Raw genomic sequence first — 284019 nt, forward strand, 5'->3', positions numbered from 1 at the left:
AGTTGCCTAAATGAAGAAAAACTCGATGCTTTGTTACCAAGTTACGAAGAAATAGGTAAACGTTCCTCGTGCCAACAAGCACGGAAACAAACTCGCTTTTACCGAATAACAGCAAAACAAGTGCCATGTACATGCACATACGGTGGTGGACTTCCGCAACATTTTGAAGATCATGCAGTAATCTCGATAGACCAGTTATCAAACAAATCTGTCGATATAATATACATTGCTTCCTAGCTTTCGGCCACTTCACTATAATCCTACATCCGTCACCACCATGCGCTCTTAGCGGAACCAATGCACGAAGCATAAGCACACCAGCGCAGCAAGTACACTTTCGTCAACACGGCTTACTTATAATATTGAAGAGCGCCTCGACGTTGGTCTCGGACATTCTGCATGAGATTGTTGTTCTCCGGGCGAAATCCAGGAGTCGTAAATCTACGATGATCACGCTTGTCCGCGCAAAGAATACTCCGATTGTGCTGGAGTTTAGCGGCGTTCCGTCCTGAGACCACTGGACAGATTGATTCAGCGCCCAAGGCATTGTGGCGTAGGGACACGTCAGCCTCCTCGTCACGAGCGATGTCTCGTTTATGACTTTGTTGATGTTTCTCTTTCGGGTGTCTGTACCAAAACAGTTTGGAAAGTAAAATAATACACACACAAAACAGCAGTAATGAACAGGGAATAAAAGCAATTTTTCAGGCAAGTCACAGCCTTTTCCTGGGCAATGCTAAAGGTGTAAATGTTACTAGGCAGGCTCACATTCTCTGATGCAACTTGAATCAAATTTATCATCCCCACCATGAAGTATGCTTGGACCAAAATATGATAATTATATATTTAAAGGTCAGTATCTCGTGCGAACAGAGTCTGCCACGGTCGAACTTCACAAGCCATTGGCTGAACACATGAAACACCTTTTCACTTTCTAGCCTTATACATATACATATACATATACATAATATACATAATATACATGTACATCTCCAAGAGACCAGGCACACCGCATCTTTGTGTACGCGGCATTTACGGACGTCAGGCGCATGTCAGGCCATTGCCATACCTTGCTGTATTGTGACGAAGTAATCTACTCTGTCATAGTATTCTCGTCTATGCTTCTCCAGCAGCTCACAGGTGTACTGGCCGGCCATGCTTCTTGTCACGTTCCGCAGGACGTAGGTGGGGCTCCACTGGCTAGCGCTGGAGATAGGTGAGCTGTTGAAGAGCCATCGACGTAAGTGAGTAGCCCCGCCTGTCAGAGCAGGAGGAATATGATGCAGTCAAGAAACAAGGAATACACTCGCATGGAGAGCCACGGATGAAAGTATTTCAAAGAAAAGGACCACGGAACTACAAGTTCCGCTATAATGTCCAATTTAACCACCAGTTACATGAAAATCAGCTCTACAAACATTGCACGACACTGACCGACAGTGCTAATGTTCCACAACAAACTGCCAATCAGCTCTAGTACGTCTTGGAAACGCACTCCAACAGCGTTCCACAACTAAGGTTCTAAGAAAAGGACCGAGGAACTACAAGTTACGCTATAATGTCCACTATCACCACCAGTTACTTGACAATCAGCTCATGCGATCATGTCTTGGTTGCACGCACCTTTCCCTCCTATGGTATTCCTAGGAATACCATAGGAGGGAAAGGTGCGTGCAACCAAGACAAGCCCAAGCTGAAAGTCTTATCTGTGTTGAAGGACTTTGGCAGATGTACATACATGCATGTCGATGACGATACTTGCAAGACCATTGGACAATACGGTCCAACGACGATTCAAGGACGCAAAGCAACGAACAATCCAAGTTGTAAGGCTGTCGGAGTGCGCATCCATGGCGTGCTAGAGCTGGTTGGCAGATACATGTAGTTGTAGAACGTGCCGTGAAATGTGATCGTATGAGCTGATTGTCAAGTAACTGGTGGTGATAGTGGACATCATAGCGTAACTTGTAGTTCCTCGGTCCTTTTCTTTTCTGAAAATATATAGACTAGTAAAATACTTCACAGGTTCAGGCAATCTTGGAATTGCCAATCCATGCAGCAACACAAAGGGCAATACTGTTGAAGTACAAATGAACTGTACACAATGTATGAGACAGACCAGAGGGGATGAGACGGAACTACGCAGAAACTTTACCTGTAGAAAAGCAATCCAACACTAGGCTGGGTTGACCTTCAAAACCTCTCACGTTGCGAGGCCCCGGTGGAGAGATCTTTGGACGTATCGCCTGCAGACATTGTTGCTGTTCCTGCGGTTGAATAGATTTGCGCAACAATAATGTCATCAAAAGCGCGAGGTAATTCAGCCAAATGTCGCACAAGTGAACTCTCACATTCATGTACATTCACAGCAGGAATTATGTTCAGGTATCATGCACTCACTTGCTATGTTCACTCGATGTTCCAGTAAAGACAAATTAGTCATCTCATAACCAAAATACACAACCACTGCCGTCCTAAGGTTTACTGTGGTACATTGAAATTCAATAATTAAATAGCTCTGTGCCGTGTCCAGAAATTCATTCCCTTGTCTGTTTCTAAAGCCTAACGGATTTGGGGCCTCCCGCAATAATGAAGCTACTGAACGAGATGCGATGGGAATTAAATTCTGCCAGTCGCTAAAAAATAAACTCTCTGGAAAACGTCACGCGATAGAGCCATCACATAATTCACAGACTCACCTGCTGACCCGATGTGACCACTAGACACTCGCATCTTGTCCAAAACAGTGTTCGCAGTTCATTCACTCCCCGACAGCGATATTCGCCACTGTGAGTACTGGCTTGCAGGTTCAGAACCTCCAATCTGAAAGCGTACACGAGTCGAAACAAAACAGGACGTACAAATTGTAGCGGTCAGATCCTTCGAATAACCTATACGACCATCCTATGACCCATCCAGCCAGCTTTTCAGAGAGGGAACTTTCCCCGATACTGAAAACTAAATTACTCGATTCGAATTAGTATTAAATTGCTTTCTCAGAGCGCTTTCGGCATAAAAAGTGAATGCACTTGTTTACACAATCAGATTGGCTAATCGTTGGGTGGTCCGTAAACATTTTAGAATACAGAATGCACAGCATGTGGCTTTGTTCGTCAAATTTCCTTATTCCAATGGTGATCCATGCCCAGGAAAAATATCTCCTCAGCAAAAAAACACTTACATTTGTAAGTCACCATCGTGCCTGACTTTTCTCCTGATTGTCATGCCGGATGCTGTTAGTGCTGACGTGTTGGTAATGGACTGGCCGTCCTTGGAGAAGGTAGCAACTGTAGACCAGCCGCACTTCATGTGCCATGATGTGCCGGACACTTTACAAGTCTTGGCACATTGGTTGTCGCACTGCGGCAAAAGAACTGTATTCATAGGGGAGTGCAGAAAGGAAACGCAACGTACATCAATATGTTAGACATAAAATTGCAATAGCATTATAGAAAAGAGCAAGCGTCATAATTATTTCTCACAATCAAAACTTCTGCCGCTAGGGTTTATCGGGTGTTAGCGGCCGTCGTGAGTTTTCTTCGGGAACGGATACGATAATTTATTTTTATTATTTTATTTTATCAAAACTTCTAACAATTGACCATCCAAATGTGCAGCCTTTTCATCACAATAGAATACACTGGAAAAGAAGCAGAAAAGGCAAAAATATATTATAGATATAGACCAGAGATGTGATGACAGTATCTCGAAGAATAGGAGCCAGAGAAACGGGGCAAAAAGCCTACAGCTTACACACGAGGGAAAGGGATGAGTGTGAAGGAACAAGACAAGAATATGATTTGACTTGTGAGCAGTGGTGTCGAACACTACACCATTTGGTTTCTGGTTACGTTTCTTTGCGCTGTTTCTATTACATCCCTGCTGTATGATAGCATGCCTTTGTTCCTGTCAGTCCCCCCAACTACATACAATGCTCTATATTTTTACCAATTTTGCAGTGCATTTCCATTCATTATATCTATTTTGGGGAACTGAGTGTTGCTTCCTACATGGGAGCTCGCGGTTTTCCTGCCGACTTGAATTCTCACTTCACTGACTCACGACTGCCTTCCACAGCACAGAAGAATTCCATCGAACCGTCCACTCCCTTTATTTTGCGCGTAAAAGTGGCATACGATCCACACAATGCTCTTGATGTTACTGGTGACCTGTTATTCTGTGATACACATTTCGGGGACCACTCATTCTGTGGGGAGTCATTCGGGCCACCAGTTTTCTTTGAACGCTCTCCATTTCTCTCTTTTACTCGCTCTTCGCCCCCGCCCCTTGAGTCTTTCTCTCACTCGCATTCCTTCTCTTCTTACCCCTATATCGCTCTTGCTTTTTCTGCCTCTCTATCTATCTCTCCCACCCATCTTTGTAGATACTCATCCAGTCCACCAATATCCGTTCACTGAGCCTCCTTGCTCTCATAATTCTACACCCGGCTGACCCAACGCATACGTGCACATGCATTACAGCTTCGCTAAGACACTTACATGAACTTGCTTCAGGTGCGAACAGTGCGTTCATTTGGAGCAAGGCGATACAGATCAGTATCAGGTGTCTACCTACATGTATATCCTTCATGATACTTCAGTAGGTGATAGTATCGAGTAGCCAATCAGTACCACTCGGCACTTTTCTCCATTCCGTTGGGAGTGTTGGACACACAGTCTATCCCTCACTGCAAACGTTAACAGGGACGACGCTTTCAGTCTTGCAAGACCATTGAATACTATCAGACAAGGTGCAATATGTATGAAGGCAGCGGGGCCAGCTCGGCAACCTCACAGCAGGTAAAGATTGCGATAGCCTGTGAACCGTGATTGTGTTTGTCTAAGACCTTAATCCAATCACGGCGATTTGATCAACTCTTCTTCCACAGGTGCAGAAAGTAAACAGGCCCAATTCATGTTGAATCGTGCAACACCAACAGGAGATACAGCCGTTAGTCTGCTCACCTCTACAGAGTAGAGCCAAGAACACGCAGTTTCATGCCAAACCGCATAGGTTAGGTCAATCTATACTGTATGGCATGGGACATTAATTTGCTTGCCCTTCATCCCATTGCTGCTCCAATTCTCTCCGGCAGTGGTATTGTCTACACTATATCCTTGCCGCGTGGGTGGCCCACAGCTTGGGGGCATCTTCCCCTTGACTCATTAGCAAGCCGGGGCACGTTTACGAAGCGTGGAGATGATCTAGTCCTTCTAGGCTCAGCAGTGATCTTGACATGCGGGCATCTTCAAGTGACAATCGTTTGACACCCTCCCCAGCTCCATGTCAATGCTAGCACGAGATCTCTCAGACTGTCTCACGATGTTTCCTCACCAACATCACTGGGTGCCGTGGAGGCTGTACTTGAACGCTAGATACCCGTGCACCAAATGTTTAGCTCCCTCGGTATTAGACTGTTTTCACATCCAGATTAGCTCCCTCCCTCCATTTTAGCTCATTTTCTTCCTGTTGAAGTTGCGCTTCTGTTTATGTTGGCCATACAAGAGGCTTAGGTATACTGAAAAGAACGAGAAAAGGAGAAAGAACGATGGATAAAAACATTTTCAGGAAATCAGATTGATCATGAGTTGCCAGGACCGGTGGATATGCCAAGGGATGTTCGTGAGTCATGTCTTGCACGTTAAATCGTATCCCAATTAGAAGGCAAAAATCTGGACTACAAAACTGACTGCGAACGCCAGGTGTGGAATGCCAAGTGTGGAGTGAGCGTCCTTCGCTTTGGCAACAGATGCTTTAGTACTAGTTCCAATATCATGCAATTGGTGCCTATTTTCTCGTGCCTTGTGTTCGATGGTAACATTGAGTTTGGAATGAATGCCATCGTACGAATTCATGATGCCACGCAGTGCTCAGCTCGACATGTGCTGTCGTTGCTCAACATCTGTTGATGTTGGGTATAGGATGAGCTGAAGCCTTGACTTTTCCAGCTTGTGTAGACCCTCCAGACCTTTGACAATACGATGTAGGGACACCAGGTACGATGTCGGTTATAATTTGCACCAGTTGCTTGAAACGATTGAGAGACTAGGGCATAATAATGTGATCGAACTGTTTCCTCGATTACGCAAAAAAGCTTTTCAGAAGAAAACATCTATCGCAGGTGGATGCCTGCCATCAAAACACAAATGTGGCAAATGGGATTTTGGCCTTTGGCCTCTGGTTGGTGGATCTGACCTATCCTCCCCCACCGTTTAGGAGCCGCATCTGACGCCTGATCATGGGGTGGTGGCGTCCCACGGAAGCGGAAAGGTGGTTCTTGACCAGGGAGTTGTACGACTACTTGTTCATGACCTACCCAGTACGCGAACCCGTCGAATTTTTTATTTTATTTTTTTACATAACACAAATTAATCACGCGCCCCTCGGTTTTTTTAACGCAGAGCGCCGAGAAAAGTGCAACACGAAGCTAGCATAAAAGGGATCAGGCGCATTCTGTTCCATGCAAGCACAGCAGTTTGTATTGCGTGTTCCACACTCAAGATTCAGTGGAATGAAATCGGTCCCTGCTAGGCTTGCTCGCTTCGCGCAATCATCAGGAGACATCTCAAGGCTGTTGTTGCTCGAGTAGAAACGGATTTAGTCAACTGGACCTTGTTTATTGGAAAGTTCCGGGGCACTGATCTTTTCGCATCCCAATTGAGCACTGTTACTTGTTTTCAAGGTTATTCTGTTGTGGGTTCAACATTTTTTACCGCCAACGTACCCCTACAGCGAGAAAAATCATAATGTCATACTAGTACTGTTTTCAGAGAAGAGAGTTTAATAAACAAGCGATCGTGGCGAGCAAAACCAAGATAAAGTTAAACTCTCCGATTTTTGTTCACCTGGAAATAGACTGGAGATTCCGAAACCCAACCAAGTAGAAATGGTTATTAACTAGTGCTGATAGAGACAAGAAATATCCCTCTGTTCACCATCAGTCATACTTGCCTAAGCCCTCCTCACGACGCGGAAAAAGTGAAGTAAATTATCTTGTTCGTTCCAGAAGGGAACTCAGGACGGCTGCTAACACCCTATAACCCTATAAATCTAGCGGCAGATGCAGTGCCTAACCGTAGGGCTGAGGGGATAAGTGTCATATCCACTGGCACAAGTGCATTCAGAGCTCAAGTATCAAATTTATATTCCGGGGGCCCTATTGCTTATCGAAAGAAAAAATAATGATGCTTAATTCTAGGTGTTCGGCGAATGGCTATACAGTGCACTCCATGTATATTGACGTTGTTGGTTTGACAGCATGAACAAGGTGTTCTGTACTAGTATTGGATTATGTAATACCATAGTGTACTATAATGTACGGATGGACATAAGAGGGGAACCATGTGTCCTTTACTACTGTAAGTGACTTTTGTGACTAGTTACTAGTTACATGTAGATCCGGGACAGAAGGTGATCGCACTCAATTCACCCAGCATCATGTCAATGAGGGAAACATAGTCATGTCAAGTGTTCTCGTATATGCTAGAAGTTGAACAAGTCGCCAGAGTTTCGCGTTGACAACAATGGTCTGGCAATTCAAGTCTGACTGCTTCTTTGTAATATTGGTAATCAAGGTTAACACCTGGCATTTTCGGCACATGCACCATACAGCAGTACTCCCTGCGCGAAAGAGCTTTGGCCTGGACAGATTGACCAGGCGACTCTTGGGCCTTTTATAGACCGTATTGAGCCCATTTTTCCTCTTGACCTCATGGGTATCTAGACAACACAGATCCGCAATCACTTACTGGAGCCAGTGGAGGAAGTCGATTGGTTAGCAGCAGGTGACGACTCAACAAAGCACATTGAGCCTAGAATAAGAAAAATAATCCTCATATTTAGAAGAACACCTGGCTATTAGTATCGCGAGTCTTTATCTTTGCCAGCACACGATGAGATTCCATTTATGCCCACAAAGTTTGGAAAGGAGCAGAGACACGCCGGGGACCAGTTCAAACTTCAGAATAGCTGCATAAAAGAAAGAAAAGGAGTCAAACCTGGTTGGTAGCAAACTTCTTTCTCTGGATGCAAGTAAAGTTTCACCATCACCACCATTTGCCTTGCATGCAGTCATTTTATTTCATGATGATGAGAACCCACCACATCATCATTAGGCGGACGCCATACTAAACACATAGTAGATTCTTGACATACAATTTATCTTTTTCCGCATTCAGATATTTTCAGGATAAACTTTCAACCCAGAATCAGTCCATTTCCGTGACAGTTTTCCTACATGTACTTAAACTCCATGGGTCCCGCTGACAACAACCAGATACCGGTACACGCACCAGCGCTAGAACTAGAGTACCCTGTCGGTGTGCGCCATTCATTTGATTGACTACACAGTACGTGCCCTATCATGTACTGTCGTGGACATGGAAATTCGGTGGCACGTCTAGCGGCCCAGCGAGCTGGCCATGCAGCCGTGGTCCATGGCGGTCGGGGCATTTATGCGCTGCAGCTCGCTGGTCGCATCGGATCAACATGTGCACTGCATGCAGCGTTCTGTACGCGCTGAGGGCGCCGGCCCCGGTCAATCGACTGGATTTCCATGTCCACGACAGTAGATTGAAGTACTCGTATTCCGGATAGCTACTGTATATCATGCCTCTTCGAACTGCAATGTTGTATTTTGACAGTAACCTGTCAATATTGGCCAGTACCCAGAGAAAAAGACTGTCAAACTGGCTGATCTTTTCCCGGTAGAGCAGATGGTGGTAAGATTGCATGTCGCTTTCTGTGTGCCACAATCCGCGAGGACTGTTGCATCTCCGCTTAGTCTTTGAGCGGGGATTGTAGAAAATGTTCTCTTGTCTGGACCTTCGTAGCACACCGCAAGCGACCGAGGTTGATTTTTGAGGGTCTGTGGAAAATCTTGAAAACACCGCCATTCCGGCAACAGGCTCTCAGCTGCACCAAATAAACAACTTTGCCAATATTTCGCCCATTGGCCATCATCAGGGCATTGAGGTAGGGGAGGCAAAAATACGAAATATAAAGACGAGTTATGCAGGCAGATGAATGTTCTAGAACTAACACATCATGGTGACACAATTGGCAAGGCCAGCAAACTTAACAATCATCACTTGTAAGGTGACCTAAACAGAACGAAAGATGAGAACTCACACATACACACAGACACAATTTGGCAAGAAGGCAAGACAACTAACACTAAAGTTTACAATCATCACCTGTAAGGTGACCTAAACAGAAGAAAGAGGACTAGTAAGACTATCACAGCACGTACAAGAACACTTCCAAGTGTGGGAATGCTAAAGGCGATCTATGTATATGACAGCGGTGTGTGTGCAAAGTATGTGTATGTGCTGTGTCAGGTGGTAAAGGTCTGTGGAAAATCACTGCATTTATTTTCTCAGTGACAAATGCACAGCAAGAGCGGTCTGTTTGCGTGCAGTGCTCGAATATACACACGGATTGGTTCATTCATTCCAGCTGGTCCGTATAGTTACCCGCACATGTGTTTTGGAGAAGTTTTGAGCAAAACACGCTCACAATTGATCCGAAGTCAAGTGCACGACGAAAACGAGCTGGGAAGTGCGCCCTGATTTCCCTCATGCAGCAACACGAGCTTCAGTGCCACCCGGACAGTAAATTTGAATACAGCAGCAAAAATATAATCTAGCTACTTGTCACTAATAGTAAGGGATTTCTTATGGCATTACCAGGCACAGTCAGGAAATTTGACTGCCCTGTTTAGCTTCAAGCTTCTCAGCAGATAAAGGATAATAGGTGGTGGATTCCTGAACTTTTTAATACGTAAAAGACAAAACGGTCTGCTGAAAGTACACTCCGGCAAGTCTCCCTACTGCCCTCGCGGAGGCCTTCATCACTACTGCCGTACTGGAACACACCGTGCTTACGTACTCCAGATATCAACTGGCGTGCAGTGTTTTATGAGAGTCAGGCTCATCGAAAGCGACCAATAGAGAGGGTAGTATGCAATAAGTACGGATGTCACCTCTCACATCATGTCTACTAATTACGCGTGAATGTCACGTGTGGAACATGACGTAAAAATGCTGGACTTTCAGCACATACAGGTAGATTCCTTCCTGCCTAAGAGCCATACACAATGTATCTACCACCTCGGTAACAGGGACAGCTGTAATGAAATCTGTATCACAGTAATATAGACCTGCTCATCCTCCTCAGAATTAGAGGCTGATGGAGTCAGCCGTAGGAAGTGTGGATATTTTATTACCCCTAGTCACTGTTCAGACAGCGTGTTGTACCTTTACTTTATTTTTACATGTAAACGGAGAATGAACATGGTCGGCCGCAGAGCGCAATGGTGGTGGTGGTCACAGGTGGTGAAGTGGACGCTTACATGTCGCCATCGCCATGCTCATGCGACCTTGACGGAACGTGCTGATTACGATTAGTTTCGTTGTCGGCTCGTGGTCTTGCTGGATGGCCACGATTTTGTTCCCTGGCCGCGCGTGAGGCTTCCTTGGTGCATCCGGAGGAACCACTGGAGAGAAAGAAAGAAAATGAGATATAAGTTGCCTAAATGAAGAAAAACTCGATGCTTTGTTACCAAGTTACGAAGAAATAGGTAAACGTTCCTCGTGCCAACAAGCACGGAAACAAACTCGCTTTTACCGAATAACAGCAAAACAAGTGCCATGTACATGCACATACGGTGGTGGACTTCCGCAACATTTTGAAGATCATGCAGTAATCTCGATAGACCAGTTATCAAACAAATCTGTCGATATAATATACATTGCTTCCTAGCTTTCGGCCACTTCACTATAATCCTACATCCGTCACCACCATGCGCTCTTAGCGGAACCAATGCACGAAGCATAAGCACACCAGCGCAGCAAGTACACTTTCGTCAACACGGCTTACTTATAATATTGAAGAGCGCCTCGACGTTGGTCTCGGACATTCTGCATGAGATTGTTGTTCTCCGGGCGAAATCCAGGAGTCGTAAATCTACGATGATCACGCTTGTCCGCGCAAAGAATACTCCGATTGTGCTGGAGTTTAGCGGCGTTCCGTCCTGAGACCACTGGACAGATTGATTCAGCGCCCAAGGCATTGTGGCGTAGGGACACGTCAGCCTCCTCGTCACGAGCGATGTCTCGTTTATGACTTTGTTGATGTTTCTCTTTCGGGTGTCTGTACCAAAACAGTTTGGAAAGTAAAATAATACACACACAAAACAGCAGTAATGAACAGGGAATAAAAGCAATTTTTCAGGCAAGTCACAGCCTTTTCCTGGGCAATGCTAAAGGTGTAAATGTTACTAGGCAGGCTCACATTCTCTGATGCAACTTGAATCAAATTTATCATCCCCACCATGAAGTATGCTTGGACCAAAATATGATAATTATATATTTAAAGGTCAGTATCTCGTGCGAACAGAGTCTGCCACGGTCGAACTTCACAAGCCATTGGCTGAACACATGAAACACCTTTTCACTTTCTAGCCTTATACATATACATATACATATACATAATATACATAATATACATGTACATCTCCAAGAGACCAGGCACACCGCATCTTTGTGTACGCGGCATTTACGGACGTCAGGCGCATGTCAGGCCATTGCCATACCTTGCTGTATTGTGACGAAGTAATCTACTCTGTCATAGTATTCTCGTCTATGCTTCTCCAGCAGCTCACAGGTGTACTGGCCGGCCATGCTTCTTGTCACGTTCCGCAGGACGTAGGTGGGGCTCCACTGGCTAGCGCTGGAGATAGGTGAGCTGTTGAAGAGCCATCGACGTAAGTGAGTAGCCCCGCCTGTCAGAGCAGGAGGAATATGATGCAGTCAAGAAACAAGGAATACACTCGCATGGAGAGCCACGGATGAAAGTATTTCAAAGAAAAGGACCACGGAACTACAAGTTCCGCTATAATGTCCAATTTAACCACCAGTTACATGAAAATCAGCTCTACAAACATTGCACGACACTGACCGACAGTGCTAATGTTCCACAACAAACTGCCAATCAGCTCTAGTACGTCTTGGAAACGCACTCCAACAGCGTTCCACAACTAAGGTTCTAAGAAAAGGACCGAGGAACTACAAGTTACGCTATAATGTCCACTATCACCACCAGTTACTTGACAATCAGCTCATGCGATCATGTCTTGGTTGCACGCACCTTTCCCTCCTATGGTATTCCTAGGAATACCATAGGAGGGAAAGGTGCGTGCAACCAAGACAAGCCCAAGCTGAAAGTCTTATCTGTGTTGAAGGACTTTGGCAGATGTACATACATGCATGTCGATGACGATACTTGCAAGACCATTGGACAATACGGTCCAACGACGATTCAAGGACGCAAAGCAACGAACAATCCAAGTTGTAAGGCTGTCGGAGTGCGCATCCATGGCGTGCTAGAGCTGGTTGGCAGATACATGTAGTTGTAGAACGTGCCGTGAAATGTGATCGTATGAGCTGATTGTCAAGTAACTGGTGGTGATAGTGGACATCATAGCGTAACTTGTAGTTCCTCGGTCCTTTTCTTTTCTGAAAATATATAGACTAGTAAAATACTTCACAGGTTCAGGCAATCTTGGAATTGCCAATCCATGCAGCAACACAAAGGGCAATACTGTTGAAGTACAAATGAACTGTACACAATGTATGAGACAGACCAGAGGGGATGAGACGGAACTACGCAGAAACTTTACCTGTAGAAAAGCAATCCAACACTAGGCTGGGTTGACCTTCAAAACCTCTCACGTTGCGAGGCCCCGGTGGAGAGATCTTTGGACGTATCGCCTGCAGACATTGTTGCTGTTCCTGCGGTTGAATAGATTTGCGCAACAATAATGTCATCAAAAGCGCGAGGTAATTCAGCCAAATGTCGCACAAGTGAACTCTCACATTCATGTACATTCACAGCAGGAATTATGTTCAGGTATCATGCACTCACTTGCTATGTTCACTCGATGTTCCAGTAAAGACAAATTAGTCATCTCATAACCAAAATACACAACCACTGCCGTCCTAAGGTTTACTGTGGTACATTGAAATTCAATAATTAAATAGCTCTGTGCCGTGTCCAGAAATTCATTCCCTTGTCTGTTTCTAAAGCCTAACGGATTTGGGGCCTCCCGCAATAATGAAGCTACTGAACGAGATGCGATGGGAATTAAATTCTGCCAGTCGCTAAAAAATAAACTCTCTGGAAAACGTCACGCGATAGAGCCATCACATAATTCACAGACTCACCTGCTGACCCGATGTGACCACTAGACACTCGCATCTTGTCCAAAACAGTGTTCGCAGTTCATTCACTCCCCGACAGCGATATTCGCCACTGTGAGTACTGGCTTGCAGGTTCAGAACCTCCAATCTGAAAGCGTACACGAGTCGAAACAAAACAGGACGTACAAATTGTAGCGGTCAGATCCTTCGAATAACCTATACGACCATCCTATGACCCATCCAGCCAGCTTTTCAGAGAGGGAACTTTCCCCGATACTGAAAACTAAATTACTCGATTCGAATTAGTATTAAATTGCTTTCTCAGAGCGCTTTCGGCATAAAAAGTGAATGCACTTGTTTACACAATCAGATTGGCTAATCGTTGGGTGGTCCGTAAACATTTTAGAATACAGAATGCACAGCATGTGGCTTTGTTCGTCAAATTTCCTTATTCCAATGGTGATCCATGCCCAGGAAAAATATCTCCTCAGCAAAAAAACACTTACATTTGTAAGTCACCATCGTGCCTGACTTTTCTCCTGATTGTCATGCCGGATGCTGTTAGTGCTGACGTGTTGGTAATGGACTGGCCGTCCTTGGAGAAGGTAGCAACTGTAGACCAGCCGCACTTCATGTGCCATGATGTGCCGGACACTTTACAAGTCTTGGCACATTGGTTGTCGCACTGCGGCAAAAGAACTGTATTCATAGGGGAGTGCAGAAAGGAAACGCAACGTACATCAATATGTTAGACATAAAATTGCAATAGCATTATAGAAAAGAGCAAGCGTCATAATTATTTCTCACAATCAAAACTTCTGCCGCTAGGGTTTATCGGGTGTTAGCGGCCGTCGTGAGTTTTCTTCGGGAACGGATACGATAATTTATTTTTATTATTTTATTTTATCAAAACTTCTAACAATTGACCATCCAAATGTGCAGCCTTTTCATCACAATAGAATACACTGGAAAAGAAGCAGAAAAGGCAAAAATATATTATAGATATAGACCAGAGATGTGATGACAGTATCTCGAAGAATAGGAGCCAGAGAAACGGGGCAAAAAGCCTACAGCTTACACACGAGGGAAAGGGATGAGTGTGAAGGAACAAGACAAGAATATGATTTGACTTGTGAGCAGTGGTGTCGAACACTACACCATTTGGTTTCTGGTTACGTTTCTTTGCGCTGTTTCTATTACATCCCTGCTGTATGATAGCATGCCTTTGTTCCTGTCAGTCCCCCCAACTACATACAATGCTCTATATTTTTACCAATTTTGCAGTGCATTTCCATTCATTATATCTATTTTGGGGAACTGAGTGTTGCTTCCTACATGGGAGCTCGCGGTTTTCCTGCCGACTTGAATTCTCACTTCACTGACTCACGACTGCCTTCCACAGCACAGAAGAATTCCATCGAACCGTCCACTCCCTTTATTTTGCGCGTAAAAGTGGCATACGATCCACACAATGCTCTTGATGTTACTGGTGACCTGTTATTCTGTGATACACATTTCGGGGACCACTCATTCTGTGGGGAGTCATTCGGGCCACCAGTTTTCTTTGAACGCTCTCCATTTCTCTCTTTTACTCGCTCTTCGCCCCCGCCCCTTGAGTCTTTCTCTCACTCGCATTCCTTCTCTTCTTACCCCTATATCGCTCTTGCTTTTTCTGCCTCTCTATCTATCTCTCCCACCCATCTTTGTAGATACTCATCCAGTCCACCAATATCCGTTCACTGAGCCTCCTTGCTCTCATAATTCTACACCCGGCTGACCCAACGCATACGTGCACATGCATTACAGCTTCGCTAAGACACTTACATGAACTTGCTTCAGGTGCGAACAGTGCGTTCATTTGGAGCAAGGCGATACAGATCAGTATCAGGTGTCTACCTACATGTATATCCTTCATGATACTTCAGTAGGTGATAGTATCGAGTAGCCAATCAGTACCACTCGGCACTTTTCTCCATTCCGTTGGGAGTGTTGGACACACAGTCTATCCCTCACTGCAAACGTTAACAGGGACGACGCTTTCAGTCTTGCAAGACCATTGAATACTATCAGACAAGGTGCAATATGTATGAAGGCAGCGGGGCCAGCTCGGCAACCTCACAGCAGGTAAAGATTGCGATAGCCTGTGAACCGTGATTGTGTTTGTCTAAGACCTTAATCCAATCACGGCGATTTGATCAACTCTTCTTCCACAGGTGCAGAAAGTAAACAGGCCCAATTCATGTTGAATCGTGCAACACCAACAGGAGATACAGCCGTTAGTCTGCTCACCTCTACAGAGTAGAGCCAAGAACACGCAGTTTCATGCCAAACCGCATAGGTTAGGTCAATCTATACTGTATGGCATGGGACATTAATTTGCTTGCCCTTCATCCCATTGCTGCTCCAATTCTCTCCGGCAGTGGTATTGTCTACACTATATCCTTGCCGCGTGGGTGGCCCACAGCTTGGGGGCATCTTCCCCTTGACTCATTAGCAAGCCGGGGCACGTTTACGAAGCGTGGAGATGATCTAGTCCTTCTAGGCTCAGCAGTGATCTTGACATGCGGGCATCTTCAAGTGACAATCGTTTGACACCCTCCCCAGCTCCATGTCAATGCTAGCACGAGATCTCTCAGACTGTCTCACGATGTTTCCTCACCAACATCACTGGGTGCCGTGGAGGCTGTACTTGAACGCTAGATACCCGTGCACCAAATGTTTAGCTCCCTCGGTATTAGACTGTTTTCACATCCAGATTAGCTCCCTCCCTCCATTTTAGCTCATTTTCTTCCTGTTGAAGTTGCGCTTCTGTTTATGTTGGCCATACAAGAGGCTTAGGTATACTGAAAAGAACGAGAAAAGGAGAAAGAACGATGGATAAAAACATTTTCAGGAAATCAGATTGATCATGAGTTGCCAGGACCGGTGGATATGCCAAGGGATGTTCGTGAGTCATGTCTTGCACGTTAAATCGTATCCCAATTAGAAGGCAAAAATCTGGACTACAAAACTGACTGCGAACGCCAGGTGTGGAATGCCAAGTGTGGAGTGAGCGTCCTTCGCTTTGGCAACAGATGCTTTAGTACTAGTTCCAATATCATGCAATTGGTGCCTGTTTTCTCGTGCCTTGTGTTCGATGGTAACATTGAGTTTGGAATGAATGCCATCGTACGAATTCATGATGCCACGCAGTGCTCAGCTCGACATGTGCTGTCGTTGCTCAACATCTGTTGATGTTGGGTATAGGATGAGCTGAAGCCTTGACTTTTCCAGCTTGTGTAGACCCTCCAGACCTTTGACAATACGATGTAGGGACACCAGGTACGATGTCGGTTATAATTTGCACCAGTTGCTTGAAACGATTGAGAGACTAGGGCATAATAATGTGATCGAACTGTTTCCTCGATTACGCAAAAAAGCTTTTCAGAAGAAAACATCTATCGCAGGTGGATGCCTGCCATCAAAACACAAATGTGGCAAATGGGATTTTGGCCTTTGGCCTCTGGTTGGTGGATCTGACCTATCCTCCCCCACCGTTTAGGAGCCGCATCTGACGCCTGATCATGGGGTGGTGGCGTCCCACGGAAGCGGAAAGGTGGTTCTTGACCAGGGAGTTGTACGACTACTTGTTCATGACCTACCCAGTACGCGAACCCGTCGAATTTTTTATTTTATTTTTTTACATAACACAAATTAATCACGCGCCCCTCGGTTTTTTTAACGCAGAGCGCCGAGAAAAGTGCAACACGAAGCTAGCATAAAAGGGATCAGGCGCATTCTGTTCCATGCAAGCACAGCAGTTTGTATTGCGTGTTCCACACTCAAGATTCAGTGGAATGAAATCGGTCCCTGCTAGGCTTGCTCGCTTCGCGCAATCATCAGGAGACATCTCAAGGCTGTTGTTGCTCGAGTAGAAACGGATTTAGTCAACTGGACCTTGTTTATTGGAAAGTTCCGGGGCACTGATCTTTTCGCATCCCAATTGAGCACTGTTACTTGTTTTCAAGGTTATTCTGTTGTGGGTTCAACATTTTTTACCGCCAACGTACCCCTACAGCGAGAAAAATCATAATGTCATACTAGTACTGTTTTCAGAGAAGAGAGTTTAATAAACAAGCGATCGTGGCGAGCAAAACCAAGATAAAGTTAAACTCTCCGATTTTTGTTCACCTGGAAATAGACTGGAGATTCCGAAACCCAACCAAGTAGAAATGGTTATTAACTAGTGCTGATAGAGACAAGAAATATCCCTCTGTTCACCATCAGTCATACTTGCCTAAGCCCTCCTCACGACGCGGAAAAAGTGAAGTAAATTATCTTGTTCGTTCCAGAAGGGAACTCAGGACGGCTGCTAACACCCTATAACCCTATAAATCTAGCGGCAGATGCAGTGCCTAACCGTAGGGCTGAGGGGATAAGTGTCATATCCACTGGCACAAGTGCATTCAGAGCTCAAGTATCAAATTTATATTCCGGGGGCCCTATTGCTTATCGAAAGAAAAAATAATGATGCTTAATTCTAGGTGTTCGGCGAATGGCTATACAGTGCACTCCATGTATATTGACGTTGTTGGTTTGACAGCATGAACAAGGTGTTCTGTACTAGTATTGGATTATGTAATACCATAGTGTACTATAATGTACGGATGGACATAAGAGGGGAACCATGTGTCCTTTACTACTGTAAGTGACTTTTGTGACTAGTTACTAGTTACATGTAGATCCGGGACAGAAGGTGATCGCACTCAATTCACCCAGCATCATGTCAATGAGGGAAACATAGTCATGTCAAGTGTTCTCGTATATGCTAGAAGTTGAACAAGTCGCCAGAGTTTCGCGTTGACAACAATGGTCTGGCAATTCAAGTCTGACTGTTTCTTTGTAATATTGATAATCAAGGTTAACACCTGGCATTTTCGGCACATGCACCATACAGCAGTACTCCCTGCGCGAAAGAGCTTTGGCCTGGACAGATTGAACAGGCGACTCTTGGGCCTTTTATAGACCGTATTGTGCCCATTTTTCCTCTTGACCTCATGGGTATCTAGACAACACAGATCCGCAATCACTTACTGGAGGAAGTCGATTGGTTAGCAGCAGGTGACGACTCAACAAAGCACATTGAGCCTAGAATAAGAAAAATAATCCTCATATTTAGAAGATGAAAAGGCGACGAGGAGACAATAACTTTATTAATGCGATTAATAGTATAAGTGAAGCGGACATTACAAAATGATGAATGAGAATACATGTATCTAAAATGGTTGTTCCTAATCGATTTTCTTGAGACTATCATCAGGGAAAAATCGTCTCACAATAGAGGCTATACGGAAAACAAACTACTTATAGGTTATAGGATAGTGGGGAGTATACAAGGTGAGGTGTGAAGAAAAAAAAAACTAAAGTGGGAGAGAAGACGAAAGAAATTAGAAGAAAAGATGTGAGAGTGTTCAGACGGTGTGAGCTACTACAAAAGGTGAGTGAAATGAAGGCGTGGAAGCAGGTGACTGTGATAGAGTGAGGAAGTGTGAGGTGTAGGTGTATGCGAATGTATGTGTGTGAATGCTAGGTGAAGAGTCTCAATTTTGTGACATTTTCTTTCTGAATGCATAGATTAGGATTGTGTTTACGGATGAAAACAGCTTCTAATACCTTAAGTTCACGAAACCTACGAGCACGGCACAAAACAGTGAAGCATGAATCGTCATACACTGAGCGGCATTGGCTACTAGACAAGAGGTGTTTTTTAATTGCTGACCCTTTCGTTGTGCTCTCACCTTCAGTCCGGTCATCTTCATCTTGGTTGTCCAACTCACTCTCTTCATCACTGCTCACACCTTCTTCATCCTCTTCCTCTTCCATCCCGTCCTCTGCACCCGACGACAATCCCACGCTACTGCTCACTGCCAGTCCATGTCCGGTTGTAGATGCCATTACCAGCGCACGAGTCATGCTCCTTGTTACTGGTCTCCGTACCTGTGCTTGTCCATTTCCTACAGTCTCACGTAACTGTGCACTTGCAGTGGGTTCACCCGCTGCTGTAATAGTGTGGTTCTGTTGTGCAACTGGCACCTGTTTGCGGGGACGGCCTCGCCCAGGTCGCTGGGCTTTGGCTGCATCTGACAAAAGGTACAATGGTACATGTAGTTTGACGCGTGCGTTCAGGTGCTGAAGGGTTCTTCCTACATATCGGCTATCACAATGCCGACATTCAAAATGATAGATTACATGGCTAATTAGTTGGGTAGGAAGAACATCCTTCTTCACCGTGAACGCACGGGCCGTAGTGAAGACAGTTGTCAATGCTGTGGCAAAATAGGTTTGTCTGACCACAGTCCTCACGGCGCGGGCCACATCCAGCGAAATTTGACCTTTCCATGGAAGTCGTAAAAATACACGACATGGGTCAGGTCCAAACTCAGGCTCGGCAACCTGAATATCAGGTTCACTAAACAGCTTACTGAGGAGCTGAACAGGATATCCATTCCGAACGAATACCTTCTTCAGGAAACAAAGCTCTTGCTGAAGCTTATCAGGCGAGCAAATCCGCCTAGCGCGCATGATCAAATTTCGTACGAGATTAGTTTTGTATAAAGTCGAGCAATAGGAGTCGTAGACAATGTATTGCCCGGTGAACGTTGGTTTTCGATATACTGAAGTTGAAACAGCCATCTCCGTTTTCTCGACTAACACATCGAGAAAAGACAAACGGTTTGACTGCTCATGTTCACATGTAAATTTCAGAGCGGGATGTAGGTTGTTGAGCATACCAAGAAACTCATTCGATTGTTCCAGATTACGGAAATGCGTGAACGAATCATCTACGAATCTAACATATAAGCTTGGCCACATCGCACTTGGAATCTTCGATTCATAAAACCCGACAAACACATTGGCCAGAACTGGACCTAATGGTGAACCCATGGCCACCCCGTCAATTTGGCGGTACATGGTGTCATCAAAAGAAAATTCAACATCAGTTGTCATCATCTGCATTAGTCTGCGGAACGCAGTTTCGGACATCCAGGGAGAATCGAACTGTTTACTGTACTCTTTATCGTGGTACAGAGCATTAGCGCAAATGTCAATTGTCTCCATCACGGGCACATTGGTGAACAAGCTTACAACGTCGAAGGAGCACATGTGGGAAGAAGACGGTACTGGCTGCTCACGCAGGATATCGATGAATTGGAAAGTGTCTTTTACATTGTGTTTGCAATAGTACTTAGCCACTGGTGTAATCATATCGCACAACCATTTCGAAACTGTATATTGAGGTGAACCACACATTGAAAGTATTGGGCGAAGGGGACAATCCTTCTTATGGATTTTCGGCAATCCATAAAGTCTGGGCCGTGTTGAACCAATCGGTTTAATTCGTAAGTACTCATATTTAGATATTTCCTCTGCATTCCGCAGCTTCCGCAAGTACTTGATGATATCAGATTCTATAGCAATTGTACGGTCGTGTATCTGTACAGGGCCTAACTTAACAAACTTCGACCGATCATCAAGGATAGTAGCCATCTTCGTGTGGTATTGTTCTTTAGTGATTATAACAGTGGCTCTACCTTTGTCCGGTCTCGTGATAATAATGTCTTTCCGTGCTCTGAGATCTCGGAGGGCTTTCAAGTGCTCTCGAGACAAAGAGAAAGATTTACGGTCTGGTTGTTGTGTGGCATGCTCTTCAGCTATCGATCTCAGCTTGGCAGCACAAAGTGACTTCTGAGTATCCGAACAAGGTCTGAATTCAGATAATTTATTGTAAAGTAGTTCAAATTCCATTAAAGTCACTTCAGGTTTCAGCGAAGTAGGAGGAACTCCGTAATCAATGCCCCTACACAAGAGATCTTTCTCTATGTTGCTAAGTTCTACATTGGCGATGTTGATGATGGTGCTATGGTCAATGGTGAAGGAGCCGAACCGTTTCTTACGAAGCCAGTCAAAATTCTTACGATATTTTGTAATCAGGCGAACTTGTTGGTTAGCGTCGTTCTGAGACAGAAGGTTCGAGAAACGTAAGAAGTCCAACGGCGAGAGAAAGGAACGAGCCAGAGCGTATAGATGTCTGAACTGGGATTTGACTTTGCTAAGAGTGTCCTTACTACGGCTAATATCGTCTTTGATAAAAACCCGTTCCAGCTTGAGTGAATGATAAGCTTTTGCCTTGTGAACGCGGTTTTGTATAGACTGAGGGCAAACACCATACTCTAAACATTGTGTGAGGAATGTAAGGTTATGTGCAATACTACGGCAAACAAAGCGCTTCCTAATAATTGCGTTCAGGCAATCAACCTGAGTAGCAGAATATCTCCTTTTGAAGTAAATGAAAAGGCGACGAGGAGACAATAACTTTATTAATGCGATTAATAGTATAAGTGAAGCGGACATTACAAAATGATGAATGAGAATACATGTATCTAAAATGGTTGTTCCTAATCGATTTTCTTGAGACTATCATCAGGGAAAAATCGTCTCACAATAGAGGCTATACGGAAAACAAACTACTTATAGGTTATAGGATAGTGGGGAGTATACAAGGTGAGGTGTGAAGAAAAAAAAAAAACTAAAGTGGGAGAGAAGACGAAAGAAATTAGAAGAAAAGATGTGAGAGTGTTCAGACGGTGTGAGCTACTACAAAAGGTGAGTGAAATGAAGGCGTGGAAGCAGGTGACTGTGATAGAGTGAGGAAGTGTGAGGTGTAGGTGTATGCGAATGTATGTGTGTGAATGCTAGGTGAAGAGTCTCAATTTTGTGACATTTTCTTTCTGAATGCATAGATTAGGATTGTGTTTACGGATGAAAACAGCTTCTAATACCTTAAGTTCACGAAACCTACGAGCACGGCACAAAACAGTGAAGCATGAATCGTCATACACTGAGCGGCATTGGCTACTAGACAAGAGGTGTTTTTTAATTGCTGACCCTTTCGTTGTGCTCTCACCTTCAGTCCGGTCATCTTCATCTTGGTTGTCCAACTCACTCTCTTCATCACTGCTCACACCTTCTTCATCCTCTTCCTCTTCCATCCCGTCCTCTGCACCCGACGACAATCCCACGCTACTGCTCACTGCCAGTCCATGTCCGGTTGTAGATGCCATTACCAGCGCACGAGTCATGCTCCTTGTTACTGGTCTCCGTACCTGTGCTTGTCCATTTCCTACAGTCTCACGTAACTGTGCACTTGCAGTGGGTTCACCCGCTGCTGTAATAGTGTGGTTCTGTTGTGCAACTGGCACCTGTTTGCGGGGACGGCCTCGCCCAGGTCGCTGGGCTTTGGCTGCATCTGACAAAAGGTACAATGGTACATGTAGTTTGACGCGTGCGTTCAGGTGCTGAAGGGTTCTTCCTACATATCGGCTATCACAATGCCGACATTCAAAATGATAGATTACATGGCTAATTAGTTGGGTAGGAAGAACATCCTTCTTCACCGTGAACGCACGGGCCGTAGTGAAGACAGTTGTCAATGCTGTGGCAAAATAGGTTTGTCTGACCACAGTCCTCACGGCGCGGGCCACATCCAGCGAAATTTGACCTTTCCATGGAAGTCGTAAAAATACACGACATGGGTCAGGTCCAAACTCAGGCTCGGCAACCTGAATATCAGGTTCACTAAACAGCTTACTGAGGAGCTGAACAGGATATCCATTCCGAACGAATACCTTCTTCAGGAAACAAAGCTCTTGCTGAAGCTTATCAGGCGAGCAAATCCGCCTAGCGCGCATGATCAAATTTCGTACGAGATTAGTTTTGTATAAAGTCGAGCAATAGGAGTCGTAGACAATGTATTGCCCGGTGAACGTTGGTTTTCGATATACTGAAGTTGAAACAGCCATCTCCGTTTTCTCGACTAACACATCGAGAAAAGACAAACGGTTTGACTGCTCATGTTCACATGTAAATTTCAGAGCGGGATGTAGGTTGTTGAGCATACCAAGAAACTCATTCGATTGTTCCAGATTACGGAAATGCGTGAACGAATCATCTACGAATCTAACATATAAGCTTGGCCACATCGCACTTGGAATCTTCGATTCATAAAACCCGACAAACACATTGGCCAGAACTGGACCTAATGGTGAACCCATGGCCACCCCGTCAATTTGGCGGTACATGGTGTCATCAAAAGAAAATTCAACATCAGTTGTCATCATCTGCATTAGTCTGCGGAACGCAGTTTCGGACATCCAGGGAGAATCGAACTGTTTACTGTACTCTTTATCGTGGTACAGAGCATTAGCGCAAATGTCAATTGTCTCCATCACGGGCACATTGGTGAACAAGCTTACAACGTCGAAGGAGCACATGTGGGAAGAAGACGGTACTGGCTGCTCACGCAGGATATCGATGAATTGGAAAGTGTCTTTTACATTGTGTTTGCAATAGTACTTAGCCACTGGTGTAATCATATCGCACAACCATTTCGAAACTGTATATTGAGGTGAACCACACATTGAAAGTATTGGGCGAAGGGGACAATCCTTCTTATGGATTTTCGGCAATCCATAAAGTCTGGGCCGTGTTGAACCAATCGGTTTAATTCGTAAGTACTCATATTTAGATATTTCCTCTGCATTCCGCAGCTTCCGCAAGTACTTGATGATATCAGATTCTATAGCAATTGTACGGTCGTGTATCTGTACAGGGCCTAACTTAACAAACTTCGACCGATCATCAAGGATAGTAGCCATCTTCGTGTGGTATTGTTCTTTAGTGATTATAACAGTGGCTCTACCTTTGTCCGGTCTCGTGATAATAATGTCTTTCCGTGCTCTGAGATCTCGGAGGGCTTTCAAGTGCTCTCGAGACAAAGAGAAAGATTTACGGTCTGGTTGTTGTGTGGCATGCTCTTCAGCTATCGATCTCAGCTTGGCAGCACAAAGTGACTTCTGAGTATCCGAACAAGGTCTGAATTCAGATAATTTATTGTAAAGTAGTTCAAATTCCATTAAAGTCACTTCAGGTTTCAGCGAAGTAGGAGGAACTCCGTAATCAATGCCCCTACACAAGAGATCTTTCTCTATGTTGCTAAGTTCTACATTGGCGATGTTGATGATGGTGCTATGGTCAATGGTGAAGGAGCCGAACCGTTTCTTACGAAGCCAGTCAAAATTCTTACGATATTTTGTAATCAGGCGAACTTGTTGGTTAGCGTCGTTCTGAGACAGAAGGTTCGAGAAACGCAAGAAGTCCAACGGCGAGAGAAAGGAACGAGCCAGAGCGTATAGATGTCTGAACTGGGATTTGACTTTGCTAAGAGTGTCCTTACTACGGCTAATATCGTCTTTGATAAAAACCCGTTCCAGCTTGAGTGAATGATAAGCTTTTGCCTTGTGAACGCGGTTTTGTATAGACTGAGGGCAAACACCATACTCTAAACATTGTGTGAGGAATGTAAGGTTATGTGCAATACTACGGCAAACAAAGCGCTTCCTAATAATTGCGTTCAGGCAATCAACCTGAGTAGCAGAATATCTCCTTTTGAAGTAAATGAAAAGGCGACGAGGAGACAATAACTTTATTAATGCGATTAATAGTATAAGTGAAGCGGACATTACAAAATGATGAATGAGAATACATGTATCTAAAATGGTTGTTCCTAATCGATTTTCTTGAGACTATCATCAGGGAAAAATCGTCTCACAATAGAGGCTATACGGAAAACAAACTACTTATAGGTTATAGGATAGTGGGGAGTATACAAGGTGAGGTGTGAAGAAAAAAAAAAACTAAAGTGGGAGAGAAGACGAAAGAAATTAGAAGAAAAGATGTGAGAGTGTTCAGACGGTGTGAGCTACTACAAAAGGTGAGTGAAATGAAGGCGTGGAAGCAGGTGACTGTGATAGAGTGAGGAAGTGTGAGGTGTAGGTGTATGCGAATGTATGTGTGTGAATGCTAGGTGAAGAGTCTCAAGGTATTAGAAGCTGTTTTCATCCGTAAACACAATCCTAATCTATGCATTCAGAAAGAAAATGTCACAAAATTGAGACTCTTCACCTAGCATTCACACACATACATTCGCATACACCTACACCTCACACTTCCTCACTCTATCACAGTCACCTGCTTCCACGCCTTCATTTCACTCACCTTTTGTAGTAGCTCACACCGTCTGAACACTCTCACATCTTTTCTTCTAATTTCTTTCGTCTTCTCTCCCACTTTAGTTTTTTTTTTTTTCTTCACACCTCACCTTGTATACTCCCCACTATCCTATAACCTATAAGTAGTTTGTTTTCCGTATAGCCTCTATTGTGAGACGATTTTTCCCTGATGATAGTCTCAAGAAAATCGATTAGGAACAACCATTTTAGATACATGTATTCTCATTCATCATTTTGTAATGTCCGCTTCACTTATACTATTAATCGCATTAATATTTAGAAGAACACCTGACTATTAGTATCGCGAGTCTTTATCTTTGCCAGCACACGATGAGATTCCATTTATGCCCACAAAGTTTGGAAAGGAGCAGAGACACGCCGGGGACCAGTTCAAACTTCAGAATAGCTGCATAAAAGAAAGAAAAGGAGTCAAACCTGGTTGGTACCAAACTTCTTTCTCTGGATGCAAGTAAAGTTTCACCATCACCACCATTTGCCTTGCATGCAGTCATTTTATTTCATGATGATGAGAACCCACCACCTCATCATTAGGCGGACGCCATACTAAACACATAGTAGATTCTTGACATACAATTTATCTTTTTCCGCATTCAGATATTTTCAGGATAAACTTTCAACCCAGAATCAGTCCATTTCCGTGACAGTTTTCCTACATGTTCTTAAACTCCATGGGTCCCGCTGACAACAACCAGATACCGGTACACGCACCAGCGCTAGAACTAGAGTACCCTGTCGTTGTGCGCCATTCATTTGATTGACTGCACAGTACGTGCCCTATCATGTACTGTCGTGGACATGGAAATTCGGTCGCACGTCTAGCGGCCCAGGGAGCTGGCCATGCAGCCGTGGTCCATGGCGGTCGGGGCATTTATGCGCTGCAGCTCGCTGGTCGCATCGGATCAACATGTGCACTGCATGCAGCGTTCTGTACGCGCTGAGGGCGCCGGCCCCGGTCAATCGACTGGATTTCCATGTCCACGACAGTAGATTGAAGTACTCGTATTCCGGATAGCTACTGTATATCATGCCTCTTCGAACTGCAATGTTGTATTTTGACAGTAACCTGTCAATATTGGCCAGTACCCAGAGAAAAAGACTGTCAAACTGGCTGATCTTTTCCCGGTAGAGCAGATGGTGGTAAGATTGCATGTCGCTTTCTGTGTGCCACAATCCGCGAGGACTGTTGCATCTCCGCTTAGTCCTTGAGCGGGGATTGTAGAAAATGTTCTCTGGTCTGGACCTTCGTAGCACACCACAAGCGACCGGGGTTGATTTTTGAGGGTCTGTGGAAATTCTTGAAAACACCGCCATTCCGGCAACAGGCTCTCAGCTGCACCAAATAAACAACTTTGCCAATATTTCGCCCATTGGGCATCATCAGGGCATTGAGGTAGGGGAGGCAAAAATACGAAATATAAAGACGAGTTATGCAGGCAGATGAATGTTCTAGAACTAACACATCATGGTGACACAATTGGCAAGGCCAGCAAACTTAACAATCATCACTTGTAAGGTGACCTAAACAGAACGAAAGATGAGAACTCACACATACACACAGACACAATTTGGCAAGAAGGCAAGACAACTAACACTAAAGTTTACAATCATCACCTGTAAGGTGACCTAAACAGAAGAAAGAGGACTAGTAAGACTATCACAGCACGTACAAGAACACTTCCAAGTGTGGGAATGCTAAAGGCGATCTATGTATATGACAGCGGTGTGTGTGCAAAGTATGTGTATGTGCTGTGTCAGGTGGTAAAGGTCTGTGGAAAATCACTGCATTTATTTTCTCAGTGACAAATGCACAGCAAGAGCGGTCTGTTTGCGTGCAGTGCTCGAATATACACACGGATTGGTTCATTCATTCCAGCTGGTCCGTATAGTTACCCGCACATGTGTTTTGGAGAAGTTTTGAGCAAAACACGCTCACAATTGATCCGAAGTCAAGTGCACGACGAAAACGAGCTGGGAAGTGCGCCCTGATTTCCCTCATGCAGCAACACGAGCTTCAGTGCCACCCGGACAGTAAATTTGAATACAGCAGCAAAAATATAATCTAGCTACTTGTCACTAATAGTAAGGGATTTCTTATGGCATTACCAGGCACAGTCAGGAAAATTGACTGCCCTGTTTAGCTTCAAGCTTCTCAGCAGATAAAGGATAATAGGTGGTGGATTCCTGAACTTTTTAATACGTAAAAGACAAAACGGTCTGCTGAAAGTACACTCCGGCAAGTCTCCCTACTGCCCTCGCGGAGGCCTTCATCACTACTGCCGTACTGGAACACACCGTGCTTACGTACTCCAGATATCAACTGGCGTGCAGTGTTTTATGAGAGTCAGGCTCATCGAAAGCGACCAATAGAGAGGGTAGTATGCAATAAGTACGGATGTCACCTCTCACATCATGTCTACTAATTACGCGTGAATGTCACGTGTGGAACATGACGTAAAAATGCTGGACTTTCAGCACATACAGGTAGATTCCTTCCTGCCTAAGAGCCATACACAATGTATCTACCACCTCGGTAACAGGGACAGCTGTAATGAAATCTGTATCACAGTAATATAGACCTGCTCATCCTCCTCAGAATTAGAGGCTGATGGAGTCAGCCGTAGGAAGTGTGGATATTTTATTACCCCTAGTCACTGTTCAGACAGCGTGTTGTACCTTTACTTTATTTTTACATGTAAACGGAGAATGAACATGGTCGGCCGCAGAGCGCAATGGTGGTGGTGGTCACAGGTGGTGAAGTGGACGCTTACATGTACATGTACATGTATAACTAGAACAGTAAGCTTGAACGTGTATCTTAAAAGTTTTAAAAGCAACCTGCATGCTACCAACCAGTACGGTCAGAGTCATGATAAAGGAGGAATGTAGGGTTCTGGAGAAGAAGGGAGGAAAAATATATTCTCTTCTTGCTACACGAAATCAAACAAACATGTTTCATAAAGTCTATAGAACCATGAATAGCAAGGTTTGAGGTAAAATCTAAGCGCAATCTTAAGTATGCCAACTATTCAAATCTTCCAGGACCTCTTTCCTTTCAGTCAATAAGAAAAAATAACGTTCCACAGGAAACAGACTCCTGACAGAACATAATTATAAAAGTACAATCCATGCTTGTTCACCCTGAAAACTAGAAGGGTCAACATGAATATTATGGATCAATTGAGGAATTTGGATAGGGATATTTTGTCAATACAATTTGCACACACTTACAGTTTGAAGAATTCATGCCTACGTTCATAGCAACCCACAAGGATAGTGTTTAGATACGGATGTTGGCCTTTACACAAGATAAAGAAGTATAATCTAAAATTAAATTATACTGTGAGCAAACAGCCATACCTCAAATTGCATTGCTTTCTACACTATACTCAAATGTCTTTTGTTCAGTCAACCTTTCGGTCTACGAACAGCATCAGAAACGAGGACATGTATGGGAGTCTGGAGCTGACTTCTGACGGCGTCAAGTCGTGCTTGGGGTCGGCTCTGCTCTGCTCGAGCCTCTCGACCAGGTGGTTCACCGCCAGGCTCATACGACCGTGACGGGATGTGCTTTGGAAGATAAGTTTGGCTTTTGGCTCGCGGTCTTGCTCGATGTTCACGATTTTATAACCTGGCCGCGCTTCAGGCTTACTTGGTGCTTCCGGAAGAACGGCTGGAGAAAAAAAGAAACACAATTCCATGTACAGTGCTGACAACTGAAATCCGACCCCCTTGCCGGGGCGCCGCGCCGCCAAGGGGGTCGGATTTCAGTTGTCAGCACTGTACATGTAGATGTGAATGAGCTAAATGATGAAAATAGTTGATGTTTTGCTGCCAGGTTACGCAAAGAAATATGGTGAAACCTTGAGCGGCCTCACGATCACTGAGCTAACATTGCCTGTACTGAATAACAGCAGAACAAAGGTAACATACAAATGAGGCGGTAGCCTTCGGGCGACATTGTAAATACCAGTAATCTCGATTGGCCAGTAACCAAACGAATCTGCAAACTATAAAATATTGCGACTGAGCTTTCCCCCATATACTAGTACCCATTTACTATTATCCTCCACACGTCGCCACCATGCGCTCTTAGCGGAACCAATGCACGAAGCACAAGCACACCAGCATAGCAAAGACACTTTCGTGAACGCGTCTCATTTATGATATTGAAGAACCCCTGGACGTTGGTCTCTGATGGTCTGCATAAGATTGTTGTTCTCTTGGCGAAATCCAGGAGTCATAAATCCACGATGAGCACACTCCTTCGCGAAATCAATACTCCGATTGTGCTGCAGTTTAGCCGCGATCCCTTCTGATACCACCGTGCTACTGTACGGATTGACTCTGTGCCAAAGAATCTCGTGCAAACAGAGTCTTCCACTGTCACATGTCAACATCATGGCTGACAACGTGAAACACCTTTTGAGTTTCCCGCCTTATACATCTCTAATTAGCTAAGAGTCCAGGAGCACTGCACCTTTGCGCAGCTGGCATTTTCGGATGTCAGGCCCATGTCAGGCCATTGCCATACCTTGCTGTATTGTGACGAAGTAATCAACTCTGTCATAGTATTCTCGTTTATGCTTCTCCAGCAGCTCACACCTGTACTGGCCGGCCATGGTTCTCGTCACGTTCCGCAGAACGTAGGTGTTGCTCCACGGGTTAGCGTTTGGGATAAGTGTGCCATTGGAGAGCCATCGACGAAAGTGTGTAGCACCGCCTTTCAGTGCAATGGGTAGCAAGAATACGACACGGGAAAGAAGCAAAGAAGGATTTTCATGCACCTCCAGTAAAGAACAAAGAAATATTTACATGTACCTCCAGGATGCTATTTTGATCTCCAGTGGCTTTGATTTACGTGAACATCCAATAATCAAATTTTATTCACTGGTTTTGAGGGAAAATACAATAATTTACAGAATTTTCAATCTAGAAAACAAACATAAGAAAGGAATAAAAATATAATGTACACGGGAGAAACACTAGAGATTCAAGCGAACTCAGCTGGAGCTGTACCTTTTGAAAAGCAATCCAGCACTAGGCTGGGCTGACCTTCGATGCCTCTCACATTGCGCGGCCCCGGCGGATAGATCTTCGGCCGTGTCGCCGCCAGACATTGTTGGTGTTCCTGCGGTTGTGCACGTACATTGTATTGCATGAATTTGTTAACCTCATGCTTTTCATTATTGTCATGAAAACCATGAGGTACTTGAGCAGTATTAAATTTCGTGAGCTCGAACACTCATTTACCATAACAAGAGAGATCTAAAATCATGAACTCGTTTTGTTAGGTTCGTTCGATATTATCCGGTACAGACAAATTGTAGCCACCCCGTAACCGAAACAACCACTACAACCGTCTTGGGTCTTACCTCTTCCTGTATCACACTGCAATTGCATAGTTGGGTGACATTTTCTTTTTGGTTTGTCGTAAAGCCTCAGACCGTCAGAAATCAAGCCATTAAGGGATGCGGTGGGATACTCCCAATTCAATTCGGCTAAAAGCCGCGAAGCCTCTTAGAACGAAATCATATGGGTATATTACTCGTCTGTTGCCTAGGCTCACCTGTTGTTGCGCTGTAACTACTAGGCACTCGCATTTTGTCCAGACCTTGGTTCGAAGTTCATCCACCCCCTGACAGCGATACTCGCCGCTGTGGTAAATTGCTTGCACGTCCAGTATCTCCAGTCTGAAAGATGCAACCAAAGAGACGCACGATTCGGAAACTACCTTTGTTAATAGTGCAAGCTGCATGGAATCCGAGAATAGGGTTATTCCATTCGAAGTGAGCTAAGTCCAGACTGCACGGTCTGATGATGTTGGTTGGTCATTGTTCCCGTTCTATACTGCAATTAATATCACCTAATTAAATACAGTACGAAAGTTTGGTAGCGGACTCCGCGATAAATAAGGAAGTTGTTTCTCCTGCACTGGATCCAGCGCTAGAGTGGCATAAAACAACTTCTTTGCATGATAATACTGCATAAAATTGTAAGTGAATAAGAAAACAACTTACACCTGCAAGTCACCGTCGTGCCTGACTTTCCTCCTGATTGTCATGCTGGATGCTGTTAGTGCTGAGGTGTTGGCGATGGACTGGCCGTCCTTGGAGAAGGTAGCAAATCTAGCCCAGCCGCACCTCATGTGCCATGACGTGCCTGACGCTTTACAGGTCTTGGCACATTGGTTGTCGCATTGGGGCAGAATAACTGCATTCACAGGGTCACATACATGTAGACAATAAGAATGGTGGGTTCACTTAATCGAAAGAAACACACATCGACAAATATACATGTAAATTGGAGGAGCTTCGGCGACCTCCAATTGGAGTTCTAAGAGCCTCCTTGTAGCATCCAGGACCACAGACGACCAAAACTAAAGATGCTCTCAACCACTTACATGATCTTGAATGGTTGGAAATAGGAAACGCTGCAGAGATGCATATCAAAGCCAGTAGGATTACAATGCACATATTGCAAGTGAATTCCCACAAATCAGCATGCAATCCTCTCAGAGAAAAAAACGTTGGTGGAATTGTAGTGGTGAACAAACCCGCCCGAGAGCTTCGGAAAAGCAAACCAACACGCTAAAGGCAGACGCTAAAGAAAGAACAAATCAAACCGTGGTAAGAATAAGTAGAGCAACATCTCCTTTCCGCTAGAACATTTAAGAACTTTCACCAGTGCCGGAGCTAGTGAGGTGGATAGTTCATGCGTCAGGCAAGGATGGCGTAAACATACTGGTAATGGAAATGACCACAATATAATTCAAGGACTGATGATAACGAAAGTTTAAGTAGCGCCTACAAAAACCATACAAGTATAATGTATATGTTGGCGCGCCTGGTTTTGATGAAGCCGAGACCCAAGGTCGGCAGAGCATCCCTGATCACGCCACCACTCCCCTTATTCCTGGCTCACACATGACGGGTGTACGTGGCTCTAGTAAAAAATATAAAAAAACTCACAGTCGTGTCAATTGCAGGTCGTGGTACAATAGCTCCACCTCAGTTATAGTGTGGTTGCAAGCACATGCAGACATGTTCCAGGATACGGCGGGGCGGTATGGTCTGATCCATACCCAGATGTAGCTGAATGTAATGTATTCACAGAACACCTGCGTACTACCCATCCTGGACATATTCTGAAGTGTGATTCCCCGCTTGATATTTCTAGTTGAGCTCATGCTCAACTTGACACACGGAATAATAATTAAAATACATACTACACTGGGAGAGAGTTGCGGTTGATCTCGACAGTGCTCGTGACACCTAGAACAGGTGCAGAGCCACACACTTCAAAGAAGGAACTAAAAGCGCTTCTGCTGTAGCTCTGAAAGTTCACGGTTAAACGCTCATCAGATAGCAAGTGATGATCGGTTAAAGCTTAGAGTCCCAGAAGAAACGCTTTGGATCCTTCTTCCAGGTGTGTGTACTATGACAGGCCCGGTGGTGGCGATTTGCCTGGTATTTTCCTGCTTCCTTGAGCTGCTTGTCTTCTTAGACCTGACTCGGATAATGACACTCACTGTACCTTTTTTTAGCCAGGTACGAAGCGACTAAGCCAGGAGTACTTTCAGCATTTCCAAGGGAAGCTTTAGGTTTGACTCCTTTGGGGAATGGATTGACTTCTACTCTGAGAGGGTGATGTGTGTTTGCACGTGAATTCCCTGGTATCTTTCAAATTCTCACGACACCTCTTTCATTCAATCGCTCAACGGCGTATGTTGACTAAACGATATAGCTCTGTGTCGTGCATTGTGCATTGCTCACGGAATTACGAGAGCAAACGTAATGGAGTATTCTGTACTTGACACTTAGTCGCCGGACAATGGGAGCAAGATAGGGACATGCTTTGTGAGACAAAACGGGCGCTAGGTCCTATCCGGTGGTTCTGAAACTGTAAAGAAATCGTCTTTGCTTGCCTGGCGTAACATAACATACCGAAGCTGCTTACAATATTGATGCGGCACTTTCAGATCCGAAAAGACTGGAGAAATAATGTGATTTCACAATGTCGGTCCGAAACGGTAGTAATGATCCTAACGCCAACCCAAGCGTAAGGATGAAGGTAATAATTATACACATGTACATGTAACGAGAGATCCTCCCCAGAACACATCCTACACACGTAATTTTCACTCTTGAAATGAAACCAACACAAATTTGGCATCGCAACATGACCCGATACTTGTACACGAACTGCCATCGGGTTATCATCATTGTAGTAACATTATTCAGTATATGGATATGAAATCGGCTGTGTTCCACGGATCAGAGCGTGTTGAAAGTGGCAAAGCTACACGAGAATCCTGTTGTGCATGAGCATAAACCAGTGCAACAGATTTCAGACTTTCAGCCCCTTGCTTCCATCACGTCATTGATCTCTGGCAGTTTGGAGTTCGCGAAAGCTGTGCAAAAATAAAAAAAATTCCTGCCTAGCCTAGCTGGTGGACTAGGATGCAGGAACACAAACAAGGTGATAAGACATAAAGGAAATGAAAATTGACCGAGCACCCCAAGGGATGTGATTACCTTTAGGGCTGCGATTGTCCCAGAGATTATTCAAGTCATCGTTATCCTCCCAACTGTTTTGCCCGATAATGAAATGAAAAATTCTTCGTTAGATGAAAATAACTTCCGATCATGCCGCTGCGGAGAAAGCCTTCATTCAGGGTACAGATACGGGATCAGGGACCGGTCAGCGAGACGTGTGACATTTTGTTACCAGCTGTCTCGAGGTGAATTCTCACTACTGACCCCGCCACTGAATGTCACGGAAAAACTGTGATCTGTGGACGCGACATCATTTCTCTTGGTGGCCCAGTTATGGATGTAAATCCTGATTGTACTGGCCTAACTTCTTCATGCACGTTCAAGCTCGTCAAGGATGAGTACTACGCGCACATGCTGGTGCAATACAAGACAGGAAGACTCGAGAATGTTTGTTGGAGGTGTGGAAAGAGAGAAGGTCTGTCCTGCAAGGACCGAGTAAAGGTGGAGAACAACATGATTACTGCACACAGTGGCGTCTACATCCACGCGCTAGACACAATCAGACTTCTACCAGTCAAGACAATGATAGTTCTGAAGACACAAGCTGAATTCTTCCTACCACGGAGGTGCCAACATAATTTGACATACAAGTGTAGTATCCCTGACTGTCAGTAATAACCCAGCCAAATCTCTACCAGTAGTCACATAATTCAGGGCTCACAGTTGCGTAGAAAAGCGTCGATTGGATGGGGGCGGTTCACGTGCTCCAAAATGTCAGCTTGGCCCATCAGCAGTCAGCATTTCGTCGCATTTTTGCTCGAAGTAGGGGTGTTTGAAGGAGTTAGCAGCACTTCAGCCAGGTTCTACGAAGCTGGGACTTGGCCCAGGCACAGATGACAGGTGTTCCAAAAGATTTACTGAAACAAATTTTCATTACTCACACGGGTATGCCAGAGCATATGCGTAAACTTCGTGAGATATAGTACAGCATTCGAAAGGAGTATCCAAAAACGTCTCTGTAAATTTCTTTGCCAGGGTCTCCTGAAATTTTTGAGCCATAGATTGTCCAAATCGACCAAGGGGGAGATGCTCTGTACTGATTTTAGTAACTCCGAGTCCCAGCGGCGCGCAACCGCTTGCGCGAAAATGTGTGAAGATCAAACAACAAGAAAAACGCATGCATGCAGCAGAACAGCAACGCGTGCCGTCGAAGAGAAAATCATTGTGCACAGATTGTTCAGTGTTCTCTCCTCAGTTCGCCCGCGGCGTTGGTTGCTGTGCTTTCATTCTCGCTGGAGTTCTTGTGGCAGCGCATTTCGCCATCATGGAGGAACTGGCACCATGGGAAACCGGGTCTTCAGTGGCCCTCGACAAACGCCCGGTGGATTTGCAGGTCCCGTTCACCTCCATCCGATCACCAGCTCCGTGTGGTATCATCATGTTCTCGGCGTTACCTGCCTGGCGAGCTCTGACTCGTTTGTTTGTCTTCTTACCTGTGGAATCATCACGATCGCTCATTGTAGCAGCAGCTTTTGGTCGAACATGGCATGTTGTATTTACTGGGACTACTAGTAGCACAGGTTGCGTTTCGCCTTCTCCTCCAAAATATCGCGAACATCGGCTCTAAAACTACGAGAACAGGCTACAAGTACAAGTACAACTCTGGTTCTTTCTCTGTTCTGTTCTGTTTTGGATGCGTGGGATGTACACGATCGGTACTCTCCCGGGGTCACGCGACTTACGTGCACCAAACCCGCCCTCGCACGACGCTTTTGTCGATACTGCATGCCTACTGTGAGCCCTCACATTGTAGTTCACAGCTACATTCTATCTAAGTGCTTCTCCCGCGCAACCACTTAGGACTAGATAGCCCTGCTTGCAAGACCGGTACGAGACTCTGTAGTGCCTCATACGCCATTCCGCATCCCCGGGCTCTTAAGCTGCTCTTCTTTGAATAGCGTGTTTCCCGGCATCCTTCCCACCCAATAACGAGCCCTACAAGTAAGATTCCTTTCGCTACACAATTTTAGATGTCATTCCTGTTGCCCCACCCGTTGCTCGCCACTTAGGTCTATTATTTCCCCCACACTGTTTCTTGTCCTGCTGTTCTCCTGCTTTCTTTTGCCGTCACTCCCAGCTGCTCCGTCCCCTGGCCTATATAAACCCATTATTCTTTCTCATTGCTTTGTGGAATTATGAAGGGAAGAGTTTTAAGCCCGAGAGCTTGTTTTCCTCCCGCTAGTGCTGTAAGCCTGTATCACTTTCTGGTGTAAGTCCAAAGTGCCTCAGACACGAGCAGGCTGGCAGACACTACACAAGTACATTGCACATGTATGTAGTTTGGTTCGCGCTGGTCGTTCACATGACGCCAGCCCTGGCAAGTGTAGACATTTTAATAACCCCTGGTCATTGTACAGCCAGTTTAGTGGTAGAGGCCGATGACTCCAGATCAAAGTCTTCCCCAGCCTGGCACATGAAAATCAAGGCATCCCAAACACCCCCACACTCCCCAAACAAATCTGCGTGCTCCGCTAATGAAGGCCATCAAGCCTCCGATAAAGTGACAGCTAGCTTCAAGCACCTCTGCAGGACAGCTTTCACTGTAGTCAGTTCAGTATGTGTAGAGTAGAGCTGCAGGATTTCCTCAGGGCGCTCTCCTCCGCACACAACTAAATTTAATGCAGCCAGCACTGAGCAGGTAAGGCACGCTAACGTGATTTCGCATCAATGATGTCAGATACGATAACCCACATTGCGAGGAGGAAAGATCAAGCAAGGTGAGATTCGCTGTGGCTATAACGGATGTTTATAAACGCGATATGTTATTGGTCATGAGAATAGACATACATATACATGTAACTACATTGTATACCTTAGTAAAACACTATTATCTTGTGTTAAATGTGAACAAGTTATAAGATAGTGAAAGCCATTCGTGCCAACTAAATTTTCCAACGCGTTTCAGCACCTAATGAAAAAACACAGAAGATTACTCTTGTTATGTCAGCAGTACACCCCCCCCCCCTCTTTTGGATGCACCCACTTTTCAAAAACTATCAATCACTGCGGACAAGATCATAAATGTAAAAGATCAAGATAATTACAAGATCCTGCGAAAACCAAATCAACGAGCAATGCACACAAATCAAGCACTTACGGTACATGTACATGGGAAATACGAGAGGATAGCAGAAAACTCTAAATTCACGTTCGTATCCGCTAAAAGTCATTCTTATTTTGATACAAATTATGAAGCCATCGTCATATCAGTAAAGGGATATTATAGTATGAATAGAAGCACCAGTGCAGCCCTTCTCCGTTTCGAGTGTCCATACCATGTAGAGAGTGAAGTGACACATGTAGAAATGCACAGTGTGATTTTTGTGTTCATAAGTTTATGACATCAGCATTACATCATCATTTTTTCTCAGGCAGTTGATTTTGAGCACACTGTTAGGCGAGTTGTGCAGATCAGCAAAGCATTCACGGGTGTGTTCGGACCATCGAACCGGCAGTTGCACGAATAGGAGATGTCCTGGCCTACTTCATGCCTCACCAGACTCCTTATGGAGTATGGGAAGGCGGCTTCGTTGACTTCGCACGCCACTCCGATCATAAATTTCCCCTGCATGTACATTGGTGGAGGACAAATATAATAATTCCCGTAGCTATGCAGAAGACGTTACTTCAGTAACGTCTGGCGCTAGCCAGGGTCCACACAGCTTTAATTTGGTGTTTGTTTGTGTGTTTGTTTGTGTCACGCCTGGCGCTATCCGTATCTGACGGCAAAAAAGCATAGGATGTTATAAATTTTTCAATTCTCCTTTTTTTCAGGCATATCCTGGGATTCGAACCCGCACTATCGCCCTACATGCATTCCCCCATACACTTCGCATTCATACCCATTCTTCCAAGTTGCGTTACGTTATTATCTTGCGTTTGAAAGCCCTATTTGAATATTGCGGGAAGCTGTATGTGGCCAGCTGTGTTTGATGGTACGGTACGGTACGGGAGACGGTGTCGTATTACCCTCGATCGTACCTGTCCCGTCCCTATCCCCTACCGTACCGTGCCATCAAAGACGGCTGGCCACAATGCATATAACTCAAATAGGGCTTTCAAATGCAAGATCACAATGTGAAACAACTTGGAAGAATTAGTATGTATGCGAAGTGCATCGGGGGATGAATGCAGGGCGCGCGATAGTGCGGGTTCGAATCCCAGGTTATGTCTAAAAAAAAGGAATTTTTTAAAGAATTTATAACATCCCTATGCTTTTTTTTTGTCTAGGTCATCAAGGCAAAAAAGCATAGCGTAGGGCCCTGAGCTTCCAAGCTCTCTCGTAATACAACCCGCAGAAATCAAATCTCAATACACCGAACAAAAGATAACACACATAATCCAATAGGGAACTGCATCTCTGTACCTAAATTTCCTGTTCACCTAACCATGCCTTTCGCCCTCATACAGAAAATATTGAGAACCTAAAATTTCTGAAATTAGAGTATTGTGTACATTTTGGTTGGTTTGATTTGGTGGTTTCCACTGTTTTAGGTGGTTGCCTTTAACAGTTCAAAAATCAAGAGAGGTAAACATGCTTTTCAAAGTTGAGTTGTTTATAGTAGTTAAAGCAATTGTATATTATTACAATGGACATTGAGCAAACTTTTGTGCTAAATTCACCAAGAAAAGAAACTATAGTCCGCATAGAACAGGAAATTTGTTGAGATCATTAAATTTTATTTTGGGATGCATCCAGGTAGAAGCTTTTCTGTAGAGGCATTATTGGCTGGAATCCGCCCTCAATATGTGTACTGCTCGGGAGCTATGGATTTCTAGCACCATAAGCCGTAGTCGGTTACCGCCTATGGCTAAACGTGCTAGAGATCCATACCTCCACAAGGACGTAGCAGCCAGTCAGGCCAGGCGACTTTTTTAAAAACAATTCAAACAGTGCCCAGAATGCAGGATTTTGTACCCTAATCTCAACATCTTCCCGGGGACGCCCCCCCCCCCCCGCACTCCCCTCCGGCCCGACCGCCTCCAACGACGGTGCTATGGGCAAGAAGTACAGTGATTTCTACTCTTCTTAACTCCGGGGTCGAATTACAGTTGTCACGATTGCCGGGTAGACAATTGCATGATATCACTTATACAGAAATTCGTGTGCTTCTTACCCTTGGAACGGCTAGAGGAAAGTTGACAATGTCACATGACTCCACTGATCCTGCTACAGTCGCTACGACATTGCAGGCACGGATAATGTTTGTGCAATTCTGCACGGTGCAGATATGTCCACAAGCACATTCACAAACACCAACCCCCACATGGACACACACGTCCACACGGCACACAAACACACACAAGCATATTATACCCACGTTGATCAAACAGGCACACGGATAAAAGATAACTTGAAGTGCAAAATACTGACAACACACAATACACAAAGTACGCTGATACTCAAAGGACCATCAAGACAAGGATATAACGTTCTCAACGCTGATTGAAGCAAAGGCTTGCAGATTACGTGCACTTCGTTCAAATCACCGAGAAAGATGACAAAAAAATTAATTCAAAAGGGGACATTCCTTTTTGAATCAATGGATTTGGTGATAGCGAAGGGCCCAATATTTTCTGTTTTTCTCTATTTTTTTTTAAATGTAATTTTCTGCTCCAAATAATTCCATATAACAGATAGTACACACGGGAAAGCCAGCACACAGATCCAACCATGACTACTGGGAGAGCAATTCATCTCCTTCAAATCGACTGCTATCAGCTGATTCCCTGGAGGAGAACGACAAAAGGATCACTTACGAAGAGGAGTCCCATACTGTAGGCATTGTTCAGACCTTGATTTAGCTGCATGGAACATAAGCAGAGACGTACATGGAAAGTGGTATGGTTACGTGCAGGCTCAAACGTTGCACCAAACTCCAACTATACTACGTACTGTCAGGCCTCAAAGAACAGGGGTGGGGGTGGGACCGTAGGGACCGGCGGATTATGCTCGAAAAGGTGGTAGATTCTGCTCGAAAAGCAGTGAAATTGGCAGAACCACACGAACCGTATGGCGGGAAATTCCTCGAATTCTGCTCCACTTCTTTATTCACATACCAAACATGCATGAAACGTACCAAAAAAAGTACCGAATTCTGCCAATTTTTCTGCCGGCAGAATCTGCCGGACCCTAGGTGGGGGTCAGGTTTCTAGCCTAGCCCATTCCTATTTTAAGCAAACACAGTAGTTTTGAAGTTGATTGTTCCAACTAGGAACACACGCTTCTTGCCGAACTTGAGTTTAGTAGTAGTTTTATTCTTTTTATTTTGATTGCACAGTCTTCCATGCACATTTATGCAGAGGTATGCATCTCAGTGCACATTGTAGGGTTCATTACGATTTCCGTTGTTATCTGCTTAAAAAAACCAGCCTAGACAGTTGTTATAAATTGGTGAAATTCTAGCCTGGCCGTTCTTCACAACCCGACAGTACTGTATATGGAAAAAAGTCTAGTGAGCGCTTGTTATGAATCCCTGCTAGTGACGAATTTTTTACTTTCCTTTGAAATGTCTCATCGTGGAAAACAACTATAATCCACACCTGGTGTCATGTTAGTGTGGCCTATGCAAGTGTTGTGCCACGTTCATTCTCCGTTTTTCCAAAGCCCAGCGTGTTCAGCTGAGTCAACCTCCAACCTAACAAGAGTACTTTAGTGCCGTAAACCAAGCAAGATAGCACTTCACCAAGCACTACATGCACATGGAGGATGAAAATTGTTATCATTAGCCTGAAGAGCTGTAGGGGAATTAAACTATAATGTATTGTCCAAGATTAGGACTGTCAATTCAAGCTGGAGCAGATCATTATAATGACTTGATTGGCATTATCCCCTTGATTGAGATTGTTATTAAAGTACATGTCGTGACGTGTACTAAATTGATATAAACGCTGGTGATACTGACATCACTTGTATGAAGTGAAAGCACTCACGTCCACTGTCCTCGTTTGAAGACTGGAGATATTGGACACCGCTGCGGCAATCCCATTTGTGTTCTGCAGGGCACACACGAAGAAGCCTTAAAGCAATGTTGTTTTTACTGCTAAAATGTAGGTCTCATAGATATTTTCAGCAAACAGTGTGTGCCGATAGCTGCAAATATACTGTTAAGATCAATGTAAGGCTGCCTTTTGGTAGGAGCGCAAAATCGGGTATTATTCGGCTGGTTATGTCCGCACTGAAAATCTTACTCCTCTGGTCACTGTTCAAAAGACAACCTGTTATCAGCGGTACATGCATACTCGATCCACCATACAGTGGCTATTATAGAAGAAAGAAGTGTTGCATCAATCATTTAGACGATGATAGACTCCGGTGGAGAGCCCAGGATTAATTTATAGCGGAGAGAATGATTACAGAATTACAAGTTACACCTTGATGTCCATTAAAACCACCAGTCACTTGATAATCAGGTCATGCGATAATATTACGCTTGACGATTTTAGACCGTTCATCGCTAATTCAAGAACGAGGTGAGTTAAGCAGCTTCTCCTACCATATTTGATGTCGTCTGCAGTGTGGTTATCGATGCTTCATTCATCTGCAAGCGCTGCTCTGTACTTGCAGTCTGTGTCTGCACCGTTTCCACGGTGGTATTGAGTGAATCCAGCCTGCTAGCACTGCCCTGTAATGAAAAAAAAGAGTTAAAAAATCTCATGCTCATAGATATCACGTCAATTCGGTGTGATTACACAATTCATAGCATTCCAGAATTTTTTAACCAGGCAAACAACAAAGTATGGGCCCGTACTCATCTACTTCAAAGTATTCCAATTCTTGTGAAATGATAGATTGAAATCACGTTTCCAAGGGAACACAGGAAGAATCAAAGATTTCTTCTGGAGGAGTGCACTGCAGTACGAGGTCAAGGCCGTTTGCCACAGAATACTTTCAGAATGCTTTAACCATCGAGAACTATTTGCTGATGCAATGCGGACATCAGGGGGGGGTCCACCTTTACTCCTGCCTCCTCAATCCTCTGGTATTCTTTATGAGTGGTCTATGACAGTTAGTAAAAAGTATGAGCTCCACAGATAAGAACCCACTTTAACATTCAGCTCTGAATGAGTATCTCTCCAGGTGAGATAATACAGCTCCTCCAAACTCTTCCATAGTGCACATATGCATAGAGAAGTCTTCCTCTGTAATGTACATGCCTGTACATTATACGTTCATAACAATGAGTCGGGATTGCGCCTTCGGCATTCAGGATTTTCACTGTGTATAATGCATTTGTGTATATTTTTATGGATCGGTAATCCTCTCCCAACACGAGCAGCATGTTTATCGATACAAATAAGACCTCCCCCTCCCCTCTCCACACACCCAGCTTTCCGGGATGAACCGCCAGATGTCGGCATTTAAGTTGTTTCTACCCTCCCTGACTGTTAGCCATTGGCGGACTTTGCTCGGCCAATCGTCAAATTATGCTTTTGATTATGCCACAATTATGCCAACATATAATTATGCTGAATTATGCTCGGTTCCACCCTATTTTCAAAGGAAAAGCAACGGCCTTTTCAGAGTAAAAACATGTATGCATGAATGATTTTCGCATGCGTGGCTTCCGAGGTGACGACATCAGGAGTTCAGGACGCGACCTCTGTGCACTTTTGCACTTTTCTCCCATATTTCACTTTTTCAGCACACGTGCACGGTACGACATGCATACTTTAAAAGACTTGGACATGAAACTATTACTATTGTAAAAAAAACACATCTGCAGGCTTTCTGACAAAGCTGTATTATGCCCCTAAGCATAATTTTGTCTAAACAGAAAGATTATGCCGACCTTACACGTTGGAATCCGTATATTATGCCGGAGCATAATTTTTTGACGAAATCCCAAGATTATGCCAAATATTATGCCGGAATAATCCGCCAAGGGCTATGACAAGAAGTCGTAACTGGGGTATTTAAAAAAATCTGCAGGCTTTCTGACAAAGCTGTATTATGCCCCTAAGCATAATTTTTGTCTAAACCGAAAGATTATGCCGACCTTACATGTTGGAATCCGTATAATAATTATTATGCCGGAGCATAATTTTTTGACGAAATCCCAAGATTATGCCAAATATTATGCCAGCATAATCCGCCAAGGGCTAATGACTGTTGTCGACATTGGATTTCCCTTCAGAGATCCAGCAGCCATGGGGCGCTGGTCTTGCAGATGTGAGCACAACTGGTCCATCTCTGTAGTCTGTACTTGAACTAACAAAGTGCTTGTGGGCCCTAAAAGCAGTAAGGCCAGGGGCCCCGGTCATTCTACTGGATTTCAATGTCCACAACAATAGAAAAAAATCATGTTTCGGGTGGGACTTGGCCAAAGGCCCAGTTTTCCGCGTCAGCAGGAACGCCAGCACCCTCAACAGTAGACAGAAAAGGCTCTGTAGAATGGACACTTATTTCATATTGCATCCGCTTACACTCACCATAAGCATCGACGAAAGGAGATCAACTTGATTCTGAAGATTCTGAAGATCTGTCTGTAAGAGAGAGCGAAAATGATATTGAAATAGTAGCATTATACTTATAATCAATAGTAGGTAAACAAAACTGTGCAACTCGCCCATGGGTTGCCCACGGCGGAATTTTTTATTGACGTAACCTTTTCTACGACGCATGCGATGCGAGTCTATTGGAACGTTTTGCCTCGTGCACTTGACCGGGATATTATTATTATCACAAGGTCGGTGCCCAGCACGTGTTCTAATACTGCTCTCCGGAGGAAAATGCGCTGTTTTCTGAAAGAAAAAAGGTGAAGTCAATATTTCGCCTGTTGTTGGGGGTATCTGCAGATTGTGCTGAAGTGACTCGGAGTTGCACACTCTTGTTTTTCTGCTCTAGGTATAATTAATGTTACAAATCATCAGTACGTGTGGCACGTGTTATTAGCTGCCATTGTAATATAAAACTCGTCAACACCTTCAAGGTTCGTCTTGGTCACATAGATCAGATGGTTAAAGCATTCCTCATGGCCACTAAGGCCCCGGGGTTCGAGTCCTGGTGAGGTTTACCGGGTTTTTTCTCTTTTCAGTCAGTTCACTTCCCAACTCATTGCCTGGAATCTATAGTATGTTTTAGTAGAAATGCTGCGAAATTTGAACAGTAAACCTGAGACCAAATTGTTAACTTTATAACGGGATACATAGGCCATCAACGATTAATCAATTCTTCAAACAGGAACACCAGTCGTATTACCTGCTATGTTCACTCACTGCCACTCACCTGGCTTAACGTGTTCCCACTGTTCCCAATATTCCCACTGTCGGTTGGACCTGCAGGGGATAACGTGACAGGCATCCAGTGTATAGTATAGTATAGTATGTATTCATATTTCTCTAGGGCAGTCCCCACAGACCTATGGTCTCCTTACGGGGTACCCTAGCCAATCTAGGATTGCGATACGAAATTGACTTGGTGAAGCAGCAAGGCGGACCGATGCCGGAACTGAGTTCCAGTGTCATTAGCTAAAACTGCCTCAGGGTAACTTTAGTGCCCAAACGTAACTTTAGCGCCGCGACTTTGTGCAACTTTGTACAAGATCCAGCAAGTTAAGCGATAAAATGACACCTGCAGCGCTTGTGAAACACTGTTCATATATTTGTCGCTGCATGAAACGTCACTTATTCCTGAAAATGCACAGTACACATCAGTCGTTAATGGACTGCAGCGCCTTACGTCCATTATTGGCATTTTAAGTAGATGTAATAGTTACGTCTGTGCTTAGTAATCTACACAAACGCGTCAGAAGATGAGAGGGTAATGAGCGTGAAGTGTACATTGTGACGGAGGTGCAAGCAATTACTATGACATGACATGTCACCCTGACAAAGATGATTGCATCGGATACTGAACGCAATGAATACAACGACTTCTTAAGGGCATGGCAGAGAACACTTGCGCCAGTTCTGTAACATACAATGGTTGTTTTGTCCAAAGAATCTAGATACATTCATCCCATACCCCGTGGAAAGGGTTCTCAACTGAATCTGTTTGAGGAGATCACGACAATGTGCGAGTGCTAGTTTTCCCAAAACGCCCTAATGCTTGCGACAAAACAATGCACAGTAACCCAAATGAGTTGGATTGTGTGCTGGCCAAAAGCAAATTGTCAACAATGGAACTGATCATTTTTTTGATACTATTTGTTGTTTGGAGCGTATAGTTATAATTATTATAATCCTGAGAGTCACAGTGCCATTGGCGTTCACAAATATCACTCACTATGTTCGTATTATTGTGGCGATGTGTGGTCTACATAAAGAAATAGTTACGTAAATACTACTATACACTGTAGGTGTGTGTTCTCCTCAGGAGACTCACCATTGTTGGTGGATTCGCCGCAGGAGCAATCACTTGGGCGCGTGACGAATAGATAGATTGACAGTCCTAGAGCAGCCACACTCAGTATGACCAGCAACAACATGATCAAGAAACCCAATGTGCCATGGACCGCACCGGATGATCCAGCATCCTTGCTCTCCGAACCGCGCGATTTGCGCCGCCGTCTTTCCGCTGTTCTGTTTCCGTACAGGACGCTGTCCGTGCGACGTTCTTTGGCCGACGACCCTATCACACTATACTGTGGTGTCTCTCCGTAGTACGGAGCTTCCGGTGTCGGTGGTCTATCTTGCGCCGTTTGGCTAGCATGTAGCGTTGCTGGATTAGGAGTTCCGCTGTAAGCATTCGCTGTGTTCTGGTACTGCTGGGTGGGACCCAACTTGAACCGGGCTACTACTGGCTCGTCAGAGCTCGTCTCCAGGATTCTCTGCTGGGACTGTCCTAGTCGATTGTGCAGTGCGTGGCCTTGTTGAACGCTGTCGCCACTGTCCATGCGTCCAACGCTCAGCGAGTGTTTCAGCTCCATGCTCTGAGGAGAGGACGTGGAGCGCATGTGGTTGGGCGAGCGCAGGGGAGCGTCCAGTTGATGGATTTGTCCTGGCGCGCCCATTTCCATGTAGGCTTCGTCAGCAACAGCTATCTTCTTTTGCGGCTCCCCGCGCTTTGCTGGAACTGGATTCGCCATGGCGTGTCCTTTAGATCCGGTTTGCTCCTAGTGCAATTTTTTAGCACAAAGAGAGCGCCAGCAAAACCTGAACGAGGAACTGAGGCCGTGATGCAGACGTGATCAAATCAGCTCTGTGTTCTGAAAGCAATATGATCCAAAGATAAAGACTTCTGGTGGTTTGGCGCAATCCGGAAAGCGGGATAGTGAGTGAAGAAACCCAGAGAATTCGAGCGCCGTGGAGCACATCTAACTGTTACTTCCACTACCAGTTGAAGCTGGGCACAGGCTACACAGAATCTGCTACACCCTGATGCTTTCCAGGTGTCTTCCGTGTGTGCCGTCGTTTGCGCTGTGTACGCTTGAGAACCGTCCCGCGAGAAGCCACTTGTGTTTTGGCTTTGGCCGAGCTGCGCGAGCTTCTTCTACAAGTTAGTTCTAGCCAGGCTGGCTGAAGTGAACTGTGTGTCTATTTTACATTGGTATGACCAGGAACTTTTGATCAAGTCCAGAACCACACACTTGCAAGCACTTGAGCGACAACTCGAGAGGCTGTTCCGTCTAGACCGCCTTTGCGACACAGGTAAAACAACTCTGGAATCTGCATGCACGCGCTTTCCAGCCGATAGTCACCCGGCGGAGGCATGTACATGATAGTATGCATAGTACTGATTTTAGAGCTCCATACAATCATGTATGTATTGTGATGTACATTGTATGTTAGAACTACATGTATTGTGATTGGGTGGTAATCATTAGGGAGTGGTAAAATTACGATTTTTAGTACATCTACCCTTACTGTATACAGGTCTTGCGTCATCGCGATGCGACTGAGCTCAACTAACGTGTTACTTTGCCTCTGTCTCTGGTCGTGGCGGGGCTGCGTCACGCGTGCATTCTGGTGATGGAATCATGTGAGCTCCGCATTCTATTCACATTAAAGGAGCATTAATTTATGGTAGCAAAAGCCATTGCAGCAGCACGCACATGTACATGATTGTACTGTACATCACTTTGTTTGATGAATTGGTCAGTTCATTCCTATCGACTGGGTGTCCAATCAATCTAAATACATGCACATGTACAATAATGGACTAAGAATGTCCCGGACTGAAATACCTCCATTCAATACAAATGCATTACGTACATGTAAGTGAGACCATGCCCATGGTGAGGGTGTAAAAAAAAGAGTCTGGTTCCACTTCTCCTATTGTTATTACTAGTCCCTTGCGCGACGGACCAATATCCAGTGTATTAAATTAACCCCGCCAGTGTAACCTCATCGGCTCATCGGCAGGCGTAGTATTCTTGCCATCAATCAAAGCTTGTACATTGTACCTCCATTGGCACACTTGCACGCAGGCAACCAATACATGCATATGTACAATAAATGTATCAATTCTACATATTATGTAGAATTGATACTCAATGAGAATGCTAACATGTACCAACATCAGCACCAGTAATCATGTGCCTTCCGGTACTTGTAATACACATGTACGTGTACTTATGAAGTACATGTACATTTATGGTGCCTCCTTTGCACCATGGCTGGTAGCTCGGCCTATTTAGCTCGTTGCTGTAATGATGAGGCCTTTATGGCCGAAACAGCTTGCTGTCTACAGCATCGGGTATCACGCTCCTCGGCTTTCGCCTTGTTGAGCACTCTCAGTAGGCTGCTCTAGTGCTGCTGCATCGCGCAATGCCCGCTACATTTTGTAGTTTGAGCACTCTGGCGCTAGAGCGACGAGCTACCTTAATGTCTGTGGTGCCTCCTTTGCACCATGGCTGGTAGCTCGGCCTATTTAGCTCGTATCTGTACTGATGAGGCCTTTATGGTCGAAACAGCTTGCTGTCTACAGCATTTATAATATAAATGTATCAATTCTACATATTATGTAGAATTGATACTCAATGAGAATGCTAACATGTAGCCAGTGCAATTTAGCTACATGTACATGGATATTCGCAAACCCTGAAAAACAACATCCATGTTTGAACAAGAAATGAGCACAAAACGTGAAGCGATTTTTGACGTCCCTGAAAGTACATGTACATGTACAAGTACTACAAAGAGCGGAGTCCTCTGGATCGATAGAGTGCTCAATGCGGAAGCAGAGCAGTAACACACGAGTCACAGAAAAACCACGCGTCTTGATTGTCGTAACTTAAAGTTTCATACCATATAGCAATCAGTTGTCTGAAGATTGCTATATGGCATGAAACTTTAAGTTACGACAATCAAGACGCTTGGTTTTTCTGTGACTCGTGTGTACATGTACATGTACTATAAGACTGCGTGGAGAGCACTTTGTGCATGCACGCTGTATGCTGGCTCTTGGAAGTCCGGCGAAAAATTAATTTCACCGTTCCGGTCCGTAGAGTTTCGGGCGCTGAGTGGAATGGTCTTTGTCCGAGGAGGCTACGGTCTATGGTTCATCAGATACGCCCAATCAAACATGAGCGAATTTGAGCGCGCATCACCCATATCCAGGTGATGACGTCACAGCGTGCAGCCAGGTAGCCACGCCATTTATTTGTGCACAAAATGGCCACTATTCGAAATGCGTTACATTGGGGAACCGTTTAGGCAGCGGTCACACATGAAAATTTGCCCCGCTTTTGCGGAGGCGAAACGCGAAACTACAGCAGCCGCTTTTGCTGAACGCGCGATGCAGCAGTCACACATACAATGTACATGTGCATGTACTGAGTTCCTCAACGCTCCCTTTTGGCGGAAGGAATGCAAATGCAACATGCACAGGTCCTATGACATTTTAGATATTTTTGTCTGATTTGAAGCGACCTTCGTTTGTAGAGCTATGGTGGATCGCTGACAGGCTGCCGAATGTCTCCTGTCAAGTACAATGCCATCGATCAACAGCATACGTTAAGGCATCTTCTGTGGAGTGAAGCTTTCGGTAGGCGAACTGAGTAGGCGGAAGAAGTTGCTTGGAGTCCAAGAACTGCGTGATCTGATTTTTTACAAATGCTTCTGTGGTTCGGGGGTTAACTGGGAGCAGTGACACAGGGCGGTAGTTCTTTGGTAAAGTTGGGTCTCCACTCTTGAAGAGCGGACTGACGTGGGACAACTAGAAGGACAGGGGGAACTCATCCGCGGACATAGATATATTGATGATGCGTGTAAGTGTGGGGGGCAATGGTTAGATAACACTTTTGCAGGATGATGCTCGGAACTTGGTCATTGTCTGTTGCCTTGAAAGGGTTGACAGATTTCAAACTGCTTGCCACATCCTCGACTGTCACTACACTGAAGTCGGTAAATGCCCCTTCCGCCATTGGACCAGAGGGAGAACAGAGCTGAGGAGAACGCTGGAGATCATGGACACCGTCACCAAACAGCTTGCTAAGACCCGATATGGGTACTTCGCAAACATTTAATTACTGGTACATGTACATGTACAACGTATGTCAAAGGACAGGATTTCACTGAGCAGCACAAAAGGCACACAGATGCATGTGACACGAAGCGCCTACTTAACACACACACATTATAATTATTACCTCTCTATGGTCAAGTGGTTCTAATATGAGCCAGAAGTCGTGAATTGTCGACATAATTATGACGTCACCGCTTTCAAACACAATCAACCGGACGCAGGCCACGCACTTTGTCCGCACCCTGCACTAACTTACTTCTTGGTCATTGGTTGGCCTCGGAAATATTATGCATCAATTGCCATTTGTTTTGGTGCGTTTCCCTGCAGCCTGAGGACATGTCCTAAGACTAGCCACCTGGCATTCGGGTAAATTGCCTCAATCAGTGGGCCACTTTCTGTCGGCTTATACTGAAGTCATTAGTACTAGTGATTCGTTTAGAGACTCTCAACGAGAATATCGTCTTTCAATGACATGCGGGAGCTGACGCAGTTTGCATTACACCGTGTACTAGTATATCAAATGGCTTGAGCTGGGATTCTGTGAGACTCCAAATGAGCCCATGGTAAGTAGCCAAATTAATTGTAGTCATTTGTAGGTGGTTATCGAACCCTCTGCTTTTTTTTATATCCCAGCAAAATACCACTTGAAATCCGGTGTTGCTATATGTATAAGCCTGGCTGTCTTCCTGATCTCCTATGACTCTACTGTAGTAGTAAGAGTGTGACCCTGACACGCACCCATAACTCGTTGACGTGATCAGCTGCTCCTTGTAATTGTATGCAAGTAGTTCTCTCTTTTATCTTGATTCACAAACAGGCTCCAGTGACCGAATGTACTGTCGAAGATCGGTGATAGCAAAACTGTGTGCACGTGACAGGGGAAGTCCCATTCCCGCATCTGGGTCGGAAGGTGGAGGAAAGTTAGGCATAGCGTATCGCAGTTCTGTTTCCAGGTAAATGATTACGAAAAGAACTGGGGACAAGGAATCTCCCTGCGGGGTCCCATTTTGTTGTTGAGTGCGTATCTCTGGTTTTCCTCTCTGACGGTCCAAGACCAGGATAGTATGAGTAGGCTCCAAGCATCTGCAGCCAGAGGATATCTTGCCGCTAAATTAGCGAGGAAGCCAGATTGGATGACTCCAAAAGAAAATCTTAACCATCGTGCAGGCTGGGAAGCTATAAAATGGCGATTACAGATCCTTTCATTATGCTATTTTCACCATATTGTCTACACCTTTCCTTCTGTTCTCTTTGATTTCAAATTTCGATTTTCATCATCCTCCCGACACCCCAAGTCTCTTCTTGTCCTTCCACCAACTGGCAATTACTTCGCTAAATCCTTCCTTTTCCTTATCGCTGTTGCTTGGAATAAACTTCCTGCTGATATACGTTCACTCGATAGTCCCACGCTATTTAATCGCCAGGTAAGGAAGCTGTATGAAGTTCACCATTTCTCAGTTTCCGGCATACCTAGTTTCACGTGTTTAACAATATACTCTAAATCCGCTACTGCGGTTATTTTGTTTTAGTGCCTTTCCAGTGTTCTATTAGCACCCCTGGTTCTCAATCTATTGTTCTTCCTCTCATTTGACTTAGAAAATCTCAGATTTTGAGTTTTTTGCGCTCCATACATAATTTTATTTTCATTATTTTATTGGTTTGGTGAGACTCCCATGATAGGTATCCATTTACCTCTGGAGAATCCGTAAATAAACAAACAACAACAACAATCTCTTGTGGTCTGTTTGAGCCTCATTCGCATGGATTTGCCGGAAACAATACTACCCCGTAAAGTATACTGACATAATCTGCATGTAAGAAAGACCTCAGGAGAGACACTTGTTGGCTATACGGTTGATGGATACGCGTGAGACAATGCCGAGTATGTTGATTCGCTGCTGAAAACGCTGGCAGCGTGCCGCAAACCGCCTGTGGCTGCATACCACATCTGCGGTTCTTCTGTTTGGTCTAAATCCACTCTGGTACGTCAAGACAATGTCATCTGCCTCGCGCTGGCTCTTTGCTGACACCACCAAAAATAGGACCTTGCGGATGGGAATTAGTGCGGGAAATGGCCTGCGACGTGATGTTGGGTCCAGACTCCTAAAGGCTTGCCTGGTGAGGCCATGAGTAGGCCTCCTCCGATTGTTGCTTGGTATCTTGTCTGAACCTCATTGAATAGCGTCCCATGGCACTGGAATAGTGCAGAATACACATGTACATGTACTTCAGCAGCTCTGCTGTATGGAACTGCGAGCGATAGTAAAGCGCCTTTTTCAATTTCTCGAAACGTTATGAGAGTTGAAATCAGCAAACCAGTACTTTCGATCTGTACTTTTGTCCTGGCTGTTGCTGTTGAACGCCCTGTGAAGTGGCTCGTGATGATGCTAACCATTTCCAGTATTGCAATCTGTGGCAAAGTGGCAAAAAGAGCGGCCAGGTACAACGGGGTGCATGGATGCGGCTGATGGGGTTTCTCGGCACTTGTGCTAGTGGTTTTGAGAGTTACTAGTAACAAGTACTAGTATCAACTCACCTCCACCGTTAGACGCTGAATCTGACGCTAGGGTATACCGGGTGTGAGCGGCCGTCGTGAGTTCCCTTCGGGATCGGACACGATAATTTACTTTTTAATCACCAGATGGCCAATTCTCATATTGTTGTTTAAACGGATTGGTGCTGTTCACGCTACATCAATCGCACTACCTCGAACATCTTGGCGTTGTCCATCAGAGATTCAATCTTCACCTTCACTATTTCACCTTCTCGTGTCGTTGACTGCATACTTGTATTTTGTTGGCTCTTAGAAAGGGCTCAATACACGCGTATACTAGTAGTAGCATCTAGAAAAGGAACAACATGATTGTATCATGTTCTGTTGGGTAGACCCAGTCAAATTTGTAATGGATTCTTTGATCGTAACAGCGCGATAAAAGGGTTATAGCGAATTCAGCAATACCTGAGGAATTGTGGGTTGCACGGTAAATGAGGAGCTTACCCTTTCTTGTCGTTGATACGAACACTAAATCTTGGACTTTTACTGCCACTTTGACTTGAAAATCGACTGACTCATAACTGACACACAGAGCACACAAGAAGCCCAAGGAACATTAATTTTGACTTTGCTAATCTACATGCAGTCCGGCATCGGTCCGCCTTGCTACTTCTCCAAGTCAATTTCGTATCGCAATCCTAGATTGGCTAGGGTACCCCGTAAGGAGACCATACATGTACATGTAGGTCTGTGGGGACTGCCCTAGAGAAATATGAATAAAATGTAATACTACACTACGACTATACTTTGCGAGAAACGACCAATCTCTATCCAGTACACAGTGTTTCGGGGAATTCACGCCTCATGCGTGAGGCTGGAGCATGATGAGGAAGATTGTATAACTTCTAGTGTGTCGAATCCAGGCCAAATCATCACCTGGGATACAGGGTCGAAGATTTGATGGATTTCTGGAGTGCTTTCAAGTAGCATTGAGTCAGTCAAGTACCACCTCAAGTCGGCCGGAAAAGTGCGAACTGAAGTGTCGGGAACAAACCACTTTCTGTTTACCATAATTATCTTTACCTACCAGAATTTGGGCCAAGTGAAGTTGATTGCGTTTTCATGTGCGGGCACTTTTTTTGCCTCGGCAACAAACAAATCAGCCGAGTCGAGATGCCAAACCGATAGCTCACTGCAAAGACCCTGGCGTCCAGTGAACACATACTACCCGATAGCGAAACGGCCAAGGTGAAATCGGTTTCATTCGTAAGACATCAGATTGGCGATACTCCTCCTTCTTCTTGTCAGCTAATATGCAGTGTACATGTACAAATATTACACAGCAATGAATCAAACAAGTCTCTTTCCGCTGGTACTCCGAGTTTCGTGTCAAAATACTCATCAGACAGCATGTACATGTACATGCATGTGATGTGATGTTTTGCTCCAACAAAGGCCTAATTCTTAATTTAACACACACACACACACATAATTATTTTATTTTATTTATTTCAAGATTACTCAACGCCAGCGAACGCCAATCAGTTTGATCTCCTATTTGAACACACGTATATGTGTGTGCATGATGTGCCCTAGCTCACTTATATGTTATACACGTAGATCATGTCCATGATGCCTTTCCTCTGCGCAGGTCCACCGCACTATTGTTTTTAAGATTTACATAATTATTTATGCATTACATACTATGATCACGCTGGCTCCATCCCTTAATTTCCTAAGCTACCAAGCCTACATGGAGACATCTGGCCGACAATGCATGATCTGGCGTCACAGGTCATCAGTGCACCGTGTTAATAATTATCGTGATAATGGAATTTGATCATAGGAGATAGGACAGAAGCGGAACGTATAATTATACCCACATAATGATAATTACTACGCGTGCTGTGGTATTATTATTATTATTATTATTGATGTTAAATGAATGGATATGGATTTCCAATTTTCCGTGAGTTTGGGCTTGGAACACTACTACAGTGAATAGTTGCGATTTGGAAGTGACTGTAAGTTCTCTTCATAGTTGCTGTGGAATATGGGAATTATTAAGGAGCCGTCACCTGCACTGTCGAATCTGGGATGTTTCCCATTCCCCGTCAAAATGGGCAGCTGGAGCGTGGATTCACGGACTCGAACCGGAGGAACAAGTACTTGTACTCTAAGACGTGTCAAGAAATTACCCCCTCGCGCAGAAGTAAGAGTAAAAAACGTCTGCCTCCTCAGGTGATGCCGCGAAAGTTTGCACTAGGCACACGCATCGAGGCCAAGTGGTCCATTGAGTTTTGTCAGGCAAACAATCGTGCCTGAAATACCCTCTTTTCTCAAGAACACCCCCCCCCCCCCCTCCTTCACTGCTGCATGTTCGTGTCTTGTAGGGTTAGTATTTCGATAATCCATGGGACTTATGAAACATTCCCCCTGATAATAACTTTTGTGTAGAGGGCGTCGGCCAAGATTACGCTTCAACATACACTTGAATCTACATGTACATGTGCATTGGGCGTTATCCAGGACCAAAGCCAGTAATTCAATAATACTAGTTGACATGGTAAACACTAACGATATGATTATTATGCTACACCCTGATCAAGGACCCGGAACTCTCGCTCGATGATTTTTTCCCCTCTTGTTCCCTTTCCATGCATTTAGGAATATTGCGTAGGAGCTACTGAGACAAGCATATGTAGGGCATTGCTACACCTGCGAGCCGAGCCACCTAGGATTAAGTCGTAAATGCAACAACGCTCGAAGAGGATATAATGAAACGCGAGGAACTGACACGGCGCATTATCATTACCGCTTTTGTGCAATAATCATTCTAGAATACAGCTGCCGTTGCATGCTCTCTGATAGCCAGTCTGTCTTCAGTTCACAATGGAGGAATACCAGTTGAAGCCGTCCGCTCATCGTCAAATGTGCCAATGTGCGTGTTCTTGTGGACAGGGAACATGGCAAAGCCAACTGAGATTTGCGGCGCCTCACTGCACAGCTGGAGCGGAGGTTTGTGAAGATGACAGCTGGTCCCAAGCAGTCTTAGACCGAATGTTACCGGCGACATCTCATAGGGCTGTGTGTCGAAAACATGTGTATCCGGCCAAGAGTAGCAGTGTTGAAAGGAATTTCATGCCAAAGCATTTGGATATTTCCTCACGAAGTCCGACAAATGGGTGCGTCGAATCATATGGAACGTCGTGCATGGGACGTTGGGTGCCGGAGCCCTTGGCTCAATCTACTCCACCACTGCCGACTCCCCCACCGATTCTTCAACAAGCTTCTACAACACCTATCTATTCCTTTCCGTTGGGCAAATCGAAAGGATCATCTCATGACTTGAATTCGCACTCTCCAATTGGGATTTCAACGCATCATTTCGCGTTACCATCACTTCAAATCCGTACTGGCTCAGTAAATGACGAAGTAGACGTACGTAAGGTTGCTGAGTTACCTCCTCCACGCTCCCCATCACCCCCGCCTTTTCCACCAGGTTATCCCACTGCAAACATTGTAACACCTTACCAAGTCTCTTTTCTTGTAGATCCCAGCACCCTTCCACCACCCCGTGCGAGCATGCTAGAGCCTGATACCTTAATTCATGAATTTGGTGATGTACCTGCCCTAGCTAGCCTGCGTGAACATCCAAGTACGTGTATACCTGTCATCGGAAATGCTCAGGTAATTTACGCACCGCCATCTACAGTGTCCGCTCGGAGTAAAGAATCTGCCGTCGATAGCACCGTGGTCTATATGTCCGCCAGTGAGTTATACGACGAGTCAGAGCAGGTTGCGCCGCGCGTGTCTGCCCTCAATGCCGCATCTGAAACGCCATCTGCTGAAACGAGTCCGTCGAATGGTAAGTCAAAACTATCAGTAAGCCGTGTTCTCGGATCGTTTGACCTACATGCCCCTGAATTTTTTATCAGTTCTTGGGGCCCGGGATATATCTCCAAGTGTTCTGTGGCATTAGAGCAGTCTGCTGATTATGTAGAATAAAGAGGTCTAGTCACGAGTCGAGAGCTAATAGTGTGATTGCGAGCAAATTTGCAAGCTCAGGTAGGATTAGTACAGGCGTTTTCACGCTTCAAGTTATCATATCAACTTATGACGTTTTCATTAAATTTCATGTTAACCTACTTGTACGTGTGTACGGTCACTTCCATGTATCATTATTTTTACTCATCTCCAGATGGTTCGTCTGCCAAAAGCCAGCAGACCACTTCTAAAGGCAAGAGTGAGTCAAGGAGGCGGACACATAATTTGGCCGTCGCTGCTAGCATCATCATGCTGTTGCTGACCAGCCTGTGCATCGCCGCCGCTGTGATGGTAATCTACTTCAGGACGTCCGCGCAGCCAGCTCCGGGAACGTCCCCAATGACGTCATTTACAAGTATTGTAACACCGACATCGGACGTGCGAGTGAACCAACGGACCAGCGACGCAACAGGCATGCATGGCTTTGCAAGCACACTTGGAGTGACAGTAGACCCAGAACGTACGTACATGTAGGTAGAATTGAATTATAACTTCAATTTGATAATCAAAGAAAACTCTCGTAAAATCTGGAAATCCGACATGCTCTTCTTCTATCACAGCGCAGTAAAAATGCGTCTGGTTTCGCGGCTAAAAAGGAGACTGGAGTAAAATACCAATGTTGCAATAGATGCCAATAGGGTGCAACTTCACAGCGGAGTCTCCATGCCAAAAATGCCTTGTGAACTATTATGGAAACGATACTAAAACAATGTACACAGTCAAGAGAAGTACATGTAGAAAGAAAGAACGATTGCAAAAATGATTCGAACTATAAAGTCGTTTTTTGGATCGGAATTTGTTATCTCAATGGACTGCAATACACTCTCGTCTCATTCTATGCAGGGAATTGCAGTATAATGGAGGTCACGTGCGACAATGAGACGGAAACACTCAATCTGGTAAGTGCTGATAAAGTTTTTTTTATTTTTTTTACTTTGTTCACATTCCCAGCTCGAATATAATAAAGGATGACAATGGTACTGAGACTAGGACATATACGTACTGCATAGTGTTTTCCTATGTCACTATAATTACCCTCGCTTTAGGTGGATTGATGTGGTGAAATCCGACATCTCCCCTCTCGGACACCCTCGAGGATTGTCTCAACACTGCACGGGACAAACCGCTATGGCTGGACTTCGTTGACTATTGTGCTTTGGTGTAAAAAATGGCATGTGCTTGTCATGAACTGGAACCTGTATATCGTTTTTCGTATGCCATTCTTCCTGCTGCAATTTCATGATGAAACAGTTGACAGATGCGTGGAATCCATTATTTGGGAGACATGCGACCTGTATTTATATTATTATTTTAGTATCTCTATAGGCAAACATCAGGTTTGCCATCAAACAATCATACTGTTGAATTCACCAGCTAAAGTGAATTTTGCGTTGTCCACTGTTTTGTGCCAAGTGCAGGGCAAATGTTTTGATGATATGACCGTCCTTAAAGGTGGGCTTAACAATGGTGATGGCACCACTCCTTGCGACAAATTTATTGGATATCCACCATTCGACATCCACCATCTTCAATGGCACATGTTCATTGTTTTTGTACCATCTCTCCATTCATGTGTCTGGGAGACATTAATAGTCGTTAATGGCTGATCATAGTCGTTTTAGCATATTTTGTCTGATAATCTATTCTTTTTTGTATTTTCAGGTTGACTGCATCTGTGATTGTCTTGATGGGTGGACAAGATCCACGAACGGGGACTGTATTAGGTGTATTGAAGCGGGTTGCAGTGGCAATGCTACCTGCGACATTGTACTACGAGATGCTGGATCATCCCAGCCGAACGTCACTTGCCAGGTTAGTCATGGATAATTCAGAGAGCAGCACACCTGATTTTCTTGCCTGTGACCGTATCTTTTTTAAACTCCATGCATTCTGTGGAAGGTGCTGTTGTTAACATTCGACCCACTCGTATATCGAGAGACACACGCAGGTCTCTTTCTCATCTTACAGCATTACACTTTGAATTTTTTCTCATCATTTTTACGTTTGTTGAAACCCATTTGCATTGGATTCGATGTGGCAGGATCTTGATTTGCTGTGGAACGCACCTGTTACCTACCCTCTGTTAAAACGTACCATTGCCTATTACACACCTTGTGCAGAGCACGGGTGTATTGATCCACAGTGAAGTATGATCAAAGAATAAGTTCCTTGGATAAGGAGACGGGCAAAAATGTTACGAGTTATGACTAACTGTCCACCAACGTTACCAGATCATACTTATACAGTCAGGTTTGGTGGACAGTTGGTCATAACTGGTAACATTTTTGTCCTTCTCCTTTTCTTCTATAATTAAATTGGATCACCATCTGAGTTTTCCGGATAACAAAAGAATAATATTATCTTAACCATTGGGAGCACGCGTTACCACAGTTCAACTGTACATTTGCCTAATGTCAGACACAGCGTCGAACAAGACAGTGTTCTTTGTATCTAATTATACCAACACGTTACTTAAATGATAGTGAGTAGTTAAAAAGGAAGAATATTTACTTCAATATGACTGTAAACAGTATGGTTCAAGCCTTCCATGGTCACTGTCGGAGAAATACTTGCATTGAATAATAGTCCATTGCATGTTTCAGATACTTCTCAAGACGAACATTATCGTGGTGTTGTCTCATCAGGCAGCACTTTCAAGGAATAAAAATAACCACGTCGGAGAAGTTTGATCTCGACTCTAAGTGTACAAGATCAAGTGCACCAGGACGAGTTGTGCACAGCCACCATTCCTATGCATTCCATTCTATCAAGATCGCTAAGCGTGCAGTAGTACCTTTTTTCTTTCTTTTTCACCATGTTCACAAACCCAGCTCATGATTATGGCGGTAAAAACACCCCTGCCCACACACGCTCTATGGGCTTCAAAGTTCTGGAACGGAGCTCTCCTTCTCGCCACCATCACCATCAGTTCGCGCCTGGCGCCTAGTAGATTCATGTTTAGCGGTATCCGACATAGCAAGCTGGTACATCAGGTATCGCATGGCACATAACAGTTAGAGATGACACAGCAACGACATAGCTCGATTGCGACTGTACGTTTCTTCCCCGCTGGATTCATCAGGCAATATTCTTCTTGGATGTCTTCATACCGAAGACATCCAAGAAGAAGATTGCCATGTGTGTCTTTACCACCATCTAATTCAACCGTAAGTACAGCTGCAGTGGTTTCTTCAACTACATACCCAGCTCGAAAAGAAAATGAACGACCATCGTACGGAGACTAGGACCAACCGTGCAAATAGTGAGCAGGAGGAGCACCGAGACGCAGCAGTGATGGTGGGGCATTGATGGCTCTGCTGACCTTAGGTCTCGGCATCACGGCCAAGAACACGCACCAGACAAAAACAAAAGATAGACCTGTACGGGTCAGGATACCGCACCTTGGAGCTAAAGACACATACAAACAATGCGATGGAGCGCAAAGAATGTAAAGTAGCTTCAATACTATCCGACGGTCAGCACTGGCAAGTGGCAACACTAGACACTCATCGCCAAAATATTCAGAACAGAGACGGTAACTACTAAATAGTTAATAGCTGATAGGCTTAGCATAACGTCCGCACTACTCTTTGTAGGGGAAAGATATAGGCTAGAAACAGGTGTGTGGGTCGTGGCCGGCCCTGATGAAGTGATGTACTCTGTGGCATTGCTAGTGACCATAGTTTCTGAAGTTATCATGCTAGTGTGTTCTGCATGTGCAATATATGTCAATTGGGAACTGAACGCACACAGGCTGGTTGTGAATTGCATGCTCACACTAACAGCTGTCTCAGTCAGGGTGGTCAGGTTGCCAAGAGAGAATGCCTCCCAGTACGGACCATACACCCAGAATCCTTGGTACGAGAACTCCCAGTCATCGTTGAGGGATAAAACTGGGAATGCGCGGAGAAAACGATGTAATGGAGCGGCTAGGTTTGTGAGCTCCGTCGTCGACCTTACTGCGAATTTCACTTCCACCAGTGCCCCTCCTGCTGCAGTGCAGTTCATTAGAGGGATTACATCGTGGGGATGGCTAAACGTCGTGCATACGTCCTCAGTGGTTTCGTCCAATTGCATAGCAAGCGGTTTCTCGAGCGAACAACATGAGCACAGCTTGCTGAAGATATCGGTGAGACGTTGATGCCAAAGTCGAGAGAATTCAGTCTGAGCCGGACAAACCCGCAAAGAACAGACAATAAGGAAACCTGTTAAATTCTTGGATTAATTAAATGAGTGTGGAGGTACAGTGATTGTAAGGTCATGCGCAAGGTGAGTTTCAAAATGTAGCACCATGAATTATTCTGCTTCTGATGTAATCCCAACAGGCTAATGGTGGGTAAAATGGCACCAAATAGATTGAATTCGGAATCGATTATATGCCAGGAAGCACGAGATGTGAACAAGTGGGCAATGTGGGGTTGGTAAGCAGTACGAGGTCTTACTTACCACCGACAAGGTGTTGGTGGCAGAACTGGAATTGCTGTTACACCCATTCTCGTTGGCCTTCATCAACAGGAGGAATGTGTGAAGATGCGTTTTCGTCAGACCTAAACGGACACAGTACAGTCATGCAGTATAACAAAAGTCAGCGTACCTGAATATGGGCCGCCATTATCAAGGAACAGACAGTATAGAGATCACATGCTGACGTCCAAGAAAGCGGAACTAGTGCACGGCACTTTTACATTATCTGAACGATATTTCAAGCTAAGCTTTGTACCACAATACATGGAACGGGGGAGCAAATTTGATGCCTGAAGTGCATTTTTGCGAGAACAATCCGACAAAGGAGCATATTTGGCGTGCTCAATATGCAATGTACATGTGTACGCCATTGCCAATTGTTCCAGTGATGCTGCACGTTCCAGTGCAGTAGAAAGAAACCCAGTGATGTAATCCGAATTTGTTAAGGGCGTCAACTTTGCGCTTTTGCTGGACTTCACTCAGGGCAACTACACAGCAACAGGTAACTGGCTTTTGCAGAGTGCAAATCGTGAGATGCAATCGCTGGCACGTTCTCACGAAGGAGGCACACCGTTGTGTACAAAATAGATCTATTGATCGAACCCTACTTAAAGATGCAATGAAAAATTAATGAAAAATTTTCAACGACAAATCTACGTACTTGGGTGGTAGTTCCAGTTTTCTGGCTCGCTTTTACTGCTTCGTATGCCATCACGCGTGATATACTGCAACTCAATAGCCAGACTGACGGTAGAGTCTTGGGACGCCATGAAGCAGGCTTCTGATGGAGTCAATTCTTGTTTTGGGTCGGCTTTGCTCTCGAACCTCTCGACCAGGTGGCTCATCGCCATGCTCATGCGACCTTGACGGAACGTGCTGATTACGATTAGTTTCGTTGTCGGCTCGTGGTCTTGCTGGATGGCCACGATTTTGTTCCCTGGCCGCGCGTGAGGCTTCCTTGGTGCATCCGGAGGAACCACTGGAGAGAAAGAAAGAAAATGAGATATAAGTTGCCTAAATGAAGAAAAACTCGATGCTTTGTTACCAAGTTACGAAGAAATAGGTAAACGTTCCTCGTGCCAACAAGCACGGAAACAAACTCGCTTTTACCGAATAACAGCAAAACAAGTGCCATGTACATGCACATACGGTGGTGGACTTCCGCAACATTTTGAAGATCATGCAGTAATCTCGATAGACCAGTTATCAAACAAATCTGTCGATATAATATACATTGCTTCCTAGCTTTCGGCCACTTCACTATAATCCTACATCCGTCACCACCATGCGCTCTTAGCGGAACCAATGCACGAAGCATAAGCACACCAGCGCAGCAAGTACACTTTCGTCAACACGGCTTACTTATAATATTGAAGAGCGCCTCGACGTTGGTCTCGGACATTCTGCATGAGATTGTTGTTCTCCGGGCGAAATCCAGGAGTCGTAAATCTACGATGATCACGCTTGTCCGCGCAAAGAATACTCCGATTGTGCTGGAGTTTAGCGGCGTTCCGTCCTGAGACCACTGGACAGATTGATTCAGCGCCCAAGGCATTGTGGCGTAGGGACACGTCAGCCTCCTCGTCACGAGCGATGTCTCGTTTATGACTTTGTTGATGTTTCTCTTTCGGGTGTCTGTACCAAAACAGTTTGGAAAGTAAAATAATACACACACAAAACAGCAGTAATGAACAGGGAATAAAAGCAATTTTTCAGGCAAGTCACAGCCTTTTCCTGGGCAATGCTAAAGGTGTAAATGTTACTAGGCAGGCTCACATTCTCTGATGCAACTTGAATCAAATTTATCATCCCCACCATGAAGTATGCTTGGACCAAAATATGATAATTATATATTTAAAGGTCAGTATCTCGTGCGAACAGAGTCTGCCACGGTCGAACTTCACAAGCCATTGGCTGAACACATGAAACACCTTTTCACTTTCTAGCCTTATACATATACATATACATATACATAATATACATAATATACATGTACATCTCCAAGAGACCAGGCACACCGCATCTTTGTGTACGCGGCATTTACGGACGTCAGGCGCATGTCAGGCCATTGCCATACCTTGCTGTATTGTGACGAAGTAATCTACTCTGTCATAGTATTCTCGTCTATGCTTCTCCAGCAGCTCACAGGTGTACTGGCCGGCCATGCTTCTTGTCACGTTCCGCAGGACGTAGGTGGGGCTCCACTGGCTAGCGCTGGAGATAGGTGAGCTGTTGAAGAGCCATCGACGTAAGTGAGTAGCCCCGCCTGTCAGAGCAGGAGGAATATGATGCAGTCAAGAAACAAGGAATACACTCGCATGGAGAGCCACGGATGAAAGTATTTCAAAGAAAAGGACCACGGAACTACAAGTTCCGCTATAATGTCCAATTTAACCACCAGTTACATGAAAATCAGCTCTACAAACATTGCACGACACTGACCGACAGTGCTAATGTTCCACAACAAACTGCCAATCAGCTCTAGTACGTCTTGGAAACGCACTCCAACAGCGTTCCACAACTAAGGTTCTAAGAAAAGGACCGAGGAACTACAAGTTACGCTATAATGTCCACTATCACCACCAGTTACTTGACAATCAGCTCATGCGATCATGTCTTGGTTGCACGCACCTTTCCCTCCTATGGTATTCCTAGGAATACCATAGGAGGGAAAGGTGCGTGCAACCAAGACAAGCCCAAGCTGAAAGTCTTATCTGTGTTGAAGGACTTTGGCAGATGTACATACATGCATGTCGATGACGATACTTGCAAGACCATTGGACAATACGGTCCAACGACGATTCAAGGACGCAAAGCAACGAACAATCCAAGTTGTAAGGCTGTCGGAGTGCGCATCCATGGCGTGCTAGAGCTGGTTGGCAGATACATGTAGTTGTAGAACGTGCCGTGAAATGTGATCGTATGAGCTGATTGTCAAGTAACTGGTGGTGATAGTGGACATCATAGCGTAACTTGTAGTTCCTCGGTCCTTTTCTTTTCTGAAAATATATAGACTAGTAAAATACTTCACAGGTTCAGGCAATCTTGGAATTGCCAATCCATGCAGCAACACAAAGGGCAATACTGTTGAAGTACAAATGAACTGTACACAATGTATGAGACAGACCAGAGGGGATGAGACGGAACTACGCAGAAACTTTACCTGTAGAAAAGCAATCCAACACTAGGCTGGGTTGACCTTCAAAACCTCTCACGTTGCGAGGCCCCGGTGGAGAGATCTTTGGACGTATCGCCTGCAGACATTGTTGCTGTTCCTGCGGTTGAATAGATTTGCGCAACAATAATGTCATCAAAAGCGCGAGGTAATTCAGCCAAATGTCGCACAAGTGAACTCTCACATTCATGTACATTCACAGCAGGAATTATGTTCAGGTATCATGCACTCACTTGCTATGTTCACTCGATGTTCCAGTAAAGACAAATTAGTCATCTCATAACCAAAATACACAACCACTGCCGTCCTAAGGTTTACTGTGGTACATTGAAATTCAATAATTAAATAGCTCTGTGCCGTGTCCAGAAATTCATTCCCTTGTCTGTTTCTAAAGCCTAACGGATTTGGGGCCTCCCGCAATAATGAAGCTACTGAACGAGATGCGATGGGAATTAAATTCTGCCAGTCGCTAAAAAATAAACTCTCTGGAAAACGTCACGCGATAGAGCCATCACATAATTCACAGACTCACCTGCTGACCCGATGTGACCACTAGACACTCGCATCTTGTCCAAAACAGTGTTCGCAGTTCATTCACTCCCCGACAGCGATATTCGCCACTGTGAGTACTGGCTTGCAGGTTCAGAACCTCCAATCTGAAAGCGTACACGAGTCGAAACAAAACAGGACGTACAAATTGTAGCGGTCAGATCCTTCGAATAACCTATACGACCATCCTATGACCCATCCAGCCAGCTTTTCAGAGAGGGAACTTTCCCCGATACTGAAAACTAAATTACTCGATTCGAATTAGTATTAAATTGCTTTCTCAGAGCGCTTTCGGCATAAAAAGTGAATGCACTTGTTTACACAATCAGATTGGCTAATCGTTGGGTGGTCCGTAAACATTTTAGAATACAGAATGCACAGCATGTGGCTTTGTTCGTCAAATTTCCTTATTCCAATGGTGATCCATGCCCAGGAAAAATATCTCCTCAGCAAAAAAACACTTACATTTGTAAGTCACCATCGTGCCTGACTTTTCTCCTGATTGTCATGCCGGATGCTGTTAGTGCTGACGTGTTGGTAATGGACTGGCCGTCCTTGGAGAAGGTAGCAACTGTAGACCAGCCGCACTTCATGTGCCATGATGTGCCGGACACTTTACAAGTCTTGGCACATTGGTTGTCGCACTGCGGCAAAAGAACTGTATTCATAGGGGAGTGCAGAAAGGAAACGCAACGTACATCAATATGTTAGACATAAAATTGCAATAGCATTATAGAAAAGAGCAAGCGTCATAATTATTTCTCACAATCAAAACTTCTGCCGCTAGGGTTTATCGGGTGTTAGCGGCCGTCGTGAGTTTTCTTCGGGAACGGATACGATAATTTATTTTTATTATTTTATTTTATCAAAACTTCTAACAATTGACCATCCAAATGTGCAGCCTTTTCATCACAATAGAATACACTGGAAAAGAAGCAGAAAAGGCAAAAATATATTATAGATATAGACCAGAGATGTGATGACAGTATCTCGAAGAATAGGAGCCAGAGAAACGGGGCAAAAAGCCTACAGCTTACACACGAGGGAAAGGGATGAGTGTGAAGGAACAAGACAAGAATATGATTTGACTTGTGAGCAGTGGTGTCGAACACTACACCATTTGGTTTCTGGTTACGTTTCTTTGCGCTGTTTCTATTACATCCCTGCTGTATGATAGCATGCCTTTGTTCCTGTCAGTCCCCCCAACTACATACAATGCTCTATATTTTTACCAATTTTGCAGTGCATTTCCATTCATTATATCTATTTTGGGGAACTGAGTGTTGCTTCCTACATGGGAGCTCGCGGTTTTCCTGCCGACTTGAATTCTCACTTCACTGACTCACGACTGCCTTCCACAGCACAGAAGAATTCCATCGAACCGTCCACTCCCTTTATTTTGCGCGTAAAAGTGGCATACGATCCACACAATGCTCTTGATGTTACTGGTGACCTGTTATTCTGTGATACACATTTCGGGGACCACTCATTCTGTGGGGAGTCATTCGGGCCACCAGTTTTCTTTGAACGCTCTCCATTTCTCTCTTTTACTCGCTCTTCGCCCCCGCCCCTTGAGTCTTTCTCTCACTCGCATTCCTTCTCTTCTTACCCCTATATCGCTCTTGCTTTTTCTGCCTCTCTATCTATCTCTCCCACCCATCTTTGTAGATACTCATCCAGTCCACCAATATCCGTTCACTGAGCCTCCTTGCTCTCATAATTCTACACCCGGCTGACCCAACGCATACGTGCACATGCATTACAGCTTCGCTAAGACACTTACATGAACTTGCTTCAGGTGCGAACAGTGCGTTCATTTGGAGCAAGGCGATACAGATCAGTATCAGGTGTCTACCTACATGTATATCCTTCATGATACTTCAGTAGGTGATAGTATCGAGTAGCCAATCAGTACCACTCGGCACTTTTCTCCATTCCGTTGGGAGTGTTGGACACACAGTCTATCCCTCACTGCAAACGTTAACAGGGACGACGCTTTCAGTCTTGCAAGACCATTGAATACTATCAGACAAGGTGCAATATGTATGAAGGCAGCGGGGCCAGCTCGGCAACCTCACAGCAGGTAAAGATTGCGATAGCCTGTGAACCGTGATTGTGTTTGTCTAAGACCTTAATCCAATCACGGCGATTTGATCAACTCTTCTTCCACAGGTGCAGAAAGTAAACAGGCCCAATTCATGTTGAATCGTGCAACACCAACAGGAGATACAGCCGTTAGTCTGCTCACCTCTACAGAGTAGAGCCAAGAACACGCAGTTTCATGCCAAACCGCATAGGTTAGGTCAATCTATACTGTATGGCATGGGACATTAATTTGCTTGCCCTTCATCCCATTGCTGCTCCAATTCTCTCCGGCAGTGGTATTGTCTACACTATATCCTTGCCGCGTGGGTGGCCCACAGCTTGGGGGCATCTTCCCCTTGACTCATTAGCAAGCCGGGGCACGTTTACGAAGCGTGGAGATGATCTAGTCCTTCTAGGCTCAGCAGTGATCTTGACATGCGGGCATCTTCAAGTGACAATCGTTTGACACCCTCCCCAGCTCCATGTCAATGCTAGCACGAGATCTCTCAGACTGTCTCACGATGTTTCCTCACCAACATCACTGGGTGCCGTGGAGGCTGTACTTGAACGCTAGATACCCGTGCACCAAATGTTTAGCTCCCTCGGTATTAGACTGTTTTCACATCCAGATTAGCTCCCTCCCTCCATTTTAGCTCATTTTCTTCCTGTTGAAGTTGCGCTTCTGTTTATGTTGGCCATACAAGAGGCTTAGGTATACTGAAAAGAACGAGAAAAGGAGAAAGAACGATGGATAAAAACATTTTCAGGAAATCAGATTGATCATGAGTTGCCAGGACCGGTGGATATGCCAAGGGATGTTCGTGAGTCATGTCTTGCACGTTAAATCGTATCCCAATTAGAAGGCAAAAATCTGGACTACAAAACTGACTGCGAACGCCAGGTGTGGAATGCCAAGTGTGGAGTGAGCGTCCTTCGCTTTGGCAACAGATGCTTTAGTACTAGTTCCAATATCATGCAATTGGTGCCTATTTTCTCGTGCCTTGTGTTCGATGGTAACATTGAGTTTGGAATGAATGCCATCGTACGAATTCATGATGCCACGCAGTGCTCAGCTCGACATGTGCTGTCGTTGCTCAACATCTGTTGATGTTGGGTATAGGATGAGCTGAAGCCTTGACTTTTCCAGCTTGTGTAGACCCTCCAGACCTTTGACAATACGATGTAGGGACACCAGGTACGATGTCGGTTATAATTTGCACCAGTTGCTTGAAACGATTGAGAGACTAGGGCATAATAATGTGATCGAACTGTTTCCTCGATTACGCAAAAAAGCTTTTCAGAAGAAAACATCTATCGCAGGTGGATGCCTGCCATCAAAACACAAATGTGGCAAATGGGATTTTGGCCTTTGGCCTCTGGTTGGTGGATCTGACCTATCCTCCCCCACCGTTTAGGAGCCGCATCTGACGCCTGATCATGGGGTGGTGGCGTCCCACGGAAGCGGAAAGGTGGTTCTTGACCAGGGAGTTGTACGACTACTTGTTCATGACCTACCCAGTACGCGAACCCGTCGAATTTTTTATTTTATTTTTTTACATAACACAAATTAATCACGCGCCCCTCGGTTTTTTTAACGCAGAGCGCCGAGAAAAGTGCAACACGAAGCTAGCATAAAAGGGATCAGGCGCATTCTGTTCCATGCAAGCACAGCAGTTTGTATTGCGTGTTCCACACTCAAGATTCAGTGGAATGAAATCGGTCCCTGCTAGGCTTGCTCGCTTCGCGCAATCATCAGGAGACATCTCAAGGCTGTTGTTGCTCGAGTAGAAACGGATTTAGTCAACTGGACCTTGTTTATTGGAAAGTTCCGGGGCACTGATCTTTTCGCATCCCAATTGAGCACTGTTACTTGTTTTCAAGGTTATTCTGTTGTGGGTTCAACATTTTTTACCGCCAACGTACCCCTACAGCGAGAAAAATCATAATGTCATACTAGTACTGTTTTCAGAGAAGAGAGTTTAATAAACAAGCGATCGTGGCGAGCAAAACCAAGATAAAGTTAAACTCTCCGATTTTTGTTCACCTGGAAATAGACTGGAGATTCCGAAACCCAACCAAGTAGAAATGGTTATTAACTAGTGCTGATAGAGACAAGAAATATCCCTCTGTTCACCATCAGTCATACTTGCCTAAGCCCTCCTCACGACGCGGAAAAAGTGAAGTAAATTATCTTGTTCGTTCCAGAAGGGAACTCAGGACGGCTGCTAACACCCTATAACCCTATAAATCTAGCGGCAGATGCAGTGCCTAACCGTAGGGCTGAGGGGATAAGTGTCATATCCACTGGCACAAGTGCATTCAGAGCTCAAGTATCAAATTTATATTCCGGGGGCCCTATTGCTTATCGAAAGAAAAAATAATGATGCTTAATTCTAGGTGTTCGGCGAATGGCTATACAGTGCACTCCATGTATATTGACGTTGTTGGTTTGACAGCATGAACAAGGTGTTCTGTACTAGTATTGGATTATGTAATACCATAGTGTACTATAATGTACGGATGGACATAAGAGGGGAACCATGTGTCCTTTACTACTGTAAGTGACTTTTGTGACTAGTTACTAGTTACATGTAGATCCGGGACAGAAGGTGATCGCACTCAATTCACCCAGCATCATGTCAATGAGGGAAACATAGTCATGTCAAGTGTTCTCGTATATGCTAGAAGTTGAACAAGTCGCCAGAGTTTCGCGTTGACAACAATGGTCTGGCAATTCAAGTCTGACTGCTTCTTTGTAATATTGGTAATCAAGGTTAACACCTGGCATTTTCGGCACATGCACCATACAGCAGTACTCCCTGCGCGAAAGAGCTTTGGCCTGGACAGATTGACCAGGCGACTCTTGGGCCTTTTATAGACCGTATTGAGCCCATTTTTCCTCTTGACCTCATGGGTATCTAGACAACACAGATCCGCAATCACTTACTGGAGCCAGTGGAGGAAGTCGATTGGTTAGCAGCAGGTGACGACTCAACAAAGCACATTGAGCCTAGAATAAGAAAAATAATCCTCATATTTAGAAGAACACCTGGCTATTAGTATCGCGAGTCTTTATCTTTGCCAGCACACGATGAGATTCCATTTATGCCCACAAAGTTTGGAAAGGAGCAGAGACACGCCGGGGACCAGTTCAAACTTCAGAATAGCTGCATAAAAGAAAGAAAAGGAGTCAAACCTGGTTGGTAGCAAACTTCTTTCTCTGGATGCAAGTAAAGTTTCACCATCACCACCATTTGCCTTGCATGCAGTCATTTTATTTCATGATGATGAGAACCCACCACATCATCATTAGGCGGACGCCATACTAAACACATAGTAGATTCTTGACATACAATTTATCTTTTTCCGCATTCAGATATTTTCAGGATAAACTTTCAACCCAGAATCAGTCCATTTCCGTGACAGTTTTCCTACATGTACTTAAACTCCATGGGTCCCGCTGACAACAACCAGATACCGGTACACGCACCAGCGCTAGAACTAGAGTACCCTGTCGGTGTGCGCCATTCATTTGATTGACTACACAGTACGTGCCCTATCATGTACTGTCGTGGACATGGAAATTCGGTGGCACGTCTAGCGGCCCAGCGAGCTGGCCATGCAGCCGTGGTCCATGGCGGTCGGGGCATTTATGCGCTGCAGCTCGCTGGTCGCATCGGATCAACATGTGCACTGCATGCAGCGTTCTGTACGCGCTGAGGGCGCCGGCCCCGGTCAATCGACTGGATTTCCATGTCCACGACAGTAGATTGAAGTACTCGTATTCCGGATAGCTACTGTATATCATGCCTCTTCGAACTGCAATGTTGTATTTTGACAGTAACCTGTCAATATTGGCCAGTACCCAGAGAAAAAGACTGTCAAACTGGCTGATCTTTTCCCGGTAGAGCAGATGGTGGTAAGATTGCATGTCGCTTTCTGTGTGCCACAATCCGCGAGGACTGTTGCATCTCCGCTTAGTCTTTGAGCGGGGATTGTAGAAAATGTTCTCTTGTCTGGACCTTCGTAGCACACCGCAAGCGACCGGGGTTGATTTTTGAGGGTCTGTGGAAAATCTTGAAAACACCGCCATTCCGGCAACAGGCTCTCAGCTGCACCAAATAAACAACTTTGCCAATATTTCGCCCATTGGCCATCATCAGGGCATTGAGGTAGGGGAGGCAAAAATACGAAATATAAAGACGAGTTATGCAGGCAGATGAATGTTCTAGAACTAACACATCATGGTGACACAATTGGCAAGGCCAGCAAACTTAACAATCATCACTTGTAAGGTGACCTAAACAGAACGAAAGATGAGAACTCACACATACACACAGACACAATTTGGCAAGAAGGCAAGACAACTAACACTAAAGTTTACAATCATCACCTGTAAGGTGACCTAAACAGAAGAAAGAGGACTAGTAAGACTATCACAGCACGTACAAGAACACTTCCAAGTGTGGGAATGCTAAAGGCGATCTATGTATATGACAGCGGTGTGTGTGCAAAGTATGTGTATGTGCTGTGTCAGGTGGTAAAGGTCTGTGGAAAATCACTGCATTTATTTTCTCAGTGACAAATGCACAGCAAGAGCGGTCTGTTTGCGTGCAGTGCTCGAATATACACACGGATTGGTTCATTCATTCCAGCTGGTCCGTATAGTTACCCGCACATGTGTTTTGGAGAAGTTTTGAGCAAAACACGCTCACAATTGATCCGAAGTCAAGTGCACGACGAAAACGAGCTGGGAAGTGCGCCCTGATTTCCCTCATGCAGCAACACGAGCTTCAGTGCCACCCGGACAGTAAATTTGAATACAGCAGCAAAAATATAATCTAGCTACTTGTCACTAATAGTAAGGGATTTCTTATGGCATTACCAGGCACAGTCAGGAAAATTGACTGCCCTGTTTAGCTTCAAGCTTCTCAGCAGATAAAGGATAATAGGTGGTGGATTCCTGAACTTTTTAATACGTAAAAGACAAAACGGTCTGCTGAAAGTACACTCCGGCAAGTCTCCCTACTGCCCTCGCGGAGGCCTTCATCACTACTGCCGTACTGGAACACACCGTGCTTACGTACTCCAGATATCAACTGGCGTGCAGTGTTTTATGAGAGTCAGGCTCATCGAAAGCGACCAATAGAGAGGGTAGTATGCAATAAGTACGGATGTCACCTCTCACATCATGTCTACTAATTACGCGTGAATGTCACGTGTGGAACATGACGTAAAAATGCTGGACTTTCAGCACATACAGGTAGATTCCTTCCTGCCTAAGAGCCATACACAATGTATCTACCACCTCGGTAACAGGGACAGCTGTAATGAAATCTGTATCACAGTAATATAGACCTGCTCATCCTCCTCAGAATTAGAGGCTGATGGAGTCAGCCGTAGGAAGTGTGGATATTTTATTACCCCTAGTCACTGTTCAGACAGCGTGTTGTACCTTTACTTTATTTTTACATGTAAACGGAGAATGAACATGGTCGGCCGCAGAGCGCAATGGTGGTGGTGGTCACAGGTGGTGAAGTGGACGCTTACATGTACATGTACATGTATAACTAGAACAGTAAGCTTGAACGTGTATCTTAAAAGTTTTAAAAGCAACCTGCATGCTACCAACCAGTACGGTCAGAGTCATGATAAAGGAGGAATGTAGGGTTCTGGAGAAGAAGGGAGGAAAAATATATTCTCTTCTTGCTACACGAAATCAAACAAACATGTTTCATAAAGTCTATAGAACCATGAATAGCAAGGTTTGAGGTAAAATCTAAGCGCAATCTTAAGTATGCCAACTATTCAAATCTTCCAGGACCTCTTTCCTTTCAGTCAATAAGAAAAAATAACGTTCCACAGGAAACAGACTCCTGACAGAACATAATTATAAAAGTACAATCCATGCTTGTTCACCCTGAAAACTAGAAGGGTCAACATGAATATTATGGATCAATTGAGGAATTTGGATAGGGATATTTTGTCAATACAATTTGCACACACTTACAGTTTGAAGAATTCATGCCTACGTTCATAGCAACCCACAAGGATAGTGTTTAGATACGGATGTTGGCCTTTACACTAGATAAAGAAGTATAATCTAAAATTAAATTATACTGTGAGCAAACAGCCATACCTCAAATTGCATTGCTTTCTACACTATACTCAAATGTCTTTTGTTCAGTCAACCTTTCGGTCTACGAACAGCATCAGAAACGAGGACATGTATGGGAGTCTGGAGCTGACTTCTGACGGCGTCAAGTCGTGCTTGGGGTCGGCTCTGCTCTGCTCGAGCCTCTCGACCAGGTGGTTCACCGCCAGGCTCATACGACCGTGACGGGATGTGCTTTGGAAGATAAGTTTGGCTTTTGGCTCGCGGTCTTGCTCGATGTTCACGATTTTATAACCTGGCCGCGCTTCAGGCTTACTTGGTGCTTCCGGAAGAACGGCTGGAGAAAAAAAGAAACACAATTCCATGTACAGTGCTGACAACTGAAATCCGACCCCCTTGCCGGGGCGCCGCGCCGCCAAGGGGGTCGGATTTCAGTTGTCAGCACTGTACATGTAGATGTGAATGAGCTAAATGATGAAAATAGTTGATGTTTTGCTGCCAGGTTACGCAAAGAAATATGGTGAAACCTTGAGCGGCCTCACGATCACTGAGCTAACATTGCCTGTACTGAATAACAGCAGAACAAAGGTAACATACAAATGAGGCGGTAGCCTTCGGGCGACATTGTAAATACCAGTAATCTCGATTGGCCAGTAACCAAACGAATCTGCAAACTATAAAATATTGCGACTGAGCTTTCCCCCATATACTAGTACCCATTTACTATTATCCTCCACACGTCGCCACCATGCGCTCTTAGCGGAACCAATGCACGAAGCACAAGCACACCAGCATAGCAAAGACACTTTCGTGAACGCGTCTCATTTATGATATTGAAGAACCCCTGGACGTTGGTCTCTGATGGTCTGCATAAGATTGTTGTTCTCTTGGCGAAATCCAGGAGTCATAAATCCACGATGAGCACACTCCTTCGCGAAATCAATACTCCGATTGTGCTGCAGTTTAGCCGCGATCCCTTCTGATACCACCGTGCTACTGTACGGATTGACTCTGTGCCAAAGAATCTCGTGCAAACAGAGTCTTCCACTGTCACATGTCAACATCATGGCTGACAACGTGAAACACCTTTTGAGTTTCCCGCCTTATACATCTCTAATTAGCTAAGAGTCCAGGAGCACTGCACCTTTGCGCAGCTGGCATTTTCGGATGTCAGGCCCATGTCAGGCCATTGCCATACCTTGCTGTATTGTGACGAAGTAATCAACTCTGTCATAGTATTCTCGTTTATGCTTCTCCAGCAGCTCACACCTGTACTGGCCGGCCATGGTTCTCGTCACGTTCCGCAGAACGTAGGTGTTGCTCCACGGGTTAGCGTTTGGGATAAGTGTGCCATTGGAGAGCCATCGACGAAAGTGTGTAGCACCGCCTTTCAGTGCAATGGGTAGCAAGAATACGACACGGGAAAGAAGCAAAGAAGGATTTTCATGCACCTCCAGTAAAGAACAAAGAAATATTTACATGTACCTCCAGGATGCTATTTTGATCTCCAGTGGCTTTGATTTACGTGAACATCCAATAATCAAATTTTATTCACTGGTTTTGAGGGAAAATACAATAATTTACAGAATTTTCAATCTAGAAAACAAACATAAGAAAGGAATAAAAATATAATGTACACGGGAGAAACACTAGAGATTCAAGCGAACTCAGCTGGAGCTGTACCTTTTGAAAAGCAATCCAGCACTAGGCTGGGCTGACCTTCGATGCCTCTCACATTGCGCGGCCCCGGCGGATAGATCTTCGGCCGTGTCGCCGCCAGACATTGTTGGTGTTCCTGCGGTTGTGCACGTACATTGTATTGCATGAATTTGTTAACCTCATGCTTTTCATTATTGTCATGAAAACCATGAGGTACTTGAGCAGTATTAAATTTCGTGAGCTCGAACACTCATTTACCATAACAAGAGAGATCTAAAATCATGAACTCGTTTTGTTAGGTTCGTTCGATATTATCCGGTACAGACAAATTGTAGCCACCCCGTAACCGAAACAACCACTACAACCGTCTTGGGTCTTACCTCTTCCTGTATCACACTGCAATTGCATAGTTGGGTGACATTTTCTTTTTGGTTTGTCGTAAAGCCTCAGACCGTCAGAAATCAAGCCATTAAGGGATGCGGTGGGATACTCCCAATTCAATTCGGCTAAAAGCCGCGAAGCCTCTTAGAACGAAATCATATGGGTATATTACTCGTCTGTTGCCTAGGCTCACCTGTTGTTGCGCTGTAACTACTAGGCACTCGCATTTTGTCCAGACCTTGGTTCGAAGTTCATCCACCCCCTGACAGCGATACTCGCCGCTGTGGTAAATTGCTTGCACGTCCAGTATCTCCAGTCTGAAAGATGCAACCAAAGAGACGCACGATTCGGAAACTACCTTTGTTAATAGTGCAAGCTGCATGGAATCCGAGAATAGGGTTATTCCATTCGAAGTGAGCTAAGTCCAGACTGCACGGTCTGATGATGTTGGTTGGTCATTGTTCCCGTTCTATACTGCAATTAATATCACCTAATTAAATACAGTACGAAAGTTTGGTAGCGGACTCCGCGATAAATAAGGAAGTTGTTTCTCCTGCACTGGATCCAGCGCTAGAGTGGCATAAAACAACTTCTTTGCATGATAATACTGCATAAAATTGTAAGTGAATAAGAAAACAACTTACACCTGCAAGTCACCGTCGTGCCTGACTTTCCTCCTGATTGTCATGCTGGATGCTGTTAGTGCTGAGGTGTTGGCGATGGACTGGCCGTCCTTGGAGAAGGTAGCAAATCTAGCCCAGCCGCACCTCATGTGCCATGACGTGCCTGACGCTTTACAGGTCTTGGCACATTGGTTGTCGCATTGGGGCAGAATAACTGCATTCACAGGGTCACATACATGTAGACAATAAGAATGGTGGGTTCACTTAATCGAAAGAAACACACATCGACAAATATACATGTAAATTGGAGGAGCTTCGGCGACCTCCAATTGGAGTTCTAAGAGCCTCCTTGTAGCATCCAGGACCACAGACGACCAAAACTAAAGATGCTCTCAACCACTTACATGATCTTGAATGGTTGGAAATAGGAAACGCTGCAGAGATGCATATCAAAGCCAGTAGGATTACAATGCACATATTGCAAGTGAATTCCCACAAATCAGCATGCAATCCTCTCAGAGAAAAAAACGTTGGTGGAATTGTAGTGGTGAACAAACCCGCCCGAGAGCTTCGGAAAAGCAAACCAACACGCTAAAGGCAGACGCTAAAGAAAGAACAAATCAAACCGTGGTAAGAATAAGTAGAGCAACATCTCCTTTCCGCTAGAACATTTAAGAACTTTCACCAGTGCCGGAGCTAGTGAGGTGGATAGTTCATGCGTCAGGCAAGGATGGCGTAAACATACTGGTAATGGAAATGACCACAATATAATTCAAGGACTGATGATAACGAAAGTTTAAGTAGCGCCTACAAAAACCATACAAGTATAATGTATATGTTGGCGCGCCTGGTTTTGATGAAGCCGAGACCCAAGGTCGGCAGAGCATCCCTGATCACGCCACCACTCCCCTTATTCCTGGCTCACACATGACGGGTGTACGTGGCTCTAGTAAAAAATATAAAAAAACTCACAGTCGTGTCAATTGCAGGTCGTGGTACAATAGCTCCACCTCAGTTATAGTGTGGTTGCAAGCACATGCAGACATGTCCCAGGATACGGCGGGGCGGTATGGTCTGATCCATACCCAGATGTAGCTGAATGTAATGTATTCACAGAACACCTGCGTACTACCCATCCTGGACATATTCTGAAGTGTGATTCCCCGCTTGATATTTCTAGTTGAGCTCATGCTCAACTTGACACACGGAATAATAATTAAAATACATACTACACTGGGAGAGAGTTGCGGTTGATCTCGACAGTGCTCGTGACACCTAGAACAGGTGCAGAGCCACACACTTCAAAGAAGGAACTAAAAGCGCTTCTGCTGTAGCTCTGAAAGTTCACGGTTAAACGCTCATCAGATAGCAAGTGATGATCGGTTAAAGCTTAGAGTCCCAGAAGAAACGCTTTGGATCCTTCTTCCAGGTGTGTGTACTATGACAGGCCCGGTGGTGGCGATTTGCCTGGTATTTTCCTGCTTCCTTGAGCTGCTTGTCTTCTTAGACCTGACTCGGATAATGACACTCACTGTACCTTTTTTTAGCCAGGTACGAAGCGACTAAGCCAGGAGTACTTTCAGCATTTCCAAGGGAAGCTTTAGGTTTGACTCCTTTGGGGAATGGATTGACTTCTACTCTGAGAGGGTGATGTGTGTTTGCACGTGAATTCCCTGGTATCTTTCAAATTCTCACGACACCTCTTTCATTCAATCGCTCAACGGCGTATGTTGACTAAACGATATAGCTCTGTGTCGTGCATTGTGCATTGCTCACGGAATTACGAGAGCAAACGTAATGGAGTATTCTGTACTTGACACTTAGTCGCCGGACAATGGGAGCAAGATAGGGACATGCTTTGTGAGACAAAACGGGCGCTAGGTCCTATCCGGTGGTTCTGAAACTGTAAAGAAATCGTCTTTGCTTGCCTGGCGTAACATAACATACCGAAGCTGCTTACAATATTGATGCGGCACTTTCAGATCCGAAAAGACTGGAGAAATAATGTGATTTCACAATGTCGGTCCGAAACGGTAGTAATGATCCTAACGCCAACCCAAGCGTAAGGATGAAGGTAATAATTATACACATGTACATGTAACGAGAGATCCTCCCCAGAACACATCCTACACACGTAATTTTCACTCTTGAAATGAAACCAACACAAATTTGGCATCGCAACATGACCCGATACTTGTACACGAACTGCCATCGGGTTATCATCATTGTAGTAACATTATTCAGTATATGGATATGAAATCGGCTGTGTTCCACGGATCAGAGCGTGTTGAAAGTGGCAAAGCTACACGAGAATCCTGTTGTGCATGAGCATAAACCAGTGCAACAGATTTCAGACTTTCAGCCCCTTGCTTCCATCACGTCATTGATCTCTGGCAGTTTGGAGTTCGCGAAAGCTGTGCAAAAATAAAAAAAATTCCTGCCTAGCCTAGCTGGTGGACTAGGATGCAGGAACACAAACAAGGTGATAAGACATAAAGGAAATGAAAATTGACCGAGCACCCCAAGGGATGTGATTACCTTTAGGGCTGCGATTGTCCCAGAGATTATTCAAGTCATCGTTATCCTCCCAACTGTTTTGCCCGATAATGAAATGAAAAATTCTTCGTTAGATGAAAATAACTTCCGATCATGCCGCTGCGGAGAAAGCCTTCATTCAGGGTACAGATACGGGATCAGGGACCGGTCAGCGAGACGTGTGACATTTTGTTACCAGCTGTCTCGAGGTGAATTCTCACTACTGACCCCGCCACTGAATGTCACGGAAAAACTGTGATCTGTGGACGCGACATCATTTCTCTTGGTGGCCCAGTTATGGATGTAAATCCTGATTGTACTGGCCTAACTTCTTCATGCACGTTCAAGCTCGTCAAGGATGAGTACTACGCGCACATGCTGGTGCAATACAAGACAGGAAGACTCGAGAATGTTTGTTGGAGGTGTGGAAAGAGAGAAGGTCTGTCCTGCAAGGACCGAGTAAAGGTGGAGAACAACATGATTACTGCACACAGTGGCGTCTACATCCACGCGCTAGACACAATCAGACTTCTACCAGTCAAGACAATGATAGTTCTGAAGACACAAGCTGAATTCTTCCTACCACGGAGGTGCCAACATAATTTGACATACAAGTGTAGTATCCCTGACTGTCAGTAATAACCCAGCCAAATCTCTACCAGTAGTCACATAATTCAGGGCTCACAGTTGCGTAGAAAAGCGTCGATTGGATGGGGGCGGTTCACGTGCTCCAAAATGTCAGCTTGGCCCATCAGCAGTCAGCATTTCGTCGCATTTTTGCTCGAAGTAGGGGTGTTTGAAGGAGTTAGCAGCACTTCAGCCAGGTTCTACGAAGCTGGGACTTGGCCCAGGCACAGATGACAGGTGTTCCAAAAGATTTACTGAAACAAATTTTCATTACTCACACGGGTATGCCAGAGCATATGCGTAAACTTCGTGAGATATAGTACAGCATTCGAAAGGAGTATCCAAAAACGTCTCTGTAAATTTCTTTGCCAGGGTCTCCTGAAATTTTTGAGCCATAGATTGTCCAAATCGACCAAGGGGGAGATGCTCTGTACTGATTTTAGTAACTCCGAGTCCCAGCGGCGCGCAACCGCTTGCGCGAAAATGTGTGAAGATCAAACAACAAGAAAAACGCATGCATGCAGCAGAACAGCAACGCGTGCCGTCGAAGAGAAAATCATTGTGCACAGATTGTTCAGTGTTCTCTCCTCAGTTCGCCCGCGGCGTTGGTTGCTGTGCTTTCATTCTCGCTGGAGTTCTTGTGGCAGCGCATTTCGCCATCATGGAGGAACTGGCACCATGGGAAACCGGGTCTTCAGTGGCCCTCGACAAACGCCCGGTGGATTTGCAGGTCCCGTTCACCTCCATCCGATCACCAGCTCCGTGTGGTATCATCATGTTCTCGGCGTTACCTGCCTGGCGAGCTCTGACTCGTTTGTTTGTCTTCTTACCTGTGGAATCATCACGATCGCTCATTGTAGCAGCAGCTTTTGGTCGAACATGGCATGTTGTATTTACTGGGACTACTAGTAGCACAGGTTGCGTTTCGCCTTCTCCTCCAAAATATCGCGAACATCGGCTCTAAAACTACGAGAACAGGCTACAAGTACAAGTACAACTCTGGTTCTTTCTCTGTTCTGTTCTGTTTTGGATGCGTGGGATGTACACGATCGGTACTCTCCCGGGGTCACGCGACTTACGTGCACCAAACCCGCCCTCGCACGACGCTTTTGTCGATACTGCATGCCTACTGTGAGCCCTCACATTGTAGTTCACAGCTACATTCTATCTAAGTGCTTCTCCCGCGCAACCACTTAGGACTAGATAGCCCTGCTTGCAAGACCGGTACGAGACTCTGTAGTGCCTCATACGCCATTCCGCATCCCCGGGCTCTTAAGCTGCTCTTCTTTGAATAGCGTGTTTCCCGGCATCCTTCCCACCCAATAACGAGCCCTACAAGTAAGATTCCTTTCGCTACACAGTTTTAGATGTCATTCCTGTTGCCCCACCCGTTGCTCGCCACTTAGGTCTATTATTTCCCCCACACTGTTTCTTGTCCTGCTGTTCTCCTGCTTTCTTTTGCCGTCACTCCCAGCTGCTCCGTCCCCTGGCCTATATAAACCCATTATTCTTTCTCATTGCTTTGTGGAATTATGAAGGGAAGAGTTTTAAGCCCAAGAGCTTGTTTTCCTCCCGCTAGTGCTGTAAGCCTGTATCACTTTCTGGTGTAAGTCCAAAGTGCCTCAGACACGAGCAGGCTGGCAGACACTACACAAGTACATTGCACATGTATGTAGTTTGGTTCGCGCTGGTCGTTCACATGACGCCAGCCCTGGCAAGTGTAGACATTTTAATAACCCCTGGTCATTGTACAGCCAGTTTAGTGGTAGAGGCCGATGACTCCAGATCAAAGTCTTCCCCAGCCTGGCACATGAAAATCAAGGCATCCCAAACACCCCCACACTCCCCAAACAAATCTGCGTGCTCCGCTAATGAAGGCCATCAAGCCTCCGATAAAGTGACAGCTAGCTTCAAGCACCTCTGCAGGACAGCTTTCACTGTAGTCAGTTCAGTATGTGTAGAGTAGAGCTGCAGGATTTCCTCAGGGCGCTCTCCTCCGCACACAACTAAATTTAATGCAGCCAGCACTGAGCAGGTAAGGCACGCTAACGTGATTTCGCATCAATGATGTCAGATACGATAACCCACATTGCGAGGAGGAAAGATCAAGCAAGGTGAGATTCGCTGTGGCTATAACGGATGTTTATAAACGCGATATGTTATTGGTCATGAGAATAGACATACATATACATGTAACTACATTGTATACCTTAGTAAAACACTATTATCTTGTGTTAAATGTGAACAAGTTATAAGATAGTGAAAGCCATTCGTGCCAACTAAATTTTCCAACGCGTTTCAGCACCTAATGAAAAAACACAGAAGATTACTCTTGTTATGTCAGCAGTACACCCCCCCCCCCCTCTTTTGGATGCACCCACTTTTCAAAAACTATCAATCACTGCGGACAAGATCATAAATGTAAAAGATCAAGATAATTACAAGATCCTGCGAAAACCAAATCAACGAGCAATGCACACAAATCAAGCACTTACGGTACATGTACATGGGAAATACGAGAGGATAGCAGAAAACTCTAAATTCACGTTCGTATCCGCTAAAAGTCATTCTTATTTTGATACAAATTATGAAGCCATCGTCATATCAGTAAAGGGATATTATATTATGAATAGAAGCACCAGTGCAGCCCTTCTCCGTTTCGAGTGTCCATACCATGTAGAGAGTGAAGTGACACATGTAGAAATGCACAGTGTGATTTTTGTGTTCATAAGTTTATGACATCAGCATTACATCATCATTTTTTCTCAGGCAGTTGATTTTGAGCACACTGTTAGGCGAGTTGTGCAGATCAGCAAAGCATTCACGGGTGTGTTCGGACCATCGAACCGGCAGTTGCACGAATAGGAGATGTCCTGGCCTACTTCATGCCTCACCAGACTCCTTATGGAGTATGGGAAGGCGGCTTCGTTGACTTCGCACGCCACTCCGATCATAAATTTCCCCTGCATGTACATTGGTGGAGGACAAATATAATAATTCCCGTAGCTATGCAGAAGACGTTACTTCAGTAACGTCTGGCGCTAGCCAGGGTCCACACAGCTTTAATTTGGTGTTTGTTTGTGTGTTTGTTTGTGTCACGCCTGGCGCTATCCGTATCTGACGGCAAAAAAGCATAGGATGTTATAAATTTTTCAATTCTCCTTTTTTTCAGGCATATCCTGGGATTCGAACCCGCACTATCGCCCTACATGCATTCCCCCATACACTTCGCATTCATACCCATTCTTCCAAGTTGCGTTACGTTATTATCTTGCGTTTGAAAGCCCTATTTGAATATTGCGGGAAGCTGTATGTGGCCAGCTGTGTTTGATGGTACGGTACGGTACGGGAGACGGTGTCGTATTACCCTCGATCGTACCTGTCCCGTCCCTATCCCCTACCGTACCGTGCCATCAAAGACGGCTGGCCACAATGCATATAACTCAAATAGGGCTTTCAAATGCAAGATCACAATGTGAAACAACTTGGAAGAATTAGTATGTATGCGAAGTGCATCGGGGGATGAATGCAGGGCGCGCGATAGTGCGGGTTCGAATCCCAGGTTATGTCTAAAAAAAAGGAATTTTTTAAAGAATTTATAACATCCCTATGCTTTTTTTTTGTCTAGGTCATCAAGGCAAAAAAGCATAGCGTAGGGCCCTGAGCTTCCAAGCTCTCTCGTAATACAACCCGCAGAAATCAAATCTCAATACACCGAACAAAAGATAACACACATAATCCAATAGGGAACTGCATCTCTGTACCTAAATTTCCTGTTCACCTAACCATGCCTTTCGCCCTCATACAGAAAATATTGAGAACCTAAAATTTCTGAAATTAGAGTATTGTGTACATTTTGGTTGGTTTGATTTGGTGGTTTCCACTGTTTTAGGTGGTTGCCTTTAACAGTTCAAAAATCAAGAGAGGTAAACATGCTTTTCAAAGTTGAGTTGTTTATAGTAGTTAAAGCAATTGTATATTATTACAATGGACATTGAGCAAACTTTTGTGCTAAATTCACCAAGAAAAGAAACTATAGTCCGCATAGAACAGGAAATTTGTTGAGATCATTAAATTTTATTTTGGGATGCATCCAGGTAGAAGCTTTTCTGTAGAGGCATTATTGGCTGGAATCCGCCCTCAATATGTGTACTGCTCGGGAGCTATGGATTTCTAGCACCATAAGCCGTAGTCGGTTACCGCCTATGGCTAAACGTGCTAGAGATCCATACCTCCACAAGGACGTAGCAGCCAGTCAGGCCAGGCGACTTTTTTAAAAACAATTCAAACAGTGCCCAGAATGCAGGATTTTGTACCCTAATCTCAACATCTTCCCGGGGACGCCCCCCCCCCCCCCCGCACTCCCCTCCGGCCCGACCGCCTCCAACGACGGTGCTATGGGCAAGAAGTACAGTGATTTCTACTCTTCTTAACTCCGGGGTCGAATTACAGTTGTCACGATTGCCGGGTAGACAATTGCATGATATCACTTATACAGAAATTCGTGTGCTTCTTACCCTTGGAACGGCTAGAGGAAAGTTGACAATGTCACATGACTCCACTGATCCTGCTACAGTCGCTACGACATTGCAGGCACGGATAATGTTTGTGCAATTCTGCACGGTGCAGATATGTCCACAAGCACATTCACAAACACCAACCCCCACATGGACACACACGTCCACACGGCACACAAACACACACAAGCATATTATACCCACGTTGATCAAACAGGCACACGGATAAAAGATAACTTGAAGTGCAAAATACTGACAACACACAATACACAAAGTACGCTGATACTCAAAGGACCATCAAGACAAGGATATAACGTTCTCAACGCTGATTGAAGCAAAGGCTTGCAGATTACGTGCACTTCGTTCAAATCACCGAGAAAGATGACAAAAAAATTAATTCAAAAGGGGACATTCCTTTTTGAATCAATGGATTTGGTGATAGCGAAGGGCCCAATATTTTCTGTTTTTCTCTATTTTTTTTTTAAATGTAATTTTCTGCTCCAAATAATTCCATATAACAGATAGTACATACGGGAAAGCCAGCACACAGATCCAACCATGACTACTGGGAGAGCAATTCATCTCCTTCAAATCGACTGCTATCAGCTGATTCCCTGGAGGAGAACGACAAAAGGATCACTTACGAAGAGGAGTCCCATACTGTAGGCATTGTTCAGACCTTGATTTAGCTGCATGGAACATAAGCAGAGACGTACATGGAAAGTGGTATGGTTACGTGCAGGCTCAAACGTTGCACCAAACTCCAACTATACTACGTACTGTCAGGCCTCAAAGAACAGGGGTGGGGGTGGGACCGTAGGGACCGGCGGATTATGCTCGAAAAGGTGGTAGATTCTGCTCGAAAAGCAGTGAAATTGGCAGAACCACACGAACCGTATGGCGGGAAATTCCTCGAATTCTGCTCCACTTCTTTATTCACATACCAAACATGCATGAAACGTACCAAAAAAAGTACCGAATTCTGCCAATTTTTCTGCCGGCAGAATCTGCCGGACCCTAGGTGGGGGTCAGGTTTCTAGCCTAGCCCATTCCTATTTTAAGCAAACACAGTAGTTTTGAAGTTGATTGTTCCAACTAGGAACACACGCTTCTTGCCGAACTTGAGTTTAGTAGTAGTTTTATTCTTTTTATTTTGATTGCACAGTCTTCCATGCACATTTATGCAGAGGTATGCATCTCAGTGCACATTGTAGGGTTCATTACGATTTCCGTTGTTATCTGCTTAAAAAAACCAGCCTAGACAGTTGTTATAAATTGGTGAAATTCTAGCCTGGCCGTTCTTCACAACCCGACAGTACTGTATATGGAAAAAAGTCTAGTGAGCGCTTGTTATGAATCCCTGCTAGTGACGAATTTTTTACTTTCCTTTGAAATGTCTCATCGTGGAAAACAACTATAATCCACACCTGGTGTCATGTTAGTGTGGCCTATGCAAGTGTTGTGCCACGTTCATTCTCCGTTTTTCCAAAGCCCAGCGTGTTCAGCTGAGTCAACCTCCAACCTAACAAGAGTACTTTAGTGCCGTAAACCAAGCAAGATAGCACTTCACCAAGCACTACATGCACATGGAGGATGAAAATTGTTATCATTAGCCTGAAGAGCTGTAGGGGAATTAAACTATAATGTATTGTCCAAGATTAGGACTGTCAATTCAAGCTGGAGCAGATCATTATAATGACTTGATTGGCATTATCCCCTTGATTGAGATTGTTATTAAAGTACATGTCGTGACGTGTACTAAATTGATATAAACGCTGGTGATACTGACATCACTTGTATGAAGTGAAAGCACTCACGTCCACTGTCCTCGTTTGAAGACTGGAGATATTGGACACCGCTGCGGCAATCCCATTTGTGTTCTGCAGGGCACACACGAAGAAGCCTTAAAGCAATGTTGTTTTTACTGCTAAAATGTAGGTCTCATAGATATTTTCAGCAAACAGTGTGTGCCGATAGCTGCAAATATACTGTTAAGATCAATGTAAGGCTGCCTTTTGGTAGGAGCGCAAAATCGGGTATTATTCGGCTGGTTATGTCCGCACTGAAAATCTTACTCCTCTGGTCACTGTTCAAAAGACAACCTGTTATCAGCGGTACATGCATACTCGATCCACCATACAGTGGCTATTATAGAAGAAAGAAGTGTTGCATCAATCATTTAGACGATGATAGACTCCGGTGGAGAGCCCAGGATTAATTTATAGCGGAGAGAATGATTACAGAATTACAAGTTACACCTTGATGTCCATTAAAACCACCAGTCACTTGATAATCAGGTCATGCGATAATATTACGCTTGACGATTTTAGACCGTTCATCGCTAATTCAAGAACGAGGTGAGTTAAGCAGCTTCTCCTACCATATTTGATGTCGTCTGCAGTGTGGTTATCGATGCTTCATTCATCTGCAAGCGCTGCTCTGTACTTGCAGTCTGTGTCTGCACCGTTTCCACGGTGGTATTGAGTGAATCCAGCCTGCTAGCACTGCCCTGTAATGAAAAAAAAGAGTTAAAAAATCTCATGCTCATAGATATCACGTCAATTCGGTGTGATTACACAATTCATAGCATTCCAGAATTTTTTAACCAGGCAAACAACAAAGTATGGGCCCGTACTCATCTACTTCAAAGTATTCCAATTCTTGTGAAATGATAGATTGAAATCACGTTTCCAAGGGAACACAGGAAGAATCAAAGATTTCTTCTGGAGGAGTGCACTGCAGTACGAGGTCAAGGCCGTTTGCCACAGAATACTTTCAGAATGCTTTAACCATCGAGAACTATTTGCTGATGCAATGCGGACATCAGGGGGGGGTCCACCTTTACTCCTGCCTCCTCAATCCTCTGGTATTCTTTATGAGTGGTCTATGACAGTTAGTAAAAAGTATGAGCTCCACAGATAAGAACCCACTTTAACATTCAGCTCTGAATGAGTATCTCTCCAGGTGAGATAATACAGCTCCTCCAAACTCTTCCATAGTGCACATATGCATAGAGAAGTCTTCCTCTGTAATGTACATGCCTGTACATTATACGTTCATAACAATGAGTCGGGATTGCGCCTTCGGCATTCAGGATTTTCACTGTGTATAATGCATTTGTGTATATTTTTATGGATCGGTAATCCTCTCCCAACACGAGCAGCATGTTTATCGATACAAATAAGACCTCCCCCTCCCCTCTCCACACACCCAGCTTTCCGGGATGAACCGCCAGATGTCGGCATTTAAGTTGTTTCTACCCTCCCTGACTGTTAGCCATTGGCGGACTTTGCTCGGCCAATCGTCAAATTATGCTTTTGATTATGCCACAATTATGCCAACATATAATTATGCTGAATTATGCTCGGTTCCACCCTATTTTCAAAGGAAAAGCAACGGCCTTTTCAGAGTAAAAACATGTATGCATGAATGATTTTCGCATGCGTGGCTTCCGAGGTGACGACATCAGGAGTTCAGGACGCGACCTCTGTGCACTTTTGCACTTTTCTCCCATATTTCACTTTTTCAGCACACGTGCACGGTACGACATGCATACTTTAAAAGACTTGGACATGAAACTATTACTATTGTAAAAAAAAACACATCTGCAGGCTTTCTGACAAAGCTGTATTATGCCCCTAAGCATAATTTTGTCTAAACAGAAAGATTATGCCGACCTTACACGTTGGAATCCGTATATTATGCCGGAGCATAATTTTTTGACGAAATCCCAAGATTATGCCAAATATTATGCCGGAATAATCCGCCAAGGGCTATGACAAGAAGTCGTAACTGGGGTATTTAAAAAAATCTGCAGGCTTTCTGACAAAGCTGTATTATGCCCCTAAGCATAATTTTTGTCTAAACCGAAAGATTATGCCGACCTTACATGTTGGAATCCGTATAATAATTATTATGCCGGAGCATAATTTTTTGACGAAATCCCAAGATTATGCCAAATATTATGCCAGCATAATCCGCCAAGGGCTAATGACTGTTGTCGACATTGGATTTCCCTTCAGAGATCCAGCAGCCATGGGGCGCTGGTCTTGCAGATGTGAGCACAACTGGTCCATCTCTGTAGTCTGTACTTGAACTAACAAAGTGCTTGTGGGCCCTAAAAGCAGTAAGGCCAGGGGCCCCGGTCATTCTACTGGATTTCAATGTCCACAACAATAGAAAAAAATCATGTTTCGGGTGGGACTTGGCCAAAGGCCCAGTTTTCCGCGTCAGCAGGAACGCCAGCACCCTCAACAGTAGACAGAAAAGGCTCTGTAGAATGGACACTTATTTCATATTGCATCCGCTTACACTCACCATAAGCATCGACGAAAGGAGATCAACTTGATTCTGAAGATTCTGAAGATCTGTCTGTAAGAGAGAGCGAAAATGATATTGAAATAGTAGCATTATACTTATAATCAATAGTAGGTAAACAAAACTGTGCAACTCGCCCATGGGTTGCCCACGGCGGAATTTTTTATTGACGTAACCTTTTCTACGACGCATGCGATGCGAGTCTATTGGAACGTTTTGCCTCGTGCACTTGACCGGGATATTATTATTATCACAAGGTCGGTGCCCAGCACGTGTTCTAATACTGCTCTCCGGAGGAAAATGCGCTGTTTTCTGAAAGAAAAAAGGTGAAGTCAATATTTCGCCTGTTGTTGGGGGTATCTGCAGATTGTGCTGAAGTGACTCGGAGTTGCACACTCTTGTTTTTCTGCTCTAGGTATAATTAATGTTACAAATCATCAGTACGTGTGGCACGTGTTATTAGCTGCCATTGTAATATAAAACTCGTCAACACCTTCAAGGTTCGTCTTGGTCACATAGATCAGATGGTTAAAGCATTCCTCATGGCCACTAAGGCCCCGGGGTTCGAGTCCTGGTGAGGTTTACCGGGTTTTTTCTCTTTTCAGTCAGTTCACTTCCCAACTCATTGCCTGGAATCTATAGTATGTTTTAGTAGAAATGCTGCGAAATTTGAACAGTAAACCTGAGACCAAATTGTTAACTTTATAACGGGATACATAGGCCATCAACGATTAATCAATTCTTCAAACAGGAACACCAGTCGTATTACCTGCTATGTTCACTCACTGCCACTCACCTGGCTTAACGTGTTCCCACTGTTCCCAATATTCCCACTGTCGGTTGGACCTGCAGGGGATAACGTGACAGGCATCCAGTGTATAGTATAGTATAGTATGTATTCATATTTCTCTAGGGCAGTCCCCACAGACCTATGGTCTCCTTACGGGGTACCCTAGCCAATCTAGGATTGCGATACGAAATTGACTTGGTGAAGCAGCAAGGCGGACCGATGCCGGAACTGAGTTCCAGTGTCATTAGCTAAAACTGCCTCAGGGTAACTTTAGTGCCCAAACGTAACTTTAGCGCCGCGACTTTGTGCAACTTTGTACAAGATCCAGCAAGTTAAGCGATAAAATGACACCTGCAGCGCTTGTGAAACACTGTTCATATATTTGTCGCTGCATGAAACGTCACTTATTCCTGAAAATGCACAGTACACATCAGTCGTTAATGGACTGCAGCGCCTTACGTCCATTATTGGCATTTTAAGTAGATGTAATAGTTACGTCTGTGCTTAGTAATCTACACAAACGCGTCAGAAGATGAGAGGGTAATGAGCGTGAAGTGTACATTGTGACGGAGGTGCAAGCAATTACTATGACATGACATGTCACCCTGACAAAGATGATTGCATCGGATACTGAACGCAATGAATACAACGACTTCTTAAGGGCATGGCAGAGAACACTTGCGCCAGTTCTGTAACATACAATGGTTGTTTTGTCCAAAGAATCTAGATACATTCATCCCATACCCCGTGGAAAGGGTTCTCAACTGAATCTGTTTGAGGACATCACGACAATGTGCGAGTGCTAGTTCTCCCAAAACGCCCTAATGCTTGCGACAAAACAATGCACAGTAACCCAAATGAGTTGGATTGTGTGCTGGCCAAAAGCAAATTGTCAACAATGGAACTGATCATTTTTTTGATACTATTTGTTGTTTGGAGCGTATAGTTATAATTATTATAATCCTGAGAGTCACAGTGCAATTGGCGTTCACAAATATCACTCACTATGTTCGTATTATTGTGGCGATGTGTGGTCTACATAAAGAAATAGCTACGTAAATACTACTATACACTGTAGGTGTGTGTTCTCCTCAGGAGACTCACCATTGTTGGTGGATTCGCCGCAGGAGCAATCACTTGGGCGCGTGACGAATAGGTAGATTGACAGGCCTAGAGCAGCCACACTCAGTATGACCAGCAACAACATGATCAAGAAACCCAATGTGCCATGGACCGCACCGGATGATCCAGCATCCTTGCTCTCCGAACCGCGCGATTTGCGCCGCCGTCTTTCCGCTGTTCTGTTTCCGTACAGGACGCTGTCCGTGCGACGTTCTTTGGCCGACGACCCTATCACACTATACTGTGGTGTCTCTCCGTAGTACGGAGCTTCCGGTGTCGGTGGTCTATCTTGCGCCGTTTGGCTAGCATGTAGCGTTGCTGGATTAGGAGTTCCGCTGTAAGCATTCGCTGTGTTCTGGTACTGCTGGGTGGGACCCAACTTGAACCGGGCTACTACTGGCTCGTCAGAGCTCGTCTCCAGGATTCTCTGCTGGGACTGTCCTAGTCGATTGTGCAGTGCGTGGCCTTGTTGAACGCTGTCGCCACTGTCCATGCGTCCAACGCTCAGCGAGTGTTTCAGCTCCATGCTCTGAGGAGAGGACGTGGAGCGCATGTGGTTTGGCGAGCGCAGGGGAGCGTCCAGTTGATGGATTTGTCCTGGGGCACCCATTTCCATGTAGGCTTCGTCAGCAACAGCTATCTGCTTTTGCGGCTCCCTGCGCTTTGCTGGAATTGGATTCGCCATGGCGTGTCCTTTAGATCCGGTTTGCTCCTAGTGCAATTTTTTAGCACAAAGAGAGCGCCAGCAAAACCTGAACGAGGAACTGAGGCGGTGAGGCAGACGTGATCAAATCAGCTCTGTGTTCTGAAAGCAATATGATCCAAAGATAAAGACTTCTGGTGGTTTGGCGCAATCCGGAAAGCGGGATAGTGAGTGAAGAAACCCAGAGAATGCGAGCGCCGTGGAGCACATCTAACTGTTACTTCCACTACCAGTTGAAGCTGGGCACAGGCTACACAGAATCTGCTACACCCTGATGCTTTCCAGGTGTCTTCCGTGTGTGCCGTCGTTTGCGCTGTGTACGCTTGAGAACCGGCCCGCGAGAAGCCACTTGTGTTTTGGCTTTGGCCGAGCTGCGCGAGCTTCTTCTACAAGTTAGTTCTAGCCAGGCTGGCTGAAGTGAACTGTGTGTCTATTTTACATTGGTATGGCCAGGAACTGTTTGATCAAGTCCAGAACCACACACTTGCAAGCACTTGAGCGACAACTCGAGAGGCTGTTCCGTCTAGACCGCCTTTGCGACACAGGTAAAACAAATCTGAAATCTGCATGCACGCGCTTTCCAGCCGATAGTCACTCGGCGGAGGCATGTACATGATAGTATGCATAGTACTGATTTTAGAACTCCATACAATCATGTATGTTTAGTGATGTACATTGTATGTTAGAACTATTGTGATTGGGTGGTACATGGTAATCATTAGGGAGTGGCAAAATTACGATTTTTAGTACATCCACCCTTACTGTATACAGGTCTTGCGTCATCGCGATGCGACTGAGCTCAACTAACGTGTTACTTGCTTCTGTCTCTGGTCGTGGCGGGGCTGCGTCATGCGTGCATTCTGGTGATGGAATCATGTGAGCTCCGCATTCTATTCATATTAAAGGAGCATTAATTTATGGTAGCAAAAGCCATTGCAGCAGCACGCACATGTACATGTACTGTACATCACTTTGTTTGATGAATTGGTCAGTTCATTCCTATCGACTGGGTGTCCAATCAATCTAAATACATGCACATGTACAATAATGGACTAAGAATGTCCCGGACTGAAATACCTCCATTCAATACAAATGCATTACGTACATGTAAGTGAGACCATGCCCATGGTGAGGGTGTAAAAAAAAGAGTCTGGTTCCACTTCTCCTATTGTTATTACTAGACCCTTGCGCGACGGACCAATATCCAGTGTATTAAATTAACCCCGCCAGTGTACCCTCATCGGCTCATCGGGAGGGGTAGTATTCTTGCCATCAATCAAAGCTTGTACATTGTACCTCCATTGGCACACTTGCACGCAGGCAACCAATACATGCACATGTACATGTACCAACATCAACACCAGTAATCATGTGCCTTCCGGTACTTGTAATATACGTGTACTTATGAAGTACATGTACATTTATATATGTATCAATTCTACAAAATATTATGTAGAATTGATACTCAATGAGAATGCTAACCTGTGGACAGTGCAATTTATGCACATGAATATTCGCAAACCCTGAAAAACAACATCCATGTTTGAACAAGAAATGAGCACAAAACGTGAAACGATTTTTGACGTCCCTGAAAGTACATGTACATGTACTTGTACTACAAAGAGCGGAGTCCTCCGGATCGATAGAGTGCTCAATGCGGAAGCAGAGCAGTAACACACGAGTCACAGAAAAACCACGCGTCTTGATTGTCGTAACTTAAAGTTTCATACCATATAGCAATCAGTTGTCTGAAGATTGCTATATGGCATGAAACTTTAAGTTACGACAATCAAGACGCTTGGTTTTTCTGTGACTCGTGTGTACATGTACATGTACTATAAGACTGCGTGGAGAGCACTTTGTGCATGCACGCTGTATGCTGGCTCTTGGAAGTCCGGCGAAAAATTAATTTCACCGTTCCGGTCCGTAGAGTTTCGGGCGCTGAGTGGAATGGTCTTTGTCCGAGGAGGCTGCGGTCCATGGTTCATCAGATACGCCCAATCAAACATGAGCGAATTTGAGCGCGCATCACCCATATCCAGGTGATGACGTCACAGCGTGCAGCCAGGTAGCCACGCCATTTATTTGTGCACAAAATGGCCACTATTCGAAATGCGTTACATTGGGGAACCGTTTAGGCAGCGGTCACACATGAAAATTTGCCCCGCTTTTGCGGAGGCGAAACGCGAAACTACAGCAGCCGCTTTTGCTGAACGCGCGATGCAGCAGTCACACATACAATGTACATGTGCATGTACTGAGTTCCTCAACGCTCCCTTTTGGCGGAAGGAATGCAAATGCAACATGCACAGGTCCTATGACATTTTAGATATTTTTGTCTGATTTGAAGCGACCTTCGTTTGTAGAGCTATGGTGGATCGCTGACAGGCTGCCGAATGTCTCCTGTCAAGTACAATGGTGGATTTGGGGAACATTCACTGCGGCCCAGTACGGGTATTCATGTATTCAACAGTGCTGCTCCATGAAATCCAGCCAATCGCCTTGATTGTAATCCAGTGCAAGCGTTGCGCAGCCCTAGTCTGGCCCCTAGACATTTGAGCATTAGGTTGCGAAATGGTGCAGGTTGGTTGGTTGGTTGATATAATATGTTTACTTCGCCGGAATGAACAGGCATTGCTGCCTTCTTGCCTGGACAAGTGGATTGTCCAAGCACTCACAAAAAGACGAAGAAAGGAAAGAAATATTACATGAGAGTGTGAAGCATGCAATCTTATAAGAGAAAATTCCATGAGAGTGTGACGCATGCATAATCAGAGAGGAGAGATAGAGATAGAGATATAAATAGAGATAGAGAGAGAGATAGAGAGATAGAGAGAGAGAAAGAGAGAGAGACTGCTTTATTGCCTGGCCAAGTGAATTGTGTACATACCAACAGCAACAGCAACGGCAACAACAACAGACCAACAACAACAGCAATGGTAACTACACAGCAGCAACAACAACAATAGAGAGTGAGAGAGAGAGAGGGGGGGGAGAGAGAGAGAAAGAGGAGAGAGACGGCTTTACTCACTGGACAAGGGAATTGTACAAGCTGTCACAAAATGACCAACAGCGACAGCAACAACAACGACTGCGGCAGCAGCAACAACAACAACAACAACAACAACAGAGAGAGATAGAGAGATAGATAGATAGATAGATAGATAGATAGATAGATAGAGAGAGAGAGAGTGTGTGTGTGTGTGTGTGTGTGTATGTGTGTGTGTGTGTGTGTGTGTGTGTGTGTGTGTGTGTGTGTGTGTGTGTGTGTGTGTGTGTGTGTGTGTGTGTGTGTGTGTGTGTGTGTGTGTGTGTGTGTCAGAGACAGAGACACAGAGAGAGAGGGGGGGAAGAGATATACGGATTGTTAAAATGGATTTCGACATGAAGTCAGGTACACAAAATGTTATTATGGGTAAAGGCTGCGCAAGTCGAGAGCCATGGCTAGAGTTTTAAATGTCCGCCAATCGCCTTCCGTACAGACTGCAACAGGGAGAGCATTCCACAGAATGCTGCCAACAAGCTGAATTGAACGACGTCCAACGGGACCCGGGAGGAACGGAACTCTCAGCAGGCTTGACACTTGACCCCGTGTCGTCCTCAGCTGAGGTGTGGCAGGGTCATTGATCGGCATGAAGAGATTCTTTAACCCTAGGACGGCCACCACTTTCAGTACTACTAGAACGGCCAAACGGTGTCATTTGACACCTGCATACATTTCCATGTCTAAGACCTATGATAAAGGTTATTATAGTTTTTGTTTTCAGTGCTGGCTATCACTATCGGTATTTATGATGTACACAACAATTTAGGATTCACCCAGACACTATTGTTGGCTATACGCAACTAAAATACAATGTACGCGTAACGGCAATCGCGAAGAATAAACTCAATTACTGGCAAAACTTCAATTACTTGCATAGGAATTTCTTATAATCACAGAGTTACAATAACAAGCAATGTGTCAACGTCACCGGGCACATGAGTAACTGTTTTTCGGGAATATGTGCTTGGCATAATCGGATTACTCGACCGTCACGACGAATGATACACAGTAACAAGTACAAACATGGACTGACTATGAGCATCATTTTTTCACCAAGCTGACACATATACAACGAGGAAAACATGGATGCAGTGAATGGGATTTTCGGTCTTTGACCACTTGCTGGTGAGCTGATCTACTCACCTCCCACCGCTTTAGGCCTCGGTCACACTACGGCAGTTTGAAGCTGGACGCAGCATCAAGCCGCAGCACTTGACGGAGACGTGGGGTCACACAGTGTTTTGTTTTTTTTGCAGCTCATGACTGCCGCGGCTTGACGCATTTGTCTACGTCACAAAACCACCAGGAAAACTCAATGACGACACGGATTCCCACGGAAACCGGCCTTTTGCTTATTATACAAAAAAATTGTCGGACAAAGTTTTCGAATTTTTCATTGATTTTGATTACAAGAAGACGAAAGGTACTTGTACTTGTAGGTCCACGCGTGCACGATCGTTGTTGTTTCTTTCCGAATTTGAAGCCATTTTCAGTTGTAGTGTCATTGATCAGGCAAGAAAAGTCCGCATCGCAGCTGTGTTTCTCCTGACTTCGTCATACTGGTTGTCCTTTTTGGGGCTCTTGACGACAACACAACACTCACAAGTCAACAGGCTCCAGTTGGCCGATGACCCACTCAAACAACTGGTCCTTTCTCGACATCATTTTCTTCTCAGAAAACGCCTCGCTCTTCCGCCAGGTTCGGAGCAGAGCAGCCTCGGCCTCGTAGGTCCACGGACTCATCTCGAACAAAAAGAGGGAACAAAACAAACCTTGAAGAGACAAATGTCGAATAACTGCTCAACTCAAGCAAAGTGTCTTGAAACTAATTTTACTTGAAAGACACTGTTTTTCCGCCAAGCGTCACTCCCATCAGCGGCAACGCAGCCGATTTCCCCACGTCAGACGCAGCAGCGTCTGACGCTCAAACTTCCCGCGTTGCGTCAGTTGCCATGGAAAAGCTCATGATTCTGACGCTGACGCAGCATTTTTGCCGTAGTGTGACCGAGGCCTAAGGAGCTGCATCTGCGCCTTGATCCTTGAAGGGTGGTGGCGTTCCTACGGATGCGGAAAGCCCGGCTTCCAGCCGAGTCTCACGCGAACCGTGAAATTATAATTGACACATATGCTGCAAGAGATGGTTTAGGCTAGTAACGATTGCATTTTAGACTCTTTCAAAGAGGTATACCCTTCTTTTCTCCTTGGCTGGCACTTAGCAACCAGATGCCATAACTATCTACAAGTTTATTGACAAGTGCAGGAATGAGCGTTTTCTGGATATGCATGAACTAGCAAAGGTCTGGGCTATTGTGAAGGCGTTTATTCCTGTCACATCTATTCATTTATGTGACCGCCTTGCAGGGGGACATCCTCTGGAATAGTCTTTGTTGAGTAGATCTGTAACGTGCGTCGGCGAGGCTAGGAGGCTACTACCCACAGTCAGTCAACTACAGTAACGTATCAGAACTTACTCCGGCACGGCCTGGAGGTTATCTTATATCAAAGTGAAAGTGAACTTGCTCTCTCTCTCTGATCTCTATCGGATCTCTCCGATCTCTCAGCTAATCTGAGCTAATCTCATGGTGGCAGAAAAGACAGCAGCTTTTATAGGCAAGCAAAGTATGTATAGCAAAGCAGGCGGCGGTAGGAAAGTAAGGTTAGTAAGCCATTGCAGTGATTACGAAATCATCCTTCTACAAGTTCTAGAATAGTGGAGAAGGCAAACCTAGATCATCATTGCTATACACGTAGACGAAGTGAGCATTGCGTAACATTAACATAATGACTAAGCGAGGTGTTCTAGAAGATGAGATATCTATATTATGCAATTTAGTCAGCAACATTACTCATCGGGCATATGACGTGGAAAGTCTGGAATAGTCCGGAACAACATGACATACATGTGTACATGAGTCATGACTGTACCAACTAGTAACTAAAAGGAAGTGATACTAGAAGTGATGACAGCAGCATGCATGGAAGATCTATGATCTTCTAGAAGCGCGGTACTCCTGATGTAATCAAATCATATGTGAGGTACATGATGTAGGACTTGTCCGAAAGTAGTAACAAGAGTAATAATTATTATAAGAGTCATGCAAAGTACTAGTCATGCGTAAACTGTAAAGCAGGGATACTACACCCTCCCTTCCTACACTAAATCACGCCCTCGTGATTTGACAGAGAGTTCGATGATGTATGATGAACAGTACTCACTAGAAGGCACCGTCAGTAGGTGGACTGGACAACTAACTTGCATTCACGTACATGTATTCTTGAATCTTGAACAGAGTGCTTGATATTCGGACGAAAGGGTGACAAATGACACTAGTAGTAGTAGTAGTTGCTCGAGCTCAGCAGCAGATCATAGGAGGCGGTGTGAACGTCATAGTAGATAGCGTATTACTTGTAGAGCGTCAACCGGAATATGGCAAATAATATCGGAAATGATAACGTTTTTTTAGAGTAGACAGAAGAACTGAACTGATAATAAATCAAAAAATAGAAGCACACCAGGTTCTCACCATCTCACGGGGTCAAAAAGGGAATATTGTCCTCCAAACAGGACCGAAAAACCACAGTTTACTTGCTGCACAACCCTGGCACAACCTGCCAGCCAAATCGCAGTTCCAAGCCGAACTGAGTACACAAGGGCATTCTCACACACATTGTCCCAGGTTAGCTAGGTAGACCGTGGCTCACCATGATCGGACGCCTACCGGACTAAACTGGATTCACTCACTCGCATAAAGGAAGACTGAAGAGAATAGAAAGACTGAAGGAAGACAGGAAAGAGAATGCCATACCTGGAATCAGCTTACATTGGACATGGAGCTTGATCGGTAGAGACGCTGTCCGTCATCATTTCAGGCTAGGGGGAGACATGGCGGGCGAAGGAGTAGCGGCGACTGACGCATCAGATGGGGCCATGCTGGTACCGGTTCCACCAATAAAACAATTTACCGCTGCCATCAATTCTGTAGCGCGGCTGCCATCATTGCAGTACAGATACTAGGTGGGTTCGAATCTAGCAATTATAAAATTGAACCACCGCTGCCATCAATGTAACGTATCCCACCGCTGCCACCAATGTAACGTATCCCACCGCTGGCACCAATGTAACGTGCGTCGGCGAGGCTAGGAGGCTACTACCCACAGTCAGTCAACTACAGTAACGTATCAGAACTTACTCCGGCACGGCCTGGAGGTTATCTTATATCAAAGTGAAAGTGAACTTGCTCTCTCTCTCTGATCTCTATCGGATCTCTCCGATCTCTCAGCTAATCTGAGCTAATCTCATGGTGGCAGAAAAGACAGCAGCTTTTATAGGCAAGCAAAGTATGTATAGCAAAGCAGGCGGCGGTAGGAAAGTAAGGTTAGTAAGCCATTGCAGTGATTACGAAATCATCCTTCTACAAGTTCTAGAATAGTGGAGAAGGCAAACCTAGATCATCATTGCTATACACGTAGACGAAGTGAGCATTGCGTAACATTAACATAATGACTAAGCGAGGTGTTCTAGAAGATGAGATATCTATATTATGCAATTTAGTCAGCAACATTACTCATCGGGCATATGACGTGGAAAGTCTGGAATAGTCCGGAACAACATGACATACATGTGTACATGAGTCATGACTGTACCAACTAGTAACTAAAAGGAAGTGATACTAGAAGTGATGACAGCAGCATGCATGGAAGATCTATGATCTTCTAGAAGCGCGGTACTCCTGATGTAATCAAATCATATGTGAGGTACATGATGTAGGACTTGTCCGAAAGTAGTAACAAGAGTAATAATTATTATAAGAGTCATGCAAAGTACTAGTCATGCGTAAACTGTAAAGCAGGGATACTACAGATCCACCACATTCGATCGAAACGGTCAAGGACATATCTCGTCTTTTACTAGAATTGGACGATGTGGGGCTTCCTACTCTCACCATGTAAAACATATGGCTCTAGGTGGTCTACACTAGGCGGACCATTGATAATTCTTGCTACTTCTACCTTCTATGTCTACCATCTTTGCATCCTACAATGTAATCTTGAAAAACAAAATGCAATCCGCGATTATTGGTGATGAAGTTAGAAGGTAGTTCACTTCAATTTACCAAAGTGGTTCATACTGCAACTCGTTATTCTCCAACAGTTTCTTGACCAGTAATGCACTGATGATGAAGTTATCAGTTATGACTTGGCAATCACCTTCTGCAGCATCCAGGGCCAATAAAGAGAGAGGAGGCATCCCAGTGGCTGCCTTCCCGTTTAGCCTGAAGCGGAGGAGGAAGAGGTTTGGTTCAAGAGCCTTATTAGCTTGGCAAGTAGTTAGAAAGGATTATCTACACAGCACCATCCTTGCGATAATGCGGTGTACCATGTCCAGGTTGCAGAGTTGCGATTCCTCTTCATCAACACTATCCATTTCGGGGTCTCCGCCACTCCTGCAACTGTTTCTGACAATTCCTTGTCTGGACTATCCCGCAACCCTCGTCCGCTCTCTGGAGCCTCGTAAACCTCAACACATTCTGAATCCACAGGTGGTACTCAGGTGTTGTGACCGTACAATTCGCCTTCATATGACAGGACAGATCCATCACTGCCAATGATCACTACACTTGACCACCCATCAAATGAAGATAAAATGGGCAATTTCGCTTTCATGGTCATCAGATTCATGCATGGTAATAGGCTACATCCGTTCCAGTATTTCCTTGGCCGTCAGACCACGATGGCTCCTCTGGGGCAATTTACAGGAAAATGAAAGGGAATGAGCAGTATCAAAGACATTAGCTGAAGAGTGTTTGTGTAATCTGTGCACTAATGGTTACCCGCCCCAAATTCGCGATTCTCACCCGACGGTTATATGGTGATCATGCACTCTTCTTTTGTCTGGTTGGCATACGAGCAACTCGATATGGCCGACACCTTCGAAATGTGTTCATATTGTTTCCATCTAGCTGCAATAATGGCTTTTTATAGTGCAGGTGTCAAATGACACTGGTTGGCCGTTCTAGGTATACGTACTCGCCATTATGGTACCTCATCAATTACAAATCAAAGGTTTATGGCAGACGAAAGAGGAAGAAAAATTAGGAATAGTCACAAGATTTGAGCTTATTCTGATTAGCCATATTTCGGTAATTCCAAAAGTTTGACTCGCGCGGTGTGAAATGACACCATTGGCTGTTCTAGGGTTAAAAGAGGACTTGTCTTGTCACTTAAACATTTGAAAACGATGATGGCAAGCTTCTGGAAGAGAAGCTGTGGCAAGCTTGGCACACCCAGTAGCTCGAGAAGGGAGGCAGTCGGAACCAGAGTCCTTTGCTGCAGGGTCGCTCTGACACTGGATTTTGACAGGCGGTGGATTTTACCCAGGAGCTGCTTTGAAAGACTGGAGAAGAAGCAGTTGGATCCATAGTACAGATGAGCCTGTAGCATCCTGACATACCAGACTTGGCGGGGTCTTAGGCTCAGGGACCTACCGTGTCGCCATAGCTGTCCAATTACTGGCCCGATCTTGGGTGTGACATGGCTGATATGTGGCTGCCAGGAGAGGTCATTGTCGATTACAACACCGAGGTATTTCGCAGATGTTGTTGCTTCCAGGTGTTGTCCTCGACAATATAACCTTTCTTGAACATCAGCACCGCCTCTTGGCTTAACAAACAGAACTTGGGTTTTCTGGGCATTCAGAAATAGGCCGATGTCATCTAGCCACTTGGCGAGGTTGGTCACTGCAGACGACAGAGACTCGCAGACTTGCTTGGGACACGCGTTGGAGCAGTCTAGAGCGATGTCATCAGTGAATTCCTGATCTGCCACATCCGGAGGCATCGTTGACTTGACGTCAGCAGTCTAAATTACAAACAGGAGTGGTCCTAAGACACTGCCCTGCGGAACACCGCGAGAGCAAGGAACAGTCCATGAAAACTGATCCTGCAATTTGATCTGCTGTGTCCGGCCAGACAGGTAACTGCAGAACCCGTTGAGTGCAGTTCCCGAGATGCCTAGCTTAAACAGTTCGGTAACGAGTCGCTCATGCCTGACGCCGTCAAAGGCCTTTGACATGTCGACAAACACGATGCCGGTATACTTGAGCTCTGCCCGTGCCATTTGCCATCGATCAACAGCATACGTTAAGGCATCTTCTGTGGAGTGAAGCTTTCGGTAGGCGAACTGAGTAGGCGGAAGAAGTTGCTTGGAGTCCAAGAACTGCGTGATCTGATTTTTTACAAATGCTTCTGTGGTTCGGGGGTTAACTGGGAGCAGTGACACAGGGCGGTAGTTCTTTGGTAAAGTTGGGTCTCCACTCTTGAAGAGCGGACTAACGTGGGACAACTAGAAGGACAGGGGGAACTCATCCGCGGACATACAATGTAGATATATTGATGATGCGTGTAAGTGTGGGGGGCAATGGTTAGATAACACTTTTGCAGGATGATGCTCGGAACTTGGTCATTGTCTGTTGCCTTGAAAGGGTTGACAGATTTCAAACTGCTTGCCACATCCTCGATTGTCACTACACTGAAGTCGGTAAATGCCCCTTCCGCCATTGGACCAGAGGGAGAACAGAGCTGAGGAGAACGCTGGAGATCATGGACACCGTCACCAAACAGCTTGCTAAGACCCGATATGGGTACTTCGCAAACATTTAATTACTGGTACATGTACATGTACAACGTAAGTCAAAGGACAGGATTTCACTGAGCAGCACAAAAGGCACACAGATGCATGTGACACGAAGCGCCTACTTAACACACACACATTATAATTATTACCTCTCTATGGTCAAGTGGTTCTAATATGAGCCAGAAGTCGTGAATTGTCGACATAATTATGACGTCACCGCTTTCAAACACAATCAACCGGACGCAGGCCACGCACTTTGTCCGCACCCTGCACTAACTTACTTCTTGGTCATTGGTTGGCCTCGGAAATATTATGCATCAATTGCCATTTGTTTTGGTGCGTTTCCCTGCAGCCTGAGGACATGTCCTAAGACTAGCCACCTGGCATTCGGGTAAATTGCCTCAATCAGTGGGCCACTTTCTGTCGGCTTATACTGAAGTCATTAGTACTAGTGATTCGTTGAGAGACTCTCAACGAGAATATCGTCTTTCAATGACATGCGGGAGCTGACGCAGTTTGCATTACACCGTGTACTAGTATATCAAATGGCTTGAGCTGGGATTCTGTGAGACTCCAAATGAGCCCATGGTAAGTAGCCAAATTAATTGTAGTCATTTGTAGGTGGTTATCGAACCCTCTGCTTTTTTTTATATCCCAGCAAAATACCACTTGAAATCCGGTGTTGCTATATGTATAAGCCTGGCTGTCTTCCTGATCTCCTATGACTCTACTACGTAGTAGTAAGAGTGTGACCCTGACACGCACCCATAACTCGTTGACGTGATCAGCTGCTCCTTGTAATTGTATGCAAGTAGTTTTCTCTTTTTATCTTGATTAACAAACAGGCTCCAGTGACCGAATGTACTGTCGAAGATCGGTGATAGCAAAACTGTGTGCACGTGACAGGGGAAGTCCCATTCCCGCATCTGGGTCGGAAGGTGGAGGAAAGTTAGGCATAGCGTATCGCAGTTCTGTTTCCAGGTAAATGATTACGAAAAGAACTGGGGACAAGGAATCTCCCTGCGGGGTCCCATTTTGTTGTTGAGTGCGTATCTCTGGTTTTCCTCTCTGACGGTCCAAGACCAGGATAGTATGAGTAGGCTTCAAGCATCTGCAGCCAGAGGATATTCTTGCCGCTAAATTAGGGAGGAAGCCAGATTGGATGACTCCAAAAGAAAATCTGAACCATCGTGCAGGCTGGGAAGCTATAAAATGGCGATTACAGATCCTTTCATTATGCTATTTTCACCACATTGTCTACACCTTTCCTTCTGTTCTCTTTGATTTCAAATTTCGATTTTCACCATCCTCCCGACACCCCAAGTCTCTTCTTGTCCTTCCACCAACTGGCAATTACTTCGCTAAATCCTTCCTTTTCCTTATCGCTGTTGCTTGGAATAAACTTCCTGCTGATATACGTTCACTCGATAGTCCCACGCTATTTAATCGCCAGGTAAGGAAGCTGTATGAAGTTCACCATTTCTCAGTTTCCGGCATACCTAGTTTCACGTGTTTAACAATATACTCTAAATCCGATACTGCGGTTATTTTGTTTTAGTGCCTTTCCAGTGTTCTATTAGCACCCCTGGTTCTCAATCTATTGTTCTTCCTCTCATTAGACTTAGAAAATCTCAGATTTTGAGTTTTTTGCGCTCCATATATAATTTTATTTTCATTATTTTATTGGTTTGGTGAGACTCCCATGATAGGTATCCATTTACCTCTGGAGAATCCGTATATAAACAAACAACAACAACAATCTCTTGTGGTCTGTTTGAGCCTCATTCGCATTGGATTTGCCGGAAACAATACTACCCCGTAAAGTATACTGACATAATCTGCAAAGACCTCAGGAGAGACACTTGTTGGCTAAACGGTTGATGGATACGCGTGAGACAATGCCGAGTATGTTGATTCGCTGCTGAAAACGCTGGCAGCGTGCCGTAAACCGCCTGTGGCTGCATACCACATCTGCGGTTCTTCTGTTTGGTCAAAATCCACTCTGGTACGTCAAGACAATGTCATCTGCCTCGCGCTGGCTCTTTGCTGACACCACCAAAAATAGGACCTTGCGGATGGGAATTAGTGCGGGAAATGGCCTGCGACGTGATGTTGGGTCCAGACTCCTAAAGGCTTGCCTGGTGAGGCCATGAGTAGGCCTCCTCCGATTGTTGCTTGGTATCTTGTCTGAACCTCATTGAATAGCGTCCCATGGCACTGGAATAGTGCAGAATACACATGTACATGTACTTCAGCAGCTCTGCTGTATGGAACTGCGAGCGATAGTAAAGCGCCTTTTTCAATTTCTCGAAACGTTATGAGAGTTGAAATCAGCAAACCAGTACTTTCGATCTATACTTTTGTCCTGGCTGTTGCTGTTGAACGCCCTGTGAAGTGGCTCGTGATGATGCTAACCATTTCCAGTATTGCAATCTGTGGCAAAGTGGCAAAAAGAGCGGCCAGGTACAACGGGGTGCATGGATGCGGCTGATCGGGTTTCTCGGCACTTGTGCCAGTGGTTTTGAGAGTTACTAGTAACAAGTACTAGTATCCACTCATCTCTACCGTTAGACGCTGAATCTGACGCTAGGGTATACCGGGTGTGAGCGGCCGTCGTGAGTTCCCTTCGGGATCGGACACGATAATTTACTTTTTAATCACCAGATGGCCAATTCTCATATTGTTGTATAAAGGGGAAGTTAAGGCAAAAATTAAAATTTCACCAGTTGTAGTCTTCGGGGTGCTGAGTCGAATGGTCTTGGTCCGAGAAAGCTGAGACGCTCCCTTCCTACTTGAATCCCAATCGAACTCGCGCACTTCCACCGAAACTGGGTGACTGCGCCCTACTAGATGGGGATTTGTATGCAAAATGTCACTAAAAGGGCCATTTCGTTCTTTTAAAAGCACGGATCACCGCGATTGGCCCATATGTTATAGTCTTTTGGTCGCTGAGTCGACTGGTTTTGGTCCGAAAAGGCTGCGATGCAGCGTTCGCCCCTAATTCCCAATCGAACATGGTTGAACAAGCGGTCACGTGCTCCTGCGTACACCAGTCACCTGGTCACCGTGCCTGCAGGGTACAACTTACAGCCTGTTTTGACCTTTTTTGGGTGCAGTCCTGTCACTCGAGTTGACCTCGAGTTGAACCTTGGTGTGAAAGTTGTCGCCTGCTGGCGTGGTGACCAGGTGATTTTGGCACCCAGGAGCACGTGACCGCTTGTTCAACCATGTTCGATTGGGAATAAAGGGGGAACGCTGCATCGCAGCCTTTTCGGACCAAAACCAGTCGACTCAGCGTCCAAAAGACTACAACATATGGGCCAATCGCGGTCATCCGTGCTTTTATAAGAACGAAATGGCGCTTTTAGTGACATTTTGCATACAAATCCCCATCTAGTAGGGCGCAGTCACCCAGTTTCGGTGGAAGTGCGCGAGTTCGATTGGGATTCAAGTAGGAAGGGAGCGTCTCAGCTTTCTCGGACTAAGACCATTCGACTCAGCACCCCGAAGACTACAACTGGTGAAATTTTAATTTTTGCCTTAACTTCCCCTTTAAATACAACTGGTGAAATTTTAATTTTTGCCTTAACTTCCCCTTTAAAGGGGAAGTTAAGGCTTAAAATTTCACCAGTTGTAGTCTTCGGGGTGCTGAGTCGAATGGTCTTGGTCCGAGAAAGCTGAGACGCTCCCTTCCTACTTGAATCCCAATCGAACTCGCGCACTTCCACCGAAACTGGGTGACTGCGCCCTACGAGATGGGGATTTGTATGCAAAATGTCACTAAAAGCGCCATTTCGTTCTTATAAAAGCACGGATGACCGCGATTGGCCCATATGTTGTAGTCTTTTGGACGCTGAGTCGACTGGCTTCGGTCCGAAAAGGCTGCGATGCAGCGTTCGCCCCTAATTCCCAATCGAACATGGTTGAACAAGCGGTCACGTGCTCCTGGGTGCCAAAATCACCTGGTCACCACGCCAGCAGGCGACAACTTTCACACCAAGGTTCAACTCGAGTGACAGGACTGCACCCAAAAAAGGTCAAAATAGGCTGTAAGTTGTACCCTGCAGGCACGGTGACCAGGTGACTGGTGTACGCAGGAGCACGTGACCACTTGTTCAACCATGTTCGATTGGGAATTAGGGGCGAACGCTGCATCGCAGCCTTTTCGGACCGAAACCAGTCGACTCAGCGTCCAAAAGACTACAACATATGGGCCAATCGCGGTCATCCGTGCTTTTATAAGAACGAAATGGCGCTTTTAGTGACATTTTGCATACAAATCCCCATCTCGTAGGGCGCAGTCACCCAGTTTCGGTGGAAGTGCGCGAGTTCGATTGGGATTCAAGTAGGAAGGGAGCGTCTCAGCTTTCTCGGACCAAGACCATTCGACTCAGCACCCCGAAGACTACAACTGGTGAAATTTTAATTTTTGCCTTAACTTCCCCTTTAAACGGATTGGTGCTGTTCACGCTACATCAATCGCACTACCTCGAACATCTTGGCGTTGTCCATCAGAGATTCAATCTTCACCTTCACTATTTCACCTTCTCGTGTCGTTGACTGCTTACTTGTGTTTTGTTGGCTCTTAGAAAGGGCTCAATACACGCGTATACTAGTAGTAGCATCTAGAAATGGAACAACATGATTGTATCCTGTTCTGTTGGGTAGACCCAGTCAAATTTGTAATGGATTCTTTGATCGCAACAGCGAGATAAAAGGGTTATAGCGAATTCAGCAATACTTGAGGAATTGTGGGTTGCACGCTAAATGAGGAGCTTACCCTTTCTTGTCGTTGATACCAACACTAAAATTATATTGGACTTTTACTGCGACTTTGACTTGACACTCGACTGACTCATAACTGACACACAGAGCACACAAGAAGCCCAACGAACATTAATTTTGACTTTGCTAATCTACATGCAGTCCGGCATCGGTCCGCCTTGCTGCTTCACCAAGTCAATTTCGTATCGCAATCCTAGATTGGCTAGGGTACCCCGTAAGGCGACCATACATGTAGGTCTGTGGGGACTGCCCTAGAGAAATATGAATAAAATGTAATACTACACTACGACTATACTTTGCAAGAAACGACCAATCTCTATTCAGTACACAGTGTTTCGGGGAATTCACGCCTCATGCGTGAGGCTGGAGCATGATGAGGAAGATTTTATAACTTATAGTGTGTCGAATCCAGGCCAAATCATCACCTGGGATACAGGGTCGAAGATTTGATGGATTCCTGGTGTGCTTTCAAGTAGCATTGAGTCAGTCAAGTACCACCTCAAGTCGGCCGGAAAAGTGCGAACTGAAGTGTCGGGAACAAACCACTTTCTGTTTACCATAATTATCTTTACCTACCAGAATTTGGGCCATGTGAAGTGGATTGCGTTTTCATATGCGGGCACCTTTTTTGCCTCGGCAACAAACAAATCAGCCAAGTCGAGATGCCAAACCGATAGCTCACTTCAAAGACCCTGGCGTCCAGTGAACACATACTACCCGATAGCGACAGGGCCAATTTGAAATCCGTTTCATTCGTAAGACATCAGATTGGCGATACTCCTCCTTCTTCTTGTCAGCTAATATGCAGTGTACATGTACAAATATTACGCAGCAATGAATCAAACAAGTCTCTTTCCGCTGTTACTCCGAGTTTCGTGTCAAAATACTCATCAGACAGCATGTACATGTATATGCATGTGATGTGATGTTTTGCTCCAACAAAGGCCTAATTCTTAATTTAACACACACACACATACATAATTATTTTATTTTATTTATTTCAAGATTACTCAACGCCAGCGAACGCCAATCAGTTTGATCTCCTATTTGAACACACGTATATGTGTGTGCATGATGTGCCCTAGCTCACTTATATGTTATACACGTAGATCATGTCCATGATGCCTTTCCTCTGCGCAGGTCCACCGCACTATTGTTTTTAAGATTTACATAATTATTTATGCATTACATACTATGATCACGCTGGCTCCATCCCTTATTTCCTAAGCTACCAAGCGTACATGGAGAAATCTGGCCGACAATGCATGATCTGGCGTCACAGGTCATCAGTGCACCGTGTTAATAATTATCGTGATAATGGAATTTGATCATAGGAGATAGGACAGAAGCGGAACGTCTTATTATACCCACATAATGATAATTATTACGCGTGCTGTGGTATTATTATTATTATTGATGTTAAATGCATGGATATGGATTTCCAATTTTCCGTGAGTTTGGGCTTGGAACACTACTACAGTGAAGAGCTGCGATTTGGAAGTGACTGTAAGTTCTCTTCATAGTTGCTGTGAAATATGGGAAATATTAAGGAGCCGTCACCTGCACTGTCGAATCTGGGATGTTTCCCATTCCCCGTCAAAATGGGCAGCTGGAGCGTGGATTCACGGGCCCGAACCGGAGGAACAAGTACTTGTACTCTAAGACGTGTCAAGAAATTACCCCCTCGAGCAGAAGTAAGAGTGAAAAACGTCTGCCTCCTCAGGTGATGCCGCGAAAGTTTGCACTAGGCACAGGCATCGAGGCCAAGTGGTCCATTGAGTTTTGTCAGGCAAACAATCGTGCTTGAAATACCCTCTTTTCTCAAGAACACCCCCCCCCCCCCTCCTTCACTGCTGCATGTTCGTGTCTTGTAGAGTTAGTATTTCGATAATCCATGGGACTTATGAAACATTCCCCCTGATAATAACTTTTGTGTAGAGGGCGTCGGCCAAGATTACGCTTCAACATACACTTGAATCTACATGAACATGTGCATTGGGCGTTATCCAGGACCAAAGCCAGTAATTCAATAATACTAGTTGACATGGTAAACACTGACGATACGATTATTATGCTACACCCTGATCAAGGACCCGGAACTCTCGCTCGATGATTTTTTCCCCTCTTGTTCCCTTTCCATGCATTTAGGAATATTGCGTAGGAGCTACTGAGACAAGCATATGTAGGGCATTGCTACACCTGCGAGCCGAGCCACCTAGGATTAAGTCGTAAATGCAACAACGCTCGAAGAGGATATAATGAAACGCGAGGAACTGACACGGCGCATTATCATTACCGCTTTTGTGCAATAATCATTCTAGAATACAGCAGCCGTTGCATGCTCTCTGATAGCCAGTCTGTCTTCAGTTCACAATGGAGGAATACCAGTTGAAGCCGTCCGCTCATCGTCAAATGTGCCAATGTGCGTGTTCTTGTGGACAGGGAACATGGCAAAGCCAACTGAGATTTGCGGCGCCTCACTGCACAGCTGGAGCGGAGGTTTGTGAAGATGACAGCTGGTCCCAAGCAGTCTCAGACCGAATGTTACCGGCGACATCTCATAGGGCTGTGTGTCGAAAACATGTGTATCCGGCCAAGAGTAGCAGTGTTGAAAGGAATTTCATGCCAAAGCATTTGGATATTTCCTCACGAAGTCCGACAAATGGGTGCGTCGAATCATATGGAACGTCGTGCATGGGACGTTGGGTGCCGGAGCCCTTGGCTCAATCTACTCCACCACTGCCGACTCCCCCACCGATTCTTCAACAAGCTTCTACAACACCTATCTATTCCTTTCCGTTGGGCAAATCGAAAGGATCATCTCATGACTTGAATTCGCACTCTCCAATTGGGATTTCAACGCATCACTTCGCGTTACCATCACTTCAAATCCGTACTGGCTCAGTAAATGACGAAGTAGACGTACGTAAGGTTGCTGAGTTACCTCCTCCACGCTCCCCATCACCCCCGCCGTTTCCACCAGGTTATCCCACTGCAAACATTGTAACACCTTACCAAGTCTCTTTTCTTGTAGATCCCAGCACCCTTCCACCACCCCGTGCGAGCATGCTAGAGCCTGATACCTTAATTCATGAATTTGGTGATGTACCTGCCCTAGCTAGCCTGCGTGAACATCCAAGTACGTGTATACCTGTCATCGGAAATGCTCAGGTAATTTACGCACCGCCATCTACAGTGTCCGCTCGGAGTAAAGAATCTGCCGTCGATAGCACCGTGGTCTATATGTCCGCCAGTGAGTTAGACGACGAGTCAGAGCAGGTTGCGCCGCGCGTGTCTGCCCTCAATGCCGCATCTGAAACGCCACCTGCTGAAACGTGTCCGTCGAATGGTAAGTCAAAACTACGAGTAAGCCGTGTTCTCTGATGGGTTGACCTACATGCACCTGAATTTGTTATCAGTTCTTGAGGCCGGGATATGTCTCAAAGTGTTCTGTGGCCTTAAAGCAGTCTGCTGATTATGTAGAATATAGAGGTATAGGCAAGAGTCGAGAGCTAATAGTGTGATTGCGAGCAAATTTGCAAGCTCAGGTAGGATTAGTACAGGCGTTTTCACGCTTCAAGTTATCATATCAACTTATGACGTTTTCATTAAATTTCATGTTAACCTACTTGTACGTGTGTACGGTCACTTCCATGTATCATTATTTTTTCTCATCTCCAGATGGTACGTCTGCCAAAAGCCAGCAGACCACTTCTAAAGGCAAGAGTGAGTCAAGGAGGCGGACACATAATTTGGCCGTCGCTGCTAGCATCATCATGCTGTTGCTGACCAGCCTGTGCATCGCCGCCGCTGTGATGGTAATCTACTTCAGGACGTCCGCGCAGCCAGCTCCGGGAACGTCCCCAATGACGTCATTTACAAGTATTGTAACACCGACATCGGACGTGCGAGTGAACCAACGGACCAGCGACGCAACAGGCATGCATGGCTTTGCAAGCACACTTGGAGTGACAGTAGACCCAGAACGTACGTACATGTAGGTAGAATTGAATTATAACTTCAATTTGATAATCAAAGAAAACTCTCGTAAAATCTGGAAATCCGACATGCTCTTCTTCTATCACAGCGCAGTAAAAATGCGTCTGGTTTCGCGGCTAAAAAGGAGACTGGAGTAAAATACCAATGTTGCAATAGATGCCAATAGGGTGCAACTTCACAGCGGAGTCTCCATGCCAAAAATGCCTTGTGAACTATTATGGAAACGATACTAAAACAATGTACACAGTAAAGAGAAATACATGTAGAAAGAAAGAACGATTGCAAAAATGATTCGAACTATAAAGTCGTTTTTTGGATCGGAATTTGTTATCTCAATGGACTGCAATACACTCTCGTCTCATTCTATGCAGGGAATTGCAGTATAATGGAGGTCACGTGCGACAATGAGACGGAAACACTCAATCTGGTAAGTGCTGATAAAGTTTTTTTTATTTTTTTTACTTTGTTCACATTCCCAGCTCGAATATAATAAAGGATGACAATGGTACTGAGACTAGGACATATACGTACTGCATAGTGTTTTCCTATGTCACTATAATTACCCTCGCTTTAGGTGGATTGATGTGGTGAAATCCGACATCTCCCCTCTCGGACACCCTCGAGGATTGTCTCAACACTGCACGGGACAAACCGCTATGGCTGGACTTCGTTGACTATTGTGCTTTGGTGTAAAAAATGGCATGTGCTTGTCATGAACTGGAACCTGTATATCGTTTTTCGTATGCCATTCTTCCTGCTGCAATTTCATGATGAAACAGTTGACAGATGCGTGGAATCCATTATTTGGGAGACATGCGACCTGTATTTATATTATTATTTTAGTATCTCTATAGGCAAACATCAGGTTTGCCATCAAACAATCATACTGTTGAATTCACCAGCTAAAGTGAATTTTGCGTTGTCCACTGTTTTGTGCCAAGTGCAGGGCAAATGTTTTGATGATATGACCGTCCTTAAAGGTGGGCTTAACAATGGTGATGGCACCACTCCTTGCGACAAATTTATTGGATATCTACCATTCGCCATCCACCATCTTCAATGGCACATGTTCATTGTTTTTGTACCATCTCTCCATTCATGTGTCTGGGAGACATTAATAGTCGTTAATGGCTGATCATAGTCGTTTTAGCATATTTTGTCTGATAATCTATTCTTTTTTGTATTTTCAGGTTGACTGCATCTGTGATTGTCTTGATGGGTGGACAAGATCCACGAACGGGGACTGTATTAGGTGTATTGAAGCGGGTTGCAGTGGCAATGCTACCTGCGACATTGTACTACGAGATGCTGGATCATCCCAGCCGAACGTCACTTGCCAGGTTAGTCATGGATAATTCAGAGAGCAGCACACCTGATTTTCTTGCCTGTGACCGTATCTTTTTTAAACTCCATGCATTCTGTGGAAGGTGCTGTTGTTAACATTCGACCCACACGCAGGTCTCTTTCTCATCTTACAGCATTACACTTTGAATTTTTTCTCATCATTTTTACGTTTGTTGAAACCCATTTGCATTGGATTCGATGTGGCAGGATCTTGATTTGCTGTGGAACGCACCTGTTACCTACCCTCTGTTAAAACGTACCATTGCCTATTACACACCTTGTGCAGAGCACGGGTGTATTGATCCACAGTGAAGTATGATCAAAGAATAAGTTCCTTGGATAAGGAGACGGGCAAAAATGTTACGAGTTATGACTAACTGTCCACCAACGTTACCAGATCATACTTATACAGTCAGGTTTGGTGGACAGTTGGTCATAACTGGTAACATTTTTGTCCTTCTCCTTTTCTTCTATAATTAAATTGGATCACCATCTGAGTTACCCGGATAACAAAAGAATAATATTATCTTAACCATTGGGAGCACGCGTTACCACAGTTCAACTGTACATTTGCCTAATGTCAGACACAGCGTCGAACAAGACAGTGTTCTTTGTATCTGAGGGACGTCTTATCCCACCACAGTTCACTACACTCGGGACTCGAATAACGTCCGTAATAAGCAAGGGATTATCTTATCAGGGTGCGTGCAAAGTGATTTCAACTGTACTCATTGTACCGTCTTCAATGTTTTGTGTACACTCCTCAGTGCGTGGGTGGATACACTGGAAATGGCGTGGACTGTATTCCAGAAAATATTGACAGTCGTCAGTTTGAAGATTCATGGTAGGTATAGTGAGGACCGATCCCCCCCCCACCAAGATCCACTCCTTATGTGCTCCAGCTTCATCGTCTACAGAGCCGATCAATGGAGTTGGTTCGAGCATCATGTGTCTGAGTGGGGCTCGACGAGTTTGATGGCTGTGCCTCCCTGGCTTTTGTGGAGGCTAAGGTGGCCCTTTGGGCTTTGGCCCGTGATTGTGTGAACTTGAGCTATGCTTCTCTAGCTCTCTGATCGCGTGTGACTTCATCGTAAAATATTTGGGAATATTATTGGGATTATTTACCCTGTACTTCAACAACAATTTCATTCTGTGAGTTGCTTTCCAATCACAGCGATCACAGGATTCTTCACGCCTGCAGGGATATTACGCAGTCAATGATTTCAGATTTATTCGCATAGCCCTGCATAACCAGTCCTTGCACTCATGTCTGCAGAAACTGACGTAGATCTAGACTGGGAATCATGTGCGCTTTTGCTTTGTACAACACATCTTCTGTCACCATTCAAGCGTCCTGGCCTAGAATTGCTTCAGCCCGTACAGCCAGTCAAATAAAAAGTGATGTTCGGCCCAACCTGATGTATCTTCCGGGATTTGAGAAGCAATTGTGTCTAGAGGGGCTGCTTGGCTTGTTTATCGAACATCCCTTAAGGTGGCTCAATTAGAGATAATGACGAACACAGACTGTTCTCCACGTAACGTTCGATGGACTCAACTAATGCTGCTGCCGGCAACGTATGTTATAGAGTACCATAAAGTGAACGATATTGGATTTAAAACGAATACCCGGAACACATAATATTCTAAAGGTAGGACTAGTAAAAGGCGTTAGTACATGGGCAGCGAGCGGAGCAGTGTGATAGCATGTGCACATTTTTTTTTTTTTTGTATTGTATTTTATTATTTTACTTGGGCATTCCCAACAGACCCTAAGGTCTTCTTACAGGGTGCCCAAGATGAATGAAATTGTTAAGTTCCTGGCGAAATGAATTGGGGATATGATTTGTGCGAAGGGATTCGGGAAGCGCATTAAAGCGGTCAGCACCAAGGAATGAAATAGATCTGTATCCAGCTTGGGCTTGCACAATGGGTAAGGAAAGGGAATAATTGACTTGGCCGCGGGTTACTCTGTCTGTGTGAGCGCAGTCACGGCGAAGGGAGAACATGTCAGAGAGGAGTGAACTGCAGATATTGTGGATGCAACGGAACACGAAGAATATGGACTTAGTATGATATCTTTTGTCTAAGCTAATTATGTGGTATCGCTCAAGCAAGTATGATGTCCGCGTGAATGTGTTATGCTCAAATATGCATCTAAGTGCTCTCTTACTTATGCGTAGCAGCTGATCTCTCACATTGTCAGCGAGGCAGTGGACATAGGCAGTGCTGGCGTACTCGAGCTTGCTCTGCACATTGGACAAGTGCAGGTGAGAAAGATACACGTATGTGAGTGGGTATGCAATAAGGCCTTTATTAGTGCTAGCGTTTGATTGTTAGTGTGTCTGGTATCAGTTTTAGATCCAATATCGTTCACTTCATGTGTCAATATATGAAATATAGAACGAGTAGAAGACTGAGGCGAAGCCGAGATCTTCTTAAAACGAGGCCTATATTTCATATATTGACCGATTATGGGGGCAATAATATATTTATCACGACACGGCATATCTAAACTGTTTTAGCTTTATCTATAGGAAGAAAGAAATGTGTGTGATGTTGACACGTGTATATTCATCTGATATGATAATTATTATCGTTACCTGTTGACGCTCCAACAGTGCCCAATTTTAATCTACAGCATTATAGCTCATTTGAAGAGTCCTACAAGAAGACCAATGATTGTGTGGGTTTAAGACTTGAGTGCGACGAGTTTTCTTACAATCGATGGCCATGTGAAGAAAACATGCCCCGCCAAAAATAACAGTGTGAGGGGACACGTGCATGTAAAAGTTGGAAAACGTAACCGGAGTTCCCAATTTCCGTCCATAGGCGTAGTGCTAACGATTTCATCTCACTATACATTTCCGTCAGGATTGGCCAGCCAGAGTTTGTTGATTCAGTGCATATTATGCCAGAATGATGACGCCATAGCAGGACCTTTTTTTTACTACTAGTACGTGTTCTGACCAACCTCCCGTAGAACAACATAACGTCGTGTGCGAGAGCTCAATCAACTCCAGTCGAACGTAACTGGAACAGTCGCACAACTGGTGCACACGTGTATATGCAAGTACATGTACATGTACAACTAGCAGAGTAAGCTTGAACGTGTACCTTAAAAGTAAAAAATGTATGCATGCCAACAAAGAACAGAGTCAGAGTCATGACAAAACAGAGACAAACATTTCGGAGAAGAGGAGAAGAAATATGCATATAGGTTCTCGAAAAAACATGTTATATAAAGCTCTCTGGCACCATGACAAGTAGGGCTTGAGGTACATAATATGCTAGAGCCATAGCTAGTGCGCAACACATTCCAGGATTTGCAGGACCTCTTTCCTTTGACTCATCAAGAAGTAAGGTTCTACAAGGAAAGACACCCCTGACAGATATACATGCATATGCATGTAAATATGCAATGCATGTTTATCTTCCCTGCCACCTACATGTACACGTACGCGTGGAAGAATCAAACTACATGTATATGAATTAATTGAGAGAGACTTGTATAGGGTCAAATAAGATTCACATCTACTCTCATTGTGACCTAGAAGGAGATGGCATAAATTCGAATGGCTGACAATGACACTGGATAGAGAAGACAATATGATTAATAATATTCTTGTATCTAGCAACTCTGAGGGATAAAAGAAGGCTTTGTTGGGCCAAAACTTGAAGCACAGTTGTAAAAACACAGTTCAGTGGACAGCTGCACGTTGAAAGAATGAGTGCGTTTCACTCAGCGTCATTTCCCCATTCACCCAGGCCATGATGCCGTCACGAACCGTCCTCGGAACTGTCTTGCGACTTTCTACCACTTCCCAGAATGGCCTGGTGCCTCTGGAGGCACGGAGAGCCGCCAAATTGAACAGCCCTCTGTCAGTGAAGTACTTGACGATGACGTGAAGCTCCTGCTTCAGATGGGCTTCTTGTCCAGAGTACAGTTGGAGAATGAAGGTGCGGACTGTGATAGATTCCTCTCCCACTGCATGGAGTCAGGGTGCAAATGAAGAAAAAGAAGATTCCAACCGGAAATGCACCAAAGGTCCAAAACCATAGAGCCCTATGTACCAACAGTTAGTCTAGAGGCTACTCTGGGGGGGGGAGGGGGAGGGGAGGGTGGAGATATCAAGAAGGTGCCATTTCACTGTGCAGATGGGTCGGGTCAACGGGATTGTTCCCCAAACATAGAGCAGAGCATCTTTACTAGTATAATTATTAGGCTTCCGTTCACCCTGAGATTCATCGTGTGAGCTCACCTCGTACCCCCATAATGGTGCCCCTCCCAGTTGAGATACTGCCTAAGAATGAACGAGGCCTGATCAGAACACACTTACCGTTCTCATCACGGGGGCTTAGTCCGCGGCCTCTTGTTCCCTGCACTCTGCGTAGCCGTTCTCTCACAGCTTCCTGGCAGAGCGTGTAGATCTCGTCCAGGATCGAAAGCGCTGTCCATTCAGCACCTTGGTTTCGAAGCAGCGGCGTGCAGCCTCCATGGCCAGTGACTGTATGACAGACATACAATGGACAACAGTGGCCAATCGTCACATTCAGACAACATGGTTGGCCTGACGGAAAGTTCGGGTTTTCCATTTATTTCCTGTTTGATAGATGAAGATGTAGGGTTTTTTTGTTGATTTCTGTGTGGGCTCAGTATCTGGAGAGATGACATTATAATATTCCGATGCGGGAACGTTTCTTCAACATTGCATCGGCCATACACTTGCACGGTCAAGCTTTTAGAATGTATAGTGTACAGGTGAAAGATGCATAACATGGCTTCTCGCCTTTGATGATAAGCCCATTGTACAATGACGTAATTTGTACCATGAACACCCCACACAGGTGACACAGCCACCTGAGCATGGTCGTCTGGGGAGTTGTACATTGCTGATCCCAGCGTACTCACATGCATTACTAATACATTCCATATTTGGCAATGCACAATGGGCTTATTGAGGGTTTTCTTTCAATAGATTAAATCTGGAAAATAACTGACCATCACGGAGAACGACATCGGCAGGGCTAAGTCTAAGTTCCTCTGGCGTCTTCCAGTTCGGAACTACTGGCTCGCAGCAATCAATGAGAAAGACAGGATCTGTCGACTCACTGCTGCCATCAATAAGACTCCGTGTAAGTTGCTTTAGATCTTGTTCACTGTAGCCGTTCGCTACAGCACGAGATGTGTGCGTGAGAATCCACACTCTCTTCGTCGAAAAGCCAGCATCACTAGCTTCTTCTGGGAGCACTTTTGCTAACAACAGCAACATACAATCAACAAATACACAGTACACAAATACACATACTGCAGTCATCATAGCAGTTAAAGTCAGGATTGTCCTCACAACATGAGCCATGAAGAAGGTGATCCTCCTCTTGTTGACCTCTATTCCTTACTTATACAAAATGTAATGGGGTAGGAGTAAGAGTGATCATACAATGTGAAGTCGAGCTCAAAGCAGGGGATTTTGTCGGGAAGGTTTCGGAAGCGTAAATAAAAAGTGCCCAACCAACGCCGAGGACCGCTGTCCATTCACAACATTGTTGCCTGTAAACCATCAATTTTTCAAGCCCGTGCACGGGACAACAATGTGAGGCACCTCCACAAGTGACACTGACTCACACTGCTATCTGGTGTTCACGAGGTGTTTGTCGCACTGTTAACGGAGCGTCTCTTTACGGTTGTATCTCTGGTGATGTTTGTGCCTGGAGAGCACCATATATTTGGTGCTCTTCAGGCACAATCTTCCTCAGCCTACTCAAGCTCAACTGATGAGGGGTGGCATGAACACTGGAAATACATTACTTGAAAGCCGATCTGCCTAGAGGGCATGCACATTCAATCACAATGTTGAGATCTCAAGATTTATGGATGGCACTCACGGTTGTACAGGGTTCGTAAGTATGAGCAGAACCTCAGACATAGCTCCCTCATCTTCGGTTTCTGACGTGGGTCTAATAGGTCTTCGCCGCTGATCACAAAGGCCACAACCTGACAGCCGTCCAGTACAGTGTCGTAGTCGATGGGTTTCTGCTGAGGGACATGGCTTTTGTGCTCCTGCGAAACCTCTTCACCATCCTGAATGTGCCGATGGAACATGTTCAGGAGGACGTTGTTCGCTTCGTATGGATCCTGGAGTGCAACGGACGGCGTATCTATCACCTTCAGGTAGGGATTGATGCGATGATGGGTCACGTGACGAGTTGTACATCCAGCTAGTGTGCTGCGTGACATGAAGCGATGTGTAATGGCCTTCTCCATCAGCTCCACGAGTGCTGTTTTGCCTGACGAATCCAAGCCGAGAAGAAGTGCGTGCAGTGGCTCCATGCCGGGACCGAAGTAATCCAACACCTCTCGACACAGCTCCTGCTCCGCACCGACCGTTAGCCGTTTCCTCACAGCTGATATTTTGGCTTTCAAATCCGCCTTGGCAGCCACCCTTCGCCGATTTGGTCTTGTCAACTCGCTTTCTTTTTGATCGTCTGTTTTGTCCAGCGTCTCTGTCCGATGCTGTGATTCTTGGATAGGAACTTTCGTCGTTCCAGTTTCTACATGTGCTGGAGTGAAGAGCAGATAACAAAAACAAAAAAGACATCCTGCTAGTTTAGTCACCAACTTCTTCACAATGAGCAACACGTAGAAGGCAAAAAGGTATCCCAGTGCCCAATTTTCGTCGTGAATATTCCATTGAAGCAACGGAATGTTTCACTGCATGCAATAGCAGCTCTTTAATTTATTTGTTTAGCCAAGTATGAGCTGTTTTAATCATCTACTTCGGGCAGGGTATTATAGATACTTACGAGTCTGTCGTGCCTTCGCCCAGTTCAGGTCGGAATCTGGTTGAAACTCCCTGACTTGTATCGGCTGATCCTGGCCCAAGCCCTATAAGCAGGCACACCCAGAAGTAGAACGGGATACCAGTTAAAGAACAGCACAGATCATGTCTCTACGCTTTGAAAACATGCACTATTTACATGTATCTGTATGGTCCAGCAGTATAAATATTAATTTTGTCAGGCACTGCCACTGATAACAAGGAATGAAGCATGTGAATTTGACTGGTCAACAATCCCATGCAAACGCGTTGTGGCTGGTGCACGATGTAACCGACAATGGTAGGTTGCAAAACTGCACAATGGGAACAAGACTTGGCTAGGAAGGACACTGAAAAAGTTTTTAAATATTCCGACGATTGGATGTCTTCTTCAAAATGAGGATGGTTAATGAAGCAGCACTCTTTTATTGAATGGAATTTTATGCATAAAGCTGGTGTAGGACGTCTGAAGGAGAGCAGTAAGTCTATGAATTCACATATAGCCGAATTGTGAAACGCATTGGCGCCAATAGGTACTTGAATTGCACACTATATCACGAGAAGGGAGGATTTTCCCCTTTGACATTCCAACCTGGTGACTAGCATTGTTGCTAGAAATATCAGAGTACTCCGTTGTCGCCCTGGAAACGGAGCGTCTCTGTAGATTTGTATCCCTGGGGATGTTTGGGCCAGAAGAGCAGTATAAGTGGTGCTCCTAAAGCACAATCTTCCTCAACCTAATCAAATTCCCCGAAACACGGTTTAATGAGCAGGGAGTGGTGCTTTCTTGCAGATTTGGTGAGTGGACGGTTCGATGGACTTCTTCTGTGCCCTGGATGGCAGTTGTGAATTAAGTGTCAAATCAAGTCGACGGAATAGCATAAGCTTCAGTGTGGGGAGCAAACCATTTCCTAACAATCATCGCCAAAGTCGCCACCACTATTTCGTATTGTTCTGCCCAGCGTGGGCTTGCGACTAGCTAGTTTGGAGGTGACAGCATTGTCAATGATGGAGGGTCCTGGACGTCTGCTCCCATTGCTAACATTTTGCATACTTCGAAGTTGCTCGATAATGCAGCACAGATATATTCTACAAGCGTGTAGATACGTAAATGATCATGGAAAAGAAAAGAGTTTTGACCATATCTGAGCTGTATTATACTGATAGCCGTGAACTCTGGGGCAGAATATCAGAAATTCCGTGCAGAAGTCTGGGGCTGAAAACAGTAAATTCTGCGGAAATTGTGCAATCCGCGGAATCTCGGAATTCACGGGGGGACAGATTATAGAGCCATGTGAAATGGTACCATTTTTTGATTGGGCGAATACAGTTTATCACCTGGTGTTTTTCCAAGAACCCTGGGCACTGAATGCTGATTTGAGAATATTATTGTAACTTCTCAGTGTACACCTTGTAACTTCTCAGTGTACACCTTGCCTAGTTTCTTGCATCCATACTACTCCGTATAAACTACAATTGCCATAATTATCAATTACAATATCAGTATGACCTTCTCTGATGAGCCTTTGACAGGCGACGCAGCTGTCAGAAGGAAATATTATACCCATGACCCCTTTGTTGCTTGAAATTACTGGTGTGAGTAATGGCTACCGAGGGTAGCAATGGTCGGCTTTAGAGCGGAGGGAGGAGGATAGTTAGTTCGTTGTATTATTCAACAGCCCAATGGTACCGTTGACAGTTTTATAGATATTCAGACTGACTAATTGAAATATTCATCAGATTAGATAGAGAGGGAAGCAGCAGCTTTCGGCTGTGTACAGATCTTTCATTAGCGAGACGTATTTCCCTGATGAATGTCTCTAGAAACTTGTTAGTAAACTTTATTATCCATCTTTTATTTTTGTTCATTTCTACGTCCAATGTCCGCTTTGCTGATCGCCATAATAAAGATATTAATTTTCATCAATGACCACACCAAACCTTGCTTTGCCGGTGGTATGCTGCAGCAACGTCGTGTGCGGGCGGCTGGGGAGCACAGCTCTGGTGTGGTGGCTGATGAAATTCATTTAGTCATCAGATTCAACGTGATGATGCGGAGGTTGCGTGTTCCAACACGACGGGTTTCAGTAATTTACTTACCTGCCTAGGCGCAGCTCCTCTGTGACCCACTTGTCCTTGTCCTGCCCTGGGTCTCGAATGCTGTGGAAATCGACCATGTTGATTTCTGACCGACGCAGCACTTCCAGAAATACGCTCGCCTTGTTGATCGCCATCAGTTTTGCAATAAAAAGATCTTCATATACGAGCTAAACTACAAAGTGTCTGGAGTCTTTGCTGCAAATACCTCAAAAAGGGCAGAGCTTACCACACGGGGCAGAGTAACAGAGACCAAAAATCGTTCTCGAAACTCCGAGTTTCGTGTTTCAAAAAACACTCATCAGACGTAGGAGCTAAACTACGCAAATAGAGCTCCACAATCTTCCATGTGGAATAGAATAATCTTTCCCTATATCTTCTCACGGCACCAGGCTGTACGTTTTTGTACTATTAGCAAAGCCCAGGAAATAGAAACAAATGCCGACCAGGAAATTCTTTAAATAACCGACGAGGAGACAACAGTCGTAAAATAGCAATGAAAAATATCAATTGTGCACTCATAATCATGTATAAACAATTAAAATGAAACAATTCCAGAACGTTTTCGTGTGACCATCATCAGTGGAACATCGTCACATAGTAAGAATCACTAAAACAACCAGTTATATAGCTAGAGTAACATGAAAAGAAGCGTGAGAATGCAGCACAGCTAGCGGTTATGCATAACGCGTGTAGTGTGAACCTTTGCAGTGTATCTGAGAATGGTAGCAGTAGATGAATGTGGCAGCTGTGAGTGCATCACTCTCTTCGCTCTGTCTTTCTTAAGAACGGATATCCAGGATCACTATTAGCGAAACTACTCACGAACAATGCGCCCCGTAAGGAACTGACAATCGGCCCGGCTCCTTGTCGTGTCTTCCTGTGCCTGCCTTGGAAAGGCGCGGAGTCGACAAAGGTCAGTCGTATTGTCAAGTCTATTGTCCAGAAGACGTACTATGCAGTGAATGTAGTAACTGTCTTCACCACGATACGTTCGTTCACGGTGTTGAAGGACGTCCTGCCGACCCATCATTTGAGTCACCTCATTTATCATTTTGAATGCCGACAGTGCGGTAGTCGGTATGTTGGCAGGACGCTTCAACACTTGTCCGAACGTATCAAACAACACGTCCCATTGTCCTTGTTGTCAAAAGCGGCCAGGGCAGGCAGGCCAAAGCGTGGGAGGCCGAGAAAACACCCGTTGCCTACTACTACGCCTGTCAGTATTACAACACAACCAGAAACGGATACAACACCGGACTCAACAGTAGCGCAACACACGAATCTGGTGTCACTCTTGACGACAACAACACGGCATGGGAGACCACCGGACGACCGTTCATTAACAAACCCGATGGCGGTAACGGAAAGATCACCAGGAGAACGAAATGAAAATGGAGGAAAAACGAATCTGAGGAGAAGCCAGAGACTAGCGGAGACACGACTGAGAAAAATGGAGAAGGCGGAACCAGTAGTGGCAGGTGAAAGTACGGGCGCAGCAGTGAACACGTCAAGGAGAAAGAAGCGATGGCATGAGGAGATGGAGATGGAGGATGATGATGGGGATGAACAGGATGGTCAGGAGGAAAGTAAGGGTGAGCAGGAACGGGAAGTGGAGGATGAGAGTGATACGGACGAGGAGGAGTTCGACATCGACAAGAGCAAGTCTGCCATCTACAAGCATTTGGTGTCCAGTCCGGATTGTCGTAAGTTGTTTGACGATTCCTGGTTTAGTGTTATTTGTCGCGCGCGTTTCTTTAAGCAGTTGCAGGTGTTGGAAGCTGTATATATTCGCACACGTGACCCTGTTCTATGCAAGCAAAAAGAAAATGTTGTAGCACTCACACTTTTTAAATAATACGCACTCACCAGTTTTTGTTCACACGCACTCACAGCTGCCACATTCATCTACTGCTACCATTCTCAGATACACTGCAAAGGTTCACACTACACGCGTTATGCATAACCGCTAGCTGTGCTGCATTCTCACGCTTCTTTTCATGTTACTCTAGCTATATAACTGGTTGTTTTAGTGATTCTTACTATGTGACGATGTTCCACTGATGATGGTCACACGAAAACGTTCTGGAATTGTTTCATTTTAATTGTTTATACATGATTATGAGTGCACAATTGATATTTTTCATTGCTATTTTAGGAAATTCTTTCCACAAGTTTCAGTGTCAGAAGCAAGCTGTTGAGCTCAGTCCACCCGCTTTGATGCTAAAGCTGATACGTTCACCGCTGCACATAAAACCACTTGCCACTCACGAACATGTTAGCGCTGCCAGCAGGCCGACACGAGCACCTCTGCTCAAACGTTAGGCGTACTGCGCATCACTCTCTTCAGCACGCACGTCCCCTAACCCTAGCAGTACATAGTGTGCCTGCAGCGATGTCCATACGTTCATTGTTTCCCGCTCCTCATGCGAAGTAAAGCTCCAGGATATCGAAACACGGAAAGCAACTCGGGAGAAAGCCAACTTTTCCGCTCAGTATTTTCATCATCTTCTGTTTCTTAGCAGTCGTCTCCTCTGAAGAGGGCTCTTCGATATGGGATTCGGACAATCGGTAAGCATGAAAAGGATGTTACGCTTGAGCCCACGCTGGAGAAATAATGCTTTATCAAAATTGCCATTGTCTCTCTGTACGCTGAACGTGTAGTATCTTACGAAAGAGGTAACGTTTGACGCCGCAAAGTTCAAACAAAGTCGAGATGAACTGGTACAAGGAAAAGAAAAAGAGCTGGTTGCTGAGATGGAAAAATGGGTAAGTTGAAAGTAATTAGTTGTTCTTCCACTAATGCAATGGTACAGTTCTAAACGGTCCACAACCTGACCGAGCATTGTGTTCATGGGAATTATCCGGCAGATTGTTTTGCTTGAACCCAAATGTGTTAGTGAGGTAGATTAGCCGGAATGCAATTTTCCTGCTCCAGGCAATTGGCCAGAGTGAAGGTGTTGCGTTTTACCATTTTCCTGTGGATATACATATATCAGACTTCTAAAGGGTGCTAAACCGCGTCAGTCTTTTGTTAGTCAGGTATCTGATCGTGAAAACGGAGTGAAATGTGTCTTGTTGAATATCATGATGTTCGATAGTCTACTTGCTGATCAATGTAGCAACCAGTGTGATAGTGCCTTTGCTACTTGCGTTATGCAGAGCTCACTGACGTCACTTGTCAGTTTGAGCATTCTGGCAAGTTACTAAGTACATTCGGGCCTGGTTTAAATCTCGCTTTGGAAATTATTTCATTGCTACTGTATCACGTTCAGGCTAATTTTCTCTGGGCTGGGTTGGCGAGTCCACAAAGAACGAAACAGGTCTGTCCGCAGCTTGAGTAGTGACGTTCTTAATGCAATGAATAAAGACGTTTTTCTTCTTTTCCTTTATCCAAACACCACTTTAAATGCCTAACATGAGATGCAGCAAGGGAAGCATGTACAATATGAATCAGTTATTGAGGTTGCATCACCTGACAGGGTTGGTCTACAGTAAAATGAAAATGTACGTTCCAGAACTGTGGTCCGCACAAGGTCTGGACATGTCCGGGAGGATGGGATTCGAATTTTCTGCAATAGTACGGAGGATTAGCAAGACGAAATTCGCGTTCGCGTTCGTAAACATTTTTCAGTTCGCGAACTGCATTGCGAACTTTCGCATTTTTCGTTCTGAAAAGTAGTCGGAACACGAATCGCGGATTCATGTCAGGGCAGTCATAAATTTACCACGCTGTACTGTCTGTAGACAATGTACGTCGTGTCAACGTCATGCACGTGCGAATTCTGTTTGCTAATCCTTCTCATAACGCGAATTCCGTCACTGAGTTCGACTTTCCTTGGAGAGCGAACGCGAACGCGAATTTCGTCTTGCTAATCCTCCGTAGTGAGAGGCGGTGCGTTCGCATCTATTCTCCAATGACGCATGCAGGTGCTACTATATATACTCTTCCAATTGGAGGGCTCCACAGAAGAAGAAGCGGACCGGGAGTCATGACTTTGTACATCTATCGTTATGCTGCTTCATTACGCGATTTGTTTTCTATTTTATTTCTTTATTGAGGGCTCAGCGTTCCTACATTTGGCCGTTTGGGTAACTCAATAATATTGTAACTCATTGCGTATATGTGTGTGTATCGGTTTGCAGTTCGATGAAACAATGAGGATGTACAAGCGGTACTGCCTACGATATAGGCCTAACCGCCAAACGCGTGAATTGTTTACAGGTCTCACGACCATGGTGGAGTTTGGCGAACTTCGAATCTTGTTGATTGGTCGCTCTGGTGTCGGGAAGAGTGCTACAGTCAACAGATTCCTGGAGATATTCAGACAGCCAGAGACGCAACAGGTAACCCGCCACATTCTATATTATTGCATTCACCAATTCTAGACATCCTGGCCGAGTGTTGTCCTGAAACAATGGAGATTTACGAGCAATACCACCTACGATATAGGCCTAATTACCAAATTCTGCGACAGAAGAGTTACACATCACAGAGTTTACACATGACATAACATTGTTCCAAAAGTAGAAAATGATGGCAAACAGTGCGAAGTAACTACAAGAGAGTTGAGCCCAACGCAGAATTATGTAGGACCCCGTAGCTGTCATGCACCGCCTCCAAATAGTGTGTCACGTGAGATTAAGCTTTGCACTCAAGGCAGCAGAACGTTACAGGGTAAAATTGCTTATAAATAATGCAATATGGAATTAACAAAATTACTTCGACGTAAATTTTAATCAGGCTTGCCGATAGGGAAGTAATGTACGCAGTTTGTAGGCCCCTCTTGTTGCATGCAAGTGTGAAATGTTCTGTACTCGCACCCAGAGCAGCAAGGAGTCTACAGGCCAGTTACTTACCACAGGCGGATGTGTGACCCTGCTGTGAAGGAAACCACCCACAATTCATAAATTTCATCAGTGTGGATCTAATCGCCTAGCTTGTAAATGACTCCGAACTGGCTATGATAATAGTATGTTGAAAACCGATAAAAGCTTTATTGTACTGCAGATCTTCATCTACGACTTCAATGCCGGTGAGGAATGCCAATCTAAAATTAACAGTTTGGTTATAAGACCAAACAAAACCTCGTTATATAGAGTGTCAAACATTTGATCGACCCCAACCGGTAGATTTTGACTGGCGGATGGTTTTTGTTAAATGTCTTGCAGGAATATTGTTGTGGAGAAGGTGACAAGCGTGTCACGGATGCGCTGCTGGAAGCGGCCGACATTGCCGAAGAAGGAGGATTTTTGTTGAGATCCCCCCAGGGCCAGGGTGATGACTACCGTATGAATGCTACGAAGGTTCGCGCTCTCTTCACCAATCAGCTGCGCCACGGTGATATATATGCACGAGAAATCAGGCCAACTGCTGATAACTACACGCCTGGTGAATGCCATGCTGTCCTGCACATCATCCGGGCCTACGAAGTAAATATCAAGGATATGCTAGTCGAGGAACTGGAGGAATTAAGGTGTACCCGAGATGCCCTGCGTGAGCTTGGTACGTGCGGTCGTGCTTTTGAAACCCACCTTCTGTCCTTGCATGTACACGTATGTGTGTGTTACCCGCGTTGGGATTCACTTGGTCCGTTCTCTCATAGGTTATTCTCCTTTGTTGTATGAATATGACCCATGCACGAAGGCACACAATGAAAACCTTGGCAAATTCCGTTGTGACTCTTAGTTTCATGGCTGAACAAATCATCGGACAACGACAACGTTTTCTGATGATTGGAGACAACGATAACGTTCTCTGGTGATTGTTTCCATCATGAAACTCTGACCAGCAGAGTCCTTTTCTTGAGTGGTTGTGGATTCGAATCATACAATCCGTTTGTAATGAGCCTGAAGTGTGTCCTTTTTATGAGTACAATCCGTTTGCTTCGTCATAATGGTTTTTTATTTACATCGAATTTAATATGCTTTGTTGTCCCTTATCAATCGCAGATGTTGTTCCTGTGACAATAATCACGGGCTCTAGATGGGAAAACTACACAGACAGTGACATGGAGCTCAAGCGGCAGGCAGCAGCACGCCGGACAGGCTCACCACTGCAGTACACGTTCACCATTGACAACAAGACTCCTGCAGATGATCCGATTCGCCTGAAGAGGTTGCGCCTGACGCTGCTGCTAGCATTACGGGCCTCTGCGATCCTAGCTGAACAGAGACTCCACCGCAAGGAGCTGCAGAGACGCCGAATTGCCCGACCACAGCAATCTGAGGACGGTATGTAAAATTATTCACAAGTTCGTTAGATGTATGCCCTCGCTCATGGACATTTCCTGAGACCTGCACCCGTACGTTTTAAATATCTTTCTACATACACAAAAAAATCTCCAGTCAGTGCCACATGCCGGCAACGCAGGCTGCTTTGGTTTGGCCATGTGGTGCGAGAGGGTCCAGAATCCGCCTCGTTCCAAGCACTTGAGCTATCCATCAACACACACGACATAAAGAAAAACCCGTGGCCGTCCACCATTGCGGTGGATAGATACGATTCGGCACGACCTTAAGGCAGCGGATCTCTCCGTGGAGATCGCTCTCCAAGCTGATGGAGATAGACTAACTTGGCTTGACACTGTTGACAGATGCATCGGCTCTGCTCCTGTTTAACAGGTTCAAGGAGGATGCGAGCTGTGTGTATTATTATAATGATTATTATTATTATTATCAGTGGGAAAAATACGGAATTAAGGATACAACCAAAGAAACTGAAGTTAAGTACCGTAAATAGAAAGGTGTTAGAAATAACAACAAAATACAAGTGCAATAAAACCATTAGTTCCGTATTTTTCCCACTGATGATAGGAACAAGAAAATCGATTATGGGTTTTCAATAATATTTTTTTATTATTATTATTCTACATGTAACTCGGATGTTGAGCCATAAATAATGTAGAAAGGAAAAGGACATAATACGAGTTTCTGACTGCATATAGTATCCAGTTACAGTGATGGAGAGTTACTCTTAACTCGTATCCATATGTCTTTTTTCTCTTCCACATGTTTCTACATGTACTTGAAAACTACTTCAAAGTGCTTAGCTTCTCACATTGCTATGGATGTCTGTGAGACAAACGTGCATGGGTCATCGAGCGGAATGACTGCACTGTCCCTTGTGTAACATCATTTTTTTCTTAACAAAACCACTTAGTATTTCTCTGATGCTACGATAAAGAAAATTTAGTTCTAAATTGATTCAGGCTTGTTCACCTTTTCTGCATTCAGGAAAGTACGTTGTGGCAGCATTTCTCAAATCCATCGCCTCACAATTTGGGTGGCCGTCCACGTTACTGGAAGATGTAGAGCAGCGCTTGGCTGCAGTATGGCTTAATAGAAAAAAGAAGAACTTGGTGGACGGCAATTTCATCACCCCGGCTGAGTTTGTCTCAATACTGGCCTCCCGGAACAAAGAAGTATGGGACAGAATCTTCCCGCCTCTGGCTGCTGATGCATTGGAAGCACAGGTGAAGTCACAACTGCACGGCTTTGCTGAGGACTGTGGGCTAACGAACTACTCTGACCTCGACCTACCGACTGTTGCTGATCGTGAGTTGGTCACCGCATACCTAGAAACCTGCCCAGCGCGAGGGCAATAGACTGAACCTGAATAGGAGCAATAATAAAATTCACTTTTGTGGTGGTCACATACGTACGACCCACGCTGTTGGCTTGGCGAAGAGTGGTCCCAAAAAATCAAAATTGAACGATTCCCCTGATACACTGCCAGTTGGCGTAGTGGAATATCAGCATTAAATTTGTTTTCAAATCTCGATTTCTCAATGTAAAATGAATAAAAATTTATATCCTACTTTCTGTACCTATAGAAATACATTGCCACTCACTTGCACATCATCTCATTTTAAATTTAGCAATTTCTTCAACTTTTTCTAGTACTCGCTCTCATGGTGTCATTATCACGCACAGCCATTCTAGTACAAAATCGATTCAGGTGGAAACTTTCTTTCGATACTACCCTACTAATCTTTATTTTGAATTTCACAATTTCCTTCCCTACAACAGTTTTTTTCAATATGAATGAACATGGATCTTCATAGATTTAAATTGTGTGAATGGTATGCGAGCCAACATCAGCTGCACTTCACGTAAAGAGTTCTCAATGGAGTGATTTTTGTGACTTTTGCATCATATTTGAAGAAGGGCTGAGGCTTCCTGCAGCTTCATCTGTGAAAAGAATTCGGGTGGACACACCCATTCCCATAGCGCTGCACATCACATCCGAACCAGTTCCGTTATTTTTACAACGTTTCGGCACTTGGCCATCGTCAGGTATACACTACGCGTGTATAGTAGTTATACACTACGCGTTAACGGCTATTATGTTATTGTTGGTGTAAGCTGTAGGGGCTTTGTTACGGGCCTTTTCCTTCTCGAGACATGTAAAGCAATGATAATATTTGGCGCCTTTTTCGGCGCTATGTCTCTCCCCATTTCGTCAGGCCAGAATATGCTCATTTCAGGACGGGGTTATCATCGGTTATCCCTTCCATCCTGTTACTTATAGCGTTTTTAGGTCTTTACCAGTGGGCGCGAGCTCCAATGTGGGTAGAATTGAGGAGGAAAGGGTGGTTAGACCGAGTGCACTCGGCCAACGTGAGGTCTCGGATTCATAGTAAACTTGAGGTACAAATATCATGAGAGAAAAAGAGGAGAGAGAGGAGGGGGGGGGGGGGGTAGTTTGAATGCTAGGGGGCACGTATGAATGAAAAGCGAATCACAATTACTATTATTATTCTTCACACATATCCGCCGGATGAGTACGCGTGGCCCATGCACCACGAATACAAACCAGCATATGTTCCCTCGGCAATACAAGCAAGCAAGCACGCAAAGATAAATGAGAGCCCAGGCAGCGAAAACAAAACGAAGAGACATGAGGACATAGGCAACGAAAACAATTCCAAAGCGTAGCCTGGGATTGAATGTGTGCATCTGGGTACGACAGTTAATACGGCTAGCGCACAATGGCTTTCGTGAAAACAAGCACAGAGCCTAATTAACCATAATAAAAAAGTAGTAATGATTTTAAACAAAATGTTTCAGGAATGGAAATGTGCTATTAACGCCTGATAGGGGCTGGACATTGACAGAGAATAAGCTGCGAAATATGAGAGTGAATGTATATCAGGCACACGCTGTTAAAAACCAAGCAACATTAGACTGTGATCTACGCATTTTGAATGTCTCATTAGTATTGACAGAAATCATAGGTACGTGGAGCGTAATATTGGAAAAATCGGCTTTCTTCCTGTCTGCTGAATAGTTTATGAGGCCGATGTGCACCGACATGCTTCCTAGTTTTCGTGTGTAAACACCCATATGAGATTGTACATGAAAAAAACCAGGCCAAAAGCACCAACAATGATGCCCAAGACAACGAGGCCAGCAAATCTAGCACCCTGGAAAGGTGTTTCTGTTCGTGCCTAGAAACATGAAAACGAAAAGGCAGAGAAATAGAAATTGGACTAGTAAAGCACATTCGAACGTTATAACTGTCAAGTACCAGTTTGATAACGTGGGTGTGGCATACCCACCTCCCATTAGGCACCGGCGGATTATGCTGGCATAATTATTGGCATATTTTTTGGTAAAGAACTCTTCCTCTCCTCTCCTCCATGCGCTCTCACAGCCGACTCACTGCTACTCTCAGTAGCCATTACACACACCAACCAAGAAAGGGTTGCTGGTAGGTACTGAAATTCCTCCTGACAGCTGTTTCGCCTTCATAAGGCTCATCAGAGAAGGTGATATTGAGTAGGATGATATCAGGTGGAGATGGTCAAATTTATACTACAAAACATGGGCGCAAGATTACGGGCAAAGTGTGAGAATGAGAAGTTACAATTCTCCAGCAACACAGTGCCAGGGATTCCAAGAAAATGGCAGGTGAGTAATCCAATCACAAGCTGCTAACCTCTCTAGCAACACAGTGCCAGGGGTTCCAAGAAAATTGCAGGTGAGAAATCCAATCACAAGCTGCTAACATTGATTTTCTAACGGCTAGGTGATAGTTTAAGAATTGCCAGCCCGTTATATAAAATTTATATAACCAGTGGTATTTAATACCACTGGCCATGCCTTGATCAGGGATCATGCGTGAACTGATGGTGGCGGTGTTGCGAAGGGGAGATATGTTCCGGAGGATGACTTTCCAGCTTGGAAAGCCCGCACGGCCAGGGGTATATTAAATTTTACCAATATTTTAAACGTCAACGGAATGAGTCAAAATGACTATACAGCTGCAATTATGTCATAAATTAATATCACCCGCATGACATGGATAGAGTAGCCGACTGGTGGTTCCGCACCATTTGGCCTGTAGAATTGTGCAGGGTATGTAGAGAAACCAGCGAAATTCCGTACGAATATCATTAATTTTGATATGATGAGTTTTCAAATGCATAAGAAAAGGGGGGGGGGAAAGTTGACGGATTTGACTCGACTTTGCTTGTACGCCGAGAAGCCGGAAAGGGTGAAAAGGGTGGAAGAAGAAGGAATAATTATACCAACACGTTACTTAAATGATAGTGAGTAGTTAAAAAGGAAGAATATTTACTTCAATAATTATGACTGTAAACAGTATGGTTCAAGCCTTCCATGGTCACTGTTGGAGAAATACTTGCATTGAATAATAGTCCATTGCATGTTTCAGATACTTCTCAAGACGAACATTATCGTGGTGTTGTCTCATCAGGCAGCACTTTCAAGGAATAAAAACAACCACGTCGGAGAAGTTTGATCTCGACTCTAAGTGTACAAGATCAAGTGCACCAGGACGAGTTGTGCACAGCCACCATTCCTATGCATTCCATTCTATCAAGATCGCTAAGCGTGCAGTAGTACCTTTTTTCTTTCTTTTTCACCATGTTCACAAACCCAGCTCATGATTATGGCGGTAAAAACACGCCTGCCCACACACGCTCTATGGGTTTCAAAGTTCGGGAACGGAGCTCTCCTTCTCGCCACCATCACCATCAGCTCGCGCCTGGCGCCTAGTAGATTCATGTTTAGCGGTATCCGACATAGCAAGCTGGTACATCAGGTAGCGCATGGCACATAACAGTTAGAGATGACACAGCAACGACATAGCTCGATTGCGACTGTACGTTTCTTCCCCGCTGGATTCATCAGGCAATATTCTTCTTGGATGTCTTCATACCGAAGACATCCAAGAAGAAGATTGCCATGTGTGTCTTTACCACCATCTAATTCAACCGTAAGTACAGCTGCAGTGGTTTCTTCAACTACATATCCAGCTCGAAAAGAAAATGAACGACCATCGTACGGAGACTAGGACCAACCGTGCAAATAGTGAGCAGGAGGAGCACCGAGACGCAGCAGTGATGGTGGGGCATTGATGGCTCTGCTGACCTTAGGTCTCGGCATCACGGCCATTAGGTCTCGGCATCACGGCCAAGAACACGCACCAGACAAAAACAAAAGATAGACCTGTACGGGTCAGGATACCGCACCTTGGAGCTAAAGACACATACAAACAATGCGATGGAGCGCAAAGAATGTAAAGTAGCTTCAATACTATCCGACGGTTAGCACTGGCAAGTGGCAACACTAGACACTCATCGCCAAAATATTCAGAACAGAGACGGTAACTACTAAATAGTTAATAGCTGATAGGCTTAGCATAACGTCCGCACTACTCTTTGTAGGGGAAAGATATATGCTAGAAACAGGTGTGTGGGTCGTGGCCGGCCCTGATGAAGTGATGTACTCTGTGGCATTGCTAGTGACCTTAGTTCCTGAAGTTATCATGCTAGTGGGTTCTGCATGTGCAATATATGTCAATTGGGAACTGAACGCACACAGGCTGGTTGTGAATTGCATGCTCACACTAACAGCTGTCTCAGTCAGGGTGGTCAGGTTGCCAAGAGAGAATGCCTCCCAGTACGGACCATACACCCAGAATCCTTGGTACGAGAACTCCCAGTCATCGTTGAGGGATAAAACTGGGAATGCGCGGAGAAAACGATGTAATGGAGCGGCTAGGTTTGTGAGCTCCGTCGTCGACCTTACTGCGAATTTCACTTCCACCAGTGCCCCTCCTGCTGCAGTGCAGTTCATCAGAGGGATTACATCGTGGGGATGGCTAAACGTCGTGCATACGTCCTCAGTGGTTTCGTCCAATTGCATAGCAAGCGGTTTCTCGAGCGAACAACATGAGCACAGCTTGCTGAAGATATTAGTTAGACGTTGATGCCAAAGTCGAGAGAATTCAGTCTGAGCCGGGCAAACCCGCAAAGAACAGACAATAAGGAAACCTGTTAAATTCTTGGATTAATTAAATGAGTGTGGAGGTACAGTGATTGTAAGGTCATGCGCAAGGTGAGTTTCAGAATGTAGCACCATGAATTATTCTGCTTCTGATGTAATCCCAACAGGCTAATGGTGGGTAAAATGGCACCAAATAGATTGAATTCGGAATCGATTATATGCCAGGAAGCACGAGATGTGAACAAGTGGGCAATGTGGGGTTGGTAAGCAGTACGAGGTCTTACTTACCACCGACAAGGTGTTGGTGGCAGAACTGGAATTGCTGTTACACCCATTCTCGTTGGCCTTCATCAACAGGAGGAATGTGTGAAGATGCGTTTTCGCCAGACCTAAACGGACACAGTACAGTCATGCAGTATAACACAAGTCAGCGTACCTGAATATGGGCCGCCATTATCAAGAAACAGACAGTATAGAGATCACATGCTGACGTCCAAGAAAGCGGAACTAGTGCACGGCACTTTTACATTATCTGAACGATATTTCAAGCTAAGCTTTGTACCACAATACATGGAACGGGGGAGCAAATTTGATGCCTGAAGTGCATTTTTGCGAGAACAATCCGACAAAGGAGCATATTTGGCGTGCTCAATATGCAATGTACATGTGTACGCCATTGCCAATTGTTCCAGTGATGCTGCACGTTCCAGTACAGTAGAAAGAAACCCAGTGATGTAATCCGAATTGGTTAAGGGCGTCAACTTTGCGCTTTTGCTGGATTTCACTCAGGGCAACTACACAGCAACAGGTAACTGGCTTTTGCAGAGTGCAAATCGTGAGATGCAATCGCTGGCACGTTCTCACGAAGGAGACACACCGTTGTGTACAAAATAGATCTATTGATTGAACCCTACTAAAAGATGCAATGAAAAAATTAATGACAAATTTCCAACGACAAATCTACGTACTTGGGTGGTAGTTCCAGTTTTCTGGCTCGCTTTTACTGCTTCGTATGCCATCACGCGTGATATACTGCAACTCAATAGCCAGACTGACGGTAGAGTCTTGGGACGCCATGAAGCAGGCTTCTGATGGAGTCAATTCTTGTTTTGGGTCGGCTTTGCTCTCGAACCTCTCGACCAGGTGGCTCATCGCCATGCTCATGCGACCTTGACGGAACGTGCTGATTACGATTAGTTTCGTTGTCGGCTCGTGGTCTTGCTGGATGGCCACGATTTTGTTCCCTGGCCGCGCGTGAGGCTTCCTTGGTGCATCCGGAGGAACCACTGGAGAGAAAGAAAGAAAATGAGATATAGGTGGCCTAAATGAAGAAAAACTCGATGCTTTGTTACCAAGTTACGAAGAAATAGGTAAACGTTCCTCGTGCCAACAAGCACGGAACCAAACTCGCTTTTACCGAATAACAGCAAAACAAGTGCCATGTACATGCACATACGGCGGTGGACTTCCGCAACATTTTGAAGATCATGCAGTAATCTCGATAGGCCAGTTATCAAACAAATCTGTCGATATAATATACATTGCTTCCTAGCTTTCGGCCATTTCACTATATCCTACATCCGTCACCACCATGCGCTCTTAGCGGAACCAATGCACGAAGCATAAGCACACCAGCGCAGCAAGTACACTTTCGTCAACACGGCTTACTTATAATATTGAAGAGCGCCTCGACGTTGGTCTCGGACATTCTGCATGAGATTGTTGTTCTCCGGGCGAAATCCAGGAGTCGTAAATCTACGATGATCACGCTGGTCCGCGCAAAGAATACTCCGATTGTGCTGGAGTTTAGCGGCGTTCCGTCCTGATACCACTGGACAGATTGATTCAGCGCCCAAGGCATTGTGGCGTAGGGACACGTCAGCCTCCTCGTCACGAGCGATGTCTCGTTTATGACTTTGTTGATGTTTCTCTTTCGGGTGTCTGTACCAAAACAGTTTGGAAAGTAAAATATTACACACACAAAACAGCAGTAATGAACAGGGAATAAAAGCAATTTTTCAGGCAAGTCACAGCCTTTTCGTGGGCAATGCTAAAGGTGTAAATGTTACTAGGCAGGCTCACATTCTCTGATGCAACTTGAATCAAATTTATCATCCCCACCATGAAGTATGCTTGGACCAAAATATGATAATTATATATTTAAAGGTCAGTATCGCGTGCGAACAGAGTCTGCCACGGTCGAACTTCACAAGCCATTGGCTGAACACATGAAACACCTTTTCACTTTCTAGCCTTATACATATACATATACATATACATAATATACATGTACATCTCCAAGAGACCAGGCACACCGCATCTTTGTGTACGCGGCATTTACGGACATCAGGCGCATGTCACGCCATTGCCATACCTTGCTGTATTGTGACGAAGTAATCTACTCTGTCATAGTAGTCTCGTCTATGCTTCTCCAGCAGCTCACAGGTGTACTGGCCGGCCATGCTTCTTGTCACGTTCCGCAGGACGTAGGTGGGGCTCCACTGGCTAGCGCTGGAGATAGGTGAGCTGTTGAAGAGCCATCGACGTAAGTGAGTAGCCCCGCCTGTCAGAGCAGGAGGAATATGATGCAGTCAAGAAACAAGGAATACACTCGCATGGAGAGCCACGGATGAAAGTATTTCAAAGAAAAGGACCACGGAACTACAAGTTCCGCTATAATGTCCAATTTAACCACCAGTTATATGAAAATCAGCTCTACAAACATTGCACGACACTGACCGACAGTGCTAATGTTCCACAGCAAACTGCCAATCAGCTCTAGTACGTCTTGGAAACGCACTCCAACAGCGTTCCACAACTAAGGTTCTAAGAAAAGGACCGAGGAACTACAAGTTACGCTATAAAGTCCACTATCACCACCAGTTACTTGACAATCAGCTCATGCAATCATGTCTTGGTTGCACGCACCTTTCCCTCCTATGGTATTCCTAGGAATACCATAGGAGGGAAAGGTGCGTGCAACCAAGACAAGCCCAAGCTGAAAGTCTTGTCTGTGTTGAAGGACTTTGGCGGATGTACATGCATGTCGATGACGATACTTGCAAGACCATTGGACAATACGGTCCAACGACGATTCAAGGACGCAAAGCAACGAACAATCCAAGCTGTAAGGCTGTCGGAGTGCGCATCCATGGCGTGCTAGAGCTGGTTGGCAGATAGTTGTAGAACGTGCCGTGAAATGTGATCGTATGAGCTGATTGTCAAGTAACTGGTGGTGATGTTCCTCGGTCCTTTTCTTTTCTGAAAATATATAGACTAGTAAAATACTTCACAGGTTCAGGCAATCTTGGAGTTGCCAATCCATGCAGCAACACAAAGGGCAATACTGTTGAAGTACAAATGAACTGTACACAATGTATGAGACAGACCAGAGGGGATGAGACGGAACTACGCTGAAACTATACCTGTAGAAAAGCAATCCAACACTAGGCTGGGTTGACCTTCAAAACCTCTCACGTTGCGAGGCCCCGGTGGAGAGATCTTTGGACGTATCGCCTGCAGACACTGTTGCTGTTCCTGCGGTTGAATGAATTTGTGCAACAATAATGTCATCAAAAGCGTGAGGTAATTCAGTCTAATGTCGCAGAAGTGAACATGCATATACATGTACATGGACATTCACAGTAAGTGATTTATTCGTGTATCATGCACTCTCTTGCTGTATCCACTCGATGTTCCAGTACAGACAACAACTCGTAACCAAAATACACAACCACTGCCGTCCTAAGGTTTACTGTGGTACATTGAAATTCAATAATTTATCTCCAAATAGCTCTTTGCAGTGTCCAGAAATTCATTCCCTTGCCTGTTTGTCAAGCTTCTCGGACTTAGGGGCTTCCAGGCAATAAAGAAACTACTAAACGAAAGGAACGTCCTAGTCCGCGCTTTGCTGAACGAGGTGTGATGGAAATTAAATTCTGCCAGCCGCTAAAAAATATACTCTCCAGAAAACGTCACGCGAGAAAGCCATCACACAATGGACAGACTCACCTGCTGACTCGATGTGACCACTAGACACTCGCATCTTGTCCATAACAGTGTTCGCAGTTCATTCACTCCACGACAGCGATATTCGCCACTGTGAGCACTGGCTTGCAGGTTCAGAACCTCCAATCTGAAAACGTACACGAGTTGAACCAAGGCGTGACATGCAAATTGTGTGCGGTCAGATCCATAGCCTACCCAATGCGATTAGCCTATAACTCTCCAGCGAACCTTTCATCGAGGCCACGCTTTGCAGAAACTGAACAGCAAATTTCTCGATTGGAAATGTGTATCATTGAATTAGTAAAATTTGAACTCGGATACTGAGCCAGTAATAAATTGTAAAAAAGAGAAGAACACACATTTGAACGAGTTACAGCACAGCTCGTTCTCATGTGATTTCTTCTCGGTCTTTTTTTACATTAAATTAGTAATTGCCATTTTTCTAAGAACACCTTAGGCATGAAAATTGATTGCACTTGTTAACATAACCAGAATAGCCAATCGTTTGGTTGTCCATCAATTTTTCAGAACACATAATGTACAGTATGCGGCATTGTTCGGCAAGCGTCCTTGTTCCAATGGTAATCCATGACCAGGAGGAAAACACTCTCATGAAAAAGCACTTACACCTGCAAGTCACCGTCGTGCCGGACCTTTCTCCTGATTGTCATGCTGGATGCTGTTAGTGCTGAGGTGTTGGTAATGGACTGGCCGTCCTTGGAGAAGGTAGCAACTGTAGACCAGCCGCACTTCATGTGCCATGATGTGCCGGACGCTTTACAAGTCTTGGCACATTGGTTGTCGCATCGTGGCAAAATAACTGCAATCATAGGGTAGAGCAGCAAGGAAACCCAACGTACATCAACATTTTCGGCCCAAAAGTGCAATGGCATTGGAGAAAGGAGCAAACTTCAGATTTCCCAAAATCAAAATTTCTAACTATTATCAATCCAAATTTGCTGGCATTTCATCAAGAGCCTAGATAGAATACACCACAAAGAAGCAGAAAAGGCAAAATACATGTTATAGATGTAGTGTGGACGTGAAATGTGATGACAATATCTCAACTAATAGTAGCCAGAAACAACAGGGCAGAATGCGTACCGCAAGAACACATAAGCAATGACGAAAAGGGCTGAGCGTGAATAAACCAGACAAGAATTATGGTTCGACTTGTGTGACCTGTGGGGACAAATACTTCACCGTTTGATTTCTGGCCACTCTTCTTTGCGCTGGTTATACCTGGCAAAATCTCTGTTGCAAGAAACCATGTATTTGTTCTTGTCACTTACACCAACTCCACACGATGCTCTGGGTGTTACCGGTGACCTGATAGGCCTTTCTGGGTACACTCGTTTTGTGAGGAGTCATTCGAAGAACCAGTAACTCTCTTCCGTTTGCTCTCTTTTGCTCTTTCTCCGCCCCTGCCACATTTCGAGTCTTTCTCTCATCCGCATTCCCACTCTTCTTCTTTCCATGCCACTCTTCTGTCTCTCTGCCTCTCTCTCTCTTTCTTTATCCGTATGTCTGTCTGTCTGTCTGTCTGTCTGTCTCTCTCCTCTCTCTCTCTCTCTCTCTCTCTCTCTCTCTCTCTCTCTCTCTCTCTCTCTCTCTCTCTCTCTCACTCTCTCTCTCTCTCTCTCTCTCTCTCTCTCTCTTTCTATCTCTTTCTCTCTCTGAGTGTCTCTCTCTCTCTCTCTCTCTGCGTCTCTCTCTGTCTCTGTGTGTGTTTGTCTCTCTCTCTCTCTCTCTTTCTCTTTCTACCCTCATCCGGTCAACCAATTTCAGCTCATAAAGGCTATCTGCTCGCAGGCTGATCGAACGCATACATCCACTCTCGCTTGTCTAAGGAACTTACATGTGCCGGCACTTGCTTGAACTGCGAACAGTGCGTTCATTTCGAGCAAGGCGATACAGATCAGTATTGGGTGTCTACCTGTATCAATCATGATAGGTGATAGTATTGAGTTGCCAATCAGTCGCACTGGTCGCCTTGCGCCATTCCAATGGGAGCGTTGGACACCAGTCTATCCCTAACTTCTAACATTGACAGGGACCAAGCTATTAGGCTTGCAAGACCATTGAATACCGACCGACTAGACGCGAAATATTATGAAACCAGCAGGGCTAACTTCATAGCCTCGCAGCGGGTAAAGAGATGTTTATCTACAACCTTGATCTAATCTCTTATGGTTGCACTGCGATGTGATTACCACCTACTCACTAGGTGCTGCAGCCATCCGGGCGAGTGACTGGTGCAGCAGCAATGGGAATGGTGGCGATGAAGCCGGTCGCGTCGAGAGCAGAGCCACACACCGTTCTATAGAACACCCCATACTACTGTATGGCATGCAACCTACATTTTGCTCGCCATCCAAATGGCGAACGCGCCAGAATCTCCCCAAGAAGGACTCTAAATAAAGTTGTCCCTACTGATTGGGCAGTGTTGGTGGTCCCACAGCTTGTCGGCATATTCCTTGAACTCCTGAGAAGATAAATGGCACGTTTACGAATCGTGGAGACCAACAAGACTAAACAGGAGTAATCAGATGCCTTGTCATGTGTCAAGCCTCTTGTCGTCTTCCTTGACAATCTACTGACAGCCACCCCAGCAAACCTCACACGCACAACCCGTCACGAGATAGGAAAAAGACAGTTTGATAAAATCATTTTCAGGAAATCAGACTGATCATCAACTGATAAGTCAATAAGTCAACGTGATCTTCATGCAGCTTGACCTGCAAGATAGATCTTACCCAGCTTAGAAGGCAAGTTGTGTGTTGCTTCCTACGTGGGAGCTTGCACTACTCCTGCCGACTAGAATTCGCACTTAGCTGACTCGAGGCTGCCAGCCAGAGCACACGAGAAGTCCATCGAACCTGCTACCACTCAGCAAAAACTGCAAGTAAGCACCACTCCCTGCTCAATGAACCTTTTTTCGGGGAATTCACCCCTCATCAGTTGAGCTTGAGTAGTCTGAGGAGGATTGTGCCTAAACAGCACCACTTATACAATGTCATGTACATGTAGTGCTGTCCAGACCCAAACATCACCAGGGATACTAACTTACTGGGACGCCCCGTTTCCACCGCGATAAACACCTCGTGAACACCAGATAGCAGCGTTAGTCAGTGTCGATCATGGAGGTGCTGAACAAACGCTGAGGACCGTTGGCCATTGACAACGTTATTGCTTCCAAACCGTCTAATTCTCAAGCTCGCGCCGGGGACATCCATGTGAAGAAGAGGTTGGTGCGACTTCGGCGATCATTGGGGAATTGTGTGTTGTGCCCTAATTGGGAGCTTGCGCTAGCCCTATTGTGCGATATAAGTATCTTCCTCAGTCAGCTGAAGCTCAACTGATGAGGGGTTAATTCCTCGAAACACGTTGTATTGAGCAGGGAGTGGTGCTTTCTTGCAGGTTTGCCGAGTGGAAGGTTCAATGGACTTCTCGTGTGCTCTGGATGGCAGTCGTGAGTCAGTCAAATGAGTATTCAAGTCGGCAGGAACAGCGCAAGCTTCCACGTAGGGAGCAACACACAATTCCCCAATTATCGCGAAGTTGCACCGCCCTGTTCTTCACATTAAAAGGCAAAAATGTTAAAAACAAATACGATAGCACCTACATGTACCTGTATGCACACGTGCGATGGAGTTTAAAACGTAAAATTCTGCACACACAATTGACTTCTACCGCCAGAAATGGAACCAACGACCCACCCTTAGGCAACTGGTGCTCTTTTAATAAATAATAATAATAATAATAATAAAACAGGTCGCGTAATGAAGCAGCATAACGATAGATGTGCAAAGTCATGATGCCTGGTCCGCTTCTGTCCTGGGTTCACTACCCCGTGCGTTGCAGCCGCGAGCAAAACCAGCTCAGGCTGAGAGTTCCCTCCATGATTGCTTGTCCAAAGCGCGCATTCTGAGCCCACTCAGATCAGTCATGGTCTTCAGTGGCATGTCTCTGGCAGCTGTGCTTGCCTTGACTGCCGTGGCCAGGTTCGATTTCGGGCGTCCACGCACACCGGTGACATCTCGACGGAAGTAGTTGTCCATTGCCTGCTGTGGCGGGGCATCTGAGGGCTCTTTTACTAATGTGTAAATCATAAGTATGTGATCCCTATTCCTCCTGCCTTGTGCTTGATATAACCAGGGAGTTTTGTACGGATAATATCACACTATATGCCTAGCTCGGATACTGAGCCAGTAATAAGTGTAAAAAAGAGAAGAAACACATGAGAACGAGTTATGCAGCAACTATCCACGACTGTAAAAAGATAATAAACGGGTCGCTGAATGTCTCAGTAGCCTGTCAGCTTTGTGCCCTATTATGGCACTTACTGACCGTTTATCATCTTGTTACAGCCGTGGTTAGTTGCTTTATAACTCGTTCTCATGTGTTTTTTCTATTTTTACATATATGCCTATCAGTGATCAATAAATGATATTTTAACACAACACTTCCCATGATGCCGTTGCTGCTAATCCACTGGTCACATACTAGCCGGAGAGGATGCTCTAACTTTGCGAGCTTGTGTGGATATGCCGGAGCCAATAACGAGTATACTGGCGCACAGTACGTACAGTTGGGTAGTCATTTTGCGTGCTGTTTGAAAAAACGGGAGGGCACTGCATGAAAATTAGATCGACGTGTGTCTCATGCTTGAAAATTTCATTTAGCACAATTTCCGGGTCATGATGAGAGCTTTGTATTGTTCATTGGACGGTGTTGGCCAAAGGGATTTTCACAGTTCTCCATCAGCACTTGGCATTAGCCGTTTCTCCCTCGGTGGGTTTCGGCATCTTCAGAAGTCCATTTCCAGAGGAGCAAGATAGAGAAGTAGCACGTTGGTTTTGCAACTCACGATCATTCGTCCATCAAGCTCAGTTCTTATCAAACAGGACTCTGAAGATGGAGATATGAAATTTGTGACCAATAACTGGAAAAACGCACCAGGAAAAGCTTGAAGATAGGTATGCTCAATTTGGGTGCTAACACTATGTGTGCGGACGGGCGTTGAAGAGTAACTAGGTGCTCTGCATTGCAATGACAACAGCAAGATATTGGACAAGACGAGAAGTGATGGCGCCGGACAGCACCAGCATTAGGGAGGATGAATTTAATACGCTAAATCTGTACCTGTAGCTCAGAGTCTTGCCTCTAAAGTCACTGACTGGCAATTTAAGTCAGATAATTACTTTGTTGGTTAAGGATGCCCATTTTTCTCCCGACCTCACATGGGTATGTAGACATACAGATACAAAATCACTTACTGGAGGAACTAGATTGCAAAATTACTTACTGGAGAAAGTAGATTGGTTAGCAACAGGTGACGGCGCTCCGAAGCACATTGAGACTAGAATAAGGAAAATAATCCTCATACTTTAAAAGTACCCCTAACTGCTAGTATTGCTCTCTGGAAACACAAGATGAGATTCCCGCTTTGCCCAAACAGGTTGGAAAGGAGAAGAGACACGCCGTGGACAAGTTCGAACTTCAACGTAGCTACAGAAAAGAAAGAAAAACGAGTCAAACCAGATTGGTCCCAAACTTCTTTCTCTGGATGCAAGTAAAAGTTTCAATGTTTGGCCTCCCATGCAGTCAATCACTTCATAATTATGAGAGCTAAACACCTTGTCATCAGGCGGATGCCATTATGAATGAACCCTAGACTCATAAAATTTCTCTATTTCCGTGCAGACGTTTTGCACATCTTATTACTTAACTACTATTAATTAAAGGCTTTTCCGCGTTGGCATCGCCAAGCAAGCTTGGCTAGCCTTGGCACAAGAAAGCGGTCACGGAAGTTCACTGATTCTATAACTTGCAACGTAGAATCAGTGAACTTTCGTGACCGCTTTCCTACATAAGCAAGCTTGGCTAGCCTTGGCATAAGAAAGCGGTCGCGGATGTTCACTGACTCTACAACTTACAGCGTAGAATCAGTGAACTTTCGTGACCGCTTTCCTACATAAACTCCATGCGCCCCCCTGACCCCAACCACGTACCAGTAGACCCCAACCACGTACCAGTAGACCCCAACCACGTACCAGTAGCAGCGTTATACATGTACATGTACATGTACTTTTGGCGTCCTTGTGTGCCATTCATGTGTACATTGGCAGTACAGCATACAGTACATACAATAATGATGTACATGTGCAATGTAGATACAAATATTCCGGACGGCCAGTGCATAATACAATTACGTCTTACAGCTACAGTACTGTATGTTGACAGTAAACAGTAAGCTGTCAACATCGCTCAGTACCCAGAGGACTCACTAACCCTTTCCCGGTAAAGCGTAGCTAGTGGTGAGATTGCATGTCGCTGTCTGTGTGCCACTATCCGGGAGCACTATCGCATCTGTGCTTAGTCTTTGTGAGGATATCTTAGAATTTGGTTCTCTGGTATGGACATTCGTAGCACACTGCAAGATACCGTGGTTGATCTTGCGACTCGGTAGAAGATCAGTGTAATATTATATACTCACGGACACACGCACATGCACGGTAGCAGTGTTTTGCAGTGTGCGAATTTACCTACGGATTGGTTCATTCATTCCTGCTGGTCTGCATGGTGTGCGGAATATGTGTTTTACATCATTTTAGAGAAAAGCACAATCACAATTGATCCGCAGTCAGGTGAATGAAGAAACCGAGCTGGGAAATGCATCCTGACTTCCACCAAGTAACAACAAGAGCAAGACGAGCATCAGTGCCGCCCGGACGGTAAATTTAATTCCCGTGGCTTTGCGAACCACGCCACTTTTAGTAGTGCCTGGAGCTAGTCAGGGTCCTCACCGCTTTAATTAAATACAGCCGCAAAACAATAAAATCTACATCCTTCGCACGGCGCGTCCTTATTTTTGCATTCCTCCACGCGATTGTCTATTCTTTGCTTCATAGAAAAGAGTGTAACTTGCACTTGACTAAACCTGAAAGGGCAGTAAGAGTACGGGATTCCTTATACTTAGTTATAGACAACGCATTTGACTGTCCTGTGTAGCTTCAAGCTTTTCAGCAGATTAGTCTTAGAGATTAAAGCTGGTGGATTCCTACGTAAAGGACAAATGATCTGCTGAAAGTACGCTGCGTCAAGTTTCCCTGCTGCCCTCGCGGAGACCTCCATCACTACTGGTACACACCGTGCTTACGTACTCCAGATAAGGTAGTGTAGTATTTATTCATATTTCTCTAGGGCAGTCCCCACAGACCTATGGTCTCCTTACGGGGTACCCTAGCCAATGGAGGATTGCGATACGAAATTGACTTGGTGAAGCAGCAAGGCAGACCGATGCCGGAACTGAGTTCCAGCGGTCAGCGGCTAAATAAGAAAGAGATATCACCCGGCGTGCAGTGTTTTATGAGAGTCAGGCTCATCGCGAGCGACCAATAGAGAGGGTAGTATGCGATAAGCACGGATGACACCTCTTACATGTACATAATTTCTGCTAGTTGCTCGTGAATGTCACGCGTAGAACAAGTCATGATGTAAAGGTGCTGGACTTTCAGCACATACCGGTAGATTCCTTCCTGCCAATGAGACATAATGACGTATGTACCACCTCGGTAACCGGGACAGCTGTAATGAAATCCGTCTCACAGTAAAATATAAAATGTACCTGCTCATCCTCCTCAGAACTGGAGGCTGATGGAGTCAGAAGTTGAAAGTGTTGAAATTTTACTACCCCTAGTGACTGTACAGGCAGTGTTTTGTTGTTACCTGTTGAAGCTCCAACGTGATCAAGTTAAACTCAGTCTACAGTATTATAACTTACATGAGGGCCAATGGTTGCGTGAATTTGAGACTGGGTTGCGGCGAGGTTGCTTTACTTTCCTGAAGAAGAGACGCTCCACACAAACGTACCGGTGTGGAAGAACAGGTGCACGTACAGGTTTGGAAATGCAAGCGGAGTTCCAACCAATGGGCCCTTCACACTACACTCTAGGTAAAATGTAAGCACAATCGTAAGTATGCCAGCTATTCAAGGCCTTCCAGGACCTCTTTCCTTTCAGTCAATCAGAAAAAATAACGTTCCACAGGAAACAGACTCCTGATAGAACATAATTATAAAAGTACAATCCATGCTTGTTCACCCTGAAAACTAGAAGGGTCAACATGAATTGTATTGATCAATTGAGGGATTTGGATAGGGTTATTTTGTCAATACAATTTGCACACACTTACAGTTTGAAGGATCCATGCCTATGTTCATAGCAACCCACAAGGATAGTGTTTAGATACGGATGTTGGCCTTTACACAAGATAAAGAAGTATAATCTAAAATTAAATTATACTGTGAGCAAACAGCCATACCTCAAATTGCATTGCTTTCTACACTATACTCAAATGTCTTTTGTTCAGTCAACCTTTCGGTCTACGAACAGCATCAGAAACGAGGACATGTATGGGAGTCTGGAGCTGACTTCTGACGGCGTCAAGTCTTGCTTGGGGTCGGCTCTGCTCGCGAGCCTCTCGACCAGGTGGTTCACCGCCAGGCTCATACGACCGTGACGGAATGTGCTTTGGAAGATAAGATGGGTTTTTGGCTCGCGGTTTTGCTCGATGTTCACGATTTTATATCCGGGCCGCGCTTCAGGCTTACTTGGTGCTTCCGGAAGAACGGCTGGAAAAAAAGAAAAAAAATCAATGTCCATGTACATGTGAATGAGGTAAATGATGAAAATAATAGTCGATGCTTTGCTGCCAGGTTAGGCAAAGAAATAAGGTGAAACCTTCAGCGGCCCCACGATCACTGAGCTAACATTGCCTGTACCGAATAAGAGCAGAACAAGGGTAACATACAAATGAGGAGGTAGCCTTCCGCGACATTGTAAATACCAGTAATCTCGATTGGCCAGTAACCAAACAAATCTGCAAACAATAAAATATTGCGACCGAGCTTTCCCCATATACCCATTTACTATTATCCTTCACACGTCGCCACCATGCCCTCTTAGCGGAACCAATGCACGAAGCACAAGCACACCAGCATAGCAAAGACACTTTCGTGAACGCGTCTCATTATTGAAGAACCCCTGGACGTTGGTCTCTGATAGTCTGCATAAGATTGTTGTTCTCTTGGCGAAATCCAGGGGTCATAAATCCACGATGAGCACACTCCTTCGCGAAATCAATACTCCGATTGTGCTGCAGTTTAGCCGCGATCCCTTCTGATACCACCGTGCTACTGTACGGATTGACTCTGTGCCAAAGAATCTCGTGCAAACAGAGTCTTCCACTGTCACATGTCAAAATCATATGGCTGACAACGTGAAACACCTTTTGAGTTTCCCGCCTTATACATCTCTAATTAGTTAAGAGTCCAGGAGCACTGCACCTTTGCGCAGCTGGCATTTTCGGATGTCAGGCCCATGTCAGGCCATTGGCATTGCCATACCTTGCTGTATTGTGACGAAGTAATCAACTCTGTCATAGTATTCTCGTTTATGCTTCTCCAGCAGCTCACACCTGTACTGGCCGGCCATGGTTCTCGTCACGTTCCGCAGAACGTAGGTGTTGCTCCACGGGTTAGCGTTTGGGATAAGTGTGCCATTGGAGAGCCATCGACGAAAGTGTGTAGCACCGCCTTTCAGTGCAATGGGTAGCAAGAATACGACACAGGAAAGAAGCAAAGAAGGATTTTCATGCACCTCCAGTAAAGAACAAAGAAATATTTACATGTACCTCCAGGATGCTATTTTGATCTCCAGTGGCTTTGATTTACGTGAACATCCAATAATCAAATTTTATTCACTGGTTTTGAGGGAAAATACAATAATTTACAGAATTTTCAATCTAGAAAACAAACATAAGAAAGGAATAAAAATATAATGTACACGGGAGAAACACTAGAGATTCAAGCGAACTCAGCTGGAGCTGTACCTTTTGAAAAGCAATCCAGCACTAGGCTGGGCTGACCTTCGATGCCTCTCACATTGCGCGGCCCCGGCGGATAGATCTTCGGCCGTGTTGCCGCCAGACATTGTTGGTGTTCCTGCGGTTGTGCACGTACAGTGTATTGCATGAATTTGTTCACCTCATGCTTTTCATGATATTATCATGAAAATCATGAGGTACTTGAGCAGTATTTAATTTCGTGAGCTCGAACACTCATTTACCATAACAAGAGAGATCTAAAATCATGAACTCGTTTTGTTAAGTTCGTTCGATATTATCCGGTACAGACAAATTTTAGCCATCCCGTAACCGAAACAACCACTACAACCGTGTTGGGTCTTACCTCTTTCTGTATCACACTGGAATTGCATAGTTGGGTTACATTTTCTTTTTGGTTTGTCGTAAAGCCTCAGACCGTCAGAAATCAAGCCATTACGGGATGCGATGGGATAATCCCAATTTAATTCGGCTAAAAGCCGCAAAGCCTCTTAAAACGAAATCATATGGGTATATTACTCGTCTGTTGCCTAGGCTCACCTGTTGTTGCGCTGTAACTACTAGGCACTCGCATTTTGTCCAGACCTTGGTTCGAAGTTCATCCACCCCCTGACAGCGATACTCGCCGCTGTGGTAAATTGCTTGCACGTCCAGTATCTCCAGTCTGAAAGATGCAACCAAAGAGACGCACGCGTCGGAAACTACCTTTGTTAATAGTGCAAGCTGCATGGAATCCGAGAATAGGGTTATTCCATTCGAAGTGAGCTAAGTCCAGACTGCACGGTCTGATGATGTTGGTTGGTCATTGTTCCCGTTCTATACTGCAATTAATATCACCTAATTAAATACAGTACGAAAGTTTGGTAGCGGACTCCGCGATAAATAAGGAAGTTGTTTCTCCTGCACTGGATCCAGCGCTAGGGTGGCATAAAACAACTTCTTTGCATGATAATACTGCATAAAATTGTAAGTGAATAAGAAAACAACTTACACCTGCAAGTCACCGTCGTGCCTGACTTTCCTCCTGATTGTCATGCTGGATGCTGTTAGTGCTGAGGTGTTGGCGATTGACTGGCCATCCTTGGAGAAGGTAGCAAATCTAGCCCAGCCGCACCTCATGTGCCATGTCGTGCCTGACGCTTTACAGGTCTTGGCACATTGGTTGTCGCATTGGGGCAGAATAACTGCATTCACAGGGTCACATAGACAATAAGAATGGTGGGTTCACTTTATCGAAAGAAACACACATCCACAAAAAAAATACATGTAAATTGGAGGAGCTTCGGCGACCTCCAATTGGAGTTCTAAGAGCCTCCTTGTAGCATCCAGGACCACAGACGACCAAAATTATAGATGCTCTCAACCACTTACATGTTCTTGAATGGTTGGAAATAGGAAACGCTGCAGAGATGCATATCAAAGCCAGTAGGATTACAATGCACATATTGCAAGTGAATTCCTACAAATCAGCATGCAATCCTCTCAGAGAAAAAAACGTTGGTGGAATTGTAGTGGTGAACAAACCCGCCCGAGAGCTTCGGAAAAGCAAACCAACACGCTAAAGGCAGACGCTAAAGAAAGAACAAATCGAACCGGGGTAAGAATAAGTAGAGCAACATCTCCTTTCCGCTAGAACATTTACGAACTTTCACCAGTGCCGGAGCTAGTGAGGTGGATAGTTCATGCGTCAGGCAAGGATGGCGTTAACATACTGGTAATGGAAATGACCACAATATAATTCAAGGACTGATGATAACGAAAGTTTAAGTAGCGCCTACAAAAACCATACAAGTATTATGTTGGCGCGCCTGGTTTTGATGAAGCCGAGACCCAAGGTCGGTAGAGCATCCCAGATCACGCCACCACTCCCCTTATTCATGGCTCACACATGACGGGTGTACGTGGCTCTAGTAAAAAATATAAAAAAAACTCACAGTAGTGTAAATTGCAGGTCGTGGTGCAATAGCTCCGCCTCAGTTATAGTGTGGTTGCAAGCACATGCAGACATGTCCCAGGATACGGCAGGGCGGTATGGTCTGATCCATATCCAGATGTAGCTGAATGTAATGTATTCACAGAACACCTGCGTACTACCCATCCTGGACATATTCTGAAGTGTGATTCCCCGCTTGATATTTCTAGTTGAGCTCATGCTCAACTTGACACACGGAATAATAATTAAAATACATACTACACTGGGAGAGAGTTGCGGTTGATCTCGACAGTGCTCATGACACCTAGAACAGGTGCAGAGCCACACACTTCAAAGAAGGAACTAAAAGCGCTTCTGCTGTAGCTCTGAAAGTTCACGGTTAAACGCTCATCAGATAGCAAGTGATGATCGGTTAAAGCTTAGAGTCCCAGAAGAAACGCTTTGGATCCTTCTTCCAGGTGTGTGTACTATGACAGGTCTGGTGGTGGCGATTTGCCTGGTATTTTCCTGCTTCCTTGAGCTGCTTGTCTTCTTAGACCTGACTGGGATAATGACACTCACTGTACCTTTTTTTAGCCAGGTACGAAGCGACTAAGCCAGGAGTACTTTCAGCATTTCCAAGGGAAGCTTTAGGTTTGACTCCTTTGGGGAATGGATTGACTTCTACTCTGAGAGGGTGATGTGTGTTTGCACGTGAATTCCCTGGTATCTTTCAAATTCTCACGACACCTCTTTCATTCAATCGCTCAACGGCGTATGTTGACTAAACGATATAGCTCTGTGTCGTGCATTGTGCATTGCTCACGGAATTACGAGAGCAAACGTAATGGAGTATTCTGTACTTGACACTTAGTCGTCGGACAATGGGAGCAAGATAGGGACATGCTTCGTGAGACAAAACGGGCGCTAGGTCCTATCCGGTGGTTCTGAAACTGTAAAGAAATCGTCTTTGCTTGCCTGGCGTAACATAACATACCGAAGCTGCTTACAATATTGATGCGGCACGTTAAGATCCGAAAAGACTAGAGAAATAATGTGATTTCACAATGTCGGTCTGAAACGGTAGTAATGATCCTAACGCCAACCCAAGCGTAAGAATGAAGATAATAATTATACACATGTACATGTAACGAGAGATCCTCTCCAGAACACATATCCTATACACGTAATTTTCACTCTTGGAATGAAACCAACACAAATTTGGCATCGCAACATGACCCGATACTTGTACACGAACTGCCATCGGGTTATCATCATTGTAGTAACATTACTCAGTATAATGGATATGAAATCGGTTGTGTTCCAATGATCAGAGTGTGTTGAAAGTGGCAAAGCTACACGAGAATCCTGTTGTGCATGAGCATGAACCAGTGCAACAGATTTCAGACTTTCAGCCCCTTGCTTCCATCACGTCATTGATCTCTGGCAGTTTGGAGTTCGCGAAAGCTGTGCAAAAATAAAAAAATTCCTGCCTAGCCTAGCTGGTGGACTAGGATGCAGGAACACAAACAAGGTGATAAGACATAAAGGAAATGAAAATTGACCGAGCACCCCAAGGGATGTGATTGCCTTTAGGGCTGCGATTGTCCCAGAGATTATTCAAGTCATCGTCATCCTCCCAACTGTTTTGCCCAATAATGAAATGAAAAATTCTTCGTTAGATGAAAATAACTTCCGATCGTGCCGCTGCGGAGAAAGCCTTCGTTCAGGGTACAGATACGGGATCAGGGACCGGTCAGCGAGACGTGTGACATTTTGTTACCAGCTGTCTCGAGGTGAATTCTCACTACTGACCCCGCCACTGAAAAAAAAAATTTCACGGTTCGCGTGAGACTCGGCTGGAAGCCGGGTTTTCCGCATCCGTAGGAACGCCACCACCCTTCAAGGATCAAGGCGCAGATGCAGCTCACCTCCCACCGCCACTGAATGTCACGGAAAAACTGTGATCTGTAAAACTGTGATCTGTGGACGCGACATCATTTCTCTTGGTGGCCCAGTTATGGATGTAAATCCTTATTGTACTGGCCTAACTTCTCCATGCAAGTTCAAGCTCGTCAAGGATGAGTACGCGCACATGCTGGTGCAATACAAGACAGGAAGACTCGAGAATGTTTGTTGGAGGTGTGGAAAAATAGAAGGTCTGTCCTGCAAGGACCGAGTAAAGGCGGAGAACAACATGATTACTGCACACAGTGGCGTCTACATCCACGCGCTAGACACAATCAGACTTCTACCAGTCAAGACAATGATAGTTCTGAAGACACAAGCTGCTACCTTTCAGAATTCTTCCTACCACGGAGGTGCCAACATAATTTGACATACAAGTGTAGTATCCCTGACTGTCAGTAATCACCCAGCCAAATCTCTACCAGTAGTTACATTGTAGTTCACAGCTAGCTACATGTACATTCTATCTAAGTGCTTCTCCCGCGCAACCACTTAGGACTAGATAGCCCTGCTTGCAAGACCGGTACGGCATGACCTATACTACGAGACTCTGTAGTCCTACTTCATACGCCATTCCGCATCCCCGGGCTCTTCAGCTGCTCTTCTTTGAATAGCGTGTTTCCCGGCATCCTTCCCACCCAATAACTAGCCCTACAAGTAAGATTCCTTTTGCTACACAGGTTTAGATGTCATTCCTGTTGCCCTACCCGTTGCTCGCCACTTACTTCGAAGTAGGTCTATTCTTTCCCCCACACTGTTTCTTGTCCTGCTGTTCTCCTGCTTTCTTTTGCCGTCACTCCCAGCTGCTCCGTCCCCTGGCCTATATAAACCCATCATTCTTTCTCATTGCTTTGTGGAATTATGAAGGGAAGAGTTTTAAGCCCAAGAGCTTGTTTTCCTCCCGCTAGTGCTGTCAGCCTGTATCACTTTCTGGTGTAAGTCCAAAGTGCCTCAGACACGAGCAGGCTGGCAGACACTACACAAGTACATTACACATGTATGTAGTTTGGTTCGCGCTGGTCGTTCACATGACGCCAGCCCTGGCAAGTGTAGACATTTTAATAACCCTTGGTCATTGTACAGCCAGTTTAGTGGTAGAGGCCGATGACTCCAGATCAAAGTCTTCCCCAGCCTGGCACTTGAAAATCAAGGCATCCCAAACACCCCCACAGTCCCCAAACAAATCTGCGTGCTCCGCTAATGAAGGCCATCAAGCCTCCGATAAAGTGACAGCTAGCTTCAAGCACCTCTGCAGGACAGCTTTCACTGTAGTCAGTTCAGTATGTGTTGAGTAGAGCTGCAGGATTTCCTCAGGGCGCTCTCTTCCGCACAAAACTAAATTTAATGCAGCCAGCACTGAGCAGGTAAGGCACGCTAACGTGATTTCGCATCAATGATGTCAGATACGATAACCCACATTGCGACGAGGAAAGGTAAAGCAAGGTGAGATTCGCTGTGGCTATAACGGATTTTTATAAACGCGATATGTTATTGGTCATGAGAATAGGCATACATGTACATGTAGCTACATTGTATACCTTAGTAAAACATTATTATCTTGTGGTAAATGTGAACAAGTTATAAGATAGTGAAAGCCATTCGTGCCAACTAAATTTTCCAACGCGTTTCAGCACCTAATGAAAAAACACAGAAGATTACTCTTGTTATGTCAGCAGTACCCCCCCCCCTCTTTTGGATGCACCCACTTTTCAAAAACTATCAATCACTGCGGACAAGATTATAAATGTAAAAGATCAAGATAATTACAAGATCCTGCGAAAACCAAATCAACGAGCAATGCACACAAATCAAGCACTTACGGTACATGTACATGGGAAATACGAGAGGATAGCAGAAAACTCTAAATTCACGTTCGTATCCGCTAAAAGTCATTCTTATTTTGATACAAATTATGAAGCCATCGTCATATCAGTAAAGGGATATTATATTATGAATAGAAGCACCAGTGCAGCCCTTCTCCGTTTCGAGTGTCCATACCATGTAGAGAGTGAAGTGACACATGTAGAAATGCACAGTATGATTTTTGTGTTCATACGTTTATGACATCAGCATTACATCATCATTCTTTCTCAGGCAGTTGATTTTGAGCATACTGTTAGGCGAGTTGTGCAGATCAGCAAAGCATTCACGGGTGTGTTCGGACCATCGAACCGGCAGTTGCACGAATAGGAGATGTCCTGGCCTACTTCATGCCTCACCAGACTTCTTATGGAGTATGGGAAGGCGGCTTCGTTCACTTCGCACGCCACTCCGATCATAAATTTCCCCTGCATGTACATTGGTGGAGGACAAATATAATAATAATAATAATACAACCCGCAGAAATCAAATCTCAATACACCGAACAAAAGATAACACACATAATCCAATAGGGAACTGCATCTCTGTACCTAATTTTCCTGTTCACCTAACCATGCCTTTCGCCCTCATACAGAAAATATTGAGCACCTAAAATTTCTGAAATTAGAGTATTGTGTACATTTTGGTTGGTTTGATTTGGTGGTTTCCACTGTTTTAGGTGATTGCCTTTAACAGTTCAAATATCAAGAGAGGTAAACATGCTTTTGAAAGTTGAGTTGTTTATAGTAGCTGAAGTTTTTGTATATTATTACAATGGACATTGAGGGAAAATTTGTGCTAAATTCACCGAGAAAAGAAACTATAGTCCGCATAGAACAGGAAATTTGTTGAGATCATTAAATTATATCTTGGGATGCATCAGGTAGAAGCTTTTCTGTAGAGGCATTATTGGCTGTAATCCGCCCTCAATATGTGTACTGCTCCGGAGCTATGGATTTCTAGCACCATAAGCCGTAGTCGGTTACAGCCTATGGCTAAACGTGCTAGAGATCCGTACCTCCACAAGGACGTAGCAGCCAGTCCGGCCAGGCGACTTTTTTTACAACAATGCAAACAGTGTCCAGAATGCAGGATTTTGTACCCTAATTTCAACATCTTCCCGGGGGAGCCCCCCCCCCCACTCCCCTCCGGCCCGACCGCCTCCAATGACGGTGCTATGGGCAAGAAGTACAGTAATTTCCACTCTTCTTAACTCCGGGGTCGAATTACAGTTGTCACGATTGCCGGGTAGACAATTGCATGATATCACGTATACAGAAATTCGTGTGCTTCTTACCCTTGGAACGGCTAGAGGAAAGTTGACAATGTCACATGACTCCACTGATCCTGCTACAGTCGCTACGACATTGCAGGCACGGATAATGTTTGTGCAATTCTGCACGGTGCAATTATGTCCACAATCACATTCACAAACATCAACCCCCACATAAACACACACGTCCACACGGCACACAAACACACACAAGCATATTATAACCACGTTCACCAAACGGGCACACGGTCAAAAAAATAACTTGAAGTGCAAAATATTGACAACACACAATACACAAAGTACGCTCATATTCAAAGGACCGTACAGACAAGGATATAACGTTCTCAACGCTGAAGCACAGGCTTGCAGATTACGTGCACTACGTTCAAATCACCGAGAAAGATGACAAAAAAATTAATTTAAAAGGGGACATTCCTTTTTGAATCAATGGATTTGGTGATAGCGAAGGGCCCAATATTTTCTTTTTTTCTCTTTTTTTTAAAATATAATTTGCTGCTCCAAATAATTCCATATAACAGATACTACATACGGGAAAGCCAGCACACAGATCCGACCATGACTACACACAACCATGACTACACACAACCATGACTACACACAGCCATGACTACTGGGAGAGCAACTCATCTCCTGCAAATCGACTGCTATCGGCTGAATCCCGGGAGGAGAACGACAAAAGGATCACTTACGAAGAGGAGTCCCATACTGTAGGCATTGTTCAGACCTTGATTTAGCTGCATGGAACATAAGCAGAGACATACATGGGAGTGGTATGGTTACGTGCATGCTCAAACGTTGCACAAAACTCCAACTATACTACAGTACTGTCAGGCGCCAAAAAACAGGGTGGGGGGGGGGGTCAGGGTTTTAGCCTAGCCGGTTCTTGTTTTAGCGACCACATAGTTTTGTTCTTATTCAATGACGCAGTCTTACATATAAATTCATGTACAGTTATGCATCTGAGTACACATTATAGGGTACATTACGGTTTCCGTTGTTATCTGCTTAAAAATCCAGGCTAGACCGTTGTTATAAATTTGTGAAATTCTAGCCTGGCCGTTCTTCAGAACCCGACAGTACTGTATATGTACAAAAGTCTAGTGGGCGCTTGTTATGAATCCTGTTAGTGACGAATTTTCTACTTTCCTTTGAAATTTCTGATCGTGGAAAACACCTTTAATCCACAACTGTGAGTGATACCTGCGCTAGTGTTGTACCACCTTCATTCTCCGTTTTCCCAAAACCGAGCGTGCTCAGCTGAGTAAACCTCCAACATAACAAGAGTACTTTGTTGCAGTAAACCCAGCAAGTTAGCACTTCACCAATCACTACAAGCATTTGGCAGGCTACTGTATTTGGTAGATGAACACTGTTATCATTAGCCTGAAGCATCGTAAGGAATGAAACTATAGTCCACGATTAGAAGGACTGTCATGGCAAGCCGGAGCAGATCATTATAATGACTTGATTGGCATTGTCCCCTTGATTGAGATTGTTATTAAAGTACATGTCGTGACGTGTACTAAATTGATATAAACGCTGATGATACTGACATCACTTGTATGAAGTAAAAGCACTCACGTCCACTGTCCTCGTTTGAAGACTGGAGATATTGGACACCGTTGCGGCAATCCCATTTGTGTTCTGCAGGGCACACACGAAGAAGCCTTAAAGCAATGCTGTTTTTACTGCTACAATGTAGGTCTCATAGATATTTTCAGCAAACCGTGTGTGCCGATAGCCGCAAATATACTGTGAAGATCAATGTAAGGCTGGCTTTGGGTAGGAGCGCAAGTTCTGGTATTATTCGGCTGGTTATGTCCGCACTGAAAATATTACTCCTCTGGTCACTGTTCAAAGACAACCTGTTATCAACAATACATGCATACTCGATACACCATACAGTGGTTCTTATAGAAGAAAGTCGTGATGCATCAATGTCATGCATTTGGACGATGGCAAACTCGGATAGAGAGCCCAGGATTAATTTATAGAGGAGCAAAGGACCACGGAACAACAAGTTACACCGTAATGTCCACTAAAACCACCAATCACTTGATAATCCGCTCATGCGATAATATTACGCTTGACGATTTTAGACCATTCATCGCTAATTCATAAACGAGGTGAGTTCAGCAGCTTCTCCTACCATATTTGATGTCGTCTGCAGTGTGGTTATCGATGCTTCATTCATCTGCAAGCGCTGCTCTGTACTTGCAGTCTGTGTCTGCACCGTTTTCACGGTGGTATTGAGTGAATCCAGCCTGCTAGCACTGCCCTGTATTGAAACAAAAAAAACACAAGTCAAAAAATCTCATGCTCATAATTATGATATAAGGGTCAATTCGGTGTGATTACACAATTCATAGCATTCCAGAATTATTATAAGTTTGTAAACCAGGCAAACAACAAAGTATGGGCCCGTACTCATCTACTTCGAAGTATTCCATTTCTTGTGAAATAATAGATTGAAATCACGTTTCCAAGGGACCACAGGACAGAATCAAGGATTTCTTCTGGAGGAGTGCACTGCAGTACGAGGTCAAGGCCGTTCGCCACAGGATCCTTTCAGAATGCTTTAACCATTGAGAACTATTTGCTGATGCAATGCGGACGTCAGGGAGATCCACCTTGACTCCTGTCTCCTCAATCCTCTGGTATTCTCTATGAGTGTTCTATGACAGTTAGTAAAAAGTATGAGCCCCACAGATAAGAACCCACTTTAACATTCAGTTCTGAATGAGTATCTCTCCGGGTGAGATAATGCAGCTCCTCCAAACTCTTCCATAGTGCACACATGCATAGAGTAGTTTACATGGTGGACGGGCCCACTTCCTCTGTAATGTATATACGTGTACATCATAAGTTCATGACAATGATTCGGGATTGCGCTTTCGGCATTGAGGATTTTCGCTGTGTATAATGCATTTGTGTATAATATTTTTATGTATCGGTGATCCTCTCCCAACACGAGCAGCATGTTTATCGATACAAATAAGACCTCCCCCCCCCCCCTCCACACACCCAGCTTTCCGGGATGAACCGCCAGATGTCGGTATTTAAGTTGTTTCTACCCTCCCTGACTGTTAGTCATTTGCGGACTATGCTCGGCCAATCGTCAAATTATGCTTTTGATTATGCCACAATTATGCCAACAAATATGCTGAATTAGGCTCGGTTCCACCCTATTTTCAAAGGAAAAGCAACGGCCTTTTCAGATTAAAAACATGTACGCATGCATGGTTTTCGCATGCGTGGCTTCCGAGGTGACGACATCAGGAGTTCAGGACGCGACCTCTGTGCACTTTTGCACTTTTCTCCCATATTTCACTTTTGCAGCACACGTGCGCGGTACGACATGAATACTTTAAAAGACTTGGACATGAAACTATTACTATTGTAACAAAACACATCTGCAGGCTTTCTGACAAAGCTGTATTTTGCCCCTAAGCATAATTTTTGTCTAAACCGAAACATTATGCCGACCTTACACGTTGGAATCCGTATATTATGCCGGAGCATAATTTTTTGACGAAACCCCAAGATTATGCCAAATATTTTGCCGGAATAATCCGCCAAGGGTTATGACAAGAAGTCGTAACTGGGGTATGTAAAAAAATCTGCAGACTTTCTTACAAAGTTGTATTATGCCCCTAAGCATAATTTTTGTCTAAACCGAAAGATTATGCCGACCTTACACGTTGGATTCCGTATTATGCCGGAGCATAATATTTTGACGAAATCCCAAGATAATGTTAAATATTATGCCGGCATAATCCGCCAAGGGCTACTGACTGTTGTTGACATTGGATTTCCCTTCAGAGATCCATGGGGCGCTGGTCTTGCAGATGTGAGCACAACTGGTCCATCTCTGCAGTGTGTACTTGAACTAACAACGTGCATATGGGCGCTAAAAGCAGTAAGGCCAGGGGCCCGGGTCATTTTACTGGATTTCAATGTCCACGACAATAGAAAAAAATCATGTCTCGGGTGGGACTCGGCCAAAGGCCCAGTTTTCTGCATCAGCAGGAACGCCAGCACCCTCAACAGTAGACAGAAAAGGCTCTGTAGAATGGACCCTTATTTCATAATATTATTGCATCAGCTTACACTCACCATAAGCATCGACGAAAGGAGATCAACTTGATTCTGAAGATTCTGAAGATCGGTCTGTAAGAGAGAGTGAAATGATATAGTAGCATTATACTTATAATCAATAGTAGGTAAACAAGACTGTGCAACTCGCCCATGGGTTGCCCACGGCGGAATTTTTTTATTGACGTAACCTTTTCTACGACACATGCGATACGAGTCTATTGGGACGTTTTGCCTCGTGCACTTGACCGGGATATTAATATTATCACAAGGTCGGTGCCCAGCAAGTGTTCTAATACTGCTCTGCGGGAAAATGCGCTGTTTTCTGAAAGAAAAAGGTGAAGTCAATATTTCGCCTGTTGTTGGGGGTATCTGCAGATTGTGCAGAAGTGACTCAGAGTTGCACACTCTTGTTTTTCTGCTCTAGGTATAATTAATGTTACAAATCATCAGTATCTTTGACACGTGTTATTAGCTGCCATTGGAATATAGAACTCGTCAACACCTTCTAGGTTCGTCTTGGTCACATAGATCAGATGGTTAAAGCATTCCTCATGGCCACTAAGGCCCCGGGGTTCGAGTCCTGGTGAGGTTTACCGGTTTTTTTCTCTTTTCAGGCAGTTCACTTCCCAACTCATTGTCTGGAATCTATAGTATGTTTTAGTAGAAATGCTGCGAAATTTGAACAGTAAAGCTGAGACCAAATTGTTAACTTTATAACGGGATACATAGGCCATCAACGATTAATCAATTCTTCAAACAGGAACACCAGTCGTATTACCTGCTATGTTCACTCACTGCCACTCACCTGGCTTAACGTGTTCCCACTGTTCCCAATATTCCCACTGTCGGTTGGACCTGCAGGGGATAACGTGACAGGCATCCAGTGTATAGTATGTAGTATAGTATGTATTAATATTTCTCTAGGGCAGTCCCCACAGACCTATGGTCTCCTTACGGGGTACCCTAGCCAATCTAGGATTGCGATACGAAATTGACTTGGTGAAGCAGCAAGGCGGACCGATGCTGGAACTGAGTTCCAGTGTCATTAGCTAAAACTGCCTCAGGGTAACTTTAGTGCCCAAACGTAACTTTAGCACCGCGACTTTGTGCAACTTTGTACAATATCCAGCAAGTTAAGCGATAAAATGACACCTGCGGCGCTTGTGAAACACTGTCCATATATTTGTCGCTGCATGAAACGTCACTTATTCCTGAAAATGCACAGTACAAATCAGTCGTTAATGGACTGCAGCGCCTTACGTCCATTATTGGCATTTTAAGTAGATGTAATAGTTACGTCTGTGCTTAGTAATCTACACAAACGCGTCAGAAGATGAGAGGGTAATGAGCGTGAAGTGTACATTGTGACGGAGGTGCAAGCAATTACTATGACATGACATGTCACCCTGACAAAGATGATTGCATCAGATACTGAACGCGATGAATACCAAGACTTCTTTAGGGCATGGCAGAGAACACTTGCGCCAGTTCTGTAACATACAATGGTTGTTTTGTCCACAGAATCTACATGTAGATACATTCATCCCATACCCCGTGGAAAGGGTTCTCATCTGAATCTGTTTGAGGAGATCACGACAATGTGCGAGTGCTAGTTCTGCCAATACGCCCTAATGCTTGCGACAAAACAATGCACAGTAACCCAATGAGTTGGATTGTGTGCTGGCCAAAAGCAAATTGTCAACAAACAATCGAACTGATCATTTTTTAAATACTATCTATTGTTTGGAGCGTATAGTTATAATTATTATTATCCTGAGAGTCACAGTGCCATTGGCGTTCACAAATATCACTCACTATGTTCGTATTATTGTGGCGATGTGTGGTCTACATAAAGAAATAGCTACGTAAATACTACTATACACTGTAGGTGTGTTCTCCTCAGGAGACTCACCATTGTTGGTGGATTCGCCGCAGGAGCAATCACTTGGGCGCGTGACAAATAGGTAGATTGACAGTCCTAGAGCCGCCACACTCAGTATGACCAGCAACAACATGATCAAGAAACCCAATGTGCCATGGACCGCACCGGATGATCCAGCATCCTTGCTCTCCGAACCGCGCGATTTGCGCCGCCGTCTTTCCGCTGTTCTGTTTCCGTACAGCACGCTGTCCGTGCGACGTTCTTTGGCCGACGACCCTATCACACTATACTGTGGTGTCTCTCCGTAGTACGGAGCTTCCGGTGTCGGTGGTCTATCTTGCGCCGTTTGGCTAGCATGTAGCGTTGCTGGATTAGGAGTTCCGCTGTAAGCATTCGCTGTGTTCTGGTACTGCTGGGTGGGACCCAACTTGAACCGGGCTACTACTGGCTCGTCAGAGCTCGTCTCCAGGATTCTCTGCTGGGACTGTCCTAGTCGATTGTGCAGTGCGTGGCCTTGTTGAACGCTGTCGCCACTGTCCATGCGTCCAACGCTCAGCGAGTGTTTCAGCTCCATGCTCTGAGGAGAGGACGTGGAGCGCATGTGGTTGGGCGAGCGCAGGGGAGCGTCCAGTTGATGGATTTGTCCTGGCGCGCCCATTTCCATGTAGGCTTCGTCGGCAACAGCTATCTTCTTTTGAGCCTCCCTGCGCTTTGCTGGAACTGGATTCGCCATGGCGTGTCCTTTAGATCCGGTTTGCTCCTAGTGCAATTTTTTAGCACGAAGAGAGCGCCAGCAAAACCCGAACGAGGAACTGAGGCCGTGATGCAGACGTGATCAAATCAGCTCTGTGGTCTGAAAGCAATATGATCCAAAGATAAAGACTTCTGTTGGTTTGGCGCAATCCGGAAAGCGGGATAGTGAGTGAAGAAACACAGAGAATGCGAGCACCGTGGAGCACATCTAACTGTTACTTCCACTACCAGTTGAAGCTGGGCACAGGCTACACAGAATCTGCTACACCCTGATGCTTTCCAGGTATCTTCCGTGTGTGCCGTCGTTTGCGCTGTGTACGCTTGAGAACCGGCCCGCGAGAAGCCACTTGTGTTTTGGCTTTGGCCGAGCTGCGCGAGCTTCTTCTACAAGTTAGTTCTAGCCAGGCTGGCTGAAGTGAACTGTGTGTCTATTTTACATTGGTATGGCCAGGAACTGTTTGATCAAGTCCAGAACCACACACTTGCAAGCACTTGAGCGACAACTCGAGAGGCTGTTCCGTCTAGACCGCCTTTGCGACACAGGTAAAACAACTCTGGAATCTGCATGCACGCGCTTTCCAGCCGATAGTCACTCGGCGGTGGCATTATACATGATTGTATGCATAGTACTGATTTTAGAACTCCATACAATCATGTATGTATTGTGATGTACATTGTATGTGTGAACTGCTGTGATTGGGTGGTAATCATCAGGGAGTGGTAAAATTACGATTTTTAGTACATCTACCCATACATTTGGTGCGTCCATAGAGCTATGAAGCCGAGACCTCTGGTCGGCGGAGCTTAATGGGCCCCACCACCACACTCCATCATTCACCCCAGTGTCAGGAGATATGTGGATTTTGTAGAAAAAAAGAAAAAAAACATACTGTATACAGGTCTTGCGTCATCGCGATGCGACTGAGCTTGCTACTTTGCCTCTCTGCCAGTCTCTGGTCGTGGCGGGGCTGCGTCACGCGTGCATTCTGGTGATGGAATCATGTGAGCTCCGCATTCTATTCATATTAAAGGAGCATTAATTTATGGTAGCAAAAGCCATTGCAGCAGCACGCACATGTACATGTACTGTACATCACTTTGTTTGATGAATTGGTCAGTTCATTCCTATCGACTGGGTGTCCAATCAATCTAAATACATGCACATGTACAATCATGGACTAAGAATGTCCCGGACTGAAATACCTCCATTCAATACAAATGCATTACGTACATGTAAGTGAGACCATGCCCATGGTGAGGGTGTAAAAAAAAGAGTCTGGTTCCACTTCTCCTATTGTTATAACTAGTCCCTTGCGCGACGGACCAATATCCAGTGTATTAAATTAACCCCGCCAGTGTAACCTCATCGGCTCATCGGCAGGCGGAGTATTCTTGCCATCAATCAAAGCTTGTACATTGTACCTCCATTGGCACACTTGCACGCAGGCAACCAATACATGCACATGTACCAACATCAGCACCAGTAATCATGTGCCTTCCGGTACTTGTAATATACATGTACGTGTACTTATGAAGTACATGTACATTTATGGTGCCTCCTTTGCACCATGGCTGGTAGCTCGGCCTATTTAGCTCGTAGCTGTAATGATGAGGCCTTTATGGCCGAAACAGCTTGCTGTCTACAGCATCGGGTATCACGCTCCTCGGCTTTCGCCTTGTTGAGCACTCTCAGTAGGCTGCTCTAGTGCTGCTGCATCGCGCAATGCCCGCTACATTTTGTAGTTTGAGCACTCTGGCGCTAGAGCGACGAGCTACCTTAATGTCTGTGGTGCCTCCTTTGCACCATGGCTGGTAGCTCGGCCTATTTAGCTCGTATCTGTACTGATGAGGCCTTTATGGTCGAAACAGCTTGCTGTCTACAGCATTTATAATATAAATGTATCAATTCTACATATTATGTAGAATTGATACTCAATGAGAATGCTAACATGTAGCCAGTGAAATTTAGCTACATGGATATCCGCAAACCCTGAAAAACAAGATCCATGTTTGAACAAGAAATGAGCACAAAACGTGAAACGATTTTTGACGTCCCTGAAAGTACATATACATGTACATGTTACTACAAAGAGCGGAGTCCTCCGGATCGATAGAGTGCTCAATGCGGAAGCAGAGCAGTAACACACGAGTCACAGAAAAACCACGCGTCTTGATTGTCGTAACTTAAAGTTTCATACCATATAGCAATCAGTTGTCTGAAGATTGCTATATGGCATGAAACTTGAAGTTACGACAATCAAGACGCTTGGTTTTTCTGTGATTCGTGTGTACATGTACATGTACTATAAGACTGCGTGGAGAGCACTTTGTGCATGCACGCTGTATGCTGGCTCTTGGAAGTCCGGCGAAAAATTAATTTCACCGTTCCGGTCCGTAGAGTTTCGGGCGCTGAGTGGAATGGTCTTTGTCCGAGGAGGCTGCGGTCTATGGTTCATCAGATACGCCCAATCAAACATGAGCGAATTTGAGCGCGCATCACCCATATCCAGGTGATGACGTCACAGCGTGCAGCCAGGTAGCCACGCCATTTATTTGTGCACAAAATGGCCACTATTCGAAATGCGTTACATTGGGGAACCGTTTAGGCAGCGGTCACACATGAAAATTTGCCCCGCTTTTGCGGAGGCGAAACGCGAAACTACAGCAGCCGCTTTTGCTGAACGCGCGATGCAGCAGTCCCACATACATGTACAATGTACATGTGCATGAACTGAGTTCCTCAACGCTCCCTTTTGGCGGAAGGAATGCAAATGCAACATGCACAGGTCCTATGACATTTTAGATATTTTTGTCTGATTTGAAGCGACCTTCGTTTGTAGAGCTATGGTGGATCGCCGACAGGCTGCCGAATGTCTCCTGTCAAGTACAATGGTGGATTTGGGGAACATTCACTGCGGCCCAGTACGGGTATTCATGTATTCAACAGTGCTGCTCCATGAAATCCAGTCAATCGCCTTGATTGTAATCCAGTGCAAGCGTTGCGCAGCCCTAGTCTGGCCCCTAGATATTTGAGCATTAGGTTGCGAAATGGTGCAGGTTGGTTGGTTGGTTGATATAATATGTTTACTTCGCCGGAATGAACAGGCATTGCTGCCTTCTTGCCTGGACAAGTGGATTGTCCAAGCACTCACAAAAAGACGAAGAAAGGAAAGAAATATTACATGAGAGTGTGAAGCATGCAATCTTATAAGAGAAAATTCCATGAGAGTGTGACGCATGCATGATCAGAGAGGAGAGATAGAGATAGAGATATAAATAGAGATAGAGAGATAGAGAGAGAGATAGAGAGATAGAGAGAGAGAAAGAGAGAGAGACTGCTTTATTGCCTGGACAAGTGAATTGTGTACATACCAACAGCAACAGCAACGGCAACAACAACAGACCAACAACAACAGCAATGGTAACTACACAGCAGCAACAACAACAATAGAGAGTGAGAGAGAGAGAGAGAGGGGGGGGGAAGAGAGAGAGAAAAAGGAGAGAGACGGCTTTACTCACTGGACAAGGGAATTGTACAAGCTGTCACAAAATGACCAACAGCGACAGCAACAACAACGACTGCGGCAGCAGCAACAACAACAACAACAACAACAGAGAGAGATAGAGAGATAGATAGATAGATAGATAGATAGATAGATAGATAGATAGAGAGAGAGTGTGTGTGTGTGTGTGTGTGTGTATGTGTGTGTGTGTGTGTGTGTGTGTGTGTGTGTGTGTGTGTGTGTGTGTGTGTGTGTGTGTGTGTGTGTGTGTGTGTGTGTGTCAGAGACAGAGACACAGAGAGAGAGGGGGGAAGAGATATGCGGATTGTTAAAATGGATTTCGACATGAAGTCAGGTACACAAAATGTTATGATGGGTAAAGGCTGGGCAAGTCGAGAGCCATGGCTAGAGTTTTAAATGTCCGCCAATCGCCTTCCGTACAGACTGCAACAGGGAGAGCATTCCACAGAATGCTGCCAACAAACTGAATTGAACGACGTCCAACGGGACCCGGGAGGAACGGAACTCTCAGCAGGCTTGACACTTGACCCCGTGTCGTCCTCAGATGAGGTGTGGCAGGGTCATTGATCGGCATGAAGAGATTCTTTAAAAGAGGACTTGTCTTGTCACTTAAACATTTGAAAACGAAGATGGCAAGCTTCTGGAAGAGAAGCTGTGGCAAGCTTGGCACACCCAGTAGCTCGAGAAGGGAGGCAGTCGGAACCAGAGTCCTTTGCTGCAGGGTCGCTCTGACACTGGATTTTGACAGGCGGTGGAGTTTACCCAGGAGCTGCTTTGAAAGACTGGAGAAGAAGCAGTTGGATCCATAGTACAGATGAGCCTGTAGCATCCTGACATACCAGACTTGGCGGGCTCTTAGGCTCAGGGACCTGCCGTGTCGCCATAGCTGTCCAATTACTGGCCCGATCTTGGGTGTGACATGGCTGATATGTGGCTGCCAGGAGAGGTCATTGTCGATTACAACACCGAGGTATTTCGCAGATGTTGTTGCTTCCAGGGGTTGTCCTCGGCAATATAACCTTTCTTGGACATCAGCACCGCCTCTTGGCTTTACAAACAGAACTTGGGTTTTCTGGGCATTCAGAAATAGGCCGATGTCATCTAGCCACTTGGCGAGGTTGGTCACTGCAGACGACAGAGACTCGCAGACTTGCTTGGGACACGCGTTGGAGCAGTCTAGAGCGATGTCATCAGTGAATTCCTGATCTGCCACATCCGGAGGCATCGTTGACTTGACGTCAGCAGTCTAAATTACAAACAGGAGTGGTCCTAAGACACTGCCCTGCGGAACACCGCGAGAGCAAGGAACAGTCCCTGAAAACTGATCCTGCAATTTGATCTGCTGTGTCCGGCCAGACAGGTAACTGCAGAACCCGTTGAGTGCAGTTCCCGAGATGCCTAGCTTAAACAGTTCGGTAACAAGTCGCTCATGCCTGACGCCGTCAAAGGCCTTTGACATGTCGACAAACACGATGCCGGTATACTTGCGCTCTGCCCGTGCCATTTGCCATCGATCAACAGCATACGTTAAGGCATCTTCTGTGGAGTGAAGCTTTTGGTAGGCGAACTGAGTAGGCGGAAGAAGTTGCTTGGAGTCCAAGAACTGCGTGATCTGATTTTTTACAAATGCTTCTGTGGTTCGGGGGTTAACTGGGAGCAGTGACACAGGGCGGTAGTTCTTTGGTAAAGTTGGGTCTCCACTCTTGAAGAGCGGACTGACGTGGGACAACTAGAAGGACAGGGGGAACTCATCCGCGGACATAGATATATTGATGATGGGTGTAAGTGTGGGGGGCAATGGTTAGATAACACTTTTGCAGGATGATGCTCGGAACTTGGTCATTGTCTGTTGCCTTGAAAGGGTTGACAGATTTCAAACTGCTTGCCACATCCTCGACTGTCACTACACTGAAGTCGGTAAATGCCCCTTCCGCCATTGGACCAGAGGGAGAACAGAGCTGAGGAGAACGCTGGAGATCATGGACACCGTCACCAAACAGCTTGCTAAGACCCGATATGGGTACTTCGCAAACATTTAATTACTGGTACATGTACATGTACAACGTAAGTCAAAGGACAGGATTTCACTGAGCAGCACAAAAGGCACACAAATGCATGTGACACGAAGCGCCTACTTAACACACACACATTATAATTATTACCTCTCTATGGTCAAGTGGTTCTAATATGAGCCAGAAGTCGTGAATTGTCGACATAATTATGACGTCACCGCTTTCAAACACAATCAACCGGACGCAGGCCACGCACTTTGTCCGCACCCTGCACTAACTTACTTCTTGGTCATTGGTTGGCCTCGGAAATATTATGCATCAATTGCCATTTGTTTTGGTGCGTTTCCCTGCAGCCTGAGGACATGTCCTAAGACTAGCCACCTGACATTCGGGAAATTTGCCTCAATCAGTGGGCCACTTTCTGTCGGCTTATACTGAAGTCATTAGTATTAGTGATTCGTTGAGAGACTCTCAACGAGAATATCGTCTTTCAATGACATGCGGGAGCTGACGCAGTTTGCATCACACCGTGTACTAGTATATCAAATGGCTTGAGCTGGGATTCTGTGAGACTCCAAAATGAGCCCATGGTAAGTAGCCAAATTAATTGTAGTCATTTGTAGGTGGTTATCGAACCCTCTGCTTTTTTTTATATCCCAGCAAAATACCACTTGAAATCCGGTGTTGCTATATGTATAAGCCTGGCTGTCTTCCTGATCTCCTATGACTCTACTACCTCCGACAAGCGAAACTTGGCGCGTTTTTTGCTTCAAATCACTCGAAGTAACTCACACTTTACAATCGAAAATAATGATTGACTCACCAAATTACAACTTTGTATTGCTCAACAAGGACATTAGAGACATCAGTTATTCTGAATCACTCTCCTCTGATTCAGCGATCGCAGCTTCTTGTGAAGAGGAATTGTCCCTGTAGTGAGACGAAAATGCGATTGCAGCGGATTCAGTTGCAGCAAGTACCTCTGCTGTGATCACTCTGGAAATATCGATGCCGCTCCTGTATTCTGTGCTCGATCCATGATGTCGAGGGTAGTCATTTCCGTCGCCTTTCTCCAGGATTTCGTCGTAACAATTGTGCAACACCTCCACACGCGCTGGGACTCCAACTTTGTGCCCGGTATTCTCACCAACAGCCCAAAACTGCCGGCTGCAATTCCTGGCGATTTTTCTTAGCCACCAGAGACACATCGCTGTGGAGGCTATTGAAAGAAGCCAGGTTGTTGACATTGATGTCTGGACTCTGTGCGGACTGAGTAACCACGTGAAGAGAGAGCGAAGTCCTTTGTTTTGGGTTGAAACGCGAAAGCACGACGATTCTCCTTCGCAGAATGGAAGCGCGCACCATTGTGCTGGTACACGAGAGACTGGCCTGCCTCAGCAACCCGTCTACCTCTGACGAAGTCTGAGCCATGTCCTACTGACCAGCTCGTCGCTTGGCTTCCTGCACCAGGTTGTGTCAAGCTACAAGTAGGTCGTACCTCGCAGCCTTGTGAAGTAATTAGTTGTGGAACGAACGCAAAAAAAACAACACCAAAAACGCGCCAAGTTTCGCTTGTCGAAGGTAGTAGTAAGAGTGTGACCCTGACACGCACCCATAACTCGTTGACGTGATCAGCTGCTCCTTGTAATTGTATGCAAGTACTAGTTCTCTCTTTTTATCTTGATTCACAAACAGGCTCCAGTGACCGAATTTACTGTCGAAGATCGGTGATAGCAAAACTGTGTGCACGTGACAGGGGAAGTCCCATTCCCGCATCTGGGTCGGAAGGTGGAGGAAAGTTAGGCATAGCGTATCGCAGTTCTGTTTCCAGGTAAATGATTACGAAAAGAACTGGGGACAAGGAATCTCCCTGCGGGGTCCCATTTTGTTGTTGAGTGCGTATCTCTGGTTTTCCTCTCTGACGGTCCAAGACCAGGATAGTATGAGTAGGCTTCAAGCATCTGCAGCCAGAGGATATTCTTGCCGCTAAATTAGGGAGGAAGCCAGATTGGATGACTCCAAAAGAAAATCTGAACCATCGTGCAGGCTGGGAAGCTATAAAATGGCGATTACAGATCCTTTCATTATGCTATTTTCACCACATTGTCTACACCTTTCCTTCTGTTCTCTTTGATTTCAAATTTCGATTTTCATCATCCTCCCGACACCCCAAGTCTCTTGTCCTTCCACCAACTGGCAATTACTTCGCTAAATCCTTCCTTTTCCTTATCGCTGTTGCTTGGAATAAACTTCCTGCTGATATACGTTCACTCGATAGTCCCACGCTATTTAATCGCCAGGTAAGGAAGCTGTATGAAGTTTACCATTTCTCAGTTTCCGGCATACCTAGTTTCACGTGTTGAACAATATACTCTAAATCCGCTACTGCGGTTATTTTGTTTTAGTGCCTTTCCAGTGTTCTATTAGCACCCCTGGTTCTCAATCTATTGTTCTTCCTCTCATTTGACTTAGAAAATATTTGATTTTGAGTTTTTTGCGCTCCATACATAATTTTATTTTCATTATTTTATTGGTTTGGTGAGACTCCCATGATAGGTATCCATTTACCTCTGGAGAATCCGTAAATAAACAAACAACAACAACAATCTTTTGTGGTCTGTTTGAGCCTCATTCGCATGGATTTGCCGGAAACAATACTACCCCGTAAAGTATACTGACATAATCTGCATGTAAGAAAGACCTCCGGAGAGACACTTGTTGGCTATACGGTTGATGGATACGCGTGAGACAATGCCGAGTATGTTGATTCGCTGCTGAAAACGCTGGCAGCGCGCCGTAAACCGCCTGTGGCTGCATACCACATCTGCGGTTCTTCTGTTTGGTCTAAATCCACTCTGGTACGTCAAGACAAAGTCATCAGCCTCGCTCTTGCTCTTTGCAGGCACCACCAAAAATAGGACCTTGCGGACGGGAATTAGTGGGAAAAATGGCCTGCGACTTGATGCTGGGTCCGGACTCGTAAGGCTTGCCTGGTGAGGGCATGAGTAGGCCTCCTCCGATTGTTGCTTGGTCTCTTGTCTGAACCTCATTGAATAGCGTCGCATGGTAAAAACCCTGCAATCGCCACGCAAAGTGGTCATTGGCTACCCCAGCCATGTATTGCTTGGAATAAAATAAAATAAAATAAATACATTTTATGGTACTGGAAAAATGCAGAACGCACATGTACATGTACTTCATCAGCTCTGCTGTATGGAACTGCGAGCGATAGTAAAGCGCCTTTTTCAACTTCTCGAGACATTATGAGAGTTGAAATCAGCAAACCAGTACTTTCGATCTGTACTTTTGTCCTGGCTGTTGCTGTTGAACGCCCTGTGAAGTGGCTTGTGATGATGCTAACCATTTCCAGTATTGCAATCTGTGGCAAAGTGGCAAAAAAGCGGCCAGGTACAACGGGGTACATGGATGCGGCTGATGGGGTTTCTCGGCACTTGTGCTAGTGGTTTTGAGAGTTACTAGTAACAAGTACTAGCATCCACTCACCTCTACCGTTAGACGCTGAATCTGACGCTAGGGTATACCGGGTGTGAGCGGCCGTCGTGAGTTCCCTTCGGGATCGGACACGATAATTTACTTTTTAATCACCAGATGGCCAATTCTCATATTGTTGTTTAAACGGATTGGTGCTGTTCACGCTACATCAATCGCACTACCTCGAACATCTTGGCGTTGTCCATCAGAGATTCAATCTTCACCTTCACTATTTCACCTTCTCGTGTCGTTGACTGTATACTTGTATTTTGTTGGCTCTTAGAAAGGGCTCAATACACGCGTATACTAGTAGTAGCATCTAGAAAAGGAACAACATGATTGTATCATGTTCTGTTGGGTAGACCCAGTCAAATTTGTAATGGATTCTTTGATCGTAACAGCGCGATAAAAGGGTTATAGCGAATTCAGCAATACCTGAGGAATTGTGGGTTGCACGGTAAATGAGGAGCTTACCCTTTCTTGTCGTTGATACGAACACTAAATCTTGGACTTTTACTGCCACTTTGACTTGAAAATCGACTGACTCATAACTGACACACAGAGCACACAAGAAGCCCAAGGAACATTAATTTTGACTTTGCTAATCTACATGCAGTCCGGCATCGGTCCGCCTTGCTACTTCTCCAAGTCAATTTCGTATCGCAATCCTAGATTGGCTAGGGTACCCCGTAAGGAGACCATACATGTACATGTAGGTCTGTGGGGACTGCCCTAGAGAAATATGAATAAAATGTAATACGACACTACGACTATACTTTGCGAGAAACGACCAATCTCTATCCAGTACACAGTGTTTCGGGGAATTCACGCCTCATGCGTGAGGCTGGAGCATGATGAGGAAGATTGTATAACTTCTAGTGTGTCGAATCCAGGCAAAATCATCACCTGGGATACAGGGTCGAAGATTTGATGGATTTCTGGTGTGCTTTCCAGTAGCATTGAGTCAGTCAAGTACCACCTCAAGTCGGCCGGAAAAGTGCGAACTGAAGTGTCGGGAACAAACCACTTTCTGTTTACCATAATTATCTTTACCTACCAGAATTTGGGCCAAGTGAAGTTGATTGCGTTTTCATGTGCGGGCACTTTTTTTGCCTCGGCAACAAACAAATCAGCCGAGTCGAGATGCCAAACCGATAGCTCACTGCAAAGACCCTGGCGTCCAGTCAACACATACTGCCCGATAGCGCCAGGGCCAAGGTGAAATCGGTTTCATTCGTAAGACATCAGATTGGCGATACTCCTCCTTCTTCTTGTCAGCTAATATGCAGTGTACATGTACAACTATTACACAGCAATGAATCAAACAAGTCTCTTTCCGCTGTTACTCCGAGTTTCGTGTCAAAACACTTCATCAGACAGCATGTACATGACAGCATGTGATGTGATGTTTTACTCCAACAAAGGCCTAATTCTTAATTTAACACACGCACACACACACATAATTATTTTATTATATATATTTCAAGATTACTCAACGCCAGCGAACGCCAATCAGTTTGATCTCCTATTTGAACACACGTATATGTGTGTGCATGATGTGCCCTAGCTCACTTATATGTTATACACGTAGATCATGTCCATGATGCCTTTCCTCTGCGCAGGTCCACCGCACTATTGTTTTTAACGCAGATGATGATGATGATGATGATGATGATGATGATTTTTTTTTTTTTTTTTATTATTATCAGGGAAGGCCTCTTTTACGGGCAAAGCAAAGCACAATCATCACCATGTATCAGTACAGTGAGTAGTTAAACCCAACACGAATGAAAAATGTGAAATGGAATAAAAACAATATTTGTAAAAAATAAATAAATTAAAATTAAAATTCAATATCGAACACGAATAAAATAAAATAAACAATATGTAAAAAATAAACAATATCGAACACGGAATTAATTCCGGAACTATCTACTCAACCAATTCATAATGCAATACCCGCACACTGCGTCAGTGATGGAACTCCGCTACCCGATCAACATGCAGAGACCACTCAATCACATGCTTAGATTTAGTTAGAGGCCGCTCTCCACAATGGCCAACTCCCTCATCGCATTAACTGGACGATGGTAGGCCGAACGTGCACCGCGAATGCACATTATGGCTGCCCTGAGCAAAGCGAAGGACAAGCGACACCGCACATAGGCCATTAGCTGGGCATACGGTCGATCGGCAGTTGCCAGCAATGCACACAACCGCTTAATGAATGCAGTACACTCCGGAGCACAACAACCCGCCGTGGTAAAGACTAGAGGGGTAAATGAACCACGGTCGACATTGTTGATACGCTCGGCATACTCACTCTTCTTGCGGCGCTCATGTTGCTTCAGAAGATCACTGACGGGCTTGCTCTTGTATGATGCTGCATCCGGGTGGAAGACCCGGACATCGAAGAACGCATTCTGAGCCCGGGTCCAGAACCCACGAGCTCGGACATCAGCCCGGGCGTCGTTCGCGGTGTTTGTTGATGCCGATAAAAACACCTCGCCTGTGATCGGAGCAAGTACAGGCTCGACTGCCACATCTGAGCATACCTCCGTCAGAAGATCCGCCACGATATCTCTTACTTCATTGTGGCGAATTGTCGGGAAACCTCCGCGGGGGCAAATCATCGCATGCGTGGCGTCGAACGGCTCCCCACACACACAGCTCGCTGGTGTGTCCAAGAGAGACCAACCATAGCGGAGAGCTAGAGCGTCGCGGAAGTCTCCCTTGGACAGATGGTGACCATGGTCTGCCAGAGGCAATACCCCGAGCCAACTCGACACGCCTTTCGTGGATAAACTCTCCAGCCGACGAGCCAGGGCAGGGGACGCACTGCTCTTGATCGTGACGAAATCATTCTGCTCCCTCTGACGACGGTCATGCGCTAGCCGTGTCTTCTCGCTTAGGGCTGCCTGGCGAACATCCTCCGTGGAGCTATGGGTGTATTGATCATTCTGGTGTACAATCTCCTCCACCTGAAGGGCCGTTACAGCTCTCGACGCAGGGAGCTCTGCCGTACCCATTTGCTGAAAACACGGCAGGGCCATCCCCCCCAGTCGACAGGGCAGGCGGAGAAGGTTCAATTCTTCTGGTAGGAAGGAATCACGGCCCGCTAGAGCAGGTAGAAGCTCCTCTGTGATCACCTTGTCAAGGTCGGTAAGGCATTGTGCAGGGAAAGGTACTGTACGCAATAGGTAGGTCCACCTACCACGTAAACCATGAGATATTGCAGCATAGGCAGCATGTGGCTCCGTTTTTGCAATCTCTGTAAGCTTCTTCAGCTCTTCCTTCCACTTCGCCACCCGTTGCTGCACACTTTCCGCGACAGCCTCTTCCGATCCAATCTCGGAGCCGAGATAACGCAAGCTCCCCGTGACAATCCGGATCCCTGTCTCGGCAAACACTTGGCGTGCTTCCTGCTCCAGCTCTGGCTTGACAAGGAGCTGGGTCTTTTCGGAGTTCGTGAAGTATCCGTATCGCCGTCCAATTGCCTGCAGCTCGTCCCACCACAACCGGATCTGTCTCAGCCTACCTGCTCCGCTGGAATCATCCGCATACCAGCTCTGCCGGACTGATGTGTGCTGCTCCTGGAGACGAGTGATGATCGGTATGGTGGCAACTGCGTAAAAGGCCATGGAGAGGGGGTCGCCCTGAGTGGTTCCCTCACTCGACTTGACTTCCCCTCCACCTGCAACAAATAAACGTGCAGCCGTTTGATAGGAGTTCATGATGACGCTGGAGAGGGCAGGACATAGCCGCTGGACATTGTGTAGCGCCGCTTCTCTGTTCAAGCTGTTAAATGCATTGCGAGCATCCACCAACAGCACTCCATCTGTCTCCTCGTCATTGTAAATCTGCTGCACCGCATGCACGGCCGCCTCTATCCCAGCTGGTTGGCCCGCACACTTCTGGATAAATCCGCAGGCTTTCTCAATATCCGGGGCTGCGACACGAAGTACCGCCTTAGCAACAATGCGCCTCAGCACCTCGCCAACCCCGATTGGGCGGACCCCAGGCTTCTTGTCCAGTGCAATTAGCCGACCAGCAAGAAATGGAATGAGGCCCTCCGATGGTATGACACGGGTCGCAAGCAAGCGGGCGCAATCAGCCATTGCTTCGCAAAGGCGTGTTGAGGCTCCTTTGTACGCCAAACACATGCGGCGCCAGGCAGCAGCATCCAGACCGGAAGGGCCAGCGGAGCCTTCTGTGTGCTCGGCGATAGACTTGAGGAGATCCGGGGTCAATGGGTCAAATCGAATGCCGTCCACCTCGGGGGGCTGTCCACTCAACAAGACTTCCGGGCTGGCAGCCAGCCTCTCTGGGTGCTTCTCCTGAAGAAGGTCCCTGACAGAGCTTCGGGTGCCGTCCTTTAGAGTGACCATGTCGTCTATTTTGAGCACTCCACTGTCATCATTCCCGCTATCCAATGAGCGCAGTGCATCGTGTACTCTTCCCTTCCTCATGTGTTCAGCAAACATGCGGGCTCTGTCACTCTCTCCTTGCCTCTTGCCACCCGGCCTAGAGCGAAACAAGGTGTCCTGCAGGCAACGGCCCTCCGCAAGCAGTGCATCCAAATCACCGCCCCGCCACAAAGCCATCCGCCTCTGAAGATGGTCAGCGTTAGCCTTAGCTTTGCTCTTACTGTGAGTCACCTGCAACATCAACGATGGCAAGACCGACAGATTATACATAGCACTCGCATTGGTGCCTGCCGAGTCAACGAAACTGCGAAGTTGTGCGGCAATGAGGTTGACAAAATCCTTTCCAACGGACCCTGTTGGAATCTTGAAAAATCTCTTCCTCCAATGCACAACCTCGTCAAACGCAGAACTGATTGCTGGGCTGGGCGGTATTGTTTTTAAGATTTACATAATTATTTATGCATTACATACTATGATCACGCTGGCTCCATCCCTTATTTCCTAAGCTACCAAGCCTACATGGAGAAATCTGGCCGACAATGCATGATCTGGCGTCACAGGTCATCAGTGCACCGTGTTAATAATTATCGTGATAATGGAATTTGATCATAGGAGATAGAACAGAAGCGGAACGTATAATTATACCCACATAATGATAATTATTACGCGTGCTGTGGTATTATTATTATTATTGATGTCAAATGCATGGATATGGATTTCCAATTTTCCGTGAGTTTGGGCTTGGAACACTACTACAGTGAAGAGCTGCGATTTGGAAGTGACTGTAAGTTCTCTTCATAGTTGCTGTGGAATATGGGAATTATTAAGGAGCCGTCACCTGCACTGTCGAATCTGGGATGTTTCCCATTCCCCGTCAAAATGGGCAGCTGGAGCGTGGATTCACGGGCTCGAACCGGAGGAACAAGTACTTGTACTCTAAGACGTGTCAAGAAATTACCCCCTCGAGCAGAAGTAAGAGTGAAAAACGTCTGCCTCCTCAGGTGATGCCGCGAAAGTTTGCACTAGGCACAGGCATCGAGGCCAAGTGGTCCATTGAGTTTTGTCAGGCAAACAATCGTGCTTGAAATACCCTCTTTTCTCAAGAACACCCCCCCCCCCCCCCTCCTTCACTGCTGCATGTTCGTGTCTTGTAGAGTTAGTATTTCGATAATCCATGGGACTTATGAAACATTCCCCCTGATAATAACTTTTGTGTAGAGGGCGTCGGCCAAGATTATGCTTCAACATACACTTGAATCTACATGTACATGTGCATTGGGCGTTATCCAGGACCAAAGCCAGTAATTCAATAATACTAGTTGACATGGTAAACACTGACGATACGATTATTATGCTACACCCTGATCAAGGACCCGGAACTCTCGCTCGATGATTTTTTTCCCCTCTTGTTCCCTTTCCATGCATTTAGGAATATTGCGTAGGAGCTACTGAGACAAGCATATGTAGGGCATTGCTACACCTGCGAGCCGAGCCACCTAGGATTAAGTCGTAAATGCAACAACGCTCGAAGAGGATATAATGAAACGCGAGGAACTGACACGGCGCATTATCATTACCGCTTTTGTGCAATAATCATTCTAGAATACAGCTGCCGTTGCATGCTCTCTGATAGCCAGTCTGTCTTCAGTTCACAATGGAGGAATACCAGTTGAAGCCGTCCGCTCATCGTCAAATGTGCCAATGTGCGTGTTCTTGTGGACAGGGAACATGGCAAAGCCAACTGAGATTTGCGGCGCCTCACTGCACAGCTGGAGCGGAGGTTTATGAAGATGACAGCTGGTCCCAAGCAGTCTTAGACCGAATGTTACCGGCGACATCTCATAGGGCTGTGTGTCGAAAACATGTGTATCCGGCCAAGAGTAGCAGTGTTGAAAGGAATTTCATGCCAAAGCATTTGGATATTTCCTCACGAAGTCCGACAAATGGGTGCGTCGAATCATATGGAACGTCGTGCATGGGACGTTGGGTGCCGGAGCCCTTGGCTCAATCTACTCCACCACTGCCGACTCCCCCACCGATTCTTCAACAAGTTTCTACAACACCTATCTATTCCTTTCCGTTGGGTGAATCGAAAGGATCATCTCATGACTTGAATTCGCACTCTCCAATTGGGATTTCAACGCATCATTTCGCGTTACCATCACTTCAAATCCGTACTGGCTCAGTAAATGACGAAGTAGACGTACGTAAGGTTGCTGAGTTACCTCCTCCACGCTCCCCATCACCCCCGCCTTTTCCACCAGGTTATCCCACTGCAAACATTGTAACACCTTACCAAGTCTCTTTTCTTGTAGATCCCAGCACCCTTCCACCACCCCGTGCGAGCATGCTAGAGCCTGATACCTTAATTCATGAATTTGGTGATGTACCTGCCCTAGCTAGCCTGCGTGAACATCCAAGTACGTGTATACCTGTCATCGGAAATGCTCAGGTAATTTACGCACCGCCATCTACAGTGTCCGCTCGGAGTAAAGAATCTGCCGTCGATAGCACCGTGGTCTATATGTCCGCCAGTGAGTTAGACGACGAGTCAGAGCAGGTTGCGCCGCGCGTGTCTGCCCTCAATGCCGCATCAGAAACGCCACCTGCTGAAACGTGTCCGTCGAATGGTAAGTCAAAACTACGAGTAAGCCGTGTTCTCTGATGGGTTGACCTACATGCACCTGAATTTGTTATCAGTTCTTGAGGCCGGGATATGTCTCAAAGTGTTCTGTGGCCTTAAAGCAGTCTGCTGATTATGTAGAATATAGAGGTATAGGCAAGAGTCGAGAGCTAATAGTGTGATTGCGAGCAAATTTGCAAGCTCAGGTAGGATTAGTACAGGCGTTTTCACGCTTCAAGTTATCATATCAACTTATGACGTTTTCATTAAATTTCATGTTAACCTACGTGTACGTGTGTACGGTCACTTCCATGTATCATTATTTTTTCTCATCTCCAGATGGTACGTCTGCCAAAAGCCAGCAGACCACTTCTAAAGGCAAGAGTGAGTCAAGGAGGCGGACACATAATTTGGCCGTCGCTGCTAGCATCATCATGCTGTTGCTGACCAGCCTGTGCATCGCCGCCGCTGTGATGGTAATCTACTTCAGGACGTCCGCGCAGCCAGCTCCGGGAACGTCCCCAATGACGTCATTTACAAGTATTGTAACACCGACATCGGACGTGCGAGTGAACCAACGGACCAGCGACGCAACAGGCATGCATGGCTTTGCAAGCACACTTGGAGTGACAGTAGACCCAGAACGTACGTACATGTAGGTAGAATTGAATTATAACTTCAATTTGATAATCAAAGAAAACTCTCGTAAAATCTGGAAATCCGACATGCTCTTCTTCTATCACAGCGCAGTAAAAATGCGTCTGGTTTCGCGGCTAAAAAGGAGACTGGAGTAAAATACCAATGTTGCAATAGATGCCAATAGGGTGCAACTTCACAGCGGAGTCTCCATGCCAAAAATGCCTTGTGAACTATTATGGAAACGATACTAAAACAATGTACACAGTAAAGAGAAGTACATGTAGAAAGAAAGAACGATTGCAAAAATGATTCGAACTATAAAGTCGTTTTTTGGATCGGAATTTGTTATCTCAATGGACTGCAATACACTCTCGTCTCATTCTATGCAGGGAATTGCAGTATAATGGAGGTCACGTGCGACAATGAGACGGAAACACTCAATCTGGTAAGTGCTGATAAAGTTTTTTTTATTTTTTTTACTTTGTTCACATTCCCAGCTCGAATATAATAAAGGATGACAATGGTACTGAGACTAGGACATATACGTACTGCATAGTGTTTTCCTATGTCACTATAATTACCCTCGCTTTAGGTGGATTGATGTGGTGAAATCCGACATCTCCCCTCTCGGACACCCTCGAGGATTGTCTCAACACTGCACGGGACAAACCGCTATGGCTGGACTTCGTTGACTATTGTGCTTTGGTGTAAAAAATGGCATGTGCTTGTCATGAACTGGAACCTGTATATCGTTTTTCGTATGCCATTCTTCCTGCTGCAATTTCATGATGAAACAGTTGACAGATGCGTGGAATCCATTATTTGGGAGACATGCGACCTGTATTTATATTATTATTTTAGTATCTCTATAGGCAAACATCAGGTTTGCCATCAAACAATCATACTGTTGAATTCACCAGCTAAAGTGAATTTTGCGTTGTCCACTGTTTTGTGCCAAGTGCAGGGCAAATGTTTTGATGATATGACCGTCCTTAAAGGTGGGCTTAACAATGGTGATGGCACCACTCCTTGCGACAAATTTATTGGATATCCACCATTCGACATCCACCATCTTCAATGGCACATGTTCATTGTTTTTGTACCATCTCTCCATTCATGTGTCTGGGAGACATTAATAGTCGTTAATGGCTGATCATAGTCGTTTTAGCATATTTTGTCTGATAATCTATTCTTTTTTGTATTTTCAGGTTGACTGCATCTGTGATTGTCTTGATGGGTGGACAAGATCCACGAACGGGGACTGTATTAGGTGTATTGAAGCGGGTTGCAGTGGCAATGCTACCTGCGACATTGTACTACGAGATGCTGGATCATCCCAGCCGAACGTCACTTGCCAGGTTAGTCATGGATAATTCAGAGAGCAGCACACCTGATTTTCTTGCCTGTGACCGTATCTTTTTTAAACTCCATGCATTCTGTGGAAGGTGCTGTTGTTAACATTCGACCCACTCGTATATCGAGAGACACACGCAGGTCTCTTTCTCATCTTACAGCATTACACTTTGAATTTTTTCTCATCATTTTTACGTTTGTTGAAACCCATTTGCATTGGATTCGATGTGGCAGGATCTTGATTTGCTGTGGAACGCACCTGTTACCTACCCTCTGTTAAAACGTACCATTGCCTATTACACACCTTGTGCAGAGCACGGGTGTATTGATCCACAGTGAAGTATGATCAAAGAATAAGTTCCTTGGATAAGGAGACGGGCAAAAATGTTACGAGTTATGACTAACTGTCCACCAACGTTACCAGATCATACTTATACAGTCAGGTTTGGTGGACAGTTGGTCATAACTGGTAACATTTTTGTCCTTCTCCTTTTCTTCTATAATTAAATTGGATCACCATCTGAGTTTCCCGGATAACAAAAGAATAATATTATCTTAACCATTGGGAGCACGCGTTACCACAGTTCAACTGTACATTTGCCTAATGTCAGACACAGCGTCGAACAAGACAGTGTTCTTTGTATCTGAGGGACGTCTTATCCCACCACAGTTCACTACACTCGGGACTCGAATAACGTCCGTAATAAGCAAGAGATTATCTTATCAGGGTGCGTGCAAAGTGATTTCAACTGTACTCATTGTACCGTCTTCAATGTTTTGTGTACACTCCTTAGTGCGTGGGTGGATACACTGGAAATGGCGTGGACTGTATTCCAGAAAATATTGACAGTCGTCAGTTTGAAGATTCATGGTAGGTATAGTGAGGACCGATCCCCCCCCCCCCCCCCCCCACCAAGATCCACTCCTTATGTGCTCCAGCTTCATCGTCTACAGAGCCGATCAATGGAGTTGGTTCGAGCATCATGTGTCTGAGTGGGGCTCGACGAGTTTGATGGCTGTGCCTCCCTGGCTTTTGTGGAGGCTAAGGTGGCCCTTTGGGCTTTGGCCCGTGATTGTGTGAACTTGAGCTATGCTTCTCTAGCTCTCTGATCGCGTGTGACTTCATCGTAAAATATTTGGGAATATTATTGGGATTATTTACCTTGTACTTCAACAACAATTTCATTCTGTGAGTTGCTTTCCAATCACAGCGATCACAGGATTCTTCACGCCTGCAGGCATATTACGCAGTCAATGATTTCAGATTTATTCGCATAGCCCTGCATAACCAGTCCTTGCACTGATGTCTGCAGAAACTGACGTAGATCTAGACTGGGAATCATGTGCGCTTTTGCTTTGTACAACACATCTTCTGTCACCATTCAAGCGTCCTGGCCTAGAATTGCTTCAGCCCGTACAGCCAGTCAAATAAAAAGTGATGTTCGGCCCAACCTGATGTATCTTCCGGGATTTGAGAAGCAATTGTGTCTAGAGGGGCTGCTTGGCTTGTTTATCGAACATCCCTTAAGGTGGCTCAATTAGAGATAATGATAATGACGAACACAGACTGTTCTCCACGTAATGTTCGATGGACTCAACTAATGCTGCTGCCGGCAACGTATGTTATAGGGTACCATAAAGTGAACGATATTGGATTTAAAACGAATACCCGGAACACATAATATTCTAATTAAAGGTAGGACTAGTAAAAGGCGTTAGTATATGGGCAGCGAGCGGAGCAGTGTGATAGCATGTGCACATTGGACAAGTGCAGGTGAGAAAGATACACGTATGTGAGTGGGTATGCAATAAGGCCTTTATTAGTGCTAGCGTTTGATTGTTAGTGTGTCTGGTATCAGTTTTAGATCCAATATCGTTCACTTCATGTGTCAATATATGAAATATAGAACGAGTAGAAGACTGAGGCGAAGCCGAGATCTTCTTAAAACGAGGCCTATATTTCATATATTGACCGATTATGGGGGCAATAATATATTTATCACGACACGGCATATCTAAACTGTTTTAGCTTTATCTATAGGAAGAAAGAAATGTGTGTGATGTTGACACGTGTATATTCATCTGATATGATAATTATTATCGTTACCTGTTGACGCTCCAACAGTGCCCAATTTTAATCTACAGCATTATAACTCATTTGAAGAGTCCTACAAGAAGACCAATGATTGTGTGGGTTTAAGACTTGAGTGCGACGAGTTTTCTTACAATCGATGGCCATGTGAAGAAAACATGCCCCGCCAAAAAATAACAGTGTGAGGGGACACGTGCATGTAAAAGTTGGAAAACGTAACCGGAGTTCCCAATTTCCGTCCATAGGCGTAGTGCTAACGATTTCATCTCACTATACATTTCCGTCAGGATTGGCCAGCCAGAGTTTGTTGATTCAGTGCATATTATGCCAGAATGATGACGCCATAGCAGGACCTTTTTTTTACTACTAGTACGTGTTCTGACCAACCTCCCGTAGAACAACATAACGTCGTGTGCGAGAGCTCAATCAACTCCAGTCGAACGTAACTGGAACAGTCGCACAACTGGTGCACACGTGTATATGCAAGTACATGTACATGTACAACTAGTAGAGTAAGCTTGAACGTGTACCTTAAAAGTAAAAAATGTATGCATGCCAACAAAGAACAGAGTCAGAGTCATGACAAAACAGAGACAAACATTTCGGAGAAGAGGAGAAGAAATATGCATATAGGTTCTCGAAAAAACATGTTATATAAAGCTCTCTGGCACCATGACAAGTAGGGCTTGAGGTACATAATATGCTAGAGCCATAGCTAGTGCGCAACACATTCCAGGATTTGCAGGACCTCTTTCCTTTGACTCATCAAGAAGTAAGGTTCTACAAGGAAAGACACCCCTGACAGATATACATGCATATGCATGTAAATATGCAATGCATGTTTATCTTCCCTGCCACCTACATGTACACGTACGCGTGGAAGAATCAAACTACATGTATATGAATTAATTGAGAGGGACTTGTATAGGGTCAAATAAGATTCACATCTACTCTCATTGTGACCTAGAAGGAGATGGCATAAATTCGAATGGCTGACAATGACACTGGATAGAGAAGACTATAATTATGATTAATAATATTCTTGTATCTAGCAACTCTGAGGGATAAAAGAAGGCTTTGTTGGGCCAAAACTTGAAGCACAGTTGTAAAAACACAGTTCAGTGGACAGCTGCACGTTGAAAGAATGAGTGCGTTTCACTCAGCGTCATTTCCCCATTCACCCAGGCCATGATGCCGTCACGAACCGTCCTCGGAACTGTCTTGCGACTTTCTACCACTTCCCAGAATGGCCTGGTGCCTCTGGAGGCACGGAGAGCCGCCAAATTGAACAGCCCTCTGTCAGTGAAGTACTTGACGATGACGTGAAGCTCCTGCTTCAGATCAGCTTCTTGTCCAGAGTACAGTTGGAGAATGAAGGTGCGGACTGTGATAGATTCCTCTCCCACTGCATGGAGTCAGGGTGCAAATGAAGAAAAAGAAGATTCCAACCGGAAATGCACCAAGGGTCCAAAACCATAGAGCCCTATGTACCAACAGTTAGTCTAGAGGCTACTCTGGGGGGGGGGGGGAGGGGGGAGGGGAGGGTGGAGATATCAAGAAGGTGCCATTTCACTGTGCAGATGGGTCGGGTCAACGGGATTGTTCCCCAAACATAGAGCAGAGCATCTTTACTAGTATAATTATTAGGCTTCCGTTCACCCTGAGATTCATCGTGTGAGCTCACCTCGTACCCCCATAATGGTGCCCCTCCCAGTTGAGATACTGCCTAAGAATGAACGAGGCCTGATCAGAACACACTTACCGTTCTCATCACGGGGGCTTAGTCTGCGGCCTCTTGTTCCCTGCACTCTGCGTAGCCGTTCTCTCACAGCTTCCTGGCAGAGCGTGTAGATCTCGTCCAGGATCGAAAGCGCTGTCCATTCAGCACCTTGGTTTCGAAGCAGCGGTGTGCAGCCTCCATGGCCAGTGACTGTATGACAGACATACAATGGACAACAGTGGCCAATCGTCACATTCAGACAACATGGTTGGCCTGACGGAAAGTTCGGGTTTTCCATTTATTTCCTGTTTGATAGATGAAGATGTAGGGGTTTTTTGTTGATTTCTGTGTGGGCTCAGTATCTGGAGAGATGACATTATAATATTCCGATGCGGGAACGTTTCTTCAACATTGCATCGGCCATACACTTGCACGGTCAAGCTTTTAGAATGTATAGTGTACAGGTGAAAGATGCATAACATGGCTTCTCGCCTTTGATGATAAGCCCATTGTACAATGACGCAATTTGTACCCTGAACACCCCACACAGGTGACACAGCCACCTGAGCATGGTCGTCTGGGGAGTTGTACATTGCTGATCCCAGCGTACTCACATGCATTACTAATACATTCCATATTTGGCAATGCACAATGGGCTTATTGAGGGTTTTCTTTCAATAGATTAAATCTGGAAAATAACTTACCATCACGGAGAACGACATCGGCAGGGCTAAGTCTAAGTTCCTCTGGCGTCTTCCAGTTCGGAACTACTGGCTCGCAGCAATCAATGAGAAAGACAGGATCTGTCGACTCACTGCTGCCATCAATAAGACTCCGTGTAAGTTGCTTTAGATCTTGTTCACTGTAGCCGTTCGCTACAGCACGAGATGTGTGCGTGAGAATCCACACTCTCTTCGTCGAAAAGCCAGCATCACTAGCTTCTTCTGGGAGCACTTTTGCTAACAACAGCAACATACAATCAACAAATACACAGTACACAAATACACATACTGCAGTCATCATAGCAGTTAAAGTCAGGATTGTCCTCACAACATGAGCCATGAAGAAGGTGATCCTCCTCTTGTTGACCTCTATTCCTTACTTATACAAAATGTAATGGGGTAGGAGTAAGAGTGATCATACAATGTGAAGTCGAGCTCAAAGCAGGGGATTTTGTCGGGAAGGTTTCGGAAGCGTAAATAAAAAGTGCCCAACCAACGCCGAGGACCGCTGTCCATTCACAACATTGTTGCCTGTATACCATCAATTTTTCAAGCCCGTGCACGGGACAACAATGTGAGGCACCTCCACAAGTGACACTGACTCACACTGCTATCTGGTGTTCACGAGGTGTTTGTCGCACTGTTAACGGAGCGTCTCTTTACGGTTGTATCTCTGGTGATGTTTGTGCCTGGAGAGCACCATATATTTGGTGCTCTTCAGGCACAATCTTCCTCAGCCTACTCAAGCTCAACTGATGAGGGGTGGCATGAACACTGGAAATACATTACTTGAAAGCCGATCTGCCTAGAGGGCATGCACATTCAATCACAATGTTGAGATCTCAAGATTTATGGATGGCACTCACGGTTGTACAGGGTTCGTAAGTATGAGCAGAACCTCAGGCACAGCTCCCTCATCTTCGGTTTCTGACGTGGGTCTAATAGGTCTTCGCCGCTGATCACAAAGGCCACAACCTGACAGCCGTCCAGTACAGTGTCGTAGTCGATGGGTTTCTGCTGAGGGACATGGCTTTTGTGCTCCTGCGAAACCTCTTCACCATCCTGAATGTGCCGATGGAACATGTTCAGGAGGACGTTGTTCGCTTCGTATGGATCCTGGAGTGCAACGGACGGCGTATCTATCACCTTCAGGTAGGGATTGATGCGATGATGGGTCACGTGACGAGTTGTACATCCAGCTAGTGTGCTGCGTGACATGAAGCGATGTGTAATGGCCTTCTCCATCAGCTCCACGAGTGCTGTTTTGCCTGACGAATCCAAGCCGAGAAGAAGTGCGTGCAGTGGCTCCATGCCGGGACCGAAGTAATCCAACACCTCTCGACACAGCTCCTGCTCCGCACCGACCGTTAGCCGTTTCCTCACATCTGATATTTTGGCTTTCAAATCCGCCTTGGCAGCCACCCTTCGCCGATTTGGTCTTGTCAACTCGCTTTCTTTTTGATCGTCTGTTTTGTCCAGCGTCTCTGTCCGATGCTGTGATTCTTGGATAGGAACTTTCGTCGTTCCAGTTTCTACATGTGCTGGAGTGAAGAGCAGATAACAAAAACAAAAAAACATCCTGCTAGTTTAATCACCAACTTCTTCGCAATGAGCAACACGTAGAAGGCAAAATGGTATCCCAGTGCCCAATTTTCGTCGTCAATATTCCATTGAAGCAACAGAAGGATTCACTACATGCAATAGCAGCTCTTTAATTTATTTGATTAGCCAAGTATGAGCTGTTTTAATCATCTACTTCGGGCAGGGTATTATAGATACTTACGAGTCTGTCGTGCCTTCGCCCAGTTCAGGTCGGAATCTGGTTGAAACTCTCTGACTTGTATCGGCTGATCCTGGCCCAAGCCCTATAAGCAGGCACACCCAGAAGTAGAACGGGATACCAGTTAGAGAACAGCACAGATCATGTCTCTACGCTTTGAAAACATGAACTATTTGCATGTATCTGTATGGTCCAGCAGTATCAATTTTGTCAGGCACTGCCACTGATAACAAGGCATGAAGCATGTGAATTTGACTGGTCAACAATCCCATGCAAACGCGTTGTGGCTGGTGCACGATGTAACCGACAATGGTAGGTTGCAAAACTGCACAATGGGAACAAGACTTGGCTAGGAAGGACACTGAAAAAGTTTAATATTCCGACGATTCGATGTCTTCTTCAAAATGAGGATGGTTAATGAAGCAGCACTCTTTTATTGAATGGAATTTTATGCATAAAGCTGGTGTAGGACGTCTGAAGGAGAGCAGTAAGTCTATGAATTAACATATAGCCGAATTGTGAAACGCATTGGCGCCAATAGGTACTTGAATTGCACACTATATCACAAGAAGGAAGGATTTTCCCCTTTGACATCCAAAGACCGTAAACATTCCAACCTGGTGACTAGCATTGTTGCTAGAAATATCAGAATACTCCGTTGTCGCCCCGGAAACGGAACGTCTCTGTAGATTTGAATCCCTGGGGATGTTTGGGCCAGAAGAGCAGTATAAGTGGTGCTCCTCAGGCACAATCTTCCTCAACCTAATCAAATTCCCCGAAACACGGTTTAGTGAGCAGGGAGTGGTGCTTTCTTGCAGATTTGGTGAGTGGACGGTTCGATGGACTTCTTCTGTGCCCTGGATGGCAGTCGTGAATTAATTGTCAAATCAAGTCGACGGAATAGCATAAGCTTCAGTGTGGGGCGCAAACCATTTCCTAACAATCATCGCCAAAGTCGCAACCACTATTTCGTTTTGTTCTGCCCAGGGTGGGCTTGCGACTAGCAAGTTTGGAGGTGACAGCATTGTCAATGATGGAGGGTCCTGGACGTCTGCTCCCATTGCTAACATTTTGCATACTTCGAAGTAGCTCGATAATGCAGCACAGATATAGTCTACAAGCGTGTAGATACGTAAATGATCATGGAAAAGAAAAGAGTTTTGACCGTATCTGAGCTGTATTATACCAATAGCCGTGAATTCTGGGGCAGAATATCAGAAATTCCGTGCAGAATTCTGGGGCTGAAAACAGTAAATTCTGCGGAAATTGTGCAATCCGCGGAATCTCGGAATTCACGGGGGACAGATTATAGAGCCATGTGAAATGGTAGTATTTTTTGATTGGGCGAATACAGTTTATCACCTGGTGTTTTTCCAAGAACCCTGGGCACCGCGTGCTGATTTGAGAATATTATTGTAACTTCTCAGTGTACACCTTGCCTAGTTTCTTGCATCCATACTACTCCGTATAAACTACAATTGCCAAAATTATCAATTACAATATCAGTATGACCTTCTCTGATGAGCCTTTGACAGGCGACGCAGCTGTCAGAAGGAAATATTATACCCATGACCCCTTTGTTGCTTGAAATTACTGGTGTGAGTAATGGCTACCGAGGGTAGCAATGGTCGGCTTTAGAGTGGAGAGAGGAGGAGAGTTAGTTTGTTGTATTATTCAACAGCCCAATGGTACCGTTGACAGTTTTATTGATATTCAGACTGACTTATTGAAATTTTAATCAGATTAGATAGAGAGGGAAGCAGCAGCTTTCGGCTGTGTACAGATCTTTCATTAGCGAGACGTATTTCCCTGATGAATGTCTCTAGAAACTTGTTAGTAAACTTTATTATCCATCTTTTATTTTTGTTCATTTCTACGTCCAATGTCCGCTTTGCTGATCGCCATAATAAAGATATTTCATCAATGACCACACCAAAACTGCTTTGCTGGTGGTATGCTGCAGCAACGTCGTGTGCGGGCGGCTGGGGAGCACAGCTCTGGTGTGGTGGCTGATGAAATTCATTTAGTCATCAGATTCAACGTGATGATGCGGAGGTTGCGTGTTTCAACACGACGGGTTTCAGTAATTTACTTACCTGCCTAGGCGCAGCTCCTCTGTGACCCACTTGTCCTTGTCCTGCCCTGGGTCTCGAATGCTGTGGAAATCGACCATTGTGATTTCTGACCGACGCAGCACTTCCAGAAATACGCTCGCCTTGTTGATCAGCCATCAGTTTTGCAATAAAAAGATCTTCATATAGGAGCTAAACTACAAAGTGTCTGGAGTCTTTGGTGCAAATACCTCAAAAAGGGCAGAGCTTACTACACGGGGCAGAGCAACAGAGACCAAAAATCGTTCTGGTAACTCCGAGTTTCGTGTTTCAAAAAACACTCATCAGACGTAGGAGCAAACAGAGAGCTCCACAATTTTCCATGTGGAATAAAATAATCTGTCCCTATATCTTCTCACGGCACCAGGCTGTACGTTTTTGTACTATTAGCAAGGCCCAGGAAATAGAAACAAACGCCGACCAGGAAATTCTTTCCACAAGTTTTAGTGTCAGAAGTAAGCTGTTGAACTCAGTCCACCCGCTTTGATGCTAAAGCTGATACGTTCACCGCTGCACATAAAACCACTTGCCAGTCACGAACATGTTAGCGCTGCCAGCAGGCCGACACGAGCACCTCTGCTCAAACGCTAGGCATACTGCGCATCACCCTCTTCAGCACGCACGTCCCCTAACCCTAGCAGTACATAGAGTGCCTGCAGCGATGTCCACACGTTCATTGTTTCCCGCCCCTCATGCGAAGTAAAGCTCCAGGATATCGAAACACGGAAAGCAACTCGGGAGAAAGCAAACTTTTCCGCTCAGTATTTTCATCATCTTCTGTTTCTTAGCAGTCGTCTCCTCTGAAGGGGGCTAATCGACATGGGATCCGAACAATCGGTAAGCATAAACGGATGTTACGCTTGATCTCCCGCTGGAGAAATAATGCTTTATCAAAATTGCCATTGTCTCTCTGTACGCTGAACGTTTAGTTTCTTACGAAAGAGGTAACGGTAAGGAAAAGAAAAAGAGCTGGTTGCTGAGATGGAAAAATGGGTAAGTTCAAAGTTGTTGTTCCACTAATGCAATGGTACAGTTTTAAACGGTCCTCAACCTGACGGAGCTTTGTGTTCATGGGAATTATCCGGCATTATGTTTTGCTTGAACACAAACCTTGTTCCTGATGTAGATTAGCCGAAATTCAAATTGCTTGCTCAAGGCAATTGGCCAAAGTAAAGCTGTTATGTTTCACCCTTTTCCGTATGAAAATATGAAACTTCTATAGGCTGCTAACCTGTGTCAATCTTTAGTAAATGAGGTATCTGATTGCGAAAACGAAGTGAAGTGTGTCTTTTAGAGTTTCATGATGCTTCGATAGTCTACTTGCTGAGTGGGATAGTGTTTTTGTACTTCGCTATGCAGAGCTCAATGACGTCACTTGTCAGTTTGAGCACTTCGACATGCTACATTCGGCCCTGGCTCAAATCTGGCTTTGGAGAAAAAAATGTATTGCTATCATGTTCGGCATCATTTTTTCTGTGCTGCGCTGGCGCATGGCGAGTTCACAACGGACAGTTCTGTCCGCAGACTGAGTAGCGACATTTTTCTTTCTTTTCCTTTATCCAAAGACAACTTTATATGGCAAACATGAGATGCAGCAAGGGAAGCGTGCACAACATGAATGAGATATTGAGGTTGTTTTCACCTGACATGGTTGGTCTACAGTAAAATGAAAATGTACGTTCCAGAACTGTGGTCCGTACAAGGTCTGGACATGTCCGGGAGGATGGGATTCGAATTTTCTACAATACAGTGAAACCTGTCTAAGACGACCACTCAAGGGACCTTGAAAACGTGGTCTCTGCTACCAGGTGGTCTCCTTATCCAGGGTCATTTGAATGGAAATAGCGTCCCCTGGTCCTGGTATCAGTGGTCTTAAATGACAGGTGTTCGCCTTGAGAAGCGGTGCGTTCGCGTCTATCCTCCAACTGCGCATCCTCCTCTCAAGTTGGCTGGACGCTCGTGGTCTTGTACTAAATGCAAAGAAGAGCAATGTATTGGTTTTTAACAGCAGCAGTGGGCAGCAGCCGGACGTGGTTGTACGCTGTCGAAATGATGTCCTTCCGCACACCACCAGCGCGAAATACCTCGGCATCTTGATCGATGAACGAATGGCCTGGCAACCGCAAGTTGACCGGTGCATCTCACGCACTGCTAGGAAGATTGGTATTCTGTGGCGGGCGCGACGTTGCCTCACTCTAGCTAGTCGAAGAAAGTACTTCCTATCTGTCATCATGCCGGATTTGACTACGGATCGTCCGCCTATGGCTCTGGCTTGACCCACAACCAGCTAAACCGCTTGCAGGTGGCCCAAAACCGCGCAGCAAGGGCGGTGTTCGGACGACCACGATTTACCAGGGCCAGTGACCTCTTGGAGAGGCTCTCTGTTTATCGCGTGGACGAGGTATATCGCCAGAAACTGCTCGTGCTGGTATGGCGGTGCGTTCATAACCGTGCCAGTCCTCCTCTGCAGGCACTGTTTGTCAGCAACTGCGGAGCAACTCGCCTTCAGCGCAGTCTGGGCCTGCAACAACCAATAGCCAGAAGCCGAGCAGGCCAATGCCGACCGGCATCTCGCGGTTGCCTGTTATGGAACCATATACCTGACACGGTGCGAGCCATGGACAACATCCCAGCATTCCGCCGAGTTGCCATTCCCTACACGTTGTAGACTGCTACACAATTGGTCACACCATGGTATTCAGTACCCACGAACTTTGCAAAGCCGCGCCGATAATATGATAATGTACCGTGGTGCATGCACCGATGGTACCACCACTTCGTAGACTGCCTCCCGTTCATTTCTGTGCTCCTGTCTTTATTCTCGTCAGCTGTGTACATCACTACGAAGTAGTGGTTGCGACTTCGGCGATGATTTGTAAGAAAGGGTTTGCTCCCCACACCGGAGCTCGCGCTATTCCGCCGACTTTACTTGACACTTGACTGACTCACGACTGCCATCCAGAGCACACGAGAAGTCCATCGAACCTTCGACTCGGCAAACCTGCAAGAAAGCACCACTCCCTGCTCAATACACAGTGTTTCGGGGAATTCACCCCTCATCAGTTGAGCTTGAGTAGGCTGAGGAAGATTGTGCCTGAAGAGCACCACTTATATAGTGTCCTCCAGGCACAAACATCACCAGGGATACAAACTTACAGAGACGCTCCATTTCCAGCGCGACAAACACCTCGTGAACACCAGATAGCAGCGTGAGTCAGTGTCGCTCCTGGACGGTGAGACCAGACGTTGAGGACCCTCGGTCATTCACAACGCTGTCACCTCCAAACCAACTAGTCGCAAGCCCGCGCTGGGCACAACAGTACGAAGTAGTGGTTGCGACTTCGGCGATGATTTGTAAGAAAGGGTTTGCTCCCCACACCAGAGCTCGCGCTATTTCGCCGACTTTACTTGACACTTGACTGACTCACGACTGCCATCCAGAGCACACGAGAAGTCCATCGAACCTTCGACTCGGCAAACCTGCAAGAAAGCACCACTCCCTGATCAATACACAGTGTTTCGGGGAATTCACCCCTCATCAGTTGAGCTTGAGTAGGCTGAGGAAGATTGTGCCTGAAGAGCACCACTTATATAGTGTCCTCCAGGCACAAACATCACCAGGGATACAAACTTACAGAGACGCTCCATTTCCAGCGCGACAAACACCTCGTGAACACCAGATAGCAGCGTGAGTCAGTGTCGCTCCTGGACGGTGAGACCAGACGTTGAGGACCCTCGGTTCGTTGGACTTCTCGTGTGCTCTGGATGGCAGTCGTGAGTCAGTCAAGTGTCAAGTAAAGTCGGCTGAATAGCGCGAGCTCCGGTGTGGGGAGCAAACCCTTTCTTAGCTGTGTACATCAGCAGTTCAATTCTGTGCTCCAGTCCTCTTTATTCTCGTGAGCTGTGTACTTGTTTTGCTGTTTGTTTGGTTTATTTGAATTTGCTCAGTAACCGTGTACTTCAGCTATTCTCTCCTCCCTCTTCTGAATTTGACTCTCAGCTGGCCTTCTCTCCTCCCATCCCCTTACATTGTATTGGGCCTCCGCAGCTCCCCCCCCCCCCCCCCCCTCCACGCACACACTACATTGTCACATAGCACAACTCAACCATTCGCTACCCTGTTATTGAGCACCCCTGCTCGTTTGGTCTCGCGAATCCAAATAAAATCAATCAATCAATCCTGGAGTTGCTTTTATATTCTTCCAATCTGAGGGCTCCACGGAAGAAGACGGTGACCAGGCATGATGACTTCGCACATCTGTCGCTATGCTCCTTCACGAGACCTGTTTCTATTTTATTTCTTTATTGAGGGATCAGCGTTCCTTTTGGCCGTCTGAGTAACTCAATAATATTGTAACTCATTATGTGTGGGTTGTGTGTGTGTGTGTGTGTGTGTGTGTGTGTGTGTCGTTTTGCAGTTCGATGAAACAATGAGGATGTACGAGCGGTATTGCCTACGACATAGGCCTAACCGCCAAACGCGTGAATTGTTTACAGGTCTCAGCACCATGGTGGAGTTTGGCACACTTCGCATCTTGTTAATTGGTCGCGCTCATGCCGGAAAGAGTGCTACAATCAACAAATTCCTGGAGGTATTCGGACAGCCAGAGACGCAACAGGTTAATCTGCCATATTCTTGCATTCACCAATTCCTGACATCTTGGCCGAGTGTTGTCCTGGAAATCTGGTCTCGAAGTAGAATACAAGGCTGGCTTGAAGAAAGTGCATATCCGCCTTGAGCATGCTATTGCCGCTACAATATCAATTTATATTTCTGCTACAGCAGAGTTACACCTTATATAACATCGTTCCAAAAAGAAGATAATGATGGCAATTAGTGTGAAGTAACTACAAGAGAGTTGAACCGAAAACAGAATTATGTAAGACCTTATACCTGTCGTGCACCGCATCAAAATAGTGTGTCAAATAATGAAGTAAGAAATTAATAATAAAAAAACTACTTTGTAACTCGGATGTTGAGCCATAAATAAATGTAGAAAGGAAAAGGACATAAGGATACGAGTTAAGAGTAACTCTCCATCACTGTAACTGGATACTATAGCTACTTTGAGGTAAATTTTAATCAGGCTTGCCGATAGGGAAGTACTGTATGCAGTTTGTAGGCCCCTCTTGTTGCATGCAAGTGTGAAATGTTCTGTACTCGTAGTGGGCACCCAGAGCAGCAAGGAGTCGACAGGCCAGTTACTTACCAAAGGGGGATTTGCGAGCCTGCTGTGAAGGAAACCACACACACTCATAAAACTAATGTCATACAGAACTGGATTCATGTAAATGACTCCGAACTGGCTATGATAATAGCGTGTTGAAAACCGATAAAAGCATTCTTTAAATTGTACTGCGCACCCTCATCTACGATTTTAATGCTGGTGAGGAATGCCAGTCTACAATTAACAGTGTGGTTATAAGATCACCCGAAACCTCGTTATATAGAATAACAAACATTTGATTGACCCCAACCGGTAGATTTTGACTGGGGTATTGTTTGGTTTTTGGCAAATGCCTTGCAGGAATATGATTCTGGAGAAGGTGACAAGCGTGTAACGGATGTACTGCTGGAAGCGGCCGACATTGCTGGAGAAGGAGGAGTTTTCTTGAGATCTCCCCAGGGCCAGAGTGATGACTATCGCATGAATGCTACCAAGGTCCGCGCTCTCTTCACCAATCAGCTGCGCGACGGTGATATCTATAAACGAGAAATCAGGCAAACTGCTGAAAACTACACGCCTGATGAATGCCATGCTGTCCTGCACATCATCCGGGCAGACCACGTAATTATCACGGATATGCTAGACGAGGAGCTGGATGAATTGAGGTGCACCCAAGATGTCCTGCGTGAACTTGGTACGTGCGGGCATGCTTAATTTCAAACACCCTTGTGGAGGTCTAATTCTTCTCCTACCAGTATGCGTATTTTGCATGCAGTGGGATTTAATTACATGTAGTTCCATTCCTGTTTACGCTAATGGCATACAACGTATAGTCTTTCGTACTGTGAATATGACCCTTATTGACACAAATTGGGATAAGAAGTAGTTCAGCAGTTCGGGCGTTCCCTTCCTTTTTGTCCATGTGGGTCCATCTTATCAGACTTCTATGTAATGAGTAATGAAATCGAGGAGTGTGTGTGTGTGTGTGATTGGGAGGGGGGGGGGGGCTAGGACAAATACCAGTCTTGACTTACTGCTTGTACAGTACGAGGGGGGAGGGGGGGGGGGGCATGGGACAAATACCAGTCTTGACTTGCTGCTTGTACAGTACGAGGGGGGAGGGGGGGGGGGGCATGGGACAAATACCAGTCTTGACTTGCTGCTTGTACAGTACGAGGGGGGGGGGGGGGCATGGGACAAATACCAGTCTTGACTTGCTGCTTGTACAGTACGAGGGGGGAGGGGGGGGTCATGGGACAAATACCAGTCTTGACTTGCTGCTTGTACAGTACGAGGGGGGAGGGGGGGGGGGCATGGGACAAATACCAGTCTTGACTTGCTGCTTGTACAGTACGAGGGGGGAGGGGGGGGTCATGGGACAAATACCAGTCTTGACTTGCTGCTTGTACAGTACGAGGGGGGAGGGGGGGGGCATGGGACAAATACCAGTCTTGACTTGCTGCTTGTACAGTACGAGGGGGGAGGGGGGGGGGCATGGGACAAATACCAGTATTGACTTGCTGCTTGTACAGTACGAGGACATTATGTGTTACATGTATAACCAACCCTGGGCTATAAGGAACTAATTATCCTGCACAATGGTGGCTGTTATATCAGGGGTCGACTGTGCATATTCACATCAAGGGTATGCACGCATGCGCACAAACTGCATTGCTCTTGTTCATTATGCAAGCTTCATGTCAGTCCTGACCATTTACAGAATTAAAAAGAATCAAAACATTGCCCAAAAATGGTTTTATTCCATCCAACAGATTCAGTTGTCAGAGTGGTTGCTGAACCGCGTCAGACTAAATGTTTTGCTTGGTCCTAATGTAGTTTACATCAAATTTGATATATATGTGCTTTGTTCTTTAGGTGTTGTTCCTGTGACGATAATCACGAGGTCTGGAGAGGAAGAGTACAAGGATAGTGACATGGAACTCCGGCGGCAGGTAGCAGCACGTCTGATAGGCTCGCCACTGGAGTACACGTTCACCATCGACAACACTAAGCCCGAAGATGATCCGATTCGCCTGGAGAGGTTGCGCCTGACGCTGCTGCTGGCGTTACGGGCCAGTGTGATCCTAGCCGAACAGAGACTCCACCGCAAGGAGCTGCAGAGACGTCGAATTGCCCGACCACAGCCATCTGAGGACGGTACGTGACATTATTCACAAGTTCGTTTGTCCTGTCCCATTGACATTTTAGTTTGGGGTACACCTGTACATTTTTTAAATATTTTTCTACATCTACTTGTAAGTTTCTTAGTTTCTCAAATTGCCATGGATGTCTGTGAGGCAAAAAGCATGAATCATCGAGCGGCATAATTATGTGCATTTTGCATTGTGTAAAATCGTCTTGCTCTCGTAATCTCCACACTTGGTTCAATTTCCTCTGATGATACGATCAAGAAATAAACCTGAAACCTTTTGTCACCTGCGTGGATTCACAGGAAGCGTGAGTTACCAAGTCTGAAGAAAATGTTCAATTGTCTCTGCTGGAATGACAGCTGCACCATAGCTCAAGTGGTTATAGCATTGCTGGCCTCAAGCGAACGCCCCTGGTTCGAGTCCTGGTGGTAACAGTCGATTTTTTCTTCCGACCTTACCTGTGTTTTTTTTAATCTTCTCCCTCAAATCAGTGAATCTTTTTTTGTTCACTTTTTCAACTTTCAGGAAAGTACGTCGTGGCAGCATTTCTCAAGTCCATTGCCTCACGATTTGGGTGGCCGTCCACGCTACTGGAAGATGTAGAGCAGCGCTTGGCTGCAGTATGGCTGAATAGAAGAAAGAAGAACTTGGTGGACGGCGATTTCATCACCCCGGCTGAGTTTGTCTCAATACTGGCCTCCCGGAACAAAGAAGTATGGGACAGAATCTTCCCGCCTCTGGCCGCTGATGCATTGGAAGCACAGGTGAAGTCACAGCTGCACGGCTTTGCTGAGGACTGTGGGCTAACGAACTACGCTGAACTCGCCCTTCCTACTGTCGCCGATCGTGAGTTGGTCACCGCATACCTAGAAGCCTGCCCACCAAGGGAGGAATAGACAAAAGAAATAATAGATCCACGTTTGCTGTGGTCAGGCACGACCCATGCTATCCGCTTGTCAGAGAGTGGTAAACGATTAAAAATTGAAAGATTCACTAGATGTACTGCTAGTTTGTAAGTGTTCAAGCATTCTTTGCATATTGAGGTAGTGGTATATGTATATCAGCATTTCAAACTGTTTTTAAATCTCGATTTCTCAATGTAAAATGAATAGAATTTTATGTTCGTATGTCTTTACCTATAGAAACAAATTGCCACTCACTTTCACATCAGCATCTCAATTACTTTTTATGTGGAACTTTCTTTCGATACTTACTAACCTACATTTTCAGCTTCACACTTTCCTTCGCTACGACGGGTTTTTTTCCAATATGAATGAACATTGCTCTTCATAGATTTAAATTGTGTGAATGGTATGCGAGCCAGCATTAGCTGGACTTTACGTAAAGAGATCCCAATTTAGTGATTCTCCCTTCCATCCTGTAACTTCATGCATTTTAGTTCTTTCCCAGTGGCCACGAACTCCAATCTGGTTAGAGGAGGAAAAGGGTGGTTAGACCGAGTGCACTCGGCCAACGTGAGGTCTCAGATTCATAGTGAACTCGAGGTACAATTGTCATGAGAGAAAAAGAGGAGAGGGGGGGGGGGGGGAATTAGTTTGAATGCCAGGGGGGCCGTATGAATAAAAAGCGAATCACAATGGCTTTCGTTAAAACCTTTTTCTGCGCTATTTCTCTCCCCATCTCGTCAGGCTAGATTATGCTCATTTCAGGTCGGGGTTAACATCGGTAATCCCTTCCATCCTGTTACTTCATGCATTTTTAGTTCTTTCCCAGTGGCCACGAGCTCCAATCTGGTTAGAATTAAGGAGAAAAGGGTGGTTAGACCGAGTGCATTCGGCCAACGTGCGGTCTCGAATTCATAGTGAACTCGAGGTACAAATGTCATGAGAGGAAAAGAGGAGGAGAGGGGGGTAGTTTGAATGCTAGGGGGCACGTATGAATGAAAAGCGAATCACAATGGCTTTCGTGAAAACAAGCATCGAGTCTATATAACCATAATAAAAAGTAGTATTAATTTTAAACACAATGTTTCAGGAACGGAAATGTGCTATTAACGGCCTGATAGATGCTGGACATTGCCTGAGAAAAAGCTGCGAAATATGAGAGAGAATGTATATCAGGCACACGTTGTAAACAACCAAGCAACATTAGACTGTGATCTACGCATTTTGAATGTCTCATTAGTATTGACACAAATCATAGGTACGTGGAGTGCAATATAGGCAAAATTGGCTTTCTTCCTGTCGGCTGAATACTTTGTGAGGACGATGTGCACCGACATGCTTGCTAGTTTTCGTGTGTAAACACCCATATGAGATGATACATGAAAACAACCAGGCCAAAAGCACCAACAATGATGCCCAGGACAACGAGGCCAGCAAATCTAGCATCCTGGAAATATGGTTCTTTTCGTGCCTAGAAACATGAAAACGAGAAGGCAGAGAGATAGAAACCGGACTAGTAAAGCACATCTGAACGTTATAACTGTCTAGTAACAGTTTGATAACGTGGGCGTAGTGAAATGATCTAAGACCCTGGTTGAAAAAGAGAGGGTACCAAGGCCATGTCTGGTTTGGAAGCGGAAGGATTTTTACTGCCATACAGTGCACCCTACCGCTAACTGAAAGCTCGTGGCCAGAGACCAGGGATGCAGTTGATGAAATTTTCAGGCTTTGACCACTTTCGAGGTGGTTCTGGCATACTCACCTCCTATCCCTGGTAATGGTGGTACTCTAAGGAACTAAACTCGGTGGATTTGGGTCTAACGTTGACCGGTATGTTTCCTGTTTTTGATCCGATGAGAGAAATAATGAATTGTTTTTTATCCTTTTTTACTGGGCGAAACTGGGATAAAAATCTAAGTTCTTTGGTGAAACATCACTTCCGCGTTCGGTGTGTTATGCTACGCAAAATGTATCCCCCCCCCCCCCGGCTCGGTGCTGGAGAGAACAGCAATAAGAGGCAAAGGACAATTACGAGAAAAGAAAATAGAAGGAGAAGCCAGAGGGCCAGATAGTCTTGTAAACTGTGGCGTCGTTACCATGCGACAGTTGCACAAGCCCCAGGGCAGTATCTTGGGCCATACGCTGTTTTTAATTATGTGAATGACGCTGCCGATGATCTTGTTGGCAATGCTAAGCTTGAAGCCTATGTGGATGATACAACACTATACAGTTAAGTGTCCTCAGCTCATTGCCCTCGGGAACCTGGACAGACCTTGCAGGTATCTACACACCGCCTGCATGAGTGGGGTTGCCAGTGGAAAGTATCGTGCGATCCCCCAGGCTATGGCTGCTGCCCTCCGAAGCATTCACCTAGACCTACCCCAATCCTGTTTGGTGGCACCCCTGTACCGGATGAAACCAACATATCATTGCTTGGAGTTCGATTTGGCTCCAAATTGCTAGTCACTTCAGGACCGTGACCATCCACGCCCAGCAGCGCCTGGGCTTTCTCAGACGAGCGGCTCACATTCTAACGCCAGGTGACCGAACGATTGTCTACAAGGCATTCGTGAGGCCCCTGATGGAGCATGCCCCGCTTGTGTCGATGGGCACGCTAGCCAGCCACATTCAACGCCTGGATAATGAGTGTTCAACGCCGCGCACTGCGGATCATTGTCCCTGGAGCAATTCTTCCCAGTCTGGCTGTCCGCCGGACTGTTGCTGCTCTCTCGTGCATGTACAAATTGCATTTCATTACTGGTCCTCCGCAGCTACTTGCTGTATTGCCACCGCATCGCGTTTCTCTTGCCAACCCCAGAACCAGGAACGAGCACAATAATGCCAATAGCCTGTCAACTGTCAGATACGCTCCCCGTCTCAGCTCCATCCGTCGTGAAGAGGTCGTTCCCATACTGCTGTATTGGTGCATAGAACACCCTTCCTGACAGGCTGCTGTCGTAACGCCCGCACAAAAAAGGTTTTCCATCATTCAAGACAAAGGTCTACCGACAGCTGAAAGACAGCAACTGGTACTGGGCAACTGATTCCCTGTAATTTTCGAGCTCTCTGCTTCCCGGACCCACCTGGTACCTGGCTTTGCTCAGAGTGCTCAGCTGTGTTTGGCATACATCAGCAATCCAAACACTGGTATTTCACAATCTCTTTATTTTTCTTGTTTCTATTTTTCTAAACCATAAGTACCGAAGGATGTACCCAGAGTGCTGACAGTGCTCAACACCACAAAGGCAGAGCGTAATACACAATAGAACAACAAGGACAATCAAGGCTTGTTTGCTGCTACTTTAAGTTTCATGCTTACGCAAAAATCAGGAAACTTGCCTGATGATTGCGTAAGCATGAAACTTAAAGTAGCAGCAAACAAGCCTTGATTGTCCTTGTTGTTCTGTTGTGTAAACAATAAGTAAACATATACCGGCACTTTTACCTGCACTGTACCCATTCTACTTCCCCATAGCTAGATCTAGCTTCGCTTTATCCTTTCTGTTTCCTTTTTCGTGGCGCTTGCTCCTAGTGTTGAAAGCAATACCTTTTGTCCGTGGAGCCCCTGGCACCTCACCATCACTGCTGCCCAGTGGAGCCCCTACTCAGTAGCTGTTCTTGTCCACATAATAAATTATTAAATTTTATTATACGAGTTGGCTTTGTGAGTAATAGTAAATACATGAATTAAAAATTAAAACAATTACACACGCGCACACGCACACACTCCTTACCGGTGAACTGCCGCATTTCTGAAGCAAACCAACAGCAATGGTACAGAAACACAATCAGCCATACGTCATAGTTGAAGTAGGTTATGACATATGTCAAACTCCCGGAACCAACTATGAATTTGGAATGATTTTTCTGGTTTTTGTTTGGAAATTTGTGAAGAAATCTGGTACCATTCATTTGATAATAGAGAGTTTATGCTTGTTAGATCACACGTTGCAACGCGAGATTTCAACGCGACAGAGTGCTAAATCACAGTGAAAAGAAGCGGGTCCAAGCACGTTTTTTTCTCATTTTCGAAATTGAACAGCGCGAAGCGCAAACTCTCTACTGAAGAATGAAAACGTGAATTTCTCGGTGGGATCAGAATCGGAGAAGATACATGGCACCAAGGCACGCTCTAAGTGCTCGTAGTGCATGTTCGGGAATTAGTAGCGCTAAGCACTGCTGGTACCTTAGAGTTAGGGGGTCTGAAGAGGGTCTATCCACAACTTTTCAATGAAAACAATAAAATAGCGGGAACAGTCACCAGTCAGGTATGCACACAGTTAAGTTAAATAACTCACCAACAGTATCGCCGTGAATTCATCTGCAACAGCTTGAGGTGGCTGGGAATTCCACGACACAATGCCAACCTTCTCCAAATCCTTTTTGCTAAGCATCGTGGCGCTCTCCTCAATCATCCTCGCTGATCGGCCTTCGTCAATGTCCTGGCCAGGTTTCATGAAGCCAATGTCGAAACAAAGGCAAAAAACAACGTGGTCAAAGTCTGGAAGACAAACGGCGAGAGAAAACAGCAAATACAAGAGGTTCTTGATAATGTCAAAGGCTATTAATTTTTGTGCCCCTCTAATAGAGGCTCGTTGATTAAAGCACATATTTATACGTTCAAACATACTATTATAATCACTAATGGCCAGAAACAAACAGAATACCCCCCCATAATATTGGGTTCCTCAGTTTCTTAATAGAAAAACAATTCACGAGAAAGGTGTTTGCTCCCCACACTGGCGCTCGTGCTTTCGGGCCGACTTGACGTGAAACTGAACTAACTCAAGACTCCCACCCAGAGCACGTAATTAGTCGATCGAGCCTTCGACTCGCCAAACCTGCAAAAAGCGCCACTCCCGTCCCTGCTCAATACACAGGGTTTCGGAGAACTCAACTCCTATCAACTGAGCTTGTGTAGGCTCAGAGGTGTGTGCTTCCTTGCAGGTTTGCCGAGTCGAAAGTTTGATGGACTTCCTGTGTGCTCTGGATGGCCGTGGTGAGTTAGTCAAGTGTCAGGTCAAGGCGGCGGCGCAAGCTCCGTTGTGGAGAGCAAATACCTTTCATAGAGAATATCATCGCCTAAGTCGCTACCGCCATCTTAAATAATCAAATTCAAAACAATTGTTTGCTGTCGTGTAATTTAGTTGCATTGTCCATGTACAGTCGAATACCTCTGATTCAACCAGAGGGACATTTATGAAACGGGACAAATTGGGGACAATTATTTAAAACCCCTTCGAGGTACTAACGACGTATCCAATAACAACGCACCTGTCAGGTTTTGACACAATCTGGCGAGCTTTCCATTCACCCTGTTGTAGACCAGATCTGCGGTGTCGACGATAACTGCAATGTTCAATGTGTTATCGCTCCCGTCGCCTCCACTCTTTGCAGTGCCACGGCAGGCATCTTTGGCTCCTTGTGGGATACCTTCGCCCGGTCTCCATTTTGTCAAACTGACCTGCTGCACTCCGCTGATGTGAGGGATGCACGTGTCCTGGAACCGGGAGATCTGAATAGTTCGAGAACACAGTACAATTTCATTCCTTTCATGCAATACGTCCTACAACATAGTCTCAACAGTACAGTTTTTTGGCTCCAACGAATGCGGCCAGGGGCGGTGAAGCCCAATATTTAGAATACTAACCATCGGGAACCAACTTTTCTGATCATTAACAATACAGGTCTGCCAAATGAACACGTCTCGACTTCTTGAGTGTGATACGGCCTAGCAACGTCCCCTCCCTCGCCCTGGTCCCCTTCTTCCCCTGCAGGCATATTTTCCCCGTGCATGCGGAAGCGGGTATCTTTATGAACTTGAACTAAGCCGGACTATGCCTGCGGGAAAAAGTTGATATACAAATAATGCAGTACATTGAATGATCCTATGTCTTGGACTGAGAAGCAAATTAACTGTAGTTAAGATTGCTGAATTTCATCACCAGTGCTGATAGGTTGATGCACATCTGTCTCCCTATCTCACTCACTAGTTCCCTCTCACACACTCACTCATGCTCCTTATGTCTGTCTCTCTCACACACTCTCTCTCTCGCCCTCTCTCTCCCTATCTCTCTCTCTCTCTCTCTCTCTCTCTCTCTCTCTCTCTCTTTCTCTCTCTTTCTCTATCTCTCTTTATCTCTCTCTCTGTCTCTCTCTCTCTCTTTCTCTCTCACTCTCCCTAACTCTCTAACTCTCTCTCTCTCTCTCCCTCTCTCTCTGTCCGTCTGACTGTCTGTATGTCTGTCTGTCTCCCTCAATCCCTCTCTATAATAATTATTATAATCTCTGTCTCTTTCTTTCTCTCACTCTTTCTCTCTCTTTTTTATCTGTCTGTCTCTATTGCTCCATGTCAGGGCGATAGGAAAAAGAAAGGCTAGTTTTATTCTAATCCTACCAACCTGCAACTGAAATTCTTTGTTCTCCTCCTTCTCCTCGATGTACATGTAGTGCAGGTGAATCCTTTGCATGCACATTTCCTCCGGGTTCCAGGCTCTTGTTCCGATGGTTATCCTGCAGCGACTTGTGCCCGGCGCGACTGTGCTTTGGCCCGAAATATTGAAGTCGAGAGACCACGGGGAGGCCATGACCTTCGGCAACGGCTCACGATCAAACTGATTTCCCACATGGCAGCCTAACATTACGCGCGCCACTTCCCGCCCCTGAGCAGCCGATGCCTTCGTCCATATGCTCAGAAGCAGTTCTTGCTCGCCGTCTTGTTTGCCTTCACCAAGCTGGATTCCAGCCTTGTCAAATGTAACTGTAGACCTCAGGGACACGGTATGGATTTTAGTTTTCTCGTCCTTGCAAACGATACACACCAACCTTCCTGTATGGAACATTGTGGAGAAAAGCAAAAAAGCAAAAAAAGAAAACCAGGCTTGGAGGAAATGAATGTGAAGAGCGGAGGAAACAATAATGCACGTGCTATTACAGGCTCAGCTTCACTTCACACATCCAACTTGCTTGTAATTGGAATCTCCTGTCTCAGATAAATTTGTCTCCGACCCTTAAAAATCCTATTATTGTCGCGTTGCAAGAATGTTCAGCCTTCAAATACAGCCTTTGTGGTATGATTTCACCTCAGACAATATCTTGTACATTGGCAGTACACAAGGGTGCAGCCATCTGTAACCGAGGTGTGTATGTACCATAGGACAGATCGTCTGAGTTTCAGGCCACTCTGGAAGTTTAGATGTGCTCGTTCGTTCTTGAGGAAAGGGGGGGGGAGAGAGGGGGGATGGTGATCCTGAAGAGCTCTATCCAAAACCTTCTAGTGGTCGCCGTGGAAGTCAGCATGCTCTAAGAACTCACACAATATTCACAAATGATCACCGTGAAAGTCAGCATGCACCAATAACCCACATACAGATTTTACAAGTGGTAATACTGGCGCACGTCGTGTAAGCCCCAGTACCTTTTGAAAGTTCTTTCAACGCGTTGTACACAGGCTGGAGGGTGTTGGACTGCTGAGAAGAAGGGACAGATAGTGCCAGGCGGTTGCTGTCGTCAATTAGAAGAATCGATGTGACTCTTCCCTTTTCGGTTACCTTTAGAGACTGGATCTCACTTGCGACATCATTGATACTCTGCACGCTGTAGATGCCCTCTATTGGCTCTTTCCATTCTACAGGAATACCATGATGCTTTGCGATGTACTCAGTGACGATCCTGATGTTCTCCAATGCCTGGAACAGAGTATATAATGAAGAGTATATCAGATAATGTAATGCTGCTTACAATCACACAAAACATAAAATCCATTCTTCTGAACTACGGGGTTGCACAGATTCAAATAATAAATAAACAATGATACCAAGATGTTACTGACACTCACACGGGCTCTAGATCGTTTTGTGTACCAGGTTACTGAAGCACAGTAAAACCTGGTTTAAGCGACCACCCCACGGTGCAAGCAAAAGCTGTCCTTAAAGCCAGGGGTCTTTAGAACCAGGTCCCACAGTGTCTGTGTAGAACTGTCGGTGCATGGAAAAACGGTCGTTACGAGCAGGTGGTAGCTGAACCCAGAGGTCGCTTACAGCAGGTTGTACTATAAAACTGTCCATGCACTTATCCCATTGGGGGAATGTGTCACAATACCCCATATCAGATCCTAGCCTATGTGCTGGTCTCATCCAGTGCATGTGTATGGAAGTAATGATATGGCAGTCGATGACAACCGCATGAACTCCCACCTGCGTTCAGATAGGTAATGCAAATGCACTTTTCATTCTGACAATCGCAAGATTTCCAACCGGTTCAGTATAGATCTGAGTGATCACGAAATACACCCAAGCAAGAATTCATTCAACCGGTTATCAACGGAAAATAACAACGCAGAGCCGTGGATTTGCGAGTTGCCTAGAATACACCCAACTCTGGTGTGAGGCTTTGGTAAGAGGAGGGTTGGAATTGAGGCTCAGATCTGGGGTACGTCCGTGACTTACCTTCTTTCCACTGTCTCCCTGCATGGATGAGCAGAAAATAACCGGTAGGCACAACTCCTTTTCGAACCCTTCCATATCCAACCTATGTGGAACAAAAACGGTCAAAATAATTAATTCGCTACTCTATTGTTCAATGCTCCAATATTTATACATGAAGATAAGCGCAGTGCGGACACATATGTGCGGTTATACAATGTTAAGTTACTGCGAGGGTAAATCACAGAGTGCTTCCACAACAAACATCGTGTGTTTGTGCGGCTTTTTAAGCAAACTCTGCCATGCTTTTTTGCAACCTAACACTTCCCCTTTGTAGATATACTTCTCTAAGGTTTGTCACCCTCAACTACCAGCCATTCTCAGAGAAAACAATCAAAACTGAGTGCAAACTAGACGTGTTCTGTACATACATTGTAAACAATTTTAGGAAACTTCACCTTCTCAACTCCAAAAAGGTCTCTTCACTGCGATTAAAATTAAAATTGAGATTCACATTACACCAAATTTTCCGGTTTGGCCCATCATAAGGGTACATTGTAAACGGTGAATTGTGATAGAACAGTGACAGGAGGTACATATTTTGTCAACTAAGGTGTACATGTATGTGTGGGCATAGTCGTACAACAATGTGTATGGCTGGAGTATCTGGTACGTGGAGTTAGGACAAAATAGTGGGAGATAGACCTGGAGTTTGAGTATGTTCCGGCACAATGTGTGCGAGGTGTTATCCCAAGTATAGTGATTTAAAACGTTCAACCTCTACTCGTGTTCCTCGAGTATATGGGGGGGGGGGCGCGGGGGTTAAATCTACGACAATTGTTTCAGAAGTAGATGTATATTTGGGGGACAGCAAAATTGAATATTATCATCAGTGAATCATGTTTTAGTTTAGTGAGACCAATCTGAGCCCATACAGTGTGAAATACTAGTCCTACTTTTCGGAATAGGTGCAACTACCGGCATGGCGTAATGAATTATTCATTCGCGGAGAAAACATAATTGATTTTGTGTTTGTCAATAAGAACAGAGTACGAAGGTAAGGAAATGCTTCTAGATTCTGAACAGCAACGTGTAACTTGCCTTGCGTGGAGATTCGCCTTTGCAATCAGCAGTGTTTCGTATCCACAGAGCGGGTTGTTCTTATCGTCCGACTTGCTGCGTAGAGCCACGATCACTGGAACACGGAATGGCCGCTGCGCTAGATCGCGTTTGCTTCACAGAATATCACCGTAAAGAGTCATTCTTTGCGCCTTCAGCTGACCGGTGTTGGCCAAAACTGCACGTACCGCACTACCAGAAACTTTATGATCTTGAATGGGAATGTTAGTGTCGAAGTAAAGGAAAGCCTAATCTTCTCTTACGCGTAGAATAATGGAGACGTTCACCTTAGGATGTTGACAGTTTCACGGAAAACTGTGCTTCGTGCTTCGTGCTGCATTTCCTGCTTCGTGCTGCATGTACGCCAGCGCTGGACTGTAGCTCATACTCTCCGCTGTGCCAGTTTCTATCAAAATGCACCGTCCTGGTTAGCCGTATGCAGGTATGAAGTTGCATGCAGAACGTGGATGGTGGTGGCTGTTCATGTCAGTACGGCTCAGGGAGAAATCCACAGCGGCGGCCGGATGATAGTGATTCAGGCATTGCGCGTTCCACTGCAACTGCTTTTTCCACTGTCAAACTCTACTACCTAGTTTGCTGTTTGACAGCACATGTCACTTGACGAGCCAGAACAGAGACTCCAGCCTACAGCACAACTCATAAAAATAGGGCTGCAACTGGTTTTTCTTACTGTCAAACCCGACTACCTAGTTTGCTGCTTGACAGCACGTGTCACTTGACGAGCCAGAACCGAAGCTCCAGCCTACACTACAGCACAACATAACAGGAGCCAGTACAATCGTCATGTACATGTACTAGTAAGCACTAGTCTCTACACACCAGTGCCAGAAGGCAGCAGCTGAATACTGAGTATCGAATACACATACGTCGCCCCTGAGCCGTACTGACCTGAACAGCAAATACCTACCACGTTGTGCATACAACAGCATACCTACATCAGTAGATCAGTACAATGTACATACCGGGAGTCATTGTAGACTGTACCTACACGAGTGGGCTACGTGCACTTGAATCAATGACATGACCGGCTTCCGAGGGAAACGATAATGCAGGCTATTCAGTGTTCCAAAAAATCTCGGTTCGCGTGAGTCTCGGCTAGTAGGGACCGGCGTATTCTGCTCGAAAAGATGGCAGATTCAGCTCGAAAAGCAGTGAAATTGGCAGAACCATACAAACCTTATGGCGGGCAATTCCTCGAATTCTGCTCCCTTTCTTTATCTACATACCAAACATGCATGAAACTTACCAGAAAAAGTACCGAATTCTGCCAATGCCAATTTTTCTGCCGGCAGAAAATTCCCATTCACTGCATCCATGGAGCGTTAACCTACTGTCAAAATATAATGCTTATATACTTGCGCAACGCATTCTACAGTGAAATCTACATTGTGTAGAGGGCCCTTTGTCGAAGGACCGTGAATTGTATACTTTATACATGTAGCAGAGAGTTTTTCGTTTCTTCCCGAGGTGCAGAACGTACTGAATGTCATAGACAAAGCTCTCTCTCTCTCTCTCTCTCTCTCTCTCTCTCTCTCTCTCTCTCTCTCTCTCTCTCTCTCTCTCTCTCTCTCTCTCTCTCTCTTTCTCTCTCTCCATCTGTCTCTCTCTCTCTCACACACTCTTCGTAGCTCTTTCCGGCTTTAAAAATCGCTTCTATAAAATTCGGAACCATTGCCAGTTTGGCCTTGCGAGGTTAAGGTGGCAGTCTACCCATAAATTTCAACCCTTGTTTATCCACCCTGCAATCTTCATGTACATATACATGTGGAAGGATCAAATTATATGAATGAATTGAGAGATTTGTATAGGGTCAATTAAGATTCACATCCACGTTCATTGCAACCTAGAAGAATACAGCATAAATTCAAATGGTTGACAATGACAATGGACACAGAAAACGGTATAATTTAAAATGTTCTTGTATCTAGCAACTCTGAGGGATAAAAGAATGCTTTGGTGGACCAAAACCTGCAGTACAATTGAAAAACACAGTTCAGGGGACAGCTGCACGTTGAAAGAACGAGTGCCCTTCACTCAGCGTCATTTCCCCATTCACCCAGGCCATGATGCTGTCACGAACCGTCCTCGGAACTGTCCTGCGACTTTCCACCACTTCCCAGAATGGCCTGGTGCCTCTGGACGCACGGAGAGCTGCCAAATTAAACAGTCCTCTGTCAGTGAAGTACTTGACGATGACGTGAAGCTCCTGCTTCAGATCAGCTTCTTGTCCGGAGTACAGTTGGAGAATGAAGGTGCGAACTGTGATAGATTCCTCTCCCACTGTGTGGAGTCAAGGTGCAAATGAAGAAAAAGAAGATTCCAGCCGAAAATGCACCAAAGGTCCAAAACCATAGAGCGCTATGTACCAACAGTTAGTCTAGAGGCTACCCTGCTCCCTACCCGCCCCCCTCCTCCTCCTCCCCCCTCCTCCCCCCTCCTCCTCAACCTCCTCCTCCTCCCCCCTCCCTCCTCCCCCCCTCCTCCACCACCCTCTCGTCCTCTACCAGCCCCGCTCCTGCTCGGCATTACTCTCCCTCCTAGCACTGGAGACATTATATTCTGAATGATACTCAATCTGCGGACAGCATGCTGTTTCGTTCTTTTTGAACTCATCAGCGCAGCACAGAGGAAATGAGGCCGAACCTGATAGCAATGGAAATCAAAATTTCCAATCAGGCCCGAACGTACCTTGCCAGAGTGCTCAAACTGACAAGTCAGTGAGCTCTGCATAACGCAAACAGCAAAGGCACTACCCCACGCAAGAGTGCTCAACTGCTACAAGAGCAGGAGCGAAATACTCAATCTGCGGACAGCATGCTGTTTCGTTCTTTTTCTTCTTTTATTCTGAATGATAGAAAACCTGTACCTAAAACAAACAAAAAACTCTCACTGCCACTGGCACTCATTTAGGTCACTACCAGTATGAACTGGAAGAGAGAACATTTGGGACAGGTTTTTGTGTAAATGGCTGTGGGGATGGGAAATGGGGGGGGGGGGACGACGGTAAAGATATCAAGCGGATGCCATTCAACTGTGCAGATTGGTCGGGTCAACGTGATTTTTTCCGCCGCGTTCCCGAAACGTAGAGCAGGCCATCTTTACTAGTACAATTACTAATAATTAGGCTTCCGTTCTCCCTGAAATTCATCGTGTTAGCTCACCTCGTACCTCATAATGGTGCCCCTCCCAGTTGAGGTACTGCCTAAGAATGAACGAGGCCTGATCAGAATTCACTTACCATTCTCATCATGTGGGCTTAGTCGGCGGCCTCTTGTTCCCTTCACTCTGCGTAGCCGCTCTTTCACAGCTTCCTGGCAGAGCATGTAGATCTCATCCAGGATCGAAACCGCTGTCCATTCAGCACCTTGATTTCGAAGCAGCGGCGTGCAGCCTCCATGGCCAGTGACTGTATCACAAACATACAATAGACAACAGTGGCCAATCGTCACATTCAGACAACGTGGTTGGCCTGACGGAAAGTTCGGGTTTTTCATTTATTTCCTGTTTGATAGATGAAGATGTAGTTTTTTTGTTGATTTCTGTGTGGGCTCAGTATCTGGAGAGATGATATTCCGATGCGAAAACGTTTCTTCAACATTGCATCGGCCATACACTTGCACGGTCAAACTTTCGGAATGTATAGTGTACATGTTAAAGATGCATAACATGGCTTCTCGCCTTTGATGATAAGCCCATTGTGCAATGACGTAGTTTGTACCACGAACACCCCACACAGCCACCTGGGCATGGTCGTCTGGGGTGTTGAACAGTTCATTTCCTGATCCCAGCGTACTCACATGCATTACTCATACCTTCCATATTTGGCAATGTGCAATGGGCTTATTGAGGGTTTTCTTTCAATAGGTTAAATCTGGAAAATAACTGACCATCACGGTGAACGACATCCGCAGGGCTGAGTTGCTCGGTCGTCTTCCAGTTTGGAACCACTGGCTCGCAGCAATCAATGAGAAAGACAGGATCTGTCGAATCACTGCTGCCATCGATGAGACTCCGTGTAAGTTGCCTTAGATCTTGTTCACTGTGGCCGTTCGCTACAGCACGTGATGTGTGCGTGAGAATCCACACTCTCTTCGTTGAAAAGCCAGCATCACTAGCTTCTTGTGGGAGCACGTTTGCTAACAACAGAAACATACAATCAACAAATACACAAATACATATATCTATTCTGCAGTCATCATAGCAGTTAAAGTCAGGATTGTGCTCACAACATGAGCGATGAAGAAGTTGATCCTCCTCTTGTTGTCCTCTATTCCTTACTTATTCAACATTTAACGGGGTAGGAGTGAGAGTGATCATACAATGTGAAGTCGAACTCAAAGCAGGGGATTTTGTCGAGAAGGTTTCGGAAGTGTAAATTAAAGTGCTCAACCAATGCCCGAGGACAGTTGTCCGTGCCTGGAGAGCACCATGTATGTGGTGCTCTTCAGGCACAATCTTCCCCAGCCTACTGAAGCTCAAATGATGAGGGGTGACATGAACACTGGAAATACATTACTTGAAAACCGATCTGCCTAGAGGGCATCCACATTCAATCACAATGTTATCGTTGAGATCTCAAGTTTTATGGATGCTACTCACGGTTGTACAGGGTTCGTAAGTATGAGCAGAACCTCAGGCACAGCTCCCTCATCTTCGGTTTCTGGCGTGGGTCTAATAGATCTTCGCCGCTGATCACAAAGGCCACAACCTGACAGCCGTCCAGTACAGTGTCGTAGTTGATGGGTTTCTGCTGAGGGACATGGCTTCTGTGCTCTAGCGAAACCTCTTCACCATCCTGAATGCGCCGATGGAACATGTTCAGGAGGACGTTGTTTGCTGCGTATGGATCATGGAGCGCAACGGACGGTGTATCTATCACCTTCAGGTAGGAATTGATGCGATGATGGGTCACGTGACGAGTTGTACATCCAGCTAGTGTGCTGCGTGACATGAAGCGATGTGTAATGGCCTTCTCCATCAGCTCCACGAGCGCTGTTTTGCCTGACGAATCCAAGCCGAGAAGAAGTGCGTGCAGTGACTCCATGCCGGGACCGAAGTAATCCAACATCTCTCGACACAGCTCCTGCTCTGCACCGACCGTTAGCCGTTTCCTCACAGCTGATATTTTGCTTTTCAAATCCGTGTCGGCGGCCACCCTTCGCCGGTTTGGTCTTGTCAACTCGCTTTCTATTTGATCGTCTGTTTTGTCCAGCGTCTCTATCCGATGCTGCGGTTCTTGGATAGGAACTTTCGTCGTTCCAGTTTCCACATGTGCTGGAGTCAAGAGCAGATAACAAAAACAAACAACATCCGGCTAGTTTAGTCACCAACTTCTTCACAATGAGCAACAGGCAGAAGGCAAAAAGGTACCACAGTGCCCAATTTTCGTCGTTAATATTCCATTGAAGCAGCAGAATGATTCACTGCATGCAGTATTGGGGGGGGGGGCAGATTTACATCTTTGATGATATCAAATAATTGTAGAAAAGAACAAGGACCAAGGAACTCCAAGTTACGCTATAATGTCCACAAATACCACCAGTTACTAAACAAGCAGCTCATGCGATAACATTGCACGACACTTAACGACAGCACTGACGTTCTACAACTACTCTAAAGTCGCGGATGAAAGCTGGATGTATAAGCACATAAGCCGCTTTCTGCATCAGGCTTTAACGCAAACAAGGCTTGTATGCAAACCATGCTTATATGCACCACTGATATTTTTTTGCCAGGCTTGTATGCACGTTTCTACGCGCGACAAGCGTAGATCTACCACTGACTACCGGTATGGCGGCAGTTTTACTATGCACCGTACATAACGTATGCACTTTTGACCAACCCGATCCGCGCTTGCATAGAAGCCAGGCTTCTACGCGCGACAGGCTTATATGCATTTGACCCGTTTGATTTTCAGGTTTCTATCAGCGATGTGATCATATGCAAACCCGGCTTTTATCCGCGACTTTACGGTAACTGGTTAATAGCTCTTTCATTTATTTGTTTAGCCAAGTATGAGCTGTTTTAATCATCTACTTGGGGCGGGGTATTATAGATACTTACGAGTCTGTCGTGACTTCGCCCAGTTCAGGTCGGAATCTGGTTGAAACTCTCTGATTGTATCGGCAGATCCTGGCCCAAGCCCTATAAGCAGGCACACCCAGAAGTAGAACGGGATACCAGTTGAAGAACAGCACAGATCATGTCTCTACACTTCGAAAACGTGCACTATTTACATGTATCTGTATGGTCCAGCAGTACGAGAGAGCTTGGAAGCTCAGGGCCCTACGCTATGCTTTTTTGCCTACCTCATCGTACATGTTATTAAACTGATGGAAATGTTTTTTTTTCCGTTGATTCGCCACATCATTGTATTGCAAAAACGTTTCGATCAGTTTAAATATGAGTTAGGGCCTGGTCAGACTGCGGCAAAATCGAAATAATCCTAGGATTATAAGGGCCTGGTCAGACTGCGGCAACTTTTGGTTGCCTGACGAAAAAAGAATAGCGTCCAGAATTTGAATCGCGATCACACTACACATGTGGGGAGAATGAAAATTCAAACTTCATTTCGAGCGTCAAGTGGTAATCTCCACTAACGACGTCAAATTCCTTCACCTTGGGATCGCCAACACCTTCAGTGCAATCCTTGCAACCATCCTTATGAGTTTTGTTGTTGTCCGTGGCCAATTAGCTCCTCGATATCGAGATGAAAAAATCAGTGATTATCAGCGTCAATGGCGTATCAGCGTCAAATCCTGTTTGGAGGGGAAAAGCGTGGCCCGTTCTTGCTTTTTTTTTGGAGCGTCAACTCTCGCTTTTGCCGCTCTGGCGGCAAGTTACTATGGAGATTCGGATTATAATCCTAGGATTATTTCGATTTTGCCGCAGTCTGACCAGGCCCTAAGCCGAATCTCCATAGTAACTTGGTGGCAGAGCGGCAAAAGCGAGAGTTGACGCTCCAAAAAAAAAGCAAGAACGGACCACGCTTTTCCGCTCCAAACAGGATTTGACGCTGATACGCCATTGACGCTGATAATCACTGATTTTTTCATCTCGATATCGAGGAGCTAATTGGCCACGGACAACAAGAAAACTCATAAGGATGGTTGCAAGGATTGCACAGAAGGTGTTGGCGATCCCCAAGGTGAAGGAATTTTACGTTGTTCGTGGAGATTACCACTTGACGCTCGAAATGAAGTTTGAATTTTCACTCTCCCCACATGTGTAGTGTGATGGCGATTCAAATTCTGGACGCTGTTCCTTTTTCGTCAGGCAACCAAAATTTGCCGCAGTCTGACCAGGCCCTTAGGCAAAAGTATTTGTAGAATTTATTTCGGATTGTTATTTTTCTCTAATTTCATCCACTTTTGGTTTGCTCCTTCTTTTCTTTTTGATCTTCTTATACTGTACATCAACACATTTTGGCCGATGAGAAACTTTGGCCGATCTCGAAACGAAACTTTTCGCCGTCATTAAACTTTGGCCAATTGGAGTTTTCCAAAAAAAATCGATCGGTATTTTTTGCTCTCACATGCATCGCACAGTTTCCATGTGCGCAGCTGCAGTAGCATGACGCGAATCAGCACGATTAAGCCTCCTATTAGGCCTTGGCGGATAATGCCGGCAGAAAAATTGGCAGAATTCGGTACTTTTTCTGGTAAGTTTCATGCATGTTTGGTATGAGGATAAAGAAATGGAGCAGAATTCGAGGAATTGCCCGCCATAAGGTTTGTATGGTTCTGCCAATTTCGGTGCAAAAAAAGCAGAATCTGCCACCTTTTCGAGCATTATCCGCCAAGGCCTACTTCCTATGCTCATTTCTTGCATTTGTATCGTCCGACGTTTCCTGGGACCGGCGCTGACTCTGTCAATCACGGGCGATCTGGAGTCGACGAGATGTCTGTCCTGACGTTTCCTGTGACCGGCGCTGACTCTGCCGATCACGGGCGTTCTGGACTCGACGGGATGTCTGTCCTGACGTTTTCTGTGACCGGCGCTGACTCTGCCGATCACGGGCGATCTGGAGTCGACGAGATGTCTGTCCTGACGTTTCCTGTGACCGGCGCTGACTCTGCCGATCACGGGCGATCTGGACTCGACGGGATGTCTGTCCTGACGTTTCCTGTCACCGGCGCTGACTCTGCCAATCACGGGCGTTCTGGAGTCGACGGGATCTCTCTTCCGACGTTTCCTGTGACCGGCACTGAATCGCCCGTTCACGCTTATTTTGGAGACGACGGGATTTCTCTTCCAAAGTATGTTTTTGCTGACGCATCCTATCACCTATTCGGCGTCTATTCTAATTTAATTTCCTCCTCGTCTCCCTATTTCTTTCCAAATCTCCCTCTATATCAGGGAGTCGTATACATAATACGACGAATATTGGTACGGTACGGGACAGATACGGGAGTCAGCAAATATTGTGGACAGCTGTTATGTACAATCCTGTCGAGCCTTTGTGGTCACAGATACGGGACAGATACGGGAAAGATACGGGATAGCTCCAGGCGTGACACGAACACACAAACAAACACCAAATTAAAGCTGTGTGGACCCTGGCTAGCGCCAGACGTTACTGAAGTAACGTCTTCTGCATAGCTACGGGAATTAATATTAATTTTGTCAGGCACTGCCACTGATTGCGCGGCGTGAAGCATGTGAATTTGTCTTGTCAACAATCCCATGTAAATGCATCGTGGCTGGTGCGCTGCGTAACCGACAATGGTAGATTGCAAAAGCGAACAATAAGAACAAGACTTGGCTTTGACGAATACTGACAAAGTTTAATGTTCTGACGATTCAATGCCTTCTTCGAAATGATGATGGTTAATGAGGCAGCGCTCGATTATTGAATGGAATTTTATGCACAAGGCTGGTGTAGGACGTTTGGAGGAGAGCAACAAGTCTATAAATTTACATATAGCCGAACTGTGAAACGCATTGGCGCCAATAGGTGCTTGAATTGCACACTAAAACACAAGAAGGGAGGATTTTCCGCTTTGACATCCAAAGCCCCTTAACATTCCAACCTGGTGACTAGCATTGTTGCTAGAAATATCAGAATACTCCTTTGTCGCCCTGAAAACGCAGCTTCTCTGTAGATTTGTATCCCTGGTGATATTTGGGCCAGAAGAGCATTATAAGTGGTGCTCCTCAGCACAATCTTCCTCAACCTAATCAAATTCCCCGAAACACGGTGTAGTGAGCAGGGAGTGGTGCTTTCTTGCAGATTTGGTGAGTGGACGGTTCGATGGACTTCTTCTGTGCAGTCGTGAATTAAGTGTCAAATCAAGTCGACAGAATAGCGTGAACTTCAGTGTGGGGCTCAAACCATTTTCTAACAATCATTGCCAAAGTCACAATCACTATTTCGTGTTGTTCTGCCCAGCGTGGGCTTGCGACTAGCTAGTTTGGAGGTGACAGCATTGCCAAAGACGGAGGATCCTGGACGTCTGCTCGCATTGCTAACATTTTGCATAGCTCGATATTGCAGCACAGATATAGTCTAGGAGCGTGTAGATACGTAAATGATCATGGAAAAGAAAAGAGTTTTGACCGTATCTGTGCTGTATTATACTGATAGCCGTGAATTCTGCGGCAGAATATCAGAAATTCCGTGCAGAATTCTGCGGCTGAAAACAGTAAATTCTGCGGAAATTGTGCAATCCGCGGAATCTCGGAATTCACGGGGGACAGATTATAGAGCCATGTGAAATGGTAGCATTTAGTGATTGGACGAATGCAGTTTATCACCTGCTAATTTTCCAAGAACCCTGGGCCCCATGCTGATTTTAAAATATTATTATAACTTGTCAGTGTACAACTTGCCTAGTTTCTTGAATCCATAATACTCCGTCTAAACTTTAATTGCCATAATTATCGTGAAAAGAAGGACAAAATGCTACGAGTTATGACTAACTGTCCACCAACGTAACCTGATAACTCATAACTCATAACTCGTACCATTTTGTCCTTCTTCTTTTCACAATTATTTAATTGGCTCACCATCCGAGTTACATTTTGCCATAATTATCAATTACAATATCATGATGATCTTCTCTTATGAGCCTTAGATAGGCGAAACAGCTGTTAGAAGGAAATGTTTTACCCGTAACCCCTTCGTTGCTTGAAATTACTGGTGTGAGTAATGGCTACCTAGGGTTGCAATGGTCGGCTTTAGAGTGGAGAGAGGAGGAGAGTTAGTTTGTTGTATTATTCAACAGCCCAATGGTACCGTTGACAGTTTTATTGATATTCAGACTGACTAATTGAAATATTCATCAGATTAGATAGAGAGGGAAGCAGCAGCTTTCGGCTGTGTACAGATCTTTCATAAGCGAGACGTATTTCCATGATGAATGTCTCTAGAAACTTGTTAGTAAACTTTATTATCCATCTTCTATTTTTGTTCATTTCTACGTCCAATGTGCGCTTTGCTGATCGCCATAATAAAGATATTTCATCAATGACCACACCAAAACTGCTATGCTGGTGCTATGCTGTAGCAACGTCGTGTGCGGGCGGCTGGGAAGCACAGCTCTGGTGTGGTGGCTGATGAAATTCATTTAGTCATCAGATTCAACGAGATGATGCAGAGGTTGCGTGTTTCAACTCGACGGGTTTCAGTAATTTACTTACCTATCTAGGCGCAGCTGCTCTGTGACCCACTTGTCCTTGTCCTGCGCTGGGTCTCGAATGCTGTGGAACCCGACCATATTGATTTCTGACCGACGCAGCACTTCCAGAAACACGCTCGCCTTGTTGATCAGCCATCAGTTTTGCAACAAAATAATCTTCATATAGGAGCTAAACTACGCAAATAGAGCTCCACAATCTTTCTTGTGGAATAAAATAATCTTTCCCTATATTATCTTCTCACGGCACCAGGCTGTACGTTTTGTATTAGAAAGGCCCAGGCAATAGAAACAAACGCCGACCAGGAAATTCTTTCCACAAGTTTCAGTGTCAGAAGCAAGCTGTTGAGCTCAGTCCAACCGCTTTGATGCCGATACGTTCACCGTTGCACATAAAACCACTTGCCACTTACGAACATGTTAGCGCTGCCAGCTGGCCGACACGAGCACCTCTGCTCAAACGCTAGGCATACTGCGCATCACCCTCTTTAGCACGCACGTCCCCTAACCCTAGCAGTACATAGAGTATCATCGAGTGCCTGCAGGGATGTCGATACGTTCATTGATTCCCGCGCGCCATGCGCGAAGTATAGCTCCAGGATATCGAAACACGGAAAGCAACTAGGGAGAAAGCAAACTTTTCCGCTCCATATTTTCATCATCTTCTGTTTCTTAGCAGTCGTCTCCTCTGAAGGGGGCTCTTCGAGATGGGATTCGGACAATCGGTAAGCATGAAAAGGATGTTACGCTTGAGCTCACGCTGGAGAAAATTAATAATGCTTTATCAAAAGATGCCATTGTCTCTCTGTACGCTGAACGTGTAGTATCTTACGAAAGAGGTAACGTTTGACGCCGCAAAGTTCAAACAATGTCGAGATGAACTGGTACAAGGAAAAGAAAAAGAGCTGGTTGCTGAGATGGAAAAATGGGTAAGTTCAAAGTTGTTGTTCCACTAATGCAATGGTACAGTTTTAAACGGTCCACAACCTGGCGGAGCTTTGTGTTCATGGGAATTATCCGGCATAATGTTTTGCTTGAACACAAACCTTGTTCCTGATGTAGATTAGCCGAAATTCAAATTGCTTGCTCCAGGCAATTGGCCAGAGTAAAGCTGTTATGTTTCACCCTTTTCCGTATGAAAATATGAAACTTCTATAGGCTGCTAACCTGTGTAAATCTTTTGTAAATGAGGTATCTGATTGCGAAAACGGAGTGAAGTGTGTCTTTTTGAGTTTCATGATGCTTCGATAGTCTACTTGCTGAGTGGGATAGTTTTTTTGTACTTCGCTATGCAGAGCTCAATGACGTCACTTGTCAGTTTGAGCACTTCGACATGCTACATTCGGCCCTGGCTCAAATCTGGCTTTGGAGAAAAACATGTATTGCTATCATGTTCGGCATCATTTTTTCTGTGCTGCGCTGGCGCATGGCGAGTTCACAACGGACAGTTCTGTCCGCAGACTGAGTAGCGACATTTTTCTTTCTTTTCCGTTATCCAAAGACAACTTTAAATGGCGAACATGAGATGCAGCAAGGGAAGCGTGCACAACATGAATGAGTTATTGAGGTTGTTTTCACCTGACATGGTCGGTCTACAGTGAAAATATGAAACGGTAAAAAAAAATGAAAATGTACTTTCCAGAACTGTGGTCCGTTCAAGGTCTGCACATGTCCGGGAGGATGGGATTCGAATTTTCTACAATACAGTGAAACCTGTCTAAGACGACCACTCAAGGGACCTTGAAAACGTGGTCTCTGTTACCAGGTGGTCTCCTTATCCAGGGTCATTTGAATGGAAATATCGTCCCCTGGTCCTGGTATCAGTGGTCTTAAATGACAGGTGTTCACCTTGAGAAGCGGTGCGTTCGCATCTATCCTCCAACTGCGCATCCTGGAGCTGCTTTTATATTCTTCCAATCTGAGGGCTCCACGGAAGAAGACGGTGACCAGGCATGATGACTTTGCACATCTGTCGCTATGCTCCTTCACGAGACCTGTTTCTATTTTTATTTCTTTATTGAGGGATCAGTGTTCCTACATTTGGCCGTCTGAGTAACTCAATAATATTGTAACTCATTATGTGTGGGTTGTGTGTGTGTGTGTGTGTGTGTGTGTCGTTTTGCAGTTCGATGAAACAATGGGGATGTACAAGCAGTACTGCCTACGACATAGGCCTAACCGCCAAACGCGTGAATTGTTTACAGGTCTCAGCACCATGGTGGAGTTTGGCAAACTTCGCATCTTGTTAATTGGTCGCGCTCATGTCGGAAAGAGTGCTACAATCAACAAATTCCTGGAGATATTCGGACAGCCAGAGACGCAACAGGTTAATCTGCCACATTCTTGCATTCACCACCAATTCTTGACATCTTGGCCGAGTGTTGTCCTGGAAATCTGGTCTCGAAGTAGAATACCAGGCTGGCTTGAAGAAAGTGTATATCCGCCTTGAGCATGCTATTGCCGCTACAATATCAATTTATATTTCTGCTGCAGCAGAATTACACCTTATATAACATCGTTCCAAAAAGAAGATAATGATGGCAATTAGTGTGAAGTAACTACAAGAGAGTTGAACCGAAAACAGAATTATGTAAGACCTTATACCTGTCGTGCACCGCATCAAAATAGTGTGTCAAATAATGAAGTCAGAAATTAATTTAAAAAAACTACTTTGAAACTCGGATGTTGAGCCATAAATAAATGTAGAAAGGAAAAGGACATAAGGATACGAGTTAAGAGTAACTCTCCATCACTGTAACTGGATACTATAGCTACTTTGAGGTAAATTTTAATCAGGCTTGCCGATAGGGAAGTACTGTATGCAGTTTGTAGGCCCCTCTTGTTGCATGCAAGTGTGAAATGTTCTGTACTCGTAGAGGGCACCCAGAGCAGCAAGGAGTCGACAGGCCAGTTACTTACCAAAGGGGGATTTGCGAGCCTGCTGTGAAGGAAACCACACACACTCATAAAACTAATGTCATACAGAACTGGATTCATGTAAATGACTCCGACTTGGCTGTGATAATAGCGTGTTGAAAACCGTAAAAAGCATTCTTTAAATTGTACTGCGCACCCTCATCTACGATTTTAATGCTGGTGAGGAATGCCAGTCTACAATTAACAGTGTGGTTATAAGATCACCCGAAACCTCGTTATATAGAATAACAAACATTTGATTGACCCCAACCGGTAGATTTTGACTGGGGTATTGTTTGGTTTTTGGCAAATGCCTTGCAGGAGTATGATTCTGGAGAAGGTGACAAGCGTGTAACGGATGTACTGCTGGAAGCGGCCGACATTGCTGGAGAAGGAGGAGTTTTCTTGAGATCTCCCCAGGGCCAGGGTGATGACTATCGCATGAATGCTACCAAGGTCCGCGCTCTCATCACCAATCAGCTGCGCCACGGTGATATCTATGAACGAGAAATCAGGCCAACTGCTGATAACTACACGCCTGATGAATGCCATGCTGTCCTGCACATCATCCGGGCCGACCACGTAATTATCACGGATATGCTAGACGAGGAGCTGGATGAATTGAGGTGCACCCAAGATGTCCTGCGTGAACTTGGTACGTGCGGGCATGCTTAATTTCAAACACCCTTATGCGTGTTTTGCATGCAGTGGGATTTAATTACATGTAGTTCCATTCCTGTTTACGCTATTGGCATACAACGTATAGTCTTTCGTATTGTGAATATTACCCTTATGGACACAAATTGGGATAAGAAGTAGTTCGGCAGTTCGGGCGTTCCCTTCCTTTTTGTCCATGTGGGTCCATCTTATCAGACTTCTATGTAATGAATGATGAAATGGAGGAGAGTGTGTGTGTGATTGGGGGGGGGGGGCCTAGGACAAATACCAGTCTTGACTTGCTTCTTGTACAGTACGAGGGCATTATGTGTTAGGTGTATAACGAACTTCGGCTATAAGGAACTAATCATCCTCCACAATGGTGGCTGTTATATCAGGGGTCGACTGTGCATATTCACATCAAGGGCATGCACGCACGTGCACAAACTGCATTGCTCTTGTCCATTATGCAAGCTTCATGTCAGTCCTGACCATTCACAGAATTAAAAAGAACCAAAAAATTGCCCAAAAATGGTTATATTCCATCCAACAGATTCAGTTGTCAGAGTGGTCGCTGAACCGCGTCAGACTAAATGTTTTGCTTGGTCCTAATGTAGTTTACATCAAATTTGACATATATGTGCTTTGTCCTTTAGGTGTTGTTCCTGTGACGATAATCACGAGGTCTGGAGAGGAAGAGTACACGGATAGTGACATGGAACTCCGGCGGCAGGTAGCAGCACGTCTGATAGGCTCGCCATTGGAGTACACGTTCACCATCGACAACACTAAGCCCGAAGATGATCCGATTCGCCTGGAGAGGTTGCGCCTGACGCTGCTGCTGGCGTTACGGGCTAGTGTGATCCTAGCCGAACAGAGACTCCACCGCAAGGAGCTGCAGAGACGTCGAATTGCCCGACCACAGCCATCTGAGGACGGTACGTGACATTATTCACAAGTTCGTTTGTCCTGTCCCATTGACATTTTAGTTTGGGGTACACCTGTACATTTTTTATATTTTTTCTACATCTACTTGTAAGTTTCTTAGTTTCTCAAGTTGCCATGGATGTCTGTGAGGCAAAAATCATGAGTCATCGAGCGGCATAATTATGTGCATTTTGCATTGTGTAAAATCGTCTTGCTCTCGTAATCTCCACACTTGGTTTAATTTCCTCTGATGATACGATCAAGAAATAAACCTGAAACCTTTTGTCACCTGCGTGGATTCACAGAAAGCGTGAGTTACGAAGTCTGAAGAAAATGTTAAATTGTCTCTGCTGGAATGACAGCTGCACCATAACCCAAGTGGTTATAGCATTGCTGGCCTCAAGCCAAGGCCCCTGGTTCGAGTCCTGGTGGTAACAGTCGATTTTTTCTTCCGACCTTACCTGTTTTTTTTAAATCTTTTCCCTCAAATCAGTGAATCTTTTTTTGTTCACTTTTTCTACTTTCAGGAAAGTACGTTGTGGCAGCATTTCTCAAATCCATTGCCTCACGATTTGGGTGGCCGTCCACGCTACTGGAAGATGTAGAGCAGCGCTTGGCTGCAGTATGGCTGAATAGAAGAAAGAAGAACTTGGAGGACGGCGATTTCATCACCCCGGCTGAGTTTGTATCAATACTGGCCTCCCGGAACAAAGAAGTATGGGACAGAATCTTCCCGCCTCTGGCCGCTGATGCATTGGAAGCACAGGTGAAGTCACAGCTGCACGGCTTTGCTGAGGACTGTGGGCTAACGAACTACGCTGAACTCGCCCTTCCTACTGTCGCCGATCGTGAGTTGGTCACCGCATACCTAGAAGCCTGCCCATCAAGGGAGGAATAGACAAAAGCAATAATAGATCCACGTTTGCTGTGGTCAGGCACGACCCATGCTATCCGCTTGTCAGAGAGTGGTAAACGATTAAAAATTGAAAGATTCACTGGATGTACGGCTAGGTTGTAAGTGTTCAAGCATTCTTTGCATACTAGTATTGAGGTAGTGGTACATGTATATCAGCATTTGAAATTGCTTTAAAATCTCGATTTCTCAATGTAAAATGAATAGAATTTTGTGTCCTAATTTCTTTACCTATAGAAACACATTGCCACTCACTTGCACCTCAGAATCTCAATTATTCTTTTATGTGGAAACTTTCTTTCGATACTTACTAACCTACATTTTCAGCTTCACACTTTCCTTCGTTACAACGGTTTCTTTTCAATATGAATGAACATTGCTCTTCATAGATTTAATTTGTGTGAATGGTATGCGAGCCATCATTAGCTGCACTTCACGTAAAGAGATCCCGATGGAGTGATTTTTGTTCTTTCCCACTATACACACTAGGCGTTAATGGATATTGTGTTCTTGTTGGCCTGAGCTGTGGGGACTTTGCTCGGCATGCCGTCTTTCTCGAGACATGTAAAACCTAGTTCACATTCGACGGAACGCTGACGGTACGGGACGTAAGGGCTTGACGGGAAGGCTGGGGCGAGCTGTAAAATGTTGTACGATTCGTACGAAACGACGTGCTGCAGTCGTTGCGTCGTTCAACAGCAAACGGCGTCAGTCATAAGGCACGGTCCGTGACTGTGTGCCTGTTGGACCTAATTTCTTGTTTTCTGGGACTTCTTTTCAATTATTCCTCTTTGAATGAAGCGGAATCATGTTCACAATACCAGTTTTTCATGAACACCAAAAAATTAGCTTCGAAAGGTGTGCCATTTAAATAATAGCTCCAAGAAATGATAAAACAGTTCGTCAGTCACGCTCCTGAACTATCCCTAAATGCCGTAAGTGACATCAGACCTTATCTTGCTAAAATTCGACCCAAGTTGTGTTAGCCATTCTGCGAGTTATCATGGGAAGTGCAGTGTTGGAAATGCTAAAAATTTCTCCAAGTACGAATCGGGAGTAGTCGGCGCACGACGCCGTTTGCTGTTCACACCCAAAATGCAGCTGTTTTGTACACTTGCGTCCCCGTCTACGCCCGTCTACGGTATGAAAAGTTGGATGGATCCAACTCTTCCCGTCGCTTCCCGATCCGTACGACAGTACGGTTGAGTTCCCGTTCCTGGTGTTCACATTGGACGCCGTCAGACTGACCCGTCGCTTCCCGTCGATCCTTACGTCGTGTCCCGTCGCGCCCCGTCGAATGTGAACTAGCCTTAATGCAATGATAATATTTGGCGACTTTTTCTGCACTATTTCTCTCCCCATTTCGTCAGGCCGGAATATACTCATTTCAGGTCGGATTTATCAGCGGTAATCCCTTCCATCCTGTTACTTCATGCATTTTTAGTTCTTTCCCAGTGGCCACAAGCTCCAATCTGGTTGGGTGGTTAGACCGAGTGCACTCGGCCAACGTGAGGTCTCGGAATCATAGTGAACTCGAGGTACAAATATCATGAGAGAAAAAGAGGAGAGGGAGGGGGGGAATTTGAATGCTAGGGAGCACGTATGAATGAAAAGCAAATCACAATGGCTTTCGTGAAAACAAGCATAGAGCCAAATTAACCATTATAAAAAGTAATATTAATTTTAAACACAATGTTTCAGGAACGGAAATGTGCTATTAACGACCTGATAGGTGCTGGACATTTACTGAGAAAAAGCTGCGAAATATGAGAGTGAATGTATATCAGGCACACGTTGTTAACAACCAAGCAACATTAGACTGTGATCTACGCATTTTGAATGTCTCATTAGTATTGGCAGAAATCATAGGTACTTGGAGCGCAATATAGGCAAAATCGGCTTTCTTCCTGTCTGCTGAATAGTTTATGAGGCCGATGTGCACCGACATGCTTGCTAGTTTTCGTGTGTAAACACCCATATGAGATGATACATGAAAACAACCAGGCCAAAAGCACCCACAATGATGCCCAGGACAACGAGGCCAGCACATGTAGGATAGTGGAAAGGTGCTTCTTTTCGTGCCTAGAAACATGAAACGAGAAGGCAGAGAGATAGAAACCGGACTAGTAAAGCACATCTGAATGTTATAACTGTCAAGTAACAGTTTGATAACGTGGGCGTAGTGAAATGATCTAAGACCCTGGTTGAAAAGCAGAGGGTACCAAGGCCAAGTCTGGTTTGGAAGCGGAAGGATGTTTACTGCTGTACAGTGCACCCTACCGCTAAGTGAAAGCTCGTGGCCAGAGACGAGGGATGCAGTTGATGAGATTTTCAGGCTTTGACCACTTTCGAGTGGCTCTGGCATACTCACCTCCCATCCCTGGTCATGGTGGTACTCTAAGAAACTAAACCGGTGGAACTGGGTCTAAGGTTGACCGTGCTGTTTAATGTTTTTGATCCGGTGAGAGAAGTAAAGAAGTTTTTTTACTTTTTTTTTACTGCGCGAAACTGGGATAGAACTCTAAGATCTTTGGGTGAAAATCACTTCCGCGTTCGGTGTGTTATGCTACGCAAAATGTATCACCACCACCCCCCACCCTCCCTGGCTCAGTGGTGGAGAGATCAGCAATAAGAGGCAAAGGACAATTACGAGGAAAGAAAAATGGAAGGCGAAGGCGAAGGCAGAGTACCAGGAGGGCCAGATAGTCTTGTAAACTGTGGCGTCGTTACCATGCAACAGGTGCACAAGCCCCAGGGCAGTATCTTGGGCCATACAATGTTTTTAATTATGTGAATGACGCTGCCGATGATCTTGTTGGCAATGCTAAGCTTGAGGCCTACGTGGATGATACAATACTATACAGTTTAGTGTCTTCAGCTCATTGCCCTCGGAAAGCTGGACAGACCTTGCAGATATCTACACACCGCCTGCATGATGGGGTTGCCAGTGGAAAGTGCCGTTCGATCCCTCAGGCTATGGCTGCTGCCCTCCGACGCACTGACCTAGACCTACCCCAATCCTGTTTGGTGGCACCCCGGTACCAGATGAAACCAGCATATCATTGCTTGGAGTTCGATTTGGCTCCAAATTGCTAGTCACCTCAGGACCGTGACCATCCACGCCCAGCAGCGCCTGGGCTTTCTCGGACGAGCGGCTCACATTCTAACGCCAGCTGACTGAATGATTGTCCACAAGGCATTCGTGAGGCCCCTGATGGAGCATGCCCCGCTTGTGTCGATGGGCGCGCTAGCCAGCCACATTCAACGCCTGGATAATGAGTGTTCAACGCCGCGCACTGCGGATCATTGGCCCTGGAGCAATTCTTCCCAGTTTGGCTGTCCGCTGGACTGTTGCTGCTCTCTCATGCATGTACAAATTGCATTTCATTACTGGTCCTCCTCAGCTACTTGCTGTATTACCCCCGCATCACGTTTCTCCTACCAACCCCAGAACCAGGAACGAGCACAATAATGCCAATTCCCTTGCCTGTATTTCACCTGACGAGAAGGCTTGAAAGTATACTTGTGAAGACAAAGACTTTCAAGATGTTTGTAATGAGCCTGAAGTGTGTCCTTTTTTATGAGTATTATCGCATTTTTGTCTCAGAGGAAACTTATTATTATAAGAGTTGGGTTTGTGAGTAATAGAATATACATAAATAAAAATTAAACCCACTTATGTCAATCAAAATTAAAACAATTACACACGCGCACACGCACACACTCCTTACCGTTGAACCGCCGCATTTCTGATGCAAAACAACAGCAACGGTACAGAAACACAATCAGCCATATGTCTTACATGTAGTTGAACTAGTTTATGACATACGTCAAGGTCCCGGAACTAACTATGAATGTGGAATGATATTTTTTTCATTGGAAAATTGCTTTGTTTGAAAATTGGTAAAGAAATCCTACGAAGCAAATAATCGGGTGCCATTAATGTGATAATAGAGAGTTCACGCTACACGATTTTTTTAAATTTCGAACGTTAGATCTCACTTTGCAACGTAAGATTTCAACACGACAGAGGGCCAATTCACAGTAAAAAGAAGCGGTTCAAAGCACGTTTTTATCACGTTCGAAATTGAACAGCGCGAAGCGCAAACTTTCTACTGAATAATGAAAACGTGAATTTCCCCTTGGGATCAGAATCGAACGAAGAATATACATGACACCAAGGCACGCTCTAAGTGCGCATAGTGCATGTTCGGGAATTTGTAGTGCCAAGCACTGCTGGAACCTTAATGTTAGGGGTATGAAGAGGGTCTATCCATAACTTTTCAATGAAAACAATAAAATAGCGGGAACAGTCACCAGTCAGGTATGTACACAGTTAAGTTTAAAAAAACTCACCAACAGTATCGCCGTGAATTCATCTGCAACAGCTTGAGGTGGCTGGGAATTCCACGACACAATGCCAACCTTCTTCAAATCCTTTTCGCTAAGCATCGTGGCGCTCTCCTCAGTCATCCTCGCTGATCGGCATTTGTCAATGTCCTGGCCAGGTTCCATGAAGCCAATGTCGAAACAAAGGCAAAGAACAGTGTGGTCAAAGTCTGGAAGCCAAACGGCGAGAGAAAACAGCAAATACAAGAGTTTCTTGATAATGTCAAAGGCTGTTTTGTGCCCCTCGAATAGAAGCTCGTTGATTTAAGGTAGCAGACTGGTCTTAAATTTCATATGGCATTCAATTGACCGTAAATTTGGTGTCTCTGTAACCGTCCAACCAGAGCGATCCAGGATCAAGAGTAGAACGACTTTATTATACCATCAACGGGGTTATATGGGACAGAAGTGTAATCCAAGGTGAACATGCAACACAGGTGTGATGTAACACAACGTAAGTGGGAACGTGTAGTAGGATGCACAGTGTGAGTGTGTGAATCTGTTACACCACCCCCCTCGTCAGCAAAGGTGAGCCGGGCTAAACACGAGTAGGTAAGCATTATAATACCAGTAAATCAATATTATCGGTTCGAAAATAATTGCTAACACAAGAGGCAATTCAAGGTATGGTAGGAAGTAAAACTCAACGCAGGAAAGGCGGCTATTGACGACGCTTCGTTTTCAAGTAACTCTGCAGCGGAATAATTTCCTTGTTAGACTCGTCCAATAAATGTTCGATAGGCTCCCAGGTGTTCTCACTGTAGCCACGCCATTGAACTAGATACTCCATGCGGCCCCTCCGTTTCCGTTCATCGACGACCGCGTCTACAATATAACGCGTGTTGCCGTCCAGATCCGTTATTGGTGGCGGAGGCGGCTGTTGCCGTCCTGGTATAGAGTTCTCCTCATACCGCCTCAGAGCTGACACATTAAACACCGGATGACAACGCATATTGGCAGGAAGTAGCAACCGGAAGGCATTGGCACCAACCTTCTCAGTTACAGGAAATGGACCATACCATTTGGAACGCAGCTTAGGGGACGGCTGATTCCGCGCCTCGGGAGTAATGAGGAAATCCCTATAGACCAGAACACGGTCACCAACCTTTATAGTACTGGGGGCACGAGTGTTGTCCGCATACAAGGCCTGCCGCGCCTGAGCCGCTACAATAGCATCCTTAGCAACGCGTAACGCATCCTGTTGCTCCTTCACCCAATCAGAGTGTCCGACTCCCATACGATCACCCAGCAAATCCGCTGGGGCTCGGGGGTGAAACCCAAAATTCAAATAAAATGGGGTATGCGATGTAGAGGAATGGTGGGCACTATTGATGGAGAACTCGCAAAGAGGCAATAGCTTATCCCAATTGTCATGCTTATGGTTAATGAATGCACGGAGGATGTCTTCAACCAGCCTATTCACCCTCTCCGTTAATCCATCTGTTTGGGGATGGTTTGCCGTGCTGAAACAAAGCTTGGTTCCCAGAAGTTGAAACACCTCCCTAAAAAAGGCAGCAGTGAACCGAGGATCTCTATCTGAGACAATGGATGAACTCAAACCATGCAACCGAAAAACGTTAGCTATGTACAATTCAGCACTGCCCTTGGCATCAATGGATGTGGTAGTCGGTACCAAATGAACGCATTTAGTCAGGCGGTCCACAAAGGTATAAATAGCATCATGTCCAGCAGCTGTCCTAGGAAGACCCGTAATAAAATCCATGGCGATATCCTCCCACGGGCCTTTGGGTATTGGTAATGACTGCAGCAGGCCCGTGCGCAGCCTCCCCGGTTTAGTTCGCTGGCAAATATCGCAAGACTTCACGAAACGTTTGACATCGAGTCCCATTTTCGGCCAATAGAAAAATTTTGCCAAGCGTGAATACGTGCGGTCACGCCCTGGGTGACCTGCCGTCACGCAGTCATGGTTCTCCTGTACCAATTTCAGCCGTAGGGTACACCTCGGTATGCATAAACGGTTGCTAGGAGACGCCTTCAAGTAGAGGAACCCGGAGTCGTTGTCGATGAAGTACTGACTGTGCACATTGTCACTGTCGGGGCGCTTCATTCGTTCCATAACTACACTCAGCTCAGGGTCCACGGCATAACTGTCCAGTATCATGTTGGCTATATCGTCATTGACCTCCAAGGTATATTCTATAGCGTTTAGTCGAGCTTCAGGCGGAACCACATGATCTTCGTCCCTTAAGTCCGGGCGGCGTGACAACGGATCCGCCACATTCTCCTTGCCAGGTTTATGGTGAATAGTGTAATCAAAGTCCGCAAGAAATTCAACCCAACGGGACTCCCTTTTCGTGAGATTTGATTTTGTCAGTAAGTAGACTGCTGCTCGGTTGTCTGTGAAAACGTCAAAGTGTTCAAACAAATAAATGCGCCACATCCGGAGGGCGGACACAACTGCTAACGTTTCTCGTTCCGACGCTGTGTAGTTCCGCTCCGCCGAGGAAAGCTTTCGACTGCCGTACGCCACTGGCAACCAACAACCAGGTTCCCCCTCCTGCGAGAGCACCCCCGCGATTGCAAAATCGCTAGCATCAGTTTCAACTCGGAAAGGTTTTGATACGTCTGGAAGTCTCAAAATAGGGGGATTTAGCAGTGCCCTTCGCAACTCCTCGAATGCTGCCTGGGCCTCACCAGTCCATGAGAACCTGGTGTATTTACCCGTTAGCTCCTCCAAGGGCTTGGAAATATATGAATAGTGTCTAATAAAGCGACGGAAGTAATTGGTAAACCCGAGAAATTGTCTCACGTCTTTCACCGTACATGGGGTGGGCCAATCACGAACTGCAGCCAACTTCTCCGGATCAGGGCTAATCGAGGAACCGGTCAAACGGTGACCCAAGAATAGAATTTCTTCCACCGCAAACTCGCATTTCGGTAACTTGCAGAATAGTTGGTTAGCGCGGAGGGTAGTCAGAACGGTTCGAATGTGCTCAACGTGCTCTTCCAGGGTTTTGCTAAAAATCAGAATGTCATCCAGGAACACTACCACGAATTGGCGCAAGTACGGCTGCAGAATGGAGTTCATCAGTGATTGGAAGGTTGCCGGGGCATTAGTCAGACCAAACCCCATGACCCTGAACTGGTAGTGGCCAAACGGGGTGTTAATTGCCGTTTTCGGCACATCCTCCTGTTGTATCCTGATTTGGTTGTATCCTGCGCGAAGATCAAGCTTCGAGAAATATGCACTGCCCTGCACTGTGTCGAATAGGTCCTCAATGTTAGGGAGGCAGGCCTTATTCTTAATTGTTATTCTATTAAGTTCCCTCCAGTCACACACCATGCGAAGAGATCCATCTGATTTCTTCACAAAGAACACAGGAGCCCCATAGGGCGACTTACTCGGCTCTAAGAAGCCTCTCCGGAGCAGCTCCTCAATCTGCTTCTGGAGCTCGTCTAGCTCCGGCTTCGGAAGGCGGTATGCCGGTCGTGATGGTGGCGCTGTCCCTTCCGCCACCTTTATTTCATGGTCGACCGTTCGCTCTGGCGGTAGTTGGTCAGGGAGCTCGTCCGGAAATAGGTCGTCGAACTCACGTAGCAGAGCGTTCAGCTCACTTCCGAAGTGAGTTCCTTCCTTGTCACGGATAGGTGGTGGATCTTGGCCCGGCGCATCATCCTCCATAGAGACCCAGGCTATATACGCTTCGTCTCCTGAACGAATAGCGGCATTCGCTTGTGCTGCAGAGATGAAGTGGGATTCTGCGAACTAGGCGTCCTCGCCAGCTTCGTGGCCTCGAGCCACGAAGGTGTCCTCCTGGATCTGCACCTTTTTACTCCGGAAGTCGATCGTTGGGTTGTGGCGAGACAGCCACGGCATTCCCAAGATGGCGTCGTAGCGCGCCAGTGGCAGCACGGTGAAGGTCTGGGTTTCGCTGAAGTCAGCTACCACCACTTTTACTGGCCCGGCAGTTTCCAAAGGCTGTGTACGAGACGAGCCATCTGCTAATGTGACCTTCAGCTCCTTGGTCGCCGTGTCAGTCTTCAGGTTATGTCTCCTGACGAACTCCGACGACAAAAAATCGTGGGTAGAGCCAGAGTCTATTAGCATGGTAGCCTTCCTCCCATTCACCTTCCCAGTGACACATAGCAGATCGTGCTCTGCGCTCATCGCCACGCTGCTGATGTGCGCCTTAGGCGTAGCTTCAGAACTCTCCACTGCAGGATCACTTGCGCTGTCTCCTTCCTCAACACTCAGGCCCTCGAACCTATTGAACACAATGAGTGGTGTGGGTGCCTGAGTATCCACCGCCAGTGAGCGCACTCCCTTCTTCACTGGCTGGAAGCGTTTGGGGAATTCACGATGACTGGACAGTTTCTGGCAATATGTCCAGGCTTCCTGCATGAGTAACATATGGGCTCACTCGTACGGTTAGATTGCTGCTGCTGACGTCCCCATGGACTGACAGGTTGCCTCAGTGTACTGGCCTGAGCGTGAGGTGCCGGACCCGGGTGCCTCGACCGACGAATGCCTGTGCCTGTGGTGGTCTGTTCCCTCCATACTCCTGATGCCTGCATGGCTGCCATGCGTGCGGCACGAATGGCCTGGCCTAGTGTTGTCGGGTGCTCCCGAAGAGCCGAGTGACCGATTGCTGCATGCAGGCCCCTCACGAACAGCACCGCCTTCGAATGGTCATTCAGGTCGTTCACCTGAAGGCAGAGGTTAGTGAATTCCTGTACGTATGCGTCCAGGCTGCCGCGCTGCACCAGTCCAAACAGCTTGAGGCGCGCTTCCTCCTGTTCATGGACTGGGCCATACACGTCGCCGAGTGACTGTTTTAGCGTCGGCCAGTCGTGGATGCAGGCGCCGGAATCCAATACCGACATCAGCCAAAGCCTGGCGTTGCCTTGTAGGTAGCTGGCAGCGAATCGCACCTGCTCCTGGTCGTCGTTGACGCGCTGTGACACCATGGCGAGCTCGATAGCGAAGACCCACTCCCTGAAGTCCGCAGGGTTGCCCGAAAACACCGGAGGCCTATTGACTGTCCCATCAAATTTCCTGTCGAGCAGTCGTTGGTCCGTGGGCCGTTGAGGTCCTTGAGGTATATCCGTCGTTGCGGCAGTTTGTACCCGTCGACGCGCTCCGTCCTTGTAGCGGTCATACCGAGCTAACAGAAGGGTGGCCACGCATACCAGCAAACAAAAAATCTCGACAACCATCCTTTGCTACCAGTGTAACCGTCCAACCAGAGCGATCCAGGATCAAGAGTCGAACGACTTTATTATACCATCAACGGGGTTATATGGGACAGAAGTGTAATCCAAGGTGAACATGCAACACAGGTGTGATGTAACACAACGTAAGTGGGAACGTGTAGTAGGATGCACAGTGTGAGTGTGTGAATCTGTTACAGTCTCTCAATGGATTTGAGTGACATTTTCGCCACACACTCCTGTCACTATGGTGGCCCTCTGGGCATGATTTAAAAGTTCTTGCGCCTCATTGACAGGCTTTCCAGGCCGGAAAAATAGTGCCACGGTGTGCGAGCCACCCAGGAGCCAAAAAAATGCATTTACAATGTTTTCACATTTTCTTGCTCATTCTGTCCGTGTGCGGGATCGAAACCTAAAAAATGTCCAGAAGCAGCCATGCATGGTGGGATAGGGCCCCTCAACGTGGCCGTGGAATCTGTCACAACGGCAAGAGTGGGTATTCTCTCACAGACTCCCACAGACCCAAGTCAATTTTTGAATTTTTGTTAGGTTTAGCACGTGCTACGAGGTCGTACCTTTGATACAACATCCAGTGCTGGGACCTCCACAGCAAGCCATTTCCACAGCGCTGCACACCAAATCCAGGATACCCTCAAGAATCGGCAAAGACTACTACTCACGTTCCACTACTGCCTAGTACTGAATCCTACCTGACTTCTTGACACGACTCAAACTTGCCAACGTCACTAAATCAACGTCAACTACAATAATCAAGCCACATGTGTTGTATTTCTCGCCGGCCGAGCGCAGCGAGATAGGTGAGAAATAGTGTCTCGCGAAATATTTTCAGTTGCAAATATGGCATCTTGTGAGTTCTTCATTGTCGCTTCTTTTCCTTACTTCTTCAGTCAGTTTTGAGTCTCACCAGTGTCCCTGCCCTTCCACCCTTCATTTCTGTGCATATTCTCATTGCTTTTTATCACTTTTTGCGTGATGTGCTTGCCATGCCTACATGATGCCTAATTGCCATTGGGGATATACACCCGGTTTTTTCCCTCACAACTGCGTCCATCGAAGCGAGGGTTTTTTCCCGGCTGGCTCGGTCCAGAATAATAAAATCTGACGGTCCCAAGTAGTCCCGCATCATGGCCGATTTCTGCTATCCACTGGCACGGCTATTCTATCTGAGACACTCTGTTCTCAGTCCTTGCTTCCATACCTCACTCGTTATCCGGTTCACATCTGGCTGCGGCCAACTACCCTTCATTTTGTGTAGTGTTGCTATTGCTGTCTATGTCTCTGTGTGTGCCAGTATATGTGGAGCGAGAACTGCAACGTCATGAGGGTGCTGGCAAAAGTCCTGCCTTTACATGGCTACAAAATGTGTTTTTTTTACTTGGAGCAAAATTCTGCACACTTTTGGGTGTTTCCATGACACGACAAGTTGCGCACGGTCTGCTCCCATTCAAATTCAGTGCACGACTCAAACTTGCCAAAGTCACTAAAACAACGTCAACTACAATAATCAAGCCACACACATGTATCTGAGAAGTCACGAGGGTGCTGGCTAAAGTCCTGCTGCATGGCGGCGGGCTTCGCCCGCCCCTGTGCAGCCCAACACGTGGTTAAAAACATGATGATTTGTACTTTTTTGGACTTGGAGCAAAATTCTGCACACTTTCGCGTGTTTCCATGATACGATAGGTTGCGCATGGCCTGCACACATTCAAATACAGTGCTGCCAACAAATGACAGCGTGCAACAAAAGATCTGTCCTTACAAAGGCACATTTTCGGCCATAACTCTTGAACAGCTGCTTAGATCGAGACAACATTTTCAGAGGTTTTGCAGCTGTTCATGATCTTTCAACTGATGTAGCACTCGATATGAATTTACATATTCGATTTTTCAGGGATTTTACGACCAGGCTGCCCCTTAAGCACAAATTTATACGTTCAAACACCGTATTATAATCACTAATGGCCAGAAACAAACAGAATACCCACCTAAAACAGTGGGTACCTTAGTTTCTTGATAGAAAATACAATTCACGAGAAAGGTGTTTGCTCCCCATACAGGCGCTCGAGCTTTCCGGCCGACTTGACTTTAAACTTAAACTCAAGATTCCCACCCAGAGCACGTGGGTAGTCAATCGAGCCTTCGACTCGCCAAACCTGCAAAAAGCACCACTCCAATCCCTGCTCAATACACAGGGTTTCGGGGAATTCAACCCCTATCAACTGAGCTTGTGTAGGCTCAGAGGTGTGTGCTTTCTTGCAGGTTTGCCAAGTCGAAGGTTTGATGGACTTCCTGTGTGCTCTGGATGGCCGTGGTGAGATAGTCAAGTATCAGGTTTTAAGTCGGATTTTGAAAAGTGAGGCACGCGTTTTTCGGGCTCTCCTTTTTTCCCCTTTTTTGCAGCCCAGCCGGCATCAGGCCGGACTGGAAGTAGACTAGATCAGTGATTAGAAATAGCAGATAGAATTAGAGTAGTGTCGGAAACTTGCCATGCCCGGAGCTACCACGAGAACTAACTCTCGTGTATCAGCCTTGACTGAATCTGAGACGAAAATGTTGGGCTCCCTGCCTAGTATCGAGTCGGATGTATCGGCAGTGCTAAAAAGTCTGGCCGCACTTGTCTCCGAGGCCGCCGATCGCGAGGATCGCCTGAACAATAGGTTCGATGAGCTATCCAGACAAGTATCTGAGCTGAAGGAGGAGGTAGCTTCTCTCAAAGAATCCGCCATTGCCGCGGCGAAAGCTCCTCAGTCATGCCAGCCAGGACGTACTACGAACCCTGACCGTACCCGTACTGACCCCGCACAGCCTGCAGGCAGTGTAGCATGAGTGCGAGTACGAGCAGATCTACCAGCTACAGCAGCGCGCTGAACCAAGGTCCAGCATCCGATGCGCCCCGTACTGAATTTGAAAATGATGCTCGCCCAGCAGCCAGCCCTGGCCACAATGTGCACAGCGTGAGCGAGAGTGACGCGGATGACGGTTTTCAGCAGCCACGGAGACGAAAGCGCAACAAGAGCACAAAGGTGTTGCAGCCCATCTCCGACGATGCATGGAAACTAATTGCAGATGAGCCCCACAGAGCGAAGAGAGCTGTCGTATATGTTGGTAACCTCAGCAGGGAGACAACTGAAGACCGGTTACGCGAATTTGTTGATTTGCGTAGCAGGGCCGTCAACTCCGACACACCAGTAGTGCTCCACACCTGTAGCATGCATGTCAATGCTAGCGGCTGCATGTCTGCAAGAGCGTTTGTGGATGCCAGCTCCCTGCATATCCTGCTGGCTGCCAACTTCTGGCCAAGGCCACTTTATTGCAGGAGGTGGACCTTCCACACATCCGACACTCATAAGACAGTACCAGGGTCAGCTCAGCCTGGCTGCCCACCAACTGACACGCCAGAGACATCCCCATCCCTGCCCAATCCACTGCAAAGCGCAGGTAGCAACAAAAGCAGCAGTGCAGATACTGTAAGCAAGCAACAATGAAAATCCTCCTTACAAATGCTGGTGGAATCATGTCCAAATTTGGAGAGTTTCAACACGCGCTTGTATCCTCCAAAGCTGATATCGCTGTTGTTACTGAAACCAAGATCACCGCAGAGAAATTCTCCCTTCACGAGTCAGCCATCCCAGGGTACTCCGGCCCACTCCGGCGTGACAGGACTGAACATGGTGGTGGCATAGCAATCTGGATACACAGCCCATTGGCGTACCATCATCTAGATCAGTACGACTCATCTGTTCACGAAGTAACTTGGCTCACAGTGCAGTCTGCCCATCATGGTAAGATAGTGCTGGGTGCTGTATACAGGCCAGGATCCGCCTCAGACACTGATATCTCAACACTTGAGCACCTCGATGGCATCCTGGATAGCGTCAGAAAACACGGCACCCACACCATGCTGGTCGGAGACTTCAATGTCCACAACAGGGCTTGGCTCGGCAGCTCTAAGACCACCCGTGCAGGGGAGTACATGGAGGAACTAAGCGCTGCCCACAGCCTCATGCAGCATGTCCAAGAACCAACCCGAGGTCTCAACACCCTGGACTTAGTGCTCTCTGACTTCACTGGTACTGTGACCACCGGTATCTCGCCGCCGATAGGAAGGTCAGACCATTGTGTTGTCCACGCTGTGCTCGCTCAAGCCCCGCTAGAAAATGAGCCCAGCACACGGAGGCGTGTGTGGCGATATGGCCAAGCCGACTGGAACAGACTGCGTGCCCACTACCGTCGCATTGCCTGGGCAGCTGAGTTTCCGGAGGACCCAGAGGAAGCATGCAGCCTTGTTACTAGGCACATCGTGTCTGGGATGCTGCAGTTTATTCCCCACAAGATGCTGGAAACAAGGCCGTCCGATCCGAGCTGGTGGACACCAGAATGCACTGAGGCTCAACGTGCCAAAGAGAAAGCGTGGAAGGCCTGGCGTCACCAGGGGCCCAGCGAATGCCTGAAGCAGTCGTTCATGACAACTGTCACTCAATCTATTACAACCCAACATCGTGCACAACAAGCTGAAGAGCAGACAGTCCGAGAGCGTCTCACAAGTGGTTCCATGAGAGACAAGGACTGGTGGAGGAATGTCAAGCGCGCCGCCGGTCTGGGTAGGACTACAGACGTGCCAACACTCACTGATGCTGACGGGCACGAGCACAGTACATCGAAAGCCAAGAGCGAGTGCCTTGCTAGATTCTTTGCTGAAAAATGTAGCCTTGGGAATAATGACATCGACAATGCTGAGTTACCAGCAACACCCCGCACTACCACTCCGGGCCTGCAGCGCATCCGCTTCCGCGTCTCTGAAGTCCAACAGTGCCTGAAGCGTCTCAACACATCTAAATCCACTGGTCCAGATGAGATCCCAGGACGAGTACTCAAGGAGTGTGCAGCTGAACTAGCACATCCGCTGGCTAGATTGTTTCGCCTGTGTTTTGCAAATGGAGTCCAGCCCCAATCATGGAAAATTGCCCGTGTCGTTCCAGTGCACAAGAAAGGACCCAAATCCATGATGAAGAACTACCGGCCTATATCTCTCCTGACGATCATCTCTAAGATCATGGAAGGTATCATCAATCGGCAGCTTGTGAACCACCTGGAAACCCATCAACTCTTCTCCTCGTCCCAGTTTGGCTTCCGACGTGGACTGGGCACAAGTGACCTACTGACGGCTCTCCAGCATTCCTGGGCCACTACCCTGGCTGGCGGCGGTCTTGTGCATGCCCTGGCAGTTGATATTGCCGGGGCATTCGACAAGGTTTCCCACCCAGGTGTCCTTGCGAAGGCACAGCAATGTGGCATCCACGGCCAACTCCTGGCTTGGCTAAGGTCGTATCTCCATGACCGAAAACTGACTGTAGTTGTTGGCGGTCAGTCCTCCCCACTGTTCCCGATCAAGGCTGGAGTGCCCCAGGGTAGCCTCCTAGGTCCCACTCTTTTCCTGTTATATGTAAACGATGCAGAACAGTGTTTAGCCCCAGGCTCCAGTCTAGCTGTCTATGCGGACGATACAACACTCTATGCCCTAATCAGAAACCCAGATACCATCGCTGCTGCTTGCAATAGCCTCCAAGCATCTATTGACCGCCTGCAGACTTGGGGTGCCCAATGGAAGATAAAGTTCGAGCCATCAAAATCTCAGGCAATACTCCTTGACCGCCACAGACCATCCCTGGATGTCCCACAGCTCACATTTGATGGCATGCAGGTGCCTGAGAGCCCTCAGCTCAAGCTGCTAGGAGTGTTATTTGACAGTACTCTCTCCTTCCGGGCCCACATCCGTTCCCTTGCCGTTAGAGCCAACCAGCGACTCGGCCTGCTCCGAAAGGCATCTCGGATCCTGGACAGTGCAGGGCGCCTAACTGTGTACAAAGGATTTGTACGGCCTATAATGGAGTACGCCCCTCTCGTCTGGGCAAGTGCGGCACATTGTCACCTCCATCAGCTGGACCTGGTCCAGCGTCGAGCCATGAAGGTTATTGGCCCCTCATTGCTCCCCAGCCTGGCAATCCGAAGGCATGTTTACGGGCTGTGCTACCTGTATAAGCTGCAATGTATACCAGGTCCAGCTCTGCTTACCAACATGGTACCTCCCCAAGCAAGAGTTAACGCTGCACCCCGGACGCGCCGGCAACGCCAGTCCCTCGGTGGCCACTCTTTCCAACTCGCAACTCCTCTGCCAGCCTCCAGTCCAGAGTTCATCCGCCGCTCCTTCCCATACTTTGTCCTGGAGAGCTGGAACACACTGCCTGCCCCAATCCTCGCCGAACGCCCAACTCTCAAGAAATTGCCCACATTCAAGACCAAGGCCTACCATCACCTCCGCCAGACCAATTGGCTATGGGCCACTGAAGTCCACCAGCACTGAGAATAACCGGTTGTCTCTATTATTATCATTTTCTGTCTCTCTCTCTCACTCTTCCTCTCCTGGGAAGCTCCTCATGCTCATTCTCCCTTTCTCTGTCCATTTCCCCTTCCTGATGCGTAGACCAACTGTTGAACCCGAGACCACTAGGTCGGGGGAGGTTGACCTACCTCATCGGCACGCATGCCACGCTCCTCTGTGTTGTCAAAGTTCGCTTGTCCACTTTTGTCTACCTCCCCTTTTATGTTGCTGGCCAGTGCTTTGTAGTAAAAAAAAAAAAAAAAAAAAAAAAGGGCAAGGCGGCGGCGCAAGCTCCGTTGTGGAGAGCAAATACCATTCACAAAAAAATAATCGCCTAAGTCGCTACCGCCATCATATATAATCTAATTCAAAACAATGGTTTGCTGTCGTGTAATTTAGTTGCATTGTCCATATGCAGTCGCATACCTATAATTCAACCAGAGGGACATTTATTAAACGGGACATAAATTGGGGACAATTATTTAAAACCCATTCGAGGTGCTAACGACGTATCCAATAACAAACGATGCGATTAATTGGGGACAATTTAAAACCCCTTCGGCGTATCCAATAACAACGCACCTGTCAGGTTTTGACACAATTCGGCGAGCTTTCCATTCACCCTGTTGTAGACCAGATCTGCGGTGTCGACGATAACTGCAATGTTCAATGTGTTATCGCTCCCGTCGCCTCCACTCTTTGCAGTGTCGCGGCAGGCATCTTTGGCTCCTTGTGGGATACCTTTGCCCGGTGTCCATTTTGTCAAACTGACCTGCTGCACTCCGCTGATGTGAGGGATGCACGTGTCCTGGAACCGGAAGATCTGAATAGTTGGAGAACACAATACAATTTAACTCCTTTCATGGAATACGTCCTACAACATAGTCTCAACAGTACAGTTTTTTGGCTCCTACGAATGCGGCCAGGGCCGGTGAAGCCAGATATTTAGAATACTAACCATCGGGAACCAACTTTTCTGATCATTAACAATACAGGTCTGCCAAATGAACAAGTCTCGACTTCTTGAGTGTGATAGGGCCTAGCAACGTCCCCTCCCTCGCCCTGGTTCCCTTCTTCCCCTGCAGGCATATTTTCCCCGTGCATGCGGAAGCGGGCATCTTCATCTCAGAATTTGAACGAAGCCGGACTATGCCTGAGGGAAAGAGTTGATATACAAATAATGCAGTACATTGAATGATCCTATGTCTTGGACTGAGAAGCAAATTACTTGTAGTTAAGATTGCTGAATTTCGTCACTAGTGCTGATGGGTTGATGCACATCTGTCTCCCTATCTCACTCACTAGTTCCCTCTCACACACTCGCTCATGCTCCTTATCTCTCTCTCTCTATCTCACTCTCGTTCTCTCTCCCTCTCTCTCTCTCCCTCTCTCTCTCTCTCTCTCTCTCTCTCTCTCTCTCTCTCTCTCTCTCTCTCTCGCTCTCTCGCTCTCTCTGTCTCTCTCTCTCTCTCTCTGTCTCTCTCACTCTTTCTCTCTCTCTCTTTCTCTCTCTCACTCTCCCTAACTCTTTAACTCTCTCTCTCTCTCTCTCTTTCTGTCCGTCGGATTGTCTGTATGTCTTTATGTCTGTCTCCCTCAATCTCTCTCTATAATAATTATTGTAATCTCTGTCTCTCTCTTTCTCTCACCCTCTCTCTCTTTCTCTCACTCTCTCTTTCTCCCACTCTCTCTCTCTTTCTTTTGTATCTGTCTTTCTCTCTTGCTCCATGTCGGGGCGATAGAAAATGGAAAGGCTAGTTTTATTCAAATCCCACCAACCTGCAACTGAAATTCTTTGTTCTCCTCTCTCTCCTTGATGTACATGTAGTGCAGGTGAATCCTTTGCATGCACATTTCCTCCGGATTCCAGGCTCTTGTTCCGATGGTTATCCTGCAACGACTTTTGCCCGGCGCGACTGTGCTTTGGCCCGAAATATTGAAGTCGAGAGACCACGGGGAGGCAATGACCTTCGGCAACGGCTCACGATCAAACTGATTTCCCACATGGCAGCCTAACATTACGCGCGCCACTTCCCGCCCCTGAGCAGCCGATGCCTTCGTCCATATGCTCAGAAGCAGTTCTTGCTCGCCGTCTTGTTTGCCTTCACCAAGCTGGATTCCAGCCTTGTCAAATGTAACTGTAGACCTCAGGGACACGGTATGGATTTTAGTTTTCTCGTCCTTGCAAACGATACACACCAACCTTCCTGTATGGAACATTGTGGAGAAAAGCAAAAAAGCAAAAAAAGAAAACCAGGCTTGGAGGAAATGAATGTGAAGAGCGGAGGAAACAATAATGCACGTGCTATTACAGGCTCAGCCTCACTTCACACATCCAACTTGCTTGTAACTGGAATCTCCTGTCTAGATTAATTTGTCTCCGACCCTTAATAAATCGGTAACCTTCCGCGACAGCGCGTCCATGCACTTCAGCGCGACCGCCTTAGCGAGAGGCATTTCAGCACGGTGCCATTTCAGCGCCGTGTCTTGACAGCGCCAATGATTTCAGCGTGAAATTTTAAAGCGCAGGACATATCAGCGCCAATTTCTTCAGTGCAGATTTTTTCCACGGGAGGCACTTCAGCGCCGTACATGTTGATGCACGTACGGGCACCAATTAGTGACTTTTAGTGACTATCAATGACTATTGACAACTTGTACGGAGTATTACCACTGCCATGTACACCAGTCGCCCTATAAAAGGCACAGTATTTTCGGAGAAAGGCCATTATTTTCCTGAATTTTTCTATGCAAGCTAACTCTCAAAAATGGAATTGAACCGATTTGAGACAGCCAAGGGCAAGCCGGCATTCTGCCAAGGTGGTTACACTTATCGCCTTGATAAGCGTGCCAGTGCCGCTGACGGTGAACGATACTATTAGGAAATCACTAATTTTGACTTTCTTTCGAATGTTGGTCGACTTCTTCATTTCTAATCTACGGATTCTCTTGTCATATCGCTATATGCCTACTAAATAATTTCAATAAACTATGTGAAAACAAGTTTGTCAAAGAATCACCAAATCACCAAATCCCGCTAGCCAGAGTGCAGGCAAGACCACTAATTCCGTGCGAACGATAATGCGTACGATACTGCGCATTATAGTACGCGCGAAAATGCTTCGCGCTGACATATATGCGCTGAAATGCCTCACGCTGTAGTGGACGCGCTGTCGCGGGATGGAATCAATAAATCCTATTATTGTCGGATTGCAAGAATGTTCAGCCTTCCGGAAAAGCCTTTGTGGTATGATTTCACCTCAGACAATATCTTGTACATTGGCAGTACACAAGGGTGCAGCCATCTGTAACCGAGGTATGTATGTACTATAGGACAGATCGTCTGAGTTTCAGGCAACTCTGGAAGTTTACATGTGCTCGTTCGTTCTTGAGGAAGGGGGGGGGGATTGGTGATTCTGAGGAGCTTTATCCAAAACCTTCTAGTGGTCGCCGTGGAAGTCAGCATGCTCTAAGAACTCACATACAGAATTCACAAGTGGTAATACTGGCGCACGTCGTGTAAGCCCCAGTACCTTTTGAAAGTTCTTTCAACGCGTTGTACACTGGCTGGAGGGTGTTGGACTGCTGAGATGAAGCGAGAGATATCGCCAGGCGATTGCTGTCGTCAATTAGAAGAATCGATGTGACTCTTTCCTTTTCGGTCACCGTTAGAGATTGGATCTCACTTGCGACATCATTGATTCTCTGTACGCTGTAGATGCCCTCTATTGGCTCTCTCCATTCTAGAGGAATACCATGATGCTTTGCGATGTACTCAGTGACGATCCTGATGTTCTCCAATGCCTAGAACAGAGTATATAATGAAGAGTATATCAGATAATGTAATGCTGCTTACAATCACACAAAAAATAAAATCCATTCTTCTGAACTACGGGTTGCACAAATTCAAACAATAATTAAACAATGATACTAAGATGTTACTGACAGGGCACACTGGCTCTAGATCGTTTTGTGTACCAGGTTACTGAAGCACAGTAAAACCTGGTTTAAGCGACCACCCCACGGTGCAAGCAAAAGCTGTCCTTAAAGCCAGGGGTCTTTAGAACCAGGTTCCACAGTGTCTGTGTAGAACTATCGGTGGATGGAAAAACGGTCGTTAAGAGCAGGTGGTAGCTGAACCCAGAGGTCGCTTACATCAGGTTTTCCTGTATAGTACTGGTCATGCAGTTATCCCAATGGGGGAATGTGTCACAATACCCCATATCAGATCCTAGCCTAGGTGCTGTTCTCATCCAGTGCATGTGTATGGAAGTAATGATATGGCAGTCGATGACAACGGCATAAACTCACACCTGCGTTCAGATTGGTAATGCAAATGCACTTTTCATTCTGACAATCGCAAGATTTTCATCCGGCTCACTATAGATCTGAGTGACCACGAAATGCACCCAAGCAAAAATTCATTCAACGGGTTATCAACAAAAGTAACAACGCACAGCCGTGGGTTGGCGAGTTGCCTGGAGTACACCGAACTCTGGTATGAGACTTTGGTAAGAGGAGGGCTGGAACTGAGGCTCAGGTCTGGGGTACGTCCGTTACTTACCTCCTTTCCATTGACTCCCTTCATGGATTCGCATAAATTAACTGGTAGGCACAACACCTTTTCGAACCCTTCCATATCCAACCTATGTGGAACAAAAACCGGACAAAATAATTTTTTCGCATGATGCTCTTGTTCAATGCTTCAATCGATATACATGTACATAAAGATAAGCGCAGTGCGGACACATGTGTACGGTTATACCATGGTAAGTTACTGCGAGGGTAAATCACAGAGTGCTTCCACAACAAACATAGTGTGTTCGTGCAGCTTTTTAAACAAACTCTGCCATGCATATTCCGACCAAACACTTCTCCTTTGTAGATATACCTTTCTAAGATTTTTCACCCTCGGCTACCAGCTACCAGCCATTCTCAGAGAAAACAGTGAAAACTGAGTGCAAACTAGACGTGTTCTGTACATACATTGTAAACATTTAGGAAACCTCACTTCTCAACTCCAAAAGCGGTCTCTTTACTGCGACTAAAATTAAAATTGAGATTCACATTACACCAAATTTTCCGGTTTGGCCCATCATAAGGGTACATTGTAAACGGTGAATTGTGATAGAACAGTGACAGGAGGTACATATTTTGTCAACTAAGGTGTATGTGTGGGTATAGTCATACAATAATGTGAATGGTTGGAGTATCTGGTGCGTGAAGTTAGGACAAAATAGTTAGAGATAGTGTGAGGTGCTATCCCAAGTATAGTGATGTAGAACGTTCAATCTCTACTCGGTTTCCTCGAGCATATGGAGGGGTTAAATATAATATACATATACTTGTGAAGCAATTGTCATATTATGTTTGGGGGACAGCAAAATTGAATACAATCATCAGTGAATCATGTTTTAGTTTAGTGAGTACGGTAGAACAGACCACCGACAATACGGCACATTTTATAATATTGCCAATTCATTTATCTGGTTTGGGGGACAGGCGCAAACGGGAAAGGTCTGACGAGAAAATTGACTGTCACCACCAGGATTCGAAACAGGGACCTTACGATTCAACTTCTTATTATCAATACTTATGGCTATAATACCTCACTCCGCCACGTAACAATTACTCTACTGACTAAAAGGTACAATAATACATATGCTGTGTGACAGTGAAGGTCTATCGCCACACTAAATCAGTGTCTACCGGTACTAGTATTTGAGATAACTGATCCCATTGTACGCTTGTAGCACTTCCACTGATCCCAGTGTACGCCTGTAGCACTTCAAACAATCTGCAATGTAACACCTGGTAGACTTCCACAGTGTGAAATTTATACAAAAGAGAAGGACCAATCTGAGCCCATACAGTGTGAAATACTAGTACTACTTTACGGAATAGGTGCAACTACCGGCATGGCGTAATGAATTTATCATTCGCGGAGAAAACATAATTGATTTTGTGTTTGTCAGTATGAACAGAGTACGAAGGGAAGGAAGTGCTTCTAGATTCTGACCAGCAATGTGTAACTTGCCTTGCGTGGAGATTCGCCTTTACAATCAGCAGTGTTTCGTATCCACGGAGCGGGTTGTTCTTATCGTCCGACTTGCTGCGTAGAGCCACGATCACTGGAACACGGAATGGCCGCTGCGCTAGATCGCGTTTGCTTCACAGAATATCACCGTAAAGAGTCATTCTTTGCGCCTTCAGCTGACCGGTGTTGGCCTAAACTGCACGTACCGCACTACCAGAAACTTTATGATCTTGAATGGGAATGTTCATGTCGAAGCAAAGGAAAGCCTAATCTTCCCTTACGCGTAGAATAATGGAGACGTTCACTTTAGGATGTTGACAGTTTCACGGAAAACAGTGCTTCGTGCTGCATTTCCTGCTTCGTGCTGCATTTCCTGCTTCGTGCTGCATGTGCGCCAGCGCTGGACTGTAGCTCATACTCTCCGCTGTGCCGAGTTTCTATCAAAATGCACCGTCCTGGTTAACCGTATGCAGGTATGAAGTAACGTTCGTTGCATGCAGAACGTGGATGGTGGTGGCTGTTCATGTCAGTACGGCTCAGGGAGAAAGTCCACAGCGGCGACCGGATGATAGTGATTCAGGCATTGCGCGTTCCACTCGAACTGGTTTTTTTCACTATCAAACTCTACTACCTAGTTCGCTGTTTGACAGCACATGTCACTTGACGAGCCAGAACAGAGACTCCAGCCTAGAGCACAACTCATAAAAATAGGGCTGCAACTGCATTTTTTTACTGTCAAACCCGACTACAGTTTGCTGCTTGACAGCACGTGTCACTTGACGAGCCAGAACAGAGACTCCAGCCTAGAGCACAACTCATAAAAATAGGGCTGCAACTGCTTTTTTTTACTGTCAAACCCGACTACCTAGTTTCCTATTGACAGCACGTGTCACTTGACGAGCCAGATCCGAATCTCCAGCCTACAGCACAACTCATAAAAATAGGGCTGCAACTGCTTTTTTTTACTGTCAAACCCGACTACCTAGTTTGCTGCGTGACAGCACGTGTCACTTGACGAGCCAGAACCGAAGCTCCAGCCTACAGCACAACTCATAAAAATAGGGCTGCAACTGCTTTTTTTACTGTCAAACCCGACTACCTAGTTTGCTGCTTGAGAGCACATGTCACTTGACGAGCCAGAACCGAAGCTCCAGCCTACAGCACAACTCATAAAAATAGGGCTGCAACTGCTTTTTTTACTGTCAAACCCGACTACCTAGTTTGCTGCTTGAGAGCACATGTCACTTGACGAGCCAGAACCGAAGCACCAGCGTACAGCACAACATAATGGTACACGGGAGCCAGTACAATCGTCATGTTCATGTACAGTGAAACCTCGTTAAAAAGAACACCGATAAGACAAACTTTCGCTTTAGAAGAACTAATGTTCATAGCTCTATTGGAAAAATCACTGTGTATTCATTGGGTATAAAATATGGATAAGAAGAACTCCCGTTATTACGAACAAATACCATCGGTCCCCTGGTGTTCGTCCTAAAAAGGTTTGACTGTACTTCTTTTTTTTAAGTACATGCACTAGTAAGCACTAGACACCAGTTTCAGAAGGCAGCAGCTGAATACTAAGTATCGAATACACATACCGGATTATCTCTAATTATAAGCACGGTCCTTTAATTTTTTCAATGTACCTCCGCCCCGTGCTATTAATGGAGACGTTCCTTAATTGGAGACTATTCCATTATTATTTCAACCTCATTTCAGAGGCATGTTGCCATGCCAAATTCATGTATGACACACACATTTCAGGGTTTTTTTCGCCGGTACAGATAATGAATTTACACAGTGTGCTTATAATGGAGACTGAGCACTTTATTTTTTGTATGCCGCCCCAAGGTGTTCTATTAATACACGTGCTATTATTGGAGACTGTGCTTATATTAGAGATAATACGGTACGTCGTTAACCCTTTCCCAAAGGTGCTCTTTTAATTCGCACTTAGTGCTTTTCGCGTCCCTCAAAATATGCTGAAAAAGTGCTCTTTTTTCAGTGAAAAAAGGCAAAAAGCGCTCTTTTTGTGAAAAAAAGGCAAAAAGCGCTCTTTTTTCAGTGAAGCATAGCCATGCTACATGTTCAGATTTGAACCCAAGCTGAGAAATCGAAAAAAGATCGGATTTATGGGTCCTCGAAAGGCAAAACAGGAAGTAAAGTTCAATATCCCCACTTTTTACAGCATTCTGTACAGCGGGTACAAGCTTCACCAACTTGTTCCCCCCCCCCAAAACCGTGTCAAGGCCCATCGAGCACTCGGAAACTGTGATCGCATGCATGAGGAAACAGATTTTAGCACTTTTCAGCGAAAAAAGCTCAAAAAGGGCGATATACACCAACAAAAAAAAGCAATAAAGGGCGAAAGAAACGGGCTTTTCCAAAAAGGGCCAAAAAGGGCGAGCACCTTTGGGAAAGGGCTATACGTCGTCCCTGAGCCGTACTGACCTGAACAGCAAATACCATCCACGTTGTGCCTACAACAGCATACCTACATCAGTACATCAGTACAATGTACATAGTCATAGTCATTGTAGACTGCACATGTACCTACACGAGTGGGCTACGTGCACTTGAATCAATGACATGACCGGCTTCCGAGGGAAACGATAATGCAGGCGATTCTCGGTTCGGGTGCGTCTCGGCTAGTAGAGACCGGCGTATTCTGCTCGAAAAGGTGGCAGATTCTGCTCGAAAAGCAGTGAGATTGGCAGAATCATACAAACCTTATGGGGGGCAATTCCTCGAATTCTGCTCGATTTCTTTATCCACATACCAAACATGCGTGAATCTCACCAGAAAAGGTACCGAATTCTGCCAATTTTTCTGCCGGCAGAAAATTCCCATTCACTGCATCCATGGAGCGTTAACCTACTGTCAAAATATAATGCTAATATACTTGCGCAACGCATTCTACAGTCAAACCTAGAATGCCCTTTGTCGAAGGACCGTGAATTGTATACTTTAGAGCAGAGAGTTTTTCGTTTCTTCCCGAGGTGCAGAACGTACTGTATGTCAAAGACAAAGCTCTCTCTCTCTCTCTCTCTCTCTCTCTCTCTCTCTCTCTCTCTCTCTCTCTCTCTCTCTCTCTCTCTCTCTCTCTCTCTCTCTCTCTCTCTCTCTCTTTCTCCCTCTGTCTCTGTCTCTCTCTGTCTCTCTCTCTTTCTCTCTCTCTCTCTCTCTCTCTCTCTCTCTCTCTCTCTCTCTCTCTCTCTCTCTCTCTCTCTCTCTCTCTCTCTCTCTCCGTAGCTCTTTCCGGCTTTGAAATTTTCTTCCATAAAATCGGGAACCATTGCCAGTTTGGCCTTGCGAGGTTAAGGTGGCAGCCTACCCATAAATTTCATATCGCATTCAATTTACCGTAACTTTGGTGTCTCTCAATGGATTGGAGTGAAATTTTCACCACACACTCCTGCCACTATGCTGGGCCTCTGGACAAGATTAAACATTCCGGCATAGTGCCACGATGTGCGAGCCACCCAGGAGCCAAAAAAAATGCATTTACAATTTTTTCACATTTTCTGGCCCATTCTGTCCGTGCGCGGGATCCAAACCTAAAAAAACGTCCAGAAGCAGCCATGGGTGATGGAATAGGGCCCCTCAACCTGGCCCTGGAATCTGTCACAACGGCACGAGTGGGCGTTCTTTCAATCGTCAGACCATGGATACTGGAGTTCAAACAAAATTAATTTAATCGACCAATTTCAGTTGCCGTACACCTTGGCAAACTATGCCTGGTGACCATGATATTAATTTTTGCGGGAAGACGAACATCCCCCGTATATCCAAGATCGGCCACACCGCACTACGGCGACTATAACTATAGGTACCCGGATATGGCAACTCTGAAACTGCACTACAACGCAATTCCTTTCAAGTAACAACACCTTTAGCTGTACTGGACTAAGAGAGATTCCCGGCATTGTGTTTCGCGCCGTGATTTGTTCTGCTTTCTGGCTGGAAGTAGGGAACTGAATGGGTCAATGTGCTCTCTATCTGCCGTTAGTGGCAGCGGTACGCTGGTCAAGTCAGTAGGAATGATGAGCTGAATGTTGGGTGAGAATAGTGTCTCCAGCAACTGTACAGTTTTTGTCCTCACAACGAGAGCCAGGAAATCTTTAGATATATCGGCCACAAATACTTCACTCTGATCGCAAGATTGATACACATTGTAGTGCAATCGCACCTTGTATTCAATTTAAAAAGAATATTGAGATGTAGCTACAGTCAACTTCGCTAATAACTACTGCGGATATAACGACAAATCGCGAATAAGGACAGAATTTCCATGCCCAGAGCAAAGTCCCATCCCACTGATATACATAATAATTAGACTTCGGGTATAACGACACTTCGCGAATAAGGACACCTTTTTGATGCCCCGCCGAGTGTCGTTATAAGCGAAGTTGACTGTATTTGCACACTCCATCACAACAGTCAACGGTGGCCTGGTCGTTTAGTTAGTGACTTTTATTTGAAAATAAAAGTCACTGATCACGATCATAACAAATAATTATGTCGATGCTAAAGATGACGTTGATATTACTAAAACTAACCAGCTCAATTGCTATCTATTCATTGAACTAGAATAACAAGGAGCAGATGAGTGCTGTTCATTTTCGCCCATTCGAGTCACAAACAACTCCTATTCAGATATGCAGCAGTGCATCACTTGGGGCGGGGATTAACGGGATAATGGAATCACTATGATCTCTCAGATGACCCCCACCCCATCAAACACAACACAAATGCCAAGCAAACAGTTATCTACAAGTAGCATCAGAGAGAGAGAAAGAGAGAGAGAGAGAGAGAGAGAGAGAGAGAGAGAGAGAGAGAGAGAGAGAGAGAGAGAGAAAGAGAGAGGAGAGAGAGAAGGAGAGACTAAGGTCGGAATGTTGGGGTTTTACTAGAAATGTGTACAAACTGTTGTGGGCACTGCATTACGTCAATCACACAAACTCCTACTGGTAACTAGCAATGTTTTTTTTTCGGACATGAAATGCTCTAATGTTTAGTGCAATGGTTGCCGCCTATCCAGGCAACGATGAGGTATGTCACACTAGCAGTACGCTGTTCCCAGGTTACTACTTCTGCAGATGTTTGTGTATGGAATCAACGGCTTCCTGAGATGGTACGCTCCACCAACTAACGACCAAGAGCCGAGCATTTTCGATACCACGCATGGTAGCCGTGAGCTTATCGGAGATCGGTACATCTGGCCTCTGACCGGGCTGCAAGTACGCCTTGTCGAAAGCCAGGCAAAGCACGACCTTGCGAAACCCTGGAGCAGGGTGGAGAGAACGGGTACACGAAAGCATAATAAGAAGTAGAATGGCGAGGCCGAGGACAGCAGCTTCTATGCTAGCGCCGCCAAGAGTAAATAACTCCTTTAAGGTTCGAGACAGGGCTGGTATACAAAGGGTTCATGCTCTCCCCCCTACCCCCCCCCCCCCCCCCACCCACACACACACATGTTAATATTACACAGACTTATTTCACCAGGAACTCACTGCCCACCGTTACACCCTGTTGGAAGACCCGAGGGTGTTTTGGGATTGTCCAAGTGAAATACTACAAAGCAGTGCAATGCAATACAAGAACAGCAATAAATAGTACAAGTGTGTAGTCATCACCACACAACATCGAAGTCTCAATTTATTTACTGCTGTCCTCAAATTGTTGTCTCCACACCGCTTCCTTACAATTTAGTACAAAAATATTCTCCGATTAGAAAGGCATACCATTATAGAGACCATCCAATTCCTCACTGGTGCACGGCCGCTGGTACAGTTCATCAGCACTTTGCAACACAAAGAGGACATGTTCCTTGTCCTCGCCATCGCACATCGGTACACATCCCTGCATGAACCTACGGTCGAGTGGCTTGTAGCGGGAGTACTCGTGGTAGAGAAGTGGAGGGTCATTCGGATAACTCGGAACACATTTTGTGCAGACGTGCTCTACCTGGAAAGGAATATAAATAATAACCAGGGAAGAGAAGCAATTTGTGGCTTAACACTCTGTTATCGCAACATTGTGCCGACCAAGAGAGAAAACCACAGGCATTTACACATCAGACAAGTCTTCCGAGCAATCTGTCACAGCATGCCTTGCAAGGTCAAGGTCAGTCGGTAGATTAACTCCTTTAAATCAGTTTTACTTCCTGTAATTGTTTATGCTTGGAAGATATCTTCCTGGCATTCGGAATATGAAAACCCCTGGTGGTGGGGGGGGGGGGGGGAGGGAGGGGAAGGGGACAACGCCAGTACCACCATGCATTCCAAATGTTTAGATTATCAGGCTTATTCAATTGGTTCAAATTAGGCTTGGAACGAAAAGGACCAAGGAGCCACAAGTTAGGCTATATTGACCACTAACACCACTGCAGTTACTCTACAATCAGCTCATGCGATACCATTGCACGACACTGACAGACGGTCCATTTTTCTCTTCTAGAAATTTATCCCTGGCTCTTCATCCAAGTCCATTCTTGGCTTGGAACATTGGACATTTTCCAATGGGACTTTTTCAGACAACACGTTTCCTGTACAGGTTCTGAGTGACTGAAATTGAACAACGCTAGCAGATAAAATCGACTGTCACAACCATGAGTCAAATAAGCGACCTTCGCTATAGGCCAGCAATGATCCAAATCACTCAACTAGGATTGAGCTATGGTCTAGCTAAAGTCGGTTTTTCGGAACTTCGTGATGGCATTTCATTTTCCGTTCAGACTTTTCCAATTTCGAAAACTGTCGAATTTATGAATATTTCGTAAAATAGTTAGAGCATCGCTGGCCTCAAGCGAATGTCCCTGGTTCGAGTCCTGGTGGTGACTGTCAGACTTTACCCTGTTCCATTCCCTCAACCTACGAAAATTTCGTAAAATGTTTATATTTACGTGGTATACTGTAAAAGCCATATATATATAACGAAGTGCTAACTCTAACGAGTTAACGAGGAGAAATCTGTCGTTAAAATAGAAATTGTTATACAGAAACCGATACATATACTGTCCTATTGAGAGTTGAGAATGAGTGAGAATCGTTACTTTTGGTACACATAAACTAGTCAATTTTGGGAAATCGTTATATAATATGCACCTCGTTAGAATAATGGCTTTTACAGTAGATGCATCCTACTGGAATGTCATCTGAACTGGGATGCTGTTTCATACTTTAGAAACACTGTACCGTATCTGTAGAAAATCTCCTCTATGAAACTAGCCGTACCTGAATCTTCAAGAGGTCGCTGCAGCTCTTGGTCGGATGTATGACATGCAACGTGATATTGCTTTCAGCTTTCTTGTCACTCTCACAGGTGGGCTTAGTTGACGGCGAAGCCTCAATGGCAGCAGATGCTGGTAGGATACTCAAGTCCAAAGGCAGCGATGTACCCGCCTCGTCAGGTACGCGTGTGTTGCCTTCATGTGAGTCGGAGGTTTGTTTCTCTTCTGTTGCGGTGTGGATGCCTTGCTGCGATTTACGGCACCTAGTTGAAGGCTGACGAGGCTTTGTCCGGGGGCAGCCGAAAAGCATTTTTAGTATACGAAATTCCACTACAACGGTTTGGGGAGTATCAAATTCAATACCTCCATTCTTGAGTGTACGGCGTTTTAGCAGGCACCCTGTTTGCTCCTCATGTCCCAGGCCAAGAACAAACCTACTAAACTTGTACGCTTGATATGCCAAGGGTTCCTTCCACCAGCTCACGAGCAGACCTTGGTCGCCGTCAAGGCAGCCGTCATCAAGGCGCACTGAAAGAGCATCACGGACCCAAGTGGAGTGCAACTGCCACGTGCTTGCACCGGATCTGCTGGCTTCGTCCTTGCAAACAGCTAACATGAATCGCCCTGCGCATAACACAGAGACCCGGGAATGGCACCAATAAAGGATAGATAAGACCTTCCAAAGTTTTTTGAAAGTATAATGCAAAATGTAGAAGAATTAGTAGTGGTAATTTTTATTGAATTGGGGTGGTGTGACGTGGGAGGGGGAGGGGGATGAGGAGTTAGAGTTATACAATCACATTATTCCAGCAATGGGCCACCTGTAATATTCCGATGTAAAAATTAAGATACTAAGAAAGTGGTGGACATCACGGAACTGCATCATAAAGAAAAGGGGGTTTGTCAACTGACAACTGCTCTATGGTCAGCAAAAATTATTGTTGTATATACCTTCATACACACTTCCTGCGCTTTATAATGATCTTTTGCATACCCACTCTTTCAGGACACTTCCCCTTGCCTGTTGTACATGCAAATTCATAAACTCAATTTCATACGGCTATTGTGTGCTTCGCTTTGTTTTGTACATGGATATACATACGCTCTCACTTGGTTTCGCTATAAAAAGGCCAGGTTCGCCCCTTGTAAATTGTTCTGACGATGGGCGACTGACCCGAAACGTCATAATATTTCGACATCGCAATGAGAGAGCTTGGAAGCTCAGGGCCCTACGCTATGCTTTTTTGCCTAGCTCATCGTGCATGTTGTTAGAACTGATGGAAATGGGTTTTTTTCATTGATTGGCTACATCAAACTTTCTCTTTGTATTGGAGTGTAATAAGACACCGTCTACCAGCTTGATGAACTAGGTAACAAAACAAAGGGATGTTATATTATTTTATTTTCTCTCATTTTTTCGAGAGGTTTTTTCGAGACAATAATAATAATTACTATTATTATTTACGAGATAATAATAATAAATTCGGAACGACGCTTGTCACAATAATAATAATTATTATTATTATTCCCGTAGCTATGCAGAAAACATTACTTCAGTAACGTCTGGCGCTAGCCAGGGTCCACACAGCTTTAATTTGGTGTTTGTGTGTTTGCGTTTTTGTGTCACGCCTGGAGCTACCGTATCTGTCCCGTATCTGTCCCGTATCTGTGATTTGGTGTTTGTTTGTTTGTGTGTGTGTTTGTGTCACGCCTGGAGCTACCGTATCTGTCCCGTATCTGTGATTTGGTGTTTGTTTGTTTGTGTGTTTGTGTCACACCTGGAGCTACCGCATCTGTCCCGTATCTGTGACTAGAAAGGTTCTACAGGATTGTACATAACAGCTGGCCACAAACAGCTGGCCACAATATTCGTCGTATGCAGCGTTCCTCCTTTATTCCCAATCGAACATGGTTGAACAAGTGGTCACGTGCTCCTTGGTGCCCAAATCACCTGGTCACCACGCCAGCAGGCGTCAACTTTCACACCAAGGTTCAACTCGAGTTCAACTCGAGTGACAGGACTGCACCCAAAAAAGGTCAAACAGGCTAGTAAGTTGTACCCTGCAGGCACGGTGACCAGCTGACTGGTGTACGCAGGAGCACGTGACCACTTGTTCAACCATGTTCGATTGGGAATAAAGGTGGAACGCTGCATCGCAGCCTTTTCGGACCAAAACCAGTCGACTCAGCGTCCAAAAGACTACAACATATGGGCCAATCGCGGTCATCCGTGCTTTTATAAGAACGAAACGGCGCTTTTAGTGACATTTTGCATACAAATCCCCATCTAGTAGGGCGCAGTCACACAGTTTCGGTGGAAGTGCGCGAGTTCGATTGGGATTCAAGTAGGAAGGGAGCGTCTCAGCTTTCTCGGACCAAGACCATTCGACTCAGCACCCCGAAGACTACAACTGGTGAAATTTTAATTTTTGCCTTAACTTCCCCTTTAAGTGGTCGTTGGTTGCTCCGACAATTTCATGTCTGGCGCTAGCTCTGTGGCAGACGGACCTTCGACTGGCGCTATCCCGTACTTGTCCCTATTAGCGTAAATACACAAGGCGACAGAGCTAGCGCCTGACATTTGATACGGTGTTTTACGGTAGAAGGATGTCGTATAGCATGTCGTACAACAGTATGATGAAATTGTCGGAGCAACCAACGACCACTTCATATATCAGTAGCCAGTGCTATCCTGACCATTATGTTAGCATTACGAAAGCATAGACAGGATGCGTGTTACAGGAGACCCAAATTGCTGAAGACCAGTAGTCATTGCTGATAACGCGCAGAAAAACTAAATCTGCAGCCTCTTTTGCCGTCGGACAGGATGGGTATTACAGGAGACTGTAAAGTTACGTAATGTGCTCCACAGGGAACCATGCATTCGGCCGTCAGCAACAGTTAAAAGCACAAGAACACTATCAAGGTAAGGACATTTTTGTATTGTTGTATTGCATCGCGATATCGCCGATTGGTTTGCAGGCCTGCCTGCGAATCATGAGGTCCCGAGTTCAAGACCCGCTCTGGTAGCAGGGAGTGTGTAAAAAGACTTTTTACGCGTGTTGAGCTACGCCGACACCCACAGTCAACTGGGTACTCAGAGCTCGGAGTGAGAATAACAAGGATGCAGTTTACGGAGTTATGGGCCGTTACACGCCCGATTGGTTGAGAGACTAACCTCCTCTCCCCTGACTCACTTGTGAGGTCTGCATTCGCCACTAAGGTTAACAGGCATAGTGGTGGCCTGCGGATGCGAAGGCTAGTTTGTGTGTTTCTGAACGAACATTCAAGCGATGCCGACGCGGATCCCGCGAATATTTTTATTTTTATTATCGCGATATCGTATTGTATGGAATATAATTTTACTTCATTGGCTCAACACGTCAATGTAAAAAGGCCAGAAAATCCGATTATAAGGAGATAAAAAGGAAAAGAAGGAGCAAACCAAAAGCGGATGAAGTGAGAGAAAAGTAACAATCCGCAATAAATTCTGCAAATATTTTTGCCTATCTCATATTCAAACTGATTGAAACGTTTTTGCAATACAATGATGTAGCCAATCAACAGAAAAAACATTTCCATCAGTTCTAGTAACATGTACGATGAGCTAGGCAAAAAAGCATAGCGTAGGGCCCTGAGCTTCCAAGCTCTCTCGTTTACTAAATTTTGAATGGCGCATTCCCACATAACCTGGGATTCGAAACCGCACTATCGCCCTGCATGCATTTCCCCGATACACTTCGCATACATACTCATTCTTCCAAGTTGCTTCACGTTATGATCTTCCATTTGAAAGCCCTATTTGAATATTGTGGCCAACTATCTTTGATGGTACGGTACGGGACAGGTACGGGATAGCGCCAGACATGCCGCCGGCACAAACACACACGAAATAGACCATTTGACAAAATAAAGTAGGGGCGCGTAAGGGGGCAAGGCATGGTCTATAGGGGGGCCCCATCGTGCATGAGATCGCGCATGGACCGTGCACACTGCACAGTGCAGCGTGCAAGTACAGTGTGTACGTGGTGTACGAGTACTGCACGGAGATTTCGTGTGCTTGTTGGTGCCGGTGGCCGTGGGTACGGTGTTTCTTGTTTTTGTTTGAAATGATTTGGTTGTTCTGTAGTTCAGTCGGTAGTTTTCCTTCGCCTCACGATGCCATCGCACAACCACTGGTCTGTGTTTGGCTGCTCAAATCGCCGATCAGATCAACGAGATCTGTCTTTTCATAAGTATCCCACAGATCCCGACCTAAGGGCGAGATGGGTGCAGGTATGTAAGCGCGAAGAGGGAGCGCATTTCACGATCTCATCCAGCACTGTTGTTTGCAGTGAACATTTCAGGGAAAAAGACTTCCATCCAGATCTACCCGGGCTGCCTGCATTAGCTTCTGGGAAGCCGCATCGTCGTTTGAAGCAGGAAAGCATCCCCAGTGTTTTCTCCTTTCGGCGACCACCAGCCGAGAGACCCTCTCCTGCGGATCGTCGAAGTGCTGCACTTGTTCGTCATTCTTTACTAGAGAGGCTCGATGTCGAGCCAAAAGCCAAGAAGCCGCGGCGAGGAGAAAGTGAGACCCTCTCCTGCGGATCGTCGAAGTGCTGCACTTGTTCGTCATTCTTTACTAGAGAGGCTCGATGTCGAGCCAAAAGCCAAGAAGCCGCGGCGAGGAGAAAGTGAGAGTGAGTTTGAGTATCGTGTCGGAGGCTGCCGAAACTGAAATCCACAATCTAAGCACCAGTAACAGAGCAAACACATGAGAGCAGAGCCCACCATCTCCACCAGCAACACAGCCCTCACACACACAGCAAAATCCAGCACAGCACTATCATTTTTGGCGTCATCTGTGAACACAAGTCGCAAGCTGTACTTGGTAGACTTCTTCTGGGTTGCCCAGCACTTGGCTTCGATAAAATTCTCGGCCTCCACACAGCACACACTAACATCGTGAATGTATCCACCAAAATACAGCTCGTGTCCCCGATCTAGAGGCTTCCTGATGATGAGTACATGGCTCTCACTGGTGCGAACTTGCTTTCCAGTAAGCAGCAAATGCGACAAGATCGTGGATGCTGTTACACGAGGAAGTTTCGGTCTGTCTTGGGTCCAGCCAGAGTCAGGAAATACTGGTGCTGGCGTACGCGTGGCGACGGGAGCTGCATCACGGGTCGACCGCTTGCTTCTTGGTGCTTCGGGATTAAATCTGTAGAATAACGCCCTGGATGTAGAACAAATGTCACGCGCAGTTCGTGAGTGAGTGTAGGTAAAAAAAATTAGTCGACGAAGCCCCGTATGAAAGTACCTCGTAAGTAGTTCCGCTTTCCATCCTGTCAACAAACCACCCTGCTTTCGTAGATAATCTCTCAGCTGCTTTATAGTCCAAGAAGGCTGAGGAACCTGCTCTACCAGCTCTCCGACACTACTCGTACCAACTCTGCCGTCCTCGCCCTCCGTGACCGTGTGACTCGACTGTGCACCAGCTCTGTCTACTCGAAAAAACCGAAACCAGCAAGAAAGTGTGTACTTTGTCTGCTTGACCCAGCGCTGCTGCATGCGCGCTGCTGCAGCGCGCTAGCGCTGGTTCACCTGACGCCCCCCTACGCGAACGCTTGCCCCCTTTCGGCCCCCCTACTATTATTTGCGCAAATCGTCTATTAAAGCTGTGTGGACCTTGGCTAGCGCCAGACGTTACTGAAGTAACGTCTTTTGCATAGCTACGGGAACGAGAGAGCTTGGAAGCTCAGGGCCCTTCACTATGCTTTTTTTGCCTAGCTCATCATGCATGTTATTAGAACTGCTAGAACTTTCTCTTTGGCCCCAACTTCGTTGCGATCTTATAGTGTTTTACGTCAACCATGACGGCTACAATGCCCAACCATACCACAACGAACTGATCGCCTACATCATTGTATTGCAAAAAATTCCATCTGTTCGAATAACATGCATGATGAGCTAGGCAAAAAAGCATAGCATAGGGCCCTGAGCGAAAGAAATAAACTTCCTCTTTGCATTCGAGGGTAATACGACACCGTCTACCACCTTGATGACCTAGGCAAAAAAGCATAGGGATGTTATACATTTTTCATATCTCCTTTTTTTTTTTAAGACATAACCTGGGTTTCGAATCCGCACTAACGCCCTGCATGCATTCTCCGATACACTTCGCATATATACTCATTTTTCCAAGTTGCTTCAGGTTATGAATTTGCATTAAAGGCGCTATTTGAATATTATTGTGGCCAGCTATCTTTGATGGTACGGAATGGGACAGGTACGGGATAGCGCCAGGCATGCCTGTGCTGTCCTTGATGGTACGGTACGGGACAGGTACGGGATAGCGCCAGGCATGCCGATGCTGTCCTTGATGGTACGGTACGGGACAGGTACGGGATAGCGCCAGGCATGCCGATGAAACAAACAAACAAACACGGAATTAAAGCGGTGTTGACCCTGGCTAGCGCCAGCCGTTACTGAAGTAACGTCTTTTGCACAGCTGCGGGAATAAAATGGTTTGTCATCCAGCGCATGCGGCGATTGTGAATAGCAACTGAATAGAACGGTTGTCAGTTTACAAACCTCCTTTTCTTCAAAAATCCAGATATTGGTCAAATGCCCCTCGTGTGCTCCGGATGGCAGTCGTGAGTTAGTCAAGTGCTAAGTTCGGCAGGAAGCGTGCGTTCTTCGTTGAAACAACGAACTTCGTTTTTCTCACGTTCAAATTTTTTATAAAATGTGACGCGTAATGACTACTGTCTTGCAACTCGGTCACCTTCTCTTACCGTTCGTGCTAACCGAGCGGAGTGCGCTATACACCGGCTTGAGCGTGTTCGACTGCTGGCTGGAATCTTGTGTCACGGCCAGACGATTGGAATCGTCTACCATCAGCATGCCCAGGATGGCCGTGTCGAACACCGCCGCCGAAGTCTTGGCATAGTGCATCACGGCATCGGCAGTCTCATATATACTCTGCACGGAGTAAGTACCCTGGAATTGCTCCCACTCTATGGCCATGTGTCCATCTTTTTTAAGTGCTTGGCAGAACAACTCCTTGGCCTGCAGAAATGATAGAAGAAGGGGAGAAGTAAAAAAAGACATTATTACACTTCCAGATAACATGAAGGACAAAGGATACATGTGTGTGTGTGTATGTGCGTGTGTGTGTGTGTTTGTGTGTGTGTGTGTGTGTGTGTCTGTGTGTGTGTCTGTATGTGTGTGCGTGGGGGGGGGGGGGTATCAGCACATGTCTGTCATGGCATGGTTTGAATGGTTTGCAACACCGACATGCGCACACAGACGTGTGGGTCGCGTGTCACCGGCCGCTCGCAATACCAACTGCACGATATGTGGCAACCGACCGCCTCTAGCCTCCTCCGGGATTATGCTCCTGCTTCTCCCACCCAAGCCTAATTGTCGCCAATCCTGAAAAGCCAATCTCCACTGCTACCCTATTGCACCCTTCATTTGACACTCTCCTTTCACTCCTGTTATCTGTTTGATTATTTGCTATTTTCTGCTGTGTTCCTAAATTAGATCCTCCCCTTCGTTCTAAATCTTCCATTTTCTCCCGTGCTTTTTTCCCCTCATGCTTATGCTTCCCTCCCGAATTTGGTGCGCCTGCCATGTGAAGATGCCGAGACCTCTGGTCGGTTGAGCATGGCAAGCCCCACCAGCACCATCTCACCCCATGCTAGCCCCATGTGCCTGCCGGTGAGTTGTGTATTTTGTAAAAATAAAAAAATGTGCAGAGTACGGAGCCTGTAGGATGACGTCTTGTGTACCCACATACGTATTGCATATACCCAGGCTCAGAATCCTTGAGAAGGTGCTGACGGCTATACATCACCTTTCATCATCATCATTATCATCATCATCATCATCTGCGTTGCCGAAAAAATAATAATAGTAAAATTTTAAAAATAATAATAATAAACGGCATTATGCAGCTGTGTAAGCAGTAGATGCACAGTGCGACTGCCAGACATCACCTTTAGTAGTGTAAAAATTCAATTGAACTGGAAATATATATGGTTGATTATACAAGTAGGGTGATTTTGTTGGAAGCCAGGGAGATTCGATTCACGAATTTACCATAAGCAGCTTTTCTGCAGCGAACACCAGACTGTAAAGAGAACTTGTAACCCAGCCAATGTGGTAACGATCGAATCAGGAGTACATGAACCTGTGTCTGGCATGCGCATGATGCGATGGGTCATATACGGCACTCCTTGGCCTGGGGGTCTGCAACAGCATGGACCGGTATGGTGTGCCGGAGAGCAAAACGTCTGGGGAAACTAAAATCACTTGTTGTTTTACCTTTTCACCGGCAGCTCCTCGCATGTCGGAGCAGAAGTTGACCCAGAGTATCCGCACCCTCCTTGTCTCGCCAGGAGTGCTGGTTGAACCGGCCTACATCGTAGACCAAGGTAAAGGAGGCAGTCAGTTACAACACAGTGGCGTTGGAGGGCATTCTAGTGTGGTGCAGTCTGCCAGATGAAATACAATTCACCCATGGTGGAGAGGAGAGGGGGGGGGGGGAGGGTGGCCGAGCCGAAATTTTGGAATTTGTTTGCCCAGATCAGTGTACTCCGGTGTACTCTACGCATTCACGGAGAAACTGGGGCAAAACGACCCTGCAACATTATGCGTGCCTATACAAAGCACAACGCAGGTAGTTTGCTGTTGGTGTGCGGCTCATGATTGGGGCACAGAGCTTCAGCAGTATTCTCACAAAATACGACCCGAGGGCCTAAAGCCCAAGGGAATTATAAAGGGTTGCCCTTCGGCAGCTGAAGAAAGGTTCTACCACCCCTCAGTAATGACCATGCCACACTTCAATAGCGTGAGCTGATCATGGCAACGTTTCACAGCACGAAGCATGAAGCGGAGCAAGCTGGACAGCTATTGCTAACCTCTCTCAACAATTACAGCATGGGGGGGGGGTGCTACTACAAGGAGGGGGGGGGGGGGGGTGCGTGCTTGTGAAAGGTACTCCTGACAAACAGCAACATGACCGGCCAAAGCAGTTCTTGTTCCGACCATACCATAGCCTTTCATACAGTTTGTCTATGATACATCGGGTATACCATGACCTCCTCAGCAGTAAACACACACTGGACAATGGTGGCCAAAACGTTGCTCCGGCCATAGCCTGACCAACCGGACCGGTTCCGTTGAGCCTTAGTCTCCTGGGTATCTATCACCACATTATGGTCTTTGTGCACGTCGTACAGATGTAGGAAGTTCTGTACTAGGGTCGTAGGTGTGTACATACCCGGTTGGGTGTTCATTGTGTGCTATACATGCGCGTTTGACCAATTTAGCCTCATAATTCATGGCAAACAATCGCTTTTCCAGCTTCTTCACTTTGGGATTGAACTAATGACAAGCTAGATCTCTGCCGGAAAATGGTTTCGTATGAAATGCCTTCAGGGCCCGTTTCATAGTGGAAATAGCAGTAAACACAATAGGGTCCTGCACATTCAACACCCAACCGGGTCTACGGGATTCTACAAGATTCTACGGGATTTCGTGCATCTGTACAACGTGCACAAGGCCTATTGGCTGGGCACTAAATGCTGGAGCTGGCTGTTTTATTCTGATAAGTTTGACAATGATTAGCATGTTCCAGGATGTGCGGTTTAGCATAGACCAATACTATAGCGCTATTATTTTTACTCTCGCGCCCTATACGATGTCCGCTGATGTGAACACCATCGTTAATCATAATATTATGGTGTACGTAAAAAAAGAACGGTCGTATGACAGCAATGAGTCAGATGATTGCACAGTGATCAGCAAAAGGCGGACCTGCTCTCAGCCACTATTCACGTATAAAGCTGCATGAACTCTCACCACCTCTATTGAATTCCACGAAATTTATACTTTCCAAATTACCTCAAATAATTTCCAAACTCACGCTACTAAACATGTGATCGACTGACCTGGCACTCCCCGCTACTGGCGCTAGCGCTTTGTTCATCTTCATCCCCGTCTTGTAACAACCGTTGATTTGGGGGCGATCCGGAACCGTTCATTTCCAATGGCTTCAGTACTGAAATTTATGAAAGGTTGGTTTCTTCAGAGGTTGATCGGTGGATGGGTGGATGTCACTCTTTGATCACGCCTTTACTCTTCTGACTTGCTGATTTCTCCACACAAGCAATCAAATGACTATGCTAACGTTGTTCGTAAATTTACTTTTATCAACAATGACTAGTCGGCACACACTCAAAACATGCAGAAGATTTAGCCTGTTATGCGTCAATACCTGGCAACCCCAAGACAGCAATGCTGGTCAAGGTTCTCCTACAATGTTATCTGCAGACTGAGCTGAATGAAGAATTTAGTCCTCTTGTGGGATGACGAAAATCTCCAGGACTGAAAACGCACGATGCTCAGAGTACAAAAGCTAGGAGACTCCTCTGCCAGATCATTTTCTTTCTGCATGTTCAAGGATTTGCACAGCAAACATGTGTGGCTCGACTCAACCACACAGTCATCGCACAGATTCAAGAACGCTGTTCAAGCTAGTTGCGGCGTGTATGTCGCAAGCTGGTTCGAGTAGTGCAGACTGCATTCTAATGACTATGTCGACTGCTGAGTGCATCGAAACTTTTCATCACAATCGAGACCCGGAAATCTGTGCTAGTTTGGTTTGGCGGTACGCGGTGTTTCCCCTTTTGCTGGCTGAGCTGTCGACATGTCAAACTCAAACTCAAAGTAACATGTTCATGTTCGCAGTAATACACAATCATTGCAGTACTGTACTACATACATGTACACGTACACGTATTATTAGCAGTCATGTGCCGGTCACAGGTAAAATTTTATGGTCCGTGAAGATGTACAGTGGACATGCTGTATACATACTGATAGAGGTCATACAGGTCTACATTCCACCAGACTCAAGTGTGAGGTCGATTCTACCAGTAGTTCATAAACTGAAGAGAGTGTATACTGTATACAAGCAATAAAACAAAATTAATGTCAAACTAGTAGTTATTGATGACTCCAGGACCGCTGTTTGCAAAGAGAGCTGGAAAGTATGCACACATCTTGGTCACCTGTTTCCATCACATCATGCGAATCACAACACGTTTGAAACTATCCGCAGAACCACTGAATGCCATGGGGTCAACCCAGATCTTATCCGAGCAACGGTGATGCATGATTGCCACTGCCCGATAGGGCACCGTCTCTGGGGCAGAGATTTGTTTTTGCATCTTTACGACCTCAGGATGTTTTACATCGGTGAGAAGCGGGCGATGCTAGCGCATACCATAATCCAATGGCGTAAGAACAAAGAAAAGTGGGGAATTAGGGCTATATGAACGAACGAGTAATTCTACGCCGAGCATAACAAACGCATGGAGAAATGTGAAGAAAGGTGTCTGTAACCGCGGATAGTGAAGAAGGATCTTTTGGAAACGAGCCAAGCCTTTCCACATGCAAACGGCATTCGGCAAAGCCAACGGACATTAATATGCAGGTGCCATAGGAACACGTATTGGCTTGAGGGGAACATGCATACGGAAAAAGTCTGAACCAGAAGTAAAAATACATAGCAGAACTGTAAGGAGGAAAACTTCCTTCTGCCAGGAGAACTGCAATAAAGATACGTGTATGGTCTGCTGCCAGGAGAACTGCAATAAAGGCACGTGTATGGTCCTGCAATCCTGACGAATCTTGTACCATGCCACATTACACAGATACCCATGTAAAGCCCATTGGACATTGTGGAGAGGTCAAAAATTTGGAGTTGATTGCCTTGTCCAAACTATAGTCCACAGCGCAACTCGCATTGAAGAGTCAAACAAAAATAATGTAATGAGGAAGAGTGAAGTGCACCATACTGAAAGTTGACATGCTGCACTGAGATGCGTGGAATATTATAATGTTTTGCACCGCAATTATTCACCACGGCCGGAAGTGTGCAATAGATAATGGTCCGTGGCGCTAAGTCTAGTACAGAAACAGATTACGTACTTCTAGTCTAGTTGTCAGTATCGGCAGTGCAGAGATCAGCTACTGAATGCGTAGCGTCTGCAACTCGCGCTGAACCTGTATGCGCTGCGCATCACTCCTGAACATCTGTGCGCACACATCTGGCTCACTCATGAGTGTGGCTAGCTGGCTGGGTGTGATGTAGCGAGACTCCTCGGTGAGGCCACTGGCTTGCCACAGCGCAAGTATTCTGTTCTCCAATTCGACCAGGCGAATCGATGGCCAAGCATTCTTCGTTGCAGTATGGCGTAGCAGGGCCTTTACGAGGTGCTTGGCTGCAGCAATCGACAAAATCATACAGTAATAAGTGTGCGTGAATAAGTCTGAAGAAAGTCACGGTTTATCAGTCTCTGCTATAATGTAGCTCAGTGGTTAGAGCATCGCTGGCCTCAAGTGAAGGTCCCTAATTCTATTCCTTTCGGCAAGAGTCCATAATATGCAACTGTGATTATGGGTGCATGCGTGGCGCGCTGCCTTCATTACGTAACTTGCCTTCATCACGCTCTGAAAGCATGCATTCAAACTCTCAATTTCTTGCACGAGCCCATCCGTTTTTGCTCGATTCGTTCCAGTACCTACACAATCTCTGAATTCTGGCGCGTGAGCGCGTGAACTCTAGTTCCGTACGAAAGTTCATTTCAAACTGGAGGGAAAGTGCAGTGTTTGATTTTCCGCAGTGCGCGGACTGCAGCTGAATGATGTAATGAAGGCAGCGCGCCGCGCATCTAGCCCATAGAAAAGAGATCACAGTTGCATACTCTTGGGTTATGGACTCTTGCTTGCGGTGATAGTCAATATTTTCTTCAGGCAGTTTTCTCCTTTCTATTCCCTCGATCTCATGTCCCCTCGTGTCTTCGACTTCATATTCCCTCGGCCAGCGAATAAATAATAAAACAGTTCTGGTACATAGCTAGCAATCGCATGTTATCACGTACATTGAAAATCAACATATCTTTGTGAACCGGCCTTTTTTTCAGGATCACTTTTCAGTTTTCAATGAGGACGAAACAAAGTCGGCCGAACGAAGCCTAGAGTAAAAGAATAATCCACTTCACCATCACGATACTGACATAGGTACGAAACGAAACAATTAAAAAAATCCACAAGAAAACCGTACGCCCAACGCCGCGCTGACTGCGGTTTGAGAATAATTTTCTTTTACATTCAAAATGTACAAGGAACTCACAAAAACCAGCTACCGACGTACTTTTGTCGCTCTCTACTCCTTTTTCAAGGAACGGAAGTTATCGCTCCACTTTCAAACCGGAACAAGACACACTAGTGGTCCTTTTCAGCTGCTCCACGGGCGCAGGTTATGCACACCAAGGGCCGCAGCGCAGCATCCGCTCCAGCCAAAAGACCTAAAATGCAATTAGTCGGGCTACATGCCTGAGTAGCAGGCAGGCACAGTGGTTTGGTCTAAGACCATGATTGAGAAACGAGAGGTACCAGGTTCAAGTCCTGCTTGGAAGCGGAAGGATTTTTCCAACCGTGCTGCGACCGGTAACCTCCCGCGACAGCGCGTCCATGTTAGCGCGGTGCACTTCAGCCCGACCGCCTTAGCGCGAGGCATTTCAGCTCGGTGCCATTTCAGCGCCGTGTCTTGACAGCGCCAATGATTTCAGCGCGAAATTTTAAATCGCAGGACATGTCAGCGTCAATTTCTTCAGCGCAAATTTTTCCGAGGGAGGCACTTCAGCGCCGTACACCAGTCGCCCTATAAAAGACACAGTATTTTCGGGGAAAGGCCATAATTTTCCTTAATTTTCCTATGCAAGCTAACTCTCAAAAATGGAATTAAACCGATTTGAGACAGCCAAGGGCAAGCCGGCATTCTGCCAAGGTGGTTATACTTATCGCCTTGATAAGCGTGCTGCTGACGGCGACCGATATTATTGGCGGTGCATTGACCATGCGTGTACTGTGACAAAGGAGACGATGGGCTTGGATTGTGTACCCCAACCAAGAGGTGCCGCACAGCACACCCACGCTCCCAAATGCCAATGACTGTGTTACGAGGAAAGCGGTTTCGTAAATGAAAACTTTTGAGAAGTCAACATCGCGGCCAGTGACAGAGATTTATGATCAAGTCGCTGTAGCGACACACGAGGAGCACCCTGCCGCCACACCCGAATTTCCGATCATATCGTCCGTGAAAAGTTCGCTGTACCGTGCGCGGAGGGAAGCCTATCCGCCTCTACCCCAGGAAGTTGCAGATTTGGAGGAGCTTCCTCCTCTTTTCACCGTGATTGGACAGAACAGGTTCATGGTGAAGAACACGCTGTTGGCGAGGAGGGTTCGTTAATTTTCGCAACTGATGCCTGCCTCAGACTCCTCCGAACACCGAGACTGGTTCATGGACGGCACTATAGTACGCGCGAAAGTGCTTCGCACTGACATATATGCGCTGAAGTGCCTGGCGGTGACGCTCCCTCGCGCTGACAGTACATCACGCTGAAGTGCCTTGCGCTGACATTACCTCGCGCTGAAAGTGGATGCGCTGTCGTGGGATGGAATCCTGCGACCCACAGTTAATTGGAAACTCGTGGCCTGGCATGAGTAAAACATGGATGTGGCAAATGGGATTTAGGCCTTTGGCCTATTGTTGGTGGATCTGATCTATCCTCCCCCACCGTTTAGGAGCCGCATCTGACGCCTGATCATGGGGTGATGGGGTTCCATGGAAGCGGAAAGGTGGTTCTTGACCAAGGAGTTGTACGACTCCTTGTTCTCGCCCTGCCCGGTACGAGAACCCGTCGAATTTTTTATTTTTATTTTTAACATGCCTGAGTACATGAGAACATGCAGTAATTAGTCCACTTCAGCTTTTCTGCTCCAAACATCAACTAACTTTGACTAGCTACAAAGATTGCATCCAAGGATCAAACAGGTTTTTTTCGGCAGAAGGCTACTCCTTGTGCTTTGCCTTGGCCAACAATCACACCTTCGAGTTGTACAAAAATTACAACTCCCAGATGCCCTTGATTGCGGGCCATGACTATTTGAGTCGAGACATAGCGGGAAGATCTCCTGACGTTGCCCTTCAAATAAGTCAGATATTACCTCGTACGAATGAGCGAGAGCAAACACCAATGCATCTAGACAAACTTACAAGGCATGTCAGGTGCTGGCAAGACTGCAGTGGCACGTAATGCCTGCAGCTCGCTTCTGTAGATGCGCATTTCCGCCTGGCAAAATACCTCCTGCAGCGCCAGAAACAACTCCTGCATCAGTCTCTGCTCGCGCAGCGCATGATCGCCAACCGGCACTTTGTTTTCCACTGGGAAAATGTTGCTGGCGGATGAGCCAAGAAGTTCTTGAGCCAAGGGGATGAGACTGCATTCCTCACGCAGATTAAACGGACTTAATCCTTCACGAACGTGAGAGACGATGGTGACTGGGACAATATCTGTGGCAGGCACAAAGGAAAACATCATTCATGTACAAGTGGCCACGAACACAGGCCTATACTTATCAGGACTTACATAGAAGTATGACTCCTGCATACTGCAAGTCTACCAATTTTGAAGAGATAATTGGAAAGGAACAAGAAAAACCCGGCAAGAAGGCTTACAAACGAACTAATATCTTGAATCTCATAAAACCTTGGATACCACATAGCCCCAGTGCAACCGGTTCTCAATATAGTTGTTGCCATAGTTTTCTACCCAAAAAAACAATTTCCTGTGTTCACTTTTGTACACATATGTTAGGTACCTCCTCCCGTACAACCCTTTCCAAGCTGGCCTGCATGCACCCCATACTACGGCGTACTCAACTTTTGTCTCCTTTTGTCACCTTTTGTTCCGTTGGCCTTGGTAGCTACTTGCGCGCCCATATTTGCCATAGCTACCCAGGCCCTTCATCTTGCCGTTCACACTTGATCTCTCTCTCTTGTCTCTCTCTTCCACAATGTAGTCGTTCCGTTCGTCTTGGTCTCTGTCTCTTCGTCTCCCTAATGAATATTGTTCGACCTGACCTGTTCCCGTTGTCCATTGTAATGTTTGGAGAGTATGCCGTCGTCCTTTTCGTACTCAACATTGGCGCCCGACAATTGATCAACCCACGACCCTGAGATCCCATGCCCAGTCGTCCTCAACCGACATTCGTCTCATCGTCAATAATCCTCGTCTCGTCGTCAGTAATCCTCGTCTCGTCTCCAACCTCGTCTCGTCCATGTCAACCTTGTCTCGTCGTCTACGTCAACCTCGTCTCGTCCAAGTCATGCAGGTCAGCTATTTTCATTATTTCTCTCTATATTTTTCATCCGTTCTTCGTCGTCAAATTTATTCACGGTTTAGTATATTTTGTTATTTTTTGTAGTGTGTGTGTGCGCGGGTATCCTTCGTCAATATCAGGGGTTTGATGGAGAGCCACGTGCTTTTATTCATGTTGTATAAGTGTAACTATGTTGGTTAGCCATGCCAGTCAGACCGCAGTGTTCGATCCTTGGAACTCGTAGTTTTTCGTGCCAAATTTTTTGGGGTGAAGGCGTGAAGGCCTTTGGCAATGTTTGTGCTATAGTACTAGTTTGAGTGATGCGTATCATATAATTATTGAGCTAATACTTTAAAGTTTAGGAACGTGATAACTGTAGTGCATGTCTAGTATAACACCTTTGTGACAGCCGTGCGTTGTGTGTGTGTGTGTGTGTGTTTGTGTGTGTGTTTTCTCTCTACTTCCTCAGTCATTTTTTCTCTTCTTTCTCGTCTTATTATTTCCCGCGAGGTCGCGGTTCTTTTTATTGCGCAGGGAAGGTATGTTAGGTACATCCTCCCGTACAACCTTTGCCTAGCTGGCCTGCATGCACTCCATACTACGTCGCACTCACCTTTTGTCACCTTTTGTTCCGTTGGCCTGGGTAGCTACTTGCGCGCCCATATTTGCTATAGCTACCCAGGTCCTTTATCTTGCCGTTCACACTTGATCTCTCTCTCTCTTGTCTCTCTCTTCCACAATGTAGCCATTCCATTCGTCTTGGTCTCTGTCTCTTCGTCTCCCTAATAAATGAGCCAGGGACTACAGTTTGATATCAAAATCAAGTTATGACCTTTCAAAGTCACGTGACTCAAAGTTAGTTATGCGAAGCGCAGAACTCGCAACTTTTGTTTTGACAAGAGTCAAGAGCTGTCCTCTTGTTAGGTGTTCAGTGAAGGATTCCGAGCTCGAGCGATTGTCGAGTAACTCAAGAGGCTCCACTTACTGTGATCGATTGCGGCTAAAACATCTAGTAGATAACGCAGCTCGATTCCGTGTGGAGTCGACTAGTCCCTCATGCGAAGGCGCTTGAATCGGACGACGAGAATTTTACGGATTCAGGGCTGGCACCCGCGAGTCGTCCGCGAGCGATTCCGACACCGATGCTGACAGCGACGGCGATGATGTGCCACCTAAGAAGAAGACGTATGGAGTCACAGCAAGCTCGAGTGCTGCTAGTGTTGTGTCGAAACACCAAGCCCCGACAGCTCGGAAATTTCAAACGCGGAGAGTGACACCGACTACTCGGAATCGGATGACGAACCAGATACCCCCGCACCTGAGCCACCGACGACGGAGCAGGTGAAGCGTGGTCTCCTGTCTTCAGACATACGCGATGGGATTGAGAGAGGCTGTGGAAGCAAGTCGAAGAATCATTGGAAAGTCATCCCACAGCAGCAACTCGAGGACTACATATTTGAAGTCTCTAAACTGCGAGAATCTAAAAAGCGCTTCAAGCAGTTTGTTCTGGGAGTACTGACTTGAAGCATGCGAAAGTCGATGACTGGTGGTGGTGATCGACCTTTCTATTTCCGCTATCATGTACGTGGTTATGAGTTGTGCAAAGACGTGTTCATGGCAGTTCATGCAGTGTTGGAAGTCATATAATGAAGCGTCTTCAAAAAAAGGCAAACAAAGGAGTCGTTCAACGGGCACACCATGGCTTGACTGGGAGAACACCAGAACACTTGGCCATTTCAGCAGACATAGAGCGGGATGTAGTGCAGTTTATTTATTCATATGCTAACATGTACGGTCTATCTCAACCTGCAGCGAAGCGAGGTCGTGCTGAGGACCCTCCAGTATACATACCAGCATCCAAGAACAAGAAGTCTGCATACAACATCTAGACCAAGACCGTCACACAGTATTCGCCTGTTCATTACAGTTCATTTTGCCACATTTGGAGGAGACAGGCAGCACACATCAAAGTGATGAAGCCAAGGACAGACGTATGCGCACTGTGTGACAAGCTGCGGGAAAAAAATTCGTGTCGCCGTACAGAGGAAGAGACGGAATGTAGTGTCCAGGCCCTGCGTTCGCACATATCACTAGCACAAGAGGAGCAGCAATACTACCGAGATTTAGTGGACGGCGCGCAGGCGTCACTGGATGAAGCTGAGGGCATAGTTCACTATACATTTGAACTGCCTAACTAGCAAGAATGAAGATATACAAAGAACATTACAAACTGTGTACATACATTTGCTCTATATCGCTCAATTGACATGCCATTATTATATAGGTGGTTAGGTACATTTTGCCATCGCAGATCAACTTGAAATTTTGTTTGATCACATTACCATACCGTACCAACATTTTGAGAGAAATTTTTTTTCCGTCAAAAAGTGCCATAGGGTGGTTTCTTTAGTCCCTGGCTCAAATGTTGTGCGACCTAACCTGTTCCCGTTGTCCATTGTAATATCTGGAAAATATATCGTCGTCCTTTTCGTACTCAACACATACCACAGTATAGTCACTAAAGTGTCTTAAAACTAATACAGTCAACTTCGCTTATAACGACACTCGGCGGGGCATCAAAAAAGTGTCCTTATTTGCGAAGTGTCGTTATACCCGAAGTCTCATTATATGAGCCTGGATCAGCAAAAACCATCACATGTGCGAAATGTTCAAAAAATATTTTTGTGCTCCAAATTGATCCACAACTACTGATAACCAGTCTCAAGAAATTTTAGATCAATCACAGCACCGTAAGTGACCAAAAAATGCGGTACACCACATCGCTGTACAAATGTTGGAAGTGGCATTTCTGTGTAAGATGCAAGTATGAGCCTTGGTATGTGTCTGATCCTGTTAGGCATTGCCATCACTCAGCCGGCTAAAAAGGAGGAATTTTATAGTCCTTTGGGGTGTACTCAGACACTGGCTTGTCCAAGTAAATCATTGGCTTCACTGACTATTGGGCAGCTAATGGTATATGGCTAAGTTCCAGGGGCTGATATTGCATCCACAACAGGCTCTGAACTGATGCTCTCCAAGCCCTTCACTTCCATGAAAACATATCTGCACACGCAGAGTGCAATCACAGTAGCCATGGTAGCTGTGACTACTTAGCACACAGGCTCGTGAGCGCATGAGGTACGTACTAGGCATTCAACGGTTACCTGACCCTACTGGAACATATTTTTTTGAATTTTTTTGGGAGCTGCTGCATGGACAAAATAAATGTTTCAAGTTGCTCAGCGTCCAAGCCAACGAAGCAGATCTTGTCTGGCGCTAGCTCTCGTTGCTCTTCCACAAGTTCCAGTCGTGAATCGAGACGCCTTTGTTCTGTATCGTCCCTGTCGATATCCGACAAACTTGCTAGTGAAGGAGTCATTCATTGCTCAACAATATCCACTCGAGTCGTCGTCATTCTCATCAGCGCTGCTTTCTTCTACACGAAGTCTGCAGCCTCGCCGAGTCGCTTTGCGCCAGGAGAGAGTCGTCTTCTGGAGCACCGCGGCTTTCACCTGACTCCCTTGATGAGCAATCGCCATCCCAGTCATCACCAAAAAATGTTGTGTCGTGATCGGCGCCAACGACGATCGATGCGCGTGCGATGTTCGCGCCCCGCGATCGTACCTATTCGCCAGCCAAGCTCAGGTACGTGGGGTTTCCCAGGCATGTCTCCTCACTTGCCTGGGGCTTGCCTAGCTAGCTAGTCACTGACAAACAAACAAACACAGGCTTGTCAGGCGGAAAGAAAGACCAGTGACAAGAAAGACAGAAAGGTGATGGGTCCGCGACTTTTCTTTCGCTCGACTTCAACGTCACTTTTTGATCAACTTGATATCAAACACAAGTGATGGTTTTCGCTGATCCGGGCTCATATGTATTACAGTTGGAAAGGACTTTGCTCTGGGCATGGACATGCTGTCGTTATTCGCGAATTGTCGTTATATCCGCAGTCGTTATTAGCGAAGTTGACTGTAGCTTCTACCAAATCAGATGTGACACAGTGCTGTATAGTGAAAGGTGTGGTGGCGGAGGGTGAAAGATGCCACCATTCCTACAATCCGAAGAACCAAGGATTTTCAGCTCTCCACTCAACAAGGGAACCCATCAAGCCGGCTGCCTCACCAGTAAAATAGTTCGAACAAAAATTTGATCATTGCAGGGAGGAGGTACCAAGAGCTATTTGATTCAGATTTTACGAATCATTTTGGTACAGGCAGGCAGGTATAGTGGGATGGTCTAAGACCATGATTGAGAAACAGAGGGTACCAGGTTCAAGTCCTGCTTGAAAGCTGAAGGATTTTTTCCAGCCGTGCTGCGACCCACAGTTAATTGGGAACTCGTGGCCTGGCACGAGGAAAACATGGATGCAGTGAATGGGATTTTCGGTCTTTGACCACATGCTGTTAAGCTGGTCTACTCGCCTCCCACCACTTTAGGAGCTGCATCTGCGCCTTGATCCTTGAAGGGTGGTGGAGTTCCTACAGATGCGGAAAACTCGGCCTCTATATAGAGAAACCGAGTCTCATGCGAACCGTGAATTTTTTTGGTACACAGTGCTTTGGTGATATTTCATGACAGCCTATCGCAATGAAGGAAGACGGATGGCACAGAATACAATCTTACCCAGAGAATTGAGGACGGTCTGGAACGGCGTCCAGAACTGACGTTCTGTGTGATCTCCCGGTCTGGTGTCGTCCATCATAGCCACCATTTTCAGATCTGACACGAACAGTACCCCATGGCATTGGTCTGCCAGCGGACTCTCATCATCATGGCGAACATTCTCCGCAAAGCACTCATCGCTAGAATGTAACTTGTTGGTGATGATGGCCTGCATGAGATCAGCCTCGGCACGTGGTCCACCGAATCTCTCGCCGCTTCCGCGGCTGTTGCGGAACACGATCGATGCTCCGGATGTAGGTGTTGCGCAGAACTCGCTGTCTCGTACTCGGAAATCTCCTTCGCCTCCATCATACACCTAGGGACCGAGAACAGCAAAAAAAACGGAAATTGCCATAGAGGTTACTAGTACCCGGATCACACCTTCTGTTGTGACGCATTGGCACAGACATACTTGGTCCGCGTCAGCAATATTGTCCCTTATCTTTCGACAATTTGAACTTAGACTTTGGACATCATTGCGCGCACTTCAGATGATAAAACTTGGTATGATGGAAGGTAAGGTACAGAATGACAACTGGCCATGAGGATTTTTTCTCCAAGGAAGGGTTCATACTTTTTTTGGTCTTCCTCGTCGCTGCTCTCGGCGCTGGTGACAAATATTTTTTGCTCGGGATCGACACTCTCGCTTTCGCAAGCTCATCTCTCTTCCTCTCCACTGCCTGGCTATTTTCTAAAGGGAAGTCGATAGTGAGGGTCGCCTTCTCTATAGGACTTCGCGTGGGCTGCACGACTGCCTGTGTGGTTCAAATCAGTCGCTGTTCTTTGCAAGATTTATTTTGAACGACGACGACGCATACAGTATTTGCAAATCTCCACGATGCGCTGGAAACTCCGAGCGTTGAGCTGGAAGTGAGGGAACTGCGATCTCAGCTTGGCGATCCCTGAGATGAACGATCTCGGTCGCTTTGCAAAATGGAACTGATTCCGAGTAGCCGATTACTTTCTTGTGTGTCGCGCTGCTCTTGTCTGCGCAGTGTGTCAAGATAATCAATTTTTGATGCGACGCTGTATCAATCAGAATCACCCACCCGTCGCTCTCGAAATCCACTCGAAATCTAGCTAGACCTTTCAGGTACTAGTAAACCAACTTACTAGCCGAAATTGGGGTGAAATGGGCTGCCAAGTGAACTTTGGCGACATAAAAACAAAGCTGGAAGATAAGCGACAATATTGCTGACGCGGACCAAGTAGTATGGTGATGCCTTTGCACAAAAGAAACCTGTGAATCCGCCAACTGACGCTGTATACATACCGCCCATCACCGGTGTCACTGACTCACGTTGCATATACAGTGCCCATGCCCGCACCCAGTGATTCGTCACCATGGCATCACCTCCATACAGGTCGAACCTCGTTTTAGACAACCCTTGGGGGGGGGGGTCAAATTCTTGGCCTTATAACGAGCATTATCCACTGTCTGGAGTTGCACATACGACGTGAAATGCGTTTGAGCCCGTCAGGGGATTTTGCGTCTCTGTCTTCTAATGACGCTTGTCTTGTACGCGATGTCGTACTAACATGGGAAGACCTGTGACCGCAGTGTTAGTGTACCGCCACACTGAAAACAGAAAAAAACGTGACTCACCCCCTCACTCGCAACATCCCCCAGCATTTTCAGGATGTTGTTTTGAGTGTGACTCTTGCCAGCAGCAACTCGTCCCTGGATCGCAATCCTGATGGAACCATAGTCACCAAGCGTCATCAGACCGGGAAACGTGTTCTTGGTCAGTCTCCTTGCGGGGTCCTGGAGGCTGTAATTGCGCAGTAAGTTAATCCCGGCACGCACCTGGGGATGAAAAGAGCAGAATTGTAAAGTTCATGAACAAGCGCTTCGGAGACAGCATATTTATTATCGCAACCAAGAGAACAAACTGTGTCGTAACCATCATGTATTGATGTCTCTCACATGTAGTTAAGTTATACATCGTCAATTAATAATGGTTGCCGCACAGTTTGTCCTCTTGGTTGCGATATTATAATTGTAAAGATATTTTGCAAAGATCCTTAGAAGTAGGACACACTTCAGACTCTTGAACATTTTGAAAGTTTTCACCAGGATACTTTCATGTCTTATCATCATTTCACTTGATGATAAGGCATGAAAGTATACTAGTTTACAATTTTATCTTTCCAAGATTCCTTTTGAACCTCTCTCCCTTGTTCGGACTCGTGTGACGAGCCATTGCAGTGAGCAAGTACAGTATGTGTGTGTGTGTGGGGGGGGGGGGGTGCATGCATGCGTGTGTGCGTGTGTGTGTGTGTGCGTGCGTGTGTGTGTGTGTGTGTGTGTGTGTGTGTGTGTGTGTGTGTGTGTGTGTGCACACCTCAGAGCTCTACAGCAGAGTAAGAGCTGGCTTGAGTAGCATATCAGTCGAGTTGTTTGAGTTTTTTAATACAGTTATCACAGCTGGTAATGATGTTCAAGTAGTGCGAAGGGAAGAGCACTGCGATAATGTTCTTCGTCCAAGTGTTCCGTTGTCCAAGATCACTCACCCTGTCCTCACTCTGTGTGGCTATTGTCTCATTTTCCTCTCGGATAGCATCCCTGACGGCCTCAGTGAAATCCGCAGGCCTCCAATCCTTGTGGACCGTGCATTCCTGCAAGAGAAAAGAGTACATATCAGTACCTTAAAAGTAGCACTTCCAATGGAGGGGAGGGAGAGGGGAAATGGGATGTAAGGACTTCAAATCCCCCGCAACACCACCACCCCCCCCCCCCCCCGCCTCTACATTTGTACTCGTTGCTCACTGCCAGAACTGGTCACGTGGGTCTCCCCGGGAGAGGGGAGAGAGACTCAAAAGGAATCTTGGAAAGATGACACAATTGGCTATTGAACCGCCCAACGGCCGACACCCCTGAAATCACACCAAGGTTCAACTCGAATTCAACTCGAGTGACATGACTACAGTCAACTTCGCCAATAACGACTTTCGGCGGGGCATCAGAAAAGTGTCCTTATTCGCGAAGTGTCCTTATAACCGAAGTCCCATTTGAATGTATGTGAACCCATATTTTGTATAGTATGACATGCATATCAAAATCAAGCTCTTTTCTTGCTCTATGTCAATGTGTACTTTATTTTCATATTGCAGTTGAAAGGAACTAAAAATTCAATATGCAAGGGAAATCAATTGAAAAGTATGCCTTTTTGAGCCATCTACAGGGCCAGAGACATGTACATGTATGATGATTACTGTACTATCTTGTACAACTACATGTACATTGTATGTACATAATTATACATGTAGGTGTGCTGGTAAATCCAACAATTTTGAAGCCAACATAAAAAGGAAGAAAAAGCCCCCCCCCCCCCCTTGGCTGCATTTTCTTGCATGTGTACTTTATATCCATCACCATAGGTTCTGGTACTTCTGCATGACATGTACATGTACTTGACTGACAGGTACTTGAAATACATGTAGCTGTCAAAAGCCCAGAAAGTCGTTATTCAAGCAGTGAATATGACCTCGGGCACTAAAAGCATGTCGCTATACGCGAATTGTCGTTATTCAGATAGTCGTTATATCCGAAGTAAAATGTGTACAGTTAGATGGGACTTTGCTCTGGGCATGGAAATTCGGTCGTTATTCGCGAATTGTCGTTATATCCGCAGTCGTTATTAGCGAAGTTGACTGTAGTCGAATGCACCCAAAAAAGATCGAACACGGTAGTAAATTGTACCCTGCAGGCACGGTGACCAGGTGACTGGTGTACGAAGGAGCACGTGACCACTTGTTCAACCATGTTCGATTGGGAATAAAGGAGGAACGCTGCATCACAGCCTTTTCAGACCAAAACCAGTCGACTCAGCGTCCCAAAGACTACAACATATAGGCCAATCGCGGTCATCCGTGCTTTTATAAGAACGACATCGCGCTTTTAGTGATATTTTGCATACAAATCTCCATCTAGTAGGGCGCAGTCACCCAGTTTCGGTGGAAGTGCGCGAGTTCGATTGGGAAAAAAGAAGGAAGGGAGCGTCTCGGCTTCCTCGGACCAAGACCATTCGACTCAGCACCCCGAAGACTACAACTGGTGGAAATTTGATTTTAGCCTTAACTTCCCCTGTTGTTTCAATACAATTTCCAGAGTAGATGACCGTATTCGTACACCCGCCGAATGGTACACTAAATTCTCTGAATGATTCCATGCTCGATTGCAAAGTTGCAAGTTTCTAAAATTTGAACTGCCGCTCTTGATTGGGATTTGCGTACTCAGAACAGAGCAATCAGTTATTCCATCAGCGATAACACTTGGTGTTGTGTAAAAAAAAGAAGTCCGATATAGTCGGCGGGTGAATGTCAGCAAGTTCATGCACGGTGATGAAATGTCAAGTTCTTACCCGGAAGGTGGATTGCGAGCCACCCATGACGGGTCTGCTTCGCTCCGCGGTCGCTCCAATCAGGCCGCACACACGCCCTAGATGGATTGTTTGTGCCCTGCTTGAGCAATTGAAGAGGAAATTAGCAATGCACTGGAAAAAAATCTGTGACTGCGACTCCAAACCAAGTAGACACACGAGGCAACTAATAATAATAATGATAGCTGCATTCAGAGCAGGACGAATTCCTGCAGCCTGCAGGGGAATTGATCTTCGCACAAAATGCTAGGCATGGAGGGTATGTGAGCACAGTCTTCAATCCACAGTAGTAGTCACCAGGAGCCTCGTATCTCTGTGCAAATCCACATTTCCTGGTTCTTCTCTCTGCGATGTTTCGACTGAAATGGGTCTAGAGATCTAGCTAGCTGACCAGAGTACAGACTCAGTAGACCTAACTACCAGGGAGCGTGTGGTAGATTGACGTGGTGTGAAGAAAATGAAGACTGGGGAAAGTATTAGTTGTCACCCTCACAAGTCACAGTCACAGACACCGGTACGCAGGACCATGGCGGGGCCATGGCCCATGGGTTAGAAATGCCATGCGGTCTGATGATGTGCTCATGTTATGCATGCTCCTTGTCATAAGTAGATCTACAAGATGATTATTGTGATCGTGCATGCATCGCAAGTATTGCATAGTGCCAGAAGTGATCGGTGATGCATGAACCGAGGTTCAACGACCATTGTTTTCACGCTCCCTGATGTCTTTCAGTGAGTGATCGTTGCTGATCGACTGCTGAAAGACACGAACACGCGGAGCTATTCTGCACTCAAGACATCGTATAATCATGTACTGGTACCTAGTATGTACATGTGCCATAAGGGAGTGACTCATTTTCCCTTTCTCCGTTCTTTCGTTTCCATATCGCTCAGGTAGGTCTACTGCCAAGTACTGGGTAGACCATGAGACATGGTAGACTGAAACGTGAAAGTCATTGCCGATCTACACGTGTGTGATCATGGTGATAGTATCGGATCGTCTGACTCCAAAACCCGCTCAGTACCACAGACTATGGCATCCTGGGAAACGTACAGCCACACTCGCAGACGTGCGAAAGTTTCGACACAACCAGGAAACAGACGCACTGCATGCACTGCAACCACGCATGTATGATGTATGCAGTGTTGCCACGGAGTAGAGCCACTGGCACTGGACTGTAGTAGAGGCCTCCACCATGTCCACCGCTCCAGGTCCAGGTCCTGGGTCCAGCTCTGACCCTTCAGCGGAAACTGCACACGTCACCTTCATTATCAGTCTTGATCTTGTCTTGTCAAACTCGCCGAGTCGGCGTAGTCGTAGATCTAGGGAACACCGTCTGAAAATCTCGGTCAACCAAGTTCTGCCGCGCTGCACATCTCCGGCTACTGGCAGCAGCTAGCGAGAAAAGCAGTTTTCTGAGCTGGGTCAAGTATTACTTCGTCGTTGCATTGCGGCAGGCGAAGTGCAGGCTTGAGTTTGGAGAATACACGTTCAGCAAGGACAGACACTGGCGTCGCAATGGGGCCGTGGGCATCCAAGGTAGGAAAACTGCCCTGTAACCTGTTTTCGACTTGGCTCAGCGCTGTCAAAATAAGTTTCGTACTTCCCGAACTGCTTGCCATCTCATTATTTTTATTCTATTATGCTGACTGTCTGGCAGAGCACGTTCACAGAAACCTTGGTGAAAAGCAGGTGGGACCCCGAGCAATTCGAAATTGCCGCGAGGGAATTCCTGAAAGCAGAACTTCAAGATGCCGAAGCTGAGGATTGCGAGCGTCACAAGTACCGTGTAAGCTAATAGTCTTGTGTTCGCCGAAATTGTGATAAAAGTGTATTCCAAGGGAAAGGAAATACTCAGGCGCGTGCGCCGGTGCCCTTCAAGGGGGGGGGGGGTTGGGGGGGGGGCCTCCCCCGGGAAAATTTTCAAAAAATGAAGCAAAATCCTGCATTTTGAGCGAAAAAAGGGGGGTTTCGGCCACCCAGGAACCCATACGGCGCACCCACGTGATACTAGTACATGTATTGCAATCTAAAGCTTTACTCTCGGCGCAGGGGGTGTTGTAGGCAATTTGCAGAGGCAGGAATAGGAATAGGATTATAGGTGGATTTGTCGCAGTGCAATGCTTTTCAAAAGCAATTTTCGCACATGTTCTGAAATTATGTTGCCGCTTTCGTGGCCGTGGGAGGGGGGGGAGGGACGGTGTGTAGGATACCGACCCTTCAACGGAAAACTAGTCTACAGGATGTTAAATCGTGGAACGACATGTCATCAAAAGACAATCCTTAGATCGTGCACTGCACCTATGGATCAAGCCACAGAACAAATTTGAATATCACAATGAGAGATCAAAGGGAAAGTCAACCACAGAATGTGTGTACTCGCAAAACTACTCTGCCATCGAAATTGCAGGGCACATGACCATCAAAGCTGAGTAGTCAAAGAGGTCTGATGTTGGTAGACAAATACCTGCATTTCTGCATGACCACTGGAACATGAGTGAGAGCAAAGCAGCCAGAATACACCGCACATGTAACTGTCAAGATGTTTGGCATCGCAGTGTTTCTTCAGTAGGTTCCACGCCGCAACCGACGGAACCAGTTGTTGCTGGGTCTGGCCATACAATAGTCTTGCATACATTGTGAAAGATATGGTTGGTACACATGACCTCCTTAGCAGCAAACTGGTTCATGAGTTGGTGACCAAAATTCTTGAGTGCAGTCTCATGGAAGAGAGACACAACAAGCTATAAAACCTTGAACAGCTTGGCCAAGGCAAAGATGGAATCCTGCGAGATGCTCATCAAATATTTTGAACTGTGGTGCAGTTTGGCCAATTTGCGCCTTCTGGCCATGTTTTCTCAGAAACCTCTATACGTTGGTTGACATTCTCTTTATGACTATTCTCCTTTGTAACTGCTCTTCAGCTCCAGGAATGCTTGGACCGGTTGCGGATGTATTCGCTGGCTGTTCCAGAGGGTCGTCTCACCAAGGATACCTTTCCGGGCCTGATGAACATGAGGGATTTCGGGTCGCTAAGAATCGCGCTGCTCGGACGGCCGAAGATGGGGAAGAGCGAGACAACGAACAGCATCCTCCGGCTATTCAATCAAATGGCCTGTGAACAGGTGTGTTGCTCTTATCTATACAGTATGTTCTTTTGCTGGTGGGTAAGAAGGAGTTTTTATTTTGGCTTGCTGGATAACGCAGTCGAACCTGCATGCTAGCAAGAGCACAGAGCCAAGGCAGGGCCATTGGAGTAGGTACGACTGGTACGACCATGGCCGTACCACTTCTGGCCACCAGTGGTCACCGTGAAACGCTCAGAAAAGCAATAAAAAAGTATCGAAAGTTGGAAATTTCGCGTGTCGTACCTGTACCCCGAGGCCCTGTGCCCTACAGGCTACAAGACTCTTGTGCTAAGTTTGAGTGTACGAGTCGTAGCACCTCAAAAATCCTCATGTACTCTACAGCAGATCTCTATGCATGCGTAATAGCCATTCAAGATATGCAACAGGGGTGTTTTCTATTGCATGGAATCCCGAATTTTGCTAGCATGGGGCTACCACCACCCCCCCCCCCCCCCCCACTCCGCAAGGGGCTCTGCCCCCTTCACCCCTGCCGGGGGACACCCCCGGGCCCCCCACCGTACTTCCAACGGCCCTGCAAGAATGTAAAACTACTTTCTTCAGCTGTGATGTTATCAGGCTCATCAACAAATGGTTGTGTGCTTGTGTGTGAATTTGTGTGTGTGTGTGTGTGTGTGTGTGTGTGTGTGCGCGTGTGTACATGTGTTTTTGTGTGTGTGTGTGTGTGTGTGTGTGTGTGTGTGTGTGTGTGTGTGTGTGTGTGTGTGTGTGTGCGTGCGTGTGTGTACATGTATGTGTGTTCATATATATGTGCCTGTGATCCCTTCCAGGTGTTCTCAGTTGGAGAGGGCGACAAAACTGTCCGCGACGCTCCTCTATACTGTCATGATCCTTTGGTAGGCAGACCTGCCGATGACGCTGAACCGGAGCGGTCAGCAATCACCTTCAGGAATAGCAGGGGCAGCGGTGAGCTTTCAAATGAGACGGAGAGGAACGTCATGAGCGATGTGTTGACCAACAAGCTGCATCCCCCTGAAGAGTGCAAGGAGTCGCAACGCGATGAAGAGAGTCATATGGCTGACCAATGTCATTCTGCCATGTTTGTCATCTCATTTCGCGCATTGAACAACGAAAGTACTCTGGAGCAGCAGTTCTGGGAGCCGTTCAGGCAATTATTTAAGGATATGGGTGAGCAAGATCTTGTTTACTCCACTGTTGTTCCTATGGTACGAATAGAATGTACCAAACTTCAAACCTCATTCCATGTTTTGGGATCCAAACGGACCCCAGGGTATGGTTTTCGGTATAATCTTAATTTTTTTATGATATCAGGGTAGTTTTTCATGTCCAAGGTGGTTTGAGAAAGTCTTATAAAGACCTTAGAAAAGATGCGTCATGTTCATGGTTATGGTGTATGAGATTGAGCTGGGCAATGTGGACGTCTCCAACCTATCTCACATTAAATTTTATAGGTCATTCTGGCGAAATTCAATCAACTAGCATGTTGGAGGCACAACGACACTTCTCAACTTGGTGACATCAGCTGACAGGGCTGCCCATTAGACTATTCTCTACAGTTGATTGAGTGTGTGTGTGTGGGGGGGGGGGGGGGGGGGGAGGAGGAGAGACGCTTCAACTGTGCCCCGGAGTACAAAATGTATTGCTTTGTAATTGCATGACATAGGAAGAGGAGTCACCCCCCCCCCCCCTTACTTTCCCACATTCTAAAAATGCAGTCCTATTCCCACCTAGTGTACTCTGTAATAGATTCACATTTGGCAAATTGCTTGCATAACAAAATTAAAATTCACTTTTTAAAAGAACTCAGATGGTGAGCCAAGGAAAAAATTATAACACTGAAATATGTGGGCACAAGTTATGCAACCGAGTCCACCAACCAAACAAGATTTTGAACAGTCAGACGTGGACAATCTGGCACAAAACTGACCAGGAGTACTGAGACATTCGACGGCATGAAAGTCAACTTGAGCACAGTCTGACTGTTCACAATCTGGTTTGGTAGGTGGACTCGATTGCATAGCTTGGGCCCACATTTTTCCATGTTAAAATTAACTTGGTTCCTGCAGTAGACCATGAGTATATAACTGAAGAAATCACAGTGAGGCTGAGACTTGACTAGCCTGAGTTTTCGGCATCAGTAGGAACACGACCTCCCTGACGGACCATTACGCATAACTACAATCATTATGTATATTATATGTACTGCCGTCTGCTTCATCTCGTGTTGTACCGTCTGCTTCATCTCGTGTTGTACCGTCTGCTTCATCTCGTGTTGTACCGTCTGCTTCATCTCGTGTTGTACCGTCTGCTTCATCTCGTGTTGTACCGTCTGCTTCATCTCGTGTTGTACCGTCTGCTTCATCTCGTGTTGTACCGTCTGCTTCATCTCGTGTTGTACCGTCTGCTTCATCTCGTGGTGTACCGTCTGCTTCATCTCGTGTTGTACCGTCTGCTTCATCTCGTGTTGTACCGTCTGCTTCATCTCGTGTTGTACCGTCTGCTTCATCTCGTGTTGTACCGTCTGCTTCATCTCGTGTTGTACCGTCTGCTTCATCTCGTGTTGTACCGTCTGCTTCATCTCGTGTTGTACCGTCTGCTTCATCTCGTGTTGTACCGTCTGCTTCATCTCGTGTTGTACCGTCTGCTTCATCTCGTGTTGTTGCAGATATCACCCCGGTGACTTTTGTCACCCACACGAGACTTCTAGAGGGCCAGCTTGACCCCCACTCCAGTGAGCCCATCAGTGTACAGGGTATCATTGGTTCCATGCCGTGCAATGTGTTCCCGATCGAGAACAAGAACCCCACGTCCAACCCTGACCTAGTCCTGCAGCGACTGAGACAAGAGTTATCGCTCGCCCTGATGGAGACGATCTATCACGCCGAAATGCGCTTGTATCGACGAGAGCTTCAGGCACTTCACGGTGAAAAGGAAAATGATGCAACCATTACACCAGGTGAGTGGAATGCTTCGGGTATAGAGGTGCCGTTCTGCAAATATGACTTTGCCAACGAATCAATTGCACTACGTATGTATGTGTGTGTATGTGTGTGTGTGTGTGTGTGTGTGTGTGTGTGTGTGTGTGTGTGTGTTGGGGTGTTTGGGTATGCATGCGCGCGAGCGTGCGTGCGTGTGTGTGTTTAAGACATGAAACATGTTTCGTATAAATGATGAACAAATTTGCCAATAACCAATCGCATTACGTTGATATAATCAACCGGCTATTTTTGGTGGTTGTGTATGGGTTTTTCTGCAGAGAAGCACAATGTGACAAGATTTCTGCGCACAGTTGCGACCAAATATGCTTGGCCATCGCATCGTCTTGTTAGGGTGGAGGAGAGTCTGAACAGGCAGTGGCTGAGGATGAATCTCCAGGAAGACACCACACACGTGACAATGGATCATCTGAAACAGCTGCTGAACGCTACCGATGTGTTCCAGGACCTGCGCAACTGTGCTCTGTGGAGTGCGTACGGAGTGGCCAACCTGCTGGTGCAGCTGAGGAAGGAACTGCGATTGCCGACCTGTGAATCTCACAATACATAATTGGTGAATTCTCTTCAGGGCTCCACCGATGTGTCTACAGCTTCTCTCTTGCCTGTAATTCAGCAGATCGTTACTCACACAGGTTGGTCTAGCGTCATTTGTATTCAACACGATTGAAGTTGCATTCACGTGTCTTGCACTAGACTATCGATTTTGGAGCATTTGCATGCGCGCGTTATTTTTCCATTACACATGCGAGTCATGAAATTGTGCAAGCTTGCATCTCCTCCACTGGAATGCCAGTCAGGGAGCATTGGACCACGCATGTAGACGTGCATTGCCATTAGACTACAGGTCATGCAGAGATTGTACGTATGCATAGAGAACCGTGTTTCGCCTTTGCATGATTCCTCGCTGCAATGCTCTTGTCTAAAGCAGATCTTTAGATCGTTATGCCATCATTCAGCTTTCATTTGATTTCACCAGGTTTATGGCTGTTTCAGTGCCACCCTGCTCTCTACTTGGATTAGAATTCCGAACACCTTCGATGCCCATAGAATAATGTTGCTGCTTTGTTGTCGACTGAGCACAACATGTACCTAGTTCCCGTTCTGCCTTTACGCGTGTATTCACAGTCTTATTGCTCCTAGCTGAATGACATCTAGGCGACTGGAATTAGTGGTACATGGGGAAACAAAATACTGACCGACATGTGTACCATGCCATGCTGCACTGTCCCTCTGCAATGTTATGCAAAAGACGTTACGTATTGCCTTTATCTGCTACGACAGTTGTAACATTTCCATCCGTTTCATGATGAGCTAGGCGAGAAAGCATAGCGTACACCGGTAAGGGTATATACCCCATCGATCATGAGCTACCAAGCTCTCTCGTTCACAACTCAATGCGTAGTTCTCTAGTACGCTGCACATACACTGCGATTGATCGACTGGGAACTGCATGACCACGATGACTGTAGATCTACTGTCTGTAGACTACAGCTAGACAGACTAGCTGTACAGTGTAGATGTCTACACTACTACTGTCACTACATTGTAGTAGTGGAAGTCAGTGATCAGCGAGCGAGTGTGACACAAGGTAGGGACAGAAATGGGGATCTTCCCGGTGCTCTACCTTCCCTGCCTTGAAAGACTAAGTAAGTAATACTAGTTGGAGAATGCACTGCACCGATAGTGTACGAATGAACGAAGCACGCGCTGAGTGATGCTGATAATGACTGTGATAATGCATACGACTCGAGTGTATACATGTAGTACATTTAGTTCCACTAGGTTGCACTCAAAATATTTCAACCTGAAGCCAGTGAAGGCCGAAGCAGACAGCAGCTACAAAAGTGTAGTACAGTACTCGGGATCGGAGTCACGCATGCAGTTCTGATTCAAAGTGGCCATAAATTTATTTTGACTAGTAAAAAGCGGCATCAGACACCAGAAAGTTTCTACACCGCAAGCAAACATACACAAACAGCAGAGGCTGACATCGCTGGGACACGATGTGAGCAGTTTTCCGGGAATTCCTTTCAGAAATTTCCTCAACAGCAGCGGGGCAGTTCAGACACTGAAACTTGTAGTACAGAGGTAGAATGCAGAGTGACCAACGGAATCATTTCCTTTGCTACCCTCAGCTGAGGTTTGCAGTAGTTGTTTTCATCGGCGCGTAGAGACGAGCTTGTTCCTTATCCGACCGTGCACGGGAGGTGAGTCGTAGCAACATGGGCATCGGTCAAGATCGCGATTTGCTCCGCTTGCTAGATCCTTGTCTGTCGGGCTTTGTTCTCATGTATGCTTAGCTGTGTGTCATTGGCTGATGCGGTAGGCGAAGCGGAGTCGCCATTTCCCTCTGTGTGTCCAACAGTCCTGCTGTGCATCACTGGCTGAGCACGTAAGTGGGGATAAGCACAGGTCTGAGGTCGTAACGTAAAATTCTCACTTACAGAAACATGTACGTCACGCGGCGGTATGTTGGTGAACGGGCAAGGCGTGCAGGGGCCGCAAATAATTGCCTCAGTCTAGTGCCTTCAGAATGAATAACGAAATTCAGGAAATCAACGTGAAAGTACTCCCACTGGTATGACGCTCGAAACGAATTCATCAAAATTGTGAAGAGTGTTCAGCGTTTCTAAAGTCAGACCTCGCTTATCCGGTCCTCGTTTTTCCGGATCCCTCGCCATCCCCAAGAAAATAGCTGGTTACAGATTTACGGCATACGTGATGCATCCAACATAACGAGTGTTCCATTATCCGATTCCCTCGTCTATCCGGATATTTTTGTGGAAAACGGATGTGTTCGGTTCAGAGAAGGTCTGACTGTACAGGCCCGCCGGAAGGTGGGCGAAGTTGGTCCGGTTTGAGGGGGTTGGGGGGGGGGGGGGGGGGTGGGGGATCTCCCCCGTAATGTTTTTGAAAAAACGGTCAGAAATAGGAGAATTTGGCCCTTTCACAAGTTTTCAGAACAAACTACAGGGAATAATTTTGCATGGATGTACAAATGTATGACCCACTATGGGTGAATGTACATACATGTACATGTATGTATGTATGTATCATCATCATAAGCCCATAGCCCAAAGGCCGTCGGGGCATCACAGAGCAAGTATGAACAAGCGAGCGCCATAAAAATCTATCGCGTGCGGCAGCTAGCAAGGACTGCACGTCAAGTGCAGTCAATGAAATAACATTATCAAGCCATGACATTCTAGGCCTGCCTCGGCCACGACCTCCAGCAACACAACCCTGAAGAACAGTCAATGACAAACAGCCGGAACGAACAATATGACGAAAAACATTTTTCTGGTCATGAATGTATGCATGTATATATGTATGTATGTATGTATGTATGTATGCACGATCGATAATACATGGAAATGACAATGTATGTACAGGTCGTCCCTCGTTAATACATAATCTCTCTTGACAAATGTTATGTATTAACGGGTGTAATCGAATTCCTTTCTACTTTAGGTCGGACCCTAGAGCACTACCAATTCCGTCTGTAGGCTCCCTCGATCCCTCACGACCACACACTCAAGACCCCAAATACGGCTTGTTTACAGGAATTTGTCTAAAAGGAGAGTAAAAAGATCCACAAAAGCCAGCCTGATGCCGCGAGGTTCATGCCCTCACGCGCATCAAAGAACCATAGCAAAAATGGCGCACAGCATGATCAGATCACATGATCATGCTCTGATCAGCGATTCAAAGCGAGTCAACATATGATAACTAAATTATTGGAATCTTTCGAAAAACTATGATGTCAAAACATCAGTACATTTAGAGAATTATTTGAACAAGATCGAAGGAGAAGATTGATTACTTTATAATGAACTGCAAATCATGCAATTCCATTACACGGGGTTTATGTACTAAACGAAAGTGTACATAACTTGCTTGTATACCAGAATTTTTCACTTTTTTCAACTTTTCTGA

The 284019-nt window shown here is 45.7% G+C and overlaps 25 protein-coding genes across 33 annotated transcripts in view; 8 read left to right on the forward strand and 17 right to left on the reverse strand.

Annotated features, from left to right (window-relative positions):
• The window catches only part of LOC135811984 (uncharacterized), a 10266-nt gene extending 2259 nt beyond the window's left edge, over positions 1-8007 (reverse strand). Inside the window, exons 1-6 of one of the 2 annotated variants that reach the window (XM_065325268.1) lie at positions 7749-8007; positions 3182-3374; positions 2700-2823; positions 2156-2267; positions 1070-1258; positions 355-627 (exon numbers count right to left, since the gene is read on the reverse strand). In XM_065325268.1, coding sequence (XP_065181340.1) covers positions 355-627; positions 1070-1258; positions 2156-2267; positions 2700-2823; positions 3182-3374; positions 7749-7836 — 979 coding nt within the window. In that variant the 5' untranslated portion in view covers positions 7837-8007. Of the gene's footprint in view, positions 1-354; positions 628-1069; positions 1259-2155; positions 2268-2699; positions 2824-3181; positions 3375-4499; positions 4906-7748 lie in introns of those variants that run through there. The other variant, XM_065325267.1, reaches the window with a different exon arrangement.
• Positions 8008-8917: 910 nt separating this feature from the next.
• LOC135811985 (uncharacterized) lies at positions 8918-18355 on the reverse strand. Of its 2 annotated transcripts, none has more exons than XM_065325271.1 (7): positions 18273-18355; positions 13706-13898; positions 13224-13347; positions 12680-12791; positions 11594-11782; positions 10879-11151; positions 8918-10495 (listed from the first exon to the last, which is right to left on the reverse strand). In XM_065325271.1, the coding sequence occupies exons 1-7, from the start codon at positions 18349-18351 to the stop codon at positions 10326-10328; spliced, it is 1140 nt and encodes a 379-aa protein (XP_065181343.1). In that variant the 5' UTR covers positions 18352-18355; the 3' UTR covers positions 8918-10325. The 2 variants fall into 2 exon arrangements, with proteins under 2 accessions (XP_065181343.1, XP_065181342.1); XM_065325270.1 differs by lacking the exon at positions 18273-18355 and adding an exon at positions 15024-15435.
• Positions 18356-27475: 9120 nt separating this feature from the next.
• Positions 27476-31982, reverse strand: LOC135812683 (uncharacterized). The gene is made up of 6 exons (XM_065325956.1): positions 31728-31982; positions 31345-31537; positions 30894-31017; positions 30344-30455; positions 29859-30047; positions 27476-28997 (listed from the first exon to the last, which is right to left on the reverse strand). The coding sequence occupies exons 1-6, from the start codon at positions 31798-31800 to the stop codon at positions 28729-28731; spliced, it is 960 nt and encodes a 319-aa protein (XP_065182028.1). The 5' UTR covers positions 31801-31982; the 3' UTR covers positions 27476-28728.
• Positions 31983-36521: 4539 nt separating this feature from the next.
• Positions 36522-46291, reverse strand: LOC135811986 (uncharacterized). The gene is made up of 8 exons (XM_065325272.1): positions 45209-46291; positions 44111-44160; positions 43315-43368; positions 41379-41507; positions 40816-40878; positions 39643-39687; positions 39000-39098; positions 36522-37447 (listed from the first exon to the last, which is right to left on the reverse strand). Exons 1-8 carry the CDS (start codon positions 45909-45911, stop codon positions 37250-37252), a joined length of 1341 nt encoding a protein of 446 aa, XP_065181344.1. The 5' UTR covers positions 45912-46291; the 3' UTR covers positions 36522-37249.
• Positions 46292-54677: 8386 nt separating this feature from the next.
• On the forward strand, positions 54678-58992 carry LOC135813010 (uncharacterized). The gene is made up of 5 exons (XM_065326228.1): positions 54678-55653; positions 55987-56292; positions 56676-56731; positions 57495-57644; positions 58915-58992. Exons 1-5 carry the CDS (start codon positions 54678-54680, stop codon positions 58990-58992), a joined length of 1566 nt encoding a protein of 521 aa, XP_065182300.1.
• Positions 58993-59045: 53 nt separating this feature from the next.
• On the reverse strand, positions 59046-69317 carry LOC135811987 (uncharacterized). Of its 2 annotated transcripts, none has more exons than XM_065325274.1 (9): positions 69053-69317; positions 64486-64678; positions 64004-64127; positions 63460-63571; positions 62374-62562; positions 61659-61931; positions 60958-61275; positions 60279-60379; positions 59046-59996 (listed from the first exon to the last, which is right to left on the reverse strand). In XM_065325274.1, exons 1-9 carry the CDS (start codon positions 69138-69140, stop codon positions 59331-59333), a joined length of 2064 nt encoding a protein of 687 aa, XP_065181346.1. In that variant the 5' UTR covers positions 69141-69317; the 3' UTR covers positions 59046-59330. The 2 variants fall into 2 exon arrangements, with proteins under 2 accessions (XP_065181346.1, XP_065181345.1); XM_065325273.1 differs by lacking the exon at positions 69053-69317 and adding an exon at positions 65804-66209.
• A 1718-nt stretch (positions 69318-71035) lies between these two features.
• LOC135812684 (uncharacterized) lies at positions 71036-75541 on the reverse strand. Its single transcript, XM_065325957.1, has 6 exons — positions 75288-75541; positions 74905-75097; positions 74454-74577; positions 73904-74015; positions 73419-73607; positions 71036-72557 (listed from the first exon to the last, which is right to left on the reverse strand). Exons 1-6 carry the CDS (start codon positions 75358-75360, stop codon positions 72289-72291), a joined length of 960 nt encoding a protein of 319 aa, XP_065182029.1. The 5' UTR covers positions 75361-75541; the 3' UTR covers positions 71036-72288.
• Positions 75542-80081: 4540 nt separating this feature from the next.
• LOC135811988 (uncharacterized) lies at positions 80082-89865 on the reverse strand. Its single transcript, XM_065325275.1, has 8 exons — positions 88774-89865; positions 87676-87725; positions 86880-86933; positions 84943-85071; positions 84380-84442; positions 83207-83251; positions 82563-82661; positions 80082-81008 (listed from the first exon to the last, which is right to left on the reverse strand). The coding sequence occupies exons 1-8, from the start codon at positions 89474-89476 to the stop codon at positions 80811-80813; spliced, it is 1341 nt and encodes a 446-aa protein (XP_065181347.1). The 5' UTR covers positions 89477-89865; the 3' UTR covers positions 80082-80810.
• A 17624-nt stretch (positions 89866-107489) lies between these two features.
• On the forward strand, positions 107490-111173 carry LOC135812685 (caskin-1-like). The gene is made up of 5 exons (XM_065325958.1): positions 107490-108306; positions 108639-108944; positions 109328-109383; positions 110147-110296; positions 111068-111173. The coding sequence occupies exons 1-5, from the start codon at positions 107499-107501 to the stop codon at positions 111146-111148; spliced, it is 1401 nt and encodes a 466-aa protein (XP_065182030.1). The 5' UTR covers positions 107490-107498; the 3' UTR covers positions 111149-111173.
• Positions 111174-113397: 2224 nt separating this feature from the next.
• On the reverse strand, positions 113398-119629 carry LOC135811994 (uncharacterized). Its single transcript, XM_065325282.1, has 6 exons — positions 119216-119629; positions 117102-117183; positions 116184-116858; positions 115300-115554; positions 114638-114805; positions 113398-114285 (listed from the first exon to the last, which is right to left on the reverse strand). Exons 3-6 carry the CDS (start codon positions 116626-116628, stop codon positions 113999-114001), a joined length of 1155 nt encoding a protein of 384 aa, XP_065181354.1. The 5' UTR covers positions 116629-116858; positions 117102-117183; positions 119216-119629; the 3' UTR covers positions 113398-113998.
• A 1803-nt stretch (positions 119630-121432) lies between these two features.
• On the forward strand, positions 121433-127349 carry LOC135812000 (uncharacterized). Of its 2 annotated transcripts, XM_065325290.1 has the most exons (6): positions 121433-121783; positions 121877-121981; positions 123359-123559; positions 124385-124718; positions 125165-125446; positions 126449-127349. In XM_065325290.1, the coding sequence occupies exons 1-6, from the start codon at positions 121766-121768 to the stop codon at positions 126817-126819; spliced, it is 1311 nt and encodes a 436-aa protein (XP_065181362.1). In that variant the 5' UTR covers positions 121433-121765; the 3' UTR covers positions 126820-127349. The 2 variants fall into 2 exon arrangements, with proteins under 2 accessions (XP_065181362.1, XP_065181363.1); XM_065325291.1 differs by lacking the exon at positions 123359-123559.
• A 606-nt stretch (positions 127350-127955) lies between these two features.
• LOC135811999 (uncharacterized) lies at positions 127956-241949 on the reverse strand. 2 transcript variants are annotated; one of them, XM_065325288.1, is made up of 8 exons: positions 241481-241949; positions 240008-240089; positions 238977-239247; positions 237223-237650; positions 236026-236266; positions 223839-224041; positions 223214-223231; positions 127956-128664 (listed from the first exon to the last, which is right to left on the reverse strand). In XM_065325288.1, exons 2-8 carry the CDS (start codon positions 240080-240082, stop codon positions 128536-128538), a joined length of 1365 nt encoding a protein of 454 aa, XP_065181360.1. In that variant the 5' UTR covers positions 240083-240089; positions 241481-241949; the 3' UTR covers positions 127956-128535. The 2 variants fall into 2 exon arrangements, with proteins under 2 accessions (XP_065181360.1, XP_065181359.1); XM_065325287.1 differs by lacking the exon at positions 127956-128664 and adding an exon at positions 220959-221564 and having other exon boundaries at positions 241481-241936.
• Positions 130700-140968, reverse strand: LOC135811995 (uncharacterized). Of its 2 annotated transcripts, none has more exons than XM_065325284.1 (9): positions 140787-140968; positions 136106-136298; positions 135482-135605; positions 134896-135007; positions 133845-134033; positions 133139-133411; positions 132439-132756; positions 131759-131859; positions 130700-131476 (listed from the first exon to the last, which is right to left on the reverse strand). In XM_065325284.1, exons 1-9 carry the CDS (start codon positions 140863-140865, stop codon positions 130811-130813), a joined length of 2055 nt encoding a protein of 684 aa, XP_065181356.1. In that variant the 5' UTR covers positions 140866-140968; the 3' UTR covers positions 130700-130810. The 2 variants fall into 2 exon arrangements, with proteins under 2 accessions (XP_065181356.1, XP_065181355.1); XM_065325283.1 differs by lacking the exon at positions 140787-140968 and adding an exon at positions 137337-137712.
• LOC135812003 (uncharacterized) lies at positions 143420-146951 on the reverse strand. Of its 2 annotated transcripts, none has more exons than XM_065325295.1 (6): positions 146756-146951; positions 146376-146568; positions 145925-146048; positions 145373-145484; positions 144888-145076; positions 143420-144113 (listed from the first exon to the last, which is right to left on the reverse strand). In XM_065325295.1, the coding sequence occupies exons 1-6, from the start codon at positions 146826-146828 to the stop codon at positions 143848-143850; spliced, it is 957 nt and encodes a 318-aa protein (XP_065181367.1). In that variant the 5' UTR covers positions 146829-146951; the 3' UTR covers positions 143420-143847. The 2 variants fall into 2 exon arrangements, with proteins under 2 accessions (XP_065181367.1, XP_065181368.1); XM_065325296.1 differs by lacking the exon at positions 143420-144113 and adding an exon at positions 144120-144257.
• LOC135811989 (uncharacterized) lies at positions 150714-159502 on the reverse strand. The gene is made up of 8 exons (XM_065325276.1): positions 158429-159502; positions 157322-157371; positions 156535-156588; positions 154568-154696; positions 154000-154062; positions 153108-153152; positions 152422-152520; positions 150714-151552 (listed from the first exon to the last, which is right to left on the reverse strand). The coding sequence occupies exons 1-8, from the start codon at positions 159129-159131 to the stop codon at positions 151355-151357; spliced, it is 1341 nt and encodes a 446-aa protein (XP_065181348.1). The 5' UTR covers positions 159132-159502; the 3' UTR covers positions 150714-151354.
• LOC135812686 (uncharacterized) lies at positions 174222-178121 on the forward strand. The gene is made up of 5 exons (XM_065325959.1): positions 174222-175236; positions 175569-175874; positions 176258-176313; positions 177077-177226; positions 178016-178121. The coding sequence occupies exons 1-5, from the start codon at positions 174261-174263 to the stop codon at positions 178094-178096; spliced, it is 1569 nt and encodes a 522-aa protein (XP_065182031.1). The 5' UTR covers positions 174222-174260; the 3' UTR covers positions 178097-178121.
• On the reverse strand, positions 179757-185932 carry LOC135811997 (uncharacterized). Its single transcript, XM_065325285.1, has 6 exons — positions 185632-185932; positions 183539-183620; positions 182622-183296; positions 181738-181992; positions 181076-181243; positions 179757-180718 (listed from the first exon to the last, which is right to left on the reverse strand). Exons 1-6 carry the CDS (start codon positions 185764-185766, stop codon positions 180432-180434), a joined length of 1602 nt encoding a protein of 533 aa, XP_065181357.1. The 5' UTR covers positions 185767-185932; the 3' UTR covers positions 179757-180431.
• On the forward strand, positions 186451-194256 carry LOC135812002 (uncharacterized). Of its 2 annotated transcripts, none has more exons than XM_065325293.1 (5): positions 186451-186483; positions 190065-190265; positions 191175-191508; positions 192690-192971; positions 193490-194256. In XM_065325293.1, exons 1-5 carry the CDS (start codon positions 186466-186468, stop codon positions 193858-193860), a joined length of 1206 nt encoding a protein of 401 aa, XP_065181365.1. In that variant the 5' UTR covers positions 186451-186465; the 3' UTR covers positions 193861-194256. The 2 variants fall into 2 exon arrangements, with proteins under 2 accessions (XP_065181365.1, XP_065181366.1); XM_065325294.1 differs by lacking the exon at positions 186451-186483 and adding an exon at positions 186613-186639.
• LOC135811998 (uncharacterized) lies at positions 194720-203779 on the reverse strand. The gene is made up of 8 exons (XM_065325286.1): positions 203394-203779; positions 202317-202398; positions 201287-201557; positions 200271-200698; positions 199144-199384; positions 198168-198370; positions 197604-197621; positions 194720-195340 (listed from the first exon to the last, which is right to left on the reverse strand). Exons 2-8 carry the CDS (start codon positions 202389-202391, stop codon positions 195212-195214), a joined length of 1365 nt encoding a protein of 454 aa, XP_065181358.1. The 5' UTR covers positions 202392-202398; positions 203394-203779; the 3' UTR covers positions 194720-195211.
• Positions 205121-211006, reverse strand: LOC135812371 (uncharacterized). The gene is made up of 6 exons (XM_065325747.1): positions 210967-211006; positions 209496-209576; positions 208032-208706; positions 207320-207568; positions 206671-206838; positions 205121-205712 (listed from the first exon to the last, which is right to left on the reverse strand). Exons 1-6 carry the CDS (start codon positions 211004-211006, stop codon positions 205426-205428), a joined length of 1500 nt encoding a protein of 499 aa, XP_065181819.1. The 3' UTR covers positions 205121-205425.
• On the forward strand, positions 214588-219978 carry LOC135811990 (uncharacterized). The gene is made up of 6 exons (XM_065325278.1): positions 214588-214794; positions 214894-214998; positions 216195-216395; positions 217307-217640; positions 218299-218580; positions 219097-219978. The coding sequence occupies exons 1-6, from the start codon at positions 214777-214779 to the stop codon at positions 219465-219467; spliced, it is 1311 nt and encodes a 436-aa protein (XP_065181350.1). The 5' UTR covers positions 214588-214776; the 3' UTR covers positions 219468-219978.
• Positions 241950-245967: 4018 nt separating the features above from the next.
• LOC135811991 (uncharacterized) lies at positions 245968-259213 on the reverse strand. Its single transcript, XM_065325279.1, has 6 exons — positions 258656-259213; positions 257028-257120; positions 255494-255767; positions 248719-249338; positions 247228-247450; positions 245968-246767 (listed from the first exon to the last, which is right to left on the reverse strand). The coding sequence occupies exons 1-6, from the start codon at positions 258746-258748 to the stop codon at positions 246571-246573; spliced, it is 1500 nt and encodes a 499-aa protein (XP_065181351.1). The 5' UTR covers positions 258749-259213; the 3' UTR covers positions 245968-246570.
• A 697-nt stretch (positions 259214-259910) lies between these two features.
• Positions 259911-274513, reverse strand: LOC135811993 (uncharacterized). Its single transcript, XM_065325281.1, has 6 exons — positions 273962-274513; positions 272112-272216; positions 271204-271404; positions 269559-269913; positions 263830-264126; positions 259911-260992 (listed from the first exon to the last, which is right to left on the reverse strand). The coding sequence occupies exons 1-6, from the start codon at positions 273986-273988 to the stop codon at positions 260739-260741; spliced, it is 1239 nt and encodes a 412-aa protein (XP_065181353.1). The 5' UTR covers positions 273989-274513; the 3' UTR covers positions 259911-260738.
• Positions 274514-275176: 663 nt separating this feature from the next.
• Positions 275177-281298, forward strand: LOC135811992 (uncharacterized). Its single transcript, XM_065325280.1, has 6 exons — positions 275177-275519; positions 275641-275769; positions 276905-277105; positions 277897-278254; positions 279753-280043; positions 280344-281298. Exons 1-6 carry the CDS (start codon positions 275499-275501, stop codon positions 280631-280633), a joined length of 1290 nt encoding a protein of 429 aa, XP_065181352.1. The 5' UTR covers positions 275177-275498; the 3' UTR covers positions 280634-281298.
• Positions 281299-282003: 705 nt separating this feature from the next.
• The window catches only part of LOC135812687 (uncharacterized), a gene marked incomplete at its 3' end in the record, with an annotated part of 7097 nt that continues 5081 nt past the window's right edge, over positions 282004-284019 (forward strand). The window contains 2 exon segments of the mRNA XM_065325960.1: positions 282004-282290; positions 282384-282475.

This window comes from Sycon ciliatum, chromosome 3 (assembly GCF_964019385.1).
Source record: "Sycon ciliatum chromosome 3, ocSycCili1.1, whole genome shotgun sequence".
Classification (NCBI taxonomy): Eukaryota; Metazoa; Porifera; class Calcarea; order Leucosolenida; family Sycettidae; genus Sycon; species Sycon ciliatum.

Coding starts and splice junctions, on each gene's coding strand:
- LOC135811985 (XM_065325270.1), bottom strand. CDS start 15,114: ATGAAGGATATACATGTAGGTAGACACCTGATACTGATCTGTATCGCC. Junction 11,783..12,679: donor GTTGGATTGCTTTTCTACAG/GTAAAGTTTCTG, acceptor CTGCTCTGACAG/GCGGGGCTACTCACTTACGT. Junction 10,496..10,878: donor GGCGCTCTTCAATATTATAA/GTAAGCCGTGTT, acceptor CTTTCTCTCCAG/TGGTTCCTCCGGATGCACCA.
- LOC135812683 (XM_065325956.1), bottom strand. CDS start 31,800: ATGTGCATTGTAATCCTACTGGCTTTGATATGCATCTCTGCAGCGTTT. Junction 31,538..31,727: donor TTCCAACCATTCAAGATCAT/GTAAGTGGTTGA, acceptor CTGTGAATGCAG/TTATTCTGCCCCAATGCGAC. Junction 31,018..31,344: donor CACGACGGTGACTTGCAGGT/GTAAGTTGTTTT, acceptor TGCATCTTTCAG/ACTGGAGATACTGGACGTGC.
- LOC135811986 (XM_065325272.1), bottom strand. CDS start 45,911: ATGGCGAATCCAGTTCCAGCAAAGCGCGGGGAGCCGCAAAAGAAGATA. Junction 41,508..43,314: donor TCCTTTCGTCGATGCTTATG/GTGAGTGTAAGC, acceptor TTTTCATTACAG/GGCAGTGCTAGCAGGCTGGA. Junction 37,448..38,999: donor TTCCTCTAGCCGTTCCAAGG/GTAAGAAGCACA, acceptor ATGTACATGCAG/GGGAAATTTATGATCGGAGT.
- LOC135813010 (XM_065326228.1), top strand. CDS start 54,678: ATGGAGGAATACCAGTTGAAGCCGTCCGCTCATCGTCAAATGTGCCAA. Junction 55,654..55,986: donor TGAAACGAGTCCGTCGAATG/GTAAGTCAAAAC, acceptor ACTCATCTCCAG/ATGGTTCGTCTGCCAAAAGC. Junction 57,645..58,914: donor AGCCGAACGTCACTTGCCAG/GTTAGTCATGGA, acceptor TGGATTCATCAG/GCAATATTCTTCTTGGATGT.
- LOC135811987 (XM_065325273.1), bottom strand. CDS start 65,894: ATGAAGGATATACATGTAGGTAGACACCTGATACTGATCTGTATCGCC. Junction 63,572..64,003: donor TGGTCACATCGGGTCAGCAG/GTGAGTCTGTGA, acceptor ATTCAACCGCAG/GAACAGCAACAATGTCTGCA. Junction 61,276..61,658: donor GGCGCTCTTCAATATTATAA/GTAAGCCGTGTT, acceptor CTTTCTCTCCAG/TGGTTCCTCCGGATGCACCA.
- LOC135812684 (XM_065325957.1), bottom strand. CDS start 75,360: ATGTGCATTGTAATCCTACTGGCTTTGATATGCATCTCTGCAGCGTTT. Junction 75,098..75,287: donor TTCCAACCATTCAAGATCAT/GTAAGTGGTTGA, acceptor CTGTGAATGCAG/TTATTCTGCCCCAATGCGAC. Junction 73,608..73,903: donor GCTGGATTGCTTTTCAAAAG/GTACAGCTCCAG, acceptor TTGCACTGAAAG/GCGGTGCTACACACTTTCGT.
- LOC135811988 (XM_065325275.1), bottom strand. CDS start 89,476: ATGGCGAATCCAATTCCAGCAAAGCGCAGGGAGCCGCAAAAGCAGATA. Junction 87,726..88,773: donor CGGCGAATCCACCAACAATG/GTGAGTCTCCTG, acceptor TATCCCCTGCAG/GTCCAACCGACAGTGGGAAT. Junction 82,662..83,206: donor ACAGTATGGGACTCCTCTTC/GTAAGTGATCCT, acceptor TGCACCGTGCAG/AATTGCACAAACATTATCCG.
- LOC135812685 (XM_065325958.1), top strand. CDS start 107,499: ATGTTACCGGCGACATCTCATAGGGCTGTGTGTCGAAAACATGTGTAT. Junction 108,307..108,638: donor TGAAACGTGTCCGTCGAATG/GTAAGTCAAAAC, acceptor TCTCATCTCCAG/ATGGTACGTCTGCCAAAAGC. Junction 110,297..111,067: donor AGCCGAACGTCACTTGCCAG/GTTAGTCATGGA, acceptor TACACTCCTCAG/TGCGTGGGTGGATACACTGG.
- LOC135811994 (XM_065325282.1), bottom strand. CDS start 116,628: ATGGAGCCACTGCACGCACTTCTTCTCGGCTTGGATTCGTCAGGCAAA. Junction 115,555..116,183: donor CTTACGAACCCTGTACAACC/GTGAGTGCCATC, acceptor TGCTGTTGTTAG/CAAAAGTGCTCCCAGAAGAA. Junction 114,286..114,637: donor AAGCCCCCGTGATGAGAACG/GTAAGTGTGTTC, acceptor GACTCCATGCAG/TGGGAGAGGAATCTATCACA.
- LOC135812000 (XM_065325290.1), top strand. Junction 124,719..125,164: donor AGATGCCCTGCGTGAGCTTG/GTACGTGCGGTC, acceptor TATCAATCGCAG/ATGTTGTTCCTGTGACAATA. Junction 125,447..126,448: donor ACCACAGCAATCTGAGGACG/GTATGTAAAATT, acceptor TTCTGCATTCAG/GAAAGTACGTTGTGGCAGCA.
- LOC135811995 (XM_065325283.1), bottom strand. CDS start 137,427: ATGATTGATACAGGTAGACACCCAATACTGATCTGTATCGCCTTGCTC. Junction 136,299..137,336: donor TCAAGCAAGTGCCGGCACAT/GTAAGTTCCTTA, acceptor CTATGATTGCAG/TTATTTTGCCACGATGCGAC. Junction 131,860..132,438: donor AAACTGGAACTACCACCCAA/GTACGTAGATTT, acceptor GTGTCCGTTTAG/GTCTGGCGAAAACGCATCTT.
- LOC135812003 (XM_065325295.1), bottom strand. CDS start 146,828: ATGTGCATTGTAATCCTACTGGCTTTGATATGCATCTCTGCAGCGTTT. Junction 146,569..146,755: donor TTCCAACCATTCAAGAACAT/GTAAGTGGTTGA, acceptor CTGTGAATGCAG/TTATTCTGCCCCAATGCGAC. Junction 145,077..145,372: donor GCTGGATTGCTTTTCAAAAG/GTACAGCTCCAG, acceptor TTGCACTGAAAG/GCGGTGCTACACACTTTCGT.
- LOC135811989 (XM_065325276.1), bottom strand. CDS start 159,131: ATGGCGAATCCAGTTCCAGCAAAGCGCAGGGAGGCTCAAAAGAAGATA. Junction 154,697..156,534: donor TCCTTTCGTCGATGCTTATG/GTGAGTGTAAGC, acceptor GTTTCAATACAG/GGCAGTGCTAGCAGGCTGGA. Junction 154,063..154,567: donor TGCAGACGACATCAAATATG/GTAGGAGAAGCT, acceptor TGTGCCCTGCAG/AACACAAATGGGATTGCCGC.
- LOC135812686 (XM_065325959.1), top strand. CDS start 174,261: ATGGAGGAATACCAGTTGAAGCCGTCCGCTCATCGTCAAATGTGCCAA. Junction 175,237..175,568: donor TGAAACGTGTCCGTCGAATG/GTAAGTCAAAAC, acceptor TCTCATCTCCAG/ATGGTACGTCTGCCAAAAGC. Junction 177,227..178,015: donor AGCCGAACGTCACTTGCCAG/GTTAGTCATGGA, acceptor TACACTCCTTAG/TGCGTGGGTGGATACACTGG.
- LOC135811997 (XM_065325285.1), bottom strand. CDS start 185,766: ATGGCTGATCAACAAGGCGAGCGTATTTCTGGAAGTGCTGCGTCGGTC. Junction 183,297..183,538: donor GGCGAAGGCACGACAGACTC/GTAAGTATCTAT, acceptor TCTTCACTCCAG/CACATGTAGAAACTGGAACG. Junction 180,719..181,075: donor AAGCCCCCGTGATGAGAACG/GTAAGTGTGTTC, acceptor GACTCCATGCAG/TGGGAGAGGAATCTATCACA.
- LOC135812002 (XM_065325293.1), top strand. Junction 191,509..192,689: donor AGATGTCCTGCGTGAACTTG/GTACGTGCGGGC, acceptor TTTGTTCTTTAG/GTGTTGTTCCTGTGACGATA. Junction 192,972..193,489: donor ACCACAGCCATCTGAGGACG/GTACGTGACATT, acceptor TTCAACTTTCAG/GAAAGTACGTCGTGGCAGCA.
- LOC135811998 (XM_065325286.1), bottom strand. CDS start 202,391: ATGGAAGGGTTCGAAAAGGAGTTGTGCCTACCGGTTATTTTCTGCTCA. Junction 201,558..202,316: donor AGGGAGACAGTGGAAAGAAG/GTAAGTCACGGA, acceptor ACTCTGTTCCAG/GCATTGGAGAACATCAGGAT. Junction 198,371..199,143: donor ATTGTGTCAAAACCTGACAG/GTGCGTTGTTAT, acceptor TTTGTCTTCCAG/ACTTTGACCACGTTGTTTTT.
- LOC135812371 (XM_065325747.1), bottom strand. CDS start 211,006: ATGCTACTGCAGCTGCGCACATGGAAACTGTGCGATGCAT. Junction 207,569..208,031: donor CTTACGAACCCTGTACAACC/GTGAGTAGCATC, acceptor TTCTGTTGTTAG/CAAACGTGCTCCCACAAGAA. Junction 205,713..206,670: donor AAGCCCACATGATGAGAATG/GTAAGTGAATTC, acceptor GACTCCACACAG/TGGGAGAGGAATCTATCACA.
- LOC135811990 (XM_065325278.1), top strand. Junction 217,641..218,298: donor AGATGTCCTGCGTGAACTTG/GTACGTGCGGGC, acceptor TTTGTCCTTTAG/GTGTTGTTCCTGTGACGATA. Junction 218,581..219,096: donor ACCACAGCCATCTGAGGACG/GTACGTGACATT, acceptor TTCTACTTTCAG/GAAAGTACGTTGTGGCAGCA.
- LOC135811999 (XM_065325288.1), bottom strand. CDS start 240,082: ATGGAAGGGTTCGAAAAGGTGTTGTGCCTACCAGTTAATTTATGCGAA. Junction 237,651..238,976: donor GTTGAAAGAACTTTCAAAAG/GTACTGGGGCTT, acceptor TGTTCCATACAG/GAAGGTTGGTGTGTATCGTT. Junction 236,267..237,222: donor ACAAAGAATTTCAGTTGCAG/GTTGGTGGGATT, acceptor CCAACTATTCAG/ATCTTCCGGTTCCAGGACAC.
- LOC135811991 (XM_065325279.1), bottom strand. CDS start 258,748: ATGAACGGTTCCGGATCGCCCCCAAATCAACGGTTGTTACAAGACGGG. Junction 249,339..255,493: donor CCGCTCGGTTAGCACGAACG/GTAAGAGAAGGT, acceptor TGTTATGCGCAG/GGCGATTCATGTTAGCTGTT. Junction 247,451..248,718: donor GCGACCTCTTGAAGATTCAG/GTACGGCTAGTT, acceptor ATTCCTTTCCAG/GTAGAGCACGTCTGCACAAA.
- LOC135811993 (XM_065325281.1), bottom strand. CDS start 273,988: ATGGGTGGCTCGCAATCCACCTTCCGG. Junction 269,914..271,203: donor GGGATGTTGCGAGTGAGGGG/GTGAGTCACGTT, acceptor CTCGGTCCCTAG/GTGTATGATGGAGGCGAAGG. Junction 264,127..269,558: donor GACCGTCCTCAATTCTCTGG/GTAAGATTGTAT, acceptor TGCCTGCCACAG/ATATTGTCCCAGTCACCATC.
- LOC135811992 (XM_065325280.1), top strand. CDS start 275,499: ATGGGGCCGTGGGCATCCAAG. Junction 275,520..275,640: donor TGGGGCCGTGGGCATCCAAG/GTAGGAAAACTG, acceptor ACTGTCTGGCAG/AGCACGTTCACAGAAACCTT. Junction 280,044..280,343: donor TGATGCAACCATTACACCAG/GTGAGTGGAATG, acceptor GTTTTTCTGCAG/AGAAGCACAATGTGACAAGA.